Source organism: Muntiacus reevesi, chromosome 22 (genome assembly GCF_963930625.1).
Source record: "Muntiacus reevesi chromosome 22, mMunRee1.1, whole genome shotgun sequence".
Lineage (NCBI taxonomy): Eukaryota > Metazoa > Chordata > Mammalia > Artiodactyla > Cervidae > Muntiacus > Muntiacus reevesi.
In genome coordinates this window covers 12,327,881-12,616,238 of record NC_089270.1, presented here as the reverse complement: position 1 = coordinate 12,616,238, position 288,358 = coordinate 12,327,881, and the positions used below count along the sequence as shown (strand labels likewise).

The following is a 288,358-nucleotide window of genomic DNA, read 5'->3' as shown; positions in this document are numbered from 1 at the left end:
CTTTATGGTCCAGCTCTCACATCCATACATGACTACTGGAAAAACCATAGCTTTGACTAGATGGACTTTGGTCAGCAAAGTAACGTCTCTGCTTTTTAATATGCTAAGTTGGTCATAGCTTGTCTTCCAAGGAGCAAGCGTCTTTCAATTGCATGGCTGCAGTCACCATCTGCAGTGATTTTGGAGCCCCCAAAAATAAAGTCTCTCACTGTTTCCATTGTTACCCCACCTATCTGCGATGAAGTGATGGGACCAGATGCCATGATCTTAGTTTTCTGAATGTTGAGTTTTAAGCCAGCTTTTTCACTCTCCTCTTTCACTTTCATCAAGAGGTTCTTTAGTTCTTCTTTACTTTCTACCATAAAGGTGGTGTCATCTGCATATCTGAGGTTACTGATATTTCTCGCGGCAATCTTGATTCCAGCTTGTGCTTCCTCCAGCCCAGCATTTCTCATGATGTACTCTGCATATAAGTTAAATAAGCGGGGTGACAATATACAGCCTTGACATACTCCTTTCCCAATTTGAAACCAGTCTGTTGTTCCATGTCCTGTTCTAATTGTTGCTTCCTGACCTGCATACAGATTTCTCAAGAGGTAGGTCAGGTGGTCTCGTATTTCCATCTCTTTAAGAATTTTCCACAGTTTGTTGCGACCCACACAGTCAAAAGTTTTGGCCTAGTCAGTGAAGCAGAAGTAGATGTTTTTCTGGAACTCTCTTGCTTTTTCTATAATCCAATGAATGTTGGCAATTTGATCTCTGGTTCCTCTGCCTTTTCTAAATCCAGCTTGAACATCTGGAAGTTCACGGTTCACGTACTGTTGAAGGTGCAGTATATAGAAACTGCACCTTCAATCAGAGCAACTCTGAGGGTTTTCACTTCCCCAGAGTAGGAGTTTGGACGTTTTAGGTGGGTTGTGCCTCCTCCTTTAGTAGGTCATCCTCATCTTTCTTTCTTTTTTTTTAATTGAAGTGTTAGTTTCAAGTGTATAGCGGTATTTCAGTTATATATATATTTATAGCTATATATATAGTTGTATATAGTCATATAATATAGCTATATATAGTTATATATATAGCGATTTAGTGTGCACACAGAAATATATGTGTACGTGTAAGCTAAGTCTCTTTAGTCATGTCTGACTCTTCATGACCCCATGGACTGTAGCCCACCAGGCTCCTCTGTCCATAGGATCTCCCAGGCAAGAACACTGGAGTGGGTTGCCATGCCCTCCTCCAGGGGATCTTCCTGACCCAAGAACCTCTCATGTCTCTGCATTGGTGGGCGGGTTCTTTACCACTTGCACCACCTGGGAAAACATATATATGTGTGTGTGTATATATATATATATACTTTTTCAGATTCTTTCCCATTATAGCTCATTACAAGATGCTGAATATAGTTCCATGTGCTGTACAAGACAATCCTTACTTCCCGAACTCCAGGTCCACAATCCATAACTTAGCTGACTCAAGGTAAGCAGACCAGAGTGGTCCCTGGGACCCACTAGATATGCCAGCCCCCAGCCTGAATTTGCAGTCTGCATCAGGAAACACCCACACCTTTCGAGCTATAGGACTTGGGAACCTGTGTCCACCCGCGCATTTTACAGACTGGAAAACGGATCAGAGAGTAGAATGGATGTCCATGATCACTCCTCTCCGAGCTGGAGCCTAGGTCCCTGATGCCCAGGCCTCCTCTCAATAGGCCTTCTTAGACTCCACTTTGGAGGTTTTAAAAGGTCAGTTTATTTCCTCTCATGTACAAGAAAGAAACGGATGCGAGAGGGTGAACAAGAGTGGTGCTTCCTCTGAAATCACCCCCTGCCCCTGGCCCCGTGTGGGAACCTGGGAGGAGAGAGGACTGCAACTCATCAAAAGCAGCTTGTGGCACCCACGTGCCTCCTTTGCCCCGGGGCTTTGGCCCTGCATCCTCAACACCTGACCCTCCCGGTTCTCCAGGTCTCGGTTCGGGCATGGTGGCCGGTGGCAGCTCTGTCACCCCCGACGGAGGTCAGGCCGCAGGCACCTTGGGCGTGGTGACTTGTGGGGTTGACAGCCAGTCCTGCAGGGTCCAGCAGGCACCCTTTGGCACCATGGAGAGTCATGTCCCAGCAATGGGGACCAGTCCCTGGCCAGCCAGTCTCAAATCCCCATTCAAGTCCTCTGTGCAGAGTGCCTGCCTCAGCCTTGGCACGTGGTCATCTGGGCCTGGTTAATCAGGGGCTAGTTAATCCTTTGTCATGGGTGACCATCCTTGCATCGTGAGATGTTTAGCAGCATCCTTGCTTCCACCCACTAATGCCAGGAGCATCACCTGATGGCCACCCCCTCGTGAGGATCAGAAACATCTCAGAAAGGTCACATGACTGAAAGTGAAAGTTGTGTCCAACTCTTTGTGACCCCAAGGACAATAAAGTCCATGGAATTCTCCAGGCCAGAATACTGGAGTGGGTAGCCTTTCCCTTCTCCAGGGGATCTTCCCAACCCAGGGATTGAACCCAGGTCTCCTGCATTGCAGGCAGATTTTCTACTGGCTGAGCAACCAGGGAAGCCCAAGAATATTGGAGTGGGTAACTTATCCCTTCTCCAGCGACCCAGGAATGAAACCAGAGTCTCCTGCATCACGGGTGAATTCTTTACCAGCTGAGTTACCAGGGGAACCTGTCACATGCCTTATGATGGAGGCAAAAACCATCCTCTGGTTGAGAACCACTAAGCTATGACCAACAGCATCTTCCCTCTGTACCTTGGTCCCAAAATATTCTTGTGGGGTCCTGTAGCAAGAAAAAAAAATATTAATGTTATAATATGCACACTAGTGGATGTGCACAGGCCCTGGCCAGGCCCCTGGGGTGGTGCCTCCTGCTTGGCCATCACCCTGCTGACTCCTGTAAGCACTGAGTGTCCCTGAGCCAGTCCAACCCTGTCCTTTTATGGAGGAAGGAAGTGTAGCCCAGAGAGGGTAAGCAATCAGCCTGAAGTCACACAGCAGATTTCCTTGTCTCATCCGCCTAACCAGGGCTCTTCCCAGGGCCCCAGAGCAAGCCTGGATTCAGCCAGCACCAGTCAAGAGGCTAAAGGTCTTCTTTGGGGGAGGGAAAAGCTCCGCTCCCAACAGGATAGTCACAGGCAGAACCTCATTTCCCTGTTATAATGCTGTGAAAATGTGCAAAGCAAAGTGTTGTAAAAACATTGGCCGGGGCCAGGGCAGTGGAATGAACAAAGCCTGTTCTCCATGTGAGCCAGCTAATAAAAGGAAGAGCCCGAAATTGTTTGTTGCTATTATAAGGGTCATTTTTCCCCCTATAAAAAGAGTAATTTTCATTTACGGGGACCCTGGGCAATTTTCCATCTAATTTGATGTTTTATAGTGTCTGCAAAGCCACACAGCCTTAGTTGGCTGTGCGGCCATAGACATTTTATTTTCAAATTTTCAAGGTTATTGGTTCATCAGGAGCAAAGGAAAAATGTGGCGGGGTTTTCATGGGTCCTGGTGAGAGAGAGGGGGCAGTGAGTGGTCTGGGAGATGGACTGGAAATGAACTTGCTGCGAAGCCCTCAACCCCACGCACTTCCCTCCCTTACAACATCAAGCTGGAAGGGCTGCAGGGAGGCTCATGGCCCCAGGTGTGGCTCCGCATCCCACCCCCCTGCTGCCCGCAATCACACGACCCCACCCCCAGGCCCAGCCTCTAAGTCCAGAGCCCCCCTCCTGCCAGACCAGCTCTCCTGTGAAGCACGCTTCAGAGATTTTCACTTTTAACCATCACAACAGCCCATGGGGCATGGGGCTACTGGTATCCCCGGTTTGCAGAGGGAAAAATCTGCTTTGGAGAAGTTAACCAGTGGCAGGAGGCAGGGAGCTCCACCTGAACCTGGTCATCGGTCTTTAGGTCCAATCACGCCGTCTACACTGAGGCAGCCGTCTTCCCCATCACAGTCATCCTCCCCCATCCAGCTCATCACGTTGTGTCCCAGCAGCATTCTATAAAATAGGCAGGATGAAGCTGTTTCCCTGGGAGTTTCTGAGGCTTCGATGTGCTCACATTGGTGAAAAACAGCTCTGGGAAGAGGTTGGGAGAAGCCCTAACACACGGGGTCCCTTCCCGTCCCAGAGCGCAATGAGGGAGGGGTTATGGGAGGAAGGATAACACGGGAGAGGTGAGAAGAGGCAGGGTGATGGAAGATGAGACAGACAAGTGGAGAGGCTAAGGACAGTTGGGAGAGGAAGCCCAATAGAATAAACATGTTCCTCACTGTGGTCCTCACCCTGCCCCAGACTGGGCGCTTCATGTGTATCAGTTCAGTTCAGTTGCTCAGTCGTGTCCAACTCTTTGTGACCCCGTGGACTGCAGCACGCCAGGCCTCCCTGTCCATCACCAGCTCCCAGAACTTGCTCAAGCTCATGTCCATCGTGTCGGTGATGCCATCGAATCATGTCATGCTCACGTGTATATCTGTGTTCATAACTCATACCAGGACAGTGGAGATTATGGCGTCTATTTTACAGATTAACCTCTTCTGCAGAGCCCATGCCTGGGCATCTCCCACGCCAAGAAGGAGGCTATTTCAGGGTTCCCAGCCCAGGCTAGGGAACAGGGTGGACAATCAGATCCCCCAGCTCCTGGATGTGTGTGTGCATGCGCTCTCAGTCATGTCTGACTCTTTGCGACCCCACGGACCGTAGCCCACCAGGCTCCTCTGTCCATGGGGATTCTCCAGGCCAGAATACTGGAGTGGGTTGCCATGTCCTCCTCCAGGGGATCTTCCCTCCCCAGAGATCAAACCTGTGTCTCTTGTGTCTCCCGCCTTGGCAGATGGATTCTTTACCAGCTGAGCCACCAGGGAAGCCCTCTCTTTTTCCAGGGCCACCTATATGCCTGAGAAGATAGACTCTGCAGATGTTAAAGAGAGGTTGTTTCTAATGAAAGTATTGTTTTAGACAACATCTCTTCTTATTGAGACAGATAATACCACAGATGAACTCGGGGAAAATTAAAAGCACCTGAATCTCAAGCCAAAGACATACCTGCATACATTTCCAGATATTTATATCAAATGGATCATCATACATATCACACTTTGTAAGTTCTTTTTAGCTCAGCAATCACGATGGACAAGTTAATATTCTGGGCAGCATCTCTAGCTGCAGCAGAGTGCTGCATTGTACGGCTACAGCAAGCCTTTTGCTACCCACTCCCCTTCCGCCGGACACTTAGGTTGTTTGTGTTGTTTTTCGATGGTTTGGAACACAGTTGGACAGCCTCACAACTAAGGTACACGTCCTTGTTGGCAAGAGCCCTTCAACTACACAGGCGGCATGGAGGGGAGCCCAGAAGGGCCTCAACTGCCAAGAAATCAGAACCCACTGCCGCCTCTCAGTGTGGAGCAAAGCAGGATGCCGGGGCCTTGAACCCCGCTCACCACCTGCTGTGTGGTTGAGTGTCAGTTTCCTCGCAGGTGAAGTGGACGTGTTAATTACACTCCCTTTGCCCGGCTGTGTGAGAACTAAACCCAATGAGCTGCACACCTCGGGTCTCTTTCCAGATCTTCCTGGAGAAAACGTGACAGCCAGACTCCATCCCCCACCAGCAGACCTCAGGGCAGAGAGACAGAAGGTGGAGGAGAAGGACAATAGCAAAGGAGGTTCAGGATCAGATAAGGAAGACCGAGGGGTGGTGGGTGAGAGGGAAGCATGAAGGACAGAGGGGCCGATGTCTTGCCTCCAGGTCAAAGGACATGCTGAGTGCTCCATGCGTGAGAGGGGGAGAGGGGATGGAGGCCCTGACCACAGAGGCACAGGGGAGCCCAGCAAGGGGCTTGCCAGCTGCAGGCCCCTCCGTCTCAGAAGTCGGGAGGCCCCCAGTCCGTGTGCCCGTTTCCCGTCGCATCCCACTCAAACCTGCGTGGCCTGGAGGGTCTTGACGATAAGGACCACATTCTAGTCATCTCTCTATCTCCTGCATCCCCATGCCCTGCTTGGCTTAGAGTCAGGGGCCAGGATGAAGGAATGAGCGAGTGTTTGGGATGGAATATAGAGGCTTCAATAAAGGGCTTCCTTGATAGCTCAGTTGGTGAAGGATCCACCTGCAATGCAGAAGACCCCAGCTCAATCCCTGGATCGGGAAGATCCCCCGGAGAAAGGATAGACTATCCACTCCAGTATTGTTGGGCTTCCCTTCTGGCTCAGCTGGCAAAGAATCCACCCGCAATGAGGGAGACCTGGGTTTGATCCATGGGTTGGGAAAATCCCCTGGAGAAGGGAAAGGCTACTTACTCCAGTATTCTGGCCTGGAGAATTCCATGGACTCTACAGTCCATGGGGTTGCAAAGACTGACACGACTGAGTGACCTTTCACTTTCACCTTCAATCAGGACCACAGCCAGATGCAAGGGTATGCAGTGGTCATCACGGATTCTGGGAACTGATAGGACCTGAACTCACTTCCCTACTTGGCTACTGATTTATTCTTGAGTTTCCTCACCTCTCTCTCTGCAATTCAATCCCCTTGTGGGTGAAATGGGCAGGATGAAGAGGCGGCAGGAACTGATGGGGATAACACATGTGCGCTTTTTACTGAATGTAATTATGCTTTGGATAAAACAGAAAAGGTAAAGTGAAAGCCAAAATCTGAGCTCCAGGCTATGTTTGCTAGGGAATCTGTGTAGGTTAAGGGGCTTCCCTAATAGCTCAGTTGGTAAAGAATCTGCCTGCAATGCAGGAGACCCCGGTTCGATTCCTGGGTTGGGAAGATCCCCTGGAGAAGGGAATGGCTACCCACTCCAGTATTCTTGGGCTTCCCTTGTGGCTCAGCCAGTAAAGAATCCACCTGCAATGCGGGAGACCTGGGTTCCATCCCTGGGTTGAGAAAATCCCCTGGAGAAGGGAAAGGCTACCCACTCCAGTATTCTGGCCTGGAGGATTCCATGGACTGTATAGCCCATGGGGTCACAAAGAGTCAGACACGACTGAGCGACTTTTTCTCTTTCACTTTCAAGGGCATCCAGTAATTGTTTCAATGGGTGTGGTAAGACACACAGATGCGGAAATGGCTCTTATGAGGGAAGAAGTTTTTATGTTGGAGGCATGAGGCATCCCCCGCCACGCAGGGCCACTTGAAGCAACACCAGGGTGGGTCAGGACACAGCGAAAACTGGGGGCCGAAAGCGTTTACTGAGGTTCTCATGGGAAGGAACCAGGAGGCATAGTGAACAAGCTGGTCTGAATGGTATTAGCAGGGCCTACGGCACAGGTCTGTCCCCAGCTCTCTGGTACCCTGGGGGGATGAGGAGACAGGTGGAGGCCAATGGCCCCGAATGTGAGAACCGGATGGAGGAGGGGGTGGGGTGTGGGCTCTGGTTTGGTTTGAGTTTAGAAAGTACACTTGTGAGAGCATTATTATCTATAGGAATTGGCTAGTCCTGGGAGGGGCAGTCCTTTCAGGGTCAGCGAGACCCGAGAAGTAGAAGCATCAGAAATCAGAGAAGACATGGTGAACAGACCATGGGATACAGTGGAAACCGGGGCTCTGGAATCCGTCAAATGTAAACCCTAGCTCCATCTCTTACGAGGTGTGTGACCTGTTAGCCTGTTACTTAGCATCATCCCTTGGCCGGAAAATGAGTCTTGCAGTAGCTGCCTCCAGTGGCAGATTAAGTGGGGCCAGCCAGGCATCTGCTTTGGGCACAGATCAGTAAGAGCCTGAAAACATCACCCTCATCCATCAGGAAGCACTGCCAGCTAGCGAGGGTCTCCGCACAGGAGTCCATGCAGAGCCAGCAGAATGGGAACTTAAGCCCTGGTCCTGCTAAGCTGGTTGCAGCCTGGAGTGGAAATAAGCCCATGCCTCCCTCAGGGGATATCCCACCCCTGCTGGCTACTTCTGCACCAGCCTCTGTGAGCTCCATCAACTCGCTCCAGCCAACAGGAGAGACTGTGAGGGTGCAAATCTCAGCCATCCAAGATCCAGAAACAGAATGAGATATTCCGCAGGGCTGCTTCCCCCAAACGAGGGCTTTCTTTTATTATCTGTGTTTTAAACTCTTTAAATATGCCTCCCAAGATGCTGTCTGGCTTGGAAAATGACTATAATAATGCATATATAAATCTCTTATTTTGAACATAGGGAGGCATGCAACTTTTATTAGCAGAAAGTAAGTCCCCCCTCCCCATCAAATAAGCATCCAGCAAATGCCTGGTCAACCGGTTGGAATCATTTAGGCCCTTCTGGCTTACAGACACTCTGGGGGGAAATGGGAAGGTGTCTGGGAGACTCTGACATCTACTCCTTCCCCATCACCCCGGGGGGCTTGGCCGGTTCCAACCTGGCAGACCCACCCCCCTTGCTCTCTTCGAGGAGCGTCATGCAGACATAGAGCCTCCATACCTCCTCCTTCTCCCATCTCGTTGCCACCATCCCAGGCTTCTGGCCTCCTGTCTCCTGCCCATCTTCATCAGACTCTCCACAAATCAGCCCCTGGGACAGGGAGATGAAGGCAACCTGGGACCCACCCCTGGGGGAACAGAGGGGAAAGGCAAGGTGGTCACCCCTGGAGCATAACATAGGGGCCTAAAGGGATGAACCTGCCGCTGTATGATGACTACTCAGTGAGACCCAGGGCTGAGAGTGGGAGAGAAGGGTAGAGGGGAGGGAGGGAGAGAGAGAGAGAGGAAGGGAGAGAGTGAGGAGGGAGGGAGGGAGTGGGGAGGGGAGAGGTGGGGAGTGGGAGGGGAAGAGATAGGGAGGGGGAGGGGGAGGGGGAGAGAGAGGTGGAGGCAGAAAGGAAAAGAAAAAGAAAGAAGGGAAGAAAAAGAAACACGTGACTTATGAGCCAATACATGTTACAAAAAGATTAACACTATATCCATTACAAATTGCAGTGCATATATAAGAGCATCCAAATAAGACACACACACGCACATATGTACACACAGAAGGCGTGCAAGTGAGATAGGAGAGAAAGGAGAGAACCAGCTGATGCAAAGAAGGGCTTTCCCAACCAGATGAGGTCACGGGTCAGGCAGTGAGGACCTGACCGCCTGGACCCCTGCACCTGAGGGCCACCAAGAAGGAAAAAGGAGAGAACACTAAACACTGACACACATGCCCTCTCTCACTCACACACACATACATTTATACTCTCTCTCACACATGCACTCACTCACACACACACACATACATTTATACTCTTTCTCACACATGCACTCACACACACACACTCATGCACACACACCCTCATACCCTCTCTCTCACACACACTCACACACATTTATACTCTCTCTTACACATGCACTCACTCACACACACACCCTCATACCCTCTTTCACACACACACTCACGCACACATTTATACTCTCTCTCACACATGCACTCACTCACACACACACACATACATTTATACTCTTTCTCACACATGCACTCACACACGCACACACACACTCATGCACACACACCCTCATACCCTCTCTCTCACACACACTCACACACATTTATACTCTCTCTTACACATGCACTCACTCACACACACACACACCCTCATACCCTCTTTCACACACACACTCACACACACATTTATACTCTCTCTTACACATGCACTCACTCACACACACACACATACATTTATACTCTTTCTCACACATGCACTCACACACGCACACACACACTCATGCACACACACCCTCATACCCTCTCTCTCACACACACTCACACACATTTATACTCTCTCTTACACATGCACTCACTCACACACACACACCCCCTCATACCCTCTTTCACACACACACTCACGCACACATTTATACTCTCTCTTACACATGCACTCACTCACACACACACACATGCATTTATACTCTTTCTCACACATGCACTCACACACGCACACACACACTCATGCACACACACCCTCATACCCTCTCTCTCACACACACTCACACACATTTATACTCTCTCTTACACATGCACTCACTCACACACACACACACCCTCATACCCTCTTTCACACACACACTCACGCACACATTTATACTCTCTCTTACACATGCACTCACTCACACACACACACATACATTTATACTCTTTCTCACACATGCACTCACACACGCACACGCACACTCATGCACACACACCCTCATACCCTCTCTCTCACACACTCACACACACATTTATACTCTCTCTTACACATGCACTCACTCACACACACGCCCTCTCAAACACACACTCACAGCCTCTCACACCTACAGCACATCTGACTCTTCAGCTACATAAACGAGCCGCACACCCTCCGTGTCCAGCTCTGGCCACACTGTTCCGTCTGCCTGGAATGCTGTTCCCCTATGGCGACTCCACTGCGCTTTGCCTCGGGCTTCAGCTCTCTGCTCCCGCGCGCCCCTTGCCCGAAGCCCACCTCGACATCACTCCCCGAGCTCCTCCCTCACACCGTCCTGGCCCGGCAACCCTAACCCCTGCAGGCGTCCCTCTGGCCCGCTCTCCACAAAGCCGCAGGCCCAGGGGACGCTGCAGCCGGCCGATCCAAAGGCCCCCTGGGTCCTTGTCCCGGAGGGAGCCCACCCCTCCCACCCCCTGGCGGTGCCCCCCTGTGGCCCTCTCAGCCCCCCTCCCGTTCCCCCAGGGATGGCTTCTCACTCCTATTCCAACGGTAGCCTGACTCCCCTGAGCCCACTCGTCCCGCTCCACACAGTCCCCGGGGGGCTCTCCACACCATAGCTTCCCTGTCCCCTGACCCACCGGCCCTGTGGACACCAGGGACCCTCCAGTGCAATACACCCAAACGAAATCCTCCCCCTCCCCCAAGCCCACCGCTCTGCCTGGCGGTGCCTCTGGTGACATTAGAAACCTGGTGTCATCTGCCTCTTCTCCTTCAGTTCTGTTCAGTTCAGTCACTCAGTCTTGTCCGACTCTGAGACCCCATGGACCGCAGCATGCCAGGCCTCCCTGTCCATCACCAACTCCCGGAGTCCACCCAAACCCATGTCCATTGAGTCAGTGACGCCATCCAACCATCTCATCCTCTGTCGTCCCCTTCTCCTCCTGCCCTCCATCTTTCCCAGCATCAGGGTCTTTTCAAATGAGGTAAGAAAGCCTTCCTCAGGTGATCAGTGCGACGAAATAGAGGAAAACATCTCCTTCAACCAGCCACAAGTCTTCCCCTTCCTGACCTGGACTCTGTCCTTGGTGTTCTTGTCCCGGCTCCCCACAGGATGGTGCCCTCCATGGTGGAGGGGGGAGATGCCTGGAGCAGATACACAGCTCAGGGAGATCACGATTTGGAGACAGGTGAGTCCAGGCTCTGGGCAGCAGGAAGGACCCTAAGACACATCTGAGGATGGTTGGATTGGCTAAGAAGGCAGCGTTCACCTTGTCTGCTCCCAGGTTTGTCCCCCAGGTACCAGGTGGAGTCCCAGCAGGAGAGAACCCTCTCAAACCTTGTAACCGGGAAGATGTTGATACAAAGACTACTCATAAAGGTGTGGACAGTGCAAAACCTGGGGACTGGTAGCAGGGGGAGCTGGTACCGCTTCTTACTCAGAAGGTGGGGGGAGGCATGGTCACTGGACCTGATGAGGCAGGAGCATGCACGGGATATGGGGTGGTGGTGTTGCAGCAGAGGGAAGCAGCTAGTCCACAGCAACTATGTTTTTTAAAGTATCTTGTTTATTTATCTGGTATTGGCTCTTCATTGCTGCACCGGCTTTTCTCAAGTTGCGGCGAGCAGGGACTCCCCTCTAGCTGCGGTGTGCGGGCTTCTCACGGCGGGGGTTGCTGTTGTTGCAGAGCGCGGGCCCGAGGGTGTGCGGGCTTCAGCAGTCGCGGCTCCCAGGCTCTAGAGCACACTGTCGGGCATTGTGGCACACGGGCTCAGTTGCTCTGCGGCATGTGGGATCTTCCTAGATCAGGGGTTGAACCCATGTCTCTGGCATTGGCAGGCAGATTCTTTACCACTGAGCTACCAGGGAAGCCCAGAACTATATTTTCAGTTCAGTTCAGTTCAGTTCAGTTCAGTTGCTCAGTCGTGTCCAACTCTCTGCGACCCCATGAACTGCAGCATACTATGCTTCCCTGTCCATCACCAACTCCCGGAGCTTACTCAAACTCATGTTCATCGAGTCGGTGATGCCATCCAACCATCTCATCCTCTGTCATCCCGTTCTCCTCCTGCCTTCAATCTTTCCCAGCATCAGGGTCTTTCCCAAAGAGTTAGTTCTTCGCATCAGGTGGCCAAAGTATTGGAGTTTCAGCTTCAGCATCAGTCCTTAGACAGTTTATTATTATGGAGGTACAGTAAGGCCAACAGATCAGAAGAGAATAGATTTTTTGCTATACTCACAGATCCCAAAACAGGGGAAGGCACAGCATGGTGGGTCACATGGGGAAGCACCAGGGTCAGTCAGGAGACAGAGGGAGTAGGGAACCTGGGCGGGAGTCCTTCTTGTGGTCTCTATGGGAAGGAACAGGTGATGCAGGGTAAGTCACCTTGGGATGGGCTACTCTGAATGATTACATCAGGCTCTGGCGAGAGGTTGTCCCCCATTGTCTGATACCTGGGGATTAGGACAGGTGGTCCAGAGTGTGTGGAAGCCATAAAGGAGGTGGTTGGAGGGTGTGGGTTCTGGGTTGCTAGGTTTGCATCAGAAAGTGCACTTGTGAATGAGTTGCTTTTTATCTCTAGGAACGGGCTAGCCCAGTGCTCCAGGTGAGCGAAGCATCTGAGTAGAGAAAATAAAAGACATGGTTAGTACACTTCACAGAGAAACAGTCAAGGAAACAGACGTCCACCCCTCACTCTCCCCTTGCCCTGGCATCTCCCACTGATGTTGCCCACTGATCAAACCCATCAGAAGGGCAGAGGGTGAGGGGACCAGTCTATATAGTCAGCCTCTTGGGCCCAGAACAGGGAGAAGTGGGCCATGATCGGTGGACATTAAACTGAGCTCATGGACAGTGAATGGATCAGTGTAATCAGTCCAGCATGATCCAAGGAATCGTGTTGGAAGAAGCCTCTCCTGATCTGTGTTTTCAGGGATGAATAGGCATTTCCCAGGGAGCACCTGACAAACAGAAGCAGTTGCACAAGGCCTTGGGAATGAACACAATATGTATGGCAAACTTCAGCCTTTGCAGTATTGCTGGATTTTGGAATTTCTGGGGAAGAGGGGGCTGGCATGAACTAGATGCTCGGGAACTGTCTCTACCTTATGGCATTCCATTCTCTTGGGACCTGTATACAGAACAATAGTTCCTGGGTGTCAAGTGCTTCCAACAGGAGCTCCTATAGAGTCGATGCTCAGTGAGTTTGGTCATCACGACTATGACTGTGTTCAGGAGGAAGTGTAATAATACCCCGTTGACTAATTCCCAGGGCTCCTGGGAGGTTCAGGTAAGATGATGCCTAAGGAGGTTCTTTGCAAATCAAAGGACCAACACAACCCACCTCATGAGCAGTACGTGGTCTGCTGTCTGGACAGGGGAAGTGGCCAAGGGGTCAGGTCCAAGGACTCCAGTGCCCTGGGGCAGGCACGCTAGCTGACCTCACTAGCCTTATCAATCAAATCATCCAGAAGGACCAGGGAGGATGCCAGGGTTCGTTTCTTGTCTGTGATCCATCTTGACTCCAAGCCCACACTCCACACCCAGTTTTCTGGCAAAGGGAGAAATAGACCTCTGGGGCCAAAGAATACAATACCCTTGGATACCCCTGGCCGTATGAGACGGTCTGAAAGGGCTTTATCACCTAGCAAAGTGGCTGCCAAAGTCAGACCAAAACCCTTCCCAGGAAATTCTTGGCTCTGCCTGTGAGCAGCCCGTCTCGTGGAATTAATTTTAGCCTCTATGATGCTAGAGTCGTGCAAACAGAGACATATAAAACAGCACCCCCAAGCCTTGCGCGGCAATAAATACTGAACTAGGCTGAATTTATACGCAGTGCGCGTCTGCCTCGCTGCAAAAAGCGTGAAAGCCATCCCGAGTGGGAGCTGGAACGTTCAGAGGCTTCTGGTGCTGCTGGGCCCGACTCTAGGCGCTCATGCTCTCTTCCCAAGCTCGTTCCATCTTTCTGCTTGGCTTGCGGCTCTCCAGGCTCAGGCTCCAGCCTTTGCAGGGCAGACAGCCAAGGTGCAGGTGATCTTCAAGGTCTGTGGAAGCCCAAGCGGAACCATCTCCTCGGCTCCAAGCAAGCCCACTGGGGAAGGGGCGCTTGGAAGAGTGTTTGCCCCCCGGGGTCTCTGGGCTGTAGCCTGCAATGCTGGAAATAGGTTTTGAGGTCATCTGGTTCCATCTGGAATTTTCAGAAGTTTTCAATGCCTTGATCAAGGTCATACAACAAGTTCATGGAAAGAGTTGGCCTTTGTCATCAAGGTGAAGGAGACTGTCTCAAGCAAGGATTTAGCATTGGAGAGTCCTGGGTTCACACAAGTCCTCATTTTGTGACCTCAAGTAAGTCATATCGATTTGGTTTGCTTGCTTGTAAAATAAATGATAGCTGTGCTGTATAATGGGAATTCTGGGAGAATTAATTGAGAGGGTGTCTGTTCAGACTAACCTCAGTGTCTGGCCGATGGTAAGTGTCAAAGAAACGGCAGCTCTTGTTATGAGGATGTCTGAGTAGAAGCACGTTCTAGTTGTGGTGTCCCTAAGCAGAGACAAAGACAGGCAGACGTCCTTTATTTGGAAGATGATACCGGGAAGCAGGAATGAGGAAACAAGGAATGGGAGACACGGAAGGAAGAGAAACTGCAGCAAGAGTCTGTTGTAGGTGCTACGGTGGCCAGCAGGAGTCCAGTTCTGCCAGTAGACTTCACGGAAAGTATTAAAAAGCTTCACAGAAGAATATGGAAAAGGATTATACAAGTGAAGAGTGAGAGCATGTAAATTCCTGGGAAAACTCAGTGCTGTCTTATAAGCAGTTGTGGATTGATTGGGGCAACAGAAACCACTCTGGGTACTTTTAAACTTAGTTGCAGCACGTGGGTGGGCTCTTTCAGTTGAGGCATACTGAATTTTTAACTGTGGCGTGAGGGGTCGTCAGTTGCAGCATGTGAGATCTTGTTCCTGGACCAGAGATCGAAGCTGGGCTCCCTGCACTGGGAGTGCGGAGTTTCTGCCACTGGACCAGCAAGGGAAGTTCTCTGATCCAGGTAATTTAAGCAAGCAGAAGTGTGATGCAGAAATTGGAGATTTCCCTCGTCTTTGGAAAGATGTGCGAGCCAAGCTCAGGAAGGGCATTTTTGAGCATTCTGCAGGTTCAGAGATCACGAGGAATTTGCCTGTGGCTTTGATGTGAGGGACCTTCAGGAGGATGCTCACAGCTGCAGTCAAAACCCTGTCTCTGTAACATCCTCCTGAGCTAGAGATTAAACACTCCTTCCCTTCCTTCTTCCAGTTACATGCTGGTAGAAGCATACTACTCATAGGTGGACCCTAACTGAGGGCAAGGGAGTCTAGGAAATGTAGTTTGCAGGCTTCATGATGTTGGGTATATAAGGAGGAGCCTGGAATGGCTAGCCTGATACTGGGAATGAACACACAATAATTGGCACGGTCCTAGATGTCAACCCCTGTCCCCAGATTTAACTGTGAATGCAAGGGAATGCCAATTAAATCCTCAAGAATTATAAGATTCATAAAGATGACTAAAGATCCAAGGATAATCAAGATAGGATGGAAGAAAAAGGAGGAAGTCGAGGAACAGGGGGAGGAGGAAGGGTGTGTTGGGGTTCCCACGACCACCTCCACGAGGAGGATCACAGAACTTGACATATGGTCATCCTCCCAGCTGTGATTTATCAAAATGGAAGGATCCAGAGCAAAATCAGCAAAGGGAAAAGGCAGAAGGGCAGAGTCCAGGGGAAACCAGGAGCTCCTCTTCTAGCGGAGTCAGGCAGGATGCATTTAATTTCTCCAGCGGCAGGTTGTGACAGCACATATAAAGTGGTACCACTAGGAAAGGGCTTCCCTGATAGCTCACTTGGTAAAGAATCTGCCTGCAGTGTGGGAGATCTGGGTTCAATCCCTGGGTTGGGAAGATCCCCTGGAGAAGAGAAAGGCTACCCACTCCAGTGTTCTGGCCTGGAGAATTCCGTGGATAGTCCATGGGGTCACAAAGAGCTGGACACGACTGATGGACTTTCACTTCCACCACCAGGAAAGACCATTTGAGACTAATAGCATCACTGACTCAATGGACATGAATTTGAGCAAACTCCGGGAGCTAGTGAAGGACAGGGAAACCTGGCATGCTGCAGTCCATGGGGTCACAGAGAGTCTGACACAATTTAGCAACTAGATAACAACAACATCCAAGTTTTGGGGGGGAGCTAGTCACATAGGCATTCTCTGCCTGGCACATACCAAGACTCCAGATTCTCAGAAGAAAAGCAGGTGGTCAATATAAACAGTACTGTTTGTACAAATGGTTTCCACATGGTGAGACACTCTTATCAGTTGTGAAGATAGTGGAAACCTTCTGAAGTCCAAGTTCCCAGATGCCAACCCAGGGCCAGCCTTGCAAACAAGGATATCAGTCTCAAGCCTGCTGCATTAACTCTTTTCTGTACAGAGGGAGTAGAGAAGGAAACGGTAATCCACTCCAGTGTTCTTGCCTGGAGAATCCCACAAACGGAGGAGCCTGGAGGGCTGTAGTCCATGGGGTCACAGGGAGGCGGACATGACTGGAGCGACTTTGCACGCACACATGTACAAAGGTAACTGACTCTGCCAGACATAAACCTTCTTATAACACTATAGTAATAAAAATAATGTAGTTGGCCCGCAGAGAAGAAATACATTAATAGAGACAATAGAGAAAATGTCAGAAGTAGATGCCCCGGTACAAAACTAGCATTACAGATCACTGGAGAAAGAGATTATCATTCAAAAAATAGTTTTGTAACCATGAAATTTTTTACATTTTTTTTTGTAAAAAATGGCTTTGTAACAATAAAAAACAAATACAATTAAATCTCTTTCTCATTCTATTCATAAAAACATCTGATTTCTGGACAAAATACTACAATATAAAAGATAAAACAAATACTTTAAAGAAAATATTATAAATTTAATATAGGTAAGGATATCTTAAAACACATAAAACAATAAAAAATCCTCATGATTAGATTTGGTGATAATTCCTTGGATATGACACTGAAGGTACAAACTGCAAGAGAAAAAAATAGATGAAATGAGTTTCATCAAACTTAAAAACTTTTGTGCAGCAAAGACCCCTATCAACGAAATGAAAAAGAAATCCATGGAATGGGAGAAAATACTTGCAAATCATATATCTTACAAAGGATTGCTTTCCAGAATATAGAAAGAAATCCTACAACTCCACAAGACACAGCCCAGTTTTTAAAACGTGCAAAGGACTTGAATAGAGTTTTTCAAAATGGTTATGAGAAAACAAACATTGAAACAGGAAATACATGGACAAAATACATGGGAAAGCATTCACAGAACAGAAAATCCAAATAGTCTATTAACATCTTAGGAGTTGCTCATTCTCACTGGCAATCATAAAAGTGCACAAACAAACAATAATAATGTCATACTGCTGTTTCTCGACAGGCAAACAATGTTGAAATCTGATAATACCAACACAGATGGGATGTGGGCAGATGGGAACTTCCACACAACAACGGGAGAGAAAGCTGATGCAGTCACTCAAGAACAATGTACCAATATTTACTAAAATTGAAAGTGCACACAGCTTAAAGAAGATAGATTTAATATGCATAACTGACAAAGGATTGGTTCTAAAAATATATAAAGAACTCTGTAGCAGTGTCCACACAGACATCTAATGGCTGGGTTGCAGCCCCTCTGAGACCCTCTGTGAAGCCTGAAGCCCCACTAAAGAAAACCAAGAAGGGCCATGAACTTGGGACTTCTCTTGCTCAGCTCAGGCTGCTGTAACAGAATACCATAGACTGCTGGGCTTGAAGGACAGCCTTTGTTTCTCATCATCTGGGAGACCAGAAGTCCGAGATCAGAGTGCTGACATTATCAGTTTCTGGAGGGCTCTCTTCCTGGTTAACAGACAGCCACCCTCTCAGTGAATCCTCAAACAGATGAGAGAGAAGCAAATTCTCTGTCTCCTCTTGTTGTTCAGTTTCTAAGTCAGGTCTGACTCTTTGCGACACTGTGAACTGCAGCATGCCAGGCTCCTCTCTCCTTCACTGCCTCCTGAAGTTTCCTCAAGTTCAAGAGCATTCCGTTGGTAATGCTATCTACACATCTCATCCTCTGCCACCCTCTTCTCCTTTTGCCTTCGGTCTTTAGCAGCATCAAGGTCTTTTCCAATGAGTTGGCCCTTCACATCAGGTGGCCAAAGTATTGAAGCTTCAGTTGCAGCATCAGTCCTTCCAGTGAATATTCAAGGTTGATTTCCTTAGGATTGACTGGTTTGATCTCCTTGCAGTTGAAAGGACTCTCAAGAGTCTTCTCCAGCACCACAATCTGAAAGCATCAATTCTTCAGCACTCAACCTTCTTTATGGACCAACTCTCACATCCATACATGACTACTGGAAAAATTGTGGCTTTGACTACATGAACTTTGTCGGCAAAGTGATGTCTCTGCTTTTTAATATGCTATCGAGATTTGTCATAGCTTTCCTTCCAAGGAGGAGTCCCTTCTTATAAAGGCACTGATGTCATCACACACACCCCAACACATCTCCTAAAGGCCCCATCTCCTAATACCATCACCTCTGGGTTGGGGCTTCAACACATGAATTTGCGTGGAGACAAACATTGAATCCATAGCAAGCCTGTTTCCTTTCCCTCTCAAAGCCTCAGTTTTCTCATCCAACAATGGGGGTGATATGAACATCGGCCTCACAGGATTGTGTGAAGAGTACATGGGCTGAACTCTGCAGCTCCCAGCACACTGCGACCACTTGGTCAATGGTGGTGCTTTCTGGTCACTAGCATGTACACTTACCCCAGACATTTACCAGCTACGAAGAGGAAAATCAAGCCTAGTAAACGTTTTCTTTGTCCATGACCTTTCTCTCCAAGTAGAGATAAAACTCCAGAACTTCTTAAAAACAAGGAGATGACCAGCAGAGAATAAGCAGTGACTAATGCTTGTCATGACACAGATTTAATAACTGAGGCTCAGAGAGTGACTTGCTAAAGGTCACACGCACACAATTGAGAGGAGTTAAGAATCAGGCTTCTGGACCGTTCCTTGTCCTAGCTGCATACAGATTCTGTTTACCTTGTTTTGCTTGTTCAGGTTTTGGGAACTTGCTCAATCCTAAAGCTGCGTAGATTTTTCTTCCAAACAAGCTCTCCTAGATCACCACCCAAGGTCAGGTGATGAGCTCAGAGACAAAGGCCATGCGCTGAGGTTATGTTCCCTGACTCATGCAGCACAGGCTCAGTGGGCAGGGTCTGGCTTGAGCTCCGGTGAGTCATTAAGCCTGGCCCAAGGCGGATGCTGGAGGGCAGCATTCCAATGTTTCCCATCAAGAAGTACCCACGAGGGGCAGCTCAGGCTACAACGGGGTCCTGGGCTCCCGGGTGCCCCTGTGTCATTGCGTATACTTTTGCATATGTTTAAATATGCTAAACTTTCTCTTAGCTAGGAAAGCAGACTAGGTGGCCATCTGTGTATATTTCATAAACAAGGTTTCACTTAAGTTTGCACAGTAGCATTGTAGAGTGAATGCCATACATCTTCACTCTTCAGATGCAGAAATTGAGCCCCAGAGATGGAAAGCCACCTGCTCAAATCCACACAGCAAGTGAGGGGCAGAGCTGGGACCAGGACTCAGGATCTCAGAGCTACCAATCTGTCCACTCATCTGTGTCAGACTAGGTCCTCCAAGAGGCAGATGCCAAGATGGGATTAAATGTACAAATATATTTTAGGGGAACCACCCATGAGAGGAGCCAGTGAGGCTGGGACAGCTGCCTGAAAGCAATGCAGCCTGACCTAGCAAAGGGGAAAGCGAAGGATGGTGGGAGGAAGCTTCTTAAAAGAAAATTCTATGCCGTCTCAAGAAGCTTCCACAAGATCTTTGGGGAATCGTCAACCCAAAGTCAGGTGTCGGAAAAGTACGACTTGCCCCAGACCCGGTGGTGAACCTCAGAGCATGCACGATACTTGGGGCTATACCTTCCTTGCAGTTGGGGGTCTTCAAGGTCCCTTCTCATAGTCTCCACACTGCCTGATTACCCTGTAGCAAATTGTCTCAACATTTTGAAAAGCTATTCAGCAATGTATATGAGGAGTCTTTAAACAATTTTACCCTTTCCTCTGGAAACTCCCCTTCCAACAAATTATTTTAATGGAATATGGCGAAGTCCAGGGAAGTCTTTATGGGCAGTATTGTCAATAGCAGTGTTGGAAAAATAAGTACACACATATATATACACATACACGCACGTGTACATGTATAATACACATACATACACACAAAACACACATAAACACATATAGACACACATGGAACACACACATAAAAACACATGATAACATGTATACACAGGAGTAATATACAGACATACATAACATAAATACATATAGGCAAAGATAAGTACATAAACATAATACACACTACATATGAACACAATATGCATAGCGTATGTGTACACACAGGAATAATATACACGTATATAAGGCATATGGGCTTCCCCAGTGGTTCAGGTGGTAAAGAACCAGCCTGCCCATGCAGGAGATGCAGGAAATACAAGAGACATGGGTTTGATCCCTGGGTCAGGAAGATCCACTGAAGGAAAGGGCAACCCACTCCAGTACTTTTGCCTGGAAAATTCCATGGACAGAGGAACCTGGCGGGCTCCAGACCATAGGGTCAGAAAGAGTCGGACATGACTACGCACACAGGTACAGGTGTAAGGCACATATACATAAGCAGACATACATGCCATGCGAACAGGCAGAGTACAAGCAACACATACATTCCCTGATGCAGACACACTTGAACATATGCAACATACATATATACATAAACACACATATGACATAGGTGCACACACATAACATACTGGCATAGAAATGTTTCCTCTGATTGGTGAGGTGGTATGTTATGACCGTCTACAGAGGCAGTTGGATCCCACCCAAAATGTCCCCACAGATGACATCACACACTCGTTAAAGGAGCATAAAAAGATGTACTACTTACATAATTGATGTCTCTGGGGAGATCAGGGCAGCCTCTCAAACTTGTCCAAAATGGCTTGAGAGAGCAGGGAGAGGAGCCTGGCTCTGGTTTTGTGGGTAGAAGTGGGGCTGGAGTGAGGATTCCCACACACCATGGGTGGGGAAGGGCTTGAATGGTTTGAATCTCCTACCAGTGCCAAAGCAGAGAGCACCCAGATGTTCTCATCAGCTTGCCCAGAGAAGGAGAAGAGCGAGGCGTGAGGCTTTAAAGCTGTCAGCAGTCATATATCAAAAAAATGGAATCTACTTCCTTCCTCACTTCAGGGAGAACCTGACCTACATTTCCCTCTTTCCTCAAATGGGTGTACCAACATGTTAAAAACTACTATTCCTGTAGCTTCCTTCTCTCACTCACTTCTGAAGACTCAAAGGGGTACAGGTGGATGAGCAGCAGGTGAAATCTCCAGCAGGCTCTAACAAGCCTGGTTAAAGCTGTTGAGTCAAGCTGAATTCTCCTATCAACAATTTGGCAAGACCTGTCTGAATTCTGAGTGTATTTTCAAGCTCAAGTTTTCAAACATGAGCTCCTTCAGCCCTAACATAAGAATATACTATGATACATTATATATATATATATATATATATATATATGTATTTTTAATATATATTAAATATATGTATGTAACATGATATCAACTATATAAAATTAAACATAAGCTTGAAAAAACAAGTGCTGGAATGATAGCAGTGATTTTCCTTCTGTGACATTCTCTCCCTTTTCTATATTTTCCAAAATTTTTGACCGTGTATTACTTTTAAGAATCAAAAAGTTTTCTTTTATATTTTTACTCTACATTATTATTTTTCTGAGGATGTCCTTGTAGCAGGGTTTAGACCCATCATGGGAGGAAATGGTTAGCTCAGAATGTGAGAGAAGGAAAAACGTGGCGTTCTCCAATAGATCTGTTACTTAAAAGCCCTCGACTGAAAATTGCTACTGTGAAACTTTGTAAAGAAAGATTCCTATGTCAGGAAAGTCTATTCAGAGGTTTGCTTTGCTTTTTACAAAGTTTATTTTCAATTTGTTAAAGTTAAATAGCTGAACATCTAATCTTTTCTTTAATATTCTGTAAATGTATTAGTTAGAGAAGGCTAGGTAACAATTAGTCACAACATGGAGGGGCCCAACACAGTAGACGTGTATTTCTGCTTATGTAACATATATACGGATGACACCTCCCTTATGGCAGAAAGTGAAGAAGAACTAAAGAGCCTCTTGATGAAAGCCAAAGAGGAGAGTGAAAAAGTTGGCTTAAAGTTCAACATTCAGAAAACTAAGATCACGGCATCCGGTCCATCACTTCATGGCAAATAGGTGGGGAAACAGTGGAAACAGTGGCTGACTTTATTTTTCTGGGCTCCAAAATCACTGCAGATGGTGATTGCAGACATGAAATTAAAAGACACTTACTCCCTGGAAGGAATGTTATGACCAACCTAGACAGCATATTAAAAAGCAGAGACATTACTTTGTCAACAAAGGTCCATCTAGTCAAGGCTATGGTTTTTCCAGTGGTCATGTATGGATGTGAAAGTTGGACTATAAAGAAAGTTGAGCACCGAAGAATTATGCTTTTGAACTATGGTGTTGGAGAAGACTCTTGAGAGTCCCTTGGACTGCAAGGAGATCCAACCAGTCCATCCTAAAGGAGACCAGTCCTGGGTGTTCATTGGAAGGACTGATGCTGAAGCTGAAACTCCAATAGTTTGGCCACCTGATGTGAAGAGACCCTGATGCTGAGAAACCTTGAGGGCAGGAGCAGAAGGGGATGACAGAGGATGAGATGGTTGGATGGCATTGCTGACTCAATGGACATGGGTGTGGGTGGACTCCGGAAGTTGGTGATGGACAGGGAGGCCTGGTGTGCTGTGGTTCATGGGGTCACAAGGATTCTCACACGACTGAGCAACTGAACTGAACATGCCACCGTAGTGCTGGGGCACGATAAGTGAGGAGTGGGAGAATGGAATGCCCCATAATCTGCAAGATCATTCAGGGACCCAGGCTGACCAAGGCTTTGACTCTCCAACCAATGACTTGCAAAGTTGCCTTTGTCATCTCCATTCCAGCTGTGGATGTGGGGAGAAATGAAGGCCACGAAAGGTTTTCATAGCCCCAGACTGGAAAGAGCTCACCTCATTTCGCTCAGTTCCATTTGCCTAGAACTCAGTCGTTTGGCCACAACTAACTGTGACATCCACCAAGGAAGAAGAGAAGCAGGTCTTAATTAAGCCCCTAGTGCTTTCTACCAGAGTTTACAAGGTCTTTTTATGCCTAGCAAAATTAAACAATCACCCACAAGAGGTCCAAAATAAATACTTGATCCTATTAATGAAATGAAATAATTAAACATCTTAAAAAAATTGAATTACATTTATAAATTATTTATCCTTGATTTGCTTTTAAGTGTTTCAATGGTCTGGCAAACTCTCCCAATACTGAAATAATTCTTATAAATCAAATAGAATAAACTTATAAAAACAGTGATTTAATAATTTTATATGCATGCACATGTGTATCTTATAAGATTTCCACTAAAATCACAAGTATAAATCAATTATTCAACTGCACATGTGAGTGAAGCTAAAAGACTGTCCCTCTAAAAGACTAAATTCTCTTAATACCAAATTTACAGAATACTTAGTATGAAAAAAATTTGGTGGGTGTTGATTTTTTCTTTTTTGAGGTGTGTATGGATTTTTTTTTCATTTATTTTTATTAGTTGGAGGCTAATTACTTTACAGTATTGTAGTGTTTTTTGCCATACATTGACATGAATCAACAATAGATTTATGTGTGTTCCCCATCCCAATCCCCCCTCCCACCTCCCTCCACTTCCCATCCCTCTGGGTCTTCCCAGTGCACCAGCCCTGAGCACTTGTCTCATGCATCCAACCTGGACTGGTGATCTGTTTCACCCTTGATAGTATACTTGTTTCAATGCTATTCTCTCAGCTCATCCCACCCTTGCCTTCTCCCACAGAGTCCCAAAATCTGTTCTGTACATCTGTGTCTCTTTTCCTGTTTTGCATATAGGGTTATTGTTATCATCTTTTAAAATTCCATATATATGCATTAGTATATTGTATTGGTCTTTATCTTTCTGGCTTACTTCACTCTGTATAATGGGCTCCAGTTTCATCCATCTCATTAAAACTGATTCAAATGAATTCTTTTTAATGGCTGAGTAATATTCCATAGTGTATATGTACCACAGCTTCCTTATCCATTCATCTGCTGATGGGCATCTAGGTTACTTCCATGTCCTGGCTATTATAAACAGTGCTGCGATGAACATTGGGGTGCACGTGTCTCTTTCAGATCTGGTTTCCTCAGTGTGTATGCCCAGAAGTGGGATTGCTGGGTCATATGGCAGCTCTATTTCCAGTTTTTAAAGGAATCTCCACACTGTTCTCCATAGTGGCTGTTCTAGTTTGCATTCCCACCAACAGTGTAAGAGGGTTCCCTTTTCTCCACACCGTCTCCAGCATTTATTGCTTGTAGACTTTTGGATAGCAGCCATCCTGACTGGTGTGTAATGGTACCTCATTGTGGTTTTAATTTGCATTTCTCTGATAATGAGTGATGTTGAGCATCTTTTCATGTATTTGTTAGTCATCTGTATGTCTTCTTTGGAGAAATGTCTGTTTAGTTCTTTGGCCCATTTTTTGATTGGGTCATTTATTTTTCTGGAATTGAGCTGCAGGAGTTGCTTGTATATTTTTGAGATTAATCCTTTGTCTGTTGCTTTGTTTGCTATTATTTTCTCCCATTCTAAGGGCTATCTTTTCACCTTGCCTATAGTTTCCTTTGTTGTGCAAAAGTTTTTAAGTTTCATTAGGTCACATTTATTTATTTTTGCTTTTATTTCCAATATTCTGGGAGGTGGGTCATAGAGGATCCCGCTGTGATTTATGTCGGAGAGTGTTTTGCCTATGTTCTCCTCTAGGAGTTTTATAGTTTCTGGTCTTACATTTAGATCTTTAATTCATTTTAAGTTTATTTTTGTGTATAGTGTTAGAAAATGTTCTAGTTTCATTCTTTTACAAGTGGTTGACCAGTTTTCCCAGAACCATTTGTTAAAGAAGTTGTCTTTTTTCCATTGTATATCCTTGCCTCCTTTGTCGAAGATAAGGTGTCCATAGGTACGTGAATTTGTCTCTGGGCTTTCTATTCTGTTCCATTGATCTATATTTCTGTCTTTGTGCCAGTACCATACTGTCTTGATGACTATGGCTTTGTAGTAGAGCCTGAAGTCAGGTAGGTTGATTCCTCCAGTTCCATTCTTCTTTCTCAAGATTGCTTTGGCTATTTGAGGTTTTTTGTATTTCCATACAAATTGTGAAATTATTTGTTTTAGTTCTGTGAAAAATACTGTTGGTAGCTTGATAGGGATTGCATTGAATCTATAGATTGCTTTGGGTAGTATAGTCATTTTCACAATATTGATTCCTCCAATCCATGAACACGGTATATTTCTCCATCTATTTGTGTCCTCTTTGATTTCTTTCTTCAGTGTTTTATAGTTTTCTGTATATAGGTCTTTCGTTTCTTTAGGTAGATGTACTCCTAAGTATTTTATTCTTTTTGTTGCAATGGTGAATGGTATAGTTTCCTTAATTTCTCTTTCTATTTTCTCATTGTTAGTGTATAGGAATGCCAGGGATTTCTGTGTTCTAATTATATAAATTGACAGAATCCTACAGTTCATTTATTATGTACAGTATCCTCTCCTGGGAATGCTTTACATCTTGCCCACTGGGTGATGCCAGGATTTGAGTGTGTTTATTGACTTAGAAACAATGAGGAGTAGTTGGAGGAGGTCTCGAGAAGGACAAGTGGTCCCTGATTGGCAGCTGCTGCAGGAAATCTCACTGGAGTTTCAGGCAATAGGAGGTTAACCTCCTGAGATAGGAGAGGAAGGATTGCTTCTACTGGTAAAAGAGACTTGGCAGAGTTTAAGGGTTCAAGGTCATCACTGGAATCAACCCATACATCTGCAACCTAATTTTTGAGGCCCCAATTTCCCCCAATCAATGCCCTAAGTTTAAGATAAAATAATAAGAATAAAAATATATATTCACAAATGTTTTTAGCAACTTTATTCATAATAACCCAAACTGGAAACACTGACAGTATTTCTACTGATATAAAATTCTCAAAAACCTCATAGGTCTCCCATGTCTGTCTTAGGGAGTCTTCCCATGAGACAAGAAGATTCTCCACAGATTCTTCTTTGATAATCTCATACTTTTTTTGGCTTCTTTGAAATGGCTGAGATCTGAGAGTCACATCTTTAACCTCCTCAAAAGGGCCCTTTGTGTAACTGAGTATTCTGACCTTTTCATCTTTCTGAGGTATTAGCAAAAGATTGTTAAAGCATACTTTCTTGACAGTGAATATCTCAGTTTTAGTGTCTTCTACAATCTGGAGAGGCTGGGAATTTTCTGGACTATAAAGTCCTGTTTCTCTTTTAATAATTGTCCCTTAATTTACTTCTTTCTTTTCCCATTCTACCCTAAGCCACAAAAAGAAATCAGATTAGAGCATTAACTTTCTGATTAGAAATCTCAGCTAAAAGTCCAATTCCTACCATTTTTACTTAAATATTTATCTGTATCTGCATGTAGGAAAGCTATCTGAGGATAGGGAAAGAATTACCAGAAATGATTAGAGGGGGGAAAACAATCCCTGGAACTCACACAAGTTCAGCAAAAGTTCCTCTTCACACCAGCCAGAAAGGGAAACCTTATAATTCATGGACAATCAACGGGAGAATTCAGAAAACTTTTGCTTCAGTAGTAGGTAGAAACTTGCTTTAGACTAAAGGATGCTCTGGTCCTACCTAATAAATCAGTACAAGTAGTTATTTAATCAATTTAATTATGAACAGATGAGATAAATAGAAAATAAATAATAAATTAAGATCAATAATATTAACAAACAAATTAAATGTTAATTACACCAGTTAAAAGACAAAGCTTACCAAACTGGAAACATTTAACAATATGCTGCCACCAAAACAAAAATAACATCTCCTCCGAAAGAAAAACTTAGTAATAAAAATGCAAATAGATTTAAAAGTAAAAGATGAGGAAAGATACCTATACTATCGCTAATCTAAAGATTTCAGATCAAAGAATCTTATCAGGGACAGAGAGCAATTTTATGAAGATAAATTCACAAAAAAGACAATGATTTTAAACACGTGTTCTCCTCTAATAACAGAGTTCCAAAATGCATTAAGCAAAAACTAACAGAACTGAAAGAACAAATAGAGAAGCCCACAATTATAGTTGGAGGTTTCAATATCCCTCAATATTAATAGAAAAAGTAAACAGAAAATTAATAAGGATATCAATTATTTGAGCAACACTATTAATCAACTTGACCTAACTGACTTTTTGAGAATACTCTACTGGACAACAGCAGAATACACATTACTTTCAAGTGCATACAAAACATCTGCAAAGATAGTCCATATTCTTCATTATAACTAAATTTCAGCAAGCTTAAGAGCATTCAAATCACACATGGTATATTCTCTCATAAGAGTCAATATCTGGAAAACCCTCAAGTACCTGGAAACTAATTAATGAACTGCTAAGAAACCCATGGGTAAAAGAAGAAATAAAAACATTTTTTTGAAGAATAGCATTGAAACATGTATATTACCATATGCGAAATAAATCGCCAAGTCCACATTTGATGCATGAGACAGGGCACTCAGGGCCAGTGTGCTGGGACGACCCTGAGGGATGGGATGGGGAGGGAGGTGGGAGGGGGATTCAGGATGGGGGACATGTGTACACCTGTGGCTGATTCATGTTAGTGTATGGTGAAAGCCACTGCAATATTGTAAAGTAGTTAGCCCCCAATTAAAAACTTAACTAATTAAAAAAAAGTTTGAAATATTTTGAGTTGAATGAAAATGAAAATAGCATATCAAAAGTTTTGAGATGCAATTTAAATAGTACTCAGAGGGATATGCTTAGCACAAAATGCCTGTATTTAAAAGCAGTAAGGTCTCAAATCAATGTTCTTCCACCTTCATAAGCTAGGGGGGATAAAAGAACAAATGAAATCAAACAGAAAAAAAGAAATAAAGATTAGAGTGAAATCAGTAAAATAAAAAGAGAAAAACAAAAGCAAAAAAAAAAAAAAAAAAAAAAGAACCTAAAGGTGATTCTCTGAGAAGTTCCATGCTGAAAACTGATAAACTGGGGCTTATCTGGTTGCTCAGTTAAGGATTCCACTTGCTAACATAGGAGACATGAGTTTGATCCCTGATTTGGGAAGATCCCACATGCCATGGAGCAATTAGGCCTGTGTACCACAACCATTGAGCCTGTGTTCAGCTGGGAGTCACAACTATAGAAGCCTGTGCACCACAGTTAGAGAGTAGCCCCCACTAGCCACAGCTGGAGAAAAGCCTGGGCAGCAACAAAGACCCAGCACAGCCCAAATAAATAAATAGATAAATTTTTAATCAGACTGATCAGGACAATAAAAGATAAACATATAAAATACTAATGTGAGAGAAGTAACATCACTACAGATACTCCAGATATTAAACAGATATTGTGAGGATATTATTAACAACTTTATGCCAATGAATTCAACAACTTAGATAAAATGAACAAATTCCTTGGAAGAAATAGATGACCAAAACTCTCTCAAGAATAAATAGATAATCTAAATAGTTCTATGTCTTTTACAGAACTTGAATTTGTAGATTAAAATCTCCCTACAAAGAAATTCCATGCCCAGGGAACTTCATTGGTGAATTCTACCAAACATGTAAGAAATAAACAAGCCTAATTTTATACAAACTTTCAGAAAACTGAACAGGAGGTAATATTGCCCAGTTCATTCTCTACAGCCAGCATTACCTTGATACCAAAACTAGACAAAGACATTCCAAGAAAAGAAAACCAAAGACTAAATTCCTCATAAACATAGCTGCAAAGAAACTTCTCAATTTTTAGGCTCCAGAAATTTATAAAAATGATAAGCCTCATGACAGGAATACAAGGTTAGTTTAACATTTAATTTAATTCACATTAGCAGGCTTTTAAAAAGCCACACGACATTATCAAAAATACAGAAAGCATATTTTATAAAATCCAACATCCACTTTTGATTTTTAAAAATCTTAAACTCAAAACAGAACTTTCTCAACCTTATAAAGGGCATCTATGAAAAACCTGCAACTAATATCATAATTAATAGGGAAAGATCCAGTGCTTTTCCCCTGAGATCTGGAACAAGACAAGGATGTTTGGTTTCATCCTTATTAGTCAACATTTTATTGTAACCAGTAAAATAAGGCAAGTAAAGAAAACACAAGATATCCAGATAAACTCTGCTTATCGTTATGTGGCAGCCTGGATGGGAGGGGAGTTTGGGGAAGAATGGATCCATGAATATGTATGGCTGAGTCCCTTTGCTATCCACCTGAAACTATCACAACATTGTTAATTGTCTATACTCCGGTTAAAAAATAAAAAGTTAAACAAATAAATAAAAATATCAAATGTTGATGACAGCAAAAAAAAAAGAAAAAAGAAAAAACGAAAGATACCCAGATGAGAAAGGAAGAAGCAAACTGTCTTGATTCACAAATTATATGATTCTTTCTGCAGAAAATCTCATGGAATCTAAAAAATTTAGAAAGCAATTTTAAAGCTAGTGGACCTAATAAGTGAGCTTATCAAATTTGCAGGATATAAGATCAATTAAAAAAAAGATCAATATACAAAACTCTGTTTTGTCTCTAAATATTAGTAATCAGAAATTTAAATTAAAATGCCATTTAGAAGAGCATCCAAAATATAAATAATAATTCAGGATGGTCTGTCAAAAGTGTGAGAGAATATATATTGAAAACTACAAGCATTGCTGAGAGAAATTAAAGAAAGTCTTAATAAATAGGTAAACCGTGTTCGAAGAACAATAGACTGTGTTCATGGATCAGAGGACTATTTGTTTGATGTTAGTTCTCCCCAAACTGATCGATAGGTTCAACTCTTTCCAAATTTATTCCCAGCAAGTTCTTCTGTAGAAAGTGACCAACCAATTTTGAACTTCATATTCAAAAGGCCTAAAATAAGCAAAGTAAGTTTGAAAAAGTACGAAGTTGGAGAAGGTTCCAGGAGAAGGAGGTGGCGGCCCACTCCAGTGTTCTTCCTGGGGAACCCCATGGGCAGCAGAGCCTGGCGGGCTATAGTCCTTGAGGCCACAAAGAGTTGGACACGACTGAAGCGACTTAGCACAAAGTTGGAGGACTTATACTACCTGACCTCAAGATATTACATGTCTACACTAATCATGACATCCCCTGGAGAAGGGAAAAGCTACCCACTCCAGCATTCTGGCCTAGAAAATTCCATGGACTATACCGTCCATGGGGTCACGAGTCAGACACGACTGAGTGACTTTCACTTCACATACAGAGACATACATATATTGGTCAGTTGATTTTCAACAAAGGCACAAAGTGATTTAAGTGAGACAGAGATAGTCTTTCTAACATGAGTGCTAGAACAATAGGATAACCTTATGCAACAAAATGAACTTTGATCTCTACATCGTACCACATACAATAATTAACCAAAATAAAGCATAGGCCTGAATGTAATACTTAAAGCCATAAAGCATCTAAAAGAAAGCACTGAAGAAAATTTTTAAGAATTTTTTTTTGTTCGCTTATGTTTTAGATGTGACACAGAAATCACAGTCCATAACAGGAAAAAAAAAAAAAAGGCTACACTGGAGTTTGTCAAAATTTAAAGCTTATGCTCCTCAAATGACGTGCTGGGAATAAGAAGGCAAACCACAGACAGGAAAAAAATATCTTTGCAAAGAATGTGTCTAATACAGGACTTTCACCCGAAACATATAAAGAACTCTTAAGGCTCAATGATGAGAAAACAAAACACTCAGTTTTTTAAATGGGCAAGATGTCGAACATGTACTTCATTCAGGAAGATATTTGGAGGGCAAATAAATACATTAAAAGGTGCTCAGTACTTTCACGCAAGTTAAATCACATTCAGATACTGAATCGGCCACCCCCGTGTCCTCTGCCTGGCTTTTGTCGATAGAAAAACTTAAGTGAAAGAGTAAGTTTAATCAGAGAATCGAGAAAATGCAGAAGCCAAGGGAAACGATCAAGACCAAACAATAATAGGTTAGTCACTAAACAAACTCAAGGACTTCTAGTTCCTCCTCAAGGGCTATAGATAATATTCTGAGCCATATCCTTTGAGCTCTTACAGAGCCTGAAACTCACTCCCAGCAGGTGGAAGAAGTTAACACAAGGACCAAACCCTTGCCATAACATCAAGCTGCCACAGTTCTCAGAACTGGCCTCACATAAATGGGAAAACAACCAGCCCTGGAACTGAAGATTAACTGTACTCAAAACAATCAGGATGACACTGATCAGATCACAGCGTGACCAATTTCCAGATGACTGTCAGAGCTGACTGTGCTGTTTCTGCATGTGGCCCCTCCCTCTACCTAGACACCCTTGAAACTCCCCCTTTAAAAGCGCTTGCCCACAGATTGCTTTTGGACACGAGTCTGCCCTCTGGTTGCTGGCCTCCAAAATAAAGCAAACTTTCTTTTCCACCAACCTCACCTCTCAAGTGTTGGCTTTAGGTGGTGAGCAGCTGAACTCCAATTTCAGTAACCATACTATGACGCATCTATCAGAGCATCTGAAATTCTAAAGTTTGGTAATACCAACTTTTGGCTAGGACCTATAACACTCATACGTTACTAGTGAGGATGCAAAATGGTGCAATTATTTTGGAAGTCCGTTTAGCAGGGTTTTTTTAAGTTAAACATAAATCTGCCATATGAACCAGTCACTCTACTTTTAGGTACTTACACAGCCTAAGTGGAAGCATACAACTATTCCAAGAGATATATAAATGTCTCAGTTCAGTTCAGTTACTCAGTCGTGTCCGACTCTTTGTGACCCCATGGACTGCAGCATGCCAGGCTTTCCTATCCTTCACCAACTCCCAGAGCTTGCTCAAACTCATGTCCATCGAGTCAGTGATGCCATCCAACCATCTCATCCTCTGTCACCCCCTTCTCTTCCTGCCTTCAATCTTGCCCAGCATCAGGGTCTTTTCCAGTGAGTCAGTTCTTCGCATCAGGTAGCCCAAGTATTGCAGCTTCAGTTTCAGCATCAGTCCTTCCAATGAGCATTCAATGAGTCCTTCCAATGAGGGCTGACTGGTTTGATTTTCCTGTGGTCTGTATAAATGTTTAGAGCAGCTTTATTTTCAACAGTCAAAAAACTGCGGCCATTCAGATGTTCATCATCAGGTGAAAGCACAACCAAATTGTGGTCTACCCATGGAATGGGATTTACTTAGCAATAAAAAGGAATGGACTCCTGATTAAAACAACTCTGATGAATCCCAAAATAATTTTGGTGAGTGGAAGAAGTCAGACAGAAAGGAATACCTGCAGTAGGATTTCATTTCTATAAAACTCTAAGAAATGCAAAGTAATCTGTAGTAATAGAGAACAGATCAGTGGTTGCCCACCATCAAGGGGGATGGGGACAGATGAACGGAGCAGAAGAGTTGCCAAAGCTCGCGAGGGGACCTGGGGGTGATGGACCTGTTCACTATCTGGATCACGATGGTGGTTTCATGCCTGTGTCCATCTGTCCAAACTTCTCAAAGTGTGCACTCTACATGCGGTTTATATTGTGTCCATTATACTCAGTAAAGCTGTTTACAAAAACTTTCATATTATGGAGCTTATATTCTACACCTGTTGCTCACTCAGTGGTGTCTGACTCTTTGTGGCGCCGGGGACAGTAGAGCCTGCCAGACTCCTCCATCCATAAGAGTTTCCCAGGCAAGAATACTGGAGTGGGTTGCTATTTCCTCCTCCAGGGGATCTTCCAGATCCAGGGATCAAACCTGCATCTCCTGTGTCTCCTGCACTGGCAGATTCTTTGCCACTGAGCCGCCTGGGAAGTCCCATCCCTATGGAGGCACTGGGCGGTGGGAGGAGGGGCGTGAATTGAGGGAATCACTCCAAATCCACATATATTGTCTCCTCACCAACTGACCCAGTCTGTAGTTACCTGTTTGTTGCTTTTCCCCCTTTTCCTCCTACTGAAATATAAGCTCCCAGAGGGCAGGGACTTGGTCCATTGTCACTGATGAGTTATAATGGGGTGAAGAAGAATTTCTGCTCTTGGAACTAAGCTCCAGGCTGGGAGACTGGTGTGATGGGTCACGTGGTGAGGGAGGTCCTGAGGAGCCCCACAGCTTCTGAGACCCGGGGGAAGCATGTGATGTAGTGGGGGGCCAGAAGGTGGGAGGCATCACTTAACTCCACCCCATCACCCCCTCCACCCTCCGCCGGTTCTCTGTCAGCGCTGCTAAGCTGTGGACTGTCTGGAACCTGTGGGTTTCTCTCTGCTTGTGGTACGTGTGGTGGAGCTGAGCTGTGGGCATCGGGGAATTGTGGGAGAGTAACAGAGGATGAGGAGGCAGGGGCTGGGTCCTGAGAATGTAAAACCAGGGCTTAACAGGCTCCCTGGGGAGGCTTGGGGTGGCCTGGGGAGGCAGTGGATGGGATTCAAGGCAATCCTACCTGGGTCTCAAGCACTGGGGAGGCACCTGAGTTACAGGCGGGTAAGCAAGCCTCGCTAAACTGAAAGATTTGGCAGGGTCTCAAGGTTACAATTCAATGTTCTTGCTTTCTCTCCGAAGCTTTGTGCCCCTGAGAGAGAAATCACCGTATTCTTTTCCTCAGGTGAGGCAGGAACAAGGGAGAGAAAAAGGACAGAGCAACAGCAAAGCCTCCCCCTTCCAATTAACTGCCAAGAGAGGCTGGCTTTTGGGGGTGCTGGATGTGCGCCTCTGGCCATGTGGCCTCTTGCAATCCTGGGGTGAATGACTCCAGAGTTGGGGGGGAGGGAGGCAGCCCTCTGTGTGGTGGCTAAAAGAGGCTGGGGGAGAACCAAATAACCAAGGCATTCACATGAGGAGCTTTGTCTGCTGATTCAGTGCAAATTAGCAATTAGCAGGGTCTGGCGCTGGGCCACCTCCCTTGCCAGGCCAAGTGGCAGCGCGTGTCGTTTTGTTCTTGGCTGGGGACCCGCAGGCTGGGTGGCAGGGAGCAGGGACCTAGAAGACTACTCCCACCCCTATGGCACGATGCCCAGGGACCCCCCAGCTTGCTGCCTTCATCGATGGCAGCAGACAGAACGCACAGCAGAGCTGGATGGAGATCTGGGGTCCTTGTTTCCACCATTGCCCTCAACAGAAGGAAATAGTCTAAGAGAACCCGTGATTTGCATAAGGTCACCCTGTCAGGGAGGCAGGGAGCTGGGATCTAAGCTCTCCTGCTTCCTAATTCAAAGTGGATGCCCTGAACCAGGGGTTCTCAAACTTAAGAAGGCATCAACATGCCCTGGAGGCTTGTGGAAACTGTTGTTTTTTTTCCTGCCCAGCCTTGGAGTTTCTGATTCATTTGCATTTCTAATAAGTTCTTTGGTGATGCTACTGCTGCTGGTGGTCCTACGACCACACTTCCAGAACCACCACTCTAAAACATCTCTTCTAAGATAATGAAAAAGAAGATTTCCTCCCCTTATTCATACTCAAAATAATTGCAGGGTGTAGAAAATGCCTAGCAGAAAAACATGGGAGGCTAGACAGATCACTTGACTGGCATCAGAAAGCAGAAGAAACAGTAACTACAGCTGAATTCCTGTCTCTTTCGCTGGTGATCCCTTTGGGATAGACACAAAGGAACCAAGCTCCCAGGAGACCCAAAGGGGACCCTGGAGCCTGGTGCATGTGCATTTACCTTTACAGGGAAGGGTGTCCTGCGTAGGTTCATATAAACTTCCAACCCACATTCCACCCGCTATTGCCTGAGAAGTGTTCCAGGTGAGTCATCCACACTGGTTTTATTGGAGGCAGTGGCCCAGAACTACGGGCACCAGATTTAGTCAGACAACTGGTTAAATATGAAACAATCAATTACATGTGAATTTCAGATAAGCAACAAATCAAATTATGTTCTCTCAGTACAGCCTAAGTATTGCATGAACATACTCAAATTATAAAATTTTATCTGGCCACCTTGCTCAGCCCCTGATCCGGCCAGAGTCCACCCCAGCCTGCTGTGTGCTGAGCTATATCTGATCCATGGACCAGTCTACCTGTCCCCTGAAGAGGTGCTCAGGATTAAAAAACTTCACCCATCAAAGTGCGTAGAAACCACAGTCAGCTCTATGAACCGTACTTCCCAGTATCCTGTGTGTACCACTTTCTATAAACATTTCACCCCATTCCTGCTCGCTATCACCTTGCAAGGGACTCATAATTCCATTTTACAGGTGAGGAAGTCAAGGGTCATAGTGAGTAAAAGATGGACGTAAGTTTATTTTTAAATTATTTGTTAGTTTTATTTTTAGCCGGCGGATGTTTTGCTTTACAATGTGTTGGTTGCTGCCATACATCAACATAATCAGCCATAAGTATACATATATCCCCTCCTCATTAATCTCCCTCCTGGCCCCCTACTCCCTCCCCTCTAGGTCATCACAGAGCACCTATTTTAAAATTTTAAGTAAAACTTGTGTTTGTTTAAGCTGTGTGACAGGGTGATCTGCTGTATGTAGACAAAGTGAAGACCACAGTCCAGCTCATTAGTATACTCAGCTGGTTAAACTCCTGAACATATCTTCTTCTTTATGGGTGTGATGGGAACACCTGAACCCTACATCCTTAGCCAGTTTCCCATACTGGGGACAGGGAACTAATTATAGTCATTCTGCTATACGTTAGTTCTCTTTAATGGGGCCCTGCATCACTGTGAAAGTCACTCGTCCTCTCATGCACCCAGTCCCACTCCCCTGCACACTGGCCAGTGTCATGAAGCATTCATGACTACCCAGGAAGACGAGGTTCTGGGAGTCATGCCCCTGTCCCCATGGCCTGGCACGGGTGTACAGGGGATCAGCTCAGCCTGGTGTTCTGGGGACTTCCTGGAGTGGAGTCTTGGTTTTGGCTTATGAAATGCTGAGATCTTGGTTTTTCATGTGAGAGAGTAACTCAGACAAATGATGGATACTGTGAGAGGATCACAGACTTCATTTTTTTTAATTGATTATGTTTTTTAACTAACAATTTATATAAATTTTATTTATTTTTAAAGGTTTTTTTTGAAGTGGACCATTTCTAAATTCTTTATTGAATTTGTTACAATATTGTTGCTATTTTATATTTTGGGTTTTTGGCCTCAAGACATGTGAGATCTTAGCTCCCTGACCAGGGATTGAACCTGCAACCAGTGCATTAAGGGGAAGTCTTAACCACTGGACTGCCAGGGAAATCCCAAAAAATTTTATGTAAAATGTGAAGATTATATTGCATTTGCAGTTATTACAAAGTATTGGTTATATTACCTGCACTGTACAGTATATCCTTGGGCCTATCTTACACCCAATAGTTTGTATCTCCCCCTCCCCAAATCAGGTATTGTCCCTCTCTCCCGCTACCCCACCACTGGTAACCACTAGTTTGTTCTCTAGTGTTCCCTGAGTCTGCTTATTTTTTGTTATATTCACTCATTTGTTGTATTTTTTAGATTCCACGTATAAGTGATATCATTCTTATATCATTCATATATTTAGAAATATACAGTATTTGTAAAAGACCACAGACTTTAGGGTCAGACAGACCTGGCCATCAGCCCTGACTGGATCATCCACCAGCTATGTGACCTAGGGCAAGTGGCTTCGCCTCTCTGAATCTCAATTTGCTAAACTGAAAAATGGATAAATCATACCTACCTGGGATATAGTTCCATGAATCAAGGCAAACTCGATGTGGTCAAGCAGAAGACAGCAAGAGTGAATACTGACATTTCAGGAATCAGTGAACTAAAATGGATGGGAATGGGCAAATTTAATTCAGATGACCATTATATCTACTACTGTGGGCAAGAATCCTTTAGAAGAAATGTAGTAGCCCTCATAGTCAACAAGAATCTAAAACGCAGCACTTGAGTGCCATCTCAAAAATGACAGAATGATCTTGGTTAGTTTCCAAGGCAAATCATTCAGCATCACAGTAATCCAAGTCTATGCCCCAGCCACTAAAATCAAAGAAACTGAAGTTGAATGATTCTATGAAGACCTACAAGAGTTTCTGGAACTAACACCATGAAAAGACATCCTTTTCAACATAAGGGATTGGAATAAAAACGTAGAAAGTCAATAGATAGGAGACACAGTCAAGTTTGGCCCTGGGTAAAAAATAAAGCATGGCAAAGACTAAGAGTTTTGCCAAAACAACATGCTGTTCATAGCAAATACCCTCTTCCAACAACATAAGAGATGACCCTACACATGGACATCACCAGATGGTCAATACCAAAATCAGACTGATTATATTCCTTGCAGCTGAAAATGGAGATGCTCTATACAGTCAGCAAAAACAAGACCTGAAGCTGACTATGGTTCAGATCATGAGCTTTTTATGGCAAAATTCAGGCTTAAATTGAAGAAAGTAGGGAAAACCACCAGACCATTCAGGTATGACCTAAATCAAATCCCTTATGATTATACAGTAGAGGTATTGGATAGATTCGAGAAATTAGATATAGTAGACAGAGTGCCTAAAGAACTATGGATGGAGGTTAGTACTATTTTACAGGAGGCAGTGACCAAAACCATCCCAAAGAAAAAGAAATGCAAAAAGGCAAAAAGGTTGTCTGAGGAGGCCTTACAAATAGTTGAGAAAAGAAGAGAAATGAAAAGCAAAGGAGAAAGGGAAAGATATATCCAACTGAACGCAGAGTTGTAGAGAATGGCAAAGAGACCTAAGAAAGCCTTAATTAACTGAATAATGCAAAGAAATAGAGGAAAACAATAGAATGAGAAAGACTAGAGAGCTCTTCCAGAAAATTGGAGATACCAAGGGAATATTTCATGCAAAGATGGGCACAATTAAAGACAGAGATGGCAAGGATCTAATAGAAGCAGAAGAGATTAAGAAGAGGTGGCAAGAATACACAGAAGAACTATACAAAAAAAAGATCTCCATGACCCAGATAACCATGATGGTGTGGTCACTCACCTAGAGTCAGACATTCTGGACTATGAAGTCACGTGGGCCTTAGGAAGTATTATTGCAAACAAAGCTAGTGGAGGTGATGGAATTCCAGCTGAAGTTTTTTGAATCCTAAAAGATGATGCTATTAGAGTGCTGCACTCAATATGCCAGCAAATTTGGATAGCACAGTAGTAGCCACAGGACTGGAAAAGTCAGTTTTCATTACAATCCCAAAGAAAGACAATGCCAAACAATGTTCAAACTGCCACACAATTGTACTCATTTCGCATTCTAGCAAGGTAATGCTCAAAATTCTCAAAACTAGGCTTCAGCAGTATGGGAACCAAGAGCTTTGAGATGTACAAGCTGTATTTAGAAAAGGCAGAGGAACCAGAGATCAAATCTCTGCCAACATCCCCTGGATCATAGAAAAATCAAGGAAATTCCAGAAAAACATCTACTTCTGCTTCATTGACTATGTCAAAGCCTTTGACTATGTGGATCACAACAAACTGTGGACAATTCTTAATGAGATGGGAATACCAGACCACCTGACCTGCATTCTGAGAAATCTGTATGCAGGTCAAGAAGCAACAGAACCGGAAGTGAAACAACAGACTGGTTCCAGATTGGGAAAGGAGTACGTCAAGCCTGTATGTTGTCACCTGCTTACTTAACTTCTATGCAGAGAACATCATGTGAAATTCTGGGCTGGATGAAGCACAATCTGGAATCAAGATTTTCAGGAGAAATATCAATAACCTCAGATAGGCAGATGATACCACCCTTATGGCCAAAAGTGAAGAGAAACTTAAGATTCTCTTGATGAGGGTGAAAGAGGAGGGTGAAGAAAAACTGGCTTAAAACTCAACATTCAAACCACTAAGATCATGGCATCTGGTCTCATCACTCCATGCCAAACAGATTGGAAAAAGTGGAGCCACTGGCAGATTTTATCTTCTTGGGCTCCAAAATCACTACAGACTGTGACTGCAGTCATGAAATTAAAAGACGTTTGCTCCTTGGAAGAAAAGTTAGAATGTTGTTCTGCTTGCACCTCAAACAACGGCTTTTCCTATAGACAATCATTGTATTTTGGTATGCAGAAGTAGTGGTTAATGTGTATACTCTATTTGAAAGACACGCACTCAAGGGCTGAGATTTAATAAATTTTCACTGCTTCATCAAAAATCAGAAGGAAAAAAAAAAGGAAAAGTTAGGACAAACCTGGACAGGATATTAAAAAGCAGAGAAATTGCTTTGCTGACAAAGGTCCATATAGTCAAAGCTATAGTTTTTCCAGTAGTCACGTATGGATGTGAGAACAGGGCCATATAGAAGACTGAGTGCCAAAGAATTGATGCCTTCGAATTATGGTGCTGGAGAAGACTCTTGAGAATCCTTTGGACTGCAAGGAGATCAAGCTAGTCAATCCTAAAGAAGACCAACCCTGAATATTCATTAGAAAGACTGATACTGAAGCTGAAGCTTCAGTACTTTGGCCACCTGATGTGAAGAGCCGACCTATTGGTAAAGACTGATGCTGCGAAAGATTGAGGGCAATAGAAGGGGATGACAGAGGATGAGATGGTTGGATGGCATCACCGACTCCACGGACATGAGTTTGAGTAAACTCCAGGAGATGGTGAAGGACAAAGAAGCCTGGAGTGCTGCAGTCCATGGAGTCTCAAGAAGTCGGACACGACTTAGTGAGTGAACAACGAACAAGAACTATCTCCACGCCCCTAGGCTTCCAAGAGACTGAAATGAAACAGTAGGTGACAAATCACTTTGCAGACTGCCAGGGGCTGCAATGGGGAGGCCAGGGTTTCTGGTGAGTCCTGAGGTCTCAGGGGATGGGTCCCTGAGGCAGCTGGCTCTGATGGACAGCCAAGGCTGAAATCAACTGAGGCTTTCCAGGTGTCACAGTGGTGCCATCAACCAAGGATAGCAAAGAGTCCCTCCCCAAAACAATTCTGACTGCATGTTTCAGCTATTGTTCATAAAGTGTTGCAAAGGGAACCTTTTTAATTCATCCGAATGAATTCATGTTATCTGAGATGGAGAGGGAAATGACAACCCACTCCAGTATTCTTGCCTGGGAAATCCACGGACACAGGAGCCTGGCAGAGTCCAACAGGACTTAGCCACTAAACAAAACAACAAATGTTGCCTGAGATGCTCATTACTGGGGTGACCCCCACTGAGGGGCTTTCTGGGACACTGGCCTTTCAGTTTTAAAACCAGGACAGAAGAAAAATCAAAAACAAAAGATGAACTCGGCTCAAGGAAACCCAAGACAAGCTGGTCTCCCTAATTGCTGTTACTTTACCATTGTTATTAAATCCCTTAAATTTACTCTTTATATCTTCCTCTATAACTCTTAGCCCATGCCATCATTTTCCATTACTAGCAATTCTCATTCTTTATAAGCACTGCATGGCTTCCATGATGGTTTTACAGCCAGTACACATTTAGAGCCTCTCATTGTTCCCCTGAGACATGCATTTGTTTCTGGTTGCTCTGAGGCACTGATGGGCATTATATCTCATCCCCCGACTCCCTAGCAGGTGACCTTGAGGGATTCAAGGTATTTCTGTCCTCCCAGCTTCTGGAGGTGGTCACATCTCCAAACTATTCCTGGAAAAACAGAGCCATTAGTCCCAGGAACAAATGACAACCACAGAAAACCTCCTGGGGAAACGGAAAGATGTGGGTGCCTTGTTCTCCTTCACAAAGAGGACTTGAACGGAAGCAAAGCTGTAATTTTACCCCCAAACAAGTCCCCTCTCCAGCCTTCCATGGTGAGGTCCATCCAGGTCACCCACCTGCAGCTGAGATGCAGAATCACATTGCTCAATCTGAACGCAGACTCTACCACAGCTTCACTTGGTTTAAGTAATTAAAAGCATGAAGATGCTGAAGTTTCAGCATTCCAAGCCACAGTGGGTCCCCCTGCTTTCTTTTCTCATTAATTCAATCCAGACATTGGGTTTTTGAGGAATTACTGTGTCCTCAGTGCTCCAGAAAGAACCTCAGAGGTTGAAAGAAGATGATGAGAAATCATCTCCTCCTGGGACTGGTCCTACAGGGATAACGCCTAAGGAGGGCTTCGGAGCCAGAGCGAGCTGAGTCAGGCCCTGGGCTCTGCTTGGCACCAAGGCTGGGCACTAGATGAGTCTCGGAGTCTTTTCCTGATCTGTGACATGAACTGCATGACTGCCTGACTCACAGAACTGCAGTGAAGTTGAGGAGGTTATCACACACATGTGAGGAACCAAGCAGGCACGCAGGCAGTTCGGTAATGAACCACGGCTTGTGATCACAGGGAAAGCAGTATAGTCATGCACATGTCTATATTCTCATATGAATGGTGATTGGAAGCAAAATACAAAGTCAAATATTTGAAGTGTATCTGTTTGATGGGCTTCCCCGGTGGTTCAAATGGTAAAAAATCTGCCTGCAGTGCAGGAGACCTGGGTTTGATCCCTGAGTTGGGAAGGTCCCCTGGAGGAGGGCATTATCCATACCAGTACTGTTGCCTGGAGAATTCCATGGACAGAGGAACCTGGTGGGTTACAGTCCATGGGGTCACAAAGAGATGGACACGACTCTTTGCATGTCCGTCTAACATGGACAGACACACATACACACTGTTTGATGGAATAAGAAGTGATTTTAAAATTATAATATTCCCTGCTTCCTCTTTTGACCTGTTGAGACATTCAGCAGTCATCAATAAAACCACTAATAAGAACACCAAAACGATAACCAATGATATCAACAGAGGGTTTACCAGTAATAGCAGGAGCAAAAATACTACTGTTATATCAACAGTTATTATTAATGTTATATTTTAAAATATTATTTCAATTATCAATATCATAATTAATATATGCATTATTAACATTATAATATCATTATAATTAGTATTGTAACATAGGATATAGTAGTAGTAGAATATTGCTACTATAATTAATATTCTACCACTGTTGTTTCGTCACTATGTCATGTCCAACTCTTCTGCAACCCCCTGGAGTGTCCTCTGTCCACAGGATTTTCCAGGCAAGGATACTGGAGTGGGTTGCCGTTTCCTTCTTCAGGTTATCTTCCCAACCCAGCAAGTGAACCCGTGTCTCCTGCATTGCACGTGGATTCTTTACTGCTTGAATCACTGGAGAAACCCTATATTCTATCAATAATCCCCACTGATAGAGAGCTTAGGGTAGGCCAGACACGCTTCTAAGCATAGTGCATATGCAACCCACCTCACTTAATCCACACAGGGAAAATAATAAAATATAAGAAATAGATAATATTTTGGCCCCTATGCTTAAAATGAAAAATTGACACATAGAGAGATGGAACACAGTGCCTGAGGTTACACCAGAGAAGGTGGGATTCGAACTGAATGGTCTTTTTCCATCATCTACATCCTGAACCACCATCCACATTCTGATCTATCGTGGCCTGGAGACCGTCTTCAGGCCTGACTGTACCGTTGATTGTCCCCTCATGTGTCCATTGGAATTCCTTGGTTTACATGCAAAGGAGTTAAGGCAGATACGTTTGGTCCAATGCAGCACTCAAGCTTTCGTCATGGAGCTAAGTTTCATTACTGGCAGAGAGTGTCAATGTAGGTTATGGTACAATAAAAATTTAATCTTCATAAAATGATAAACAGATGTGATTTCCATTTGATTTAATGCATCCTGTCACCGTTCTTCTTCAGGATCCCCTTTTCCCTGGGTCTAATAGACTCTGTGTAGAGAAGCAGTAGATAGAAGATTGAGTAGACAGAAGAACAACTCTTATTCTAAAAGGGAAATGGAGGAACTGGTAAAAAATATGTACAGAGCAGGGAAATCATCAAGTCTTCACCCAAAATGGATCTTGGAGTAAACTGATCTGGGTTCAAGTCCAGACTCTGCCACAAATGGGCCTGTGACAATAAGCAAGTTATTTCAACGTGTGGTATTAACTTCCTAGCGCAGCTATGACAAAGCCCATCAGAAGTGGGGGCTTAAACAGAGAAGATCACTGTTATCAGCCCACAGAACCACTTCCCTATCATCGGCGATGGAGTTTCTGTGCACAGCTGCACACAGATGTGTGTGAGAGTGTGTATGTGTAATTGCCTCTGTTCAGAGGAAATTGGGCCTTTTCAAGATCTTTGGTGTCTGGGAATCTGCAGCTTGCTTTGTGTGTCTCACCTTTCTTATTTTTTCTTTCATCTCACATTGCTAAGTGTTGGGTTTTTGCAAAACGGGGGAAATAAGACCTAAAACCTAATTAACTGAGTTAACACATGGAAAGTGTTCACAGTGCACCTTGAATGTCCAAAAGCCCCTCATTGGCTATTTTTAGTTTGGGGGTCATTACTTTATATATTTGTTGTTGCAATAAAATGAGGTACTGTGTCCAAGTACCCACCACAATGTCAGGCATATGGCAGGTGGTAGCCAGTTAGCAGTGGATGTTAATTTTAGGAAGAAGGTAGGGATGCTCAGGTTCAAAACCTTGAGGTTGATATTCCTGGACAGAGCTGAAGCATCCAGAGCTCCCTTTCATTGGTCTCAAGGTCAGAAGATACAAGGTTAGAAATGGGGAGACCATTGACCAACATCTGCTGACTGCCTTCTATTTGCAATGTTCCAAGTTCTAAATTACATAGTCCTGTCTCCCCTAATGTGAGTGGATGAGTTATTTACCTGTGAATTACATGCAGTGACTTGAGGGTGAAAATGTTAGTTGCTTAGTCTTTGAGTCTTTGCTACCCCGTGGACTATAGCCTGCCAGGCTCCTCTGTCCATGGGATTTCTCAGGCGAGAATACTGGAGTGGGTAGCCATTCCCTTCTCCAGGGGATCTTCCAAACCCAGGGATCAAACCTGGGTCTCTGGCACTGAGAATCAGGCTAAGGCAGATCCTATACCGTCTGAGCCACCAAGGAAGCCCTACAGGGCCTTAAGTTCTGCTAAGATATAGGGGTGATTTGTTTACCCATGAGTTACATTCAGTCTCTGCTATTGCTGTCTCCATTTTCAAGAGGATGAAACAGAGGCACAGAGAGGTTAAGTGACTTGCCTGAGATCCCCCAGCGGTGAGTGGGGAAGCTGAGTACGCACTGCAGACCTCTGGCCCAGGGCCCCTCTGTCTTAGGCAGGAGAGCTGGTCCTTAGGCAGAATCATTCAGCCCAGGTGTTCACTCCAAGAGGCAAAAGGCGGCAGCCACTTGGACCATCTGAAGGCCCCCAGCACGTGTGATGGAGCGTACTCCCACTCCAGCCGCTCAGAGCCAGAAAACAGAGCCCCTCTCGCCACGGGCTGATTCCCTCGCACACGCGGTCAACCAGCCCGAAACAACCATTGCAAATCCATTTCCTGTTTTGACAGCTCAGCCGTCCACCATGTCACTGCTCTCAAATGGGTCCCTCGCCTGCCAGCCCTGCTGGAGCTTCTGGAGCTCTGCCGTGCTTCTAATCAGGAGCCCATGGAACCACAGGGGGTGAGGGGGGGGATCAATCCCACGGAAAGCTGCACAGATGGATGGTCTGAAGGGCTGACGTCTAAATGTGCTAAGTGTTCACAGACTCCCTGGGCCTCCAGGGTGTTGAGGCCTTCAGCCTTCAGCTTCTCAGCGTCACTCAGAAAGGTGATAATGGGCATTCTTACTCACTGGAAGGAGCTGCCAGCACCCAGCACCCCACCCCTGCACGTGTGCGAGAGACGGAGAGACAAAGACAGAATACCCTTTCTGGCAAACTCAAGCTCTGCCACTAACTAGCCTGGTGACCCTAAAAGTCACTTACATTTTTGGAACTCAATTTTCTCATCTGGAAAATGAAGGGTTTGGATCACATCAGTGTTTTCAAACCCGGAGGAATCCTAGAAATTTCGGAACGTGCTTGGCCTCATTTAAAATCCCGAGCTTAGATAAAAAGAGAAGTCCGTTCCAGAATTCTATTCCTGAGAGTGTGGCAGTCTCCACGCCCCTTCCCTGCGACCTGCTGGGGAAAGGACACTGTCCAGAGAGCAAGGCAGCAGACAGGTGTCATATCGATTTGTCTCACACTTTGCCTCCTGCCAAATGACTGTTACTTTGGCAGTAGCTTCTTCTAACCTGTTCACTGATAGAACAATCAAGCAGCAAGTGTTTAATGCCAATGCGGGCCTAAGCTAGTCCTTGAGTTGGATTCCCACAACCTCTCTGAATTCAGAAAGAAAGGGAAAGTGAAAGTCACTCAGACATGTCTGACTCTTTGCGACCCCATGGACTGTACAGCCCAAGGAATTCTCCAGGCCAGAATACTGGAGTGGGTAGCCTACCCCTTCTCCAGTGGATCTTCCCAACCCAGGAATTGAACTGGGATCTCCTGCACTGCAGGAGGATTCTTTACCAACTGAGCTATCAGGGAAGCCCTCTGAGCTCAGAGTACCAGCTAAAAATCATGGATACTAATGTCTCCTTTGGAAGTAGTGAGAACTAGAGAAATTAGCATATACAGAATTGCATGACACATCTGGGAAAGTTGTGTTAGTTACTCCGTCGTGTATGACTCTTTGCGACTCTATGGACTGACTGCAGTCCACCAGCCTCCTCTGTCCATGGAATTCTCCAGGCAAGAATACTGGAGTGGGTAGCCTGCATTGCAAGCAGATTCTTTACCATCTGAAACACCAGGGAAGCCTCTGTGGTCCTCGGGTAATGTACATTTCTCTTTCATAAGAGAATGAAGTCTTAGGGCTTGATTGACTATGCCATGGAAAGTAAAGGTAAGGATTCAGACTCCCAAAATTGTTTGACTTGTCTGCAAAGGAGAGACAAACACTTCGAGTCTGTGTGTGCTGGGAACGATGGAAGAAAACATCCACGATGTATCTGGAAAGGTGAGCTGCTTCTCTTCAAAGCAAGTAAATCTTGGCTCCCTCATGCAAAGATTTTTCTAGAGTTCTTCTTGGGAAACTAATTTTAGAAATGGAGAAATGTGGTTAACGCACATGATCGTTGTTGGTGATTTGATCATCCATTCAGCAAAACCTCGCTGGAGTAAGTGCTTTGTGTCAGGGTTGGAGATACTAGGAAAGGCAATTGTATCTAAGTGTTCATGTTGTTGGAGTTGAGACTCCAGGCTCCCAATGCATGGGGCATGGGTTTGATCCCTGGTTGGGGAACTAAGATCCCACATGCCACCTGGTGTGACCAAAACACACACACACACACACACACACACAAAAAAAAAAAAAAAAACCAGAAAAAAGCTCTTCCTGTGAACAGTTGTGATTTTACCACTGATGCTGTGGTGGTGGTTGTTTTCATTATTTTTTATAATGATATCCCTGTTCCAAAGCATTCAGTAACCTGATTTAATTGTTTTGGAGATCAAAAATTACTTGGTGCTAAGTAGAGCAACTCAGAAAACATTCAATGGAGAAACAGTTCTGAGTATCTTCATCCCATTTTCTCATAAAGTGCTGTTCCTTATAATCATGTATTTTACCTTAGTAACACCACTATGGAAAAGGAATGATTGTTCCTATTTTATGGATGAGAAAACTGAGGCTCAGAGAGAACACAAGTCTTATCTGTCATCACATGGCTGAGCTGCCATTAAAAGCCAGATTCACTGAAATATAGCCAATATTGTATAATATCTATAAATGCAGCATACCATTTAAAAATTGTGTGTTGTACACCTGAAACTTATATAATATCATAAGTCAACTATACCTCAAATTTTTTAAAAAAAAGAAAAAAAATCCACATTCCCTGATGCAAGTTAGTGTGTTTCTGACTCTCTGCAATGCCACAGACTGTATAGCCCGCCAGGCTCCTCTGTCCATGGAATTTTCCAGGCAAGAATACTCAAGTGGGTTGCCATTTCCTTCTTCAGGGGATCTTCCTGACCCAGGAATTGAACCTGAGTCTCCTACATCTCCTGCATTGGCAAGCGGATTATTTACCACTGCGCCACCTGGGAAGCCCCAAGTTAGTAAGAGTGACGCAAAATAACTAGACCCATACTCCCGTCACTGTGGAAAATTTCCTTAACAGCCCAATTCCTCACCCCTCCCTGTATCTACACCCTTCATGAATGAGCTCTCGGTTCTTTCCTTCCAAAGAAAGAATACTGTCTACCCTTTGACTTTGGGTTCAGCCATGTGACTTGCTTTGGTCAAAGGAAAGTTGGCAGGTATGCTATGAGCAGTGGCATGACAGGGCTCCTGTGCTGTGGTCACGAGGAGAGCAGGTCTGCATTAGTACGCTGCACCATGGAGGAGGATGAGAGGCATGTGGAGCAGAGCCAAGTGGCCTAGCTGATTCTTGCTGAGACCAGTGGGCCAGCAGACATATGACCAAACCCGGTCAAAATCAGCCAACCTCTAGCTGATCTTCAGCTAAATAAATGCTTACTGTTGTATGTCACTGAAATCCTGGGCTTCCTTATTACACAGCTTTATTGTGGGTACTTGTACATCATCTCATCCTGTTTTAGATCACAGTGGTAGCTATAGTGTGATGCAGTTCTCTTCAGTGTAACTTTCAGTATGCCAAGGACTCACTCAGGGACTCAGAGAAAAGATGAATACAGTAGGTCTTCCCAGAGCATCTACCTTACTGGATAAGACATTCAAAGCATTATCTCTGTATTTAAAAACTGTATTTGGTTATAATACACCATAAGACACAAGGTTTGTATGAATTAACACAAGACATTAGACCTTAATGACATTTTCCTTATTTGAGAGGACCACTGAAAACTTCCCTCTACAACCCCCAAACAACCTCTCTCTGATAGGAGTACTTTGATGAGAAAATGAAGCACTGATCTAATAGGAACTTGGACCAAGAAGCACAGGGATTCTAGAGTTTTCTAGCATATGGCCTTAGGCGAGTCCCTAGTCCTCTCTTTCCTCATTTTTTAAATGGGCCCTGGGCTCCCATGCAGGAGCGTGAAGAAAATCAAATAGCATAAGGGATTTTCTGTTGCAAGTTTAAGGTATGGATGCTTCTTAAGACCTCATAAATAAATAACAATGACAGCAGCAATAGAAGTTTCTGTTGGCACAAACAAGTCTTTGCACCTTCCTCTAGCCATTGCTCTGCTTAGGAACTACAAGCAGTAAGATTCATCTCCTGGAATCCAACAGAAGCACACACAACTCAGGGGGACCTCTGAAATCACAGCATGCTCGTGCCAAGACCCTAATGAGGGGCTTTAACACTGGCGCTACTATTATTTCTTGTCCAGAAGTGTTTACAGAGGCCGGCGGGGGTTGGCTCACTGTCCAGAACCTTCAGGCCGACACGGTCTCTTCCCTGCAAATAAACGAAGCCTTGAAATATTGTGTTTTTATTTGTGCCCTGGGCTTTCTCAAAACTAACATACCCTCCACTGTGTTTTCCTTTCTGCGTTTTAATGCTCTCGTCCTCCGCGGGGGAAAAATAATAAATGGAAGAATTTGCAGACCATGGATTGAAGTCTCTAGACCCTGCGGTATCTCGAAGCCCTCTGGGTTTAGAAGTTAGAGAACCCAGCTGCCCAAATGAGAAACTCGAGGCTCAATGCCCCCACTTCTGCTCCTTCCCCCCTCCTACTTCCCCTCCCCAGCCTCCACCTGTCTGCCCTGCCTCCAGCAGGAAGCGCACCCCACTCTGTGGGTTGTACCTGGATATTCGCCCTCAAGGGACCTCCCTACCTGCCCTGCAGCCCACGTCCTGACCCCATTGCCTCTGGCCTTGACTGTCTGTGCCTCATCACCACTCCCCTCCCGTCCTGCCTGCTCTACAATGGTTGATCCCTCTTTCTGAGCCCAAGATCTACTGGTGTCTTCAGTATTCTCCCGTTGCCACTGGGAGAGGTCCAAGTTCCTTAATCTAGAATACAAAGACTTTTCCAACCTGGCCCCAGCTCTCCTATTCAGACTCCTCGTTTCCCCTCTCTCCCTGGTACAGGACACTCAAGTCATGGCAGTTTGACCATGATTCCCATCCCATAGTACCTTCTTCTGTCTTTGGCAGGTCTCCCTTTCTCTGCCTGGGAGATTTCCATTTGGCCACTCAATCCCAAGTCAACTCTGATCACCTTGGGCAAGATTTTCACTCACCGGTAAAAGTTTAGTAAGGCCCTGGGGACAGGCCGGCTTGATGGACATGGAACCTGGGCAGTTTCATAGATCCCATACTTGAAAGGACCCACAGCTTGATTTGATGCTCTACTATCACCATCTTGAAATTTTTCATAATTTTGTCTTTGAACTTGTACTTCATAAGTGAAATCCCATGGGGCCATAAGAGTTCCCAGGAGCAGAGGAGGTACACACAACCTCATGTGCCTACCGTTCCTTGCCACACCATCCACATCTAGCGTCCAAGAGGCCCCATGAGCACAGAAGCCCTGTGGGCCCACAATGTGGGAGTTGAACAAGGCTCAAAGCAAGCTCGAGGTAAGCGTGTTACATCCGTGACCGAGTAGCAGGGGGCTCTGACAGCCTCCAGAGGCCACGCTTCTTATTGCAACTGGAACTTGTATCAGGTTCAGAAAGAAGACAGTGGTATTCTAAGAAGCACTAATGACCAAGAAATCCTATCAAATCCCTTCCATCTCCTGTCACTTCCCTGCATCGGCCAATCTCACTCTGGGAATGATGACATACAAGGACAGGAAAGATGGGCTGACCCATGGTTCCTTTACTTTTCTATCCTTCGTCACTCATCAGGGAGCTGAAGACTAGGAGCGTCAGTGGAATGTATGCGCATCAAGAGGTGAAATGAGAACAAGTGAGTTACTTTAGGGCAGGTTGCCCTGTTCTGGTAAGAATGAACCACGTGTGCACATCTGAGCTAAGAGCATGGAGCTCCTGACATTCTGCATGAGAGTTAAATGCTCTTAGATGGGCCCTGAAAACTGGCATCACACAATTTAAAGATAAATGATGAAAGTCATGCTAATAATTTTTATTTAGCTGCTGTTAAATGGTGAAATTGTTAAAACACCAGGAGAGTTCAAGAAAGAGGCCACAAGGGAAGCTTTATATTTTTGTGACTTTGATGGCATTTTCCCCTGTTTTGAAAAAGGGGCCTGTCATTTGCATTTTGCATCCAGCTGGCCTTGCCCAAGGAGATAGATAAGACAAGGAGATGTCCCCTGCCCTCAGGGACCTGAGGACCCAGAGCAAAGACATGAGTGAGACAGGTGTTACAAACCCAGACCTGGGCTCACAGCTCCATGTCCATCCCCCTGCCAGCACCTGGGTCACCTTGTGGTCACTGTTCATCATCCTTCCACCCTCTAGATTGTGGAGCCATGAGACCCAGGCCCTGGTACCCAGGATTCCTCAGTAAGTGCCTCCTGAATGAACAGATGACCTCTGACTCAGTACTCTCTTTGTTCACATCATTAATTGATCCCCATTCAATGCAGACATATTGTTATAGCTGCTTGTTTTGAATTAAATCTCTCTTGGCTGCTCTCTTTAAAGAGTATATGTGCGTGCATGAACACACACACACACTGCAATTGCTTTTTGTTGAGACTATGAGGACACAAAGATTAACCAGAGGTGAAATGTGCCTGGGTCCCCCAGGGCTCTCACAGGAGCTGATGTCTTCAATGGATCGCCATTATCAGATCCCGTACCAGAGATCCAAGGACTTGTCTGATTGCCAAATCCCAGAACCTTAGCAACACGAGGGTCAACCCTCCCCGATGTGACTACTGCCAGGTAGTCACATTTCACTTCAATCTCCTAAGCATGTGTCTGCCTTGTGCAATTCATTCTATTGAATGAATAAATAGGCTGAATCAAAGGATGTAAAACAAAGAGTATTAAGCTAGAGTAACTCAAGCTACCATCAAGCTAGAGTTTGCTCCCTCATCCCCACTCCCCACAGCAGGGCTTGGTGGGCATGCGATTTGTTGGTTTTGTAGCACGGACCCGGAGATCTTCTGGCCCTTGTTGCCTCATGCTGAGCCAGGGTGGGTAGCCAGACTGATCACATCCAAGTCCAGCTTTTCAGAGGCTATTGGGTGGACAGGTTAAGAGTACATGCTTCAGAGCTAGACAGATAAGATTCCATTCCCATCAGTCCTGCTACTTTCTGTGACTTTGGGTAAATCACGTATTCCTTCTAAGACTCAGCCTAACTGTAAAATGTAGGGCGAGGGGGAATACCTTGTGGGATTTTACAGAAGGGTTTTATATAATGTGTATTTTAACTTTTTATATAATGTTTATTTTTTAATCGGTAGTTCTGGCAGTGACGGTTATCCTTTTTTAAATCCATACTCTAGACACACACAGAAATCTTAAGGCAGCCACAATGAGGAAATATTTATAGCTTTCAAGGTTGTAAGAGCTTTCATCTGTGTAACTTGGCCCCAAGATGTTTTTCATGGACTAGCATGAGTGACTCACAGGAGAGAAATACAGCAAAGGACAGAAGGCTGGACAAGCAGTCAGTGACCTGAGCAGAAGCCAGGTCTCTCCTTGTTTCCACTAAAGGCAAGGTTGCTCCCCACTTCCCAGGCCCCTTCACCACCCTCTCATCACTCCACCCTCGGAGCCCTCGTATCCTGGAGACTTTGTCTTCACGTGTTCATTCACCAAACACTGACTGAGCACATACAGTGTGGCTAGCACTGTGCTGGCCACCATGGGTCTTGTGGGGAACAAGATAGAGGTCCCTGCCCTCATGGAACTTATGGTCTGGCAGAGGAAGGCAGACCCTAACCAGACACATTCCAAATACACATTTCATTACATTTCAATACAGGATTCTGAGGAGACTGCCTAGGGAGGGAGGCGAGAGATAGGAGAAGAGAAGGACCTCCTGAAAAGGGAGTGGAGATTTATTAGAGATAGAATTAGAAGGAGCTGGCCAGTCAAAAAGGCATGAGAAGGGCTTCCATGGCAGAGGAATCAGCATGTGCAAAGGCCCTGGGGTAGGAATGAGTTCCATGGGGGTGGCTGGACTATAGCAAGCAAGGCAGAGATGGCATAAAGGAGCTCCATTTTGCTGAGCACTTGGCACCCTTCTAAGGGTTCCAGATGTACTGACTCACTTAATCCTCACAAAAATCACTTGAGAGAGCTATTATTTTTTTTTAATCATCATTTTTCAGGAAGAGAAGCTGAGATCTAGAGATGTTAGGTGACTAGCTCATGGCCACCCAGATAATCAGTCATTGAACCTGGATTCAGTGTCAGGCAGTCTTGCTCCAAAGCCCTGCCTGACCCTCTGAGCTGCTTTCCACAGAGGAGGCTGCAGAAGCAGCCAGAGGACCCTAGAGGCCAGGTTATAGAGTCAGTTTTCCTTTAAACTGCTCTGGTCTTTGCTCCTTAGATTTGAATCCTAATTCTCCTACTAGCTAAATGGCTAGCCCAAGATAAATTCCTCAGCCAGCCTGTATTTCACTGCACATCTATCTATTGCATACCTACTATGTGCCAGGCACAGTGCAGAGGTGGAAGAAGAGACAATGGTGAGCAAAAGCAAGGGTGGACCTACGACCAGATACCCAGGCTACTTGGAGAAACAGGCTAATCAAATAGTCAAATGGAGATAAGGGCTCTGGGGGCAGAAGCACAATCCTGGGAGAAGCTGTAACAAAGAGTCCAGTCTGGACTAGGAGTCAGGAATGCTTTCCCTAAGGAATCTGCATATGAGCTGAGTCTGGAAGGATAAGTACGAAATATCCCGATGAAGCAGAACCAGGAGGTTGAAATGGAAATCGGTCTGCCTGATAATAGACAGAACACCCAGTTACATTTGAATTTCACATAAACAACAAATAATGTTTAGTATAAGTATGTTCCAAGTATACAAATGGTGCTCAATAAAGTTTAGGTGCTACCAAGCTACCTTCTCCTGTTCCTCCTCTTCTTCCTCTCCACCATCATTATCTCCTTCTCCTTTTTGACTGCCTCCAACCAAGTCTAGATCCCATTGCTAGCCCCTTGCTGTCTAACTGCCTTCATTTTCCCCTAAATGCCTTCGTTTTGGAGTGGCTGCAGTTATCAGTCGTCCAATTACTGGGACTAAGTGACTAAGAATTAAATCTGGAAATCCTACACGTCTGGGTCTCATGACCATCTTTAAGATTCTAAAATCATGACTTCAAATAAAATCACTCCGTTCATACTTATGGTTCTAAAAAAGAAAGAAAGCAAGAAAAAGAATGGAGTGGCAAGATTCTGATCATTATCTTTTTTCTGATCAAAAAACCCTGAAGTGAATATTTTGTTTGGTGTACACTAAAGATATTCCACGACAATGTTCTTGCTAGTAAGTGTGATGTTATACACTAGCAAGAAATAGCTGCTACAGAAAGGGGGCTTCCCTGGTGGCTCAGACAATAAAGAATCTGCCTGCAATGCAAGAGACCCAGGTTGAATCCCTAGATTGGGAAGACTCCCTGGAGAAGTGAATGGCAAGCCACTCCAGTATTCTTGCCTGGAGAATTCCTTGGACAAAGGAGCCTGATAGGCTACAGTCCATGGAGTCTCAAAGAGTCTGACACAACTGAGAACCTAACACTTTCACTTTCTTTCACATTTGGTTAGTTACTACAGCAGAGGCTCAAAAGAAGCATTTCTTTCTCTCACATACACAGGCTAGCCAGGCAGCTGCCATGCTGCAGATACCCTCAATTCAGTTCAGTTCATTAGCTCAGTCTTTTCCAACTCTTGCAACCCCATGGACTGCAGCACGCCAGTCTTCCCTGTCCAGCACCAATCCCCGGAGCCTGCTCAAACTCATGTCCATCGAATCAGTGATGTCATCCAACCATCTCATCCTCTGTCGTCCCCTTCTCCTCCTGCCCCTCCTCCTCCTCCTTCAATCTTGCCCAGCATCAGGGTCTTTTCCAAAGAGTCAATTCTTTGCATCAGGTGGCCAAAGTATTAGAGTTTCAGCTTCAGCATAAGTCCTTCCAATGAATATTCAGGACAGATTTCCTATAGGATGGACTGGGTTGGATCTACTTGCAGTCCAAGGAACTCTCAAGAGTCTTCTCCAACACCACAGTTCAAAAGCATCAATTCTTCAGCACTCAGATACCCTAGCCAAGGTGTTGTTTAATTGTCTGCCTCTGATCATTCCAACATCTGATGTCTTTGTAGGTCTGTTTCTACTGTCTGTTATTTCTATGGATTATTTCTCATGGAGTCCTGTTTCCTTGTTTTGTTATGTTAATTAAATAAATGAGCAAATGCTTCCACTGAGTCCACCAGCACTCTGTTTATATACAAACCAGCGGGAAGTGAAGAAAAGGTGCTGAAGAGGATACAGCCCTGTCCTGAAGGGTCCAACACAGAGCTTATGCCAATCACACTCTTATCTTTGGAACCACACTTAGCCAAATAGTCATAGCTAGAGGCAAATGCCGAGGAAAGTAGTCCTCTCTTTGGGGGTGGGCATGGTTCAGCCAAAATGTCAGGCTTCTCTTACCATAGAAAGAGAGGAGAATGAATATTGGAATACACCAACCATCAGCCAAGAGCCTAGACTCAGAAGTCACCCAAAATAAACTCAGCTGGCATGTCCTTCTGCTTGGGCTCTGTTCTAGCTACAGAGAATGAGGATACAGGAGCCTGGAACCAGGGTGGCTAGAAAGACTGTGATGCTGGGGAGTAGCAAAAACACAGAAACAAATCTTAGGCTAATTAGGACAAGCAGCTAAATGTGATGGTTGATGCCAGCTACAACGAAAGAGCAAGTTTCCCACTGCAGTTGCTCATAAATTCAAAACAGCTTCCATGAGGGAGAAACAGCTTGAAAAACTTCTGTGAATATAAATATATTCACAGAAGATATGCACGCACACACGCACAGATGCAAACACACACACACACACGCACACACGAGAGACAGAGAGAGAGAGAGAGATTTGAGAGAGAGAGAGACCAACTCAGCCCAGCCCTGGAAGAACATCAGAGTTAGATTATGTCAGATAATGAAGGACAACAGCTGATGCTAATGAGAAAAGTTACCACATTGTACTTGTATGTTTGGAGTTCTTTTAAAACCAGTCCTTATTTTATGTCTGTATTTATGTCTGCCAATTATTGAGTCGTTGAACGTTTGTGTTGCTGCTTAAATGAAAGCAAACCCATGTGTGATCTCGCTTCTCATTCACGCAGTGAAGTCTGAGTGCATTGTGCTCTCTACCAGGCAAGGCTCCAGGCCGGGCAAGGAGGCAGCTGTTGCAAAGACTTTCTCCTCCAGAATGTGCGCACAGCCCCTGGAAGGATGTAACCATTTGACCTACCTACCCTTTCACAGGGGCTTCCCTGGTGGCTCAGAGGATAAAGCGTCTGCCCGCAATGCGGGAGACCTGGGTTCGATCCCTGGGTTGGGAAGGTTCCCTGGAGAAGGAAATGGCAACCCACTCCAGTATTCTTGCCTGGAGAATCCCATGGACAGAGGAGCCTGGTCGGCTACAGTCCACGGGGTTGCAAAGAGTTGGACACGACTGAGCTACTTCACATACACCCTTTCACAGCAGCACCACAGGGCTAAAGGCATTCTGGAATCGCCCACTGGAATGTAGAAGTGAGCTTATAAGAAAAAGAGACTCTGGGGAAATACAGTCTTGGGTTCGAGCTCTTCCTCCCCAGCAGCTCACTGCAGGGCTTCGGGTACCAGCTTCATCTTGGTGTGAAGATTGCCTGTGGCCTGGCAGCCATGAAGATATGAGAGCAACGGGCTTGAGGACCAACCAGGTGGAGTTGGCTTTAATCTTGGCTCTGACTCCTCTGGGGTGACAAACTGTGCTGGTGTACCTAGAGCTGAAGGTTTCCAGGGAGATGGAAATCTTCGTGCCAGAACCAGGACCAACCCGGGGCCAGCTGGGAAAGCTGGTCACCTTCCTACCAGAAACAGGTCACCCTGGATAAGGGACACAAACCCCTCTGAGCCTCAATTTCCTTGCATATGAAAATGGGAGTGATGGTGTCTGCCTTCCAGGGGAGCTGGAGGGAATCAAAAGGGTGCCTTGTGAAGAGTAACTATCATCACTGTTATTGAGAGTATTCATCCCTCCAAGCTAAATTTCCAAAACTTTGGCCACCTGATGTGAAGAGCTGACTCATTGGAAAAGGCCCTGTTGCTGGAAAAGACTGAGGGCAAGAGGAGAAGGGGATGACAGAGGATGAGATGGTTGGCTGGCTCACCGACTCAATGAGTTTGAGCAAACTCTGGGAGACAGTGAAGGACAAAGAAAACTAGCGTGCTTCCACGGGGTCACAAAGAGTCGGGCACAACTGAATGACTGAACAAGAACAACGCCTCCAACACTGCCCCCCGCTGTGTGCTTCTGGACCTGGCCAGGCTCCACCCCTCCTGGTGCTTTTGGGGTGTCAGGTGTCTAAGGCCAGAGAAAGAGCTGCTTAAATGAAAGCAAGTATTGCATGCCGGGAGGAAGGGTATAGATGTTTTGTGAATAAACATATTTGCCCTTAGGGAAAAAAAGAGTATTCATTTCTCCCTTCCTGCTCTCCTATTTCATCACTTCCAAAGTCATCAGTTTACCAGGAGGGATTAGACAGATCTGCCAGCCCATTTTAAAGCAACCGAAGTGAAGAGTTTTCTCTCTGATGCATTGTTTCTCCAGAGAGGGGTCAGGGAAGACCCATAGTTCCTGGGATCCCCCAAATCCTGGACTTGAGCCCTCCTGTCCTTCCCACAGGACTGAGGCTTCAGGTCACTGATAAACCCTCCCTCCGGACATCGTTAGAGCCATTGCTGGACTCCACGGCTCCAAGACAGTACACCATGTGTGACCTTGTGTGACCTCAGCCTGACTGCACTCAGAAGTCCTGCCTAAAAGTAACTTCCGAGAAAGAAAAAGGTCAGCTACAGGCTGGTGTTTCTCTGTCAAAGGAAAACAAAATTCACCATTCATTCCAAGTGAAATTGCTTCATAACCCAATGATTTCATCCAGCCTCCCAGGCTCCCAGAAGGAGCTGGAAAATCCTTAGGACATGGCTAAGTGCAGCATGCCAGTCCTGCACCAGAGAGGTGCAAATGTGTAGGAATGTGGAAGCTCCTCCAACCTTCTCGGTTCCATCACAAATGACCACTTTCCAGGCCCTGCCTTCCAGACCTTAGAAAGGGAAATGTGCACGTTGATTGCAAATTAGATTCATTTGTGGAGACAGAGAGGGTGGTTCTAATGGAATAATGCCAGAGCATTCTTTTTCCTTTCCTTCTTAAAGAAGGAAATATATGCATATTGATTCTGTGGGAAGCTGATCTTGGAGCTAAACCTGTGCTCTGGGTCCCCCTGCTGAAGGAAGTTTTAGATGCTAAGCTATCAGACTCCATCCATCTTCTAGAAGTTACTGGAAGGTGCCCCACCACCCGGGACCACCTGAACCATGACTAGATGGCGGCTCCTGCCCCAGGAGCGATTCCAGGCTCGGAACAAGCAGAGGTTTTCAGGAGACCGTCTTCCTGAGTCTCTTCCAGGTTCCAGCCTCCTCTTCCTGTGTCTCATAGAACATAAAGGTATCCCAGGTCCATAGCTAAACCAATCACGAGCAAGAGGCCTGGGGCACCGTCGTTGATTTAGATCCACCAAGATCACAGCCCTGGGGCTAGGCTAGAGGCAGCCTCCTTTGACGCCATGACCACAGGGGAAGGTTCTGCTGGGGACAGAGGAAGTAGGGGGATAGATAGTGATGAGAGCAAACAGCTCTCTGATGCTCACTGAGGCCAGACACCGTTTGTTCCTCCAGTACCTCCTGTCACCCTCAGCCACACAGCTCATGAGGTCACTGTCAGCACCTGGCCTGCACACCCTTGGCTGGCCCCGGAGTCCCCTGGCTTCCTGCCTCTCTGCCTAAGGGTGTTCTCTGGTCATGTGGGCCATCTGTGGCCCCCACAGAAGCAGACAGAGGGTTCTGGGGCTTTAAAACCCCAAGAGCAACCCACAGCTTGTGGACAAACACCCTAGGTTCCTGGCCCCCTTTTTGGGGCAACTCTGGGTGTGTTCTGAACTCTCTCTCAAAGGTTTTGGGAGGCCCACCCCCTTTTTTATCCCTCTTCCCCATCCTTCCCAGGTCATCAGGAAATATTGAATTGACCAAAAAGTTCATTTGGGTTTTTCCATAAGATCTTACAGAAAAACACGAACAAAGTTTTTTGGCCAACCTGATAAATTACTGAGGGCTTCCCTGTTGGCTCAGGGGGTAAAGAATCCACCTGCAATGCAGGAGAAACAAGAGACCCAAGTTTGATGCCTGGGTGGGGAAGATCCCTTGGAGCAGGAAACACTTGAATCTATGTGTTGTGGAGAAGGATGTGGCAACCCAGTCCAGTACTTTTGCATGGACAATCCCATGGACAGAAGAGCCTGGCGGGCTACAGTCCACAAGATCGCAAAGAATCAGACCCAGACTGAGCGACTAAGCACACACGCCATCTATGTGTTGAGAGTCTGCTTTAGAGGAGCCCAATATAATTATTGGATGAATTTATTGTCCCCATGTTATGGGTGGGGCAGCCAGGTTTGGGTGTCACTAGGCCTGGGGATCTACCTTGATTGCCGAGGTGCTAAGTGGAATGGAAATGACTGTCACCCTTGTGGTCTCTTCACTGCATCACATCAGAAAAGGTTGCCCACCTTAACCACTCCCCTTTTTAGCAGCATGAACTTACTGGGGGACTTGTCACAGTTTAGAGCTGCCACTGCTAAGTAACCACAGCAAAGAGATAGTATCCTTTGCCTGAAAGATCACAGTCCATTACAGACCATGAAACCCCATCTATTCTGAGCCCCACACCACTATGAGATGGGCAGGGATATTTCTTTCCTAACGTCCTGCCCTTGAGGACATATAGACAGTGGGGGTGTCAAGTGGCTTCTCCAAAACTACGCATCTAGGAAGTGGCACATAAGTCCTATCTTCATCATGATGACCTTCTAAGTGGACTGGAACACAAGTTCCCATCTTCATCGTGATAACCTTCTAAGTGGCACGAGCATGAGAGCCCATCAAAATGAGAGGTCAGTCCTGGAGGAAATTCTACCAGGAATAGACAGCCCCACCCATGAAGACTCAACAGTGATGAATGACTTTCACAACCTTGAGTCAGTTTCAGGGAAAGCGTCCTCTTTCAACCAGCCAAGTCAGAAGGAGCAGCCCAGCTGCCAAGGGAAGACAGGCCAGGTCAGATTCCAGAACACACTTGGAAAACTGGAAAGCCACAGTCTCAGCTAGCATGGCACATGAGATGGATGGAGTCTCAGCTCCACAGTGGGCCCTGGGCCAGCATTCTGTGGCTGCACCCTTTGAAAAGAACTTTGCACCCAGTCTGAAGGGACCATCCTCTCTACCCCCCCCCCCAAAAAGTTACAGTTCAGTCAAGAAGAAACGGGATGTGCAGGCTCTGGAAGCTGGAAGGGTCAGGGCCCTTGAAATCAGCCCAGGCCAGGGGCCAAGACTATTATTCATAGATGAGGGAAACGGAGGCCCAGAGAGTGTGAGTGAGTCACACAAGGGCCCATCTCTCCATGGATCAGAGAAAGCCAGGGTTCAGATCCACATGTCCTGGCTCCCAGCCCCCTGCCTCTCCTCTGTTACTCATTTCACACTTAAGAGGAAAGCAGTTATTTTTCACACTTGAGCTGTTTGGTCTTCACAGCCTCCCTACGAGGATGGCAGAGAAAGGGGCTATCTCTCTACTTCCTACAAGGGGAAGCTGAAGTCCAGAGTCACTGCTGAGGTCATCCAGCGACCATTAGGACCCTCACAGCAACAAAGGATGCAGGGATGGTCGGCAGACAAAGACGAGAAGGAAGTGGAGGCTGGCCAGGAGTGGGTTCCTAATCGACACTCATCTAGGGTGAGAGTCGCAGAAGCCTGACTTGCAGAGTCCCAAGGGCCTGGCCATCTTTTGGGAAGAAGAATCTGATTTGTGCAAATCAGCCACTCAGTGTTCAGGTTTAGGGGAACCAACTCCGTCTCCATCTCCGCCAAAGTCTAAACTTTGGCATGTCTTTGAGTAACTTAAAAAAAAAAAAATTAAACCTGAAGAATCCTAGGAAAAGTTCATCAGCACCTCCTCCCATCTCCCCTGTTGACCTCAGCCTCACACCTCCCTACAAAGGCACACTCAACATGGATTCGAAGAGAAAAACTGGCAAAAGATTTCACTAGCTGGGATCTCACGGTGACTTTCTTGGGCCCCTTTCCCATTGCATCTCTCTCCTCATTCACCATGACAATCTGCCTAAGAGATTGGAGCAGAAGTTCAATGTTCTCTGATGGTCCAAGGTTTTCAGCTGCTGGCTGAGCAGGGCTGGATTCGGGTCTTCTCAGAGCCTGAGGTCTTTGGACAGAAAGTGAGGTCTGATAGAATCTGGGCGAAAAACTGGGGGTAGAAGCTCTCTTCTCCTAACTGGGAGGCCAGCATTGCCCCATCTCCTTCATTTAATCTCTCAAAAAGAGTCAGAGGACACCCCCTACAGGCCTGCCCTGGTGGTGCAGGGATTCTTTGTGTTCCCGGCGCTCACAGCCAGGGAGGAAACCAGTGTGGAGATGGGGGCCCTAGTGGGGGATATACATTCCCATCTCCATGGGACACAGGAGAGGCTCAGCTAAGAACGCTTGACAGGCGGGTGAGGTGGTCAGGGAAGGCTTCTCAGAGGAGGTGATTTGAGCTGAGAAGTGTCACTTGGCCTGGGTTGACGAGGGCCGAAATCTCATCCTGTCACTCCCTGCCGTGAGAAGAAGATGAGGAGTCAGCCAGCTGAAGAAGGTGGAGGTGCATTTGAAGGGAACAAGGTCAACAAAAGCACAGAGGTGAGCTTGATGGGAAGTGCTCATGTCTGTCCCAGAGCCTGGAATATTCTAGAGTTCTAGGGCTAGAATGTTCTAGAGTTGTAGGCCCTGGAATGTTCTAGAGTTGTAGGGCTAGGATCTTCTAGAGTTGTAAGCCCTGGAGTATTCTAGAGTTCTAGGGCCTAGGATGTTCTAGAGTTGTAGGCCCTGGAATGTTCTAGACTTCTAGGGCCTAGGATGTTCTAGAGTTGTAAGCCCTGGAATGTTCTAGAGTTTTAGGGCTAGGATCTTCTAGAGTTGTAAGCCCTGGAGTGTTCTAGAGTTCTAGGACCTAGAATGCTCGGGAGTTGTAAGCCCTGGAATGTTCTGGAGTTCTAGGGTCTAGAATGTTCTAGAGTTGTAAGCCCTGGAATGTTCTAGAGTTCTAGGGTCTGGAATGACCTTGAGTTCTAGGCCTAGGATGTTCTAGAGTTCTAGGGCTAGGCTGTTGGAGAAAGCATGGAGAAAGGAGCTAGAGAGGGTGCTAGGGACAAGATGGGGTCTTTTGAGGACCTCATATGTCCTCACACTGTGGCCAGTGGGAAGGAGGAAGCAGAGAAGGTGTGCAGATGGAGGGCATGGATGGAGAGACAGAGGCACGAGGAGCGCCAGGGTGGACAGAGCGCCCCTGTGTGCCTGCTCCCTCTCATTCAGCCCTCCCACAGGCCTGGGATGTGGGTCCTGTTGTTGTCCTCCCCATTTCGTAGATGGGGGATGGGGGCTGGAGAAAGAAGTCTATTCATGTGACCCAGAGCCCTCCACCTGCAGACAGACCTGATGCCCTGCAGACTCCCCTCTCAGGCTGACTCTGCCCTGCGGCCCAGCTTCACCCTGGCCCCGAACAAACACATTCCTCACTTGCTTCCCAAAGTCCCATCAGCATCTGACAACAACAACAAGAAAAAGGCCCAGAGGCTCTGATGCATGCTGCGAGAGGTGCCAAGTTCTTAATGTTACCCAGCTGTGCAGAGGGGTTGGCCCGGGCAACCAGAGGCACACCATGATTCAGATGGGCTGGACTGGACGGGGGCGAGTGAGTCAAGGCCCCAGCGCCCAAGCAGCCCATCTGACCATCAGCTCCCTTCAGGTAAGGAGCGAACTTTCTGGATGCCTTGCCCACAGTAGGTGTCAGGACACAGGCTGGGTGGCTGCCCCCTCTGCCATGCTCTCGTTGCCTTTTATACTCCCCACCTACTCCCCTTGCTTTGAGCACAGGTTCTCTCTGCCCTCTGAGGGCTTCCCATTCTAGGTGCTGCCCATGGGTCTTCTCTGGACAGCTCTGATTGGCAACTGTCAGGCACAACTTGATTCAGGAACTCAACATTGCTTTCGATGAGATAAATCCTGGTGAAGCTGCTCAGGCAGTTGGATTCTCAATGATGTCCATCTCCCAGGAATTCTGGGTCACCAGGGCCTGGAGAACAAGACCATCCTTTTTAGCCAGATGGGATCCCAGAGCCTCCAAGGTACTCAGATGAAGGGTAAAGAACATCAGAGCCCCCACACAGAGCCTTTCCTTCAGTTCTACCAGTTTTCTTGCCCCAGGGTGTTTGCACATCGTTTGCCTGGGTTCCCCTGAACACAGGGAACAGACAGAGGTGCACCAGGGCAGAGAGAGGGCATACTCCCAGTCCAGACACTAGACCCGAGATGGCCTCTGCTCAGTTCCAAAGAATCCCTTGGTCAATCTGAGCTCCAGGACACAGATTTCGCAGGGCCTTACCTACAGGCCCCAGCCTGGCAGCTCAGAGGCATAGGGAAGCACGTGGGGATGGAGGTAGCAAGAGCCCAGAACACCTGGGAATGGAGAGTCTGACTCTTAGCAGTTTGCTCCCTAGGGGGAGGGACCAGGGAAGGGTGGGTGTGGAAGCAGGTGGGGCTACAGTAGCAGCAGGAACCGGAAACAGGAAGCAGGAAGTCTCTGTTGCAGAGGTGGGACCTGAGGGCATCTAAACCCCAGGGCAGGGCGGGAGGCATGTTGGGGCTACAGACCCAGATCCAAGGTAGCAACCGGAGAGACCCCAGTGTGTTGGCCCATCCCTACTTCTCCCCTTTCCTGACGCAGCCCAGTCACCAGGGTGGACGTGAAATGTCCTGCCAAGTGCTTGATCTCCTCGACGCAAGTGACATGTCCAAGGGGGAGCTCTGGACACAGCTGAGCTGACCATAGTCCTTCTCCAGATTTTATCAGGTGGGAGTGGGAGAGGAGATTGTTTTCGCTCTTGGATCTCAGGGCCCCAGGGCCGTGTCTCCCCCAGTGACCACAGTGGAAGAAAACAGACACACAAGAGACCCACAAATAGCCCCTAGAGAGAAATGGATACCCAAGGCTAAGAAAGAGAGGCCTGCGGTTTCTGTATGTCTGTCCCTTCCAGACTCTCATCTCAGCTCTTCCTATAACTCGTACCTGGAGCCAGCAATGTTCCTCTTGCTCTTAATTTTCTGGCACCAGCAACCAAAACACAGTCTCACACACGACACCCAGCCAGGATCCAGTTCCCAAAAGGACATGACCTTGTGGGTCTCCCCTGAGGCACCTCCAGGACTGGGACCAAACGCCAGCCCAGCACAGACCCCATACATGGTAATCTGCCTATCCTACAGTCTTTCTCTGCCTTCACTGCCCCCAAGATGTTACGCTTAGAGAACTGAGCCCAACCTATTGAATGGGGAATGTTTATTGCATTTATTAACTAATACAAGTGGCCCATGTTGGCCCAAGCCAGTAGGGAACATGTCTTCAGGGATTCCAGAAGATGGAAGTGACCAGGATCAAGGGGCTGGCAGCCTCTGGTTCAGTTCTGAGTAGATGTGAGGCCAGAGGGAAAGGCAAGACTGACAGAAAGAGGCAGGACCTGTGGGGACACGTTAGAACACGTGAGGGGCAGCCCCTTCCCACCCCCACACCCAGCAAGAGGCAAATACACGATGTGTAGTCATTCATTTAACAAGTACTCCTGAGGACCTACTATATGCAGCGACTCTTGTGGGCACCAGGGATACAGTGTTGAATGAGACGTGTGTGTCCTGCCCTGGTAAAATTTCTGTTATGAAGAAGAGGAGGCAGAGAGCAAAAAAAATAAGCAAATAAACTTATCCTCACAGCAGAAACTAACATAAGATTGCAAAGCAACTATGTGCCAGTAAAGATTAATTTTAAAAAAACTTATCTTGTGGCAAATGGTGACAAGTGCTTTGAAGATGAAGCTGCACAGGAGGTGGGTTTTAGCTGGGGGATCAGGTTGGCCCTCTGAGCAAAGACATGACGGAAGAGAGAAGGGGAGGTGTGCCTACTGCCTTTCCCCAACCTGGCCAGGTAAGATCCTGTCCCCACAAGACAGATACAGGAAATGATGGCCAGGGGTTTCTGAGAACACCCCAATCCTGCAGCTTCTTTTTTTTAAAAATATATCTGTGTTTATTTATAAGCTTTCCTGGGTCTTCATTGCTGCACAGGCTTTTCTCTAGTTGCAGCGCTTGGGCTCCTCACTGCGGTGGCCTCTCTTGTTGCAGAGCACAGGTTCTAGGGCACGCGGGCTTCAGTAGTTGCAGCTCCCAGGCTCTAGAGCACCGGCTCCGTAGTGGTGGCACATAGGCTTAGTTGCTCCATGGTATGTGGGATCTTCCCGGATCAGGGCTCAAACCCGTGTCCCCTACACCATCAGGCAGATTCTTTACCACTGAGCCACCAGGGAAGTCCCTCCTGCAGCTTCTGTGGGTGGAAGTAGTATTCAAACCCAAGCCTGCCTGATTTCAAAACGCACGTTCCTTCAAAGCAAATCTCCGGCCCTTACAGGAGCAGGCCTGGAGACCTGGTTCGCAAAGAAGGAGTGAGTGATAGCTCTGTGGGAAGCACGTGCTGAGCAATCACCAGGAGCCTGAGGGGGTCCCGTCATGCACAAGCAGAGGGAGCCCCCGTTCCATCGGGCAGCATCCAGTGCACCTCCGGCCCCCATCCCTCTGTTGATGATGAAGCATTTGGGCAGGAATCACACGTCACATGTGGTGGGAGGCCTGGCTGTCCAGGGACTCAGAGCCTGTGATGGACAGGAAAGCGACTTTACCCTGCCCAGCCCGCAGGAGCCCACATAGAAGGTGTTAGGTGTTGTTCCATCTTGAACTGAAAATGGGGAAGAGGTCAGTTTCAGAGTTGAGTGAGCGTATCTCAGACTCGGACAAGGAGACCTATCCGAGAGGTCAGGGAGATTTTGGAATGTCGTGGCCAACAGGCAGCACCAGCCCTGCCTCTGCGGGTAGCGGATTCCGGGTTGGAGCTGAGATCATTGATGGAAGCCTCTGGGTGCCTGGGTTGAGAAGGCCTGCTGTGAATGGCCGGTGCACACAGCCTCACACCCCACACAGGCGGGGACGGCAGCGTCTGAGAGTGTGGAAGGGTTGTCCCAGCTCCTCTGTGGGTCTGGGTGCAGCTCCCTGCGGCCTGTGTCATTCAGTGAGTGGACATGGGGCACCGGTGTGGCCAGCCTGGTGACACCAGAAAACTGAAATTGGCAACTCCTCCCCGGTTCGATCCCTAGGTTGGGAAGATCCCCAGGTGGAGGAAGTGGCAACTCCACCTCGTATTCCTGCCTGGGAAATCCCACTGCCTGGTGGGCTACAGTCCACAGGGTCGCAAAGAGTCGAACATGACTGAGCAACTAAAACAACAATGCCACATCCAGTGAAGTCAGTTTCTGGGGAGACACTGGCAGTAAAACCCCAATAGGACAGGTTGGGGGTCAAATCTCAGCATGGTCTCAGACCCTACTGCACCGCCATTGACAGATCATCTCTGAGTCCTCTCTTTTCTTCCAGAAAGAGGGTGATCTTGAAGGCCGTTGGCAGAGTTGTCCTAGAGCTCATGAGGGACACCAGGAGTGAAGGAAGGGATCTTCATTGTTAAACTCATGGAAACGGAGCCCAGATTCTGGCAGATGTCCCTGCAGACTCGGGGGTCTGGCATCTCCTTCGGCTGGATGCCTGGGACATGCTGACCCGATGTGAAACATGATTCCCCGGGCTCAAAAAGGGTGGGTCTTGCAAGGGCCATGACCCACAGAGTCCCAGGTCCAGCCGGGACAGCATCGTGTGCCTTGAAAGGACACTCATCTAGGGCAGGACCTGCATACCAGCCCTGGCTCCAATGACCTTGGGGAAGTCACTTCTTGCTGACTCTAGTTCTCCCACCTTTTCTCTGCCCACTTGACAGACTCCAAGACCCAGGGAGTATGATCAGGGGCACAGAGGACCCAGGGCATAAGACAAGGGAACGGGGCTGGCAAGCATACCACCCTTAGGTAAAGGGGCAGGTGATGCTGGTCCTGCCTCTACCAGCCAAGCAGACATGTGGGACCAGTGGTTCCAGTGCTTCTTTAAAAGAAGCCTGAAATTCAGATTTTTATGTGATGGCTCCAAATATTAAGTATTGGCAACTAAATCTGTTGTTTGTTTGTTTGTTTTCTCTAGACCAGGCATAACACCATTTGATCCAGACACAGAATCCCCGACTCAATGGACATGAGTTTGAGCAAACTCTGGGAGATAGTGAAGGACAGGGAAGCCTGGCGCGCTGCAGTCCATGGAGTCACAAGGAGTCAGACACGACTTAGTGGCTAAATGACAACAAGGACATGTCTTTAGGGGTTGACCCATAGGCTGCATCATTCAGGGACCTACACACCCTGGCTTCTGGGTGGGGTCAGCCAGCGCTGGGCTCTGGGAGGTGTTGGTTGGGGGAGGGAGACAGGGAGAGAGGAGTTGTTTTTATGATGACCAGGTTGCAAGCTTAAACATCTCCAAGAAAGAAGCGAGCTTCAGCAGTGGCTGACACCAAGGCGGCCCCTGGTCCAGGGCTGCTGGCCTTGCAGGGTTCCAATGCCCTGGCATCCTCCTCTTGTCTCCAGAACAGGAGGCAACGATTGCACGTGTTCCTTTTGCCCCAAGACTGTGCATCGCTGTCAGTGTTCTCATCTCTGTACACAGCCCTTCATGAAAACTCATCTGAATGGACTTATTTCAGTGGACTTCTCTTCCTGCAGAACCCTAGCTACACAAGTTATATTCATTTATTAAAAGGTCTCGCAAGTGGCCAGAGGAAAGAGGAAAATATTGTTGTTTAGTAGCTAAGTCATGTCCTACTCTTTGCGACCCCATTTTAGCCCACCGAGCTCCTCTGTCCGTGGGATTTCCCAGGCAAGAATACTGGAGTGGGTTGCCGTTTCCTTCTCCAGGGGATCTTCCTGACTCAGGGATCAAAGCCATGTCTCCTACACTGGCAGGTGGATTCTTTACGACCGAGTGACCAGGGAAGGCCAAAGAGGAAGCCCAAGAGGGTTAGTCACTCAGTCGTGTGTGACTCTCCAGTCAGATTGTCCAGGGATTCTCCAGGCCAGAATACTGGAGTGGATTTCGATTCCCTTCTCCAGGGGATTTTCCCAACTCAGGGATCGAACCCAGGTCTCCACGTTGCAGGCAGATTCTTCACCATTGAGCCATCAGGGAAGCCTTAAGAGGGAAATATCAGGATGCAAATCCCCACTCTTCCCCCAACTGCTTGTCACATAATCTCTCCATGCCTCAGTTTCCTCCTCTGTCCTGTCAGAGGGCTAAGGGATCAGAGATGACTCATGATAATGTCTAAAGCTTCCAGCCAAATTGACTGGGGAAACCCACTCGCTGTGAGCCTAAATTTAAACAAGGTTGCTGTTGTTCATTCGCTAAATGTGTCGGACTCTTTGCGACCCCATGGACTGCAGTATGCCAGCCTTCCTTATCCTTCACTATCTCCTGGAGTTTGCTCAGATTCATGTCCATTGAGTCAGCGATGCTATCTAACCACCTCATCCTCTGCCACCCTCTTCTTTTGCATCAGGGTCTTTTCCAATGAGTCAGCTCTTCCCATCACGTGACCAAAGTATTAAGTGACCAAAGTATTGGAGCTTCAGCTTCAGGATCAGTCCTCCCAAAGAATATTCAGGGCTGATTTCCTTTAAGATTGACTGGTTTGATCTCCTTGTAGTACCCGGGACTCTGGTAGTATCTGCAAAACAATGTCATTTTCTGGGAATGAATGGCCGGTGATCGGCAAACTGAGTGTCATTTCTGAGCAAGGGCTTGGCATTCTGTGGCCCCCTCCTGCTCCACCAGCACCCTCCACCCTGGGCCAGCTCCCTCGTACCCTTGATTGACAGACTTGAGAGATGGAGAGAATGGGGACTGGTTTTCCTGGGGCCAAGGGTCAAATCCCAGCTCAGCCACCTGCTCTCTGTACGATCAAGGGCAAGTCCCTTTCTGTTTCTGGGCTGTTTCCACATCTACATAAGAGGGTTTGTCCTTTAACTTACCAGTTTCTACCAGCTTTGTGGTTTCTACCAGCTTCCCCCTGCCAGGGGTCTCTGGTGATTTCTAACTCTGTGGGCCCAACGAAAGTTCTTCCCACACACCCTCGACAGCGCTGTGTCATAATTAAGCATAAAAATTAGGAAATTCCAAGCTAAGCTTTCCTGAATCGTGCGGGTAGAAGAAATGTTTGACTCTCCTTTCTTGGCTGAGTCTTTGCAAGGCAAGCGTTTCCAAATGTTTGGCCCAGTCCTCCTGCCTGAGCCTCCCCCTGACGGCCTGTCCTCAGGAGGAAGGCCCCAAAGATAAGGAGGGAGGGCTAGCTCTCGCCCAACCAGGAGGCTGCCCGGCTGACCGTGGATGACCCATTGGCTGGGCCTCCCAACACCTGGATGACTGACTGCGATTCTGGGTTTCCTTTGCTCCAGATGTGTTTGGCAGCTGCCCACCGTCAATCAGGGGGTTTGGGTTTGGAAAACTGAAGATCTGCAAACAAAGGCACGAGTGAGAAGGGCGAGGCCTGGTTAGAAAATATTGAAATTCATCCTGGTTTCCTTCCAGCCAAAAGAACAGGCTGTTCCCTGGATTCCCAGGGACCATGGAAGAGGGAGAAAGTGGGGCTTGACAGCTGATGGAAGCCGCTTGGCCGCCATTTTGTAAGAGTAAGCCAACTCCCCGAGGGGAGCAGACCCTGGGTTTGGAACCCAAGTTTGTTACTTACTAGCTGGGTAACTTGGTCAAGTTACCTCGTCCTCTTGGCTCCCACTGGAAATGGAGACAGCGATATTTATCCCACAGAGCGGGTGGGAGGATTAACAAAGATCAACTTGGATGACAAATGGACAGGTCACGGATATATCATCTGCAACCTATAATGGAACTCCAGGACTGCCACCCAATGGTCTTGGAGGCCTGGCTGACACAAAAGCAGACTATCCTGGGGACTTAGTGTCTATGTGTGTGTGCCTGCGTGCCAAGTCACGTCTGACTCTTTGTGATCCCAGGGACTGTAGCCCACCAGACTCCTCTGTCCATGCGATTCTCTAGGCAAGAATGCCCGAGTGGGTTGCCATTCCCTTCTCCAGGGGATCCTCTCCACCCAGGGATCAAATCCGGGTCTCTTGCATTGCAGGCAGATTCTTTACCAACTGAGTCACCAGATTAGCATCTAAACATTCTCTTAAATATTCAAATTTTATCCCACTCAGTTCCCACCCAGCAAAGGTGTTACTGTGTTTTCATCCCGGTGTGCATTCAGGGATGCTGCGAGGAAAAACCACTGTAGTTAGCAGAATAGGTGAGGGCTCCCTGCTCCCCACTTCCTTCTGAGGCCCAAAGGGAGATGTTTCTCTCCACTTCAGGACCAGGAAGAGTTATACTGCTCTCTGTCCGGTACTGGCTTCTCAGCAACCGGTTCCGTTTCACCTTGGGGACACACAGCATCACGTGTCTGGCCCCGTGTCCCTCTGTACCAGCTGCTGGAGACCTCAGACTCGCACCTGTGGCCCACCTCTGCCAGCTCTCCTGAGCCTCGCTGTGCAAACTGTGGGCCGATTTCACCTCACCTGCCTTGGATTTTTCCTTCCTCCCTTTCCTCTTTGACTCAATACTTGTTTTCTTTTTTTAGCCAAGTCGGATTTTGAGTTGCACAACTCTAGATCTCCTGAGGGAAAGTTGGAGATGGAGCATTAGGTGATAACCAGGCAGGGAGATAGAGGGCTCAACACGGAGCCTGCCACATGATGAGTGGTACCTAACATGCTCAGCAAACATCACCTGTGTGATAAAAGCCACACTGATGCTGGCAGATGAGGGCCAAGAATGGCTCTCCTTCCACAGACCAAATATCTGGTGTGCCTGTAGGGGTGTCCTGCTCATGCCCATTGACCTGGAGTTCCCTGAATTCACCTTGGGGGGGGGGGGTCACCTGGTTGTCATGGTAACTCAGGTACTGTCTCATCTGTGCCTCACTTCTCTTTTGTGACATTTTGTCCATCACAAAGCTCCACGTGGCTGACCATCTGCTCCGTGTCTCATTTTACCCTCTGCATAGAGCAGTGGTGAGGGGGCCACCCCAGGGGAAGAGGAGGGTTTGCAGGCTGCTGAGGCTGGGCCTGACATGGGCCGGGAGACCCTGCCTCTGTGACCTTGCGGGGAGAGTGTGGGGAGTGAGCTGCGCAAACTGGGGAGAGCCTTCTACCCCCCACCCCCCGAGCCTGTCTCCTCTCTTGTCTCGCTGCCTACTTCCTGGGGAGTAGGGGTGGGTGGGCTGGAAGGATCACAGATCTAAAGGATGCTCTTCAGAAAATGTTTATTGAGCATCTACTGTGTGCCAGGGCGCTGGAAGTCATCAGGGAACGAGGCACGTCCAGGCCCTGCCCTCAGGGAGCTTATACTCTCAAAAGGGGAAGGGGGCGGGGTGGAGGGAAGAGGAAGCAGACAAATGAATACATAACCTAGAAAATGAGGGGCATGAGGGCCATACAGAAAATTACTGGTTTGGTCAAAACGTTTGTTCAGGTTTTTTTCCATAAGATGTAACAGGAAAATCCAAACGAACTTTTTCTTGGCCAACCCAGTAGAAGGGGTTGTTGAGACAGTGGCTAGGAGGATGTGCAAACGTCAGAGTTGCCAGCAGAGAGGAGATGGTTCCAGAGGGATGATTGGAGAGGAGCGTCAAGACGTGGTCCAGATTGTGAAACAGAGGTCACTGGAGAGGAGGAATTACACACCAGGGTGGGAGGAAGGCGCATTGGCCGGGATGCTCAAATCTGCAGTTTTCTATTACCCAGAGAAGGGGGGAAATAGTTACTGGCCCAGTTTGAGGGGTAGAAAATGTGAAGGACATGCTGTAGTCATTTGCAGCTGCACATAACACGGCGGCCGTGAGACATCTCCCTGAATGCCCTGCCTTGCCCGGCTGCAGACGGAGTTCTTGGAGAAAGCTGCCTACTGTGTGCATTGCCCATCATCTGCCCCGGCACTGCCAAACGGCTGTCAGCTGGTAACGGAACCATATGTTTCCACGAGTCAAAACACCCAACTCTCTTCCCCAGTGAAGGGAAAAACAGATCTTGATTTCAACCCAGAAAGGGTTGGACAGATGGGAAGCCAGAGCAGCAGACTGTTTGATTACCTGGCCATTGTCTGTGTACAAATAGAGAAAGAAACTTCTGTGGTTACCTTGAAAGCTTGGAAACACTCACATCTGTAACTCTGAAACATTCGATTATAGCTTGAGGAAATCATATTCCAGGCTAGCATGTATTTCCCTCTGAGTGAAGGAAAGAGTGTGTGTTTAAGAGCAAAGGATGGCTCCCAGATGAACATATAGAGGTTGACACAGTCAGGTAACTCTGATGGGAGGTGTCAGAGACTGGCTTCTCTCTCTCTGGCTCCACCATCTACCAACTTCAAGGCCATAGAATAATCACTTCACCTTTCTGGGGACATTGAGACTCCCCACTCCATGGGAACTGTGTGAATCATTTGAGTCAAAAAGTTTGAGAGTGCTTTATAAACTGTAAAGTGTCAAGGAATTTTTTTTGCATGTGTGAGTGTTCAATCATGTCAAACTCTTTGTGACATCCGGACTGTAGCCTGCCAGGTTGCTCTATCCATTGGATTGTCTAGGCAAGAATATTGGAGTCGGTTGTCATGCCCTCCTCCAGGGGATCTTCCTGACCCAGGGGTCAAACCAACTCCTGCATCTCCTGCATTGGTTCAGTTCAGTTCAGTTCAGTTGCTCTGTTGTGTCCGACCCTTTGCGAACCCATGGACTGCAGCATGCCAAGCTTCCCTGTTCATCACCAACTCACAGGGCTTGCTCAAACTCACGGCCAGTGAGTCAGTGATGCCATCCAACCATCTCATCCTCTGTCGTCCCCTTCTCCTTCTGCCTTCATTCTTTCAGTGTCTTCTCCAATGAGTCAGTTCTTTGCATCAGGTGGCCAAAGTATTGGAGCTTCAGTTTCAGCATCAGTCCTTCCAATGAACACTCAGGACTGATTTCCTTTAGGAGGGACTGGTTGGATCTCCTTGCAGCCCAAGGGACTCTCAAGAGTCTTCTCCTGCTTTGGTAAGTGGATTCTTTATACAACTGTGACACCTGGGAAGCCCTGCCAAGGAATAAAATTGATTTTTAGTTAACGACTGGACACAGCTTTTAAAAAATTAATTTATTTATTTTAATTGGAGGCTAATTATTTTACAATATTGTAGTGGTTTTTGCCATACATTGAAACGAATCAGCTTTGAGTGCCCTGTTTCACGCATCGAACCTGGACTAGTGATCTCTTTCACATACGGTAATATACATGTTTCAATGCTATTCTCTCAAATCACCCCACCCTTGCCTTCTCCCACAGAGTCCCAAAGTCTGTTCTTTATATCTGTGTCTCTTTTGCTGTCTCGCATGTAGGGTCATTACCATTGTCACCATCTTTCTAAATTTCATATATATGCTGGACACAACTCTTGACTCAAAACATCTTCATTGGCCCTGCTCAGTCCCTCTTGTAGCTCCCGTCCTCTTTTCCTGATCATCTTTTGACTGGTTTGACTTCATTTTAGGAGTGCTAGGATGAAAATCAAAATTGCTGGGGCAGATGCTGAATTTAAAAGGCAAGAGGACTAAAGACTACTTACTCAGAGATAAACCATGTAGAAACCGATGGTGATCGGCCAGACAGCATTCACCGGTGGGCATCATCCCTCTTGCTGCCATGAAGGTGAGCCATGGTGGTTCTCAGCTGCCCCTTCCCTGGAGCACTGCTCTTCAATTTTTGGAATGTATTTGAGGAGTTACACCCTGTCCCCATGCTGGCCAGGGTCCGCATGCAGCCAATTTCTGACTAATATGTATATACAAAGTTCTCGTCCACCTTGCCTCAACATGAGATATTCCAGAACTCCCCATGGGATCAAGCCGTGCCTAGAATTTAGCTGAACCCACATCCTTGCCAAGTTGCACCCCTGGCCCTGGCCCTGTCAGAGACATCATCTGAAAGTATTCTCTCAGCATATTACTTGCACGAGTTTCCCTAGTATGGGCTCTGATTCTCGGGAACCCAAGGGAACACATTTGGTTTGGTACCAGGTCCTAAGAAACAGATTCTCAGGACAGAATCTAGAGTTGGATCACTCTCCTGCCAGATGGGAAGAAGACCTCATCACTGGTAGTCGAGGGGAGTTCACAGCAGGCTGTAGCAGAACAATTGGGAATTTCACCTGTGTGACTCAGACGGTAAAGAATCTGTCTGCAATGCAGGAGACGTGGGTTCGACCCCTGTGTTGGGAAGATCCCCCGGAGAAGGAAATGGCAACCCACTCCAGTATTCTTGCCTGGAGAATCCGATGGACAGGGGAACCTGGTGGGCTACAGTCCATGGGGTTGCAGAGTTGGACATGACTGAGCAACGAACACTTTCACGCCTCTCACTTCCGCCTGGGTTCATCAGAATTTTGTACAGTCAGTAGAGAGATGCGTTAGGCTGTGTGATGTTGCTGAAGTGAGGAGGCAGAGGAGAAACAGGAACTGTGCAGTTGAGTAACTGCTGTTAACCACCAGTGAAATCCATTTTCCAGCTTTACTGTCACCAGCCGGAAGCAAAACTTTTTTCTCAGTTATTTGCCTGCTAGCTGATCAAATTTTATTTTGTTAAAAAATAACTGGACTGGGTTCCCCTGGTGGCTCAGTGGTAAAGGAATCTGCCTTCTGGTCCAGGAGCTGCAAGAGACACGGGTTCGATCCCTGGTCCAAGAAGATCCCACGCGCAGTGGAGCAACCAAGCCCCAGCACCACGACTGAGCCCGGGCTGCAGGGCCCGGAAACCTCGGCGCCTGGAGCCCACGTGCCCTGGAGCGCGTGCTCCACAACGAGAGCGGCCACGGCCATGAGAAGCCCATGCACCGCAGCTAGAGATAGTCCCTGCTCGCCACCACGAGAGAAACGGCCACGCAGCAACAAAGACCCAACACAGCCAAAAATAAATAAACAAAATCATTTTTAAAATGGTTGGACTTATTTTTATAACGTATATAAAATTTTCAGAAAAAAAAAAAATTTGCTTTCATTGCATTACTGAATACCTGAGGAAGCTGAGTAAAAAGCCACACATAATACCCCTGCCAACACCATTCAGCGCTTCCCTTAGATTATTTGTGTTAGATAAAACTGAGAACAGTTTTTTCTATGTTAATAGCTTAACATCTAAATTCTTGTAATGATTCTATTCTGATCCAGTTTTAACAACTGAACTTAGAAACCATCTGTTTTTACTTATTTGGTGAATTCAGTGAATGCACCATTAAGCCAATTTCTAGCATCATGGAAGAATGAACACTGAAGAAAAATTAGAATATCTGTTATACTGAGAACACAACAAAAGGGACATGCAGGACTCCTCCCTTGTCCTCCCTCCCCCTTGAATTAAAGGGAGAAAACTGACAGGCTCAGATGGCTTAATCACCAATTCAAAGTCAAATGTGGGAGTCAGAGGCTCCCTTGACCATGTTTCAAAGACTTTTATCTCTGCCACAGGGGGGCAGTCTGAGCTGAAGGCCAAGACGAGGCTTAACTCAGGTGACAGAACTTCCAGGAAGGTGGAATTCTCAGCCTGGGCAAGTGTCCTCTGCCAATGTCAAGGCAACATTAAGGAAAGAGTATACTCTTGAGATCTGAATTGGAGACACCTCCATAGGTGCAACTGAGAACTTTGAAATTCCCTTGAAATCCCCTGACTTTGGAGAAGGGCCCATCCCTCTAATAAGGGATCCCCTGCTTGAAGCCTCGAGAAGAGAGGCTTACAAGACAAAACTCTCCCACGTCAGACTCTTCCCCAAGTCCCCTTCTGGCCATCAGACTACTAGTTAGGGTCAATCTCAACATGACCCTCACCTGGGGAAGTGATTTGAGGCCATTTATCACTGCTAAGTCTTCTAAGGGAAGAGTTTTAGGACCAGCTGATGTGTTCTTAAACTTGGATTAAAACTCAACACTCAAAAAGCTAAGATCATGGCATCTGGCCCCATCACTTCATGGCAAATAGGTGGGGAAACAATGGAAACAGTGACAGACTTTATTTTGGCCTCAAAATCACTACGGACAGTGACTGCAGCCATGAAATTAAAAGACACTTACTCTTTGGAAGAAAAGCTATGACAAACCTAGACAGCATATTAAAAAGCAGAGACATTACTTTGCTGACGAAACTCCATCTAGTCAAAGCTATTTTTTTTCCAGTAGTGATGTATGGATGTGAGTGTTGGACCATAAGCAAGGCTGAGAGCTAACGAATTGATGCTTTTGAACTGTGGTGTTGGAGAAGACTCATGAGAGTCCCCAGGACAGGAAGTAAATGAAACTAGTCAATTCTAAAGGAAATCAACCTTGAATATTCATTGGAAGGACTGATACTAAAGCTGAAACTCCATTACTTTGGCCACCTGATGCCAAGAGCCAACTCATTAGAAAAGACCCTGATGCTGGAAAAGATGGAGGGCAGGAGGAGAAGGGGTGACAGAGGATGAGAAGGTTGGATGGCATCACTGACGCAATGGACATGAGTTTGAGCAAGCTCTGGGAGATAGTGAAGGACAGGGAAGCCTGGCGTGCTGCAGTTCATGGGGTCACAAGGAGTCAGACACCCCTGAGTGACCAAACAATAGCAACAACGTCTTCTAGCAGGAAGCTGAGAGTCACGTCTGCAGTGGACTTCAAGGTACTAGGTCTGGGAGATCTAATATAAAGCTGGGTGAGGGGGAATGGATTTTGTTGACATGGGGTAGGAGGCCACTCTCCCAAAATAGGGGCTTTAATATCTTGACAACAGACCCAGGAAATGATTTTAATATGCTGTTCTTAGAAGCTCTGAAAAACTGAGGGACCTCATTATATGAAGTAGAGATGTCAGACTGTGATGGAAGATTCTGGAAGAAGAGCACAAAAGACTGAGTGAAGAGGGCATGCTACAATATAATGGGTCTATATTTCAGACCATAAAACCTGTTGTTCTGACTATGTTCCCCAGAAAGGCTTGAAGGATGCTGTATTTAACAAGGGCATACCAAATGCCCTGGTATGAGGGGCAGAAAGATCATTGAGAAACTCGTTAGTGGTCACCTTCTGTAATCTGGAACTGATGGTAGGAGACGCTGTTGCAAAGCATAAAGGGAGATGCTGGGATTCCCAAATAGTAGAGGAGAGGTGGCAGCATTTTATTATCAAAAACAAGGTGGGAGTAATTACCTTAACTAGGCAATCAGGGACCCCTAACCCACAAATATCTATGGATATATCTAGTAGAACATGGTATTCCTAAAGCAAGATGCCTAGGAAGCCAAAAAAAATTTAATTAATATATAATCAAAAGAGATCAGGGAGAAAGATGATCAGAAGGCTCATGTCAGCCACTGTGACTTATAAAGAGTCATAATCCTTTGTTGATTTTTAAGAATGGACTTTCAAGAATACACTGACAGAGGAAAAAAAAAAAAAAAGCTTGCATTCCCAGAGGGAAGGGACTTATTCTGCCCTGACAGGGGTATAGAGGAAAGATTTCCCAAGATCTTCTCAAAAAGAACCTATGGCCATTTGTGTGGCCAATCATACCCTGGAGGAAAGAACTGCCCATGGCTTTTGAGGATGATTGCATACACAGTCCAAGTTGGCAATGAAAAGTGCTCAAGTGCCATCATGCTCTCTCGTGAGGGTGGAGCAGGTCAAAGTCAGGCCTGACCTCTTGAAACACCAGACGAATCATGGCAGAGGACCATGGATTGCCACAAATTTAGCCAATTAATTTCTCCAACTGCAGGTGTTGGTCCAGAGCTTGTATCTTTAATAGAGCAGATTTAATCCAGCTTCTGATACGGGGCTTCCCAGGAGGCTCAGACAGTAAATTATCTGCCTGCAATGTGGGAGACCTGGGTTCAATCCCTGGGTCAGGAAGATCCCCTGGAGAAGGAAATGGCAATCCAGTATTCTTGTCTGGAGAATCTCATGGACAGAGGAGCCTGGCAGGCTACAGTCCATGGGATCGCAAAGAGTCAGACATGACTGAGTGACTAACAATTTCACACTTTCTGATATGTAGGATGTGGCTACTGATAACCGAATGCATGGCATACCCAATGCACACCTGTTTGGAAAAGGAATTGGGAATGGCATGCAGTCACAGGGGATGAACAAGAGCATACATTCCCAGCTTTTCCCCAGGTCAAGGTACATTTCCCACTTTCCGTCACAATTGAGGTTGTAAGAAGCTAGACCGTGAGGAGGCACCTCAAATTACCATCCCTATCCTCCATAATGACAGCGCCGTGTCCTTGGGATCGGAAGCCTTGTTAAGATACATGAGCTCCCAAGGGTGGAGGCACCCTGTGGATGGAGTGTTCAGGGATCCAGTGACCTAGGGCATGTTGGGACAGCCTCTCGAGGAAAGGGCAAGTGATTGCGCTCTGCACCTTCAACCAGTAAGAAAGAAGCACAGCTACCGGTAGACCACTTTGGGTTCCAAAGTCCGCATATTCCACATTTGGAAACCCCTTCACTGACGGCTCAGGTGATGCCAAGTGTTGAGGGGGCTAGTTTTGAGGGAGTTAAGATGAGATCATACAGGATTAAGCTGGGCCCCATATCCAGTGGTTGGTGCCCTTATAAGAGGCCACGGGAAAGCAGCAGAGAGCAGAAGGCATATGATGATGGAGGCAGAGATTACAGTGACGTGTCTGGAAGCCAAGAAACACCAAGGACTGCCGGGAGCCCCCAGGAGCCAGGAGAGAGGCAGGGGCTAACTTCTCTCCTAGAGCGTTCAGAAGGGATCAACCCCACTGACACCTTAATCTTCAACTCTGGCCTCCAGACCATGAGACAACAAATTTCTATTGTTTTAAGTCATCTTTGTTCTTGCTGTTGTTCAGTTGCTAAGTCATATCCGACTCTTTGCAACACTATAGCCTGCCAGGTTCCCCTGTCCATGGGATTTCCCAGGCCAGAATACTGAAGTGGGTAGCCATTCCCCTCCTCCAGCAGATCTTTGTGACCCAAGGATTGAACCTGTGTCTCTTACATCAGCAGGTGTATTCCCTGAGCCACCAGAGAAGCCCCAGTTTGTGGTAATTTGTTACACAGTTAACTTAAATCAGCTTCTCAGAACTGCTCACCCCAGGGACAGGAGAAGGAGTCCCTACTCTTCCTGGCTGAGTGGGGTTGATAACTTTCCTGTGTCTCTGGATTGCACCTGCTCAAGGATCAAGGGAGATGCCAGGGTACTGGAGAAGACCCTGGGCAGGAAGATTCCCAGAGCTGATCTGAGCAGAGATGCCTCAGAAGGAGGTAAATCTGAGTTGCAGAGAACTGGTGGTTGTGGACAAAATCAGGGGTGTCCGAGAGGATGTGATGGGACTCTCAGAGATGTCCGCTACAACCACCACCGTGACCGAGGGGCTGGGTCCTTTTTCACTCACACTTCCTGCTATGACTCTTCCCACCTTGCCCAAGACTATTTTATTCACTCATTCATTCCTGGATCACTCACTCCCTACACTCCTGCTCTGTATTAGGCTTGGGATATACAGATGGATAGATCCAGTCCCTGGGCTCAATGAGCTTCCAGCCCAGTAAGCCTTGATCCCTGGAAGCAGAGCAGGTCATGGGAACACAGAAGGCAGATGCAGCTTGGCCAGGACTGGGGGCTGCGGGTGGAGAGGGCTGGGTGGGGAAGGACAGAATGGCTTCTGAAGAAGACGATGGAGGCAGAGGGAGGAGCATGTGGCAACGTGGAGGATTTGGGGAAGGACGTGCTGTTCAGTGTGGTGGCAGTGAGTATGGTGGGACAGATGGCAAATGAAAGACAGGGTCCTGCCTCTGCAGCCCTCCTGCCCCCTGCCCATCCATCCTTCCTGGAGCAGCAATCTCTCTTCCCTTGCAGACTGCTCTTCCCATGCCCCAGGAGGTCCTTGTGGGGCTTTGAATCCCTTGCATCCAGTTGTAGTAGTTTCCCGTTAACGCATAACAAAGTTCCTGGTTTGAAATAAAACAAAGTTATTCTCTTACAGTTTTGGAGATCAAGAGGCCAAAGTCAGTCTCAAGGTTTCCTTCAGAAGGTTCTAAGGGAAAAGTCGTTTCCTTGGTTCCCTTGTCTTTTCCAGCTTCTAGAGGCTGCCATGTTCCTAGGTTCATGACCCACTCCCATGTTTTCAAGGCCATCAGCTTTGATGAAAACCTTCTCAGGCTGCGATCTCATGCTCTTTCTCTCTTTTCTGGCTACATTTTCCACTATCAAGAGACTTACAATTACACAGGATCACCCAGATCACCCAAGATCATTTTGTCATCTCAAGGACATTAAGGACCTTAATACCATCTGCCATCTTAACTCCTCATCTTAAAGTCATGAAACCTGACATTAACCCAGATCCTGGAGATTAGAATATGGACCTATCTGGGTGTCATGATGCTGCTTACCACAATAGGATACACCAGTGCTAGCCTTTCAAAATATCATCTCATTTTGTCCTCAGAACAACCAAGGAAAGTAAGTACTACAATAATTCCTACTTTATAGATCAGAAGTGGGAGCAGGAGAAAGAAAGTGAAGTCGCTCAGTCGTGTCCAACTCTTTGCGACCCCATGGGCTGTAGCCTACCAAGCCCCTCCATCCATGAGATTTTCCAGGAAAGAGTACTGGAGTGGGCTGCTATTTCCTTCTCCAGGGGATCTTCCCAACCCAGGGATCGAACTAGGGTCTCCCGCATTGCAGGCAGACTCTTTACCAGCTGAGCCACCAGGGAATCCCGAGGGAGCAGGAACGCTTTTGCAATTTTCCCAAAGTCTTGCTGTTGGTAGGGGTGGTATTTAAAAGCAAAAAGGGTAGATTCAAAGCTCACCCTCTTGGTCACTGCACTGCATTGCCTCACAGTTAGTGTCCACTATGTGTCAGGCACCACACTATGGGTTTGTGTTAATGCAAAGAAACTCAACTCTCAAGCTTGCAACCATAGGGAATCCCTATCACGGGGTGGGATGGGGCCATCACAGTCACAACACTCCCTTCTTTAAGGACCTCAAGCAGCTGCTACCGTGGTCCACCTTTCTGGTCCGACAGAGGTTGAGTGGGCAGCATCCACCTTATACACCCTTACAAATCCAGACTGATGGCCAAGAGCTGAGCACTCTCAAAAAGCCCACTCACAAGAGGGGCCAATCATCCATGGGACATTAAGATTGAGGGAATCGTATTTACAGAACTTCCCTGAAGGGCAGGAGGAGAAGGGGGCGACAGAGGATGAGATAGTTGGATGGCATCGCCCACTCGATGGACATGACTTTGAGCAAACTCTGGGAGATGGTGAAGGACAGGGAAGCCTGGCATGCTGTAGTCCATGGGGTTACAGAATCAGACACGACTTAGCAACTGAACGACAACAACGATAAAGGCAGGCCTGAGGACCAATGGATTGTTGCTAAACTTTAATCTAAGTAGGAAGCACCCCATTAACTGAAGAAATTTTGTTTTACTCCCATGAAGCCTGCAAGTTTGGGCCAGAGCAGAATTGTTCTGACTGCAGAACAGATGTGGAGGTAGCCACTAGGGGTCCTCCTTCTCCACGCCTGCTGCCCCCTTCCTGTAAATAGGAAGTAAATACTTGGAAAACATCAGTCCAGGAGGAAAATTGTTAGCCTGCTCAGAGGTCTCATTGTCACCCTCTTCACAGAGATTCTTTCTTTCAATATCCTGCAGTGGATTTCTATCCAGATTTTTCCCCCTAGAAGCTGAAGGATTACAAAACAGGAATATTTATGGGGGAGGGTGTTGAGGGTGGGGGGTGGGGGTAAAATAACTGTACATTTTCTCAGCAGGCTATATGCCATCCCAGCTTCTGACCTGCTTCCATCTTGGTACCCACCACCCAGAAGAGCACCCTGCCAGCTTCACCAGCGCTTCATGAAGGATGACCTGAAGAGATACAGGCTGTCTCCTCTCCCATCTGCCCAACGCTCACCCTCCAGGGCCAAGCTTCCCAGCTGAGGACCCAGCTCACACCACACACATCACACACACACACACACACACACACACACACCAGAAAGTGAGGACCAGGAGATGATGCGATTTACCCAATCCGTGCTACAGGGAGAAGCAGAGTCACAATTTGAATAAAGCTTTTCAGACTGCAGAACCCTCACTGCTTCCCTATCATAAAAGAAAAAAGGGGGGGCACACACAACTTTTCTTGGCCTGGATGCCCTATACCTTCTCATGTCACCACTTAATACTCAAATGTGGAGAATTTCCACACTGGAGAATAAAAAGTCAAAAGATTTTCCCTAGAAGGCCTCGGAGCTTGATTTCTCACAAATGGCCCCAAGGATGGAAAAAGTCTCCCAAATTGAGACTGGCAGGAGAGCAGGGCCCATTTTGTCTGATATTTCTTCTCTCCCTTCTTGGCACTGGCAGGCTCGGCTTGCGCCAATGGAAAATTCCCAAGTGCCAAGCAGTTCTCAGATAATCTGCACGCAAAAAAAAAAAAAAAAAAAAAAAAAAAAGCCTTTTAACTAAGACAGCTCATGAGGGATTAAAGCGGGGCACCAGCCAAAGCATTCTTTTTTTTTTTTGGTTCAGATTCCTGACGTCCTTTTTATGTCTATCAGGAGGTTTGCACTCAACCTCAGTCTGCCACTTAGACCAGTGCTGAGTCTCATTAGAACCTGGCTTTGGGTCTCCTGATGACCCCAGGTCCAGGCTTGGAAGTCCCCCACGGTGAGGAAGAGGTCTGCTTGGAGGGCCGAGGAGACAGGTCCCTGCTTGTTCCTGTCCAAACTGTGGCCAGGAGAGGTTACAGGCAAGCTTGGAGGTGACCAGACCAAGATTATGCCAGTGACCCTGAGCCTTCTGGAGAGCTTAGAGCTGAAGATGGAAGGGTGGACAGAGGGAGAGATTCAGAGAGGTGGGAAAGACTGACAGGAAAAAGACCCTAGCTCATAAAGACAAAATCTAGTATGTAACTCTGTACCCGTAAGACAAAAGTTTTTTTTTAATAATCCCACATACATCACACCATCTCATATTAACAGCGGTGTTCATGTATTCATTTAGGCAATATTTATTAAACACTTAGGCGTCATGCATCATGTCGAAATAGACAATTCAACAGTGGAAAAAAAAACAAAAAACAGCTAAAGCCACTGGCAGCAGGGAGTTTTTAATCCCGAGGGTAAAGACGAGCATTAAAAATAACAGTAACAGAGCTAAGTGGTGTTGCCAGAGCCCTGTGAGAGCGTGGGACAGGGAAAGCTGATGTGTATTTGGCCTTGATGTTTTTATGACGCATGTTCACCCAGGGTCATTTTTAATCTTCCAAACAACCCTGTGAGGTAGGTGTGACTGTTATAATCAGTAGCTTTTCCATGTTAGAGATGAAGAAACAGGCTCAGAGAAGTTAAGGAGCTGGCTGGAGGTCACCCAGGGCAGTCAAGAAGGCAGGTGGGTCTTACCTAGGTCTGGGATGCTTTCCCTTGGTGCAGAGCAGGGGGCGGCCTCGGCTCCCAGGCAGATCCAGGTGGAGGCACAGGCCCACCACAGCTGGGGCAAGCCAGCTCCGTGGTGTGGGGAGGCTGGCACCCCTGACTCAAGCTTCTGCTAGCCCCGTGACTTTAGCAAGTCTATGCCTTTTCTGAGCTCAGCTTCCCAGTAATAGGGTTGGGTCTTTAAGGACCCTTCCAAATCTGACCTACGCTGGGGTTAAGAACAGGCTGAGATTTCCTCCAGGAAGTCTCCTAAAGCATTTCTCCTGGTCAGTGGGGGTGGCAGCGTTGATTTCAGAGCCAAGGTTCTCAGGGACTGTGTTACCTGAATCATGCATAGAACCTTATTAGGATGCCCGTGCCAGATGGTGGATGGGTCTCCGGAAATGGTGCCTTGTTTCATGGAGCATCCAGTTCATATGTGGGAGAATTCTGCGAGATGCTCTAAGTGATGCTGTCACTGTTGCAAACTTCTTCCAGTGGCATAATATTAGCTTTCTGTGGCTATCATAACAAGTCACCCACAAACTTGGTAGCTTGAAACAACGGAAATTTGTTCCCTTGACAGGACTAGAGGCCAGAAGCCCGAAATCAAGATGTCAGTAGGGCTCAAATAACAAATGCTGGAGAGGATGCGGAGAAAAGGGAAGCCTTCTACAATGTTGGTGGGAATGTAAATTGGTGCAGTCACTATGGAGAACAGGATGGAGGTTCCTCAGAAAACTGAAAACTGAGCTACAATATGATTCATCAATCCCACTCCTGAGCAGTTATCCAGACAACTCATGTCCGACTCTTTGCAACCCCATGAACTGTAGCCCACCAGGCTCCTCTGTTCATGATTTTCCAGGCAAGAATATAGGAGTGGATGACCATTTCCTCCTCAAGGAGATCTTCCCAACCCAGGGATGGAACCCACATCTTCTGCATCTCCTGCATTGGAAAGTGGATTCTATACCACTGCATCACCTGGGAAGCCGCATCCAGACAACACTACAATTCAAGAAGACTCCTGCACCCCTGAGTTCATAGCAGCAATATTCACAATAGCCAAGACATGCTACTGCTGCTGCTGCTGAGTCACTTCAGTCGTGTCTGACTCTGTGCGACCCCGTCCCTGGGATTCTCCAGGCAAGAACACTGGAGTGGGTTGCCATTTTCTTCTCCAACGCATAAAAGTGAAAAGTGAAAGTGAAGTCGCTCAGTCATGTCTGACTCTTTGTCACCCCATGGACTGCAGCCTACCAGGCTCCTCCGTCCATGGGATTTTCCAGGCCAGAGCACTGGAGTGGGGTGCCATTGCCTTCTCTGAGCCAAGACATGGAAACACCCTAAAAGTTCATGGACAGATGAATGAATAAAGCAGTGGTACACATATACAATGGAATACTACTCAGCCATAAGAAAGAAGAGAATAATACCATTTGCAGCAACATGGACGCCACTAGAGATTACCATATGAAATCTAAAATATGGCACTGATGAAGCTCTCTATGAAACAGAAATAAACTCACAGACATAGAGAACTTGTGGCTAGGTGGGGGATGGAGAAAGGATGGACTGGGACTTTAGGGTTAGTAGATACAAACTATTACATGCAAAGTGGATAAACAACAAGGTCCTACTGCATAGCACAGAGAACTATATTCAGTATCTCATGATAAACCCATAATGAAAAGAAAGTTTAAAAGAATGTTTATATGTATATAAATGAATCACTTTGCTGTGTAGTAGAAATTATTCATAATACAATGTTGTGAAGTAGCTCTACTTCAATTTGAAAAAATACTTTGAAAAAAATGGTGTCATTAGGGCTGAGTTCCTTCCAGAGGCCTTAGGCGAGGACCCTTCTAGTCTCTTCCAGCTCCTGGTGGCTGTGAGTATTTCTAGGTGTGTGGCCATATCACTCCAACCTCGAACCCATGGTCACAGTGCCTCCTCTGTGTGCCTCTTATAAGGACCCTTGTCACTGGGGTTAGGGCCCACATGGGTCATCCAGAATGATCTCCTCATCTCCAGATCTTTAATTTAGTCACATCTGCCAAGACTATTTTTCCAAATAAGGTCACATTCACAGGTTACAGGTATTAGGACATGGAAGTATCTTTCGGAGAGTTACCATTCAACGCTGTACATGGCAGATTTGAGATTTCAACCACTCTTATACTTTATATAATGGAATTGTACTGGAGCAGACCCTCTGCATAGCACAGGAGGCATCTGTACTGGAGCAGATGCCTCCATTTTTAGGATGGGGAAATCGAGGTCCAAGAGGACATCTGATTTACCCCAAGTCACATGGCTAAAAGTTGTGGAGATTAGCGACAACTCCTATGTCCCCCCATAATGAGTAGTTACATGCATTTTGGTAGGTTTTGCTGGGGAATAGTATGCTCCTGTTAAAAAGGATGTGGTTGCTCTAATGGGCTGTTATAAACTGAAATCCAAGGTCAGTGATTGGATTAGAAAAGGAAGCTACGGAATAATGCTTATAGCCTGGATTGTGTGACATTTCGCCTATTCCTATGGGGTCTTGAGTACATAGGACTGGAAGGCTGCACAGGGGGAGGTTAGGACCAGGCTGCAGAGACAGACCTGGTCTTGACCCCCCTCCTCTCCACTCATCAACACTGGCTCTGGGCAAATTACCTGGCTGGCAGAGCACCCCTTTCCTCATCTGTGGTATGGGGACAAAAACAGTGCTTATCTCTTGAGTCATCATGAGATGGTGGCTACAAAGTACTGGATCAATTTAAGTGATGGACGATAGTTGTTATTACTATTGCTTTCACTGTCATCAGTGGGTTTACTATTATGTAAATGTCTCAAAAGTTTCTATTTCCATACAAACACTGCAGAAGAAACACATTTATTTACGCTTCCTCTCACAGGCCCCTACAATGACAGGAGAGGAATTTTTGAAAAGGCATTCATCTGTGAGGACAAAGAGTGCAGGAATCAAGAGGTGTCTGTAAGGTTTGGGAAGATGGTGAACAAACGGGCAAGTGGAATGCGACCTAGCAGAGCCAGCTGATGTGAAATCTAAGTCTTAGAGGAGAGAGCCTATAGGGGAGGCAGTCATGGCCAGAACCAGAGGATAAGACCTTGGAATTAGAGGCCAGGGTGTGTCTAGAGATGGGGTGAGAGAGGAGTAGACGCAGAGGGGGACTGATAAAAAGTTCTCCCTCATGTTCGTCAAGATGGACACTCATCCCCTGTTCTAGTGAACCCCTGGAGCTTTCTTCTCTGCAGAAATGGACCCAGATAAGCTCTGGCCTCCAAGATACTAGATACCTGTGAAGGAGGCAGCCTGGAACCGGGCTGAAAACAGCATGAGGAAACATTCTGTATTTACAATGGGGAGACCTCGTGGTGTCTTTCTCTCCTCAGCACTCAGGAATCTACTGGTCAGATTCTACCCTCGATACCCTTACGAGGGAAGAAATTGATGGGAATCTCTCTGGGGAAACCCACTGGCTCAACAGGAAAGGCTCACAGAAACTGTCCTTTGGGCTGGATTACTGCCTTACTTACTGGAGGCTTCCCACTGGCTCAGTGGTAAAGAATCCGCCTGCAAGGCAGGAGACTCAGGAGACGTGAGTTCGATCCCTGGGTCAGGAAGATCCCCTGGAAGAGGAAATGGCAACCCGCTCCAGTATTCTTGTTTAAAAAACCCCACAGACAGAGGAGCCAAGTGGGCTACAGCCCAAAGGGTCACAAAGAGTCTGACATGACTGAGCACGCACTGCCTTACTCCCCAGTCAGGCAGCCCTCCTGTCCACAAGACCAGCCCATGCCCACAGAGCCTGTGGTCAACTTTTTTGTGCAGAATCGTTTTCTTGGGGGTGCAAAGATCATCCATTTGGGAAACACCTCTTAACGGGAAAGAAGAACTTGGAGAAAAAGAGAGACAATGAAGCAAATAGAAGAAAACTTTTAAAATGTAATTCAAAGCCTCAAAGAGAAAATACTGTGTCTGTGAAATAAGAACATAATAAGATGCTATAAAAAGGGAACATTCAGAGAACACAGAAGAGCTCTTAAATATTACAAGCATAACAGTAGGAAAAAAAATATCAAGGAAAAGAATGAAAGATAAAATAGAAGAAATCTCCTAGAAAAGCACTGTAGGGCATAGGTGAGAAAAGATCAAAAAAGATTTTAAAAATGTTACAGTTTCAGTCTAAGCAACCTAACAGCCAAGCGATAGGACATAATAGGAATTCTGAAAGAGAACCGATCAGATTAACAATTCAGGGTAGTTTCTTGCAACCTAATGCCATGGGTTTCCAGACTGAAATGACTTACCTGGGGCTCAACACAAAGAATTAGAAAAGAACCGCACCAAGGTACATGATGATGACATTCCCAAGCAACAAGAATAAGAGAAGGATCCCAAATGCCTACAGAGAGATAAGATAGGAATCAGAATGACATCAGACTATCAGTAGCTAGAAGTGATAAGACCACAGAGAAATGGTTCCAAGGCTGCAGGAGCAAATATACACTCAAGTCAACTATCTTTGAAATGTGAGCATGAAATGAAGACAATCTCAGTCATGCAAAATTTTGGAAAATTTACCTCCCATGAAACCTGCCTCAGAAAGCTACTGAAAATCTCCACCAACACAGGAAATAAACCAAGCAAAAAAAGAGGGGGGAATGAAACTCAGAAAACAGGGGTCCAACCCCAGAGAGGGATAAAAGAAGTGTGCCAGGTGATATGGAAGAGACATTTCAGAGCTCTGCTGTAGTGTGAGGGTAAGGCCAGTGGTAAGCGGGTAATACTCTCCAGGAAAACTACTTCACTGGGGAAAAACGAATCTGAGAGATTAGTATGGTATCTGCTATTTGTGAATTTGCCCCAGATAATTTCCATTTCTGAAAAAGTGAGGAGCTGAATTAACAACAGACACACAGGAAATTATATAAAACTTAAAGGCAATTACCAACTCTAGGAAGAAGGAAAAGTTATACAGGACAGAAACATAGTTAATGTTAGCATATTATATGGGGTGATTGTGAACACAATTTACATAGTCATAATACTAAATAATATTGATTGAATAAAAAAGGAATTATAATTAGACTAGTGAGAGGATAACTGGGGGAACTAGTATAAGCGCTAATTTTTATCTTGGTAATATAAAGTCCACTGATAATGTTGGATATGGAAAAAAATCAAGAATTATCAACGTAGAGATATTACTAAGAAAGAGGAAAGAAAACACCAAAAGGAATATCTAAACATTGGAAACATTTGCATCTATCTGGAAGAATGGAGGTGGGCAGGATGTGGGCTGCCCTTTTTCATTATAAGTCTTTTAAAACCATTTGACTGTAAAAACTATATAAATTTACTTCTTTCTAAAAATAGCTTTTAAAACCCTACTGTCTCTGGGGAGAATATTGGAAATATGCTCTATACTCTTTGTGTCATTTTTTCTCTCCCAGTGGGAAAGTCTTAAAGTATGGCTTATATTAAAACAAAAACTAATTTTTTTAGCGGGTAAAAAAAAAAGGATGTGGGATTTGAACCCAGAACTCTGACTCTCTGTGGGGACGGGGCTAGTATCTAAGGATGGGGGAGACAAAACTTGGACCAGCAAGACATGTAGAACTTGGAACAGCAGAGGGACTGGAGAAGGGAATTCCCAGCTGGGAAAAGACACCAAATATTTGGCTCAAAACAAGAAACCCACACAGAGATTTTTGGTTTGAAGCTTTGGAAAACATTTGTTTTTGTTCCTCATAAAAAGTGGATGACGAACCAAATTATTTGAAATGAGATTTTAACAAGAAAAAAAAACTAATAACATTTCATTCGCATTCTCTTACCAGACTGCTATTAACAAGTCCAACGAGTTATTTTGAAGTTCTTTATCATGTCCAGTGAAAACCACCAACACCCGGAGAGAGTTTGGGGTTTATTTGTTTGCTATTTGCTTTTTTTCTCCAACATTCTTTCTTCTTCTTCTAAGTGCTTTTCTTATTTTGCATTTTTTTGCGACCATGTCCAGAGTGCTTTCAGAGCTTATTATTGTATTTAAAAGGCACTTAAAGCAAGTGTGGGCGGACTGAATGGACACAGGCATTTGAGCCACACAGAACTTAATTTGAATTCCAGATACAGGCTCATTAGCTATGTGATCTTGAGCAACTGACTTACCCACTCTGGGCTCCAGTATTCCCTAAACAACAGGGTCAGGATGCTCATGCCATCATATTAAATAATAGGAATAAGGGACTGAGTTGGCCCTCAGCAAACAAAAGTCATTCTTTCTTTCCCTCAACAACATACAGAAAAGTACCCAAACGCTAAGGACTTAAATAACGCTTATCCTAATTTCCTCCTGGCAGAATTTCCTACATTCACCTGTACTTTAAGAACTTCTGGGAAATCTTGGTCAAAAATGATCTCACAGACATCACAGATGAACTTCTGGGAAGAAGAAAGAACTTCTGGGAGAGCCTCAGCGTTCAGTGGCCATGCCCTGGCCTGGGATCTGTGGTAAAACAGGGTCCAATTCGCTATTAAGTCTTCAGACTCCAGCTCATCCAAGTCCTAGAAAAGAAAGACAGCCATTTGCAAGGCAGAAGGCAGGTCCAAGGGAAAGCAGTCAGGGCACAAATACAATGGAAACAGGGCAGAGGTCCAGGAATCCAAACATCCGGGCTCATTCTAGTCCATTCTTTCCTGTGCAACCTTAGGCAAATACTCCACCCTTTCTGGGCCTTGGTCTCCTCGTTCGGCAAAAGAAACTCCTGCTTTGTCAGCCTTGCTGATTTGGGTTGAGAGTCTACAAGAGGAAGGGCTTCTGTGTTGGTTCAGTTGGTAAACAGTCCACCTGCAATGTAGGAGACCCTGCTTCGATTTCTGGGTCAGGAAGATCCCCTGGAGAAGGAATAGGCTATCCACTCCAGTATTCTTGGTCTTCCTTTGTGGCTCAGCTGGTAAAGAATATGCCTGCAATGTGGGAGACCTGGTTTCGATCCCTGGGGTGGGAAGATCCCCTGGAGAAGGGAAAGGCTACCCACTCCAGTATTCTGGCCTGGAGAATTCCATGGACAGTATAGTCCATGGGGGCTCAAAGAGTTGGACACGACTGAGTGACTTTCACTTTCACTTTCTTTCTACAAGAGGAGAGTGGAACTGGGAGACATATCTATGTGTCTTTACCCCCAGAATTCCTGCTTTTCTCTTTTCTCTTCCACCCTGGCTGATGCTTCAGCAGGAGTGGGGTGGGGTGGGGGTGGGAAGGGTAGGGGGTCATAGGGGAGGGGGTGACAGGATCCAAGCCTCAGGCTTTCTGGATTGTGAGTTCCAGGAACTTAATAATAGCAGTGACTTTTGAGGCCTTACCAAGTCCCTGTCACTATTCCAAGCATGTCACGTGCGTTGACTCATTCGATCCTCATGCTAGTCCCAGGAGGTAGGAATTCAGACACCCATTACACAGATGGAAAAACTGTTAACCAGAGAAGTGAGCAAACATGCCCAAGATCACACAACCAGTTACTGAGAGGCCAGGACTTGAACCCAAGCTTCTTGGTTCCAAGAACGGCACTCACTTAACTCCATCAATACCAGTTCCACATGCACACCCAGCCCGTCGCTTCTTTGAACCTCAAGATGTCCTGCGTTCGCTCTGGACAGGGATGTGGCAGGATAAGAGAGCTGGAAGGTTTGCATGGAAATGATGGCCTTTTCCACCTTTACCATTTTCCCTCTGAGTCCGAGTTCCCAGGGCTGTTGGATTGGAGGCTGCTGACTTCTCAGCACCCATCTTCCTGCCTCCTGGTCATTTAGGTCCCCCAGGATCTCCTCTGAGAAATGGGCAGCAGAGATCAAAAGCTGGACTCAGTGCTCATGGACCCAGTTTGCTGGCCAGCTGTTCCCCCAGACCTACAGGGCCTACAGCTGCCCACAGAACCTCTCAAGGCTCTTTCTGTGTTTGAGATGATAAGTTTTCATTTAATTAATAACTCTCAGGGCTTCCCTCGTAGCTCAGTTGGTAAAGAATCTGCCTGCAATGTAGGAGACCCAGCTTCGATTCCTGGGTTGGGAAGAACCCGGAGAAGGAAATGGCAACCCACTCCAATATTCTTGCCTTGAGAATCCCACGGATGGAGGAGCCTGGCAGACTACTGTCCATGGGGTTGCAAAGAGTCAGACATGACTTAGCGACTAAACCACCAGCACCAAGTCCTACCATGCACTGAGCACTGTCCCAGGTGCTGGAGCACAGTCATTGCCTCGAGGCGCTGAGAGTCAAGAAGAGAAACAAGGCAAGCGTAGGAGTGATCATGCAGGGACAACAGCACAATTCTATTTATTTTATTTTAAATTTTTGGTTGCACTGGGTCTTTGTTGCTGCACGTGGACTTTAACTGCAGTGAGCAGGGGCTGCTCTTGGTTGCAAAACACGAGGTTCCCATCAGTAGTTGCAGCATGTGGTCTCAGTGGTTGCACACGGGCTGGAGGGCGGCCTTAGTTGCTCAGCAGCATGTGGAATCTTTCTGGACCAGGGATCGAACCCAGGTCCCCCTGCATTTGCAGGCGGAGTCTTATCCACTGTATCACCAGGGAAGTCCCAGCAATGCAATTTTAAATGAGGTGGGGGGGTGGGGGGGTAGGAAAATCATCTCTGAGACATTGGAGCAGAAACCTAAGACAGAAGGAGAGAGAGAGCATGCAGGGGCACAAATACCCAGGGAGACGCACTGCAGGTAAAGGGCCACAGCAAGTGCAAAGGCCCTGGGGCAGGGGCATGTGTGCTACACTTGAGAGACAGAAAGTCAGAGGAACCACCATGGCCTGAGCAACTGGGAAAGTCATAGGGAGTGCGGATGGGGTTGGGGGTGTGGCAGGTGGGGGAGGGAGATCATGCAGGCCTTCTGGGCCTGGGTTATGGCTCTGCACTTTGCTGTGAATGAGACGAGAAGCCATCAATGTGCTTAGAGCTGAGGAATAACATGATCAGATTTCAGTATTTTAAAGATCCCTCCCATAGGTGCTATAGCGAACTGGACAGGATGGACCAAATAGCAAGATCAATGGTCTTAGAAACCATCACAGCAAAACTCACCAAAGGCAGAGGAACAGCAGAGATGTTTGCTTTGGACTTAGGCTGGACCAGATAACCTGAGCGCCAGACCTCCCTCTGCTCCTCCTCCCAGTGGGACCCCCAGACTGTCACCAACTCTCTCCGAGCCTCAGTTTCCTCAAATGGCCCATGAGGATCCACACCCATGGCTGGCAGTCTACCCACCCAGCTAGCTCTCTGATTCTGAGCCTAAAACTTTCTAAAGCCCCCACCACAGACACATCACCCCTGAACCAAATAGTAGTTCCTGCTGGTATGCTCCCAAGGGCATGTCCTCATAAAGCTGGGACTCCTGGGGAAGCAGGGGGCATCCTATTTTATGAAGACTTGCTTATTAGCTGAGAGGTAGCACTTACCTCTGCCCAAACCCCTGGGGCCGTGCAACTTTGCTGGTCAGGTCAGTGGTACTAAACCTCTAGGAAGAAATACCCACAGGCTACCTGGTACACTCACTGGAAAAGACCCTGATGCTGGGAAAGGTTAAAGGCAAAAGGAGAAGACAGTGGCGAAGGATGAGTTGGTTGGATGTTATCACCAACTTCAAGGGACATGAGTTTGAGCAAAATCTGGGAGATGGTGAAGGACAGGGAAACCTGGCTTCCCCAGGAGTCCCAGCTTTATGAGGACATGCCCGTGGGAGCATACTAGCAGGAACTGCTGTTCGGTTCAGGGGTGATGTGTCTGTGCTGCTCTTCATGGGGTCGCTAAGAGTTGGACACGACTGAGCAACTGACCAACATCAACAGCAGAACCTGGTACATGGGGACAGGACTGGCTGCGTAGACTGTGGGGTCCAGGGCAAAATGAAAACGCGCAGCCCTTGTTCAGAACGCAGAGGGGAAGTGTGTTAAAGGGGTTCATGTAGAGAGTGTCTGCCCCTCTCTGGGGTCTTGCTCTTGCCCTGTTGGCTGCCTATGATACCGCATACAGGGACAACGGCAGGTGTCCCAGGGGACGCCACACCGTGACTTGGCTGCAAATGCACAACCCACCACCTGCCAGCTATTTAGCTCCCCCTTCTGCCAGACACCAGGCCTAACCCGCGATGGGGAGGTCGAATTAGTCAGGCAGCTTCTCCTCCTCCTTTAGACAAATGGGTGATTCCCAAGGGCATTGCAATCTCTGCTGGGATGCGCTGGGCCCCCAATCTGGGTGGACAAGAGGCTTGCCCCTACCGAGATGCCCGATGAACATGTGCCCCACCATGCCCCACCTCCAGATGCCCGGGGGCCTGCCTCTCCCCACCCCAGCACCCAGGCTCCTGCCAGATGGTGGGCAGCAGTGGTCACTGGGTGGAGGTAGAGGAGGAGGCTGGGTGGGTCCTGGGTCGCCAACGACAAGGGGAACCAGGCAGCCAGAAACTATTGCTGGGATGTAGCTGGAGGCAGGTCCAAGCCCCCAGCTCATAATACATCACTTACAAAATGTAAACACAACGATAAAATTACTAAGGACTTTGATAGGATATCAGCCTTAAACCCCCAGCTTGGGACCCTTCTGAGAGTGGGTCCCTATGTGATGGCACTGCTCACAGGCCCATGAAGCCAGCCCAGCAGGGGAGAAAGATGAAATCAGAATGGCCCCTGCAGCCAAGGATCTGAGAGGCTGGGTCAATAGACTCCCTGGCTTTGGGGTCCACTGACCCGGCCTGTCAGATCCGTTGCTTTACCCTTGGACTCTGAGCAGCTTGATTTAACCTGGAGGAGCCTCAGATCTTAACTGATAGGCACTTTAAGAGAGCTCAGGAAGACTCGCAGAGCACCTCCTGGCACCCACTGTGAAGTTTCCAGCTCAGCCCCCATCTCTCCTATCTCCGCTTGTCTCCTTGGAAACCACCTCCCCCAGTCTTTCCCCAAAGTGGAGGAAAAACTGGGTATTCCAATCAAGTGTCTAGGTTCCTGAGGGTTCACACAGAAGCTGCTTGGTGATCTTGGATGGGTCACCTGACATGTGCGAACCACAGCTGACCCTTCTGGGAAAAGGAATAAAAGACAATCTTTTCTTTAAAGGTCTGGCGGTGGATGAAGTGAAATATAACATGTGTTGGGCACCTGGCACAGAGTCAGGCTCAGAGTAAGCGCTCCTTTAGGGGATGTGGCCGGCACTTGCTTCTCCACCCTTAGTCCTACTGAGCACTGGCATGAGAAAAAACCTACCAAACCATAGCCTGCCCTCCTCTCACAGGAGGAAAGATGTTGACAGATGTACTTGATGCAAGACTTGAAGCATGAATAAAGGAGGGGTGCAGGGAGCTGAAGCTCCCCTTTTGTTAATAACACCAAGGGAGCAGAACTTATTGAAGTAATTGAGGGGGGAGTATCTTCACTCTTTGGACACATAGTCCCTTCCCTCCAGGCACCCAACCAGCACTCACACAACCCTGAGAGTGAGTGCTTCCCCAGATTTTGCACCCTGGGCTCCGGGCTTGATTTCTGGGTTGGAATCTGGTCTGGCCACATGGCCTTGGGCAAGTACCTTCCCTTCTCTGGGCAGCAGTGTGCTTTTGTGTGCAATCAGTTCAGTTCAGTTCAGTCGCTCAGTCATGTCCGACTCTTTGCAACCCCATGGACTGCAGCACGCCTGACCTCCGTGTCCATCACCAACTCCCTGCGTTTATTCACACTCATGTCCATTGAGTCAGTGATGCCATCCAACCACCTTATCCTCTGTCGTCCCCTTCTGCTGCTGCCCTCAATCTTTCCCAGCATCAGGGTCTTTTCCAATGAGTCAGTTCTTCGCATCAGGTGGCCAAAGTATTGGAGCTTCAGCTTCAGCATTATTATTGTGTGCAATAATAATCCTATTTATGTCCTCGGCTCTTGTGAGGATTAAATGGGACCGCGCAGGGCGGGCGGTTGGGCTCAGAGTCTGCGCACCCGTGTGGGCACAACACCAGGCAATCCCCTGCCTTCGCGGGCATCCAGGCCTCAGTTTGCTAAGCTGCGGAATGAATTCGGGGCAGGCCCCAGAGAATGGCTGAGCTCCGGGGAGCGCAAGCCGGGGGCGGGGTCGCACAACTGGCTCACAGCTGGGCCTCCAGGAGCCAGGCCGGGTGCCAGAAGGAGGAGGGGGCGAGTGGAGCTGTGAGCCATGGTAGCCTTGCGGGGGTGTCGGGGGTGGGGTGTCACAGCTGAGGCCCAGCTGGCTCCTAAGGTCGCCAGCGGTTCTGGAGTCTCCTATGTGAATAAGCTCTCGAGGGAAGGAAACTACAGCGGGGCCTGGGGCTTACCTCACCCCCCACCAGGTTGAGAAACTCCTCCAGAAACCCTCTCTGAATGTGGGGGACAGAAGAGGGGGCGGGCGGTGGAGGTGCAGAAGAGAATGAAGGGTACCAAGGAAAAAGCATCTCTTCGGGGTTACCCTCATCCAGGCCAGCATCACTTTCCCTCTAACTGGGAGGGCGGTCCCTCCTCTTCCACCTTCAGGGTTCAACTCCGCGACATCTCTCAGGACCTTCCAAAAATGCAAAGCGGACCCTGGAGGCCACTTAGGGCCTCGGCCCAGCCTCAGGGCCTTTGCACTTGCCTGCCCTCTTCACAGGAGATGATTCTCTTGGCTCCTCTTTGAATTCCAGCTCCTCCTCACCTTTTGGGTTTCAACTCACAGGTCGCCTCCGCAAAGAGGTCCACCTTGACTGCTTCCATTACACTCCTTATCACCGCCCTGTCATCACCTCCCTTCCAGACCTTGATCTGTAACTGCAGTTGGTAGTTGTTTGTTACGGTGCCTGCCTTGTTCCACCACTGAGTGAATAGGTGACGGTACACCAGACCCACACTTTCTGCCTACGACCTTTGCCAAATAGCAGGACCCCTTCAAGCCTCCGTTTTCTCATCTGTCAGTGAGGACATTAATCCCATTGGTGAAAACATCACATCTCTAAGGCGATGTCCAGATCGGTTTCTCCAAATCCAACATGGATTTAGTGAGGCACCAGGAATCTAGAGCAAGGCAACTGGTCAGTCTTGACTGTGGTCCTAGGGGTGGTTCTGCCAAGTGCTCTGGCCTAGGTGCCAGCACTTCCTGGTGGCTTTGTTGGCATTCAGATGAGTTTCTGCATTCATGCTGGAGGTGAGGGGGTTGGTGGAAAACATTGATCTGGTCTTAGGCACCTGTGTGACCTTTGGCAAGTCACTGTATCCCTTTGTGACTTGTTTTCCTCACCTGTAATAAGGCTTAATAAGAGTGCCTGTGTCTCAGGGAGAGGATTTAAGGATTAATTCTGGGTCCACAAGTCTTCCCTGATAGCTCAGTTGGTAAAGAATCTGCCTGCAATGCAGGAGACCCCGGTTCTATTCCTGGGTGGGGAAGATTTGCTGGAGAAGGGATAGGCTACCCACTCCAGAATTCTTGGGCTTCCCTTGTGGCTCAGCTGGTAAAGAATCTGCCTGCAATGCCAGAGACCTGGGTTCGATCTCTGGGTTGGGAAGATCCCCTGGAGAAGGAAAAGGCTACCCACTCCAGTATTCTGGTCTAGAGAATTCCATGGACTGTATAGTCCATGGAGTCTCCAAGAGTCAGACACAACTGAGCAACTTTCACTTTCTGGATCCACAGGGGGTTCGGAATCTTCTGTCCTTCCCATCACCACCCAAGGGCAAGAGCACCACTAGCAAAAAGAACCCCCTAGCTGCTTCAGACTCACTCATTCCTCAACACATTAGGACCACCCTCCCAGCCCTTGGGGAATCCAAGCAGGCAAGTCTTTCAATTGGCAGTCAGAGCATCTGAGGAGGCTACCAGCGAGACCAGACCAGCCAGATGCGGGCAGATGTGTGTCCTCCAGACACACGTCCCAGTTCAAGTCACCCCAGTTTCCTCTGCATCAGTCTGGACATGATTCCGTTCTGGGGACCAGAAAACTGAGGCTCAGAGAAGCGAAAAGCCTGCCTCCTACAGAAGCTCTGCTCAGCTCTCACTGTCTCTGTGCTTCTACCGGAGTCATTCAATCTATGACTCAGTTTCCTTGTCTATGAAATGGGGCTACCAGAACTGTGTGCTGTCCCAGTAGTGAGGATTCCTTGGTATGATCCACATGGAGCGCTTGGAATGGTCCTTATACATGCAAGGGTGCTATGCGTGTTTCAGTTATCTCAGGAAGAACAGGTCTGCGGTTCTTTTCCATCTCCAGCTTGGGAGCGCAGGTGATATGATAGACCAACAGACCTGGGAGGAGCGCTTTTCCTTTCGCTCTCTCCAAAGCTCCCTGGAGTCACTGTTGTGCCCATTTAGCAGACGTGGAGCCTGAGACTTGCAGAATCTGAGAGGGGAGTCCCTCAGAAGTGTCCCAAATATTTCCTTCCAGTAGGTGTGGGCTTGCCACTGGCTACTTCTTTGGTGGAAGAACCCCAACTGCCACAGGGAAATAGAAACAGGGGAGGGGTCATCAGAAAGAAATCTAGGTATTTTTTCAAATAGCATCCCCAAATGTAGAGCTCAGCCTTCACCGCCTGGGAGTCCGGATGGTGCCCTGCTGGGGAGGCAGGGAAGCGGCCCCGCGCAGAAGAGGCTTTGAGGTCGCGCGCGCCCCACCTGCCCAAACCTAACCCGCCTGGCTCCGGGTAAACCACGCGGCACATGCAGCGTGCAGCGCCGCGCGCGCACACGCACAGTGCCTTCGCGCCAAGCGCGGAGAACTCCAGCAGGACCACAGTCCCGTCCGTCTGTGGAACGTGCTTCCCGTGGTTGGAGAAGGAGACAGCCCCTGCGGCCCCAGTGCAGCGGATTGCGATCCAGCCACCGTTCGGTGCCCGCCAGGAGCCGTAGTTTCTTGGTCTGTAAAATTGGCAGCAAAGGGGGCCGCGGCGGGGCTGCTGCCCTGACCTACCCGGAGTCTCTGGTCCGGGCGATCCTTCTGTCCAGCCAGGCCCCCCGAATTAAAAGCAGGCCGTTGAATTCGCTTTTACTCCCCGCAAAAACAGGTCGATACGGCACTCCGCTGCGATGCTCTAGGTCCTGACAGCCAGGCTTTAGGGGCTGATTCTATAGATTCCAAGAGGGGCATTAATTTGCTAGAATTCATCATCCAGAAAAGCATAAACTTGGATTTCAGCCCTTCATGTCAGCCCGACTCTTGGAGTCTCTAGGAAAGTGTACACACACACACACACACACACACACACACCTCTTTAAGTACTCACAATCAAGGGTAACTGCCGGCAGTGCCAACCATCTCACAGAACACTTTCTTTCATTTTATACCAAAAATATTTCAAAGAGATTGTTGCGCATTCCGCACTTTTTATTTTCGGAAAGTCAGGTTCAGAGAGGTTAAGAAATTTGCCCAAGTTCACACAGCTAAGAGGTACCTAAACCGGGATTCCTCAGACCACACGGTCTGACTCCAGCGGTAAACTAGCTGCTGCTTCCAGAAGCACCACCTTCTCGCCTGGGGACAGGAAGGGGGGCGGCAGCAGAACGGATATTTCAGATCTTGAGGCTGGATTCTGCTGAGCACAATCAGGGCACAGGGTCTGATTCCAGGGAGACCCTGTGGAGGCTGAAAGCGGGTTTGGGAGAAGGAGGGTTGGGGGAGGAGCCCCCGGGAGGAGGAAGAAGAGCAGGAGTCACCACGGGGTTCCTGGGAGTGCCCGATGCTCCCGTGGGCATTCTCGATGCCTCCCAGGAGAACCTCTTGCGTCCTGGAACTGATCCGGCGCACACGCGCGCCGGACATTGCCCCCGACCTTGTCCTCCACGCAGCGGATCTCCCCCACCCGGTTCTCACCCGCTGTGCTCAGAGCTGCGTACGTCCTTCCCTCCTTCCCTTGTGGGGACCCCCACTCCCGCCCCGTGGGCCAGTCTCCTAGTGCCTTCCCTCTCCCTGAAGCCGCTTTCTGCGGGCTGGACGTCTCTCATTACCTCATTTCTCAGAGTTTATCTCCCCCCAGTCAGTGTCTATCAGTGGGTCTCCCCTGCCGCGCCTTTACGTTGTAAAGATCAGAGTCCCCGGGGCAAAGTGACAGACTTCTGCAGGGACGCCCGAGGGTAGCTTAGAAGTGCTGGGGCCGTTCCTGGGCCGCCGGGTGTCGGCGCGCTGTGGGTGCTTGATTGAGCACGTGTGCTGGTTTTGTGTGCACGCGGTGTGCAGCGCGTGTTGGTTTTGCGTGGTTGGGTGTCTGCGTGGGTTGGTGGTGGGTGTTGCCTCGCCTGTGTTGGGAAGTCGCACGTGTATGTATCTGTTGACTGTGTGGGTCCGTGTGCTGGCTGTGCATGGCTGGCGACTTGTGCGGGTTGTCTGTGTGTGATGAAGGCTGATCGGATGTGTGTTGGGTGTCAGCGTTCGCTGCAACATGTCTGGCATGGGTCAGTTCTGCGTGTGTTAGTGTGTGCTTGTTGGGCTGTGTGTCGGTGTGTGTGCGCGGCGCGTGTGCGCGCGCGCGCAGGCGCTGTCTACCGCCGAGGGCGCCTAGCCGGGCGTCAGGCACCAGCCGGCGCTGCCAGAGCAGGGGCTGTGGGCCCCCGGGGCCGCGGGAGGGCGCTGCGGAGGAGGCCGGCCGGGGTGAGGAGAGGGTCGCCGAAGGCGTGGAGCAGGGGTGCGGCCGTGGGAGCTGAGTGGCGCGGCAGGAATTCCCAGAGTCTGGAGTGGGGAGCACGCCGGGGTGCCCTGGAGGCTGGATCAGGGGCGGAAGGAAGGTTAAGGTGTTTCCCCGGGCGGCCAGCGGCGGGGCTGGGGGAGTGTCCCGGCCCGGCCGCGGTGTGAGCGGCGGAGAGGGGCGGGGACGGAGCCGGGGAGGCCGCACGGCCCCGGGGGCTCGGCCAGGCCGGCGCCAGCCGCCAAGTTGAAAGGCGGCCGCGGCCTCTCCTCGCTGCTTCCCACTGCGCCCCCGAGGGCTCCAGGCGGGGCGCCTGCCGAGGCCCGGGCGGCCTCTCCTCCGCGCCGGGGGTCACTCAGGGGCAGTGGTCGGTGCGTGGCCCGGACCAGCCTCGTGGACTGTAGGACTCGCACTCAAGGCTCCGGCCTCGTGCTTCCTAACTGTCTTCACTGAGTCTCCTGCGCTAGCTGGGCCTTCGGCCGCGGGTCAGAGAGCGGAGAAGGGAACCCTTGCACCAGGCGCTGTTAGCGCGCGCTCTCCAGCCGCTCTCCAGCCTCGCAGACTCCCTGACCGCCCAGGCCCAGCCGACCTGCACCCAGAGCTAGGGGCGTCCCAGGTCCCCTGCCGCCCCATAACCTCAGTTCTCCGCTGGCTTCCACGCCACGGGCTTTGGTCTCGCCAGAGCGACCAGGAGCGGAGTTTTTGCTGACCGAGACTTATGTCTCCTCCCCAACACAACGAAAATGCCTTCACAGACATTGTGCAGGGCAGGTGAGGTGTCCCTCCTGATCCCCAAGGGAATAACCTGTGGTCAGGGCTAGAAGGAGTTAAACTCGGAGAGCTAGGGCCCGAGTTCTGAGGGACGAGTTTTCCCAGACCCAAACTGCTGGCCTGGCACTGTGGGACCCTCAACGAAAGGGACCCGGGCAGTGCCGGAAAAGCGTGGATCCCCGAGTGGAATCTGTGTTCGGAAACCCTGTTCTCCCTTTTATTGGCTGTGTGACCTTGGGAAAACCGCGTAACCTCTCTGGATCCTTGTTTAAAAAAACAAAAAATCTAAATTTGTTGGGAAGCGTGCGGGAGGTGGTGCGCTCCGGAACTTCAGCACACAGTAGGCTGCGTTAAGCGCTGGCTCCTCCTCCATCACAACCTCTAAACGAGGTGGCGACTCCGTTGTGATTGATCCCAAGTTTTCTGCCGGGGAAGGAAATTGATCCGTAGAGGACCAGACGCGGGAACCCCAGCCCACTCCGTCCTCACTTGACAAACAAGCAGCTGCGTTCCAAGGGCTGGGCTGGACGGGAGGCAGTGCCCCCGCCTCGCCTCGAATTCCCGCGGGACCCGGCTGAATCTGTCTCAAGTCCTAACCCCCAGAGCGGAGCACCCTCCTGATCCAGCAACCGTTTATTGAGCACCTTATGTGTGCACGCCCTATCGAGGGAGGAAATCCAGAAACAAAAGCGGTGCAAAGAAGGGGCTGAACGAAAGAAAACAAAAATGTGGAAAACAGGGGACATAGGAATGAAAGGAAACAGGGACCCAAGGCCCGCAGCAGGGCTGGGGCGCGCGCGCAGGCGGGCACGGGCGGGGGTCGCAGGGCGGCGGCAGGTTCCAAACAGGCTGAGACTCCGAGTGGGGGAAGGGGGCGCGCCCGCCTCGCCTGCAGCTACCGCCAGGCTGGAGCCTCTGCGCGTCTGCCGAGCTCGAGCCGTTGCTCATTACTGCAATTATGTAGCTCTAAATTTGCCTCGACCCTAAATTGCCAAGTTTCGAGGAGCCGGGAGGCCCGTGAGCTCGGGCCGCGGGAGACACCCGATCCCGCCCTGACATTCCCCTCTCCCACACGCGTGGAAAACATTCCGGTGTGGCCGACGCACCGTGAGCTGAGAAGATTGAGATCTGCTCGGCATTACCGGGGCGGCCTTCCGCGCAGGGGCTCGTTGACACGTCCCCAAAATCCCGGGGGCAAGGGAAGGATTCCCAGGCCCATTTCGCAGATGGGAAAACTGAGGAATAGAAAGCGTGATCTTCCCTACGCAGAGTCAGGCGGCTAGGAAGTGGCAGGGCTGGCATCAACCAATGAGTTTCTCTGACTTCAAGTTCAGTACAAACCCTCAGTATAGGAGAGTGGACAGGGGGAGTTTCAGAAAGGAGCCCAGATTTGTGGAAGTTCAGGCGTCCCGCGCAAGGACACTAGGGATACTGAGTTTATACAGGGAGTAAACATTCTTTCCGTGTCTGCAAGAAATAGTGATGTACCTAAGCGCTTTTAAGGGGCCGCGTGGGCGCCGGAGTCTGAAAGATTTTTAGATACCACTCCCCTCTCTTGGGGTTGAAGAGTACCAGCCGGGGACCAACCCCCCCCCCCCCCGACTGCCCGATCATTGGACCTTCCTTTCCTTGGGGAAGGGAGTGGTGACAAGTTCAGACTGTAGCCCCAGCCGCGGGACAGAGCCTTTGTCAGAGCTACGGAGATCGAAGGATCCAAGACGCTGCGTACCTCGAAACTCGCCGGCACCCGCTGAGAGCCCGCCCCTGGTGCGTGCAAACCACCCCGAGCTCTCTTGGAATTCCGAGGCCAACCTCCCCTTGGGGCTAGAAATCGCAGTGCACCCCAGGTTTCCTCTCCACACCATAAGCCGGTCTCTTATCTGCAGAGATGTCTACCCTTCCCGTGTCCAACGTCAGGTACTTCGGGTTCTGACAGCCCTTGGTCTCCTGGCTTCCTCCTCGCAAAGGCTTCCCGGGGCTGCCCTGTCGTGGAATTTGGAGACGCCCCCACGGCCAGACAGAGGTGGAGGTGAGGGAGCTGGGGGAACCAGATCTGGTGAGAATTAAGTCAGGGCTCCCTGACTCGGAAGAGAACAGAGCGCCGTCTGGAACATAGTAGGCTTTATCTACTAGAGGTCCTTTTCTGCCTTCAACATACTAGCAGAATTGCCCCCGGAAGGCTAAACTTCGGGCTTGTTCAAATATATTCTCCTGGTAGCCTGAATATAACATACTATATAAAAGAAAAACCCAGTTTGTAGGCAAGGCTTATGCAAAGGACACCCCTACGGTGCTTAGTGTATTGTCGCCCAGCGTTTTCAGCAAACAATTTTTTTAAAGGAGTTGTAATAGGGAGTGTGAAGGCACTCACATTCTAGCAGCCTCAAAATTAGTTCCTCCAACCGCGTCTACACTGGCGACAGCGGCAGGGTGATTTAAGAGAAGGGAAGCGATGCCTCTCCATCCCCCACCTGGCCTCCTGTGGGAAAACCAGGTTTGCGGGGGTGGGAATTGTCTGGATTAGCTGTCTGCAGTCAAACCATTTGGGTGATTCTCTTTGTTTTCAAAGACGGGTTAAAAGGGGAGAGAAAAAAAGAAAAGAATCGGTTATGGGTCGCCTGAACAAGTGTCGATTTCAGCTAAAAGTGAATTGGAAAATTGAGCCTAATTATCCAAGGTAATTGCTTCAATTCTCCACTTGACTTTGCTAAGGCAGATCTGTCCTGTGTGTTCAAAAAAGCACCCCCCCCCGTCCCTGAATATTGTTGTCACCTTTGAAAAGTTGCTGACACCAAACTACTACCAAACTGAAAAGCAACCATACATGTGAAGAGATGGCAAGGAGTAAAATTAAAAGACTAAACGAATGAGGAGATAATTTCTTGTAGCTTAAAATTAATTTATTTAACAAATATAGCTATAATATAAATGATAATAAAATTTCAAATATACAGTATATTACAACAATCCCTTCCAAAGGGAATCTTGAGAGCCACCCAAATGTACTGTTAAATAGAAACAGAAGTTTTTAATTTTTATTTTACAATTTCTTTCTGGTACTGGTAAGAGAGAGGTCCCTTCAACCTACCTTTGTCACGCATCTGTTTATCACTCCCCCCACCCCCCCAAAAAAAACCAAATGTTTTACTGTTGAAGTTCTTTTGAAGTTTTCCGGTGGCAAGACCCGGGATCTGCCTCTCCTGCAAAGTTCTTCTCTTTCTCCCCAACTGTTCTCACTTCCAAAATCTTCAAACATGAATTTTCTCTGTGCTTTTTCCTGCCAGGTGTTAGGACAGGAGGCAGCCATGCAGGAGGCACGGCCCCTCGGTCTGGTCCAACCACTAACTCTACTGGGGACTGTGATACCTTTGGAAACCTCTCTGGCCTCAGTTCCCCCGTCTGTAACTCGAAGGGATAGATCTAGATTCTAGAAGAGCGTCATGGGACCCTCCCAGCCACTTTGGGGAAGGGAATGAGACTTCAGAGAGTGAACTCCGGGAGCAACGGAGGACAAACCGGAGCAGTGTGGGGGTTAAAAGAGAAGGTGCCAGGCGGTGCCAAACAGGGGAGCACCTCGTGGGAAGGCTCCTGTTGTTTGCTGCAGGGATCGGCTGGCACCCTAGGTAGGCAACCCTGGGCCTTCTATGTCAGGTGGTACATACTGTAGCCGACGTGGGCTGTGTAGAGTCCCACAGGCGCCACGGGCAGCGCGGCGCGTTGGAAAGGGCCAGAGGCCCCGTAGAGCGAGGCGCCGGCGGCGGCTGCTACGGCGGCAGGGCCTCCGAGTGGGAAGGAGAGGCCGAAGGCTGCGGGGGGCAACATGGGTTTAGCGGCCATCTTCAGCTTCTCCAGCTCAGCCTCCTGCAGTCTCTTGGCCTTGGCGCGGCGGTTCTGAAACCAGATCTTCACCTGCGTCTCGGTGAGGCTGAGCGAGCTGGAGAACTCGGCGCGCTCGGCGATGGATAGGTACTGCTTCTGGCGGAACTTGCGCTCCAGCGCCAGCAGCTGGGCGGTGGTGAAGGGCGTCCGCGGCTTGCGGTTGGTCTTGTGCTTGCGCAGGGTGCAGGCCGGAGGACTCAGCCGCCCTGAGGGGCCGAGAGAGAGAAATGCAGCGGGTTAAGAAAGTGGCGCGCCATCGGCCCCGATGTGGGAATAATAATCGATAACAACGCCCGCTATTCATTTGCGTCGAGCACCTCGGCGCCAGGCGCCCGCCTGGAGAGGCACTTGGAAAACGTCTTCTCCAGCTCCCACCGCAGGCCCACAGGGTAGGCTCCCGTCTACCTTTTGCAAATGAGGAAACGAAGCTTCCAGGTAAAGCTCAGACGTGTTCAAAGCCCCATATAACTGGCAAGAGGCAAACAACCCTTAAATCTAAGTGGCTGCTTAGGAAGGCCTTCTCCCACCACCACTCAGGTTGGGACGGGTGGATATTAACAGGACAGTGAAATGCGCAGAAAGAGGCCCTGCTCCCGAGATCATACTTAATTTTAGGCGATGGCTAAACATTTATCATCTGTGCCCACTAAGTGGTCAGCGCCCGGGGATAGGCCGTTCTGTGGCTGAAAATCCCTATCTCCCAATCACACACTCTTTCACTTAGAACAGTGCAGTCCATGGGGTCGCAGAGTCGGGCACGATTTAGTGACTGCTCTAGGCTCAGGCCTCGCTGACCAGAGGTGGAGCAACCTTGGATGTCACACCATGTCCAAATCTCAAATATAAAAAAGTGCCACAGTCTGGGGCTTGCTTTTAACGGGGCTTCTGATGATTGTTTCAACTGTGTTCTAGGCCTGCTCCACGCCCAGCTCCTTGGCCTCTGGTCTCTCTCATAAGTGTGCGTGTTGTGGGCAAAATGCAAGGGCTTCTCCTCGACCAGTGAGTGCCCCAGTCCACAGAGATCAACGGTGCTGCTGCCCAGCTGTCTTATATACCCTCAAGGATGGGCGGTGACTGAACACCTTGGCACAGAGGGCTCCTGCGGCCAGGGTCGGCTGGGCAAGTCAACGCCTGCCACACCCAGCAGCTGCGGCCCCGGGTTAAAAACGTGGAACACAATTATTCCCAGGACAACAGAGATCACGTTGACTTTGGGTCAGGACCCAGGCCCGAAAGGAATTTTTAAGTCCTGGAAGGGACGCTTTGCCTACACGGCAGCTTCACTTGGGGAGAAATGAATTCAAATCTAGAGAATGTTTTCACCAGGCGGGTTTTGCCTAATTATGCAATTTTCTTTTTGGAATGCTTTAAAAAAAAAAAAAAAAAAAAAGATCCCTTGGGCTCTCAGGCCACCAGGATGTGAGTCAAACGAAAACTGGTGTTAACATCCCCCCTTCTTCCCTGGTCGAGACCATTGAGAGTCCGGGAAGCAGTTGGCCCCCGACTCGCTTTCCGCCGGGCCACCCGAGGGGCGGGCGCCGAGGGAAACGTCACACCCTTCGGTAGTTAACAGCCCAGCGCTAGGCCACCTTCTCCGGCCATTAGGCCCAGGGAGGGGCTGGCCTTTCAAAGACGTTTAATCCCCCGATAAAAATCATTCCTCAGCATCACGCCATTGAATTCGGGTTGCTATTATGCCGCACCAAATAATCGGAGGAAACGAGGAAAACTTGGGAATTTCCCGTGCTCCTGAAATATCTCCGAGTGTGTTCGCTGGGCAGAGAAGCCCGGGGGCCGTGAGGCCTCGGAACGACCCCGAAGGCGCCTTTTGCGGCTGGAGTTCGCTTCCTAGACGCAGTCCGAGACATTTGGGAGCTCCCGACCGTGTTGGAGGGGGTGCCTCCCACTAATTGACTTGGTGCCCCGCCCCCTCTACTGGAAGCGGAGCGCTTCGCCTCCTCCCCCTGCGATCCATCCACCCTGAGCACCAAGTATCTACCTGAAACACGCAAGGGGCGGGGGAGGGGGGAATTTTTCAAGAGCTTCGGAAACACAGTGGGCAAAGAAATACTCTGATGGGTGGATGTGGAGAAGGGGAGGGGGCGCACTAGGCTCCTACGATGAGAAAGTGAAACTCTGCGCTCTGGAAAGATGTCCCGCACCCTTCGAACCCACCCGTTGGGGTAACGGCGAAGTAACAGGGCTTAGGGTCTGGCAGAGGGGCCAGCCGAGATTCCTGGGGTCGTTTGGTGGGGGCCCGAGATGAAGGTGCCCAGACACCCGTGTCCTACAAGTGAACTACCCGCAGCGTCGCCTGGACAAGGCGAGGAGCCCGAGAAGGTGGACCGAGAAGAGCTGGGCCTGGGCCAGGCCTCGAACCCTCTTCCTGGGTGGGAGTGGGGAGAGGGGTCGACCCCCCCCACCCGCCCTGTGCTCCCCGACCACCCATCTGCAGCACCGACTCCAGGTACCCGGCCGCAGGTACGCAGACGCCGGAGACAAACCGGCGCCGGAGCGCGGCCTGGCGCCCTCGGGTCCCACACCCCCGCCGGCTCCCTCCCCCACCGCCTGGGTTCTGGCTACTCACTGGCCGGGGGCGGGGAGAAGCGGGGATTCTGCATCCACGGGGTCCTCTCGGGTTTCTCGGGGCTCTCGGCTTTGACGAGCGCGTCTTCTGGCAGTTTGAGGAGTCCTCCCACCGAGAAATGGCCGAGCGGCCGCGGCGAGGACGGCGCATCCGGGGCGCCCAACGACCCGGGCCGGGCACCCAGAGGCTGCGCGGAGCCGCCCGCCGCCTGTGCGCCCTCGGAGGCCGCCAGGACGCTGTCCTTGGCCCCGGGCTTCCTGTGATCGGCCATGAGCGCCTCCACGCTGAAGGGCAGGAGCGAAGGGGACACTTTGGGCTTGGCCCCCTCCTCGTCTGCGCCCATGGCGGCCGCCGTGGCCGCGGTGGTGCTGGGGGTCTGGCCCCCGCCGCCCCCCGCCGGCTTGCCGAAGGCGGAGTCCTCCACTTTGACACCGAGTGGCAAAGAAGTCATGTCAGCAGCCGGGGCCATGCAGAGCCGGGCCCCCCCACCAGCCGCAGCTCGGGCCAGCCGCCGGGCATGAGCTTCGGGCGAGCTGGGATCGCGGTCGGCCTCTGGGAGCGTCCGGGGCCCTGGCCGGGCGGGCTCTACCGCGCGCGCCTCCCGCCCCTCCCCAGAAGGCCAGCTCTAGCGTTCCGGGCCTGGTTATCCGCTGGCGCCGCCGCGCAGGCGGAGTTCTCGGGCGCACCAGCCGGCTCCGGGTCGGGCCGCGGCTCCCCAGAGAACTTGTTAATAAGGCGAGGCCAGCGCGGCGGCGGCCAATCAGCGCGCGAGGGGGCGGGTCCGGCGCGATCCATTGGGCCCCGCTCCGGCGGACTTGCCCCGAGGCGAGCTGGGCCTCGGGGCGCGTGGGGCTGGGCCGGGGCCCCAGGAGGGCAGAGGAGGGGAGTGGGAGCCGGAGAAACTTTCCTCCGAGCTACAGCCCGCGCCACCCGTGCCTGTGTGGGTCCCCCTGGGTCTCTTATTTTTCTCTGTTCCTGGGGGACTTCCCCTTGTGCTCTAGGCTTCTCTTCTGCTCTACCCCCTTCCTCCCCTTCCCTTATCTCCCTTCTTTCCAACTTCTCCCTTTTTTTCTCTATTCCTTTCCTGTTTCTCTCTCCTACCTCCCGCCTTACCTTTCAGTTTTGTCAGTTACTTGGGTGTGTTTCTCCCTAGTGGATAGTGGAGGATGGCTCCCCTGTTTACCATGATAATTGGAATTGAAGTCATTTCTTGTATATTCTTTTTATAGTTAAAAAAAAAAACCCTGCAGGCTTATTTATTATAGTAGAAAGACGTAACATTAATTTCGTCTGTAAACACCTTCATTTTCCTCTGTTTCAATCTTCAAAACTTTACCTCTGCGTGAAAGTGGGCCTTTGTCTTCGAAGTGCTGGACTGAAGTTTGCCTAAGAAGCCACGTTCGCGTGGTGCTACGGGTGTTAAGAATAAGAATGCATTATGTTATCTGGAATGCATAATCGAGTTTCTCGCTGTGAACTTTAGGGGCGGGGGTGGGGTGGGATTACAACACCTATACTGGCTACCGGCTGGGGGAAGGAGCTGGTCATTTTGATAAAGAATTCACTGAATATAAAACCAACAGAAACGACCCCAAAACACTGACCTGGCCTTAACGTGACCTCGATCGCGTGTCCGCAGAAACAATGATACGTCCTCATCTCTGGATCTGATCTTGGGGGGTTAGCAAGATGTGGAGGCACATTTGGGAGAGAGGGCGAAATGAGGACACTTCCAGGGACGGATTCTCCACGCTGGGTATGAGAACTTTTATCCTGCCAATTTCGGAGGAAACGTGATTTTAATTTTTGCTGTTTAAAAAAAGGGGAACATGAGTGGGGAGGGGGTGCGGTGTGCGGAGACGTAAGATCCACACAAATTCGGATCGTGGCTCCGCGGTTTTCTGCGCCTCTTCATGGCCTCTTATCCCGGGGCCCAGGCCGGCGGCTCCCCGGGAGCTGGCGGCGGTGATTGGCGGCTCACCGGCACCGGCCATTGATGGCTGCGGGGTTCTAATCTCCAGGAAACACAAGGGGCTGCTGTGGCCATTTAGGGGTAATTATCCGACCGCGGAGGGACAGCGAATTCCCTCGCCTTTTAACTGGGCGCAATAAAAACTGTAGATTAGGGGCGTCCAGATTAGGGAAAATGAATTACTAGAGCGGGAACTTTATTACCTGGATGGCGTCCGGGGTCTGGCGGGAGGGGTCGGGATGCGAACGCCGGGGAGATTGGCAGCCTCGCAGAAGTCCGCAGGCTCCACGACGTTAAGGCCTGGGGCCGGTTAGGGAATATCCTCGCGTCTGTGAAATTTACGCCGCCTCTGCAGACCTCCTGCACTCCCAAGCCCTGGGCAGGGTTTAGGGCCTCCAGCTCGCGTCTGGCCCAGCTGGAGGCGCGGCGCACGGATGCGGCCTCTCTAAAGACGCGGGACCCCTGGGGGAGACAGGAGAATAGAGTCCTTCCTCCAGGCCAAGAAACCTAGGCCCCGGAGGTTTGCTTGAGGGTTCAAGGATAAAAGGCCATATACTCCCACTTTAGAGCTATAGGAACTGACACTCAGCGAGGCTCCCAGTCGGGATGACCAACTTCTATCACCCACATTTCCAATTAAATTCTCCCTGGGACAGGCACGCGGGAATTTCATTCTGCACTAGGGGCTTGAAGAAGGAGAGACAACCGACGCCCCTAGGCTGTTGAGGTCAACCTTTTCAAATCGATCAGTGCGACTTTCTGTTGGGACTTGATTTTGTTCCGCCCTCGGCTCGCATCTCAAAAAGTTTGGCTTCCAGATCACTTTGAGAATCTGCTATATATCAGAACTTTCTCATTAGAAAATGCACATCAGCAAAAACAACTTCAAAGGAGTATCCCCTTGGAGTCCGCCAGATAAGACCACCTCCTCCCCTGCTTTAGGGCTTTAGGGCGGAGCTGGGGCTCGAACCCCAACAGTGCAGGCGCGAGGCGCAGAGGAGGCTCAAAACTGTGTCCGGCGGGTGCAGCCAGGCCAGGCCAGGCCGCGGGCCGGGCGGCCCGGGCGGCGGGAGAAGGGCCGCATCGCTAATTGCGGGGATAAACAATCTGTCACGACCCCTCTGCTCGCCTAATAGGCAGACGAGGATGTTGTTTTTAGGCGCCAGCGGCGGCCGGATCAAAGGCAGCAGCCGGCGCAGGGGCCCTTGAAGTCGCGCGCCCCCGCCTCCTGGGAGCAAACCGCCTGCGCCCGCAGCCCACGGCCCTGCCGCCGGTCCCTGGGTTTCGCGAGCCCGGCCCGAACCCCATAGCCTCTTTTTTTTTAGGTTCGGCCTGGGTTCGTGTCTCCTCTGGCTCGGAAACGGCGGGAAGAATGTCTGCGGAGGAAAAGGGGTGCAGAGCGGTGGATTCCACGTGGAATCCGTGCTCGGAATACCGCCGGATCTTCCACCGATCCGCCCCTGGGCTGCGGGGTAGGGGAAAGGATGCCCACGGCCTCAGAGAAGGGACTTTGAGAAAAGGAACAAAATATCTCTCTGCCGGGGCGTGTGGTTCCCGCGGAAGGAAGGGCACATGTTGGCGGCAGTGAGAGAGCGCCTTCTCTGCGTTGATTTTTTTGTCTGGGCCTTTTCGGATTTCCCGGTTGGCGGGTTCCAGGAGCTGACAGGGCCGGGGGGCTGCGCCTGTTATCTCGCCGCCAGCACTAGCCCCCAGGCGCTTCTACTGCCGGCATTTTTCGGCGTGGCCGCGGCAGCCCAGAAAGCCGGGTTGTAATTCATGCCTGGCAAGGGCAAGGCTGGCTCGCCGCAGATAAAGCTCGGGGACTGGCGTTCGGCTTCCACGCTCTTGCACTCCGCTCCCCTCCCCTCCCGCATCGCTCCTTCTCCCCTTGTTCCGGGGCATCTTAAAGCACTCCCCGCGCCGCCGCTGGGAGTCCGCCTTTCGGATCCTAAAGACGGCTTGTCCTGCAGCCACTCTCTGGGCAACTGGTTTGGTGGTGTTCTTCCCCCTTCTCCCCACCAATCCGGCCGCCCCCCCCCCACGCCTATTTTATAGGACTGTGTGGCGGCCGAGGAAAAGTGGTGTTTTTAGGTTCCCCCCCTCCTCATGGGCAAAGATTCCTTTGGCGAGGCATCCCGTCTTAGAGACCGCCGTCTTTATCTAGGTGTTGGCGCGGCGGGTTCGAAGAGCCCGCAGCAAGATCCCTCACTTCTGGCATTCGTTGTCACCTCCGTCGGGTTTTTGTTTACGCCCCCTCCCCCGTTTCCCAATGCATTTTGTGGCCTCGACCCAGGAGTCCCGCGTGCATTTTTTAAAAATGTGCAGCTCAGTGGGATCCCCCGGCAATTAGCGAGCCCCAAACAGTCCTCTTTAATAGAATGAATGTGCTATGAAAACCGATTACCCGGAACGATTTATTTTGGTGGGAATTCACCAGTCTTCAGGAGGGCGACGGAGGGGGAGAGAGGGGAGGTATTTTGTCATGGGAATGGAGGGGGGTTGACAAGTAGACAGCACGACCAGGGGATCCCCCAACCTGCGAAGGGGGGCCTCCCGACCCCAGTTCTCCCGCCTATTGGCCTCTGTCTCCTAGAAGTGAGCGCCTGGGAGTCCGAGGTTTGGGAAACGGAGTCACTGATGGAATCCTTTGGGAAGAGTTCACAGCTTTCCAGAGAAAGACACTGGAGAGCTCAGAACTCCAGGGAGTCTTCAGTTATTGCCTGAATATCCACAGCGGAGCAAAAAAGCTTTCTGCTTGCCTGGGACCTGGGCAGAACTTAGGCCATTTAAGAGTTTTGGGTGCCCTTTTTAATACAAAGTAAAAAAAAAAAAACTGGTTGTAAAAAATATTTTCTTCTTGCCATTCCTCCGCTTAAGCGGGCCCCACTTGTGCAGTGGAACTGCCCAAGTGCAGTGCATTTTACCCGGCGCCAGAGAGAAATCGACAAGTCCGACTCCCAGCTTCTTCCCCTTCCCGCCCTTCCATCCCCTCCCCCCTTGCTTCTTTCCTCCGGACCGGGCCTGGGCTTCCTTGTGTCTTTAAATTCGGAAGAGGGTGAGGGGTGTAGATCTGTGGGGGGAGACAGTGGGCCCCCCTTTCAAATGGCCCAAATTAATGTGATCGCGACATGAGGGTGCACTTGGGGAAGATGAAAGCGGAGGCCGGCCGGCTCCTCCTAGAGCTCTATAATTATAGATAATATATCCCATTTCAAAGCAATTAGACCAATCAGGCGTAACGAACCACTTTGCTGCCGACGAATAACAAAGGCGCACGGTTATTTAAGCCCAGAGATGTCAGGCAGACCCCGAGGCTCCAGGGGCCGACCAAACATCTTCCATCCTGGCTCTGCCCACCCTGGGCCAAAGAAGGTTCGCCCTCCCCACCCCCCCACCCCCCACCTCCAAGCTCTGCCCACCGAGGGCCCCCTCTCAGTTCCGGTAGGGGCCTGGAGGGGCAGGGGATTGGAAGGAGTGGGAGGAAGAGAATTGACTTTTTTTGAGCTGGGTGTCAGGACTCTTGTCAGAGGTTTCACAAACTTTATCCGTTTTAATCCTCTTTACTTTGGGAGATAGGTATTATTATAGGCTTTCCCACTCTTTCCAGATGAGCAAACAGAATCAGAGAGGCTAAGTATCTTGCCCAGGGTCACACAGCTAGGTAGCAGTGGCGCCAGGATCTGGACCCGGGTGGGTCTGAGCCCCCAATCCACTCTTTTCACTCTGCAGCAGTCTCTCTCAGGGAGCTTTCAAAACAGGAGATGCTCTAAAACCCAGAGGGTGCTGTCGGGATTTGATGGCACCGCCTCCCTCAATCAGGGAAATGGGTTTTGATCCATCACTTACTACACTTCTCTCCTGCGGCTCCCCTCCCCGCTGCCCACCACCTTCTCGAATTTTGAAAATGGTCCAGTTTTCCCATGAATTTATTAAATGTAGAGAATCTAAGGTCTCTCAGAGAAAAGACAACTGGGCTGTGAGCTGATTCACCAACCAAAGACCGAGGACTTTTTTTTTTTTTTCTTTTTTCCTGAGCCTCGATTTGCTGGCTTTAAAATGGGTCCTCTGTTGCTCAGCGCAGATAACGCTGTTGGCCCTCCGGAAGAGGCCACACCGCGCGACTCCTCCACACTGTGGCAGGTTCCCAGCGCTTTGAGCACATCTGAGGCATCCGAGGTGGGGCTGGGGGGTCTGGAGCTTTCCTCTGGGCTTGCCAATTCCTCTCCTGCAGGAGGGCGTGGGATGGCATGGGCGGCCCTGCCCCTCGAATGGAAGGTAGCCCCAGGTACGTTCCAGGTGGGGAACTTCACATTTCACCCCCAGCTCGACCACCCGGGAAAAGAGGCTGAGCGGGGGAACCAGATCAGGGCGGAGATGGCCAGGAACAGTCATCAACAGACAGAGCAAAAAAGACACTCAGCCACGGGGATGGCGGAGGATCACAGCCCTGGATACAGCGATGCCGAGAAGCCGAAGAGCCTCTGCCATCCGGGGACTCTTGAAGGACCTAAATATGAAGTGGAATGGAAGGCGAGTTCGGGATGCCTAGGAAGCCCGGCGCTGAGAGGGGAAAAAGAGAGCAGTCGAAGGGGGCGAGAGGCGGGCATTCAGGGAGTGTCCTCCGAAGTGCGGCAGGCACCCCACCGTGGCTGGGTCGAGCGCGCGCGGGCCGGGAGGGGTCCCGGGGAGTGGAGAGGAGCCACGGGGATGAGGGTTGGGTGGGGCTAGGCGGCCTGGGAGGCCCCTGAGCCCCCTTCTCCCCGCGAGTCCCACTTCTGCTCCTCTTTGGCTTGGGCCCCTAACTTTTCCTTCTCTGCGTCCTCCTTCTCGCCCTCCGTGTTTCTCAGCTGTCTCGGAGGCGGGTCTCTGCCTCAGCGTGTTTCTCTTGGTCTCTTCGGAGAGATCTCTTCACCTCTCTGCCGTCTCTGGGTCCTTCTGTTTCTGTCACCAAGTCTCTTCCCCACCCCCTTCTCCGAGGTTTTTCTCTTATTCTCTCGCCTCCCCCGCCCGCCCGTTTCCCATTTCTGGAGCTGCAGTTGGCACCTTCGGGAACGGCAGGAAGCTCTCCTCCGGGCCCTAGCACGGCCCTGCCACCCCCTGCTCCAGGCTGGTCGTTTCTCTTCGGAGCCTCGGTTTCCCCGTCTGGACCTTACAAGGTCCCTTCCTTCTAGGGTACTCGGAAGGATGCAAAAGGGAAGTGGCAGAGCCCAGAAGGTGCCCAGCGTGGGCACCCACTAGGGTCAGCAGACCTCCAAGGTATCGCTCAGACTCCTTCACCCCCAGCGTCCCAGAACTGACGGTGGAAACGCGGAGCCAATGCAGAGCACGCTGGGGAGGAGGCAGGAGTGGCCGGGGAACCCACCAGAACCGTCGAGAACTGGGGAGGAGAGGTTCTGTAGAGCGAAGTCCTGCTCCAAGTCCTTGACCCAGCCTGGGGCGCTTAGACCCGACCCCAGCCAGTTCCCTCCTGGCTACTCAGGACCGACCTAAGGGCTGGGAGGGGCCCAGCCAGGCCGCCCCACGTCCCTGCGCTCCGGCCCTTACTACCCTCCGCCTTCTGGAAAAGGCAATGACCCGCCTCTGCCCTCCACTGTTGTCTTTCCACCTTTGCGATCTTTGGACCTCGCTTTCCTTGCCGGTGGGCACGAAGGAGGGCTGTTCGGTCATTTAAAACGAGCTGGGCGCTGCCCTCCTGGGTAGGGCGGAGGGCGGAGGCTCTGGGAGACACAGGCGGGAAAGCCTCCAGCCTGCAGGAGTCACTCAACCGGTGCGCTAGGGAACACACACTCTATAGACGGGGAAACTGAGACCCAGAGGAGGCATTTCCGCTTGGTCTCTGAGCTAGAAACGGACAGAACTGGCACTAAAGTGTAGGCTGTCCAACTCCTTTCTTGTTGTTCAGTCACTAAGTCGTGTCCGACTCTTTTTTGACCCCACGAACTGTAGCGCCACCTCCCGCCCCAGATTCCTCTGTCCATGGGATTTCCCAGGCAAAGAATACTGGAGTGGGTTGCCATTTCGTCCTCCAGGGTTCTTCCCCACCCAGGGATGGAACCGGTGTGGCCTGCATTCACAGGCGGGTTCTTCTATCCCTGAGCCATCCGGAAAGCCCAGCCCCTTACCCAGTACTCATCCGTCCCGCCCTCAGGAAGGCCAGGAAACCCCGGACGTTCCAACTGTCCCCAGTGGCTTGCATCTCTGCGACCTTGCAGAAGTCCTTGTCTATTTGCGAGGACTCATTTGCAAATAGGGCTTCCAGGTGGTGGTAGTGGTAAAGAACCCGCCTGCCAGTGCAGATGGATGTAAGAGACCCCTAGTTGGGAAGATCCCCTGGAGGAGGGCATGGCGACCCGCTCCAGTACACTTGTCTGGAGAATCGCATGGACAGAGGAGCCTAGCAGGCTGCGGTCCATAGGGTCGCACAGAGTCGGACACGAGTGAAGCGACTTAGCACGCACGCACTGGCGCACTCTGGCCCTGGGAGGTTCGGGGAGCGTCTGTCCCGCCTCTCCAGTGAGGGCCGGAGCAGGGGCACCCTAGGCCAGGCAGGGTTAGGTTCTTGGAGCCAGGCAGGCTGGAGGGACCCGCTTTGACTGAGCACCGCCTCTGTGCTAGGCGCTTTCAATGCATCATCACAACTCCCGAGGTGGCCGTCCTCCTTCCCAGATGAGAAGAAACGAGAACTGAAGCAGCACACTCCGGGCCGCGCAGCTGAGCCTGGGGACCCGGGAACTGGGAAGGGTGTCACAGCGCACGTTCGCGGCACCACCCATGTAGGGACGAGGGGAAGTCATTGCTGTGCCTCGCTCAGCCTCTGCACGGGGGAGACGGGCCGTGGAGGTTGTAAATGCTCGAGGCTTTGATTCCGTTCTGCTTTCCCCCCACTGCCAGCTGGTTTCGGGCTGGAATCTCAGACCCGCAGGTTCCTGAAGCTCTAGGAAGGGGCAGGGTCACGACTTTTTCTGGGGCCACGCCCCTCGCCACGCCACGCCCCTCTGGACTCTGGGCTTGCCTAGGGGCTTTGGCGCTCGTTACAGGATGAATGACGACCCCCTGCCGGGACCTCAATTGCTGCATCCGTGCTATGGACGCCTGAGGTCCTCTTTGCCCCCCTCCCTGAGACTGCGTGAGGAGGATCTGAATCCAAGGAAACTGGAAAACTGAGGAGACAAATGCCAAGATGGGGAATCATAAATCCTATTAATATTAATAATAGTTAATACAGCAATGACTATTGCAAAGCAGTCTTCTGAGCTCTGAGGGTGACTTAATTCTTTGAATCTTGGCAGCAACTCTATTTTTAACCCGGGTTTACATAGGGGAAGGTCTTTCCTCATAGCTCAGTTGGTAAAGAATCCGCCTGCAATGCAGGAGACCCCCGGTTCGATTCGTGGGTTGGGAAGATCCCCTGGAGAAGGGATAGAGTACCCATTCCAGTCTTCTTGGGCTTCCCTTGTGGCTCAGGTGGTAAAGAATCTGCCTAAAATGTGGGAGACCTGGGTTCTACCCCTGGGTTGGGAAGATCCCCTGGAGAAGGGAAAGGCTACCCACTCCAATATTCTGGCCTGCGGAATTTCATGGACTGTGTAGTGCATGGGGTCGCAAAGAGGAGGACACGACTGAGCTACTTGCACTTCACATAGGGGAACGATGAAGTAAAGTAGTTTACATAAGCAAAAACAGGCTTGCTAGGTGGCTGGGTGGTGAGGAACCCAGCTGCCAGTGCAGGAGACACTGGTTCGGTCCCTGGGTGGGAAAGATTTCCTGGAGAAGGAAATGGTAACCCACTCCAGTATTCTTGCCTGGAGAATTCCCTGGACAGAGGAGCCTGGCTATAGTCCATGGAATCGCCAAAGAACAGAACACAACTGATAGACTAAACAACAACAGCAATGAGCAAAAGCTCACAAAAACAAGGTGTTCTAAGATTTCCCATGGCACCCAGGGGATTTTCGGGGCCCCCCACTGCATGGATGGACCTCACTCCGGAAACCCCTGCTCTGGACTTCCCGGTGGGGAAAGGGCAGAGCAGGCTGCAAAGCCTGGCCCACTCACAGCACCTGCTGCTTCCAGCTGCCCAGCTCTGATGCCTGAGAGTGCCCTCTGGGGTGGCTCCCCAGAACAAGCTTGTGTGGGCCCGCGGGACTAAGACTGGGCCAGGCATAGGGGGGACACTTTAGAGGGGAGGTGAATGGATGACCAGAAGACAGTGTCTGATCTTCAGCATAAGCCGGGCCCTTAACCCAGAGTATCAGGCCCGACCCATTAGGGCCGGAGACCTGAGCCCTGGGCTCAAGGGTGAAAACAGTTGATTTCAGCACTGATCAAATAGTTCTTGAATGGCCTTTTAAAAAAACACTCCCTTTAGGTAGATATACTCCTAAGTATTTTATTCTTTTTGTTGCAATGGTGAATGGTATTGTTTCCTTAATTTCTCTTTCTGTTTTTTCATTGTTAGTGTATAGGAATGCAAGGGATTTCTGTGTGTTAATTTTATATCCTGCAACTTTACTATATTCATTAATTAGCTCTAGTAATTTTCTGGTAGAGTCTTTAGGGTTTTCTATGTAGAGGATCATGTCATCTGCAAACAGCGAGAGTTTCACTTCTTCTTTTCCTATCTGGATTCCTTTTATGTCTTTTTCTGCTCTGATTGCTGTGGCCAAAACTTCCAACACTATGTTGAATAGTAGTGGTGAGAGTGGGCATCCTTGTCTTGTTCCTGATTTCAGAGGAAATGCTTTCAATTTTTCACCATTGAGGGTGATGCTTGCTGTGGGTTTGTCATATATAGCTTTTATTATGTTGAGGTATGTTCCTTCTATTCCTGCTTTCTGGAGAGTTTTAATCATAAATGAGTGTTGAATTTTGTCAAAGGCTTTCTCTGCATCTATTGAGATAATCATATGTTTTTTATCTTTCAATTTGTTAATGTGGTGTATTACGTTGATCGATTTGCGGATATTAAAGAATCCTTGCATTCCTGGGATAAAGCCCACTTGGTCATGGTGTATGATTTTTTTAATATGTTGTTGGATTCTGTTTGCTAGAATTTTGTTAAGGATTTTTGCATCTATGTTCATCAGTGATATTGGCCTGTAGTTTTCTTTTTTTGTGGCATCTTTGTCTGGTTTTGGAATTAGGGTGATGGTGGCCTCATAGAATGAGTTTGGAAGTTTACCTTCTTCTGCAATTTTCTGGAAGAGTTTGAGTAAGATAGGTGTTAGCTCTTCTCTAAATTTTTGGTAGAATTCAGCTGTGAAGCCATCTGGTCCTGGGCTTTTGTTTGCTGGAAGATTTCTGATTACAGTTTCGATTTCCTTGCTTGTGATGGCTCTGTTAAGATCTTCTATTTCTTCCTGGTTCAGTTTTGGAAAGTTATACTTTTCTAAGAATTTGTCCATTTCATCCAAGTTGTCCATTTTATTGGCATAGAGCTGCTGGTAGTAGTCTCTTATGATCCTTTGTATTTCAGTGTTGTCTGTTGTGATCTCACCCTTTTCATTTCTTATTTTGTTAATTTGGTTCTTCTCTCTTTGTTTCTTAATGAGTCTTGCTAATGGTTTGTCAATTTTGTTTATTTTTTCAAAAAACCAGCTTTTAGCTTTGTTGATTTTTGCTATGGTCTCTTTAGTTTCTTTTGCATTTATTTCTGCCCTAATTTTTAAGCTTTCTTTCCTTCTGCTAACCCTGGGGTTCTTCATTTCTTCCTTCTCTAATTGTTTTAGGTGTAGAGTTAGGTTATTTATTTGGCTTTTTTCTTGTTTCTTGATGTGTGCCTGTAATGCTATGAACCTTCCCCTTAGCACTGCTTTTACAGTGTCCCATAGGTTTTGGGTTGTTGTGTCATATGACCCAGCAATACCACTTCTGGGCATACACACTGAGGAATCCAGATCTGAAAGAGACACGTGCACCCCAATGTTCATCGCAGCACTGTTTATAATAGCCAGGACATGGAAGCAACCTAGATGCCCATCAGCAGATGAATGGATAAGGAAGCTGTGGTACATATACACCATGGAATATTACTCAGCCGTTAAAAAGAATTCATTTGAATCAGTTCTAATGAGATGGATGAAACTGGAGCCCATTATACAGAGTGAAGTAAGTCAGAAAGATAAAGAACATTACAGTATACTAACACATATATACGGAATTTAGATAGATGGTGGTGATAACCCTATATGCAAAACAGAAAAAGAGACACAGAAATACAGAACAGACTTTTGAACTCTGGGGGAGAACGTGAGGGTGGGATGTTTTGAAAGAACAGCATGTATATTATCTATGGTGAAACGGACCACCAGCCCAGGTGGGATACATGAGTCAGGTGCTCGGGCCTGGTGCACTGGGAGGACCCTGAGGAGTCGGGTGGGGAGGGAGGTGGGAGGGGGGATCGGGATGGGGAATACATGTAACTATATGGCTGATTCATGTCAATGTATGACAAAACCCACTGAAATGTTGTAAAGTGATTGGCCTCCAACTAATAAAATAATATTAAAAAAAAAAAAAAAAAAAAGAAAGTCAGAGCCTTCAGACTACCTTGAGGAGGCACAGCCATCAGCCAAGTGACCCATGAAGTAACCTTAACTCTCTGTGCCGCATTTGGAAAGAATATGAACGTCTGGGAGTGGAAGAAAACACTCATCACAGAAAACTGAAGAAACTGTGGGAGAAAAAGGCTTCTTTCCATTGTCATTTAAATTGTTCCAATAAATCAATAAATCATCTAGTGAAAAAAAAAAAAAAAAAAAAAAAAAAAAGAACAGTCTACAAAATGTTAGAAGCTTACTTTCTTTGTAAAAATAGGAAAATGATAACTCTAATCTGATTAAAGATGGACTCATATAGTTAGAAGTGGATAACCTTAAAAAAATAAAAGAAGTGAATAAACTTAGAAATACCTTATATTATAACTTAAGGAGGTTGAACTCTTCCAATATGTACTAAAAGATAAACAGAAATACCTAAAACTTTCATCCTCATATGTTGACAGATTAATCTTTAATAAAATATTTGGAAAATGGAAAAAAAAAAAAATAAAAAAATAAAAATAAAAAAACACTCCCTGGTCAGGGAACTAGATCCCATATGTCGCAACTAAGGTCTGGTGCAGCTAAATAAATACAAATTATATATATATATATATATGTATGTATGTATATAAAGAACACTCAGTTGCTGGCCCTGCCAAGTTTAAACCTCTTTAAACTTGGAGTTGAGTTCTCAAAATCACTGCAGATGGTGACTGCAGCCATGAAATTAAAAGACACTTGCTCCTTGGAAAGAAAGCTATTACAAACCTAGACAGTGTCTTAAAAAGGAGACATCACTTTGCTGACAAATGTCCCTATAGTCAAAGGTACGGTTTTTCTAGTAGTCATGTACAGATGTGAGCGTTGGACTATAAAGAAGATTAAGCATGGAAGAATTGATACTTTCAAATCGTGGTGCTGGAGAAGACTCTTGAGAGTCCTTTGGACAGCAAGGAGATCAAACCAGTCAATTGTAAAGGAAATCAGTCCTGAATATTCACTGGAAGGACTGATGCTGAAGCTGAAGCTGCACTACTTTGGCCATTTGATGCAAAGAGCCAACTCATTGGAAAAGACCCTGATGCTGGCAAAGACTGAAGGCAGGAGAAGGGGATGACAGAGGATGAGAGGTTGGATGGCATTACTGATTCAATGAACATGAGTCTGAGCAAACTCTGGGAGATGGTGAAGGACAGGGAGGCCTGGCGTGCTGCAGTCCATGGGGTCACAAAGAGTCGGACACGACTGAGGGCTGAACGACAATAAGTTACCCTTCCTCTGAAGAAGCCAAGGCCCAGAGAGATCTGACAGTAGGCTCATGGTGTCGCTCAGGAAGCCCTCCGTGGAGTCCAAGTCCAGCGGCGTGCCCCTAGCCAGCTGGTCGCCTCCACCCTGCGGGACCTTCCCTGGCTGCCTGTTTCTCCCTGGGTGTTCTGACACTCACTGTGCGGACTGCAGGATGCTGGGAGGATGTGACAAGGCATCTTTCACCCAGAGGCTCCACCCTTCCGGAAAGGCTGAATTTTCCTCCCCCGGCCTCCCTAGTAGAAGAGAAATCTTTCTGGACAGCCTCCTCCCCAACCTTTCCTGCAGAAATGAACAAACTCTCAAAGGGCCCCTCCCCAACTGGGGCACTGGTGCCCCCAACCCTCTTGGACTTCCCATTCCAACCCGACCTGAAAGGGACCCTTTCCATCCTCACAGAGACCTCCTATCTGATCCAATGGTGGGTCCTGGGTCGCAGCCCAATTAAGTGAAAATAGATCTGGGCTTATCGGGTTCAGGCGTGGTACCCTCGGTGGTCCCCCGGCGGCCCCAGAGGGTGCCTGTCTGTTTGATTTTCCTGCTCAGACACACTTGTTTAAACAGACCCCTTGGAGCCTCCCAGTAACCAGAGTCAGCCCGAAGCCTGACTGCCAGGTAAGGGGAGGCCTGGCTCTCATGGGGAAGGGGGAAAGGCGAGTGGGGGAGCGCAGGTGGAAGCACCTTTGGAACTCTGAGCGGTCTCTAGTAGCTTGCTCCTTGGGTTCAGTTCCCAGCTCCACCCCTTCCAGCTTTGTGCCTCCCCACCCCCCACTCCCTTTCTCATTCTGGGGGAGGATGAAATGAATAGGAATGCCTCTTAAGTGCTGAGATGGAGTGAGTAATCTGGCAGTTTATTTCTGCCATCACAGTGACCCCAGAAGGTGGACTCCTCCAAACCTGGGAGGTTGGCACTGCTGTGCCTCTTTACTAGGTGAGAAAGCCAGCATCCCTAGAGGTACAGTGGCCTGGGTTGGCCAATATCTAGAGAGAGCATCCCTCCAAGCCCATGTTCTTTGCACCCCACAGTGACCTGAGGACAGTTTCTAGCTCAAAGTCAGGGTCCTGGACAGCATTTGCACATGCTGAGCAGAGGAGGAGGAGAATAAGCCAGTCCAGTTGGGAACAAGAGGAAGGGCAGAGGCAGGTGGGGGAGGAAACGGTAGGTTGTTTAGCATTTGGAGACTGAAAAGGTGACCCTGAGGCTCTGTGGCAACCCTGCCTACCCTCTGGCGTTCCCAGACACTCTGAGCTTCTGGTCAGGGGAGGGCATGGGCCAGTGTGGCCTTCCATGGACGCTGTTTTCCCAGCAATAATAGTCATTAAAACTGCCTTCTCAAGCCCTCATTATCCTGTGTTTATAAACCCTTCCAGAAAAACAAAAGCCAGCCCCCCACGCCTCTCCCCAGATCACAGGCAGGCGTGTGGGTTCTCCCTTCTGAGTGCAGAGAGGAGAAGCCTTCCCTGAGAGTCTCCTGTGATGAGGCAGTGACTTTTGTAGCCTCTTCTTGCCTGTGAGGGTGTCTTAGAGACTTTACATTTTGAAAGGCAAATTCGGAAGAATTTTCTGGACTAACGTTAGGATTTGGCGTTAGGATACAAAGAAAGGCAGTGAGAAGGGAAGGCAGAGAAGTAAGTGATGTTGGCTCTGTGTAAAGTGTTTTAATTATCTTATCACACCCAACAACCTTTACACCCAGGCACTATTAACCCATTCATTCAACAGATGGGAAAACAGGGAAAAATAAGAGGCTGTGGTCTGCGGCCAGGAGCTTAGTGAACTGTTTGCTTCTGACCTCAGGCACCTGTAGGATATTCATGAAGTAATTACCTCCGTGAAACTTGCCAAACACCCATGGTGTACAGACTTTTCATACATGATCTCGTTTAATCCTCCTGGCTGCGTGGGGTTCACACTGTGGTCTCTGTTTCCTGGGTGGTCAAAAGGGTGAGGGGTGACGTGATGGGGTAGCTTGCCCAAGGTCACTCAGCTACTGGAGGGTGAGTGAGGACTTGAACTTTGCAAAAAAGGAGGAAGTTGTCACTTTGGGGGGGGGGAGAGGGCGGCGAGGGGAAGACTGCAGAGGCTTGTGAAATAAAAGGAAAGGAAACCAAACTTTTGCCTGGCCTCCTTGCCCGCCACCCCCCACCCTGCCCCTCATTAAGAGCCCCTGTGATTGGGCCCTCCCCACATGTGCTCTGACATCAAAGGTGAGGGAGGCAGGTTCCCTCTGCTCAGCTGGTGCATTTTAGGCAGAACAATCCCAAGCCAGAGGCTGGGTTTCTGCAAGGGCGGGTCTCCAGATCAAAGGGAGAGTGGCAGGAAGATGAGCTGGAGGAGGAGATGAAGGTCCATCAAAGTGGCTCCTCCCTCCTGCTCCGCCTGGCTTTGCTGTGCATGTGCAAACCCCTGGGGTGGGATGGGGGTCTTCAAAGAGGAGACTTGAAGCTCAGCCTCCTTCTCCTGTCTACTGGGGTGCTCCTGAGTAGCAACTCAGGGCTTCCCAAAGAGAACTTAAAAGATAAAAATCAATGCTATGGAATCCTGCCAGGGCACCAGAAATCCCATCTACTGTGCTCGCGCTTCACAGACTGGATGCCCCGTGCTCTTCAAGTCCGACCTGCAAGGTGGCCTCGTGGCCCCACTGGTTCTGGGAGAATGGGTTGGGCGACTTGCTGAAAGTCACTCAGCAAAGCAGCATCCTCACCATACAGTAGACTTCAACTTGAAGTTGGCCTGTTTGTTTCCTAGGGCAGTGTAACAAAGTATCGATACCACAGAAGGCATGGCTTAAGACAGAAATTTGCTTTCTCACGGTTCTAGAAGCTAGAAGCCGGAGATCAAGGTGTTGGTTGGCAGGGCGACACTTTCTCTAAGACTCTGGGTCGAATCCTTCTTTGTCTCTTCCTGGCCTCGTGGCCACTGCCAGTCCTTGACTTCCAGCTGCATGCCCTGTCTCCTGTCTGTGTCCATATCGTCTTCCCTCTCTATGTCCGAGTTCCTCTGTTCTTACAAGGACAGCAGTCCTATGGATGAAGTGCAATTTCATCTTGATCACATCCGCAAAGATGCTGTTTTCAGGTAAGGTCCCCTTCACAGGGCTGGGCTGTTAGGGCTTCAGTGTCTTTGGGGGGGCATGTACAATTCACCGCAGGATGTGTGTGTCCCCCCTCTGTGCCCAGGGAGCTCTGTGGTGCTGCTGGACATCTGGGCTCTGACAGCAGTAACCCCAGAGCAGAATGATGGCCACAGCACAGCCTTGAAGGGGACGCAGTGCGGTTTTGTGCAATAGCCGATGGGCACACTTAGACCCGTTTTACAGAGGAGGACGTTGATGTTTGGAAAGATTCAGTAGAAAAGCATGGATCTGACTCGAGAACCAACCACTGTCCCCAGGGACTGGGGTGGGCAGGCTAGGGTTAAGGCTGAGGCGGGGCGGGTGGGCTCAGTCCAAGCCATGCTGACTCACTGGGCCTTAATACCGCTGCTCTGGCTGCTCCCCGTGGGCCCTGTCAGTTGCCTGGGAGCTGATTAAGATGTCACAGAGGATTATGATGTCAGGTGCAAGAATCACGCTCCAGGAGGGGTGACTGCTGGGCCGGGAGGGAGGTTACCCTTAGCAACGGGGACGGGACATCCACGCAGAGGAGCGGCACAGCCTAGTGTGAAGGGCAAGGGGGTTGGGGTCACGCTGTCCTGGGTGTGAATTCCAGCCCCTCTCCAGCCAGGTGACCTTGGGGAAGACACCACACCTTCCTGGGCTACCTGTTCCTCAGACCCAAGATGAGGGAGAGTAATTCCATCCCCCGTGTAGATCAAACAGCTGAAGAAACCCCCCGCCTCTGTAAGCCTCTGCCAAATGGCAGTCCCCAGGGAAGCCAGGCATCAGCTCCAGAGTTGGGGCTCAGGCATGGGCAGGCTTGCCAGAGGTGGCAAAGAAATGGTGCCAAACCACCTCGCTGCCAAGAGCTGAGGCTGCTTAGAAAGCAGCATCACCTGGCGATGGGGAGCCCTGTTAGCAACCTTCTTTGTGTCAACCAGCGGGCGGTGAGTGGCTCTTCCCCGAAGCCTCCTAAATGTTCTGCTCAAATAATGCTGACCGCAGCACGTAGTCACTGCCTGTTCACTTGTTGCTTTCACTGTTTGGCCATGAACCCTGTTTCTTTAGAACCCAGCATAGTGCCAAACAAATGTTTGAATAAATGAAGGGCAAAAGGAAGGTGTTTTCTCAACTTCCCTTTGTACTCCTTGGAAAAAATTTTCTCCTGTCTTTGAGAAAGAAATATTCCTCCTCCTCAGCAAAGCCACTCTCCCCAGCGTCCTTAATTCTGGTCTTCTTGTTTCCTCAAGTCTTGACTTTTATTCATCCACTCATTTAGTCACCCAGCTGATCAGCCATCCACCCATTCATCCCTCCTTCATCTATTTATCCACCCACCCATCCTGTCATCCATTTGTCTATCCATTCATCCCTCCATCATCCACCCATCCATCCATCCTTCCATCATTCATCCGTCCATCCATCTACTCATCCTGTCATTTATTTATCCATCTAACCTTCTATCATTTACCCATCCATCCTTCCATCATTCATCCATCCATCTACCCATCCTGGCATCCATTTATCTATCCATCCATCCCTCCATCATCCACCCATCCATCCATCCTTCCATCATTCATCCATCCATGTATCCACCCAGCCATCCACCCATCAGGGCAACAGACATCGACCCATCAGGGCAATAGGCAGCAGACTCTGAACCACATCCTTTTCTAGGTCTGCAGGGCCCACAAGGTCAAGTTAGATGAGGACCCTGGCCCTACGGAGTTCTCAGTCTTGTAGGGCTGAAAAAACATGAATGGAAATGCCCTTGAGGCTTAAGAGAAAGGGAGGATACTTCAAAGAGGGGAAGGCCAGGTACTGAGGGGCCCACAGAGATGCTCCACTTGGGAATCAGGGAAGGCTCCTGGGAGGAGCAGTAGCAGAAGCAGCGCTTCTTGGGGGAGTAGAATTTGGGCAGCAGGGGTGAGCAAAGAGGCAACTGGGAAGCAAACTCACTCTTCTACAGCCCCTCCCACGTGCTGGTGTCTCCTCCCCTTTGCAGAGCCTTCACACAGGTCCAGAGAGGTTGAATAACCTCCTCCAGGTCACTCAGTTTTTTTGGTAGAGGCGACTGGAGAAGTTCAGATTTCAGTTCCTCAGAGAGGCCTTCCTGGAGCACTTCTGCAGGTCTCCCTCTGCCTGTCTCCCTCACGCCCTGTCGGTCCATGTCTGGTGTCTGTCTACCCCACTGGGAGGCTGGCTCCATGAGGGCAGTGACCTTGCCTGGCCTCCTGTCTCTAGCACCTGGAGCACAGTGGGGTCTCAGAGACTTCTTTCCTGGGGTGCCGTGTGGTGGGCGCAAGTCCTGGACCAGGTTCCCTGGTCCCTGACTCTCTGAGGTCCTTTTGTCCCCGGACGCCTCCCTCCTCAGCTGCCTTCTGACTCCATCAGCCTGGCCTTCTAGGTGTGCAGGACCCATCAGCTGAACACCACTCAGGCCTCCTGGTCAGGGCGAGCGTCCCCCCTGCACATTTCTGATCGTCTTAGGAGACGCACACATGAAGCAAGCAGATAATTGAAAAGATTATCCCGGGATGGGACTGGTGGATGGTTGATTTATCGCGTGTCATCCCTACTTCAGGGTTTTTATTAGAAATTGAAGAATGGCTTCCCAACTTGAGCCTTGGGGCTGCGTTTAACCTCCAGCCGTCATGCAGACCTGCACTGGTTTTCGGGGCTGTCTGCAAAGTCATCGCATTTCAGAGCTCTGGGTGTGACCCCAGTAGCAGCAGCAGCAGCCCTTCGCTGATGAGACCCAGCCTCCCCGCTTCTCCTTTTTCTCTCCTCCCTCCCTCCTTCTTCTCTCCTCCCTCCTCCCTTTTCCTCTCCTCCCTCCAGCTCCAGCTCCCCCCTCCTCCTTCCACTTCTCCCTTCCCTTCCCCCTCCTTTCTGTCCTTGGGGGAGTTGAGGGAGGTGGTTGGTAGGATGGGAGAGGGCTTTCCTGAGAAGGTGGAGGATCCATAATGATGTTGAAGTTTTCTCCAGCCTAGACACTTAGCCATCTTCCAGGACTCAGCTCAAATGACCTTCCATGAGGCCAGCCTTGATTCTCCCCTCCTGTGTGTTTCTAGAACTCTTGGCTGATCCTTCTGTTCATAGGAATGCATTCTTCCTACCTGGCACTGTAGTTGCCTCCTCTATCTCTGTAGGGGCAGAGGCTCTGGGAGCAGGGGGAGTGGGAGCAGGATGAGAGGCCCTGAGGTGGGGGCAGCTAACCTGTTGGTGGTCGATGATGAACAAGGAAGATCAGCTGGGGACGGGTGTCATAATCCAGGTGAGATTACAACCCGGTTGAGCCATGAGGCTTTGGGTCAATCCCCTACACCTCTCTGAATCTTGTCATTTCTCATTTATACTATGGTGATAATAACACCTTAGATGCTCGCCTTGGAACAATATTGTCAACTGGACCAGCCCACATCAACTTCACCTGCAATGCAGATCGTAGGCCCCACACTTGACGTGATACTGAATCAGAAAGTCTGGAGTTGGGGCCAAGCAAGCCCTCCAGGAGACTCTTGCACAGGGAAGTAGTTGCTGAGAGCAATACCCGGGATAAGGCAGGTGAAGGCGTTGGCGCAGAGGGGCGGTGGGGACTCCATGTCCCTTCTTGCATGATGCAATGAAACTGTGGGTTCGGTTCTGTTGGGAAGACGCTGGCCAGAAAGGAGTGTGTGATCCAGGGACTGTAACTGCAAATGCCAACAGCCACACAGATCTGCAGGGCGCCCTCCCTTCCCAAGGCATCTGTGAGCTTCAAGGAAGGAAGCGGTTCTTGGGGCAGGACGCTCCAGTCCGAGAAGCTCCAATCCAGGGTTTCAGGCAGGTTGGGAGGAAGCCTTGGGAAGGAAGGGTGGCAAGTTGCTTGAGAATCAGTGCAGGGTGATCTGAGCTCCTTTTGCGTTCCGGCTCTTTCTCATCACTAGGCCTTTCTCTTAGAGAGAGGTGGATTGCCCGTTTACTACCCTTAAGGAGGGTTAGGGCCCAGAGCTGAGTGGGCAACTGACACCTACACCTGGGAGAGAGAGAGGGGCAAGGACTGACAGTTCCTACTCTGGGCCAGAGATCTGGGGAGAAGCCCGGGTGAAGACAAAAGCAGAGATGGGGATGATGCGGCCACAAGGAAAGGAACGCTGTTGAACGTGAAAGGGCCTGGAACAGCTTCTCTCCTGGAGCCGTCAGCAGGCACAGGGTCTGCTGGTGCCTTGACCTTGGACTTCTCACTGCCAGAGCTGTGAGAGATGAACTTTCTGTGGTTTAAACCCCTGTGTCTGTGGTCCTTTGCTGTGTCATCCCTGGGAAAGTGAATGCAGATTTAGTTGTAGTCCCACCAGGAACGCTCTGAAGATGGTATATTCCTCCCCATTACACAGATGAGATGGCTGAGGGTCAGAAAGGTGAAATGCTTCTCCGAGGGTCACTCAGCGCCCAGGGGCCACCAGGATCCCAGACCGGATTGTCTGCATCCAAACAGTGTGTGTTCCCTGTGCAGCTCTGCTGCAGGCAAATGCCCACCCGTGGGCTTGACTGGCACTTCTTTCCCTTTGCTCCTGTCTTGGGCTCCCTGTGGGACAGGTGCTAACACCTCTGACCCCAGGACCCTCTTCCTTCTCACTCTGCCCCTCTCTGCTCCCCTGGATCTGGCTCGGGGGTCCTCTCACACTTTCCTAGCTCCTGGTTGAATAACCTAGAAACTCAGTCCTGAGCCACTCCCATCCTCTAGATGGCTGAGCCCCCCTACTCTGAGGGTGGTTGCCAAGCAACAGTGGCAGCCTCACTGGGGATGGTCAGCAACGTCTAGAGCACCGCCAAGGCAGAATGTGCCTTTTTACAAGACCCCCAAGAAGCCTGATCGGCGCTTGGGTCTACAAACTGGAGTTTGGGTCTGTGTGGCCTTTGGCCCCCATTGCCCCTGGGGCATCTGTCCAGACCCTTGGCTCAGAGAGGGTCATGTAGGGCAAGTCACGGGAAGTGCAAGCTTTGTCATCTCAAACCAGAGCTTGATTTGACTGCTGGCTCTGCAGCCGCTCAGCTGTGTGGTTTTGGGTCAGTCTGTCAGCCTCTCTGAGTCACGTGTCGACATCGGTGGATGAGTGAACCAAGATCCTTCACAGTGCAAGAGCCCACAGAACCACACTCAGTGGGCTCCAGGTGACGGCTAAGTGCCCCAAAGTGGGGACTTTGTGGGGACGGGAGCTGAGCTGGAGAAGGTCCTGGGGCTTCAGGGGAGATGGTTTCTAGTCCTCCTCGCCATCATCACATCGCCACCCCCATTGCACATTCTCCCGCCCTATTTTCCGAGAGGCTTGGTCGCAGGACCCTGGGTCTGGGGAGGGCAATGGTGATTAAGGTCAAGGGTAGCAGGTCTTCCTTCCTTCCTGCCTGGGCTGGTGTGTGTGTGGGGGTCTCCTGGTCCATGCCCCCCCACCTTCAGGTGGCTGTGATCTTCACCCCCTCTCCACCTGCTTTGTCATTCTGGGCCCCAACCACGCTTGGCTCCCTCGTTCCCTCTCCTGTGTGTCTTCTCCCACCCTCGCACCCTCCTCTTTCCCTTCCTCCCCATCCTCTGCCCAGGTACATGGTGGGAAAAGGTCCTCGGTTGCCTCTTCTCCGCTCCTCCCACACCTGACCCCTGTCCTCTTGGTTCTCACAAGCGCCAGGTCAGGGAGTCGCTTGGTCACGTCTGACTCTTCGTGACCCCGTGGACTGCAGCCTCCCAGGCTGCTCTGTTCAAGGGATTCTCCAGGCAAGAGTACTGGAGTGGGCTGCCGTTCCCTTCTCCAAGGGACTCTTCCCGACCCAGGGACTGAACCTAGGTCTCCTGCATTGGCAGCAGACTCTTTACTGTCTGAGCATGCCAGGTCAGGGCAGTCTCTAAAATAAGCTACTGGCGATCACGCCCAGTGCCCGGCCCCCCGCCGTGTCTATTTCTTCCTCCCCGCCACCCCGCCTCCGTGTCTCCCTCTCTGCCCCTTTTCTCCTTTCTCTCTGTGTTTGCTCGTTTAAGTGTCTCCCTCCTTTCTCACCATGGAAACTGATTTTAATTCTGACCTCATCCGAATGATTACAAATAGGAGGGGGAAACCACAGGCCTGGAATCTCTGCAAGGCGGCGCCTTCCTTAGGTGGGGCCGGGTGCCCCTCTCCCTGGCCTGAGCCCCGGTTGGAGCAGGGGCTAGGACACACCCCGAGGCCCTGGGGTCGGATGTCCACATGACCCAGGCTGGTCTGGGAACACTGGGCTGCCCTGACCTGGGCTTCCAGCCTCCCTTCATCACCCCAGGCCCCTTTCCTGCAGTGGCATCAGCGGAGCTTTGTGCTGACCAGGCCTGGGCTCTGGGGAGGGCGGGGGTGGGAAGCCCATCCTGAGGCCGGGCAGAGCCTGGGACAGCTTACCTATCAAGACCTGTTTGCCCAATTCCTGCTTCCTGGAGCGGGGTAGGCTACCAGAGATACAGTCAGGGGCAGTGGGAATCACCAGACCTCTTTCATCAGCGGAGATCTGTCTCTCCCTTCCTCCTTCGCCCTGCCCTGAGATAGACCCGCTATCATTTGGGTGCTGTAGAGAGAGAAACGCCTCTGTCCTCATCCAGTCCTGAGGTTTAGCCAGTAAAGGAAGGATTAGGGTTTGCGAGATAGGGGATGTTGTTATTGTTCGGTCTCTCAGTCCAAGCAAGCTTCTCCAGGCAAGCGTACAGGAGTGAGTTGCCATTCCATTCTCCAGGGGATCTTCCCAACCCAGGGATTGAACCTGGGTCTCCTGCATTGTGGGCAGATTCTTTGGCATGTGGAATCTTCCTGGACCAGGGATCAAACTCATGTCCCCTGTGTTGACAGGCACATTCTCAACCACTGGACCACCAGGGAAGTCCAAGCCAGTGTTTTTAAATTGCGAAGTTCCTAATAAAAATTTGGATCTCTAGCATCTCCACAGTGTCCGATTCTTCATGGCCCCATGGACTGCAGCACTCCAGGCTTCTCTGACCCTCACCATCTCCCGAAGTTTACCCAAGTTCATGTCCATTGCATCAAGATGACCTTAAAAGATTTGACTAAGGAAATACAAGAAAAAGGTTTCGTGTTTCTTGCCTCTGTTCTGGGTCTTAAAAATGAATATTTTTATTCCGATTCTGAGGCAGTCAGCCCCAGTCTTGGGCTTCAACCTCCACCTCTAATGCTGAGCCCTCCTCCTCAAAACAACACAGATCCACTCAACCTGGACACACATTAACATCCATGCACACACAGCTCACACACTTGCATACATACTAAGCACTCCTACACACCCACCCACACTCAGATAACGTACTCACACATAGAAGCTTATACACACTCACATGTAGTCATATACTCAAACCACATGTACATGGCACACAACTCTCTTGCACACTCACACACACACAGAATTTCCCCAGCTTTAACTGAGAAAATACAGAGACTTTTAAGACTGCTGATGCTACAAGGGAACCTCAGAGGCTCACTGGTCCAGCAATTGCAAATGCACTTGGGCCAGAGGCAGGCTGACACCTGGTTGATGGGACTACCTTATTGTGATTTTAAGAGATGCTGGAGCTCCAAATTTTTATTAGGAATTTCACAATTTAAAAACACTGGCTTGGACTTCCCTGGTGGTCCAGTGGTTGAGAATGTGCCTGTCAATACAGGGGACATGGGTTCGATCCCTGGCCCGGGAAGATTCCACAGGCTAAAGGGCAGCTAAGCTCATGCGCCACAACTACTGAAGTCTGCATGCCGCAAGTACTGATGTCCGTGTGTCTGGAGCCTGTGCTCCTCAACAAGAGAAGCCGCCACAGTGAGAAGCCTGAACACTGCAACAAAAGGTAGCCCCCACTTGCCACAACCAGAGAAAGCCTGCACACCAACTGAGACCCATCACAGCCAAAATTAAAAACGAACAAACAAGAACGCTGGCTAATGGTGTTAACTAAAAGCTACAACAGCAGCTCGTCAGGTTCCAACCATTCTGAGGGCAGCCAATTGAGGACCTCTTGGAAGGGCCAATGCACCCATTTCCCAGATGGGGAAACTGAGGTTCGGAAAGTTTAATGGCTTTTCCAGGGTTGCTCCAGAGAGGAACAGACACAACCCGAAATAGAGTTGAGATCTTTTAGGGTTTTCTCAACAGCTTGAACCTGATAAATCCAGATTATTCACCAAAACAAAGTTTATCAAAGCAGTCATTTCCCTTAACCTGAAGTTAATATTTCCTCCAACAGTTCAAATGTCCCTCACTCAGAGGGTCCCATCTAGAGGACCTCCTACCCTTTGCACTCCCCTCTCTTTACCCCAAAACCTGTTTTTCTTTCTTCCTTGCAGTCATCCTGATTGTCAATGAGCTTCCTTTGCCAGAAGTTTAGTTTTAGCGGTAGCCCGTGCCCTGTCCTCTCTACCCTCAGGCACGTGGCAAGTCCCAGCACAGCCTTTCCCGGCCCCTCATCAGTGGATACAGCCATGTGACTTGTTTTAGCCAGTGATCACAGGCAGAAGTAACTTGTGTCACTTCTGGTAAAAGACTTCATATCTGTTGTGCAGGCCTGCTGAATAGCCTTCCTCCCAGGCCTGACGACAGTCAGTCTGGTCCCCAGTGATGAGCAGAGGCGGGTGACCCTCCCAGATGTTCAGCCTGAGCAAGAAGTAAACTTGTATTCGTCATGGAAATTGAGGGGTTGTTTGTTACTGCAGCATAACCTTTCCTATCCTGACTGCTACACTTTTAAAATGCCCCTTTCCCACTATTGCACTATAAGGGAAAAACCTTGCCTGTTTGTTCACTGTTGGTTCCCAGTGCCTGAGACCCAAATCTGGTACTTCGTAAGTACTTAATGAATGTCTGTTCAATAAATGAATACATCAGATGGTGCCATGAGTGACAGCACAGTCTTTCAAAATAAGACAGACCCAGACTGGAAACCCAGCTCTACAGAATGAACAAGTGACAACTTGTCTGAGTCTCACCTTTCCCTCCCATCAAAAGCGGACATGATGAGTCTCATCTCACGTGAGTGTGCCACAATGGATTGAGATCATCCATGCTGCATTCCCAGCCCTGTGGCTGGAGCGGGGAAAATAGTCAGGAACACGAACCGATGATATTCTCATTGACGTGATTGATGTAGCCCCGGGAGCAGCTTTCAGAGTTTCCCCAGACTCAAGGTACAATGTCTATGCCAGGGACCAGTCCTAGAGGGCCTAATCCAGTAAACCTGGCCTGGAGCCAGAAATCTGCATTCTAAACGGGCCTCCTGGGTGATCTGATGCAATGGCTTGAGAAAGTTCACTTGTTTTCCTTGAGGAGCCTGATCTATTGTGAGTTCAGGGAAGGTGGAAGACTTGGTCTGCCTGTATTTAATTTGGCATCTGATCAGAGGGCTCATGATTTTCTCATGGCAATAATACTGAAAAGAGTTTGAAGCACTTGCCATGCACCAAGCTCTCTGCCAAGATGGCTAACGGTTCTCCACTCATAGTGACCCAAGAGGAAGATGTCATATCCCCACTTTACAGATGAGGAAACTGAGGCTCAGAGAGGGACATGTCTTGCCCCAGTGCACCCAGCTAAGGAATGATGGAGCCTCTGAGGAACTAGGTTTCAAATTCTGTGATGTAATGAGCGACCCAAGCTGTAAATGATATTTTTGTGGGTGAAGGGGGTCATGTGTGGAATCCTGGAGGGATCTCCAAAAAAAGAGAGGCTTAACAAGATTAAATCTAAATGCTGACACTTACTTAAAGCAATGTTATTGAGTTATAAGCAAATACGATAAGATACCCCTATTTAAGGGGCATGATTAGTTAAGCTTTGACAACTTTAAAAAAAAATATTTATTTGGCTGAGCTGGGGCTTTTGTTGCGGCCAGGATCTCCTTTGTGGTATGTGGGATCTTTTTAGTTGTGGCATGTGGGAACTAGTTCCCTGACCAGGGATTGAATCCAGGCTCCCCAGGCACTGGGAGCCGGAAGCCTTAGCCACTGGACTACCAGGGGAGTCCCAAGCATCAATAAATTTAAACACCTGTGAAGACTTCATCTCAGCCAAGATCATGAACTTGATACTTGTCTTAGTCATCTTGAACCTCTACAGCAAAATGCCACAAACCAGGGTCCTTGAACCACAGACATTTGTTTCCTCGCAGCTTTGGAGCCTAGAAGTCCACCTTCAGGGTTCCGGGATGTTCAGGTCCTGCTGAGGCCTGTCTCCCTGGCATGCAGGTGGGCTGCCCTCTCCCCGTGTCCTCACATGGCATTTCCTTGATGTGTGCTCATAGAGACAGAGGCAGGTCCCTCTCTCCCTCTTCTTATAAGGCCCCCAATCCTATAGGACTAGGGCTCCAGCTTATGAACTCATTTAACTTCAATTATCTCATAAAAACTCTATCTCCAAATACAGTCACATTGTGTGTTATGGCTTCAAATTAGGGGGGAATATAATTCAGTCTATTGCAGTAACTGGCTCTAACACTTCACTCCTTATCTAAGTGTGGATAGAAATTTATGTTCATAAAAGTTTATTGTGAAATTATTATAATAGTGAAAAACAAAAACTACTCAAATGCCTAACCATCAGAGAAAGTCAGATAAAACATAGTGCATCTATTAATACATAGTAAATTATGAATGCAAACTCAGATCTAGGACAGAGCCTGACACCTAATAAAGCGAAAGTGAAAGTTTAGTCGCTCCGTCGTGTCCGACTCTCTGTGACCCCATGGACTGTAGCCTACCAGGCTCCTCTGTCCATGGGATTTTCCAGGCAAGCGTACTGGAGTGGGTTGCCGTTTCCTTCTCCAGGGGATCTTCCTGACCCAGGGATCGAATGCGGGTCTCCCACATTGTAGGCAGACGCTTTACCATCTGAGCCACCAGGAAAGTCCAAGACTTAGTAAGCACTTAATAAAAAAGTTAAAAGGCTAAGCTTATGAGGAGTTTTTAATGATATGGAGAAATGCTTTAGATACAATATTATATGAAAAAAAATCAGGATTTAAAATGGCATTAGAAAGCTACTTCTGTGTATACAACAAATATGAACACAGAGAAAAGACTAGAAAACATAACAATTTTAAGAGAGGTTGTCTTGGGATGATGGAATTCATGAAAATTATATCTGTTGCTTTAAATAAATACTTTATTTAAATTCTTTAGTTTCCTAATTCTTTAAAATGAACACACACTACTTTTATAAATAAGAAAAAAAACCCTGTATTTTTGAACTAGAAGCAGCACTGGAAAACTGAATTGCATCAGAATGACAGAGGAGAAACCCAGCTTAACAGAGGTTCATGAAAATGACCATAAACCACTGAAAAAATAAGACAGTTGTGGGTTTGTGTCACAGATTCTAACAGATGTGTAACTGGGGGCAGTTCACTTAGATCTCCTTAGGCCTCAGTTTTCACATCTGTAAAATGGGCACCATAATGGGCTCCTTGGGAACATGCTATGAGATCAACTGAATGTGTTTTTTATTCTTACTTTTCCTGTCTTCATCCTCCCTGGTCTCTTTCTTTCATCTTTTTCCTGTTCCTTACATTGCTGATTCTTTCTCTCAACATTTGTTGACACAATTTTTTGCAGGCTTGGACTAGCTCCTGGGATGCAAAGGTAAATCAAACATTTGTTCTTCAAGGAAGAGGAAAATGTCCTCAGTGGACCAGAGACAGGCCAGGCTCTCAGGGCCAACCACTTGTGAAGACAGCACGGGAACCCACTCACCTGCTGGAGGAACCTATCTTACATCGACTGACCTATCCGTACCCATGAAGGGGACTAGCCCACGTGATGCCTCCACTAGCAAGTTCTAGATCCATCATCCTAATTCCACAAAGGATGCTGAGAAGGCTGCAGATGAGGTACATAACCCTGATATCATATGGACTCGAGAAGGAGCAGTCGTCTGACCCAGGCCTGGAAGGGTTAAGTAGGAGCTTAACAGACAAGGAAAGTTCAGGGCAGAGGGGAGAGCGTCTTCAAAGGCCTGGGATTTGACCTGCATTGTGTGCGGCAGGACTCATTCTGGATGGGGTGGAATATAGACCGTGTAGTCAGCCTTTGGAGATGGCTAATGGGTATACCCGGGGCAGGGGGGGGAAGGGGCAGGAGTCACATCCCCAAATGCCTTGTGGGTGGGGCTGAGAGGTTAGATCTTTAACCCAGAGGCACCGGGAGCCACTGAAGAGCTCAGAGACGCCCATGGATTAGTGAGGAGGGTAGACCAGGAGAGAGAAAGGAAGCAAGAGCAAGTCTGGGAACTGTTTCATAACACAGGGAGGGCCATGGGGACATGATCTGGCGGGGGTGCGGTGGGGTGGTAAACTCTGAAAGATACAGGGAAGGGAGAGTTGACAAAACTGGGTGACTGCCTGGATGTGGGTGGGGTGGGAGTGGAGAGGGACTGCCTAGCTCCTGGTGGGAGTGACCGTGGACGGGGATGGTCCCTTCAAAGGCAGGAAAGGCTGGAGGAGGCTGGGGAGGAAGGGGAGAGGGTGGAGGACCGGGAGGAGGAAGAGAAAGGAGTAGGGAGGAAGAGGAGAAGGGGGATAGGATGGAAGGAGAAGGGGGTGGAGGAGAAGAGGAAGAGGGGAGGGAGGAGGGGGAGGAGAGGAGAGGAGTAGGGGAGGGACGAGGGGAGGAGGGGGAGGGGAAGGAGGAGGGGAAGAGGGGGGAGGAGGGGTACAGAAGGGGGGAGGAGCGGGAGGAGGGAAGAAGGAGCTGATTTCTTCCTTAGAGGGAGGGGGTGAGAGAACTCTGCCCAGAGGGGAATGGAGCCAGGAGCCTTTTCCCCATGCCCTTGGGCGACCTTCCTGCCCTTCTGAGGCCCTGCCAGGCTTAATAAGGGCCTGTGATGTGTGCAGACCATCAATTACGGAGATGAGTTTATTTTGAAGTCCAAGATAGGAATGGTGGTGTCTCGATCAGGTATGTGTTTACACCTCCAGGTCAGAGAGGCCAAAAATAAACACGTTGTCATGGCCTCAGAGGTAAGCCCAGTCCCTAGAAAGGTGCTGTGCTGAGGTCTGCCCTCCAGACTCTGGCCCTAGGGGAAAGGGGGTGGGGGCTATACTCATTTACGGGGCCCCTGCGGTGGGCCAGGCAGTGCTGAGAGGCACAGTGGAAAAGTGATAGTCGCTCAGTTGTGTCCGACTCTTTGTGACCCCATGGACCGTAGCCCACCAGGTTCCTCTGTCCGTGGGATTCTCCAGGCAAGAATACCGGAGTGGGTTGCCATTCCCTTCTCTAGGGGATCTTCCCCACCCAGGGATCGAACCTGGGTCTCCTGCTTTGCAGGTAGAATCTGTACCATCTGAGCCACCAGGGAATCTGAGAGGCAAGAACGGTGCAAAGCAGAAGGGGGGCCTTCACCCTGGAGGCACTCATCTGGGGGAAGCAGGCAGGACCAGGCAATGACAATGGGACAGAGTCAGTACTGAGGTCAAGGAAGGGCTCAGACTTGGGGCTGGGGGCCCCGGTGGTGGGGGAACGTCTTTGGCAAGCACTGGAAGAAGGTAGTCTGGGGGAGGTGCTGTGATGGGGTGGGTGGGAAGCTGCCCCTCAACTGTGTTAAGCGTCCTGTGGCTGCTGTAACATGGAACCACACTCCGGGGAGCTTCAGATGAGAGGGACTTATCCTCTCAAAGTTCCAGGGTCCAGAAGTCCAAAGTCAAGGGGTCAGCAGGACCAGGCCCCCTCTGAAAACCTAGGGAGCTCTCTTCCTTACCTCCTTTCAGCTTCTGGTGGGTGCCAGCAGTCCTCAGCTTGTAGATGCATGCGTGCTCAGTCGCTTCAGTTGTGTCCGATTCTTTGAAACCCCATGGACTGTAGCCTGCCAGGCTCCTTGTCCATGGGATTCTCCAAGCAAGAATACTGGAGGGAGTTGGCTTGTAAAGGCATCACTGTAGCTCCTACATCATTTACACAGCCTCCTCCCTTGCATCTGTGTTTCTTCTCTTCTTAGAAGATCACCAATCATATTGGATTAAGGTCAATCCTAAACTAGTACAACCTCATCTTTTGTTTGTTTAGAAGGGCAAAAATAACTTTAAATTTGCATTAATGTATGTGGTACTTCTTGTTCAAAAGGAATGCATTCGTAATCGACACTCTACAAGGAAGTAGAAAACTTAATTTATATCATCAACAAAACTGTCGCACTAAAAAGAAATTTTCTCCATAGAGACAAAAAGTAGAATAGAGGTTCCCAGAGGCTGGGAAAGAAGGGACCCGCAATTACTGCTTAATGGGTACCCAGTTCTGTGTGGCCCATGAGAAAGCTGGGCAAATGGAGAGAGGTGATGTTTGCATAACCCTGTGAAAGTACTTAATACTCCTGAATTAGTACAACCTCATCTTGATCACATCTGCAAAGATCCTGTTTGCAAATAAGGTCATATTCACAGGTGCCAGGTAAAGATGACTTCAGCGGGACGACCACGTTCACCCCAGAACAGAAGGGTTCAGTGGGACCCGGACTTCCATCTGAGAGTGGGGAGGGGTGCTGAGCAGACCCAGCTGGAGAGGGGAGGCAGAGGCCAGACCGTGGGGGCCTGCAGGCTAGGCAAAGAGCCTTGGCCCCGGATTGCAAGGTCAACAAACACACATCCCCTGCTCATGGAACACAGGTGGGTGAGCCTGAGTGAAAAATCCTTGCAGAACATTGCACTAGGGGACCTTGGTTTGCATCTCCAGAGGGCTGTCTGAACGCCCAGAAGGTCTCTGGCCTCCTTCTTGCCAATACCGACACTGCAAGTCTACTCCTTGGCAACAGTTAAGGTAGAGAAATGCGGTCAACCCAGCAGCAGCCCCTCTCTCTGGTGTCTGGGATTGCTCTCCTTCTTCCTACAGCAGCTCTGTCTCTGGAAGGCGTTCCCCTCCCTCCAGGGAAGATCCCCTGCTTTGTCCACTGGGCCTGGCTCTCCCTGTCCTAGACCTTCTTGGGCTCTCTGAGCGCAGACCTTTGGGGTCCCTCGGGTTGTCTGGCTCCCAAGCTGCATCTCCTCTGAGGAGGCTGGAAGGACAGGATGCTTACTTCTCAATTTCCTGGGTGCCAGGCATTATGGGCTTCCCTAGTAGCTCAGAGGGTAAAGCATCTGCCTGCAATGCAGGAGACCCAGGTTCAATCCTTGGGTTGGGAAGATCCCCTGAAGAAGGAAATGGCAACTGACTCCAGTATTCTTGCCTGGAGACTCCCATGGACAGAGGGGACTGGCAGGCTACAGTTCATGGGGTTGCAAAGAGTCAGACATGACTGAGTGACTAACACGAGCTAGGCATTATGCTCAGTGCTTTAAATTCATTTCTGATTTGAAGGCTCCCAACCACTGTGGGGTGACTCAGTGGTAAAGAATCCACCTGCTGATGCAAGAGATGCAAGAGATGTGGGTTGGATCCCTGGCTTGAGAAGATCCCCTGGAGGAGGAAATTCATTCAACTCATTCCAGTATTTTTGCCTGGAGAATTTAATTCCATGGACAGAGGAGACTGGCGGGCTACATCCATAGGGTTGCAAAGAGTCAGACAGAACTGAACAACTAAACACACACACACACACACACACACACACACAGAGCTCCACACACCCACACACACACCCCCACTGTGGACTTGGTTAGCCTCATGTTAAAGAGGTGGACGCTGAGGTCCAGAGCAGTTCTGCCATCAGCCAGGGAGGGTATGATGGTTAATTTCATGCATCACCTTGGCAAGGCTACAGGGCCTAGTTGTTCAGCTGAACAACAGCCTAGATGGGACTGTGAAGGTACTTCTTAGATGTGGTTAACATTTGAATCAATAGACTTTACAGACAGAAGAAGACAATACAGATGATCTCACTTATATGTAGAATCTAAAAGATATAACAGACTAGTGAATGTAAAAAAAAGGAAGCAGACTCACAGACAGAGAACAAATTAGTGGTTACCTTTGTGGGCAGGGGCAATAGGGGGTGAGCAAGAGGGAGATATAAACTCCTGGGTGTAAGATAGGCTCAAGGATGTATTATACCACGTGGGAATCAGAGTCAATATTTTCTAATAACTTTCATGGAAAGCCACCTTTTAAATTATATAAAAGATTTAAAATAAACCAGTGGACTTTGAGTAAAGTGGATGGCACTACATAGTGTGAGCAGACCTTATCCCATTCAAAGATGATGCTCTTCGCTGAAGAGCAAAGACAGGTTTGGAGGAGAGAAAAGAATTGTCCTTAAGACTGTGTCCTACGGATCGCCAGTCCAGGTTCGATGCATGGAACAGGGTGCTCGGGGCTGGTGCACTGGGATGAGACAGAGGAATGGGATGGGGAAGGAGGTGGGAGGGGGGTTCAGGATGGGGAACACATGTACACCCATGACTGATTCATGTCAATGTATGGCAAAACCACTACAATATTGTAATTAGCCTCCAATTAAAATGAATAAATTTATTAAAAAAGAAAACTAAAGTTAATATTAAAAAAAAAAGACTGTGCCTTAGAAACTTTGCCTGAGTAATCTCTCTCTCATCTATCTATTTATATAGGATAGCTATATAGATATTGGGCTTCCCTGGAGGCTCAGGTGGTAAAGAATCCACCTGCAATGCAGGAGACCTGGGCTCAGTCCCTGGGTCGCAAAGATCCCCCTGGAGGAGGGCATGGCAACCCACTCTGGTATTCTCGCCTGGAGAATCCCCATGGACGGAGGAGCCTGTTGGTCCCCAGTCCGTGGGCTTGCAAAGAGTCGGACACGACTGTGTGACTAAGCACATATAGATATAGACACACACACAGACATAGATGTAGCTGTAAACATTTGTGTCTTTCTATCTATCCGCCCAATTGGTTCTGTGTCTCTGGAGAACCCTGATTTACATGAACAATGAAGCCATGATTTAGGTGCTGGGCTGCCTGACCCCAGCTTCTGCCTGCCCTCTCCCTCCCCTGGATGAGATGCACCAGGCACCCTTGCCACACAAGCTGTGCTCCGTAGAGCGGCAGCATTTCAGCATCACCTGGGAGCTGGTTGGAGTGTGCAGTCTAGAAATCAGAATCCAGTCAGACAGAGCCAGAGACAGCATCTCAACAAGATCCCAGGTGATGCAGAAGCACACCGCAGTGAGAAACGTCGTAGCTGGGAGGGCAGGTCTTTCCTCCTCTCCGGGTGAGGCTTCCACATCCTCACTGTACCAGCCGCCTCCTTTGACATGCAGTAGGCAGTTAATCCGGAGAAGGCAATGGCACCCCACTCCAGTACTCGTGCCTGGAAAATCCCATGGACGGAGGAGCCTGGTGGGCTGCAGTCCATGGGGTCGCAAAGAGTCGGACACGACTGAGCGACTTCACTTTCACTTTTCACTTTCATGCATTGGGGAAGGAAATGGCAACCCACTCCAGTGTTCTTGCCTGGAGAATCTCAGGAATGGGGAAGCCTGGTGGGCTGCCGTCTGTGGGGTCGCACAGAGTCAGGCACGACTGAAGCGACTTAGTAGCAGCAGCAGCAGCAGGCACTTAATCAATTCTGACTGGCTGATGAGTTGACCTCTGTCCAGCCCCTAATATTTAGAATTTGCCCTTCCAGGCTCTGTATCTTTTATTTCCTCTCCAGATTTCTTTTCTAAAACTGGGGTAAAACACACAGAAGTCTTGCCGATGTAACCATTTTAAGGTCTCCAGTTCACTGGGTTAAGTATATCCATACTATTGTGTAGCCTCCCACAGCCATTCATCTTCAGAACTTCTTCATCTTCCCAAACTGAAACTGTCTCCTTAAGCAACTTATTTCTCCTCCCCCAGCCCTGCGCACTCACTGTTCCACTTTCTGCCTATGCATCTGACTCTAAGTGTCTCATGTAAGTGGAACCATGTAGCATTTGTTTTTTTGTGGCCAACTGATGCTTATTTCACTTGGACTAACGACCTCACATTTCATCCAAGTTGTAGCAGGTGTCAAGAGTTTCCCTCTTTTGTAAGGCTGAATTGTGCTCCACTGTATGGATGGACCACCTTGTGTATCTCCATTCATCTGCTGATGGGTTGTAGGTTGTTTCCTGCCTTTCGCCTATCATGAGTAAGCTGTGAATGTGGGTGCATAAATACTTATTTGAGTCTCTACTTTCAGTTCCTTGGGTGTATGTATACCAGACGTGGAACTGCTGGGCCACATGGTAATTCCGTGTTTAATGTTGTGAGGAATCCCCATACGGTTTTCCACAGCAGCTGCATCTTTTTACATCCCTACCAGCAGTGCACAGGGTTCTCATTTTCCACATCCTTGCCAATATTTGCCATTGTCTGTTTTGTTTTGGTTTTGATAGCAGCTGTTATAAAGGGGACGAGGTGATATCTCATTGTAGTTTTGATTTCAGGCTCCTTTTCACATCTGGTGCCCCAAGAAGGCACTGTGTTTTATTTACCTGCATCCTCAGCACTTAAGATCCATCTGGTCAAAGCTATGGTTTTTTCCAGTAGTCATGTATGGGTGTGAGAGCTGGACCATAAAGAAGGCTGAGGGCCAAAGAATTGATAATTTCAAATTGTGGTGGTAGAGAAGACTCCTGGGAGTCCCTTGGACTGCAAGCAGAGCAAACCAGTCAATCCTAAAGGAAATCAACCCTGAATATTTATTGGAAGGACTGATATAGAAGCTGAAGCTCCAGTACTTTGGCCACCAAGTTCGAAGAACCGACTCATTGGAAAAGACCCTGATGCTGGGAAAGATTGAAGGTGGGAGGAGAAGGGACAACAGAGGATGGGATGGTTGGATGGCATCACGGACTCAAAGGACATGAGTTTGAACAAACTCTGGGAGATAATGAAGGACAGGGGAGCCCGGCGTGCTGCACTCCATGGGGTCGCTAACAGTCAGACATGACTTACCGACTGAACAACAACTGCTGCTGCTGCTGCTGCTAAGTCGCTCCAGTCGTGTCTGACTCTGTGTGATCCCACAGACGGCAGCCCACCAGGCTTCCCCGTCCCTGGGATTCTCCAGGCAAGAACACTGGAGTGGGTTGCCATTTCCTTCTCTAATGCGTGAAAGTGAAAAGTGAAAGTGAAGTCGCTCAGTCGTGCCTGACTCTTAGGGAGCCCGTGGACTGCAGCCCACCAGGCTACCCCGTCCATGGGATTCTCCAGGCACGAGGACCGGACTGGGGCGCCACTGCCTTCTCCATGAACAAGGACAACCAGCATTGAACGTCACACCGAGCAGGCCTCCAGTCACAATGTGCTGAATGAATGAGTTCACTGCTTGAGAGATTTGTGGATGAATTCTGTAAGCCAAGCTCAGTTTTTAAGCCCTCTACCTGACGGAAGTAACCTGCCCTGCATTTCTCTGCTGCAGTTCCCACCGTTCCAGATCAGGAGAGCAAACCACATCTGATGCCACCACCCCGGGGACCTGGAGAAGCTGGCTGCAGGGCAGGGCAGCCTGGCCCGTCCTCCCTCAAGCCGGTGAGGGCTCACACCAGTGAAGGGCTCTGATTCAGTGAGGGCTTTTTTTACCTGTTGTAATTTTCCCCCAGTGGATCCATAATTTCACCAGCAATTCATGATATACGGTGGCATGTGTGTCTGTGTGTGTGTGTGCTGTGGGTGTGATGTATTATTCCCCGAAGCAACCACCGTGGTTCACAGAGGAGCCAGCACCAGCTTTGCACTCAAACAGGCTGGGATGTAAATTCCAAGGTGGAAACAGCCCTCGGAAGGGGCATCTAACCACTGGGAGGCCTCGGATTCCTTTTGGTGTGTACAGAGGATACTAGTCCTCTCTGTGTCTGCTGGTCCTGAGGATACTGAATAATAAACATTTATCAGCTGCATCTGTGCCTTATGTATATCAATGCATTTGAGTTGGGTACCTTGATCACCATTTTTCAGATGAGGAAACGGAGGCTCAGAAGGGCGGGCGATTGCCCAAGGCCACACAGCTCGAGAGTGGCAGAGCTGGAGTCGAAACCCTGATGCTGTGGCTCCAGAGTCCACACCCTTGACCTCTGGGAGGTCCTCTTGGGACAGCAGCAAACCTTCAAGGCAGATGTTGTCAGCGCAAGACTCAGAGAGGTTGAGTGATGGCTCAAGTCACCCAGCTGGACCGAGGTTCAACACAGGTGGCTCTGATGCAAAGCTTGAGCTCTTGGCACTGCACGGGAACCGTGGTCATGAATGATAACTAGCAGCTAGCTACCAAGGCTGGGAAATTTTACCCACACTGCTCTTTCACCAGCTTTAAGAAAAGCGTCATCGTTGAGCTGTATGGCCCTGAGCATCCCGGCTGCTCTCCAAGGCCTCCGTGGACGGGGGTGGTCCTGCAGGTAAGCCGAGAGCCTCGTTGTGCAGGGAGCCCTCCACTCAGCTGCCCAGGGTTGGGATTATCCCCGCTCCGGCCTGAAGAGCCCTCCCCACCCAACAGTCAGCCACTGCCTCCCTCGCCACCTCCCGCCCTCTGGGGGGTTGTCACGGCAACGGTTTGGGCATCTCAAAGGCGTCTCCTTCAATAATCTGGGCCTCTGATCTCCGGCAGGCCTGTAATGAAGGGACAGTTTGTTAGCGCTGACATAAACACTGGGTTACCCGAGCTGTCTATTTCATGTCGTGTAAGAAGTCAGCTCAAGTCGGCCGACAGCCCAGCAAACTGTGAAGATATTTATTTGTTCAGTTTCCTATGGTGAAAACCAACATTTATGAGGCCAGGATTTTTTTTTATTAAGTCGTTGATTTTTTTTTTCTTTTTCTAAGGAAAGTACAATGTATCCAAAAGTGATCACGTACATCCTTCAGTTGACCCTCGGCTAAGGCAAATGGAAGACCAATAACAACAGACAGGGGGAGACCGTATTTGCTCCAGACTGTCTGGTTTATGAAGCCCTTTCCTGGTTTACGAAGCTCTTTCACTGCTGCTTTGGTGACATGTCAGTTCTGAGAGAAGGCAGGGCATCCACGCTTGTCTCCATGGGCAGAGGTGGGGAAGGAAAGCAGAGAGATTTAGCCACACATCCAAGGTCACACAGCGGATGCATGATGGAGCAGGATAGGAATCCACTGGAGGCTTTCGAGGAAAAAATCCACAGTTCTTGCTGCTTCCTGTGCAGTGGTGATTTCCTGCAAGGCGTCCAAGAAACGGAGTATCTTTTACCCAAATTCACAGTTGTAAACAGACAGGGAGTGTGTGTCTTCGATCTCTCTGTGGGTTTTTATTATCATCAACTTGATGGTGATTTTTTTTTCTAAGAAAGAATTATAAGAGCACCCTCAAGACCAAAAACTTGCTGTTGTTGGTTTTATATTTCTTCTTCTTCTTAGCCAGTCAGCCCCTTTATCAGCAGTCTGGGGGGGAAAGGGAAGGGTCCAGATTCTAGGAGCTTGGCAGGGCCCAGTGACCACCAGGGCCTCACCCCAAGGCTTGCGGTTCCTCTGTCCACCCTGGGATTCAATCTTGGAGCCCCATTCTACCGTCTGGCAAGGTTCTAGCCCTTGCTCTGGCCTTCTGTGACCAGGTGAGGTAGGGCAAGTTTCCTCACCACTCTAAACCTCAGTTTTCTCTTCTGCAAAACAAAGCTGACAATCCCCATCCTTGCCTCATAGGTCAGATTCCTCGTGGTAAAGGAGCACTTGCCAAACATCAAATATGTTTAATTCTTGGGCAGCACCGTGATGATGAGGAAAGAGCTCTGGGTCCAGCTCAGAGCTTCTGATTCTGTGTCATCTGAACGGTTTACATCACCTCTTGGGTTTCTGCTCATTCATTGCAAACCCTAAGGTTTCCTGTTCCTGCTGTGAATTTTTTGCATCCATCATTTACAACTCTCTGAGCATGTGTACCCATTTGACAGAAGGGGAAAGTGAGGCTTGGCAAGGTCAAGTCACTCGGTCGAGGTTCCTGGGGGTCCTACGTGGCAGATCTGAGATTTGAACCCCGGTTTGATTAGTCTCTCCTTCCGGGCCCCCAAATGCCCCTTGGGAGAAGGGTGGGAAATGCAACATTTTGTCAAAAAGGGATTCACCCTTGCTTCTAATTTTCCTCTCCTGTTTCTGCTTCCTCTAACTCTGGAGGCTTCTCTGCCCTCCACCCTTCAGGACCCAGGCCTCCCAACTTCCAGGAGGAAGGCATCCTGGTCTCACCCACCCTCCCCATCTGTCCTCCCTTCCTGGGGCCCAGCCGGGCCAGCAAGGGGTGGGGCGGGGCAGCTGGCCGGCCCCATTCCTCCCAGAGCCGTTTTCTGCAGGAGGCCGGTCCCTGACTGTCCCCTGGGGTCAGATCCATCACTCCACTCGATCAGGCCTGCTCAGCGGGAGGGTCAAGTGGCCGGCTGCCGCTGGGCGCTGGGAGCCCATCACAGCCATATTTAATTTAATTAAGGCTGTCAGCACTATTGATTTTGGCAGTTTCAATTACTAGCCTGTTATGGTTTCTGGATCAACTGATCTGTGATGGAGCCTATCAGCAAAGACACACATTGAGGAGAGGGCCCTTCATCTCCTTTAAAACCCGACACGTCCTGCCACGGGCTGTAAGTTATGGCTTTTATCCAGTCCTGCGCCCCTTCCCTTCCTCATAATTAATTTCTCATTAGACAGCTCTTTATTGTTTAATTTGTGCAGTTTATAATCAAATTGGGCACATTAATTGTCGTTGAATTTAAGGCTAATGAAAAATAAAGGTTTTCAATAACTTACTCTTCCATTACTCCCGACAAGATAAAATAAAGCCCTCGGAGAAGTGTCAGCTTTTTAAATTATAAATTAGGCTTTTTAAAGAGCATGGGCATTTAAGGAGCAGTTATCACACATTTAGTAATTAAAATCCTATGCTGCAAAACAATTATTAAGATATAATTATGCTGCCTTACTCTTAGGCAGCCCGGCAGCTGGGTGAAGCCTTGATCCTTCATTGTAATGGGGTGGGGGCCTCTGTTGGGTTTCAGGAGAGAAAAGCTACGTGGGCAAACTGGGGAGCCGGGAGGTGTCCCTGTGCTTTTGATTGAAGTTATTTGATCAGAGGAGGCAGGTATCGAAGGGGCGCCTACTCCTGAGTCCTTCGGGTCTTTGAAAGGCTGTCCAGGGCCCATTGGTATGCCCGGCCTGGGGTGAGTCCTAGAGGCATAGCCACCAAGTAGACATGGCCGGACTGACAGACACACAGACAAAGGGACACACAGGTTGTCAGGGAGAGAACAAGGGAGGAAGTGGTCAGACTCACCTGCAGGGTGACTGAGACCACCCGTGGGGGCGGTCATATCTACCTGTGGAGGGGGTCAGATCCACCTGTGAGGGTGATGAGATCCACGTGTGGGGGTGTTCAGATCAGGCTGTGGAGGGGTCAGGTTCACCTGTGAGGGTGTTCAGATCTACTTATGGGGGGTCAGGTTCACCTGTGAGGGTGTTCAGATCTAGCTATGGGGGGGTCAGGTTCACCTGTAAGGATGTTCAGATGTACTTATGGGGGGTCAGGTTCACCTATGGGGGTGTTCAGATCTAGCTATGGGGGGGTCAGGTTCACCTGTAAGGATGTTCAGATGTACTTATGGGGGGTCAGGTTCACCTGTGGGGGTGTTCAGATCTACCTACAGGGGGCGGTGATCAGATCTACCTGAGGGGTGAACTGGATTCTCTTGTGCAGGTGGCTAGGTAGGGTTTCCTAGTGGAGGTAATAACTTGAGAGCTAAAAGTCTTCACTGCTCAGAGTGTGAGGGGGCCCCTGCAGGCAGGGGCCCTGCAGGCAGTGAAAAGGCTGGTGACAGACGACATGGCTGTTCCTTCTCAGGAGAGAGTGATCTGTAGGTGGGGCAGAAAGTGTAGGGCCTGGAGGTCACCACGGAAGGGCCAAGACTGTGGGGACTGTGCGTGTGTGTTGGAGGGGGTGCTGGTGTTTTAATGACCAGATACCAAATAGAACGCTGCAGCTGCCAGTCACTCTGCTAAGCCCTGTCGTAACATTACCTCATCTAATCCACCCATGTTCCTCAGGGAATATACTCCCATTTTTCATACAAGAAAGCTGAAACCGTTGGAGGTCAAGCCTACATGGCTCTTGGCCAGCAGCGTTAGATTTAAACCCAGACCTCCTTTGCACTCCACTACTTTGCACCAGCAGCTCCATGAGTGCCTATCACGTGCAGGGAACCATGGCAGGGGTTGCAAGAGAAATAGGCTAGGTAGACAAGATGCAGGGCTTCCTGGGTGGTGTTAGCAGTAAAGAACCTGCCTACCAATGCAGGAGACGCAAGAGACTTGGGTTCGATCCCTGGGTCAGGAAGTTTCCCTGGAGGAGGGTATGGCAGCCTATTCCAGTGTTCTTGCCTGGAGAATCCCATGGACAGAGGAGCCTGGCGGGCTATGGTCCATGGGGTCGCAAAGGGTTGGACACGACTGAAGCGGCTTAGCATGCATGCTTGCAGACAAGGTCCAGCAATGTGTGGGATCTGGTGTGTCCACTAGAATCCAAGAGGATGCAACATGACATGACAAGGGGGACACATCAAAGGTGGGCTTTGTCCTAAACATAGCACTAAAGAACCTACTTGGTCCAACTCCCACCGCTGGATTTATGCTTTGGAAAGAGATTCACACACTCACTTGCTTAGCACCACTGAGCCAGCCCTCAGGCCAAAAGTGAGCAGCAAAAGAGAGGAGGTTGATGTTCTACCAGTGAAGCAGACTTGAATGGAGAAGCTTCCAGAAAGAAGTGTGAGGCTTCACAGAGCAGGCTTCTTTGGGCTCATAGGAGTCCCTGGGAGAGAAGTCAGAAGTGACCTCCCTGAAAAGTGACCTTTAAGCTGTAACACCAGGAATCAGCAGGAGACTCAATGACAAATCCACAGGAGTCAATTGATAACTCCATCCCATGACAGAGGGAGGACCCGGGGAATTCCAGGGCCTCAGGCAAACCACTCACCCTGTTTGTGCCTCAGTTTCCTCGTGTGTAAAAATGATAGTGACCAGCCACTCTAGATGATCCTTCAGGTCCCTGAGCCTGTGGGGTGGGGTCTTTAAAGGTCTGTAAGACTGCTGGGCTGAAGGACTGGGAATTGCTTTGAAAATAGTCGTCTATCGGTACCCACTGTCCCCACCCAAATTCCTGATGTTGTCTGTCTTGGATACATCTGAGAGTATCCACCTGAAAAACCAATTCTGCCCTCCTTCCAGGACTGCCATACACAGCCAAATAAAGGCCTTGCCTCTCTACCTCCAAAGAATCTGCGTGCCAATGCAGGAGATGCAAGAGCTGCAGGTTCAATCCTTGGGTCGGGAAGATCCCCTGGAGTAGGAAGAGTCAACCCAATCCAATATTTTTGCCTGGGAAATCCCACGGACAGAGGAGCCTGGTGGGCTATAGTCCATGGGGTGGCAAAGAGTCAGACTTAGTGACTGAACACACACACACACACACACACACACACACACACACACACACTCCATCTCCATGCTGAAAGGCCTGTTGCCAGCCCAGCTCTTCTGTTTCCAAACAAGCAGTCAACAAATTCCTCACATCACTCTGACCGCTGGACCTTGTCTGCCTCACCTATCTCTGCTGCAACCCCTGCCATGGTTCCCTGCACGTGGTAGGAGCTCGCAGAGCGGCTGGTGCAAAGTGGTGGCGTGTAAAGGGGGCCTGGGGCGGGGATGAGCTCCAGGACTTATGGTGCCCTTAGCTCTGCACCTGGGACAGACAGACAAAGCATCTTCCGCTCTCTAACTAGTTCATCCTCACAAGTGCACCCAGAGTTAGAGATTTTGCTCCCATTCTACAGATGAGGAAACTGAGGTCAGGGGGTTTCAGGAAAGGGAATGCTGGTCGATCCAGTCCTCCCTATAATACTGTGCATTCCATGACCCAGGAGCCCAATAAGACATCCCCGTGAGAAATTTCTATTAGGTGGTAGTAAAAGCTCTCTTCTGCAGGGAATGCTTTGTTTCCAATCACCATCCTCCTTCAATTCCCAGGCACAGCAGCCCCCAGACGGTGGAGACGTCTCCCCTGTCCTTTGGAGATGGAAATCCAGTACCTCATGGACATTCTATACTGGATTTAAATTTCCTTGAAATGTTCCACAAAGAAAGCTATCAAACAAGTAGAACTCTTTTGTGGTCTGTGATGCTTATAACTGGTCCAGTTGAAGAATGTCCGAGTGTCCTCACAGAGAATGTGAAGATGCTCCTGCCCTCTGTAGGAGACTGTTCCTATAATAAAATGTGGTGACCCACCCAGAGGTCCAGCCTTGTGAAAGGCCTCGACTCTGCTATAAGTGGTGCCAACAGCTGCCAGTCAGCAAGCCCTCCTGAGTGCCCAGCACAGAGGTGAAACACCTACTTGGGGTTAGCTGGATTCTTGGAGGTGGTGCTGCAGCCCATCTTCCTGGTAACCCCCTGACCTCAGATAGATCAATGGAGACTCATAGGGAAAGTGTCTCCAGCCACGTCCCACTACTTAGGCAGAGTTGGGGTTGGGGTGTCTCAGGTGGCACTAGTGGTAAAGAACCTGACTGCCAATGCAGGAGACTCAAGAGACATGGGTTCGATCCGTGGGTTGGGAAGATCCCCTAGAGGAGGACACGGTAACCTGTTCCCATATTCCAGCTTGGAGAATCCCATGGACAGAGGAGCCTGGCAGGCTATAGTCCATGGGGCTGCAAAGAGTCAGACACGATTGAAGTGACTTAGCACGCACGTTTGCCTTAAGTTGTTTCTTGTGTCTCCGGACATCAGCCGATTCATTGGAAAAGACTCCGATGCTGGGAAAGATTGAAGGCAAAAGGAGAAGTGGGTGGCAGAGGATGTGATGATTAGAGAGCATCACTGACTCAATGGACATGAATTTGAGCAAATTCCAGGAGATGGTGAAGGACAGGGAAGCCTGGGGTGCTGCAGTTCACGGGGTTGGAAAGAGTGGGACTTGACTTAAACAACCACAGAGCTGGGGTTGGGGTCTAAACCCAGACTCCACGTGACACCACAAGGACTTCAGACTCACAGCAACTGGGAGATAATAAATATAGGCTGTTTTAAGCCACTAAGATTGTTAGCAATATTGTTACACAACAGTAGATAACGAACACAATGACAATCCTCTGTGGGTCTGTCAATTTCTGCACATCTATCAGAAGTACAGACGGCCTTTGTTCCAGGTTATCTTCTCAAAGATGTTTGTAGGCAAACAGTTTGGAAGACAAAGAGTGTCTGCCTCCCACGCAGAGGGCAGATCTGTTTATCATCTGCTATGATGAAGATAAACATCTCCCTCTGGGGCAAAGTTTGGGCAGGTTTGCTTGCAGCTAGCTAGAAAACATTTGGGCTCCCTAAGTTTGGGATTCTTTTAGTGCAGTGCAACCCACTGCCCATGAAGCAATTTCTTGGCCCTGTTGCATCACCCTGTGGGAACTGGGGGCTTGGGAAAATGGTTCGGGAAAATGATGATGCCCTGGTTATGGCGGTCATTGTCAGTAATACACCACTCACTGTCTGACCCAAGAGCCTCATGCCTTCTGCCAACATCCATGAAACTGTGATAGGCTAACTCATTAGCTGGCAAGCAGTTAAAATCCCAGACCCTTCACTGTCCCTAGCAGAGGAGTGACATGACCTTATTTGCATTTTTAAAAGCTCTCTTGGGCTGCTGTGTAGAGGAAACAGGCAGGCAAGAATGGAAACAAGGATAAAAAGTAGGAGTTTCCAGTCATCCAGGCAGGAGCCCATGGGGGTACTATGGGCTGAATGTTTCTGTTCTTCCCAATCATATGCTGAAACCCTAACCCCCAGTGTGATACTATAAGGAGGTGGAGCTTTGGGGAGGCAATTAGGCTTGGATGAGAGTATGAGGATGGGGCCCCATGATGGAATTAGTGTCCTTATAGGAAAAGGAAGTGCATGCATGCTCAGTCATGTCTGATGCTTTGTGACCCCCTGGACTGTAGCCCGCCAGACTCCTCTGTCATAGGATTCTCTAGGCAAGAATACTGGAGGTGTTTGCCATATCCTACTCCAGGGGATCTTCTCCACCCAGAGATCAGACTCCCATCTCTTGAGTCTCCTGCATTGACAAGTGGATTCTTTTACCACTGAGCCACCTGGGAAGCCCCATAGGAAGAGGAAGAGACCTCAGAAATCTGTCTTTTTCTGCTGGTGAGAAGGTGGCTGTCTATAAGCCAGGAAGGGCTCTCAACAGGAACCAAATCAACCAGAGCCTTGATCTTGGAATTCCCAGCCTCTAGAACCATAAGAAATATACATATATCTATTTTTAAAACACTCCAGTCTACAATATTTTGTTGTGGTAGCCAGTGCTTACTGAGACATGGAGCTTGGACCAGGGCTGAACTGGTGAAGATGGTGATGTGATCTTTGGAGGAAAGCCTGGCTAATTACTGAGGGATGAAGAAATGGGAGGGAGGGCTCAGGAACACTACTGCATATTTGACCTTTTCATGGAGTGAAGGTAGCTCTATTGGTTAAGATGAGGACGGAGAGGCCAAGCAGAGGGGGTAAGAAGAAACTGGTTTTGGACATGTTAGGTAGGAGATGCCCATTAGACGTATAAGGGAGCAGATGGGTATATGAGTCTTGAGCTCAAGAGAGAGGTGGAAAGAGACATGCACGAGAATGCAGATAGGAGAGAAGGGGAGAGATGAAAAGAAGCTTTGGGATGGGCTTTTGGAGTCTCCAGCATGGGAGAGTTTGGCTCACAGGTCAGCCAAGTTCAAAGGAAGGCCCTGAGCACTGAGCAAGAGGAACGAAGGCTTATGTCAGAGGCAGAAAGCCCCTTGCCAGGCCAGGCATTTCCACTCTTGTTTCTGGCTTATGGGGAGGTCCAAGGATTCTTGGACAAGGGTCCCTGAAAAATAGAGGCCCTTTGGGGCTTGGAGAAGTAATTTGCCAACCAGTATGAAAGTATTCTGCTAGTTAAACAACCAGAATAATCACCCGAGAGTCCACTGAATATCACCTACCACCAAGGCCCCTCGGCAGGGGTGACCTGGGCTCCCCCCAGTTTCTTGATCTTCCTCCCAGCAGGATATCGGCTTGATTGCCAACTGGTCACTGCTTCCAGCTCCTGAATTTTCATTAAAATCCTGGGCATCTCCCCAGAGCTCAAAAGGGCCCCGATTAATTACGGGCAAATGTTGGCTCTCCCCCCGGAAATCTGCCGCCCTAGCCTGGCTCCATCCCCTATGATTTTATTAAAATCCACCTTGCCAGCCAGGGCCCTGAGATTTATGACCACAGCTAATAGGCTGCCTCCCCACGAGACATAAATCTGGGGCCTGCCCAGGGAACTGCTTGCTGCTAAGAGGCCGGTTAATTGTTCCACCTAGAGGGTTCCATGGAGGAATGTTCAATTAGGCCTCTCAGAAAATTTGGAGCATTAAATAAGGTGAACAGGGATTTGGGCTCCATTATTTTCTAAGAAACAGCCCTTTCTTGCTCCCTTGGCCAGTTGCAGGCCCCTGGGCCTCCTCTGGCTTTTCTCAGGCCAGGAGTCATTCTCAAGGGTCATGGAGCAGTTCTCTCCATCGTCAGTTAGAAACGAGAGAGCCCCAGGATTTATCATCCTACAGAAGTCCTTGGAACTTTCTTACCCAAAGTCAACTGCTGAGTGGCCTCCATGCATCCTTCATGAGTCATCTCAACTCTTAGGGCTCCCATTTCCCTTCCTCTAAGATGCAGTAACACTGGTTGCTCCATCTGCCTTACAGGGATGCTGGAGCATCAGTTCATTCATTCATTCATTCATTCTACCACTATGGGCTGAGTCATCAGCACAGTAAGGCATTAGCTTCCTAGGTTCCAGGGAGTGTGCTGGGTCTGGGGCTACACGGAGAAAAACGCAAGGTCCTGCTCTCCCTCGAGGATCTCACAGTCTTGATGGATGGCAGATGAACAGACCCTGAAGAAGTGGACTGAACAACACCATGCTAGAGGCTTTGGGGTTGGTGGGTAGGAGCTCTAAAGGGGTCCACTAACTAGCCAGAAGGTGGCATCAGTCAGGGAGGACTTCCTGGAAGAGGAGACAGGAATTGCATGCTTATGTTATGCCTCAGCATGGCTGAGTTCCCCCATGGCATCACCCCAGAGCATCCCATGGCAATATTTCTTTCTCAGAGGTTTATTTGTTAGCACACTTTGGGAATATCTTGCTGTTACCCTAGACTGACAACCACAGGTAAGGGGTCTACTGCTGTAGATTAAGAACCTGGACTTCAAAGAGGGTAACAGGTCCACAGTCATTTAGCTGGTAGATGGTGAAGCAGATGGTGAACTGGGGTTGACAACTCTGCAAGATGTGTCTTCAGACCTGGGTACTCCAGGCACCCTGGCCCATAGCCTGACGAACAGCTGGCAGTGATGGCCGCAGACCCCCAGATCCCATCCTCATCTGGGTTCTACCTGTGAGAGAGGCTTTCCAAGTCACCGCTTCTGGAGACCTGAATACTGGCAAGGCCTTCATTTATCCACACCTCTTTGCCTGAGCCTAGCTGTGACCCTGGTCTGGCCCCCCAGGCTACACAGTCCCCAGTCAGTGGAAAGAAAACCTCCTTCTCTCTCTCCTCCAGGGTGGATCAATCCCCCAGGTTTCTGGAACTTGACCCCCAGATGGGTCTGGAATCAAGGCTGAGCCGCCACCAGTGGCTTCCTGGGTATGCCGTGTGTGTGCTCAGACACTCCGTTGTGTGCGATCCTTTGCGACCCCATGGACTGTAGCCCACCAGGCTCCTCTGTCCAAGGGATTCTCTCAGCAAGAATACTGGGGTGGGTTGCCATTTCCTCCTCCAGCGGATCTTCCTGACCCAGGGATCAAACTCACAAGTCCAGAGTCTCCTGCATTGGCAGGCGGATTCTTTACCACTAGTGCCCCTGGGAAGCCCTGTGTATACACCACCCGCCCTGGAAGCTGTCTCCTGATTAAATCTTCTGAATCGCCATACACAAAAAATACCATCTCTTTCCTGTTGAACCATAACTGGTATGAACACCAAATAAAATATAGACTGAAAAATGTCCTCTAGGTTTAGATTCGAACAATGAGAACACCAATTCCAACCTTATTTGGCTCAGTGAGCTTTGGACTTCTTCTGATTTGAGGCTGAATATTTTTCCCATTCTCAATTAACTCATTGACAAGAACATCACGCTCAGGCGGCTCATTCTTTAAACCCAATTCCTGCTCCTGAATGAAAACAACTTGCAAAGGTGGACGGGCGCTCAGCAGGGTGCTGCTCCTCCCAGCGATCTCGCTTCACCCACTTTGCCTTCTGCACCTCAGTTTCCTCATCTATCATGGGGAACAAAACAAGCACCCTCCGAAGATGGGTTTGGGGCTCTGTGGTGAAACATGTTGGGAAAATACTTTGCAAACTGCAAAGTGCCACAAGAACAGGAGGGATTATCATAATGCTTTACATTTTTATTTTTAACCTGCATGAAATTCTGGAAACTGTTGGCTGCCAAGAAATGCTAAGCTGTAGTTTATGTTCCACGGGGAAATCGGGTTTATTTTAAGTGGGGAATTGCATGGTGTGCAGTTTATTTATCTGGGAAACATGGTTGGATCCAAGGCAGCCCCAGTCACCCGGCTCTCAACTTGGCATTGCCCCTGTGTTTGCTCCAACCGATCTGTCTGTTCACAGTGGAGACACTTTCCAGAATCTGGGAACAACGCTGTTTTCACCCAAGGTCACTGCCTCCCTTACCTCCCTCACCTGCAGGGTCGGGCAGCCTGCCTCATACTCAAGTGTGTGTGCGTGCTCTGTTGCATCCGATTCTTTGTGACCCCATGGACTGTTGTACACCAGGCTCCTCTGTCCATGGGATTCTCCAGGCAAGAATGCTGGTGTGGGTTGCCATTTCTTTCTCCAGGGGATCTTCCCGACCTAGGGATTGAACCCGTGTTTCCTGCTTTGACAGGCGGGTTCTTGAACACTGTGCCACCTGGGAAGTCAAACTTAGCCCCCCCTACAAAGAAAACAGTCACTTTTCACACCAGAAGGGGTGTGGCTGCTGGATTCATTAACACAAATAGCAACAGATGATTTTCCCAGCTGGCCCGCAGTGGATGGAGAGGTTCTGGGACCTGATCCTCCTTTGGGAGGGGTCCCTCATTCCCCACCATTGGAGAGGGAGCGTTGGTGGCCCAGGCTCTCTCCTGAGTCCTTTTCCAGACAGGCCCTCAGCTAGAGATCCATCTTGCTCAAGGGGAGGAAGGAGGAGAAGCCCCAGTGCAGGAAGGGGCCTGATCTATTTAAAGGGCCACCCCTCCTCCTGGGTCCCTCTCCTGAGCCCGTAGGGTATTAATAACTCAGTGCTTCCGGGTCTTGCTTCCCTCCCTCTCTCTGTCTGCATATGAATCTGTTTCCCAGGGAACTGGACCTGTGACAAACCCTAAAAACAGCTGGCCCATTTCAGAGATGAGACAACTGAGGCATAGAGCATGAGTACATAAATATACGGTTCAACCTCCTTTTTTCAACAGAAGTGGGATAATATATACTCATCTGAAATGTCCCTTTTTTGGTTATCTTGAGTATCTTCCATACCAAAACACACATTGAGCCAACTTACTGCTTTAAACAACTTTTAACGTTCTCCACTAACAGAGATTTATGTTGCTTCTAGCTTTTGCCATTTCAGATAAAGCTGGAGAAAAACCTTGCTCATAACTGGTGGTGCCAGAGGGGAAGGTATAGGGGGACAGGCAAGATAGGTGAAGGGGATTAAGAGGTACAAATGTCCAGCTGTAAAGTAAATAAGTCACAGGGATGAGATGTACAGCATAGTGAATATAGTCAACAATATTGTCATACCTCTGTATGGCAAGCTATGGTAATAAGACTTACCGTAGTGATAATTTCACAGTGCACAAAAATACCCAATCACCATGATGTACACCTGAAACTGATATGATATAATGTGTACATAATGTGTATGTGTACTCTGCCATTCAGTTGCGTTTGGCTCTTTGAGACGCTTGTGGACAGTAGCCCGTCAGGCTTCTCAGTCCATGGGATTTTTCCAGGCAAGAATACCGGAGTAGGTTACCGTTTCCAACTCCAAGGGGTCTTTCCAACCCTGGGATCGAACTTGCGCCTTCTGAACTGGCAGCTGGATTCTTTATCACTGAGCCACCTGGGAAGCCCAACATGATGTAACACTCTAGGTCAAATTTACTTCTATAAAAAAGAAAAAGAAGTTAAGACACTCACATGAGGTCCCACAGCCAGAAATCAGCAGAGCTGGGATTGGAAGCAAGAGCTTCTGACCCCCAAGGAGGTGTGCTGGGCACTCAGCATCAGTGGTGGTAGTGGTTTGGTCTCTAAGTCGTGTCCGATTCTTGCGAGTCCATGGACTGTAGCCTGCCGGGCTTCTCTGACCATGGAACTCTCCAGGCAAGAATACTGGAGTGGGTTGCCATTTCCTTCTCCAGGGGATCTTCCTGACCCAGGAATCGAACCCAGATCTCCTGCATTGCAGGCAGATTCTTTACCGGCGTCAGTAGACACCCACTGTGTGCCCGCATGGTGTGGCCCACCCCCAGCCCACCAGATACATGGGCCTCCTGTGCACAGGGAAGCCTGGCACGTGGAGAAGGCAGCTTGGGTGGCAGTGCTGACCACAAGGCCGCTCTGCGGGCCTCCCATTCTTCCCTCCCTTCCCCTCCCTGCAGTGCCCACGGCTCCTGGTAACGGACCTGCTGCCTTGGTCTAGACCATGAGGCTCCTGGTGCCCCTGCCAGAGGGGAGGGATGGGACACCCCTTGTCGGTCCACGGGGACTCAGATGATGAAGACGCAGTCCCTGCAGACCCACGGCTCACATCGTCTCTAGGGAGACTGATAATGTCAACAGTTCTGTTTCCCAAACTTAATGCCCGTCCTGTGTACCAGAACACAGAGGAAGGAATGGTCCCTGCCCTCTGTCCCTACCCAGACTCACCATAAGGCTGCTGGCTGCAGAAAAGCAACCTGGATGCCAATAAAAAGTAGCCTAAAGCAGTGGAAAGAAGGCCCAGCCTCACTTCCGCTTTTTTTTCTCTGTTCCAGCAATCATTTGGATTTAGTGCAACCAGTTTGTCTCGGAGCCCCAGTTGCAAGGAATTCTGGGAAATGTAGTTTTGGGGCTTTGCAGTCCCTGCAGCTGAGGCGAGCAGGGATACCGGAGCCAAGCTGATCAACTGCATCCATGTGTCCCACCTCAATCCATGCTGCAGTTCTGTGGCTCTTGTCAGGATCCCACACTTCCTTATGTGTTTATATTTATGCTCTTCTCCCACGAGAATGTACCCACAGCACCTATCCAGGGCAGGACCTTTGGTAAGTGTCCAAAGAGTATTTGTTGAATGGATAAATGATGTCTGGTTTATGCCACTGCATCTGCCTCCCACCGATTGCTCTTACCCCAGCCTTTCACCACTTCACCCTCCACACTGCCTGCCACTTGGGATCCCTTTTCCCAGAGTGAAGCTCATTCCCTCTCTCCCCAGCTGAGAATCTTTCCATGGCTCCCAGTTGCTGAAAGACCAAGTCCAGACCCTCCTGCCAGCCTGTAGAGGCCCCTTGAATCCAGATGCTGCATTCCCAGCCTCATTACCTATGCATTCTCCCCCGTTTACTTGGTCTGCCCTTGTGAAAGTGTGAAAGTGTTAGTCGCTCAGCTATATCTGACTCTCTGCAACCCGATGGACAGAAGCCCACCAGGCTCCTCTGTCCATGCTGTTCTCCAGGCAAGAATACTGGACTGGATTGCATGCCCTCCTCCAAGGGATCTTCCTGACCCAGGGATCGAACCTTTGTCTCCCACATTGGCAGGCAGATTATTTACCATCTGAGCAACCAGAGAAGCCCCTGGCCTACCCTTAGCTGCCTGCCATTCCCAACACACACAGCTTGCTTTGCCTCTTTGCACTGGGTTCCTCCCTCACTTCTTTGAGGGGCAGACTCTTATTCAAGCTTCAAAGCCCAAGCCCAAACTCCCCTTCCCTGCAGGGTGGTGGTTCTCTATTTACCTTTTCCTGTTTCCTTGCCTGTCTCCTCTCCAGATTGTCAGCCTTTAGAGGTCAGTGACCCCATTCTAGTGATCTCTGCAACTCCAAAACCCATACCTCACACGAAATGGGCACACAGGAAATGCTTAACAGATGAAGGTGGGTGAATGAACATTCAGTGTGAGTACAGAGATCAGTGAATTGTCCAGTGTAGTTGGAACTTAGGATTCGGAACATATTTAAGGAATTATACCATCTTCCTGACTTGATCCTCACTTCCAGGGCCATGACGTGGTCAAGCGACAGGTTTCATTTCCATTTTACAGGCAAAGAAACTGAGGACTGAAGAGGTTTAAGCAACACACATCGGCCAGTGGGTGAGCCGAGACCAGCACGCTGACCGCAAGGCTCCAGAGGCAGTGCTCCTGACTCTGCTCACCCCTGGGCAGCGGGACGTGCTACAATTAAGACTTCGCTGGGAAGGAAGGGCCTTTTGATCCAAATTACATGGCCCTTTGTGCTCGGAGCAATTAACACGGAGCCACCGGAGCTGGTGCGCCCGCCCGCGTGGGCGACGCGGAGGCATCATTATCTGGAGCCGGGGAGCCTGCCCGGCCCTGTCCCAGACTGAGGGCCTGGTTGGTCCCCAGCACGGCCAGTGGGGCCTGGGCTTCTCAAACCAGGCTAGGGAGCTTGAGGGATATCTCTCCCCTGCAGGCTGCTGTTTGGGCCCCAGACCCACTGGCTCCAGCCTTCATTTCCCACCAAAATACTAACCAGGCCCGGCCCTGCTTAGCTTCTGAGATCAGACAAGATGGGGTGTGTTCAGGGTGGTACCGCCGGAGACCCTCACCATTTCCATACTGGCTCAAGCCTCCCCTTCTCAGAGGGGCCCACTCTGACTGCCCCACTGAAATCTGTACCCTCTGTATTCACAGACACTCCCAACGCCCGGTACTGACTTAACTGTCTTTCTTTTGACCTATGTCTCCCCATCGCCTCATCTGAAGCCTGGCTTCCAGGAGACACTCAGCAGAGCCAGGGTGAATGAATGAACACAGAAGCACTGCCGTTCAGTCGCCAAGCCAGTGTCTTACTCTTTGCGACCCCCTGCAGCACGCCAGGCCTCCCTGTCCCTCACCACCTCCCGGAGTTCACCTGAGTTCATGTCCATTGAATCGGTGATGCCCTCAAAATGTCAGCCACTTTGGAAAACCCAGCAGTGGCCACAGGACTGGAAAAGGCCAGTTTGCATCCCAATTCCAGAGAAGGGCAGTGCTAAAGGATGCCCAGTACACCTGTTTGAGAACAGGGGTGCTGGGACACCCCTGATAGTGGTGTGTCTTTGAGTGAGCCTCCTTACCCCCCTCCAGGCCTCAGCATGCCGCTCTGTGGAATGGGGAGAGGCGTTGCACCTCTCCAGTCAGTGTCAGACTCCAGGGGAGCAGAGTTGGGAGCGCTTAGTGTGGGGCCTCACGCTTCTTCCGGCCTTGAACTGTTTTCCTGGCCCTTCTGATCTCCCCACGACTCTGCAGGGGTACTTGCTAGTCATCTCATAAGACCTCACGGCTCTGAGTGAGTGACTATCCAGAGGTGGAGGGAATCGTGGTCCCATCAGCTACTGCCAGATAAGACAAAGGACCCCAAACCCAGCAACTGAAAACATCATTGTGTTTCATGTCATGATGTGGGGGTCAGAGATCAAGGCAGGGTTTGTGGGGTGATTCTCAAGCTCCACTTGGCTCTGGCTGATATCCGCAGGCAGCTGGGCTGATCTGAAGGCGATGTGTAAACACAGAAAGACAAGCTCAAGGCACTCCCCTCTACACCTGGGTTCATTATCCCAGTCTTGGCCTCTCCAAAGAGGAAGTGACGCTGATGGAATGACCCCTGTGATGTCATCTCCAGCCAGCAGCCCTCCCTCTAACTCCAGAAGTCATTTGGCCAAAACCACAAAGCTGCGTCTCTCTCCACGGAAGCCGGATCAGCTCCCCAGGCCATCTGCCCCTCCTGGCAGTGAGGGATGCGAGCCCTGCATTTGCTGTGTTAGGTGGAATTCCCAGGGAATGGCCTCCGAGACAACGATATGCAGGCAGGGAATTTATTGAGGAGTGATCCAGGCAACACCACCTTTCAGGGAAAGAGGGGAGAAACTCTGGGGAGACAAGCTGGACTTTGATACAATCTCTGCAGAGGTTCTGTGGCTGGGATGACCTTCAGATTGTCTAGAATCAAGGCCAGGCTTCTGCCCTCCCTGGCACTGACCAGTCATTCCATTCCATCTGCCCCAGTGGAGAGGGTGTCACCCAGGTGAGGCTGCTGTCAGCCAGGTGAGGGCTGGGACGACAGGAGGGACGGTGGTATCGGAACGCATCACAGCATCTACTGCAGTTGCAGAGGAAATTACTCCGGCCGCTGTAACAGAATACTGCAGGCTGGGGGCTTAACGACTGGCAGTTATTTTCTCACAGTTCTGGAGACTGGAAATCTGAGATCAAAGCGTCAGCACATCCTGGTGAGAACACTCTTCCTGACTTGTAGACGGCTGCCTTCTTGCTGTGCAAGAGAGAGCCTCAGCCTTTTCTAATAAGGTCACCAGTCCTACGAGACTGGAGCCATCCTTATGACTGCACCTGAACACACACGCTAAGATCTTAGACGATCTCCTTACTTAACTTCAAGGGCTTCCCAGGTGGGGCTGGTGGTAAAGAACCCGCCCTCCAGTACAGGACACATAAGGGACACCGGTTTGATCCCTGGGTCGGGAAGATCCCCTGGAGAAGGGAATGGCAACCCACTCTGGTATTCTTGCCTGGAGAACCCCATGGACAGAAGAACGTGACAGGCCACGGTCCATGGAATGGCAAAGAGTTGGTCACAACTGAGTGGCTACACGCACAGTCACATTTGAGTTAGGGGTCAGCACATGAATTTGGGGGAACGGGGTCATAATTCAGTTTGTGGCATAAAGTTTTCAAAGATGACTTCCTGGAAGTGGACAAAAGTGTAAAAATGTTTTTTTTTTTCTTAGTTTCCTGTGTCTGTTGCAACAAATTGTCACAAACTTAGTGGCAACAGAAATATATTATTTTACAGTTCTGGAGGTCAGAAATCTGAAATGAGTCTCGCTGGGGCTAATACTGAGATAAATTCCTTCTAGAAGCTTTAGGGGGAATCCACTTCCTTGCCTTTTCCCGCTTCTAGAGATCACCCGCATTTCCTAGCTTGTGGCCAACCCTTCCATCTTCAAAGCCAGCCGTGTATCATCTTTTATTTCCTCTGGTCTCAGCTTCCATTCTTGTATGTCTCTCTCTGCATCTGACTCTTTGCTTCTGTTTTAAAAGGACGCTTGCATCTACATGCGGCTAACCCTGGATAATCCAGGGTAACCTCCAACTCTGAGGTTCATCAGCCTTAATCACATCTTCGAGGTCCCCCTTTCCAAGGATGGTGACATAGTCCCAGGTTCCTAGGACTAGGACACGGACATCTTTCAGATTATAATTCTGCCTACTACTGGTTTTCAAGAATTTCTCCAGCCACAAGCAAAACGGAGACAAATGAGGCCTGGTGGCATTAAATCAGAGCGCATCCGATGAAGGGCAAACCCAGTGCCATGAGGACAGTATTGAAGCTTTCAAGGAGAGTAATTTGAATAGCAAAACCTTGGGAGAGGCCCCTGCAAGCCCTGATGAATTCCTCCAGCATTGTGGTTAAAAAAAAGAAAAGAAAAGAAAAAAAAAATGATGCCATTTACGTGGTGTGTCCTGTTGTCCTCACTTTGTCAAGATCTCCTGAAGGGTCAGCCCTCATCTGTCTGGACCAGTGCTAGGAATCAATCCATAGTTTTAATAGACTAAATTTTTGAAGTATAAGCTGTTTTTCACAATGTAAAATTTCATTTACAAGATCGACCCCAATTAGCCTCTTCCTGTCTCCCAGATGACTTACTATGACTTTTTGGTCCCTATCCCAGAATGGTGTATCCTTGAGAGCAGGGCCATCCTGCGTACAGACAGCAGCAGGGCCCAGAGTCTCCACGAGGTGCCGGACTGCGGCACAGGAGGAGAGGGCTGTTCTGCTGGGAGGCAGGAGCTTGGGTCAGAGCCCTTCACAGATGAGCTGATTCTGTGATGTGGTGCAGCTGCAGCCGGCAAGACAGAGGCATGTATCTGGCAGGGAGGTTCACAAGAGTGTTAGCCTAGATGCATGGAACCACCCAGAAGGTTCTAGCAGGTTCTGGAACTCTATGCCATCCCAAAAGGGTGGTGATAATGGGGGTACTAGGAACAAGAAGGAAAGTATACAGCTCAGGTAGGAGGGGTGTGGCAACAAGAACCATGGAGCTTCCCACAGAGAACCCATCTGTGAGGTAAGACTGTGAACAGAATTGCAGCTACTTTCAGCTCGCTGAATGAGACGCATTAAGAGACAGGAGCGATTTCATCTACTGAAGGAAACCAAGTCTGACAACTTGGTGCTTGATTTATGACTTGAAGGATGAATAAGAGATAATTAGTCAAAGAGTGCATGGGCGTGTTGATTAAAGGTGCATATAAATGGTTATTTTCTTGTGTAGTTCCCCTTGAAGTCATATTTATACTATTAATTTGCTCAGTAAGCTATTTATGCAAATACAGGGAGAATTCATCTTATCCATTATGGTTACAAACTCTAAGTTGGCGAATCCAGTGAATAAAACATCAACATAATTAGATGGGCAAAAGATAAGAATTAAATACTCGACTTTATCTCAGACTTACTTTATCTGCCTCTGTAATCTTTAACTTTAGTTCCCAAGTTTGTTTATCACTTTTAATTTATAGATTATTCAAATCCAAGGGCTTCCCAGGTGGCACAGTGATAAAGAATTATCTGCCAACTGCAGGAGATGCAAGAGTTGCAGGTTTGATCCCTGGGTCAGGAAGATCCCCTGGAGTAGGAAATGGCAACCCACTGTGGTATTCTTGCCCAGAATGTTCCATGGACAGAAAAGCCTGGCGGGCTACAGTCTGGGGGTCACAAAGAGTTGGACATGACTGAGTGGCTAAGCTCACACACGAGATAGGAAGGGAAGTGGTAAAGTGTCATTGTTAGTTAGGTCCTGAGTCACACTGCTTGGATCCATTTTCTGGGTTTGACTACTTTCTAGCTATGTGACTTTGGGCAAGTTACTTCACTTCTCTGTGATTCTGTTTCTTTACTCTTTCTAGGAGATTGTTGAAAGGGATATACTGGGTTGGTTTCTGCAGACATCTAAGGCCAAGCCTTGGAATAGGAAAAGCATTCAGACACCTGATCTTGTTGGTCTTCTCCTTAGGATCCCGTTTTACTTTGGGACTATTTTCTTCTTACTGAAAATGATGTTATGTTTGGAATTTATAATTTATGTTGTTATATCTTTCTTACCCATTATTTCAGTTTCTCTTCCTGGCAACCTTTCTTAAAAACACCTTTTTCTTATATATAATTGATGTAAAAAATTGCATATATTTCAAGCATATAACTTCATAAAATATTTATGAATGTACATGACCTTGAATCTATCATCTTAATGAAATTGATTAACATAAGAATCATCCTCTCTCAAAACTTCCTGATGTCTCTTTGAAATCTCTTGCTACTCCTCCTTACTCCATACCCCAGGCAACCGCAGACCTTTTGTTACTACAGATTTCCTAGAATTTTATGTCAATGGTATCATACAGGATGTACCATTTTGTCAGGCCTCTTTTATTTAATGTAATGAATATGAGATTTTATCATGTTGTTGCATGTATCAAAAGGTCATTCCTTTTTAATTGCTAAGTAGTATTTCATTGATAGATATACCGCAATTTGTTTACATATTTTCCCACCAATGGACATTTGAATTTTCTCTAGATTGCGGCTATTACAAATGAAGCTGCTATAAACATTTGTGTTTAGTCTGTCTGGACATATATTTTCATCTCTATAAACATTTGTGCTTAAAAGCTGCTATAAACATTTGCGTTTAGTCTGTCTGGACATATATTTTCATCTCTCCTGGCAAAATACCTAATCATAGAATGGGTGGGTCTCTGTAGAGGTATAGTTATTTTGAGAAACTGCCAAACTATTTTCCAGAGTGGAAAACATGAGCCTTTGGTTGCTCTGTATCCTCTCCAGCACTTGGCATGGCCTCTCTCTTTACACTGAGTCATTCTAGAGGATGAGGAATATTAATACGTCCTTGTGGTTTTAATCTGCTCTTCCCTAATGATTCATCATGTTGGGCATTTTTTCATGTGAATATTTGCCATCTACATTTATCTTCTGTAAACTGACTATTCACATCTTTTGCCCATTAAAAAAATAATTTGAGTTATTAGTGAGTTGTAAGAGTTCTGTATGTATGTTAAAGCCCTTTTTTGATAGGCACTTGGCAAAACACTTTGCCCAGTTTGTGGCTTGCATTTTCATTTATGAGTGTCTTTTGAAAAGCACATATTTTTCCTTGATGAAATGCAGTTTGATTTTATATTTTCTTTATACCTTGTGGCTTCTGTGTCTTATTTAAGAACTCTGCCAAATCCACAGTGACTGTGATTTTCTCCTATGCTTTCTTCTTGAAGTTCTATAGTTTTAGCTCTTACATGTAGATTACATTTACATTTAGATTTATTATCTATTTCATCTTAGCTTTATCATCTGCTTTGAGGTAAACATCTGGGTTTATCTTCTTGCATATGGCTATCCAACTGTTTTGGCATTATTTGTTAAAATTATCTTTTCCTCCTCGAGTTACCTTGTCACTTTGGCAAAAATCAGTTGTTGGGCCTGACAGAGGTGTGTAGCAGCTATATGGGATGCTAAACAGGAAATGATATTGGATGAAGAATGTCAGTATTGAAGTACCACTGAAAAATGAGTTTACCAAGTGTTTTTCTGTTATTGATTGCTAATTTAATTCTATCACGATTGGAGAACATACTTTATATAGGATGAACCCTTTTAAATTTATTAGGATTTATATTGTGACTCAGAGTATGATCTATTTTGGTAAGTACTCCATGTGTACCTGAAAAAAATATGTATGCTGCTTTTGTTGGATGGAGTACTCTAAAAATATCAGTTGGGCCAACTTAGGTAATAGAGTTATTCAGCTCTTCTATGTTCTCAGTGATTTTTGTTCTACTTGTTCCAGCAAGATTGAGAGGGAGCATTCAGGTCTGTCACTAATTATGCATTTGTTTATTTCTCCTTTCAATTCTATCAGTTTTACTTCATGTATTTTAAAGTTTCATTAATAGAAGCCTTAAAAAAATCACTGCAGATGGTGACTGCAGCCATGAAATTAAAAGACGCTTACTCCTTGGAAGGAAAGTGATGACCAACCTAGACAGCATATTAAAAAGCAGAGACATTACTTTGCCAACAAATGTCCATCTGGTCAAGACTATGGTTTTCCAGTGGTCATGTATGGATGTGAGAGTTGGACTGTCATGAAAGCTGAGTGCCGAAAAATGGATGCTCTTGAACTGTGGTGTTGGAGAAGACTCTTGAGAGTCCCTTGGACTGCAAGGAGATCCAACCAGCCCATCCTAAAGGAGATCAGTCCTGGGTGTTCATTGGAAGGACTGATGCTGAAGCTGAAACTCCAGTACTTTGGCCACCTCATGCGAAGAGTTGACTCATTGGAAAAGACCCTGATGCTGGGAGGGATTGGGGGCAGGAGGAGAAGGGGACGACAGAGGATGAGATGGCTGGATGGCATCACTGACTCAACGGGCATGAGTTTGGGTGGACTCCGGGAGTTGGTGATGGACAGGGAGGCCTGGTGTGCTGCGGCTCACAGGGACGCAAAGAGTCGGACACGACTGAGCGACTGAACTGAACTGAACTGAAACCTTTAGGATTGTTATTCCTCCTGATGAATGACCACTTTATCATTTTGAAATCATTCTTTTTATCCTTGGTAATATTCTTCTCTCTGAAATCTACTTTGTCTGATATTAAGGTAGTTACTCCAACTTTCTTTTGCTTATTTTAAGGATGACCTTTTCCTATCCTTTTTATAAAAATGAATGATGTGTGTAGGGAATAATAGTTGGGTTTTGTTTTCTTAAATCCAATCTGACAATCTGTTCCTTTTAATTGGAGTGCTTAGACTATTTACATTTAATGTAATTATTTATATTTTGGGGTTTAAATCTACCATCTTACTATTTGCTTTTTAAACTGTCTCATTTGTTCTTTGCCCTTCCTTACCCTTTTCTGTCATATTTATTTTATTATTATTTTTATGATGCTTTTATAATTTTTGTGTTGGCTTATTTGTTACAATTCTGTTTTGTTTCTTTAGCGATGCTTTAGGACTGATGATTTACATTTTTAACTTAACCCAGTTTGTCATCAAGTTATACCACTTCACATACAGGGTAAGAATCAACCCCCTCCAGGCCTTTGTACTATTGTTATCTTACAGTCAACTTCCACATATTATAAACCACACAATACACAGTTACTATTGTATTTTGGCTTTAAACTGTTCATTGTGCTTTAAGGGCAGTGAAGATAAGGAAAGAAATCTTATAGTTAACAACATATTTACCGGTGCTCTGCTTTCCTTTGTGTAGATCCAGATTTCCACTTAATACCTTTTCTTCTGCCTGAATGGCTTCCTTTAATACTCATTGTAGTACTGTTTTCTGCTCTGCTTTTTTGTATGGCCTTAACCTTAAACTTATTTTTATAGTTCACTTCTCTTTTTAAAGGTATTTCCACTGGACATAAAAATGTACTTGTGGTTTTTTTTTTTTTTTCCTTTTAGTTCTTTAAAGATTTTGCTCCACTTATTTCTGGCTTGTATTGTTTCCAATGAGAAATCTGCTGTTATTGTTCTTATTGTTTCTCTACATATAATGTATCTTTTAAAAAATAGATTATTTTTTAAGATTTTCCATTTATCACTTGCTTTAAGCAATTTGATTATGATGTACCTTGCTGAAGTTTTCTTGATGTTTCTTATACTTGGAGTTCACTGAGCTTCCTGACTCTGCGGGTTAAAGTTTTCATCAAGTTAGAAGGTTTTTAGCTATTATTGTAGTTCTTCTATTTATTTTATTCCCCATCTGTCCTCTCCTTCAATCACACCTATATTCACATATTGGAATTTGTACTACATCTCACTAATGCTTTCTTCACTTTTTTTCTCCTAGTCTCTTTGTTTTTCCTCTGTTTCAGTTTTCATAGTTTTGTTATTACGTCTTCAAGTTCCCTAATCTTTTGTTCTGAAGTTTCTAATCTGCTGTTAATTCCACACAGTGTTTTAATTTTTGAATCTGAGACATTGTAGTTTTCGTTTCTAGAAGCTTGATTTAGGTGCTTTTTTTTTTTTTTTTCCCAAATCTTCCAGATCTTGATCTAGTATGCCCAATCGTTACTCTGCTTTCTTGGATGTATGCAAAGTTATTTTTAGGATACTTGCCTCTTAATGATCTGTGGCATTTTTTGTTCGGTTTTTACTGATTGATTTTTCTCAACTTTGATTGTATTTTCCTTTTTCTTTACATTCCCGGTAATGTATTATGCCATCTATTATGATTTTTATTTTATTGTGTGCTAGATATTTTTATATTTGAAGTATTCTTGAGCTTTTTTCTGTAACATAGTTAAGTGACTTGGAAACTATTTGTTCCTTTTCGTGCTTGTGTTTGATCTTTTAGATGGTATCAGGGAGGCCTTTAGTCTAGAGCTAATTTTACCCACTCCTGAGGCGATAAATACCCTTCTGCACACTCTACCTGAAGTCCTTTGAACTATAAGATTTTTCTACTCTGGGTTGATGAAAACTCCAACTATTCCCAGCCCATTTAAATTCTAAGGATTTTTTTCCCTCTCATTCCTTAGTGGAGGGTAGTTTACGAACATGCATGTGCTAAGCGGACCTCAGGTGAAGATTCCAGAGGGACCGTCTGCAGATCTTTCTGTGGGTTCTCTCCTGGCTAGTGTTCTGCCTGCGTACTCCAGTCAAGTCGAACACCCGAACTCCCAACTCCATTCGTCAGCCCACGGCCCCCGCCAAGTTCTACGTGGACTCCACTTCCCTGCACAGTTCTCTGGAAATGGTCTCTAGGCAATAATCTGTGCAATTGTGAGGAACCTCCTGTTTGTTTTCACTTTTTCAGGGACTGCACTGCCTAATGTCCAATATCTGAAAACTGCTATTTCTCAAGATTTATCTGGGTTTTTAGAGAGGGCTAAATCTTAACTCTATTTCTCCTGCTTTGTAAGAAGCAGAAGTCTTATAAAATTTAAAGGTAGTTTTTTTCCCTCCTCTTTAACTGACCAAGAAACTCAGGCTCAGAGGAGTTATGACACTTTCCCAAGGTCACACAGCTGGACTGTGGAAGCACTGGGTCTGTAAATCAGATCCTCTGCCTTGGAAGCTTGTACGACTTACCTAATGTTCTGCACCACACCCTCATACGGATAACCCTCAAGAAATTGACTAAGGGTGGGCATGAAGAGTCCAGGTTCAGCTATTAGAATTGCTGTCTCTTGAGTCTCCATTTGTGTCAAAGGTTCCCCAACCAATGCATACTCCTGAAAATTTAAGGAATGTTATGGACACTCTTCCCGGAAAATCGTGTATAAATATTTTTAATTTGCATACAATTTTAGGAACTTTTTGACCTTGTTGTGACAGAGATGGGAGGTAATCTAGTCACGATCTACTCTCCTTCTTTCTCTCCAAGAACACTCTAATCTTTTAGGGTACTTTTAGCAGTGTGACTTCCCTGGTGGTTCAGACGGTAAAGCGTCTGCCTACAATGCAGGAGACCCTGGTTCAATCTCTGGGTCGGGAAGATCTCCTGGAGAAGGAAATGGCAAACTACTCCAGTATTCTTGCCTGGAAAATCCCATGGACGGAGGAGCCTGGTAGGCCACATACAGTCCATGGGGTCGCAAAGAGTCGGACACGACTGAGCGACTTCACTCACTTAGCAGAGTACTAACTCAGATACACACACAATTTCCCAGCCTCTCATGAATTTGGCAGTGACCAGTGGAAGGTGTGGGGAAAAACTTCCCAGGAAAGGTCTTAAGCAGGAAAGAACCAGTTGGCACAGACATTTTTGCCCCTTGCATTTATCCCTTTTTCTTGATCAGAAAGACACCCTGAGGGTCATAGTGGAAGAGAATACTCCCTGTTACCACGAGGACAAGAACCCTCATGTTGGAGTCCGTAATGGAGGAGGCATGCGCTCTGAGTCTCGGATCCTGGACCTGCTCTTTCAGGAATTCTCATGTGAGAGAAAAACAAGTCCTTATTTGACTCCACCCCATCAGGTGTCTATGTCTCACTGAATTCCTTAAGGAGAAGAAAGACTTTGTCTCCTTCATGTTTTGACTGTAACTTTCATGATGACAAGAGCAGGGCTGGAAACATGGTGGGAATATTGTAAATGAAAATGACAGAAGATGCTACCTGGAAGAATAATAAGACACAACATTATCACCCTTTAAAATACAAAGAAGCTGGTGAGATTAGTTCATGCATAGGGCAGAGTCTTGCAGAAACAGGACTCAGAGAGGTTAGACATGATACCAAGCAATGAGCTGCCACTGAGCCTACAGATCTGCCTCTGGCTCTACCAAGGGCTTGGGCAAACCTCTCCTGTTCTCTGAACCCATGTTTCCATCAGAATAGAGGGACTGAAGTCTTTCTCAGCTCAGACCTTCTCCTTAGCTTTGACATGATGAATCCAGTGATTATTACAAACCTACCCTCTTTGTGTAAATGTCCATAGACATTTTAAGACTGCCCCTCTTGAGCAAGGGGGATGTAGACTCAACCTATAGGTCAATTTGTCCTTTTGCTGGTTAGGAACCACTGCTTGTGGGAGTTTGGACAGCAGGCTTTCCCTGAAGGAAAGGATGTGTTGGTCTGTTTCTGTTCACAGAGATACCCCAGGTCAGGCAACCAGGAAATCTGCTTGGTCAAGGACCATTCAGCCACTCAGTGGAGGGGCAGCAAAGCCAGACAGCTAGGAGTAAGTCAGATGGATCAATACAGCTTCGAGGGCTATCTCTAAGTCCCAGTGGCACAGGGATCATGGCAGCAGCCTCCTGAAAGGAATTAAGACCATTAAAGGAGATGAGAAGGATTTAAGGTGCCCATGATGCCAAGCTCCAAATGCAGACTATTATACTATAAGTGAAAAGTGAAGGGTGCTCAGTCATGTCCGACTCTTTGCAACTCCACGCACTATACAGTCCATGGAATTCTCCAGGCTAGCATACTGGAATGGGTAGCCTTTCCTTTCTCCAGGGGATCTTCCCAACGCAGGGATCGAACCCAGGTCTCCTGCATTACAGGCGGATTCTTTACCAGTTGAGCCACAAGGGAATACTATAGGTCCATGGTAATGTGCTGGGGGATGTGGATAGAATAGGGGAGCTGAATTGACCCACCTTGCCAAACACCTCTGCCACTCCGGCAGCATACTTGTGCTTGACACCCAGTCATCTTTAAAATTCTCCAAGCATATCAGGAAGATTTTTCTATTTTATCCCGTTTCATATTGCTCTTTACCTCTGCCAACTAGGATTTATTGTTTCCGTTCTCGTCTTTTATGAGGTGAGGATAGTATCTGGGAGAGGCAAAGTATCTAGCCCAAGGTCATGTGCTGGTCAGTTGCAGGGCCAGGTTTGGGTAAGGATGTGGTCTTCACCTTTCGTGATTTACCCTGTGTCCATTTCACAAGAGAAGAGTGACTCAAAAGATAAACTGCCCTGCATGAGAACATGCTACTTTGTAAAGAGCAACATGTGAAAGTTCTGGAATGCACATTGGAGAAGTCTGGGAAGCCCTAATGTGGGAGGAGGAAGGAAGGAGGAGGAGGAAGAGGAAGCCATTCTAGGCAGAAAGGTCTTCATAGTAAAGTCATAGAGATGGAATTTAGCCCGGGGTGTTAAGGAAATATGGCAAGAGATGAGACTGGTTAGGCAAGAAGCACCCAGATTTTGGAGGTCCTGGAAGGATAGACTAAGGGGCTGTCAAGAGTTTAGTTTTGTCTCTTAGCCTTTAGTGAGAGATGCTGGAGGCTTCTGAGCACAATGACGTTGTGTTAAGGACATAAGGTGAGGATGTAGAAAATCACCAGGCAGTGTGTGCAGGATGGAACACATGGGGAATGTGGTTGGTGGGATTCTGGAGGAGGAATGAGCAAACAAAAGAAGCAAGTCAAACTGAAGTGATGGAACAGGGATGAGGAAGTGAGGAGGGGTGGGAAAAGGAGTTCCTGATAATTGAAAACATCAGGGAGACTTTGATCTGACAAGTCCTATTCGCTCCTTTTGTTATCAGACATTGGAGAAATTTCTTCAGCGTCTAAAGATTAGGGCAGCAAGTGGCAGAAGGAACAATGTTGTGTGGTGCCTAAGAGAGGTCTGGGAAATGGGGCGGGTTATCTGTTGGAAGCTGATTCTATAGGTTATTAGCCATGTGATCTTGATAAATCTCTGGGAGCTTCAGTATCCTTATCTACAAATGAGAAGGCATAAAAAGATATAGTTCTTATGTCATAGGATTGATGTAGGGACTGAAAAAAGAGAAAATAAAATAAACACAATACCAGAACATAGCAATAATAATAAGTGCTCAATGATGGCAATTATTGTTATCATCACTACCACCAAAACCACCAAAATCACCACCACCATCATAATCTCAACAGCCATCATCATCTCCACCATTATTACCGCTAGGACCAACATCACCATCATCATTATCTCCACAACCACCGTCATCACCACAGCCACCGTCATCACCACAGCCACTGTCATCACCACCATCTCCATAATCTCAACAATCGTCCTCATCCTCACCATTATCACCATGACCACCATCACCACTGTTGTCACCATCACCATAGTCCCCATCATCACCATCAATACCTACCACCACCATCACCATCTCCACCATTGTGTTGCGGAATCACAGGCTGACAGGGTTGGAAGAACTCTTGGAGGTTTCCTAGCCCAGTGCTTCTTATTTCACAAAAGGAGAAACAGACCAGAGACTGGTCCAAGGTTAAGCAGTTAGTTAATGGCAAGGCTGGAACGAGTACCCAGGATGCCAGGCCCCTACTCCAGTGTTCTTGACACCAGACCAGGTGTGAACAGGCTGAGCAACAAATATTCTTCACAACAAGCGTTCTTAGGGAGAGGAAGGAGATTTGATGATTTTTTTTTTCTATTCCAAGGATCCCAACTCTTCCACTTTTTTATTTCATCTTTCAATAGTCAGTCATCTACCCACTGCTTTCAGATCCTCAGCAAGTATCTAAAGCGAGGATGTTTCTTCTATTTTTTAAGTGGGAATGTTTTGTTTTGTTTTTGTTTTTGTTTTTTTTTTAGTGAAACAGAGAAAAAGAAGACAGAGGAGGGGCTACTTTTCTTGGTGGCCTCTCTGATTCGGAAGCTCAAGTTTTGACACAAATGAAAAGCAGGGCTAAATCAATAGCAACACCTACAGAAACTTCTATTATGAACGCTCTTAAAATTCTTACAACATTCTCAAAGAACTCCAGTGGAATTCCAGAAACTTTTGTACGAAATTTTTGCAGCAGATCTTCATGGACTATTTCCTAAGCATTCCTGGAGGGCCTGCTACACTTTTGGGGGGCTGCTCCCAGAATTCTCCCATCACTTGCTCCTCTATCTCACAGAACTCTTCCCCAAGTCCCACAGTATGGTCATAGAAGACCTGTGGAATTCTCAATGAATTTTCATGAAAACCTCCCAGAGCTGCAGTGCAATCCTTAATGAATTGTCACAGAAATATCATGGAATTCTATTAGAAACGCTCCCTCAAGTTCCATGGAACTTTTAACTAACTCTCATGGCATGCTAATGAAATTCCCATGAAATGTTCACAGAACTTGCATTCAATTATCTTAGAAACTGCCGAAGATACTCAGAAATCTTGCAGAATTCCCTGGGAACAAAAACAAACTGAAGCCTCTTGAAACCACCAAGGACAAGACAAGTTGATCAGGGATCGCTGTCAGAGGATGCTCAGGACCAAGAAAGAAATGGGCGTTCTTCAAATGGAACAAAAAAGCGGGTAGTAGATGCGACTCAAGCTGCATCTTCCGCCTTGAGCAGCAGAAAAGAAGACGCAAGACAGGGGACAAATGTGGGTTTTCTCATCAAATATTTTCCCATTCCACCCTGTGTTGTCACACTTCAAAGGCATCGCCACCCAGGACCTAGCAACAGTTGAACGGAACGTGCCCATAAAATCCTTCACGTTATTAGCCACCCCCCACCCCCTTCTCTTGGAGCCCCAGGCTAGCCGTGAATGTTCTCCAAATCATTAATTAAGCCTGAGTCAATTAAAAGCCTTGGATGTTGGCACATAATGGGCACCATCTATTGAGGGAATGTAATTCTTTTCAGGGTGGAATACAGAGACGCGCTGGCCATGACTGCATTGAGCCCTCCCCAGAGCCTGCTGTTTCAGGACAATACACTGGGTTTTGCAAGTCAACCTCCACAGAAACTGGATCCCAAGGGGCTCGGCATGGGGGACAGCTGTTACACAAAGGGGATGCCCAGGGAGGTCAGGGAGGTGGCCAGGAGTGGTACCCAGCCTGCAGTGCAGAAGCATCTGCCAATGCCTGGCCCGCTCTGAGCCAATCTGGCCTTGTCCCAAATTCTGGGCCTGGGAGCCGAGGCCCGACAAGCTGGCCCACTGGCCTGCATGCACGGTTTACTGAGCAGTCCTGGGTGGACTTTCCTACTCAAAGCTAGGCTGACTCCAACTAGTTCCTGAGGTCCCAGCTCATGACAGCTGCTCTCTAGGGCACCCCAGGCTAAGCTCAGTGTCCCCACTTTATGCTTGCGTGGCACCTGGCATATATCCCAATCCTTGTTAATTAAATGTGGGATGGATGGTTTAGAACCTGGGCTGCAGGACAGAAACTCACCCTTTTCATGTGTTTTGGAGTATGATTGCTTTATGATGTTGTATTAGTTTCTGCTATCCAATGAAGTGAATCAGCTATATGAACACATATACCCCCTCCCTCTTGGACCGCTCAAACTTTTTCACTACTGACTCTACAGGGCCAAGATGACACCTGGCTCATGGGGGTGTGCAATTAGATGATTGTCGAATGAATGAACGATGACGATCCCCCAGAAGGCTATGATAACAAGAATTGTAACTAACAATAGCAGAAGACTTGTGTGCCAGCACTGGTTTGAGCCTTTCCAGGTCTTAAAACACTTTTAATAGGAGAATGACCACAGGAAAACGGCACTTGTGTGGAATTTTTATGACAATAAATATATACTAGGTGCCCACTATGTGCTAGGCATTACCCTTGGCACTTGTTTTCCTTTTCACCATTCAAGGTGCAAATTACTGGTTGAGTTTCTTTTCAGGCTGTTGGAGCAGCTGTGACCAGTTCCTTGCAGTGTGTGTGGCCCTGAAATCCACCGGAATCCAGAGTCAATATTGACATCAATAATAGTCCCAAACATCAGGGCTGTTCCCTGTCTTGTTTTGAGCTTTTATTGTTTACAGCTCATTGGCCAGACCTGGGTCTCCAGAGGGACCCCAAGCTGCCAGGATACTGGGACACTGAGTGCCCCATCTTCGCAACCTCTGGTGGGGGATGGACCAGCAAGATGGGGGTGCTGCTGGGGCAGCCATCAGTGGTGGCTGCCAAAGTCCTGGGAAAAGCTGTGAGAAGTGGTGAGCGAGTCCCAGCCTTTCCTCCACGGAAGGAGGAGGGCAGTGATGCCACCCTACTGACCACCAACCTCTGGGTTCCAGAGGAGCAAGGAGAGATGCCCTGCATGCTGCTCCACCTTCTCCACTTCTGACTGCCTTCCTGACTGTTACCACATCTACATGTCACCTGGACTTCATTTACTGAACAATTTTCTTTCAATTGTTTCATCTTTTAAAAATTTGAATCTCATCCTAAGCAACAATATCAATGAAATCACAGTTTGTGTGTGTGTGTGTAGCAAAGACCAAGGTCTTTTACACCAAAATGACATCTCTTTCTTCCCTGTAGAAGCACCCTGAGTTCTTTGTGCAGCCACGAGGCTGCTTGGAATGACAACTTACTGTCCTGGCCTCTCTTTTGGCTAAGTGTGGTTTTATAACCTGTCCTGATCAAATGATGGGAACAAACGGTATGAGTCAAAGGAGAAGAACAAGGTTTTTTTTTTTCCTTTTCTGTTTCTTGCTGTCTGGAATGTAGGCCTGATGGCTGGAGCTGCAGCAACCAGATTAGACCTTGAGACAACCTTTCTGAAAATGGAAATCCTGCACAGCAGAGATAGGAGGAGGTGGGGACTTGATCTTGCAGAGTGCCAGGCCAGCCCTTGACTTTTACCAAAAGAGAGGTAAAGTTTTATTCTTGTTGAAGGCACTCATTTGCTGTTTATCAATTGCAATGACCTATTTCTAATATAATGTGCTAGAAATTTTTCTGAGTATGTATTAAAATAAATGCCTAAAAGGAACTTCCCTGGTAGTTCAGTGGTTAAGATTCCATCCTTCCACTTCAGGGAGCACAGGTTCAATCCCTGGTTGGGGAATTAAGATCCCATATGCCATGCAGTCTGGCCAAAAATAAATAAGTAAATACATGCCTAAGTATTAACATGCTGAAAGGTTCATGACCAATGAACCCTTGGGTTGTCCCAAAGGGAATGCTACCAGAACTTAGGAACCATTGACATCCTGCAAGTGAAAAAATCTTAAAAACTAGGAAGTGCTCTGCAAACCTCACACTGGTGCATCGATGATGCAAAGTGTACACCCACGGCCCGTCTGCTTTCCTCCCAGGGATGATCATAACCTTCCATCTCCTTTCTCAGATCTGGAAATATCCTCAGAATTCACATTGAAGCTTTTAAAGATATAATCCCAAAGCCAAGAGTCATGGCTTCAAGTTGTGCCCTCTGCTGCTGGCTACTTGTGTGACCTTGAATGAAGCATTTAATAGTCGATTCCACTAAAATCAAAGCTTTAGGTTCATAATTGCTGGTCACTTAGTGTATGCCTGTTGCTAATGCTTTATGTCAGGCTCCTGGGCCCTTGAGAAAATTGTCTGGCTGAAAGTGGATCTGGCCCTGGGAAATCAGGACAAGAAGAGTTAGCATAGAGACCTAGGCTCAGGGCATCAGACGGCTGTGAGTTATTAACAGTTGATGTGCTGGAGCCCTTTTTTAAAATTGAAGTATAGTTGATTTACAATGCTGTGTTAGTTTCTGGTATACAGTAAATTGATTCAGTTCAGTTCAGTTCAGTTACTCAGTCGTGTCCAACTCTTTGCGACCCCATGAGTCACAGCATGCCAGGGCTCCCTGTCCATCACCAACTCCCAGAGTTTACTCAAACTCATGTCCATCGAGTCGGTGATGCCATCCAACCATCTCATCCTCTGTTGTCCCCTTCTCTTCCTGCCCCCAATCCCTCCCACCATCAGGGTCTTTTCCAATGAGTCAGCTCTTCCCATCAGGTGGCCAAAGTATTGGAATTTCAGCTTCAGCATCAGTCCTTCCAATGAACACCCAGGACTTATCTCCTTTAGGATAGACGGGTTGGATCTCCTTGCAGTCCAAGGGACTCTCAAGAGTCTTCTCCAACACCACAGTTCAAAAGCATCAATTCTTCGGCGCTCAGCTTTCTTGACAGTCCAACTCTCACATCCATACATGACCACTGGAAAAACCATAGCCTTGACTAGATGGACATTTGTTGGCAAAGTAATGTGTCTGCTTTTTAACATGATATCTAGGTTGGTCATAACTTTCCTTCCAAGGAGTAAGCATCTTTTAATTTCATGACTACAGTTACACATATACATATTATTTTTCATGTTCTTTTCCTTTATGGTTTATTACAGGACAGGGCTTCCCAGGTGGCTAAGTAAGTAAAGAATCTGCCTGCAGTGCAGGAGATTCGAGTTTGATCCCTGGGTTGGGAAGATCCTCTGGAGGAAGGCATGGCAACCCACTCCAGTATTCTTGCCTGAGAAATCCCATGGACAGAGGAACCTGGCGGGCTACAGTCCATGGGGTCGCAAAGAGGCACAGCTGAAGTGACTGAGCTCGCGCATGCCCAGGATACAAACTATAGTTCCCTGTGCTATACACCAGGGCTTAGCTGTTTATCTGTCTGTATAGCAGCTTGTATCTGCTAGTTCAAAACTCCTCATTTATCCCCCCCCCCCATCTCCTTTCCTGTCTGGTAACCATAAGTTTGTTTTCTATGGCTGTGCGTCTGTTTCTGTTTTGTAAGTTCATTTCTGTCATACTTTAGATTCCGCATAGTCCATATTCCACTTTAGATACCGCGATATCATATGGTATTTGTCTTTCTCTTCTGATTGACTTCACTTAGTATGATAATCTTTAGGTTCATCCCTGTTACTGCAAATGCCATTATTTCACTCTTTTTATGGCCGGTAGTATTCCATCTGTCAATGCTCATTTAGGTTGTTTGCACATCTTGACTGTTACGAATAGTGCTCTTATGAACATTGGAGTGCATGGATCTTTTCAAATTATAGTTTCCTCAGGATATATGCTCTGGAGTGGGAGTGCATGGTCATATGATAGCTCTGTGTTTAGTTTTTTAAGGAACATCCATACTGTTCTCCATAGTGGCTGTACCAGTTTACATCCCAACGAATGGAGTTAGGAGGGTTCTTCTACACCCTCACTTGGAGCCACCAGTTCCGCCCATGCCTTCCCAGTTCCATGCTATGCTGGCCATGGTGGGCTGCGGGAGCTCTTACCGCACGGAAACCAGCAAGTGCTAACAGATGTTGTTAAACGTCCCCCATTGTGTCCCCGATTGCTCATTGTGTGCGAAGGACAAAAGGCAGTGCCTGGGACACAGTGCCCTCCGCCCGCCCAGTGAGGACGGTCACTGTCGTTACCGCAGGGCAGCGAGGCGCACAAAGAACCCAGGCCTGGGCATCTTTCACTGCAAGTTATGGGTCGATTCTTGAACCTCGGGACCTGGGAGGGCATGGCCAAGGGGCAGGGTGACCTTGTTCCAGAGGAAAAATCGGATTCTTTGCAGTCGGCCACAGGCCACCGCTTCTGTTCAAAACCAACAATGGCTCAAGAAGAAGCTTTGTGTTCCTGTTTTAACTGGCCCTTGAGCTTGCCTACCACTGTCCAGCTCTGTGACTTTGAACAAGTTGCTTGACCTCTCTTATGCTTCAGTTTCCTGGTCTCTAAAATGGAAATGGCAATAGCATCCGAAAAATGGCACCTAGTAAGTGCTCGCTCACATCCAGTTTACCTGGTTGAGCACTTATTAGGTGCTCAGTCCCAACACTGCATGGCAAATAGAAGAGGGAAATGTGGAAGCAGTGACAAACTTTATTTTCTTGGGTTCCAAAATCACTGCAGATGGTCACTGCAGCCAGGAAATTAAAACACACTTGGAAGTGCTCCTTGGAAGGAAAGTTATGACAAACCTAGACACGTGGTGTGTTGAAAAGCAAAGATATCACTTTGCAGACAAAGGTCCTATAGTCAAAGCTATGGTTTTTCCAGCAGTCGTGTAAGGATGTGAGAGTTGGTCCATAAAGAAGGCTGAGCACGGCAGAATTGATGGTTTCGAATTGTGGTGTTGGAGAAGACTCTTCAGAATCCCTTGGACTGCAAGGAGATCAACCCAATGACTCCTAAAGGAAATCAACCCTGAGTCTTCATTGGGAAGACTGATGCTGAAACTGAAATTCCAATACTTTGGCCACCTGATGGGAAGAGCTGACTCATTGGAAAAGACCCTGAAGCTAAGAAAGATGGAAGGCAGGAGGAGAAGGGGAGATGGTTAGATAGCATCACCAATTCAATGGACATGAATTTGAGCAAACTCCGGGATATAGTGGAGGACAGAGGAGCTTGGCATGCTGCAGTCCATGGGGTCAAAAAGAATGGGACTCAACTTAGCGACTGAACAACAACAACAATAAGTACTCAGTAAAGTTTACCACTACTAACTTAACATACTGCTAACATCAACAGGGCCCTCACACCTGGGTACTTTTCACCTCCACCCACAGCTATTGAACCACCAGATCCGAGATGGTTTAGCACTGTTTGGAAGATGCACAAATGAGATGCAGAGAGTTTGGAGGTCCAGTTGCGGGAGTGTGGAATTTGGCCCAGGCACACCCAGTCCACCCCCCCACACCCCGCTGTTGCCCCACACTCAGGCTGCCTCCACCCCTTCCCAGCAGAGCGGCTGCCTGCCCGAATAACTTCTGTGTCCCCTCATCGCAGCAGGAGCTTCAGAAGTCAGTGGCTCGGACAATTGCACTTTCTTTTCTCTTTCCAAAGAGGGATCAGCCTTGGAAGCCTTCTGAAAGAGCTGTGATTACATCTTCATTTGTGGGTAATGGGATTAGCATGGCCCACGGCAGAGCCTAGAGGCTCTGAACACTGGATGAGTTTGGAGGAGGGGGGAGTGGGTGGTGGCAGGGTGTGCTCCATGGCCTCTGATGGATGCAAGGAGCAGAAAATGGATTTAGCCCATCCCGATGTATGGAGGCTTGGTTGCCTCTCCCAGCCCTGGACTCTGCTCATCAAGGATCTCTGGGCCCAGAGATGCCAGAAATTGCTCTCAGGGAATAATGATAATGAGATAAGGAGTGTGTGTGTGTGTGTGTGTGTGTGTGTGTGTGTGTGTGTGTGTTTTGTGTGGGGGTGTCTTTTCGTGGCTACAGTCTCGAGATCTCCCATCCAGGAGACTTCTCCCAGGCTATGAGACATGGGAAGAAACAAAAGCTGGGGCAGGGCAAGCCAGGGCCCCCGAGCCTGGCAATATGACCTGCCTGAATCAGCTACATCCAGTTTTCAACAGCCCTACTATGGGCCACGACTGTGATACTGGTGAGATACACCACAGTGAGGCTTCCTTGTTACCTGGCTTCTGTGCCAAGAACTTGTGAGCCTTATTTCATGCAGTTCTCACCATATTCTCTGAAGCCTTGGCCATCCCAGGATGATGTAAAAAGCATCCCATTTGACACAGGAGGGAATTGAAGCTTACGGATAACTGATGCTGAAAAAACACCCTCTAAATCGACATCGGCTTTGGAGACCACTGGAGAGATTTTGAATGTTGGGGTAATGTGTGCTAACACATGGTGTGTTCCTTTAATATTTTTCTGGAAATTTCCTCTTTGAAAAATTTTAATTTATTATTTTCCTGACGTTTCATTTTGAAAAATTCCAAATCTTTTAAAACGTTGCATGAATGAACATCCATATGCCCTTCATTTAGATTACCAGACATTAACATTTGCTGTATTTGCTTTCTCTCTCTGTTTATATATATATCTGTATGTATATTTATGCACATAGTTGTATATATGTGTGTGTGTACATGTAGTTATGCATATGTGTGTATGTATATGTGTAAGTGTATGATGCATATATGCATACGTACTTTGTGGCGAGCTGTTTGCAAACATCAATGGCATTACCTCTAACTACTTCAGCATGTATCTCCTAAAACATGAGCATAACCACAGTTGTGATTATCACACTCAGGAAATTTAAGTTTGATTCAATTCTAATTTTCTAGTTTATAATCCATATGCAAATTCCCCCCCCCCCACCCGCAGTGAACCCGTAATGTCCTTCAGAATTTGTTTTATCTTGTAAATCCAGGATACAATCAAAGACCATTCATACAACCTTTATCATCTCTCCGAGATGTAATCAGAAGTATTGCAAGCGCATCAAGGAAGGGGTTTCTGTCTCCCCGTGTGGTTACGGACTGCTGTGCCAGCGATCACAGTAAATCGTCCTTCCTGTGTGTGTGGCACCTTCCGGAAGCCCTGCCTGTGCCGCATTGCATCAAAGAGTCAGTACTGTAATAATGCCTGGAGCCTGACTTTGAGCCGCGTCCTGCTTTCAGGTTCCTCCCTTGCCAGGCAGGAGGTCACTTGGTCTGGACTCCCCAACAGTCTCCTCCTCTCCCCTCACTCTCCCAACCCTGACTTTGTTCAGAGCAGCAGCGAGCCCATTGCTATGAGACAACAACTGATCTGGACCAGCCCCAGCCACCCCAGCAGCCTCTGCTGGGTGCTCACTTTCACAGCCTCCCTTACAGTTAGGGTCGGCCAGGTGACCAAGCTAGCCAACAGAGGCAGAAGGGGAAGTTGGCTGACGTACCCATCTCTAGGTACCTTTTTCCTTTGTTGATAAAAAGAAGAAACTGCTTCAGGAAATGCTCCTCCCCCTCCTTTCTTTCCCGCCTTGAACTTGGTCGTGATGCCTGGAGCTGCAGCAGCCATTTGTGACCAGAAAGCAACACACACTAGGATGAAAAGCCAGCTGTCTGGGGATGGAAAGACCCTGGTTCTGTGCTATAAATGTTCAGTTGCTGCTGGAGCCCTGAACACCTACCTCCCACTGCTCCTGCTGGGAGAGAAATACACATCTTTATTGCTTAAGCTACTATTGAGCGCATTCCTTAATTGATACTTTCAGAGGCTTCTAAGAAACTTCCAGACACAGTGGAAAATATAAGGCACATGGGGCCAGACAAAACCAGGCCCAAACATCAGAGGCAGACTCTAATTAGATCTATGAACCTGGACACACAATTAACCTCTCTGCATTTCAAGGTCTCAGCTACAAAAGAGTGAGGAAGATAGAAAGAAGGAAGGAAGGAAAAGAGGAATGGGGGGGAAGGAGGAATTCCAGGAAAGCTGTAAGGATAGAAAGACATACTTTTGTACCTAAATTTAATTGCTCGATGTTTGTCTTTCTGTCTTCAACAAATATTGGGCTTCCCTGGTGGGTCAGATGATAAAGAGGTTGGGAAGATCCCTTGGAGGAGGAAATGGCAACCCACTCCAGTATTCTTTCCTGGAGAATTCTCAAGGACAGAGGAGCCTGGTGGGCTAGAGTCCATAGGGTCGCAAAGAGTTGGACATGACTGAGTGACTAACACTTTCACTTTTCAACAAATATTTGTCAAGTTCCTCTGCACCATCCATTCAATAACTGTTTAATGAGCATCTCCTATGCTCTACGCTCTGTTCTAGGCACTACACATATGTCTATGAAACACAGTTTCCTTCAGGTTTCAATTACATGCCAGTAATTCAGTTGATCCAGAGATGGGATCGGTCCCATTTCCATAGATGAGGAATTGAGGTTCAGAAAAGCGTCTCCACAGATGCCCATCCTGCGTGGGTGGAGCAGGACCACCGCTGACCCCAGGTGATGGCAGAGCCATGCTTCTCTGGATCTCCGGATCAATCACAGGAAACGTGGTCAAATCACAGGGATTTTGCAGTCATAAATGCTCTAAAGAAAGGGCCAAGCATTTCCAACATCTCTGGGAAGTGTGTTTCTGATTTGATGCCATTTTACCAGATACATAAAGTAGACTATCTGGAGAATGCAGAGGCTCAGTGGTGCATTATGCGCCAATAACCTTTGCTTTCAACGCCTCACAACTGATGGAATCACCAAGTTGGATGGAATCAGAACTGATGGAATCACCAAGCTGGGGGAACACTGGCCCGGCTGGCACAGTGCATGCTCTTCTATTTATTTTTAACGTTCTCTTTTTTATATATTTTAATTTTTTTATTGGAGTATAGTTGATTTACAATGTTATGTTAGTTTCAGGTATACAGCAAAGTGATTCAGTTTACATGTACATATGTATATATATTCTTTTTCAGATCCTTTTCCATTATAGGTTATGACAAAGTGATTCAGTTTATATATATACATATATATGTGTGTATATATATATCAGATTCTTTTCCATTATAGGTTATTACAAGATATTACAAGTTTCCTGTGCTATGCAGTAGGTCCTTGTTGGTTATCTAATGTATATATAGTCGTATGTATCTGTTAATTCCAAACTCTTAATTTATCCCTCCCTGCCCTTCGGTAACCATAAGATTGTTTGCTAAGTCTGTGAGTCTGTTTCTGTTTTGTAAATAAGTTCATTTCTATTATTTTTTTGTAGATTACACAAATAAGTGTTATCATACAACATTTGTTTTTCTCTGTCTGACTTTCCTGTCTGACATTACCTTGCTGACAAAGGTCCATTTAGTCAAAGCTATGACTTTTCCAGTAATCATGTATGGACGTGAGAGCTGGACTATAAAGAAAGCTGAGCACTGAAGAGTTGATGCTTTTGAACTGTGGTGTTGGAGAAGACTCTAGAGAGTCCCTTGGACTGCAAGGAGATCCAACCAGTCCATCCTAAAGGAAATCAGTTCTGAATATTCATTGGAAACTCTAACACTTTGGCCACCTGATGTGAAGAACTGACTCATTGGAAAAGACCCTGGTGCTGGGAAAGATTGAAGGCAGGAGAAGGGGACGACAGAGGGTGAGATGGTTGGATGGCATCACCGATTCAATGGACGTGAGTTTGAGTAAACGCAGGGAGTTGGTGATGGACAGGGAGGCCTGGCGTGCTGCAGCCCATGGGGTCACAAAGAGCCAGACACGACTGAGCGACTGAACTGAACTCCCTGACTTTCCTCCCTTGGTACAATCATCTCAGGTCCACCTCTTCTTCTCTAACTATGCAAGGAGCCTTAGAAATTAAAGTGCAGTGTTTCTCCAATTAGGGGGAAGAACTCCACTTTCTAGAACTTCTACTAAGGTGTTAGCTGCTATCATTCCCTATCTCATTTCTTCCTCATGTCAACTCTGGGATTTAAATAGCTGTCGTTCGTTCCATGTTACAGATAGAGAATCGAGGCTCAGAGGAGTCACATGACTTGCTCAAGGTCACACAGTCTTCAGCCCGATTGTGATGATTTGCTTAGCATCTGTCTTTCTATTTGATGGTGAGGGCAGAAATCATGCCTACTCCATTTACCATCAAATCCCCTTGCTTCAGGGCCTGGTGCCTAATAAACAGCTGTGGGATTGAACTGTGCCATCTGGGACCCCTTGCTGTGGCAGAGGAGCTGTGGCTACAAATCCCCGATGTAGGTGCCTTGGTCTGAGAGGGGATGAGCGCGTCATAGGGCAGACAGAGGGGAAGGGGAATCAAGTTCCAGAAAAAGGCAAAGCCTGGCAACAGCCAGATACCAACTCGGCTTTCCAATCATGACCCGGGGACTGCTGCGTCTGGGTCTCTGCTCTTTCCATCGGACAAGCCTGGTGCCACTTCCTGAAACAAGAAGGGGTGGGAAAGACACACAGGACTGGGCGCTAGGACTCAGAGTGAGCTGGAGCTCCTGGGCAAACCTTTCCCTTCTGCAGACCTCAGTTTCCCCATCTGTAAAACGAAGGCATCTGGCTTCCTAGACTCAGTCTCCTTTCAGTTCGAACACAGTCCTCAGCACTAAAATGACTAGGCGTTTCCTAGTCCCTAAGGAGAGAAAAACACAAAAGTCTAGCTTGACACACCTTTTTTTTTAAAGTTGTTACAAGGAATCATTTATTGATGAATGTTACTGAACACACTGTCTAAAGTTTCTTTTTTTAAATTTTAGAATGGATATATGTTTATGTATGGCTGAGTCCCATCTCTGATCACCTGAAACTATCACAATATTGGGCTGTGCCCCTATACAAAATGGTTTTGGTGTTTAAAAAAAATAGCAACAACTACATTTCAATTAAAAGGGCCTCACAAAAAATTAAACATTTTCTTATGTCACTCTCTTGAGCAATAAAAACAATGGCTTGCTTTTCCAAAAAAATAAAAAAGTAATAAAATTTTATTAAAAAATGAAAAAGAAATAAACACACCTTCTTATCCAGCTGCAAAGATCAGGTAACTTAACAAACAATCAGGAATCCACCTCATAAGTGCACAAGTGATAACAAAAATCACACTCACAGGCGTTTACTGGGTATTTCATCACCCCCTTTCAACTGATGAGCAAGCTGAGGCCCAGAGAAGGTGAGTGATTTTCCCAATGAGCTACAGCTTCTCAGCAGCGGAGCCTGCCTCTCAGAGTCTGGGTTGTTAACCACCACACATCCAGTTTGCTGTTGCTGACTTCCAGCCCAGGACCCAGATCTTACACACGGTGTCTCTCATTGAACTGCTCTCTGGGAACACATTTTCATCACCCCTATTTTCAGAGAACTCAGCTCTTGCTTACAAGGAGGCTGAGTTTAAACTAGGGCCTCCCCTGCAAATTTTGTCCTCAAGTCCCGAGAGCCGGGTTATTAAGCAGTCTGACGTAGGCTCTGGAATCCCTGCTTTTCCACCCCGCTCTGTGACTGCAGGAAAGTTGCTCAGCCTCTCTCATCCTTAGTTCCCCATCCTGGCATCTGTTTCATAGAACTGCAGGGGGTGTAGTTCTTTTTGCTTTGCCTCAGGGAAGGAGAGAAAAACTCCCCTGATGTTATTTCCATGGAGGCTGTCACTCTGGGGAATTGAGGAAACACATGCCTGCTTCAGGCATTCCCTTGAAGTGAACAGAGCCCAGGTTGGGAGGCTCTGCTTGTCCCACTGCATGTGAGGACTTGAGAGCAGCCAGGCTCCTCTGTCAGGGATCAGATCATGCCCACCCCACTAGGGTGCCTGGAATGCCACCACTGTGGTCCCCAGCACCTCCTGACTCTGAGCACTTGAGAGTTGGGTTAGGAGATTCACTCCCATTTTTAGAGGGCTCACCTTGTCCTATGCTAAGAGCTTGGCATGTGTTATTCTTTGAGGTAAGCAGTGTTCTCTCTAATTTAGAGATGTGGGGGCAAGGGCCCTGTTTCATATACTCTGGTGGTGTTATCTGATGAAGGGCAGCCAACATCCCAGCCAAACTATATGCCTACAGCTGCCTGATAAATCCTGGCTGTGAACTTGAGGCTGTGGACTCCTGGAGACCAGGCCTGTGTCTGATCCATGTGTGTATCCCATAGCAGGGCTTGGCACATAGTAAGTGCTTACTGTTCTTAGAATCAGTGAATGAGCGGGCCCCCCGTGTCCTATGTCAGTGACTAAACCGGCAACTCATCACACCCAGTTCCTCTTCCTCCTGCATATGCAAATGGACTACATTTCCCAGACTGCCTTGCAGTTCTGGCCAATAGACCATGCTCACACTTAGTCACTTAGTCATGTCTGGCTCTCTGGACCAGACATGGGGCTACAGACCCCATGGACTGTAGCCCACCAGGCTCCTCTCTCCATGGTATTTTCCAAGTGAGAATACTGGAATGGGTTGCCATTTCCTTCTCCAGGGGATCTTCCCGACTCAGGGATGGAACCTGGTTCTCCTACACTGCAGGTGGATTCTTTGCCATCTGAGCCACCAGGGAAGCATGACACAGAGCAATAGAACATGGGGAGATATTAGGTGCACCATTTCCAAGGCTGGTTCAGAAAAACTTTCCATGCAATCTTTCATTCTGTCCTTCCCCTTATTGTCTAACCATACTCAGAGGATCCAGCAAAGAATTCAGAGGCGCGAGGAATAGTGGAACCACAGGATGAAAGGAGCCCGGTGCCTAAGTCACCTCCCAGAGAAAGGCTGTGGCAAGCACCTGCATTGGGCTGTTATTCGGCTAAGAAATAAATTTCCATCATGCTAATCAACTCAAGTGTGGAGGTTGTTTGCCATCGCCTCAGATCACCATCAGACCACTGCTGATGTTGGAGTTGGAAAAGAAAGCTTCTCCTAGAATCAGAGACCCTCTGGTTGGAAAGAACCTTGGACACCACAGATGCAAAGCTCCCCTTACAACATCTCCGTCCACAGTTCTGCCAACCAGACTTGCACACCCACCATGACGGGGAGCTCACTCCCAGTGGAGGTGTTGTTTTCTGTCTTTGGACTGCCCTGGTTGCAGGAGAGATTTTCTTACTCTGAGCCTCGCCGCAGCCCCCTGCAGAGCCCATCGGCTTTTCGGTCTTCACATAGTTGAGAGTGAAGGCCAGGTGCTCCTGGGTGACCCCTTCTTTCTCTAGTCAGGGATTGTGTACTGAGGCCTCTGACCTGCCAGGCCCTCTCCAGGCCGCTCACTGCGCTCTATCCACCTTGCCTCTGGGGGTGTTTTTTGTAGCACCTGTCCTGTGTTTATCATTTCCTATGCACGCAGGAGGTCTGATTCTCAAAAGCTCTGCCCCTGGCATTGGTCTCAGTGGGAAATGACCATAGTATCATTTCCCCAACCATCACGTGTGCAACTCTTGGCACCTTTTACCTCATTTCATCCTCACCACAACCTTAAGGGACGCGGGTCATCTTGCTCCCATTTTACCAAAGAGGAAACTGAGGTTCAGAGGGGTGACACTATTTGCCCCGAGGACTAGAACTGGAGTGTTAGCATGCGTGCTAGTCACTTCGGTCAAGTCCGACTCTTTGCCACCCCATGGATGGTAGCCCACCAGGCTCCTCTGTCCACGGGATTTTCCAGGCAAGAACACTGGAGTGGGGTTCCCATGCCTTCCTCCAGGGGATCTTCCTGACCCAGGGATCGAACCCACGTCTCTTACGTCTCCTGCATTGGCAGGCGGGTTCTTTACAACTAGCACCATCTGGGAGCTTGAGGCTCAAATCCAGGTGTGTCTGCTACTGAAGCCCAGGTACTGCCTCTCCGATGGTGGAGAGCAGCCCTCCCCCAGCCCCCAGGGAACTACTGATAGGAACAGGCTAACAACTCTGGCATTTAAATAAACAGAAGCGGGGCTTGCCTCCCAGATCAGCCATCCAGGCCTGCATCCGTCCGCCTTGCTTAGCCTGGCCGCGTCCCTGGAGGGCTGTGGCTCCTCGCTGGGCACCGGGGAGGCGGGGGCTATGGGAGGAGCCTGCAGGGTCTGTGCTGCGGCCGTTGCCTGTGTCCAAATCAGTTAAGGGGAGCCCAGAGTTTGGCAGGGCCAATTGCCGGGCAGGCCTCTGCTGACTGGAAAGTTGCTAACATATGTCCCTAATCCGACCTGCCGGCATGTTCCTGGTACGCAAGAGCAACTCTGAGGGCCCACTGAGGGGGGACAGTAGGACCCCAAGTCACCGGTCTTGTGCACCTACTGTGTGCCAGGGGCTCAGGCACATCATTTGCTTTCATCCTCACAGTGGGTTAGAGAGGTGGAAAATACTAGGCCCATTTTCCAGACAAGGAAACTGAGGCTGTGAAAGATGAAGTCAGCTGTGTACACAGCTGGAGGTGGGAGAGAGGAGATTTAATGATCACTCTTGGGCAGACCTGGGTTTAAATTCCGTGTTCAGGCTGTGATTCCCCAGCCTTGCTGTTAGGAAACATTTATCAATGGCATCTTACCCCTCCCTAACCCCTTGCACACCATATACCCTCTATGGATCGTGGGACCATACGACAGTGGCCCCCCTGGATCATGAGCTTGGCGAGGGCAGAACTGATCTGATGAACCCATGTGTTCCCATGGTTGACGCACAGGACGGCCCTGGAAGAGGTGAGTGAATGAGGTCAGGGGTTAGCTGTGTGTAGGCGGGGGTGGGGAGTGGAGGGTGTGGGGAACAGAGGAAAGAAGAAAGCAGGCAGCGCAAAATGGCAAAACATTTGGAGAGAAAATCAGTAAGACAGCAAGTCTGGAGGGGAAGCGGGCTGCAATAAAAACAAGAGAGAAACAAAGGGAAAGTCCCTCAGCAAAGGGAAGAGCCCAGCCTCCGCAGCAGAACAGACAATAAAGCAGGGCGCCATCTCAGGAGGTGGTGAGCTCACCATCCCTGGAGGTGTGCAAGCAGGGTTGTATGAACCTGTGACTGAGTGGTCCCAGGGGGGAACCGTGGGCCCCAGAGTGGCTGCGTAGACTTCTGCCCCTGAAAATAGAGGTTCGGATTGTAATAACCGCCCCCCACCCCCCACTGACACATAATCATGCTATAGTACTCGGTTCACAATTCTCGAGGCACTTTGAATGAAGGTAAGAAGACCTAGAATTGGAAGCTCAACTCTGCTTTTCTACATTGATGTAGGGGCTCTGTCCTCCACCCTGAACTTTCTCAAACCCACGTGGAGACCAGCTGTGATCCTGATGAAGGCTGCATAGCAGCATCACCACTAGATCAGATCTAAATTCCTCCACCCACATCAGGGTTGTTTGTGGCTTCCTGGTCCCTCCCCAGCCTCCTCTCCTTCCATACCTCCATCCAAGCCTCACAGAAGCCAGAGCTGCCCCGGTCAATCTTTCCCCTCCCTGGCCCCCTTGGTCTGGCACTGATGAAAGCTGACCCTAGAAAGAAGTGTGACTTTCAACTCCTCCATCTGACCCAACTCCAGGTTGAGTTTTCTTCAGCCCAGGGGGTCCCCAAGGAGGCTTACAACCATAGTCTGTCTTCCAGCAGCTGGAGGACCTCAACAGGGTCCACGATGTTGGGAAATTTTCTAGCTCTGTGACCTCAGCCAAATTGCCTAATCTCTCTGAGCTTCAATTTTCTTAACCCCAACGTGGTATGAACAGCAGTGTGCAAACATTTTGGTCTCAGAACTCCTTTGCCTTCTTAAGAATTATCGAGCACATATCACAAAGCCTTTGTGCATGTTGCATCTATTGACATTCAGAAATTAAAACTGAAAATGTTTTAGAGCATTATTAATTTATTTAAAAATAACAAATCTCTTGCGTTTATTAACATGAATAACATACTTTTAACTTTCAAAAAACTCAATCAGAGAAAAGAGTGGCATTGTCTTATACTTCTGCCAATCTGCTTACTGTCTAGTTTAACAGAAGCTGAATTCTCATAGCTGCTTCTTCATTCAATCTGTTGCAGTAGGTTGTTTGCTTGCAATATTTGAAGAAAATCTGGCCTCACATATAGTTATAAAAGGGAGGAATATTTTAATAGATGTTTCAGCTAATTTCTTGATACCACACAAAACTTGACAAATGATAATATTTTAACAGCTAGTTGTGCTGTGAAATATGAAAACACATTGATGAACTTTTGGAGTTTTGTTATATTAACGTCCATTGGTCTATCTGGCCCTTTGAACAGATCGTTTAACCTAGGTGTGATTTTGAAACTTCCTGCATTGGTCATTTATAAAATGCTGGATCACTGACTTCTGACATCTTCCTAATGTTGACATGTTAAATGATATAACATCAAAAAATCACATTCATTCATCTCACCACCAACTTCAATCATATCACCATGAGGAAAAAGAGCCCATTAATCAAGTTCACAATAGTAGAATCCAGTTTTCCAAAATTCTAAATTTTCTCAAAAGCTCAGATTTTCTCACTGGCAACAAACACTGTTCATTGTTGACCCTGAAGTGAAAAGCTCGCTTTATTCATTTTCAAAAAATACGTCCCCGCAATCCAAGTCCACAGGACCATGGTTAGCCTGTCAGTCTTTCAACTTAAAATGGTGCTTCCTGAAAAAAGCAGCTAGTTCAGCTCAAGCCCAGACAATTGAAGTTGCTTTTCCTCAAGGCAGCAGTCATACTTCAGTCTGCAAATGAAGCGCTTTGTGTATACTTCCCAATTTTGTCACACAGAATAATAAAAAGATGTGTACTTGAGGGTTGAGATTTAAGGAAATTAAAGAATCTTATTTTATTTTTCACTAAAAAGCACATTGTGGTGAACAGTATAATAACTATAGCAGAATTTGGGGCCAGTGCTTCTGTTCCAGTTGAGGAATCAGGTTTGCTCATCACCGACATTGCAACATCAGTAAAATGTCAGCGCAGGGAACCACCACTTAGATTAGTCATAATATTAATATTAAAATACCATATAGTATCAGTATTACTAATACTATTACTAGCATATAGCATGAACATAGTTGAGGGCTTCCCTGGTGGCTTAGTGGTAAAGAATCTGCCTGCAATGCAGGAGATGGGGGTTCGATTCCTGGGTTGGAAAGATCCTCTCGAGAAAGAAATGGTAACCCACTCCAGTATTCTTGCCTAGAAAATTCTATGGACAGAGTTGCCTGGTGGGCTACAGTCCACGAGGTCGCAAAACAGTTGGATAGGACTTAGCAACTAAACAACAATAACGTGAACATAGTTGTTACCTTGGCGACCTCAGGGAACCCCCAGATGTTTGTGGGCCATTCTTTGAGAACCAATGATATGAAAAAAAAAAAAAAAAGAATATGGTATTTAAAGTCAGGTAGAGCCGAGTTAGAACCCCTGGGCTTGCTGTGTGACTTTTGAGCCAGTTGCTATCTTCTGGGAGCCTCAGTTTCCTCATCCTTAAATCAAGGATTATGTTACCTGTCTTGCAGGCTTGTCTCCAAACTCAAATGAAACAATGTCTATGAAACTTCTTGATACAGTGACAGGCACGTAGTAGGCTTTTTATAAATATATCTTCTCTTCTGTTATGTAACGAACTGTGTCCTCCAGAATTCCTATGTGGAAGCCCCAAACGCCACTGTAACTGTCTATGAAGACAGGATATTTGTGGAGGTATGGTCAGTCACTCAGTCGAATCCAACTCTTTGCAACCCCATGGACTGTAGCCCACCAGGCTCCTCTGTCCATGGAATTTTCCAGGCAAGAACACTGGAGTGGGTTGCCATTTCCTACTCCAGGAGATCTTCCTGACCCAAAAATCGAACCTGCATCTCTTGTGTCTCCTACACCGGCAAGCAGATTCTTTACCACTGCGTCACCTGGGAAGCCCTTTATGAAAGTAATTAAGGTTAAATTCGATCATAAGGGTGGGGCCCTAATCTGATAGGACTGGGATCCTTTTAAGAAGAGGAAGAGAAACCAGAAGTTTCGCCCCTATCGCCCCCTCTCCCGGCAGGCACAGAGGAAAGGCCTTGTGAGGACACAGTGAGAAGGAAGTAGTCTATAAGCCGAGGAGAGACCTCTCATCAGACTTGCTAGCATCTCGTTCATGAACTTCCAGCCTCCAGAAAATAAATATGTGTTGTTGAAGTCCTCAACTGTCTGTGACGTTTTGTTACGACAGCCTGAGCAGGCCAATACACCCTCCTCATACCCTTCCCCTCCCAAGACCCTTGTATTGTTGGTTAGGATGGTTTGAAAGTCCTTTGTTAGCTGGAAAGAACTGGGCATGAGCAGATGATATTAATGTTAGAAACTCCTTTCCCAGACAGTCATTGGGCAAAGCTCCCAGCCTCAAGGATCATGCCTTGAAGATTTCTGATGAGAACATTCCAAGATGCCAGTGGAAAATCCTGATGCTGGGTATTTGAAAACCATATTGGGAAGAAAGCAATTTTCTGGTTTGTTTTCTAAAACAATAAACAGTGGAAAGAATGCCAGGGTGCTAGTTTGGACTACCACAAGTCAGAGAAAATCAGCTTCAAATCCGAAGCCGTCCAGCAGACTCACCAAGCAGACCCATCACGTGGGGACACCCACAGCCCATTTGCTGGTGGTGGTGGTGATGATGACGATGGTGACGGTGATGAAGATGTTATTAATAACACTGACGGTGGTGATAGTGACAGTGATGTCAATGATGATGACAATGATATGATGGTGATGGTGATGACAAAGATGATTATGATAATGAAGATGCTACCGAGGATGCTAACAGTGATGATAGTGGAGATGATGGCAAAGATGATAATAGTAATGATAGTGATGATGGTGATGATGATGACAATAAAATTTTTTGGGGGGGGAGCATCAACCATATCCAAGGAACTAGACTAAATGCTTTACATGTGTCATGTTATTTGATGAGATGTAATACCCAAGAAATAGATATCTTACACCCATTTTACAGATAAGAAAACTGATCCCAGAGAGGCTGAGTCACTTGCCCAAGCACATAGCTGGTGACGGGTTGAATTTGTACTCTCTCCACCTGTCCCAGGAATAATTTCTTTTCTTTTCTCTTGTCTTTCCTTTCCTCAGTTTGTTATTGGGACGATACCTCGGCAAGCAAGAGACTGAAATCAGGATTTGGAGTTGTAGGGAAAGGAAGCTGAGTAACTTGCCAAGTCACCGAGCTTGAAAGTGGCCACGTTAGGGTGTGACTTCAGGACTGTCCTCCAAGGCTCTGTCTGGCTTCAGGAGCTTGGGGCTGAGGGGCAGGTGTATGGCCTTGTTGGAATTGCCAGCTTGACCTTCAGAATCCAAGAACCCCCTTGGGGAGCCAGAAGAGGGAAGAAGCTTGGCCTCAAAGACAACAGCTGGGTGTTTGGGCCCCACCTGGCTTTCTTCTTAGCCCTGGTTATCCATTCCTTACACCCCATCCAGCCCCAAGCCAGCTTCCTGAGATGGTCTCAGCCAAATGCTGATTGCAGTCAACTCAAGTGGGGCCGGCTTGCCAGTGGGAAAGCCAACAGAATCTTACATGTTGGGTGTCTGTGTTGGGAGGTGCAATGGGGTGATGGGGAGCAGCTCAGTGGAAATGTGGAAGGAGGAGACAAAGGCTGCAGTCTCTGACATCTGGTTTGACCCCCATTCTGGCTCTGCAGGACCAGTATTCCCATCAGGCACTAAGGCTCAGAGAGGTTGAAACTCCTGCCCAAGCTCCTAGAGAAGGGAGGAGCTAGAATTGGCACCTGGGTTCCTAGTCCTCTCACACTAAGGCCCTTCCCACCACATTGCCCTGCTTCTCTGATGCATGGACAGGTCAGGTTTTTCTGGACAGCGGGCCCTGCAGATGGAGAGAAGAAGAAGCATCTACCTTCAGACTACATGTGGGCGGGTGGTGGGCAGGCAACCAGCCCCTCACCATGTCTTGGCCTTGGACTAGGCTGCCCCACGGCCTCCAGGAGCAGGGGAGACACGGATGACTAGGCGATTATGATGAATGGAAATCTGATGCTTAGAGAGGTCAAATGACTCGGCCAGGTCACACAGCCGCTGTGTGGCCCTGCTGGGGGTGCAAGGACCTAAGGTGGGCGATTGTTTCCTGCAATGACAGCAGGGACAGCAGCCCTTACGTAGCCCTGTGCTAACTGCCGTGTGTTGATCCACTCCATCCTCCCAACAACCCCACATGATGGTTATTATTACTCTTGAGGCCCTGAGAGCTTCAGTGATACATCAGGCAGTGGGGCCAGGGGTTTGAACACAGGCAGCCTTGCCCCAGGCTCTGGGCCCCATCGCTTTACTTGTCTGGCCCTCCTGCCTTCTTTGATCAGTGCTATGGACCCCTCAAGGCCTGCCTCAACCCATCCTTTCATCTCCTCTGCACAGACCCACTTCAGGGTTTTGTTTTAAATATTTCTTTATGTATTTGTCTGTGCTGGGTCTTAGTTCAGGCATGCAAACTCTTAAAGGGGTCTAGTTCCCTGACCAGGGATTGCATCCAGGCCCCTTGCATTGGGAGCTCAGAGTCTTAGCCACTGGACCACCAGGGAAAGTCCTCTCAGACCCATTTTGGAATGGGGATACAGAAAGGTTAAGTGAGGTCACCTAGCTCATGAGAGGCAGGGCTAGGATTTGAACCTAGTTCACATGCTGCCACTGCCCACCTCTCTGGCCTTAATCTCCACCCTTATCTCTGCAAGCCAGACACACTTGTTCCTGCCTCAGGGCATTTGCACTTGCTGTGTTCTTGCTCAGGGCCTCTGGCTGAAATGGGCTTCTTCTGGCCCCCAGCTCACGTTCATCTCCTCACAGAGGTCTCCTCTGATCCACAGGCTCCTCCGAGGCCCTCCCAAGTCCTTTCTGCCACAGAGCCCACTCTACCCTATCGTCACCAATTGAAGCCATCTTGCCTCTTTGCTTTCACACGGGCTGTCTGCATCTACCCCATCCTGGGCCAGGTCTATCTTGTTCATTCAGGAATTCTCAGAGACCAATGCTAGACTGGCACACAGCAAGGAATCAATTAATGTTCATCCAAGGAAGGTTGAGCTGGGGGGATGCTGGGAGCTGAATCTGTTGCTGTTGTTGTTCAGTCACTGAGTTGTTTCTGACTCTTTGTGACCCCATGAACTGCAGCTTGCTAGGCTTCCCTGTCCTTCACTATCTCCCAGAGTTTGCTCAAACTCATGTCCATTAAGTCAGTGATGCCATCTAGCCAACTCATCCTCTGTCACCCTCTTCCCCTCCTGCCCTCAGTCTTTCCCAGCATCAAGGTCTTTTCCAATGAGTCAGCTCTTTGCATCAGATGGCTAAAGTATTGGCGCTTCAGCTTTAGCATCCATCCTTCCAATGAATATTCAGGGTTGATTTCCTTTCAGATTGACAGTTTGATCTTCTTGCAGTCCAAGGGACTCTAAACAGTCTTCTCCAGACCACAATTTGAAAGCATAATTTCTTTGGTTCCTAGTCTTCTTTATGGTCCAACTCTCATATCCATACATGACTACTGGAAAAACCACAGCTTTGACTAGATGGACCTTTGTCAGCAAAGTGACGTCTCTTCTTTTTAATATGCTGTCTAGGCTTGTCAGAACCTTCTTTCCAAGGAGCAAGTGTCTTTTAATTTCATGGCTGTGGTCACCATCTGCAGTGATTTTGGAGCCCAAGAAAAGAAAATCTGTCACTGTTTCCACTTTTCCCCCATCTATTTGCCATGAAGTGATGGAACCAGATGCCATGATCTTAGTCTTTTTGAATGTTGAGTTTTAAGCCAGGTTTTTCACTCTCAATGTGTGTCCCCCACAAAATCCCCAAAACCCTGATCTCCAATGTGATGGTATTAGGAGGTGGGCACTTGGGGCCGAGCCCTCATGAACGGCATTACCGCCTAATAAAGGAGACCCCAGAGGGCTCCCTCATCCCTTCTACCACATGACGTCATGTGAGAAGATGGCTGTGTGTGAGGGAGCAGGCTCTCCCTAGACATGAACCTGCCGGTGCTATGATCTCAGACCCCCATCCTCCAGAACCGAGGAATAAATATTTCCTGTTTCTAAGCCACCTGGTCTCAGGTATCCGCCTGTTAAAGCATCTGAATGGACAGAGAGAATAAGATGCTCCTGTCCCCATTTCACAGGTAAGGGACTGAGGCTGGAGCAGGGTATCAAATAGGGTGATCTACAACCCCAGTTTGCCCAGGACTTCCTCAGTTTTAGCAATGAACCGGGCACATCAGAAAGGGTGGCCCTCTTCTCTCGTCCTCCCTACTAGATGAACCTGGCTTGCTGGGCACGGTCCCTCCGTCCCCACCCAGCCCCACTGGTGAGAAACGCCTGGAACTGCAAGGCTACTATCTAGGTGTGATGTGCGGTCTTCTCATTACGGTAGCTTCTCTTGTTGCGGAACACAGGCTCTAGGGCGCACAAGCTTCAGTAGGCAGGCACCGCTGCCCAGGCTCTGGAGTGGAAAAAACTGAGAAAGGAAATAAAACATCAACCACCGCCAATAGGTAGCCCCTCTCTCCTGCTCAGTAAGAGGCCAATCTCTTCCCCAAGCTACATGAGACCACCTATGCTGTCCTCACGTGACACAGGGAAGTACTGAGACCCTGGGGGGTTGGCTCCAGGGGCAGAAGGCTATACAGCTCCAGTGACAGGGACAGTGGGACCCAAACCAGGACTCTTGCCACGTGGCTTCCTTCCAATGGAGCCCGGCCTGCCCCTCGTGCATGTCCACCCCGTATGCACACCCACCTATACATGTGTAGGAATCTGTTTTATATATGTATACATACATATAAAAATTTTTATTTATTTATCTTTGGCTGAACTGGGTCTTCACTGCAGGCTTTTCTCTGGTTGTAGCAAGAGGGGGCTACTATCTAGTTGTGATAGTTCTCATTACAGTAGCTTCTCTTGTTGCAGAACACAGGCTCTAGGGCGCACAAGCTTCCGTAGTTGCAGGACATGGGCTCGGTAGTTGTGGCTCCTGGGGTCTAGAGTACAAGGCTCAATAGTTGTGGCATACGGGCTTAATTGCTCCACGGCATGTGGGATCTTCCTGGACCAGGGATCAAACCCGTGTCTCCAGCATTGGCAGATGGATTCTCTACCACTAAGCCACCAGGGAGGCTGGTTTTGAGTTTATGCAACGTGCATGCTTCATCCATTCAATGCTGTGACAGCATCACAAGGCTAAAGTCCTGCTTGCATTTGCATGCTGGGGAAACCAAGGCACAGAGAAGGGAAGGGGAGGAGACCTGCCATGTAGGGTGACCAACTCGTCTCCACCATCCTGGTCTTAGAGTCCCAGGAGCCCCTCAGTCCCGGGCACACCCGTATGACTGGGGGTCCGTTTCCCAGTTTGGCAGTGATGAGCACAGTGCTAGGAACCTGAACTCTATCATTTCATGTCATTCTCACACAAAACTGCTTTATGGAAATTATTCTTCCCATTTTACAGCTGAAGAAACTGAGGCTCAGAGAGGCTGAGTCGCCCACCTAGCAATAAAAGTGATGGAACCAGAATTGGAATCCAAGTCTTTGTGTGACCTTCAGGTTTTCCACAAAGACAAAATGCCCCTCAATACACCCATTTCATCAGGATTTATAGCTCTCTTCCTGCAGAAAAGGGAACTCAAGTCACTTTTATGGTTTGGAAATGAAGTTTCAGTGTTGTTCTTTTGAAATAGAATTTGTCTGAACAAGAGGTCATCCATCAGAAAAGAGATCCCACCTCCAGGAATGGTAGAAAGAGGGCTCCCCTTAAAAACCTTAAGGTGGCCAAGAACCAGGCCGTGGGCAACTGTAACTACAAGACTCTCCTGTTCAGCCGGTAGCGGGTATCCCTGGGAGTCACCCTAAGTGGAGCCGCGCCCAGGGATGCCCTGTGGCATTTAAGCCCCTGAGGACCACAGATCATTATCTCTGGGTGGGGTCTCCTGGTTTCCAGGACTTAAAAGAACTTGGTAGCTCTCCTGGGGCCCAGCCATCATATGAAAAAGCTCAGACTAGTCTATGGATGGGGAAGAGACCATGTGGGGAGGGTGAGGCCATCTGGATTGTGTTGGCCCAGCCAAGCTTCCAGCTGAAGGCAGCCACGTGAGCAGAAGAACCGCCCGGCTGAGTCTGGCCAACCCACAGGATCATGAGATGTAATCAATCATTGCCATCTTAGGCTTCTGTTCTATCAAATGATAACAAATAATGGAAACAACCCCTGAGTGCTTCTGTGTGCATTTCCCAGGAACAAAGACATTCTCTTACATAATTACCAACTGCAGTTATCAAAGTCAGAGATTTTAGCATTGGCACCATATTATTATCTAATCCATGGTCTTTATTCAAATTTCACCAGTCATCCCAATAATGCCCTTTACAGCATTTTTTCCCTCCAGTCCCAGAGCCTTTAAAATAATTTTGCTCCTATTGGCTAAGAGTATCAAATAAAACCGCAGAACAGTAGGGCTGTCACATGTGAAACATATCACCCATCCACACAAAGGAAATAGGGATTGGCCAACCCCCAGGCCCACGATTCCAGTCATCTCCGAGCCCCAGGCAGGGAAGCCCTGGTAGAGTGGAAGGAAGGAACTCTTCAGACTCAGAGTGGGTCACTTTCCTGATTCTACCCCAAGTCTCCCTGTGACCCCGCACAGGAAAACCCACCACCACCCCAGCCTCAGGTTCCCACCTGTAAAAATAACCACTTCCCAGATGGATGTGTTAACCTCATGGGCCTGCCCGGAGCAGAGCGTGCCAGGAGGCAGACACCCAGTAGACAGGGGTTTCATCCTTCCTTTCTGACAAAAAGTACTTTTTATGGGTGAGCTACATATATTTTGGAGGAAAGCCTCCATGCCCACAAGATGGAAAAACAAACATTTTGTGTTAAAGAAAAGGGCACATTCCCGGGACTACACTGGCTTCTCTGACTATACGTACTATGTTAGGCCCCCACGATTACCAGTCCACCATCCCCAGAAATGTTCAGTGGCCAAAACAGAATTCCATCAGTGGCCTGAGAGAGATACCCAGGTCCAAGTGGTCCACGCAGATGCTTCCAGCATGTAGCCTGACAAATGCTACAAATCCTCCCTCTGGGAGCCAGATTTAGCAATTCATGTGGGCCACTCTCCACTCCCTTACCTTTATCCCTGATCTGCACTTATAAATCCACGTTGGGGTTTGGCCTCCCTATCCATCCATCTCCTGCAGGATTCATAAAAGAATCCAGTGACTGCCCGCCACGCAGCAGGGGGCCAAGGGGGTAATTACACCGGCCTGTCCCTGGGAGAAGAGCCCTTAGCAAAAATGAAAGGCGCAGTCCTGTCACTGACGGAGATTGCCTAGAGAACCCTTGGGGATGGGATTGGAGGCTACCTAAATGTCGTTTCAAGCATGTCAAAGCCCAAGAGAGGCACTTGTGAGGAGAGTGGGTACGATCATGGCAGGTGGTCCTGCCACAGGACCTCAATCTCACTGGCCCACTGGCAGCATCAGGCACACCCACCCCACTCAAGGGGTGTGATGTCGAGGGTCTGAGAGTTTATGGGCCTGATCGGAAGTCAGAGAGTGCTGGGTTCACATCCTGGTCCCCTGGCACTGAGTCCAGTCCTGTGACCCAAGAAGCTTCTCCCTTGTGATTTCTCACATGGGCTCTGGAGCCAGCCGGCCTGGGTTCAAATCCCAGCTTCATGCTTCCTTGTATGGTCTTTAGCCCTCAGTTTTCCCATCTGCAAAATGGGAACAACAATGTGAACTCCATGATCAGGTTGCTGTCAAGGGTTTAAAATGGGGCTGAGAGCAGGTGCTGGGTTATCACACCATCTCGTCTTTAACCAATACAAATGTTCTAATGTTATTAGACATAAGCAATGTGTTATTACTGTTACTAAAGTGAAATTCACCATAGCTTTAAATTAACTATTTTCAAGTGTGTGACACAGTGACACTGAGTGATTTCACTGTTTTGTGCAGCCAAAACCACTACTGGTTCCAGAACATTTCCATCACCCCAAAGGGAAATCCTGTACTCATTAACCAGTCTCTCCCCATTTTCTCCCACCTCCTGGCAACCACTCATCTGCCTTCTGTTCCTATGGATTTGCCTCTTTTAGATGATTTATATAAATGGAGTCACACCATATTTGTTCTTCTATGTCTGGCTTCCTTCACGTAGCATCAAGGTTACAAGTTCATTCCCATATAGTATGTATCAGTGCTTTATTCTTTTTTCTGGCTGAATAATATTCCATTGCATGACTATGTGCATGTATCTTGAAAAAAAAAGAAAGTGAAAGTCACTCACTTGTGTCTAACTCTTTGCAACCCCATGGACTATACAGTCCCTGGAATTGTCCAGGACAGAATACTGGAGTGGGTAGCCTTTCCCTTCTTTCCAACCCAGGGATCAAACCCAGGTCTCCTGCATTGCAGGTGGATTCTTTACCAGCTGAGCCACAAGGGAAGTCCATGTGTGTATCTTATACATTTTGTTCACTCATTCATTTATCAATTGATGAACATTAGGATGTTTCCATCTCTTGCCTATGGTGAATCATGTTGCTGTGAACACGCATGTACAAGTTTTGTATAGACATCTGTTTTTCTTTCTCTTGGGTGCATACCAAGCAGTGTAGATGCTGGGTCCTACTATGTTTCTGTATTTAAACTTTTGGGAAATCTCTGAACTTTTTTTCTAGAGTGGCTGCACCATCTTACATTCCCACCAATAATCACAAGGGTTCGGATTTTTCCACATCCTCACCAACACTTGTCATTCTCATTTGTTGATTATAGCCACCCTAGTAGATGTGGAGGGGGTAACGATGTGGTTTTCAAATGAAACCAAAAAGTTACTTTTTTTCCATTCAAAAATTGATTGCTCTACCTTGACCCTCCGTGAGCTCAACAAGAATACTCAAGCTCCAGACAAGGACAGATTGTGGCTGAGAATTTCCCCTTGCTGGGCCTCAGTTTCCCCCATCACAGGACCCAGTTGGTCTGGATTAGTGTTTCCCATGTGACCTGTGGTGTTAACAGCCAGGAGAAGAGGCCTGAGACATGTTGCCCCTAGAGTGGCACCTTGCAGATGCTCTCCTGGGTACCAGAGGAAGATGGGTCATTTGGATGAACCTGCCTCCACCTGGAGCTTTTCTTCTTATACATAGTACCTGGTACACACTTGTGAGGGATTTGGCCCCACGGATCGATTTAGCTCGTTGGGACTGTCGTGTTGATGTCTTAAGCAGAAACCCCAGCCCTCCAGGACACTGAGAAACTCTCAAGCTAGATCAGAATCATGAAAGTCCCTTCCCACTTGCATTCTGGACTTTTCCAGCCACTGTTGCTGCCCTGTATGGGCCCCAGGAACCCCCATGGAACATTCCAGGCCCCCTCTGTTTCTATTTCAAGCACTTCCCTGCTTTTGCTCATGTTGTATGCCCCCTCTACCCAGAACACCCTTCCTCATCTTCTTCACCCAACCTCCTTCTACAGATCTGTGAAGGTTCAGTTCAGCATCACTTCTTCCAGGAAGCCTTCTCTAATGCCTGAATCCAGGAGTCCCTTCCTTGGATCTCAGTGACACCTTTGTCGTGGCACTCTTTACCCTGTTTCAAGCACTTTCTATTTAACCAGCCCCCTCCACTGGGCTATGAGTTCTTTCAGCAGGAACTGCAGGGTTCATCCCATAATCTCTAGCATCCATCCAGGCTGTGTATGGGATAAAGTGTGCACCAAGGGTGCTGGTGTCTCCACCAAATTTTCCTCTGGGCTCCAGCTTTCCCCTCCTCATGCAGTCTTGGTGGACATGCAGTCCTGGTACCTGACCTGATTTGGTCATGAGTTGGGCAAGGAACTCAAGTTGGGCCAATCAGGTATTCTTTCCTGAGAATTTCAGGCATGATAGAGTGACTTGAGGTCACTCTAGTCGGTACCAAGTTGTTCTAACTTCTCCTTACTTCCCGGTAACTAGAAGCCCAGTTTCCCCAGGTCCTGTCTCTCTGAGGCCTAGTAGTTCAGTGTCTCTCAACTTTGGGGACCTATCCTAAATCTTGGAAATGAATATTTTCTGTTACGAAAAGATTTTCCAGAGTCCTTTTCTGTTGCTTACCTCCAAAGAACCCTGGCAGATGCAACACATCTATATTTTTTTAAAAAGATGTGTGGATGGGGCAGAGATAGGATAGGGAAGGGTGGAAGGAAGAGAAGTCACCATTGGCAGAGAGATCTCTACCAACAAAGATCCCTGGGAGTCTGCATGCTGGTTGGGATGCTGCAGCAAAGGGCGGTGGGAGGAGTCCTGACTTGCAAACCAAGCCTGAGACTCAACACTGGGTGAAGGATGAAGTGGAAGGCAGGCCTCATCCATCCTCCATGAGGCAGAGGCTTCACAGAGCTACTGGGAAATAGGCCACTGAGAGCGTCGCCTCCAGAAGCATCTGTGCCAGGACACTCTCTGTCCTCTTGGATTTGCTTACTTCGTGTTCATTGTGATTTCCTACAAAACAGAGAGATGACGTTCAGACACAGCAGCTTCTGGTAATGGGACTGGGGGACAGGAAGGAGCCGGGAATGAGGTCTGGACAATGCCCCTCTTCTCAAGTTGTCGATGGAGAATTTGCGATGCGGTACGGTGCTCCACAGCCAGTTGAGAAACTGAGACCTGAATCAGCCGACAGCACACAGCGAGGAGTGGTCTCGTGTAGATAAAAATTCACAATCTCTCCCTTAAGCCTTTCAAAAGGTGGGCTCCAGATGGACTGAAGCTTTAGATGTGAACGTTACAATAACAAAGCCAAGCAAAGAAAGCATAAGAAGGGATCTTTGTGCCCAAGATAGATTCTACTCCAAAGACTCGAAAAGGGCCAGACAGAAGGGAGAAAAAATGATGGATCTGCCTGCATCAAAATTAAGGATTCCAGCTGATGCAGGAGGCCACAGGCAAAGACAGCAGACGGGGCACACGGCACAATTGACAAGCACACGCATTTGCACACGTTTGCACACAATTGCACATGCAATTGACAAGCGGTTATGATCGAGAACATACTGAAACTCTCAACAATATGGACAGAGGTCTGATAGAAAAATGCCCAAAGGTGGAGCCTAAAGGACACAGGCCTAAATGCCTAATAAGAGATGTTCAAACTCATCAGTAAAGAGAAGCACGATGATTTAAAAAGTGAGGCATGGCAGCTTCAGACATTCAGAAAGGACTGTCATTGAGGGCGTGGTTGGGCTAATGTTGAAGGTAATATGAGCGGGACAGGCTGGCCCAGGTCCCAGAGCCCCAGGTAAGGAATCAGACTGCCAGGCAGCCAGCATGTAGGTCTCTGGTGGGCAGGATACAGATGCCCAAGTGGCCCATGGGAAGAGGGGGACGGGGGACAGCCTGGCACCCAACTTTCACTAGGAAACACGTGTAGTGGTCAAGGTGGGGGCTACAGGCGTATGACGCCACGGGGTCAGATGGTGAGCCAGGGGGACAATGGTGACAATCTGAGGTCACAGAGCAAGGCCTGCATTTCCCATTCCAACTTCTGCTGGGCCACTTTCTAGCTGTCTGAACTAGGGCAAGGGAACCCTCTGAGCCTCTGTCTCCTCTGGCAGATGAGGGCATTAAGTGAGTCCTGCAGCCACAGCAGCACTCTCAGGGCCAGGCCTCTAGTAGGTGCTCAGTAAACAGTAGTCACCAGTTCTTGCAAACAAGATATCTGCAGCAAGGCCAGGCTCCCAAACAGGGAACTGCTCACCCTCGCTTCTCAGGATTGCTGGGCTACCCAGCCAGGGTGCCTGGAACCTCCTGGGCACAACTTCTTTATTTAGGCTCCTGAGGTCAAGTCTCTCCAGTTTCTCTCTCTTTCTGGCCCTATTAGAAGTTGCACTCACCGCCCTCCCCGCCCCCACCCCCCCAAGCTCGGTCCTGCCACAGGAAATGCAGCCGGGCTGATCTTGAGGCCAGAGTGGCCTCCTTCCTGCCCACCCCCACCCCCGCCGCTGGGGCCCTGATTAGCCTGGGTATTGGATGACCCTTGCTCTTCTTTTCTGCCCCGCAAGGGTTAATCAGCCTTCCTGCTGGGCTGCTGGGCGGCTCGGAAGGAGGCAGCAGGGCGGCCTGGCGGCAGGAGGCTTTCATTACTTTGATGGGATACATGTGCTCGGCTTTATCTCCGGCCCTTTCTCCGTAATTCAGCGCTTGAACGTCTCAGCTGTCGGCCCGCCGATCTGCAGACAATTGCTCGGGGTAATACTATCCGGAAAAAGCTGATAAAACGCAGATGTGACGAGGCCTCTGAAATTTGCGGTTTGCTAAGTGGTTTGCTGCGATGCTTGCCCGTGGCCGGGCGGCTTCCCCGCGAGGTTGGGAACGGAGGGGGTGGGAGCCACCTTTTTTTTTTTTTTTTTAAGTGAAAGGTTGAAGAGAGGAAGTGACTGTGGAATTTAGTTTCCATAATTAACGGAGATGGGTAAATAGAAAGTGGAGGGTGATGTGACCATCAGTGGGACTCACGAGGACTCATGAGCTCACCGGCCCCTCTGCTCGCGTCCTAACCAGCCTTGTGGGACCTATCCCGAGTGAAGCTATCCTCCCCAGAATTCCTCTGTGCAGCCTGGAGTTGGGTATGGTGCATGGGGTCCTGGGAGTGGGGGGAGCCTCTGTGACCTCGGGCAACTTACCTGACCTTTCGCTCAGCCCACTCAACCAAAAGACCAAATCGCTAACAACCTCAGTAACTCACCACTCCCGATGCTGTGATGTGATTGGCAGGGTGTCAGGCACATAGTAGGTGCTCAGTTAGTGATATGGAGGTTCCTTTCACTCGCTGAGGTTCCCAGATGACCCCAGAGAGTAAAAGTGGCAGGATGCTGACATGAAGAGCCTGGATCCCAGTCGGGTGGTAGGCGAAAAACCAGGTTGTCGGTCCCCAAATTATGACTTTCCCAGGCCAGAGTCAGGAGTCTGGACTCCTTGGGTGAAACAACAGTCACTGGGGTCTTCCTGAGCCAAAGGAAGGGTTAGAGCAGTGGCCTTCAACTCTACGTGTGCCCAGGCCATGATCATGCCCGTTCCAGAGGCTGGGGAGGGGTGCTGAGAAACTGCATTTCTCACAAGGTCCTAGTGATGCTAAGGTCCCTGGACCAAACTGTGAGTAGCAACAGGTGGGAGGACCCCAGTGCATCAGGGAGGATCCCAGAGCATCAGGCTGGAGAGAGACTCCGGGGACATCCCAGGGCTCATCCTCGTGGAAGTCTCTGCTGACCAGAGAGGGCGGCGGTGTGGCCGGTGTTGCTCAGCACAGCCGGGGCAGAACCATGCTGAGGTTCGCCTCTGATGACACACGCGCTCCTTCGCTGGCTGAGAGCTATTCTCACAGTGGGACTTCCCCGGTGGCTCAGTGGTGAAGAATCCGCCTGCAGTGCAGAAGCTGCAGGAGACTGGCTTCTACCCCTGGGTCAGGAAGATCCCCTGGAGGAGGGCATGGCAACCCACTCCAGTATTCTTGCCTGGAGAATCCCATGGACAGAAGAGCCTAGCAGGCTACAGTCCATAGAGTCGCAGAGTTGGACCTGACTTAAAGCGACTTAGCATGTACGCATGCATCCACATGAAAGCATCCCAAAGACAGCATGCTTCCTGACGTCCTTCCCAAATCGCTCTGATGACAAAGTAAAAAAAGTATACAAATAGATCCCATTACGTGCTACCCTCAAGGCCGCATAATGTGGTTCTCCAATAGCTGATGGGTCTGACTCACAGCAGCAAATACTGTCATCTGTTTGTGGACCCCAGGCCTCTCTCAGTGGGAGCATCTCCCCACAGATTGATCAATAATCCCACAGAGAGCCTGTGGAAAGATGCCACTGCTTCAGGTTAGCTGTTTGCTCTCCTTTATGTTTATGCTAAGGTAAGAACAGCTAGCGTGCTTCGGGCGCTTCCCCTGCTCTTACCTCTTGTCCTAGCCCGGAGCAGTGAGCTGATCATACCCATTTTTCCGATAAGAGAAACTGAGGCCCAGAAGGCTAAGTCATATGCTCACTCCCAGCTGATAGGGCAGAGCTGGGATTCAAACCCAGGTGTGTTTAAGAGCGGTCGGCTCCAAGGTCTCACACTTGGGTCTGTCTCACCCTGCCTCGGGACAGACAAACCCCATCCCGGGTGGGTGCACAGCTGCTTCAGCCAGCTCCAAAAGTTAGGGCCAGGGTTGGGTCTTTCCCTGCCATTAAAGGGCCCCTTTGCAGTTCCCACCTTTCAAAGAGAGAGGGCGTCTCTCCTCCTGCTGGGTGTGGGCAGAGCTGGTAGCAATTTTCCCACAATGTGTAAATTAGTCAATCTCCGAGTCTGTAAACGGGGACCTTTGAAGGGGCCTTAATGAAGCACTCCATTAGGGCTTAATGACGGCCGCCTCCAGCATTACTGGACCGAGTGCCTTTTGATGTCTTGGGGCCACGGGTTGGAGGCTCAACTTATCTCAGTGCCCCGGCAGGCTTAAAAAAAAAAAAAAGGCAAAAAGCCCCCTTAGAGAAGTTGAAAAATTTTTAATGAAAAAAGTTAGTCCTGGCCTGACTGATGTTGGCACTTCAAAGCCAGTGCACACTAAATTGCTGTAGACTGCTTAATTCAAAAGTGCTCCCTCGCTGGTGACAGCCCGGTGGTGACAGAATACAATTGGCAACAGGAGACGGCGAGATCAAAGGCTGGCTATTGTAATAGTTTTGTTCCATGAAGAATTGCTTATTGTCAGGAGTTTTTCAGCCTTCCCCCCCCCCCCCCCCTTCTTTTCTTTCTCTCTCTCTCTCTTTTTTTTTTTTTTGGCTCCAGCGCCATCTCAGTATCCTCTGGTTCAGAATCCGCGTACTAAATACTTGTAATTACATCCTTTTGATAATACATTTCAGTATGCAGAGGCCGCAGCTGCCTGTCCATCTCTCTCTAGGTTCATAGAGCTGTGTGGTTGGTTGCACTGTAAAAAAAACCATTTTTATGTTTCTGTTAGGAAAGATCCGATGAGGCACCCGGAGAGTAAATTAGAGCTGCGATCCGTTCCTCATAGTCCTGGGAGCTGTTTTAGGATTTAGTTCAGATTAAATGCCTGCTGGTGGGGGCCCTGGCAGAGCAGAGGGGTGACATCGGAGAACTCGGCTCTGAGGTCCCGCTTGATTCTCCCAGTTTCTCCTAAACTCAGTTTCCTCAAGGGCAACCCTGGGGCTCAATGGAGCCCACAAAAATACTTGCCTTGTAGGGTGGTTTAAGAGTGGGAGAAGGTGAATATAAAAGCACCTTGTAACCTGGAAGTTTCCTGGGAGGCTCAGCAGGTAAAGAATTTGCTTGCAATGCAAGAGATGCAGGAGATGTGGGTTTGATCCCTGGGTCAGGAAGATCCCCCCGGAGAGGGAAATGGCAACCCTCTCCAGTATTCTTGCCTGGGAAATCCCATGGACAGAGGAGCCTGGTGGGCTACAGTCCATGGGGTGGCCAAAGAGTCGGACGCGCCTTCGAGACTAAATAACAACAACCTGGAAAGGCCTTCCCCCTCCCTGGTTTTGGAGGCTCTGTATCCAGTCTCCTCAGCGTACCTGCTTTTGAGGCCCCCAGTCATTGCCTAAGAACACAGAACCTGGACTAAGACATTCCTGTGAGCTGGAGATCCTCTAGGTGAGGGACCACACCCCCGCTGCTCTTCTCAGCAGGATGACTCAGCTGGGTCACTTAACCACCCCCCAAACCTCAGTTTCCTTCTCTGTAAAATGGGGCTCATCGCCCCAGTACTGCTCTGGCCTGACCCAATGCCCAGACAAGCAGAAGGATGCAGAAGCAACTTCTCAACAGCCATCAACACCACCAAGTCATTTCACATTAGTTTCTAATAGACATAGCCGGAGGAGGCTGTTTTGAGCCAGGTTTTGAGTCTGAGGATGACTGGGGACCTTCAGGAAGCAGAAATGCTCCAGTTCCTTTTATTGCTTCAAATATTAGTCACCAGGAAGCCACCCCATGAAGCAAACGAGCCTCGTATCATTTCCTCGTCTTGAATTAATTAAGAAGGCCGGTATGGGGACAATTAGAGAAACCTTAGGCTGATGACATCTCCTTGCGATGGAATTTGCTTCTGCATCCACTCTGCCTCCCTTGCAATTTCCCAGATCCTGGCAGGTTTGGTTTTTCCCAGACAGGGTGTCTCAGCTATATGGTAGGACTGGATTCGTGATTCTGCTGACATGTCGGGGGGCACACATAGCCCCCGGGGGACAACGGCTTGAGGGTCAAGTTGATGTTCGTCTATTAACATGGAATCCTGGCTTGCTTTCTACCTTCCCTTCTACATCCCTTCGGCCACTCGGCCACCCTTGCTGGTGTTTCTGTCTGTCCTTTGTTTTGAAATTCCATGGGCAGCGAACGTTCTAAATTCCCAAACATTTTAAGCAAACATTCTAGGGTGGCGCTGTCCTAAAGTCAACACTCCACTCCCACTTTCTGAGGGTGCTGTCCAAACGTCCACAGGCCATGGGAGGCCCCCAGTGACTCTGAGACCCGCCTGTCCCCCGTAATCAGGCACAAGTATGCATAAACCCAGCTGAGCAATTATGAATAATTAAATCAATTAGAGACAGTCTAGCACTAGGGATTATGGCCGCTCGGGTGTGGGCCTCTGTAATATTTTAACAGTAAATGCAAGAGCCCCAGAGAGGGCTGGCGGGAAGAGGGGAACAAAAGCGGGTCCAAATGCCAAGCCATGTTGCTTGGTGACCCTCCTCTGCGGAATCGGCAGCCTTCCCAAGGAAAACAATGGCAATGAAATGCCAATAAAATATTTGGGGGGCAAGTATGAAAGCTTCAAAATGAGTTAATTAAAAACGGATAAAACACGAACCGCCAAAAGTATGTTGAGTAAATTTCGGGCTTGAAATTTGACAGAAGGAAAAGGTTCTTGAACACGAAGCAGAACTTTTTAAAGTGGCAGGGCTGGGTGACTGGGTCATCTTCTATATCAACCTCCTTCCATCCCTGCTGTGGAGGGAAGCTCAGAGGAGCCTTGAAGGCAGTGACAGCGGTCCATGGTTCCACAGCCCAGCTGGGGCCCTTCTTTAAGGCTGTCTGGGGACTGGGAACCCAGAAACTTGTTTTGGGTGTGAGTGGCATATGAGGTGGGTGAATTCCAAAAGGAGCACTTGCAAAGTTTTGCATCACTGGAGCAAAATTGACTGCATTCACACTGGCATATCACAGTTAGCCCCCCCAATAAATCCCCACATGCGACAACCGGAGAGACTCACGCTGTAGTGACTCAGTTCCCCAGAAAGTGGCCAGCCAGTTCAGATGGAGAAAGAGTCCGGAATTGAGGACACATCCTTAAAACATCTTCTTGGGGAAATGGGACTCTTCCCGGCAGCCCAGCTGATTTGAGAGCCACCATGAAAGGTCCTCGCTTCCTCAGTCCCACTGCCCCAGTGACCTGGACATGGTCAGGATCTCAGGGTTTAATTGTGGACAGTTCAGGAACAATTAGGGCTATGATGGATTTGATGAAATCGACAGGGACATCATCACTTTTCTGTTTTCTCAGAGTCAGAGCCAAAGCATACATCTGATCTGCTTGGGCCCAGAAGAGAGATCTGAATGGAGCCCTTCCTGCTACAAAGGACAAATGTGCTCTTGAGTGATGATGTGTCCAGACTTGCCGATGAGGGCAGACATGTTGCACAGGAAAAAGAGTAGGAACGCCAAGGGTTGTCTCCAACAGCCCAATGCAGCCCTGTGTTCACAAGTGTGAAAAAAAGCACAGCTTCCCACACTTCATTCTTCCAGGGTCCCAGCTAACGGTTTGCATTGGCTGTTCACTCTTACACTGATCTTTGAGACTGGCACCTCCATGCTGTAAGCAAGGCTACCGAGCCCAGAGAGGTCAAGGAACCTGCTCAAGCCTCCACGTGACAAGGGGCAGACCAAGATTCAATCCAGAATTTTCTGGGTGGATTGCTCGTACTCACCATTCCTGCCTTCTGAGGCTTCTTGGCATGAGTGCGATGAATATTGTGCTAACAGCTGAGGGGATAAAAATACCCCAAAGATATGCTTCCCCAAGATGAATGAGTTCAGGGCCCTCATCTGTAATTTGCAGGATTGTTGCAAGGATGAGCAATCACATCCCTCCTCGCTGTTAGTCATTCAGTCATGTCTCACTCTTCACAGCCCTACGGACTGCAGCCCGCCAGTCTCCACTGTCCATGGAATTCTCCAGGCAAGAATACTGGAGTGGGTTGCCATTCCCTTCTCCAGGAGATATTCCTGATCAAACTTAGTTTTCCCAAATTGTGGGCAGATTCTTTACCATCTTCATTTACCAGGGCTTCCCTGGTGGCTCAGATGGTAAAGAATCTGCCTGCAATGCAGGAGACCCAGGTTCAGTCCCTGGGTCAGGAAGATCCCCTGGAGAAGGAAATGGCAACCCATTCCAGTATTCTTGCCTGGAAAATTCCATGGACTGAGGAGCTTGGTAGGCTGCCGTCCATGGGATCGCAAAGAGTTGGACATGACTGAGAGACTTCACTTTTCTTTACCATCTGAGCCATGGGCTGGCTTAATCACACCCTTTCACAAATCCAGTTTCCCCAAAATTCCAATGAGCTGACTTCCTCTAAGACTTGATCCTCTGAGGGGTGGGGGACTCTCACCATCAGGAACCCTCACAGGTCACTAGCTGCTCCCCCACCTTCAGCTCAGGCAGTCTGCTGAGATTCCATTCCCAGTGGCCTCAGAAGGGAACCCCAGCACTTTTGAGAGTCTTGTGGGGACATCTCAGGAGCACCTCCTCTTCCTCCAGACTCTGATAAAGCTCATCCTCTCCACCATCCACTTGGCATCTGTGTCCAGAGGCTGATTCCAGTTCATCCAGCAAGTGGCACCAGCAAAGCCCTATGTTCTCAGAGTGCCCACTCAGAGGGTGCCCTGCGCTGAGATTCAGAACTGGGGGAAGGACCTCCTCACTCCTTCGGTGAGACACAGAGCGGGTCCCCTGTAGTGCTGCCTTGGACCCTAAGGGCACAGGGTGAAGTGATGCCCTTTTTCTTTCTAGAAGCCGTCATCTCTAGGGAACCACGTGGGTGTCTGTCCAGGGGATGGATGTGAGTGAGACTGCTGTCTGAGTCCTGGATCACTCTCTTCTAGGGATCCGGGCCTAGTTACTAGGTAGTTTTCTTCCAACTGCTGTACCTGCCTAAACAAGTAATAGATCCTAGAATCTGTTCTTTCTCAGCAGGCTCCTTAGCTGCCCAGGCGTCAACCCTGGGGCTTTCTTTGACCATTAGCCAGATGTGCCCAGAGAGGTTTGCCCATCAGCAGTGGAGGCTCTGTGGGTCCACGCTGGGATCCCTCTCCACACACGTGATGCCTCGGAGGATGCCCTTGGTTCATGTGAAGCATAAGATTAGAAGGACCGATGCTGAAGTTGAAGCCCCCAAACCCCCTGATGCAAAGAGCCAACTCATTGGAAAAGACTCTGATGCTGGGAAAGATTGAAGGCAGGGGGAGAAGGGGACGACAGAGGATGAAATGGTTGGATGGCATCACCGACTCAATGGACATGAATCTGAGCAAACTCTGGGAGATAATGAAGAACAGGGGAGCCTGGCGTGCTACAGTCCATGGGGTCACAAAGAGTCGGCATGAATTAGTGACTGAAAAACAACAAAATTAGTATAAGAGGAACAGAGGAGCTCTGTCAGCCCAAATCTGGAGTAGGAAGAGCAGAGTGGCATCATCCCATTGAAACTTTCACAATAAGATCAGAGCACCCTTTGGAGACTGAGGATGGAAGTAGGTCCACTGCACCCATTTTGTTCAGCGGGTTCTCGTGAAAGCACTGGGGTAGGGTCCTGGAACCCCAGAAAGATTGTCTCCTTGTTCTCATGGCCACCGGGAGGATGAGAGGGGTGGGCAGCAGAGCCTGAGCCAGCAAACTCCTCCGAGTGGCCTCTGCCCCCGGAGGTGGGGACGCGTCTCCTGCTGTCAGGACAGTGCAATCCCATCTTGCTAAGCCCTTCTCAGCCACCAGGAGCCTCATTATCAACTAACTCCATGGGAAACTTGGTAGAAATGGGGCCTAGATGACGGGCGTGGGGAATCAGAAGGACAAAAACCCAAATCTTTTTGATCTGCAGTTTTCTCCAGGACCCACCCTGCACAACCCCACACCAGGACACTCATTCCATCCTATGTCTGTTACAAGGTGGTTCTGTTCCTGGTTGTGGATATCCGGCCCCAGTGACAGCAACCTGATGGGAATCTGAGTCCCCCACCCTCTTACAGCCAATCAGGTCACGGTTGCGAATCTCAGCTTCCCCATCCAGACAATGGGGACAACCCTCAGGTAGGCCTGGCTGTTCCACGAGAACGAGGGGATGAAAGAAATGAAACAATGGGTGATGAGTGACTTGCAAACTGTAAAGTGCATGTACATCAAAGACCTCACTATCTTACCAGGAATCTAGCGGGATCAGAGCATTTAAGGCCACATATCTTTATTTGGTTTCCCAGACATGATAGTGAGGTATGAGCAAATCCCGAGTGTGTGTTTTTCCAAGGATTGTCAGTTTCCAACTCTGCTTCACCCCTTGGGGGCCACAAAAGGGGAGACTCAAGGGGTAGAGCTCGGGGTTCACCATCTTAGTTAGCTCTGCTCTCTTTTCTGCTTTACAAACGATGAGGCGTCCATACAGAAAGATGCTAACCCTCAACAGAAGTCTAAAAGCCACAAAGTGCCTCCAGTGGACTTGTGGGGAAGACAGACCCCCACAGATAACCCCAGGCAGGGCCCCAGAGGAAGAAGTCAAGCTCTTTGCTGAGTAAAAAGGAACGACAAATCCGTTTTTTTCCCCCAGGATAAAACAATGTCACACTGGCCTCCTGAGATTCCTGGGAGAGATGTGGCCCCAGGAACAGGGGTGCGCCTGGTGTCTGATTTGCTCAAATCTCTCCAAGTTCAATGCAGGAGACCAGGATTCAGTTCCTGGGTCAGGAAGATCCCCTGGAGAAGGTAATGGCAACCCACTCCAGTATTCTTGCCTGAGAAATCCCATGGACAGAAGAGCCTGGTGGGTTAGAGTCCAAGGGGTTGCAAAGAGCTGGACACGACTGAGCAACGGAGCACTTGGGAACACACACCCCAAGCTCTCAGCTCTCCTGGCTCCAGACTCCCTGGGTGACTTTGATCCAGTCATTTCCCCTCTGTGAGCCTCAGTTTCCCCATCTGCATCATCAGGGAGTGGGCTGGAGGGTTTGCGGGCACCCTGTGAGCTCCTCCACCCTAATCCTCTCTTCACCAAGAGCCTCTTCCTGCCAGGCCCATGTCACCCTCTCTGAGCCCTGCCTCCGCCTCCAGGGGTTTCCAGCATCCCCACCTCTGGTCAAAACCCCTACAAATCCAGACTTCCCCTCCTCCCTACGAGGCCACCGTGGAAAGCAGCAAAGGCGGACAGAAAGCAACGATGTTTTAATTTACTCGATTAAATCACCATGTGGACAGAGGCTCGCGAAGGAATCTGCTCTACAGAACTTTTCGTTTAATAGAATTAGTTGAAACCAGATCAGCCAAGCCCCTGTTCCTGCAGGCCATCTGCCCAGACGGGGAAACGGCTTCCCTAAATAGAACCCCATGCTGCCGGGAGCCTCTTCTAAACGGCCGGCAGGGAGTTGCCCCCTGCGCCCGCCTGTCTGTTCGAATGGGTTCAAAGCCCTTCCCTTTGGGGCCAGCCAGGCCCTCAGAGCTCACGTCCACTTTCGGCTAAGACTTGGGAACTATAATCAGATTCACATTCAGTTCCACCTGCGGGGGACTCCTGCCAAAATCGGGGACTGTGCAAAGGCGATGCCAACAGAGAGCCTTTTAATTCAGAAAAGAAGGCTGTCAAGTTATTGGCCTGGACTCTTTAAGAAAATTAGATAAACTAACATTTACTCAGCATTTCAGAATCTCCCAAGAAGTTTCCCACATGTTTTATTTAATCCTTGTGACAATCTTGCAGGAAGGTTCTTCATGGTCCTTTTGTAGACAAGGGTGAGAGAGGTTTAGTAACTCCCCCAAGGCCACCGAGTTAGGAGTGAGGACCCGGGGACCTCTACTGCATGAGTGCTCACTCAGTCGTGTCCGACTCTTTGCGACCCCATGGACTTGTAGCCCGCCAGGCTCCTCTGTCCATGGGATTCTCCAGGCAAGAACACTGGAGTGGGAAGCCATGCCCTCCTCCAAGGGATCCTCCCAACCCAGGGATCGAACCGGGGTCTCCCACGTCTCTTGCATGGGCAGGCAGATTTTTTGCTGCTGAGCTGCCAGGGAAGCCCAAGTGAAGTAGTACAACTGCAGTATCTCTTATACATGGTAGAGTCTTCTGCCCTTCTGAGTACATGGGCCCAGAGCTGCTGGTTCGAATTCCACCTCTGCCCATCCCCAGTATATGACTTTGGGGAAGCCACCTGTTCTTTCTGGATCTCAGTATTGTCATCTCTGAAATGGGAGAGGGCAGTGACCCCTCTCTCTCGAGGTCAAGTGAGTTGACGTAGAAAAAACCGTCTGGCACACCAGACACATGTTTGACGTTTGTAACCCAAACTGGGAATCCCAGGTACCAACCTAAATCCTACAGGTGGCTTCCTTTTGTCATGCCAGAGAGAAAGTTGCCAGCACAAAGACACTCAGGAAGGGAACTTGCTATTTAGAACAGGGATTAGCAAACTCTGGCCCTCGGGTCAAATCCAGACCATCTGCTTTTGTAAATAAAGTTTTATTAAAACACAGCCACACCCACTAGTTTACATATTGTCAATACCTGTTGTGACAGAAAGCATAAGGTCCTCAAAGCCTCTAAGAGTTACTGTCTGGACAGGTGGCGCTAGTGGTAAAGAGTCCACTTGCCAATGCAGGAGACATAAGAGTCACGAGACACAGGTTCGGTCTCCGGGTCAGGAAGATCCCCTGGAGGAGGGCATGGCAACCCACTCCAGTATTCCTGCCTGGAGAATCTCATGGACAGAAGAGCCTGGTGGGCTACAGTCCATAGGGTTGCAAAAAGTCCGACACGACTGAAGTGACTTAGCACACACGCACGGACCTGTACAGAAAAAGTCTGCCAATGCCTGATTTTAGAGTAAGAAGGTCATGCAGACCCTCCCCCGCCCCCGCCCCCCACCCTCCAAAGAGGACGAGCTCTAGCGGGGGAGGAGAGAGGAAGTTGCTTGGGGACATTCTATCCTAATTGTTAATGAGCTTGTTTAACCTCTCAGGGTCCCACTCCCTGATCCTAGAGAACAGTTTGGGTCTTACGTGTTTTAATGTAGCATTCATGTTGAAAGAGGAAATTATGAACGTGCCCTGATTAGCCGGCCTTGAGGAGTTTAAAAGGAAGGAGGTGGGGTGGGGATAAACTGCTGTGTTATCAACGGGCCACTTTATAAGTCTGGGACTTCCACCGCGGGGAGTGGTGCTGTATGGAATTGATCCACACGGAGATTTATAAGGTCAAGTTTTATGAGCCTACAGATTCTCGTGGTGTATTACCACATCCTTATTACAAGCTCATGCTGCTGTCCAGTTAAACCAACGGAGCTAATATATTACTCCTGCCTGCCTGGGCCTGAGACTTGAAGGAAACACTGCAAATAAAATACTGCCTCTGGGACTCGATCGTGTCCTGTTTTTTTCCGCACAAATGACTTGGGTTGTTTTCGTCTCTCCCTAAACCCACAAACTGCCAAGGGGGACGGTTTAGTTTGTGCGCTCTGAACAACGCCTGAGGGGTGGCCCTGGTGGGAGACTCCTCCAGCTGACCCTGGTGACACCTCTCCAATGGGAGGGGACAGCCACGGGCCCTGCGTAGACACTGCCCAGGAGGGGTGTCGTGCTAACGGGACCATCAATTAAGGCTGGGTTGTTTATCTCTGGGCTGTTTGAATGGGGAAGGGAAAGGCGGCAGCCTGAACCAGGACACGCCCAGGCTGGTGTGGGCATTCACCAGCCCTCGGTTGGTGAGCCTCTTGACCCTCACCCTGTGGGATGCCCAGGATGGGGTTCCAGGCCAGTTTTGGGGAGCAGAGCCAGGGGCCATTCCAGGCAGGGGAGCAGGGGTCCTGGTCCCACCTCCATGACTAGAGCAACACGTAGAAGTGATTTGTAATCCGTCTCTGTTACAGATAACACAGGATGATCTTCTATCCAAATATGCACATTTACTTCTCCCTGATGGCTCATACGGTAAAGCGTCTGCCTACAATGCAGGAGACCCAGGTTCGACCCCTGGGTTGGGAAGATCCTCTGGAGAAGGAAATGGCAACCCACTCCAGTACTGTTGCCTGGAAAATCCCATGGACAGAGGAGCGTGGTAGGCTACAGCCCATGGGGTCGCAAAGAGTCGGACACGACTGAGCGACTTCACTTCAATGAATGAACTGATCTACACACACACACACACACACAGACACACACACACACACAGACACAGACAGACAGACAGACAGACAGACACACACACACACACCCTCTGGTTCTGAAGCCAAAGCAAATGCTGACACAACTGACTGAAATGCCACCCTGGAGTCTCTAATGCCCACAACATGAGATCCTGCTGTCCCCCTCCACTCTGCCCTGGCCACACCACACCCCACCTCAGGTGCTGTCAGAATCCCAGTCCAGAAAAATCCGAGCCTCTGGATCTACGCCAGGGGCCAGTGGCAGATGAGCGCTGGCAGGAGGGCCAGCCTTGCTGAGTTCTTGCCCCCTCAGCTTTGCGACCACAGGCCAGTCCCAGCTCCTCTCTGGAGCTCATGGCTCATTTCCGCTTCCTTACAAAAAAGGCTCCTTTCTAGAAATCAATTTGACCATCTGCACGAAGAGCCTTAGATCATTTTGATTCGGAATTCTACTCCTAGGAATCTATCTTATGGAAATAATTAGATATTTGTATAAAGATTAGGGATCAAAGTATGTATCCTGGTGTTGTTGATGTCAGAGAGTTGGAAACAACATAAACATCCAACCACAGGGGACTGGTTAAATAAACGTAGGGTCATCTAGTCAATGAAATGCTAAGCAATCATTAAATATTTATCTTTGTAATGAATTTGTAATGACATGAGAAAAGCAAGCTATAATGCTTGTGGATAAAGCAGGATACAAGGAGCTTCTCAACCCTGGCCCCTGCAAAGCTGGAGAAGATGCAGGCGCTGGGGACCAACTCCCAGAAATTAATGTTCCTCTATCTCCCCTATCAGGGTCACGAGGGGAGCTGCAGGCCCACCCAGAGACCAAGTCCAGTCTCACCCTAGGGTGTCAGACATGACTTTGCATCTCCCTCCATGGGCTCCCTGCAGGCCATGAAGCCAACGGGTACCCAGGGCTCCCAGAGCACCTTCACAGGCCCATCAATGGCCACAGGGGCCTACGAAGCACCTGAAGAGAGGTTTTGTCCATGCCCAAGTCCTTGTTCCACAGACAACTTGGCACAGAGAGGCTATGTGACTGGCCCAAGGTCACAAAGAAGGTTGGTGTTGCCTGGATGTGAACCCAGGCAGGTCCACCTCTCCAAGCCCAGGGCTCATTCACAGTGAAGTCCCTATATCTGAGCCCGCTGCCGGGCGCTGAGCATGGAACAGCCCCTTGGACTTGCTATACTTACTGTTCGTCTTTGACTCAGCACAGGATGAGGTTAAGGAAGGTAGGGGAGGCTGGAGAAGCGGGGTGTTGGGGTGGCGGCAGGGAGCTAACAGGTGGGCAGCCTTCCCACTGTCAGGCCCTGGAGCAGACACTATATGGGTGATGGAATGAACATGGCACTGGCTGTTTACCTTGAAAGTGAAAGTCGCTCACCCGTGTCCCACTCTTTGGGACCCCATGAACTATACAGTCCATGGAATTCTCCAGGCCAGAATACTAGACTGGGTAGCCCGTTCCCTTCTCCACGGGATCTTCCCAACCTAGGGATCAAACCCAGGTCTCCCACACTGCAGGTGGATTTTTTTACCAGCCGAGCCACCAGGGAATTCTAAAATCCCCACTGCCTCCGTACTGTTATTAACCTCACTTACAGGTGGAGACACTGAGAGCGCATTCCTTGCCCAAGGTTACGGACTAGCAGGTGGCAGAGCTGAGACTCAAACGGAGACAGACAGGCTCCCGCGCCCAGCTGAAACTCTCCCATCTAGACCCACAGCAAGGGGGCCCTGCGATTCACTCTGTCTCTGCCTTAGATCCCACTGTATCTGCCGGAGTAACAGACTAACCCTCAATCTTAAAGCCGCAGTCTGTCAGAGGCCTGATGGCTCTCCAAGCAGCCCTTTCACGCCGTGACTTGACGTCTCTGCATCCTCAGCTGCGGGAGTCCAGCGCAGGGGGGTGAGGAAGAATAAGGAAGCGTGGGAAACGTCATACCCGGGGAAGAGGCGTGGTCATACCCACGTGGGAGGCGTGGTCACACCCACGTGGGAGGCGTGGCCACTTCCTCTCTCGCTCCATTGGCCAGGATCAGTCACGTGGCCCTGAGATCGCTGGAGGCTGGGAAGGCAGGGTTGGGTGGGGAGGGCCAGGTGAACTCCCCAAGGAGAAGAAGTGAGGTGTTGGTAGTGACTTTCACGGTCTGCCTTTCTGGACACCAAGTATTCTGTAAACGGCTCATCTCAGAGCCAACTCTCCTGCTCCCCTATAAGAGAGAACTTCAGACCTCACAGGGCCCAGGTTGGGGTTTATCTGGGCCCAGAATGGGGTTCGGGGGACCCACATTCTTCCCCCCAGCCCTTATCCCTACCCCCGCCACCCCTAGAAGGCTCTAGAGGCCCCGACTCTAGAGGCTCTGGAGTCTATTCCTATTCCTTCATCCTTGGTGGTTGAAAAAGTTGCCAATTAGAAGAAACGGACAGCAGGTCAGGGTGACCCTTAGGCGGGGCGTGCTCTGCCTCTGGGTGATGATAATCCCCGCCCGCTTACTCTCTGGGCCCTGGTTGTCCTTCCCCACTTCAACCCTCCCCAGGCAAAGGCAGGACAGGCTTGATGTCCCAGCTCCACGGCGCTTAGCTGGTGAGACTCCCCTTTTTGAAAATCTACGGGAAAGATTTCTTCTCAGTTATCTGTACCAGGAGTAGCAAAGTCATTGTGTGCGCTAGTGTCCTGTGTCTTATAGACCTGTGCATCTTGCCCCTGATCGTGTTTGCCTTTGCTTTGGCCGCAAGGAAGCACAGTCACCCTAGAAATTCAACTGTGTAAATGCTCACCACCGATGGCACCCTCTGCAGACCCAGCTTAGCTTGGCTCCACCTTGCTTTCCTATTGCACCCAAGTGTCCTCATTTCCCCCTTTCTTATCGCATTAAATATATCCCTTTACAATGTTTTAAGTCCTCTTTAATATGAGGAAGAAATGTAATATACATAAGTCCATTAAACCCTCCTGCCCCAACATCCTGCTTTCTATCCCCTCCCCACCCCTGTTCCTAAGGATTGCTCTAACGAATATCCTAATGAGACACTTTAGTTTTTAAACAGTCAGCACTGAGCCAGACATCCAGAGGGATGGAGAAAATAAAGAACCATATTGCAGAGCCACCACCATCGCCAGAGTCCACATGGTCATCCCAAGGGACCTTTTTTTTTTTTTTTAATCCCAGCCTTAAAATGACATCAAGAGCTCTGGAGGAATTCCAGGCACTGTCTAGTTTTCCTCCTGCCCTTCTATTGTGTCATGGCCTTGTTAAGAGAAGATGATCATGTCTGATGCCAAAAATGGCTCCATCCCAGTGTTTCCCACGGCTCTGCCAGCCCTGTCCTTCTGCAGACAGCCTCAGAGGCTGGAGGGAACATGGCCTGGGCCCTTGGATGCCTCGTACAGAGCTCAGCTAGGACTCGTGAACACACAGCCATCATCATAGCAATGAGGAAGCATGGCTCAGAGAAGTGGGTGTTTCCCTCAATGGCCGCTGCAGGAGCATCTGAGAAACCGATCGTGAACGTGCCCATGCTTCCTTCTCACTGACAGTCATGTTGCTGTTGCTGTTCATTCACTCAGTCGTGTCCGACTCTGCAACCCCATGGACTGCAGCACGCCAGGCTTCCCTGTTCTTCACCACCTCCTAGAGTTTGCTCAAACTCATGTCCATTGAGTCAGTGATGCCATCCAACCATCTCATCCTCTACCACCCCCTTCTCCTCCTGCCCTTAATCTTTCCCAGCATCAGGATCTTTTCAAGTGGGTCAGCTCTTCCCATCAGGTGGCCAAAGTATTGGAGATTCAGCATCAGTCCTTCCAGTGAAGGTTTAGGGCTGCTTTTCCTTTAGGATTGACTGGTTTGGTCTACTTGCTGTCCAAGGGACTCTCAAGAGGCTTCTCCAGCACCACAGTTTGACAGCATCAGTTCTTTGGCACTCAGCCTTCTTTATGGTCCAACTCTCACATCTGCCCATGACTACTGGAAAAGCCATGGCTTTGACTATATTGACCTTTGCCGGCAAAGTGATGTCTCTGCTTTTGAACATGCTGTCTAGGTTTGTCATAGTGTTTCTTCCAAGGAACAAGTGTCTTTTAATTTCATGACTGCAGTAATTTTGGAGCCCCCAGAAAGAAAATCTGTCACTGTTTGCACTTTTCCCCCATCTATTTGCCATGAAGTGATGGGGCCGGGTGCCATGATCTTAATTTTTTGAATGTAGAGTTTTAAGTCAGTTTTTTCATTCTCTTCTTTCACCCTCATCAAGTTTCTCTTCTCTGTCTGCCATTGTAGTGGTATCATCTGCATATCTGAGGTTGCGGATGTTTCTCCTGGCAGTCTTCTTTTCAGCTTGTGATTCATCCAGCCTGGCATTTCTCATGATATACTCTGCATAGAAGTTAAATAAACAGGGTGACAGTATACAGCCTTGTCATACTCCTTTCCCAATTTGGAGCTAGGTCGTTGTTCCATGTCTGGTTTTAACTGTTGCTTCTTGACCTGCATACAGGCTTCTCAGGAGACATGTAAGGTGGTCTGGTATTTCTGCCTCTTTAAGAATTTTCCACAGTTTGTTGTAATCCACACAGTCAAAGGCTTTAGCATAGTCAATGAAGCAGAAGTAAATGTTTTCTTGGAATTCCCTTGCTTTTTCTATGATCCAATGGATGTTGGCAATTTGATCTCTTGTTCCTCTGCCTTTTCTATATCCAGCTTGAACATCTGGAAGTTCTCAGTTTACCTGCTGCAGAAGCCTAGCTTGAAGGATTTTGAAAATAATCTTGCTAGTATGTGAAATGAATGCAACTGTATGGTAGTTTGAGCATTCTTTGGCATTGCCTTTCTATGGGATAGGAATAAAAACTGACCTTTTCCAGTCCTGTAGCCACTGTTGAGTTTTTCAATCTTGCTGACATATTGAGTGCGGCACTTTAACACATTATCTTTTAGGATTTTAAATAGCTCAGCTGCAATTTCATCATCTCCACTAGTTTTATTCATAGTAATGCTTCCTAAGGCTGACTTGACTTCACACTCCAGTATGTCTGGCTCTAGGGGAGTGACCACACCATCGTGGTTATTTAGGTCATTAATACCTTTTTTGTATAGTTCTTCTGTATATGCTTTCCACCTCTTCTTAATCTCTTCTGTTTCTGTTAGTTCTTTGCTGTTTCTGTCCTTTATTGTGCCCATCTTTTTGCATGAAATGTTCCCTTGATAGCTCCAATTTTCTTGAAGACATCACTTGTCTTTCCCATTCTATGGTTTTCCTCAGTTTCTTTGATCACTGAGGAAGGCTTTCTTATCTCTCCTTGCTATTCTCTGGAACTCTGCATTCAGTTGGGTGTATCTTTCCTTTTCTCCTTTGCCTTTTGCTTCTCTTCTTTTTTCAGCTATTTGTAAGGCTTCCTCAGACAACCACTTTGCCTTCTTGCATTTCTCTTTCTTTGAGATTGTTTTGTCACTGTCTCTTGTACAATGTTACAAACATCTGCCCATAGTTTTCAGGCACTGTTCACCAAATCTAATCCCTTGAATCTATTTGTCACCTCCATGGTATAGTCATAAGGGATTTGGTTTAGATCCTACATGAATGGTTTAGTGGTTTTCCTACTTTCTTCAAGTTAAGTCTGAATTTTGCAATAAGGAGCTCATGATCTGAGCCATAGTCAGCTCCCGGTCTTGTTTTTACTGACTGTATAGAGCTTCTCCATCTTTGGCTGCAAAGAATACAATCAATCTGACTTCGGTGTTAACCATCTGGTGATGTCCATGTGTAGAGTTGTCTCTTGTGTTGTTGGAAGAGGCTGTTTGCTATGACCAGTGTGTTCTTGGCAAAATGGTTCACCTTTGCCCTGCTTCATTTTGTACTCCAAGGTCAGACTTGTCTCCTGTGACTCCAGGGATCTCTTGACCTCCTCCTTTTGCATTCCAATCCCCTAAATTGAAAAGGAGATTTTTTTTTTTTTTTTGGATGTTAGTTCTAGAAAGTCTTGTAGGTCTTCATAGAACCATTCAGCATCAGCTTCTTTGACATTAATAGTTGGAGCACAGACCTGGATTACTGTGATGTTGAATGGTTTGCCTTGGAAACAACACTCATGGGATTAGTATAAATTAGAGGAGGCCTATCAGCTACCTTCTGTTCATCAGAATGGAGATATACATGGAACTGGGTCAATTCCTACTTGGGGTGTGGACTTGGTGACCGAAGGACAAGCAGGGTCCCCTGAGTAATAGGGCCAGAAGGCAAGACCTTAGACTTGAACTGTCTTACCACTGAGTCACAGGCTGGGAAGCTGGAGTATGGGGACCTCACTTCTACAGGGTGCAGAGACCCAGGGTATCTTTCTTCTGGGGACATGAAGTACATGATGAATTCACTGTGCCCTAGAATGGGCATCCTCAGAGAGCAAGAGCCACACAGAGAGAGAGAGAGAGAGAGAGAGAGAGAGAGAGAGAGAGAGAGAGAGGAAGCGGCGCCTACTTCATTTGACTATGAAAATCCCAAACATTAGTCTCGGGCCTGATGGGTTATCACCAGGCACGTGCTGCCAAGGAGCTGCTAAGGAATACTGACCTGTAGGGGAAAGAGAAGAGAAAAAGCTCCTTTTATCCTGACCCCCTAAGACCCTGCAGAGTTCATTGAACTATCCTCCTCTGATGAGCCATGGCAGGACTTGGAAAGGGGCTCATAGTAGAGAGTTGTACCAATGGCCTTGACTTACAGCCCTTCCCATCTCCTTTGCTGGGGGACTTTACAGTCCCTTTTGCTGAAAGTGGCTTCAGGCACATCTTGTTTTATTGTGCTTCGCAGATACTGAATTTTTACAAATTGAAGGTCTGTGACAACCCTGTGTCTAGCAAGACTATTTGAACCATTTTTCCAACAGTGTTTGCTCATTTTGTGTCTCTGTGCCATGTTTTACAAATTCTTGCAGTATTTCAAACCCTATTCAGCCAAAAGATTACGAATTGTTAGGACTTTCCGGGTGGTCCAGTGGCTAAGACTCTGTGCTTCCAATGCAGGGGGCCCGGGTTTGACCTCTGGTCAGGGGAACTCGATCCCACATGCCACAACTCAAGAGTTCACATGCTAAAACTAGAAGATCCATGTGCTACAGCTAAGACAAGGTGCAGTCAAATAAATACATAAATATTAAAAAGAAAATGTTATGACTTGCTATAGCTCAGATGAAGGTTATCATTTTTTACCAATAAAGTATTTTTAAATTAAAGCTCCAATACTTTGGCCATCTGATGCAAAGAGCTGACTCACTGGAAAAGAGTGATGCTGGGAAAGATTGAAAGCAAAAGGAGAAGGGGGCAGTGGAGGGTGAGATAACTAGATAGCATCACCAACTCAATAGACATGAATCTGAGCAAACTCCAGGAGATAGTGAAGGACAAGGGAGCCTGGCATGCTGCAGTCCATGGGATTGCAAAGAGTTGTACTGGACTTAGCAACTAAACAGAAACAAAGAAGAATCATCTCTTTAGACATAATGTTATTGCGTACATAAAAGATTACAGTATAGTATAAACATAATTTTATATGCACTGGAAAGCCAAAACATTCAAATGACTCATTTTATTGATATTTGCTTTATTGCAGTGGTCTGGAACTGAACCCCCAGAACCCCTGAGATCTGCCTGTGTCTCTTTATTCATCCACTGGACGTGCTTTAGCCAAAAGGGTGTGAGGGAATGTGACACATGCATAGACTTGAGAAGGTGCAGATGCGTTTCCCTTCTCTTCTTGCTCCTCTGCTGTGGCTCTGAGAGCCTGCCAGGGCTGGCCTGCTGAAGGAGGAAACATGTGGGGTGGTCCCAGTCCCCCAGCTGTCCCAGCTGAGGCCCCTCCAGACCAGCCAACCTGCCACCAGCTGCCAGAAATGAAAGAGACCCCAACTGAGCTCAGAAGAATCGCCCTGCTGAGCCCAGCCAGAGTCAGTTATGGGCGAGATGCTTACTTGTTAGAGCCACCGAGTGGGAGAGTGACTGGTGAAGCTCCATTATCATGGCAATAAATAACAGTCTCCATTTGCACGAGCTTGTCTGAGCTGCGCAGGACCCTAGAAAATCTCACCCGGTGATTTTAAAGCTGCTTTTTTTTTTAAGGACCATCACAGATACATGTTTTATATTTCAATGTTTTAACACAGTTGTTAACTGCTATAGAAAAAGAATAAAAAAAAATAACATAGACTCACATAGATGGAGAACAGATTTTAACACACTGGAGGCCACCACAAATGTGCTCTAACTTGGACTGTCAGGTTAACTAGATTTTGTTCAGACCTAAGAAAAAACATCCCTCCTTTTCCCCTCTGTGTAACTAGCTAATTAGTTACCTGAGACCACTAGATAGATGTGCCACCATTTGCCACTATTTAGCTCTGTGAGTGGGAATTCCTTTCAAAACTGTAAATTCCAAATAGACTCCAGAAAACAGAAATAAATACACTTCAGCAGCAAAGAAAGCAAGTATCAGAACACCTTCTTTTAATTGTTTATATTCAAAACTTCACTGGCTCAAAGTAAACATTACCATGGATTAATGAAATGCCACTGATGTCGTGTTTTTTTGTTTTTTTTTTCCCAGAAGTCTGCATGTGAATCATCGGGCAGGAATGGCCAGCCCTGGACCTCACATCTCTGAGCAGCCATTGGCTGGAAGGAAGGGGTGTGGCTGTGAGATGGATGCTGCTGCAGGTCCCAAAGGCAGCAGGGGGAGGCTGCAGTCACCTTCACTCCCTTTGGTCAATTCCCTCATGAAGAAAGATCAGAGCAGCAGCTGCAACTCTGGAGATGTGCTTCCATTCAGGACGAATCCCTTTGCTCTCTCACGGGGTTGTAACCTTGAGACTGGAGTCTGAGGATCAAATTCAGAAAGGAGCAGAGGGGGGAAATCAGATACCTTGAACATCAGTGCTCAAGGCATTTGTTTGTTTTTTCATTCGTTCATTCATCAGCCAGTATTAAGAGAAGGCCTACTCTGTGCCAGGGACTGGGACCTGAGCACCAGGATTCGAGTCTGGCCTGGTTAATTCAAGTCTGGCCTGGTCAATCCAAGCCTGGCCTGGTCTTTGTGGAGCTGCACTCCAGCAGAGCAGGAAGGTAATGTGGTGCAGTGGAAGTATGGCAGCCCGCTCCAGTATTCTTGCCTGGAGGATTCCGTGAACAGAGGAGACTGGTGGGCTACAGTCCATGGGGTCACAAAGAGTCAGATACAACTGAGTGAGTAACACTTTCACACTTAACAGGGATAAAATCACATCTAGTGAAATGCCTGATGCTTCAGAGACACTCAAAATAGAGCAATTCCCTTCCCCCTTCCCTGCCAAGTTTGTTTGTTTATTTGTTTTTAGCTTGCAAGTACCTGGTAAATTATACATCATTTACTAATGTTTACCCCTACTCTACTCCTACTTTATCTCTGATTTTTACCTCTCCCTTTACCCACAAAGTAATAATCTCTGCTCTATTAGTTCCCTAAGGCTGCTGTATACACATTCAGTTCAGTTCAGTTCAGTCGCTCAGTCATGTCCGACTCTTTGCGACCCCATGAATCGCAGCACGCCAGGCCTCCCTGTCCATCACAAACTCCTGGAGTTTACTCAACCTCATGCCCATCGAGTCGGTGATGCCATCCAGCCATCTCATCTTCTGTTGTCCCCTTCTCCTCCAGCCCCCAATCCCTCCCAGCATCAGGGTCTTTTCCAATGAGTCAACTCTTTGCATCAGGTGGCCAAAGTACTGGAGTTTCAGCTTCAGCATTAGCCCTTCCAATGAACACCCAAGACTGATCTCCTTTAGGATGGACTGATTGGGTCTCCTTGCAGTCCAAGGGACTCTGAAGAGTCTTCTCCAACACCACAGTTCAAAAGCATCAATTCTTCAGCGCTCAGCTTTCTTGATAGTCCAGCTCTCATATCCATACATAACCACTGGATAAACCATAGCCTTGACTAGATGGACCTTTGTTGGCAAAGTAATGTTTCTGCTTTTTAATATGCTGTCTAGGTTGGTCATAACTTTCCTTCCAACGAGTAAGTGTCTTTTAATTTCATGGCTGCAGTCACCATCTGCAGTGATTTTGGAGCCCCCCCCCAAAATAAAGTCTGTCACTGTTTCCACTGTTTCCCCATCTATTTGGCATGAAGTGATGGGACCAGATGCCATGATCTTAGTTTTCTGAATGTTGAGCTTTAAGTCAACTTTTTCACTCTCCTCTTTCACTTTCATCAAGAGGCTTTTAATTCGTCTTCACTTTCTGCCATAAGGGTGGTGTCATCTGCATGTCTGAGTTTATTGATATTTCTCCCGGCAATCTTGATTCCAGCTTGTTTACCCCTTCTTCCAGCCCAGCGTTTCTCATGAAGTATTCTGCATATAAGTTAAATAAGCAGGGTGACAATATACAGCCTCAGAGTACTCCTTTTCCTATTTGGAACCAGTTTGTTGTTCCATGTCCATTTCTAACTGTTGCTTCCTGACCTGCATACAGGTTTCTCAAAAGGCAGGTCAGGTGGTCTGGTATTCCCATCTCTTTCCGAATTTTCCACAATTTATTGTGATCCACACCGTCGATCACAATAGTCAATCCACACCATGCTTTGGCATAGTCAATAAAGCAGAAATAGATGTTTTTCTGGAACTATCTTGCTTTTTCAACGATCCAGCAGATGTTGGCAATTTGATCTGTGGTTCCTCTGCCTTTTCTAAAACCAGTTGAACATCTGGAGGTTCACGGTTCACATATTGCTGAAGCCTGGCTTGGAGAATTTTGAGCATTACTTTACTAGCGTGTGAGATGAGTGCAATTGTGTGGTAGTTTGAGCATCCTTTGGGATTGCCTTTTTTAGGGGTTGGAATGGAAACTGACTTTTCCAGTCCTGTGGCCACTGCTGAGTTTTCCAAATTTGCTGGCATATTGAGTGCAGCACTTTCACAGCATCATCTTTCAGGATGTGAAATAGCTCACCTGGAATTCCATCACATCCACTAGCTTTGTTCGTAGTGATGCTTTCTAAGGCCCACCTGACTTCACATTCCAGGATGTCTGGCTCTAGGTCAGTGATCACACCATTGTGATTATCTGGGTCATGAAGATCTTTTTTGTATAGTTCTTCTGTGTATTCTTGCCACCTCTTCTTAATATCTTCTGCTTCTGTTAGGTCCATACCATTTCTGTCCTTTATTGAATCCATCTTTGTGTGAAATGTTCCCTTGGTATCTCTAATTTTCTTGAAGAGGTCTCTAGTCTTTCCCGTTCTGTTGTTTTCCTCTATTTCTTTGCATTAATCGCTGAGGAAGGCTTTCTTATCTCTCCTGGCTACTCTTTGGAACTCTGCATTCAAATGGGAATATCTTTCCTTTTCTCCTTTGCTTTTTGCTTCTCTTCTTTTCACAGCTATTTGTAAGGCCTTCTCAGACAACCATTTTGCCTTTTTGCATTTCTTTTCCATGGGGATGGTCTTGATCCCTGTCTCCTGTACAATGTCACGAACCTCCGTCCATAGTTCATCAGGTTCTCTGTCTATCAGATCTAGTCCCTTAAATCTATTTCTCACTTCCACTGTATAGTCATAAGGGATTTAATTTAGGTCATACCTGAATGATCTAGTGGTTTTCCCTACTTTCTTCAGTATATACATTAGGGCAGTTTAAAACAACTGAAATTTACCCTCTCAGTTCTGGAGGCTGAGGAATCAAGGGGTCAGCATGGCCATACTTCTTCCAAAGTTTCCAGGGGAAACCACCTGTCTCTTTCAGCTGCTGGTGGCTCCAGGTATCCTGGGGTTGCGGCCTCATCACCCCAATCTCTGCCTCCATCTTCACGTGGCCATATCCCTCTGTGTCTCTATGTGTCTTTCCAGGACCTTCTTATAAGGACACCAGTCATTGGACTTAAGGCCCACCCTAAGCCAGTGTGCTGTTCAGTTGCTAAGTCTTGTCCCACTCTTTGTAACCCCGTGGACTCCTTCATGCCAGCTCCTCTGTCCTCCATTATCTCCTGAAGTTTGCTCAAATTCATGTCCATTGAGTCAGTGGTGCTATCTAACCATCTCACCCTCTGCCGCTGCCTTCTTCTTTTGCCTTCAATCTTTCCCAGCATCAGGGTCTTTTTCAATGAGTCAGCTCTTTGTATCATTTAGCTAAAGTATTGGAGTTTCAGCTTTGGCATCAGCCCTGCCAATGAATATTCAGAGTTGATTTCCTTTAGGATTGACTGGTTTGATCTCCTTGAAGTCCAGTGTGATCTCCCTTTAACTACATCTACAAAAGCCCTATTTCCAAATGAGGTCATATTCTGAGGTTCTTAGGAGACATGAATTTTGAGAGGACATCATTCAACCCAGTGCTGTGCCTCACAAGTATTAAGTGCATCTGAAGGGCCAGGGATGTGCTGAGATCACAACAGATTTTAGCCACATCAACTGTGCAGAGCACTTAGAGCAGAGTTGGAACACAGAACGTATTCACACTCTTATCACTGTTATTCATCCTCATTACCAGTCTCTGAGGCTGGACTAGGAGCATCCCACTGATTATAAAGTGAGGCTATTACTTTATATCTACATCCCTAATTTACAGATGTAGAAACTAAAACACAGAGAGATCAGATTACTTCGTCAAATTACCAGGGCCACACAGACCTTTGTGATGGAGGAAGCACTCAGGCTCACGCAACCTGGTGCCAAATTGCCCGTAAACACCATTCACACCATCTCATGGGGATAAGGTGGGAATCCTCCCCAAAGAGTTTCCTTGTTATTGCTGTTCAGTCATTCAGTCGTGTCCAGCTCTTTATGATCCCATGGACTGCAGCATGCCAGGTTTCCTTGTCCTTCACCATCTCCCAGGACTTGCTCAAACTCATGTCCATTGAGTCACTGATGCCATCCAACCATCTCATCCTCTGTCATCCCCTTCTCCTCCTGCCTTTCAATCTTTCCCACCATCAGGGTCTTTTCCAATGAGTTGGCTTTTCACATCATATGGCCAAAGTATTGGAGCTTCAGCCTCAGCATCAGTCCCTCCAATGAAAATTCAGGACTGATTTCTTTTAGGATGGGCTGGTTTGATCTCCTTGCAGTGCAAGGAACTCTCAAGAGTCTTCTCCAACACCACAGTTCAAAAGCATCAGTCCTCAGCACTCAGCCTTCCTTATGGTCAAACTCTCACATCCACACATGACTACTGGAAGGCCATTGTAATTCTTGATTATCAGCTGCCACTGCTCTCCCATTTCAGAGATGAGAAAGTTGAGGCATAGAGAAGCCAAGTGACTTGAGACTGCGGTGCTGTGACTCCTCCACCTCTCCTGTCTCCTGTGGGGAGGGTCAAGGAGGTTACCTGTTTATCCAACACAAGCTGAATGACAATCTGTGCTCCCTTCAATGTTCCAGGCCCAGGATCCATCATGGGCTCTGTAGCTGCAGTCGCTGAAATCTGTTTTGTATTTAATGCAGCAAATTATGCCAAGTATACCAACCCAGAGCCATTTAAAATTCCTATGGGCCTTGAGGACAGCACTTCAGAAAAACATTTGCTTTGCTGTTTTCCCTGCTGTGGTTCTTCTAGCCCTGGGTGTACCCAGAGCAGAACTGTGGCCCTGGGACAGGCCCCACCAGGAGCCTGGGCTGCAGAGGAAAGCCTTCCTCCTACCTCCTCTCTTTGCTTCTCTGCCTTTTCTAGAGGCCTCCGGGGGAGTTTAGTCCATAACATGAACCTAGACTTGGCCCTGATCTAGCCCATTTACAGCCAAGGGAAAAAACTCTCCATTCCTCATACAAAATGTTTTACACAGGCCTTCACTCCAGGTCCTCAGAGAAAAAGCCATGCTCCAAACCATTGAAGGTCAGTTGTGGGCTACCCCGGGGCTGTGACCTCCCCTCAGATTCCGGGGCCACGGATAGAGCAGGTTCAAGACGCCTCTTCTCTGAGAACAGGAATCCGGGGGCCAGGAGGTAGGAATAAGTGGAGAACTTCCAGAGACCCAGCTAAAGGTTACAGACTCAAGGGCCCACAGGGGTTTGGCAGGAAACATAAGTGAGCAAAGTGGGGTCGGCAGGAGGCAGTAGGGAGTGGTGGGGACTGTGGTGCAATGCGGGGACTGTGGCCCCTCTCCGGGGCAACTGTTCTCAGCTCTGGCTGAGAGTCCTGGGCAAGAATAAGCCTGTGCTCCCAGATCTTCTAATCTGTCAATAAAAACCTCTGAACTTTTTGGTGAACCATTTTTTTCTAGGCTCTCTCTTTAAATTCTTCAAGTTTTCAATGCTGGTGACTCATTCAGACTTTTGAAAAACACTGTCTGGTTTGACCAAACACATGTTTGGGCTGTCTTACAGGCCCTGAGTCAGCACTTTGAGACCAGTTGAAGAGACTGATACCACAGCTTCTCGTTAGTTTCAATCGCTTAGGAGCAGGTGGTCCCTGGCAGACGCACACACCCCATCCTCTCAAGTCTTGGAGATGCTCAGGTATCTTCTTGTCCACATTCCCTCCCGTGCCAATTTCATCCCATCTCAGGCTTTAAATGAGCTTCCCAGGTGGCACAAGTGGTAAAGAACCTGCCTGCCAATGGAAGAGATACAAGAGACATGAGTTCAGTCCCTGGGTTGGGAAGATGCCCTGGAGGAGGGCATGGCAACCCACTCCAGTGTTCTTGCCTGGAGAATCCCATGGACAGAGGAGCCTGGAGGGTCCATGGGGTCGCAAAGAGTCTGACATGACTGAAGTGACTTAGCACACACACACATGCTTTAAATACCAGCGGATGTTCCCTAAACTGGTGTTTCCAGGCTCTTCCTCTCCTCTGAGGCCCAGGATCAAATGTCCAACTTCTGCTTGACACCTTTATTAGGATGTCTAATAGCTCCCTCAAATTTAATACGTCCTTAACCCAACCACTCAGGGTATCCATCCCCTCAAATCTATTTTCCTGTCATTTTCCCTATCTCAGTACTAAGTGGATCCTGAAATATCTGGCTGAGCCCAGCCTAGCTCAGCCAACTCCAGTCACCCTGCAGATGAATGATGACTACTTGAAGTCACTAAGCTTCTGGGGCAATTTGTTACACAGCAATAACTGGCTGATACAGTGGTAGCATCTTTTCTTCCACTGTAATCACTTTTCTTGCCCCCATGTTCAACTTATGAGGGGCATATTGTTCAAACAAGGCAAAACCAAGGGCAGCACTGTTGACCAGCACACAGCAATAGGGAACCACTCAAACTGAGAAGAATCTGGAAGTCCTCCAGGATCAGCATCATCTGAAGTACACTCTCCTTATTTGGAATGTAACTAGAGACTTTCCCCATTCATCACTGTATTTAGGAGAAATGTTGCATTGAGTTATTTGAATGGAAACATCATTTCTGCTTATATAAACACTGACAAAAAAATAAAATACTATGAGACACAGATAGTATATAAAATTTGGGCATTAAAAAAAAAAAGAGAAACATCCTCTCACGAAAACATTAACTGGGGTGGTATTCTGGGGAGGAGTATTTATATTTCTTCAATTCTAAGACCAATGATAGGTTTCATTGAATTACTCACAAGTTTCCTTCTGAGAAAGAAAGTAAAACGTTCCATGTACATTTAGATATTGGCATCTCAAATGCAGAAGAGTTAAACAGATACAAGACTCTAGATTTGAGGACACACAGGTGCTCACACACTTGCTCATGCCCAGGGACACAGCGGCTAGCCCCCTTGAAATTCCCAGCTGATGCTGACGACAGAGTCTGGTCAGAGCAAGTGTGTCCTTCCAAAGCGCCTCAGATCACTTTAACTGAGATGACAAAGCTTGGTGCGGCCAATTCACTTTGATCTGCGTCAAATCCTGAATGGAAACGCATCTGATCTCCCTGCCAAATATACTCCTGAACTTGGGACTGGGTACTGGATTCTGCCCCCATGCACCTCAACCCATGGGTTCTGCCACAGAAGGATGCACAGGAATGCTGTCTGTGAGATGGGCTTGGAGAGGCCTCCAGCAGGTTCTCCTGACACCCAAATATCTTCCTCACTGCCGGTCACCATGTCTGGAATTCTACTATTAAATTCTTGAATTTTATTTTTTTCCTTTTTAATGCAGAAGAAGCCTTAGAAATTATTTGTGTCTGTCAAGGTTTAACCAGGAAGACAGAAGCCACTTTCAGACTTTTTAAGGCAGCAAGGTAGCACAGAGATTAGCAATAGCAGGAACCACCAGCACCCCTAGGATGGAGGACAAAGAAGAGGTGCCAGCGGAACTGGGGTCTGGGCCCCCCGATGGAGCCAGGGCCACAGAGGGCTGGAGCGGGCGGGGTGAAAGCTGAGTCATGCAGGAGGCAAGGCTGTTTCTGGACATTCTGAGAGGCAGAGCGATGGGACGTCCCCGGCCCCACCTCCCCTTCCTGATCTGCCCTCAGGCCCTTCCCCAGAACCTTCCATTCATTAAACCCAGCCAGTGTTCCATTTCATGGATGGACCAGTTTTTTTTTTATGCATTCACCTGCTGATAGACATTTAGGTTGTTTCAGTTTCTGACTGCTACGAACAAAGCTGCTGCGAGTATTTGTGCACAAGTATTTCTCTGGACAGACGCCTTCATCCCTCTTAGGTAAGCAGCTAGAAGCAGAAGGAGTATGTAATACGGTAGCTATATGTTTAAATTTTCAAGAAATTGTCAACTCATTTTCAAAACTTTAACTTTTTGCCTTCCCACCGGCAATGTATGAGAGTACCAGCTGCTTTACACACTCATTAGCACTTAGTATTGTCTGCCTTTTTAATTTTAGCCAATTTTAGTGCATATGTATCAGTATCTCATTAGACTGGGATGGGGTCACACAGAGTCAGACACGACTGAAGTAACTTGGCCGCAGCAGCAGCAGACTTAAATGTGCCCTTCTTCAATCATTAAAAATGGGAACCATCTTTTAATACACTTATTTCCCATAAGTCTCTTTTCTTTGATGAAATGTCTGTTTAAACATTTTGCTTAATTTTTAGAATTTTCTTTTATCAAATTTGGAGAGCTTTTTTCCTAGATACCAGATCCTTATCAATATGTGATTTACAAATATCTTCTTTTCAGCCTGTGGCTTATCTTTTTAGTCTCTAAACAACATCTTTTGAAAAACAGAAGTTGTTAATTTAAATAAAGTATAATTCGTCAATTTGTTCTTTTTAGGTACTGTGCTTATGGTGTTGTACCTAAGATCTTTGCCTAAATCAAGGTCATGAATGTCTCTGTGATGTTTTAGTGTTAAGTTTTACATTTAAGTCTATTATCCCTTTGAGCTAAATTTTCTATGCTTCAGAGTAAGGATTGAGGCATATATATATATATATATAACACACACATATATATGTTTTAGCATCTGGATATTTAATACATTATTTGGAGAAATTTAATCAGCCCTACTCCTTTGTTAAAATTCAGTTGACTATATATGTGGGTAGAATGGGTGGGTCTGTATCTGGACTCTTGATTCTACTGAGGGTTTTTAAAATTCTATTTGTCTATTTTTATGCCAACAGCACACTCTCTTGTTCTGTAACTTTATAATAATTCTTGAAATCAAGCAGTGTGGGTCTCCCAACTCTGTTTCTTTGTAAAGTTGTTTGAGCTAGTCTAGCTCCATATGAATTTTAGAATCAGCTTGTCAACTTCCATCAAAAAAGCCTCCTGGGGTTTTGCCTAGGATTGCACTGAGTCTCTGAATCAATTTGGAGAGAACTGACATCTTAACAGTTTTGAGTCTGTCAATCTAGGAACACAGTATAGCTCTCCTTTGTTTACGTCTTTTTAGTTTTTCTTAACAATGCTTTGTGTGTGTGTGTGTGTGTGTGTGTGTGTTTTAACATATAGATCTTGACTATCTTTTGTCAATTCTATCCCAAGGAGTTTTCTATCTGTTGCTCTATTGTATATGGCAGGGCTAGGCCAACTGGCTAAATCTTACCCACTGCTTGTTTTCCTCAAACTTTCATTGGAACACAGTCACGCCCATTCATTTACATATCGTACGTGGTTGCTTTTGCCCTACAACTGCAGAATAGAGCTGCTGAAACAAATACTGTTTCTAGACCACCAACCCACTGTCTGATCCTTTATGGAGAAAGTCCAATACAACCTGGAGGCAGCAGCTGATTGGCCAGGGCTTGGCCATGGGACACCTGTGGACCAATCAAGGGATTGAGCGAGGAGTCACGTAGGAAAATAGCTGCCTTGGAAACCACCTGTGGAGGGGAAAGGAGCACTTGCTGGAAGTAGAGGAGCTGCTCCTAGAGGTGGCATGAGCAGCCAAAACAGGGTGCCCACCCCCCTGTCCACCTATGTGCCATAACAGTAATTTTAAAATAATGGGCTTCCCTTGCGGCTCAGGCAGTAAAGAATCCGCCTGCAATGCAGGTCGGGAAGATCCCCTGGAGAAGGGAATGGCCACCCACCCCAGTATTCTTGCCTGGAGAATCCCATGGACAGAGGAGCATGGCGGGCTACAATCCATGGGGTTGTAAAGAGTCCAATAGGACTAACATTTTCACTTTCAGCCAATCATGATTTTGCCATCTGTCTTGCCAAGCCAGTCTTATAAGAACTCCACAAAATATTGCTTTTCTCACTTTCTCCTTGAAGAAACAGGCAGAGGTGAGGCAACCTGCTCAAAGTTGCTGCCAAGCTCAGCATTCTCCACATCACACTCTCACAGCTGCCCTGCAGTCAGCGTTGGGGTCCTTGCTGTTCAGATTTTAAAAATCAAGGCTTAAAATAAATAAATAAAAATAAAAATCAAAGCTTCTGGAGATTAAACCAGGTGTCCCAGGCCACAGCTGTAAGATGGTAGAGCCAAGATTCCAACCCAGATCAACCTGACCAAGTCTGGTCTCTGTCCACCACTCTGATCCACTGTTTCTTTCATTTTACCAGTGGAAGAACTGAGACCAAGGAGGCGCCAGGTCTTGTGAAGGTGTTTGTTTTAATAGAGAATGGAGGGACCCCAACACTAATAGTCCCTCCATTGCTAAGCTAGAGATGGCTCAGAGACCCTTATTCAAGAAACAGGGGGAAAGTGCCATTCACAACTGATACTGAAATAATAAGCTCTTCCCATATCCTCTAGTCTCTCTCTTGACTTCCCAGTGTTTTTAATTTGTTATTTAATGACATCTTATGAAAAAAATTTTAATTTTATTTTATTAGCATGAATTTTACCACTCATCTTCATAGTGTGCATGCTAGTTTTAAATGCAAATATAAGAGTATTTGACTTATAGACCAAATGGCAAGAATCACACATTTGCATCTCATAGCTCATATGTATTTCGTATGTAGCATATGTATTTCGTTCTCACCAGAAAAGTGGAAACAGCACAAAACTAACTCAGTTTTTAAATTTTGCTTCTTGACATACGCACATTCTACCACGCCTCAACACCTTCAGCTCACTCACCAGTAAAAAAAAAACAAAAAAACAAAAAAACAAAAACTCAAGGGGAAAGGAACTGGGGGGTTAGCACCTTTCCTTTCGCTCAAATGCCATCCTTTACAGCATTAGGTGGCTCTTACAGGGAATAGCACGAGACAGAAAGGATATTGTGGATCCTTTGCATTTCTTAGAATGCCATTGTCTTCTTTTCTGCATTTGAAACAAGTTGAGGTTGGAACAGAAATTGTAGCTTCTTGGAACTGTTAACACTCCCCCTTCGGCAGTCTGTAGATGGAACCATCTTCTCTCCTACTTGCTTTGAGTCTCACTGACCTCTCATACGTTTGGGTCCGTCGGAACTCTGCCCTCGTGGACACTACACCCAAAGGGGGGCGGGCCAAGAACGCGAGGAAACCCTGGACACCCAGCCTCTGCTCGTGCGCATGCTCTATTGTTCCATCAGCCATCACTTGCAAAAACACAGGTGTGAGCTCGCGTCGCCAGCCTTGCTGACAGGCAGGACTAGCTGGGGTTCCCTTCTCTGTTCTATCCGCCCCCAACCCGCGAACTCCCACTGCCTCAGCCTCCCTAAACTCCTGTCAAGTCCCCAAGCCCACTGGGTGGAGCGAAGCCCCCAGCCCTTCGCCTGCTCGGTTCCCTCTGCCTAGACTTCTCCTCCCCTCTGACGGGTGAATTCCTCTGCCAGCGTCTCCGTGGGACTCTCCACGGACCTTATCTAGAGGAGCAAACTCTTCCTCCTTCTTGGTGCCTCCTTCCTACCCCTGCTTCTTCCCGGGAGTTATCTGTGAGAGCCGGATTCTGGAACCCGAAGAAGGGTTCAAACCTCAGCCTCCCACTTACTCACTTGGGGATTTGGGTCCATGACTTCATCTCCCTGAACCTCAACGTTCCCGTCTTTTAAATGAGGCTAATCCCAGGACTGCAAAGGTCTGCGGTGCCAATGAGATGTGGGCCGCTCTTCTCCGCCCCCGCGGGACCCTGTGCGCATCTGTTCCTTTACTCATCGGCATGCTTTCCCTGGAATTCAGAGTCATCCCTGCAGTTCCTGGGCTTTGCCTGAGCTCTTTCCCCGACACACAGTACTTGTGGACTCTCCTCCTCCTTTTGGGAAGGACATTTCAAGTGGGAGGCAGAATATGCCACACACCTCCCCCCCCACCCTGCGCCTTTCCCATTGCCCTGGAGTCAATCCGCCTGCAGGATTGAAAGCGATTCCAACCTCCTTCTTGATTTTCCTTCCCCCCCAGCTAGGAGTCCCATCCTGCCCAACCCTCCGAGCCTCTGTCCAGGGCTGATTCCTGTTTACACCTCTCCTTTCTCTGTTTGTGTTTGCCCTCCCCTCCCAGGCCTCCAGCCCGCATCATTCCCCCCTCTCCTCAACTCTGCTCTCCAGGCCCCCACTTGCTCAGCCCCCTTAGGTCAAGCACCAGTTTCCTCTCACAAACCTTAAGAGAGAGAGAGAGAGAGAGAGAGAGAGAGAGAAAAGGCAGCCACCAATGCCAAAAGCCTCCACAAAGCCCAGACACCACAACGTAATCATCTGGGGTTCCTCTACGTAATCACAGATCCTGCCAAGTCTCTGGTTTAAAGGGGAAAAAATATTATGTAAATATACATATCAGACTATAAGGAATTTTCAGTGTAGATTCCAAATTATTTGCAGCCTTGAAAAGAGGTAGACAGCCCTGGGTTGGCATCATTCCTGGCAAGTTATGGGGCCACCTTGAGCATCCATAGTTTCATCTGTGAAGTGGGTGCATCTCAAGCAGTTCTGTATGGGCCAAATGATTCAAGGTAAAAGAAGAGTGGAACCAGCACCCGTGGCTGGGTGAACACTGAGTGCTGTATTCATGTTTCTCCTCTTGAACAAAATTGTCCCCAAATGGTGGGGTGGGGGGAAGGAACAAGAATTTACAAGCAGCCATGGGGGCGCCAGTAAAACCCGAGCAACAATTATTTCAAGCAGGAGCATAGATGCTACTGGAAGGTCCGTGGGGTTAGACGGAGCCGGCTTCTGAGAATCTAAGCAGCTCTGAGGGGAAAAAATAAATAAATGGTTTCTCTAATACGGGGCCATCTGGCGATTTGATAAAAGTATTGGGTTTCTCAAGGCAATCTGCGAGTGCTCCCTGGGCGCCAGCGTTTATGGCTTAAATATGACTCGCCTGTGGAACCAGCATTACAAATGGGAAACAGCAGCTCGCGAGCTTGTTCCCTAATGGGAGCCTTTCATCACCCAGTTACCCTTAAGCGTCTCCCTTCCTATTGTAATTGGCCCTAAATGAAAAGCATTAGTCCCGTCAATAAAAACTAATGGTTCTACTTACTAAAAAGAAGGGGGTGGGGACAAGAGAAGAGAGAAGTCTTTAAAGGCAGGAAGGGACTGGCGTCACCTCCCTTCCGGAAGGTCAGGATTTGATATTGGGGTGCAGAGAGTCACAGTGGGGAAAGTGCCCCTGCGGAAGTCAGGAGACTGGGTCCCCATTCTGGCTCTGCTGTGCCTTGCTGTGTGACTGTGGATGGGTTGCTCTCCCTCTCTGGGCCTCCCTGATCCTTGTTAAAATGGATATAATGAAGCTGCTCTGGTCTGCTCACAGTAGGGCTGGTCTCAAGGATCAAAGGCAAGCTGAACTCGAAAAGGCTTTGCAACTATAGAGGGCCTGAGTCCTAGAGATGTCATGGCAATTTGATCCTTCCTGGAGATGGGAGCTGTCCCCCAGGCATTTCTAACCGTCTTCTGTCAGGACCAAAGGGAAACCTATTTAGGGTCCCTGCGGCTGCCCAGCCCACAAAGACAGGCTGTTTGAAATTAAACTGAGAAGGCATTCTCCACTGGGTGGCTTGGGGAAAATAGTTTTATTTATTCGTGTGCATAAGATTTTTCAGAAATGGTTTAATCCTCTCTTGGCCATGGACCATCCCCAGCCATGTGGGCCCCCTAGGGCACACAGTGGGAAAGGTGTGTGCTCCAGTAAAGCATGATTATCAGAGCCTCCAGATGAGAGTCCAGGAGCCAGCCTGCATTTTAAACAACCCTCACTCCAGACTTGTCACATTCTACTTCTATTTTGTTCTCTGGCCCTGGAATATACAGTGCAGGCTGTACCTGCTAGGAGGTACAACCACTGGGGCTGAGAGGTAGCAAACTTATGCTGGGAACATTTACTGTGGACCAGACCCATCACCATCTGAGCCAACAGGGAAGCCCCTTGAACATCAAGGAGACCAAACCAGTCAATCCTCAAGGAAAATCAACCCTGAATATTCATTGGAGGGACTGATGCTGAAGCTGAAGCTCCAATAACTTTGACCACCTGATGCGAAGAGCTGACCCACTGGAAAAGACCCTGATGCTGGGAAAGATTGAGGGCAGGAGGAGAGGAGGGTGACAGAGGATGAGATGGTTGGATGGCTCAGTGTGTGCCATCCAATGGACATAAGTTTGAACAAGCTCCGGGAAATAGTGAAGAACAGGGAAGCCTGGTCTGCTGCAGTTCAAGGGGTCACAAAGAGTAGGACACGACTTAAGTGAGGACAACAACAACAGACTCCTCACCAGGAGCTGAGGGGTCATCATGGTCTGTGCTCCCGCAGGTTGTGATTCCCATGTCATGGGACTCATCCTGCTAAAACGTCCTACTCAATTCCATGAAGCCACACAACAGCAAAGGAGGCAGTAGATTCAGACCAGACACAAGGCAGGTGCTTGATCCTTCAAAATGGCTTTCTTAGGACAGTGGACCATGGGAAGGGGCCGGGGTCGGGTTGCGGAGCAGACGCTAGGATTGCCGCAGCTCTATTCCAGTGCCCTCGCCATCTCGGAGCACACTGCCGCATTTCCCATTACCAGCACGTGTAGTTCCTTGCCTGAGGTCTTTCTCTGGCCACCAGAGACAGTGCTAGAAGGGCTGAGAATTCACACCTCTCAGGAGCAGCCCCTGAGCAGTGTCTCAGGAAACTTGGGGTATATATACCTCTGCTCCCTCTCCCTTTGGTAAGTTGCTCATCTATGCCTCTTTCCCAGAATTTTCAGTAGGCACAGGCCACAGTCTGCTGTACAACATATTCTTCATTGACTGTTTTCTCTTTCCTATCTCATTCTTCTTTGGGCCTTAAATCTGTGTCTCATGCTCTGCTTCTGGAAGAATCCAAACCAAGATGAGCAGGTTGGAGCTGGGGAACTGACCCGGCAACTGGGTCATTCAGTGTCAAGGAGATGGGAACCCAGATCAAGGCTGAGATACAGCCATATTCATTCATTCAACCAACATGTATTGGCTGTAACCCTGATGGACCATGTACTGTGCTAGGGCTGGGGTTTCCTGTGAGCCCAAAACCAAAGTTAACCCCAACCTCGGGGACATCAGGGGGAGTATTCTGTCAATAAGTGATGAACAAATAGAATGTCAACGACCTACACCAGGATCACGAGGACAGAGGAGGTGACCAAGCAGGATAATATCAGCAATGGATGTGCTGCCTCGGGGAGGATATGTGTAAAGAAAGCAGACAAAGAGCCACAGAGTGGCCCCTGGGAAGGCTCTGAGTGGGGGAACAGAGGTTTCACCTGTAGGGGAAGCTCTGAGCTGTATTTGTCACAAAGCTAAAGTGGGGTTTTAGGAGCTGATGGGCATTTAAATAAGACAAGTAATTGAAAACCTGATTCAACCTGGCTTTCACATAAAAAGGGAAACATTGCCTACCGGGGTATATGCTTTTGAAATGTGGTGCTGGAGAAGACTCTTGAGAGTCCCTTGGACTGCAAGGAGATCCAACCAATCCATCCTAAAGGAAATCAGTCCTGAATATTCATTGGAAGGACTGATGCTGAAGCTGAAGCTCCAATACTTTGGCCACCTGATGCAAAGAACCGACTCATTTGAAAAGACCCTGATGCTGGGGAAGATTGAAGGTGGGAGGAGAAAGGACAACAGAGGATGAGATGGTTGGATGGCATCACTGACTCATTGGGAATGAGTTTGAGTAAACTCTGGGAGCTGGTGATGGACAGGGAGGCCTGTCCTTGCTGTAGTCCTTGGGGTCGCAAAGAGTCAGACATGACTGAGCGACTGAAATTAACTGAACTGATAGGGGTAGATGAAGTTTCAGATATAAATGGAATTGGGGATCAGTGTCTTCAGGAACTGCCTTTGCTCCTACCATCCTCTTGGTTCGCAGACTTATGTTGATTCTATTTTTAGACCCTCTCTCCCTTGCAGCTGAATACTTGCCAGATACACCCAAATGCTCAGCAAAAGGCTGGAGATTCTTATTGGTCTACCAAAGTGGTTCATCCCAAAGTAATTTCATGTCAAGGCCAAATGATATACTGATTGATTGACATCTGGATCATGTGCCACCTTCCCAACAGGGCTAAGGAATGATGGATGTCACTGGAAAGCAATGCTTTTGCCCAGTGAAGGGGAAATGAATGCTGAGAAGAGAAACAATGTCTTCGAGAAACCCTATGCTCCGTGGGAATGGCTAAAATTAAAAAGACTGACAGCATCAAGTGTTGGCAGAGTTGTGGGATAATTTTCAAGTGCTGCTGATGGAAGTCCTAAATGGCACAACCACTTAGCGAAAAATGCTTGACATTTCTACATATGATACCATATGTCCCAGCTATCCTATTCCTGAGCCTATACCTGGCAGAAATGGGTGCTTATATCCCTCAACAAGGTTCATGGCAGATTTCTGCATAATTTCCACGAAGTGGAAACAACCCAGGTATCCATCACCAGCAGAATGGATAAGTACATCCTGACACGAGAAGGAATACTACCCAGCAGTAAAAAAGAATAGATGAATTCCAGGTACCAACCTGGATGTATCTCACAGACGCATGATCAAAAGAAACAAGCCAGACACAAAATAGCTCTGTGTTTCTATTGACTGTGATTCTATTTACATGAGGTTTTGTTTTTTTTCTTAAGATAATTTTTATTTATTTATTTATGGCTGTACTGGTTCTTTGCTGCTGCTCGGACGTTTCTCTAGATGCGGGAGAGGGGGCTATTCTTCACTGCGGTGCGTGGGCTTCTCACTGCGCTGGGTTCTCTTGCGGAGCACAGGCTCTAGGGTGTGCAGGCTTCAGTAGCTGTGGTTCCTAGGATCTACATTACAGGGTAAATAGTTATGGCACACCCACTTAGCTGCTCTGCAACACGTGGAGTCTTCCCCAACCAAGGATCGAACCCGAGTCGCCTGTGTTTGCCGCTGAGCCACCGGGGAAACCCCTACATGAAGTTTTAAGGGTAGGCAAAACTCTGTATAGTGAGGAGAGTTCAAATAGTGGTTATCTTGTCGATGGGGCTGAGTGGAAGCAGAATGCTACTGGGATGTGGGAAGTTTCCGGTGTTTTTGTAGGTGGTGGTCATCTGGGTATATACAAGGGCAAAAATTCATCAAGCTGAGCTGAACATCTAAGATTTCTATATGGAATATATGTATGTTACACCTCAATTAAAAATTAAAAAGGAATTAACTATTTGAACCGCCCCCCAGAGGACCATGTGCTTCTGTGTATCATCTTTTCCCTGACTATTCTATTATCTTATCCTTATTGTTCCTTCTTCCTGATTCCTTAACCCATTTCTTTTCAGCCCATCCTACTGTGTCTCTGTAAACTATCACAAACCCTTTCACCATGAGAGAAGTTGAAAATTAAAGCAGGAATAAAAAAATAAAAGCTTGAGCAGTTGTCTACTTTTTCTAACTTAATGAAAGTGATTCTCCTTTTATTGCCTTAGCTTCATTGCTTTTCATCCTAAATCAAGATTTTTCTCTGTCTGCCAATTTGCAAATGGACCAATTTCTACCAATTGGCCTTAACATATACAAATCAGTCTCATAAATAAAAACAAAAGTTTTCCAGCCGACACACTTTGGTTTTCCATCTCCAGGCCCCTGCCCCACGGTGTTCTTCTGGCAGTAAAACAAGAGAGCTATCATTCTCTTCGACACAGCATAAATTGTCATCTTTGCCTGGTTAAGTGTCAGATGCCGACTGCCAAAAGCAGGCCTCTGATTCATTCCACTGAGATTCCAGAGTAATCTGCCTTGCGGCCTGCAACCAGAGATGCCTTCAGCGGACCCCATGATAAATTAACATTTAATCCTGGCCCAGGGAATGCCGGGGCTGGAACAGCCCACGGGGACGGCTGAGCCCACCCCAGTGAAGTCAGGGATGGGGCCCCGGCCTAGCTCTGTGCCCCACGGACCTACCACAGTCCAGGGATGGATGTGATTTCCAGCATGGCTGATGCACGGCTCAATCAATGGCGGTGTGTGATCCTGAGATCAGGAGAGCCTCTCCAAGCCTGTCTCTTTCCCACTCTGCCCCCAGAAGCTGAGGTGCACAGTGGATGGCTTATTGATTCAACAACCTCCTCTGTGTCTTGATGCCCTCTGGACTGCAAGCTGGTGAGCACAGGGACCCCATGGTACCCCCACAGCCCAGTGTTGGACACATGACCAGGACTCAGGCGAAGTTTGTCAGATGACTAAAGACAGATCCAAGCGATGCTGCTGCGCGGCTGGGCAGAGGAAGCCAGGGAGCAGGGAGAATCAAATATGACAGCCAGGTTGTGACTTGGATGACCCATTGGATAGTGATACCATTGACCTCGAAGCAGCACAGAGGAGAGGGAGCCAGTGGTGAAGGAGGAAGATCAACCTTGGCCACAGACCTGCTCTGCTCTGCCCCCAGATCAGCACCACCTGAGAAAGATGCTGGGCTCACAGATACACTCAGAGCTGCTGTCCTCATTCACCCATCAAAATGCTCAAACAGAACAATCAAATCTAACAAAGGCGCTCCGTTTCCAAGGGCAGGATTCCAGTTTTAGCAAGAAAAGAAAGCATCTTTTCTTGAGATGGAAATGGATTGTGGGGTCACTAGAGACAGCACCCAGCTCTGACAGATGGGAGGGGGGCTCAGACTTGCCTCTGGAGCTGGGGAGGCGTGGAAGTGGATGGGTGGGTGTTCACCCTGGGTAGCCTGCTAGCCCCACCGCAGAGAGATGGGCCAGAAGAAAGCATCAGTGCCCACCCAGTGGAGGCTGAGACATGACCCCCAACTGCAGGGCTCCAGGAAGCTCCACGGTGAGCCCTATGAGTGGCCTGAATTTATGTTTCAGAAAGAGAGGGATGAGAGAGCTTCATACCAAGAGACCTGAAGAAGGAACTGGGTCTGAGGCCAGAGCAGGGCGGAGGGACAAGAGATTCCCTCCGTGAAAGCCCAAGTTCAGAGTCACACAAGGGAAACTGGAATTGGTTTGAAGACTTTCTCCTCTGACAGACAGCCTGATGTCCCAGCTGCTGCGCCAAAGCGTGTGCACTGGTGGGGGCTACGGGAGGGGGAGGCTCGGTCCCTCGCCTTGCAGACTGTTGCAGACAGAAGGAGCTGGCCCTGTGGTGGTCACTGGGCAGGAGCTACAGCGGCCGTGAGCCTGCAGGGCTGTGAGCCAGGCCGCGGATGGGAGGAGCCAGGGAGGGCAGCGGCACTATCCAGCCGCTCAGCATCCGCGAGGCGCCTGCATCCGGCATCCCTCGCTCTGCCCAGTGACGTTCTTAACCCTCACAACCACCGCAAGAGGACAGTCATCGTCACCGCTTCACTGACGACCCCAGCACCCGCAAGAAGTAAAGATCGGCTGCTCAAAGTCACATCTGCAGGCTCAGACCTGGACCTGGGAAAGCAGACTGTGAGACCACGCCTTCTGATCACACCTCCTGATGATTCCACGGGATTTGAAACGATGCCCCAGGAAGGAGTGCCGGAGCCTCCGCACCCCATCCCCACAGAGAAGAGATGCTCGGTGTTCATATGCCTGCGTGGGCCATGAATTTTGTGATCTATTCAGCCAGTTCCCAGGAGGGCAAAAACTCCTTTATTATGTCCTAAGATCCATCTATGAAAATAATAAATAATAATAGCATTTCATAAGCATTCAGCTCTTCGCAGTGTGCAGACTTATCACCTCCATGAACGCAATCAAACCTCACTGGAGCAACCAAGTGCAGAGGTTGGACCTTTTCCGGAGCAGAGGCAACTGAGGCCCAGAGAGGTTAAGTGACCTGCCCCATTCTGCCCAGCATATGCGTGTCAGACTTTTCACTCAAGGAAGCCTAAAGTCAAAGCTTATGTCAGCATTGTCTCTTGACAATAAGACTTTTTATTGAAGGGGAAAATTTTTTTAACATATGATGGATAGAAGGCAGCTTGATGCTTTTAATTCGAGAAGCCTACCCCAAAATTGTAAGGTATTTCCTTTCCAAAACAGACTCAGAAGTGGTTTTGCTGTTTTCATGGGACCGTCGGTGCCGAGACCCTCAGTGACCACTCGGAGGGCTGAGGCACCCAGCGGGAGGAGGATACCGCCCACTCCCACCACGGAGTCTAGTCCTCCCACGGAGGGCTAGGGGGTGCTCCAAATCTCTACAGAGGAAGCGTCACGTTCCCACCATCTTGTAATTGCAGGCTGCTGGGTAACCAAGCCATGGAAAGCGATCAGACTCATGTTCCTGGGCCGGCTTCCGAGAAAAATCCTGAAAGCAAATTGTTGTGGTGGAAAAAAGACTGTCTGTGCCAAGGAGTTCTGGGGGGCAGGAGAGGGGAGCGCATTCCTGTGCTTCCTGAGAAAGTATCCACAGTGTTCATCCCATTTCTTGGGCAGCACCCAGGAGGGTCACCATCTCCTTTTCAAGCTTCTGTCGCCTGTAGGGGTTTGTGACCACGGCTAAGAGACTAAACCTCCCTCTGTGCCTCAGTGGTGTAGAGGCATCGAGACCCACCTGCCAGGGTGGTTAGAGGTTGTAGGAACATGACAGAGGTGAGCACCTAGCCCAGTCCTTATGCATTGCAAGCTTTGCTAAGTGTCACGTTTCTGACCATCACAGGCATGCACCTCTCTCCCACCAGGCAGGGGGCACCTGTTGCTCGAGAGGAGGGGTGCTCGCACAGTTCTGAACCTGAGATGTTAAATGAAGCTATTTCACCTCACTGGCCTCAAACTGAAGCTGCTTCCTGGGAAAGGTGTTAGTCGCTCAGTCATGACCGACTCTTTGCAACCCCATGGGCTGTAGCCCACCAGGCACCTCTGTCCAAGGGATTCTCCAGGCAAGAATACTGGAGTGGGTGTCCATTCCCTTCTCCAAGGGATCTTCCAGACCCAGGGATCGAACCCAGGTCTTTTGCATTGCAGGCAGATTCTTTACTGTCTGAACCAATAGGAAGCTGTAGCTCAAACTCTGGAGAAGGAAATGGCAACCCACTCCACTGTTCTTGCCTGGAGAATCCCAGGGACAGAGGAGCCTGATGGGCTGCCATCTATGGGGTTGCAGAGTCGGACACGACTAAGGCGACTCAGCAGCAGCTCAAACTCTGTCACCTCAAGCGTGGGGGCCTCTTGTGAGGCTTCTGCCATGTCTGTGTATGTCGGCAGTGAGGGAAGCAGTACTTCTGAATTCTAATAAGGCAATCTGTGTGGTCTGCTTTGCCAAGTCAGAGTGCAGCAGACAGTTTCCTATTTTCCCACTAAATTGCTGAGGGATGTTGTGTTCAACTAGCAGGAAGTTCTTATCTCCTTCTTGAGGATCCCTTTCTACATACAGCACGCCCCCCGCCACCAGCTGTCTCATAATTATGTGGATCCTTGGAGACTCACTCAGCCAGGAAGGGATTATTCTTGCCTCTGAGGTCCCTTTGGGAAACGGAGTCTCATCTGCCCACTACAGTCATTACTCCTTGTGGCCACAAGATGTCACTGTTGAAGAGGGGCTTAGTGCAGTCTGGGTAACATCAGCTCCTGAATCTAACCCACTCTTGTTATTTGGTGCAATCATGTTTGCCCCACTCTAGGTGCCAACAATACAAGGGTTGTGGTTCATATTCCCACATTCCCATATTCAACCATTGCTTCCCCCAAAATACCCACCATACAAGGGTGACTGGTTCAGAGGACTTTTCAAAATAGTTCTTAACTTATGCCTGGACCAGTTCTTTCCTTGACGACCTTCTGTGATGGTCAATTTTATGTGTCAACTTGGCTCGGCCATGGAATCCAGCCATTTGAGCAAATATTATTCTGGATGTTTCTGTGAAAGTGGTTTTGGAAGAGATTAGTATTTAAATCAGGGGACTTTGAATAAAGCAGATTGACCTCTATAAGGTGAATGGGCCTCATCCAATCAGCTGAAGGCCTGAATAGAATAAAAGTCTGACTTTGCTCAAGCCAAAGGGAATTTTACCAGCCTTTGAACTCAAACTGTAACATCAGCTCTTCCCTGGGTCTCCAACCAGCCAACTACCTTGTAGATTTTAAATCTGCCAGCCTTCAAAACCATGTAAGTAATTTCTAAATAAATCACATATATACATATGTATATATATCCCATTGGTTCTGTTTTTCCAGAGGACTCTGACAAATACACCCTCCATCCCTGTTCTGTTCAGGACCCTTGACACTTTGTCCTACCTTCAGATCTTTGCTGCAGTGATCTCAGTCTTTCCTGATAGCTTTCTTCAATTTGTAATTTCAGAGAATGGACACAGGAAATTGACTCCCTGGACTATGTATGCAAGGTGGTCTGAGCAGCAAGGGTCCATCTGCCTTATATTTATAAACTTGGGCTTCTCAAAGAATCTTTTCTCCAACTCTCAGGGGCTGAGAATCCCAGGCTGGCTTCTGACAACCAGAAGCAGTCACAGACAGGACCATCTCTGGGCCTACTGACTGTGCTTGACACAGACTCTCTCGCCTAACTGGACTCTCTGCTAGTCCTGGGAGGTGGGTGCTGTACGTTTCACAGTGAGAAAGAAGCCTGGCAAAGTGAGTCACTTCTCTCAGGTCACATCATGGGTCAGTGGCAAAGCTAACATGCCCCTCAGAGTTCATAATAATGTTTTAATAAAAATGCCACTTTTTAATAGAAAAGTAAAATTGGATTTGTGCCTTAATCTTCAGCCTGTTTTAGCTGTCTTGGGGCCAAACTACACTCCAAACTTTTAAAACCATTTTTGGATTGATTAGCCAGGAACAAAACTGCTTCTAGGGAGGGTGCTTAGCAATGCCAAGCTGTTAACTTCCAGCAAAAGTTGACCACGATATTGAAAGGAAAACTTGATAATATCTATTATTTATCATATTGTTCCCCCACCATCCCTTTATGAAAAATGGATGGAGGCCCAGAAACCCTAATTGCCATGCTTCTTCCAGATGGGAAAAATAATAATTTTCTCTGTTCTGCCTTTTATTTATTTTTTTTTTTTTGTATTCGAATACAGTTTATGGAGAACTCAGAGTTTATTCCATCTGGTGGTTATGGAAAAGCAGAAAGTTCTGACTGTGTCCCAAACCTTTGGGATAAGTCTGGCATGAACGAGGTATACAACACTACAGAAGTCACCCCATCTTTCTGAGTCCCAGTAAAAATAAGAGGCATAACTGGAGAGTGCAAAGTCCCCTCCAGTCCCATGGTCCAACAGGCTCTGCTCTGACAGACAGCCCTGGAGCTCCCCCAGGGGTAGAACTTTGCTCTGGGGAGAACGAGGCCCAAGGCCCTTCTGTTCTCCAGTACAGGTAACACCTTCATAATCTGAGCGTTTCCAAGGCCCAGATGCTACTCCTGGCTCCCACAATTGGCTACAAAATCTTGGACGACTCACCGAATACCTTGGCCTTTCTTTATCTGCATTTTCCACACTGGTAAAGCAGGGATGATAACGCTGGGCTGAAGCCTACCATGAAAATAGGAAACGGCTTCCCTTAAAATGTTTGCAAGGCCGAGCACGCCAGCGGCAGAGTCCCTTGGAAAGCACGGTTTGGCTGCCTACCACTCACGCCCCCTTTGGCCATTGCAAGGTTTCTGTGCAATAACTGCCCTTCCCACATACGGGCTGCAGGCCGCTGGGGGTGCCTCCTCCCCTGACGGTTTGCCCCAACCTCTGTGTTACTGAGGAGGACGAGGGCCATTTGATTAGGCAGAGACGGACAGAGTTACGGCTGGATGGTGGGGCGAGTTTTCTACGTCTAGTCCAGCAACTTCTGCTCCCCTTGCCTGGATCTGACGCTCCTCTCCCCCAAGCCCAGAACGCCCATCCTCCAGGGGTGTGGGCAGTTCTTTCCGGTGAAGTCCGGAAGGTAAAACTGGCAAAGGTTCTTAAAATCAATTTTCCAATCAATTTCTATTGCTCAAAATTCCCTGCCCCTCACACACCTTATGAGCTCCCAGAGGAAGGGAAGTGGAGGAGAAGGGAAGAGTTGTATGGCCAGGAGTGCTGGGGCCAAGACAGCTTGGCACCTGGTTTTGCAAACAGCAGACCCTTTAGAGAGAAATGAGCAAACCAATAGAGTGTGTGCTTGCTTGTCCAGGGTAGGGCCTCCTCTGAGCCTGGAAGACAGAACTTGTATACCAAAGGGACGAGGAAGGATCTTCTTTTCAAAACTGGATGGAGGCTTCTCCGGTGGGCCAGTGGTTAAGACTTCGCCTTCCAATACAGGGGGTGTGGGTTCAATTTCTGATCAGGAAGCTAAGATCCTGTATGCCTTGCAGCCAAAAAACAAACAAACAAAAAATGTAAAACAGAAACAATATTGTAACAAAATCAATAAAGACTTTAAAAATGGTCCACATTAAAAAAAATTAAACAGACTGGGACAGAGCGTGGCAATCATCAGCTAAAGCTTCTCTCTCTCCTTCCTGAACACCGACTCCCAGGGTCTGGCTAAGGTAAAGACCAGCCAAACGTGAGGTTCAAATGTCCCACAAAGAAGTCTACGCTAGAGACTGCTGCTGTTCAGTCGCTAAGTTGAACCCAGCTCTTTTGTGACTCCCATGGTCTGTAGCCCTCCAGGCCTTATAGTCCATGAGATTTTTCAGGCAAGAATACGATAGTGGGTAGCCATTTCCTTCTTCAGGGGATCTTTCCCACCCAGGAATTGAACTCGTGTCTCCTGCTATTGGCAGGCAGATTCTTTATCACTGAGCCACCTGGAAGAGATGTTTACATAAATGGATTTAACAGAAAGGTTATGGCTGTCTCTGCTGTTCTTTGAGCTGATTACTGATGGGAATTTTTATTTTATAGCCCATAGACTTTGCACCAATCAGGAGGGAGTGACAGCCCAGACCTGGCAGGGACCCAAGGGCTGACTCCTAAGCCTGATGCTTGGGTTCTGGTTTGAACAGATGGGTAGGTGTTGGCGTCATGCCTCCAATCGGGAGCCCCGGAGGAAGAGCAGCAGGGAAGGAAGATGTGAGTTCATTTGGGGAGTGCCTGAGTCTGACCTTCCAGAGCCAAGACCAAATAGACGGCTAGTCAATTGTTCAATATTTACTGAGCATGAAATATAGTCTAGACATGACTGATTTATTGACAATACAATTCTGGACAGTATACTGGCAGCCCAAGCTCCAAATTTATATTACCCCAGGATGTGGGAGAATTTTGGAGGAAGCTAAGAGTCCAGAATTAGCAGACTACTGGCCCCAAAAGCCTGTTTTAAACCGGAAGTGACTGAGTTAACCTTAAAATTGGCGGCAAAACATTTCCACCAACAAAGCAACTGGAAGGTTTATAAGACAAGCTGAGTTCAGTGGGAGAAAGCTTTTGTTCTTGAGCCCATCACTGCAAGAGAAGGAGAAAAAGGAAAAGCAGGTGGGCAAGAGAGTCACATAATACTGCCACTCAAACAGAGGTACAAATACCTCCCTTTCTTGACCCACAGAGGAATAAGAGGAAAAAACAGCAAGGAAGGCGCTTTGTAGACTCAAAACTACACTCTCTGATTGTGAAATAAATGTTTTAAAAATAAATGTTTTATTGATGAATGGAAGCTCTTGGACCCTGATTGAACGTTGTTTAGTGGTCAGCTCATCGCTAGGACAGTGGTCTCCAAATTATTTTGATCTGGTACTCATTTAGTAAAAGCAAGTTTGCACCATTAATACATGTGAGTTAATTTCTTTATAAATGCAGTACAGGTCCTGTAATTAATAGCTAATGTCCCAAGACACAAGAAACAACTTAAGGGAAAATGTAAGACCAAATCATGGAGACAGTAAAAAGATCTGTGGTTGCTTGGAGCCTGCGGGGAGAGAGGTATGGACAGGCAGAACGCTGAGGATGTTTAGAACAATATGATATCTGTATACTATTGTAATGGAGGGGTGTGATCATATACATTTGTCAAAATCTATAGAATGCCCAGGCGCTTCCCAGGTGGCTAGGGGGTAAGGAAACCACCTGCCAATACAGGAGATTCAGGAGACAAGAATTCAATCCCCTGGTTGGGAAGATCCCCTGGAGGAGGAAATGGCAACCCACTCCAGTATTCTTGCTGGGACAAATCCTTGGACAGAGGAGCCTGGAGTACCAGGAACCACTGAGCACACACAATGAGACCATAGAGGCGCTCATCCATTGTAAGAATGTAGCACCAAGGAAAGATGCTAATAGCAAGGTAAGTTATGGGAGTGGAGGGGAATTACGGGAACTGTCTATACTTTTCATTCAATTTGGTCTACAAATCTGAAATTGCTCTAAAAAATAAGATACATTACTATAAAAATAAGTTTTACCAAAAAGCCATTTTATTCAAGAATTTCACATAGTTTTAAAACATTAAACCCTCCTGAAAAAAGAAAATTTTTTCCATAAGTCCAATGAAATGAATTTAACCATCTGCATTCATCCTAAAGGCAAAGCAGGCTGGTTTAATCCTTGTGAAAATCCATAGGCCAGCCCCGTTTTGACATTGTGAAAATCCATTTCTTAGAATCCTTTCTATCCCCAAACGAATTTGATATGCTTTCCTTTCATCGACCGCTGGGAGTTATTCTAAGGGGGTGGTCTCCGGGTTCTTTTTGTTATTTCTGGAGTTTAAAATAAGCTCCATGTTGTTATGGAGGAGAGGAAGGTACATGAAAAGCTTAACGGGTTCCATTTCATGTTCCAGAACACAAATATTTCAAAATCAATTATTCAGCTCTTCGCTAGAGTCTTCAAAACCCGTCCATAAGTCATAACAGAGGTGCCTGCAGGGCAGGCAGCCCCAAGTGGCCTCTTTGTTGTTATTTCGAAGCCTGCTTGCAAGTTCGCGGCTGGGGGATCTGTTGGGAGCCCGAGTTAGCATCTCCTTGACTTGTGTTAGGGCTCAGTTTCCCTTCTTTTCTGTCACCCCCAAAGGCTGCAAGCAGAGTCACTGCTACACCCCCACACAGCCCCCGCCCCTCCCGGCCCCATTTGGTTCCCATGTGCTGGGCACTGTTCTGCGAGGTTCCTGTTTTATGTTGTTTCGTTACCAAGAAGTCTCAAAGGGTGGATATCAGAATTATCCCATTTTCTGGATGAGGAAACTGAGGCCGGTGGTGCTAAGTAGCTCTGATGCTTTAAAAATTTCACAACAACAGACCTAGAGTTGATCACGCTAAGTGAAGTGAGTCAGACAAAGACAAATATCATACGATATCACTTAATATGTAGAATCTAAGAAAACGATACAAACGAACTTATTTATAAAACAGACTCACAAACATAGAAAACAAATTTACAGTTACCAAAGGGAAAAGAAGGGGGGGATAAATTAGGAATTTAGGTTTATCAGACACACACAATTATATACGAAACAGATAAACAACAGGGACCCACTATATAGCACAGGGAAATATATCCAATATCATAATAACCTATAATGGAAAATAGTCTGAAAAAGAAAAAATACATAAATATTGAATCACTTTGCTGTACTCCTCAAACTAATACAACATTGTAAATGAACTGTATTTCAATAAAATTTTTAAAATAAAAATTAGCACAAAAAATTGGTGCTGGAGAAGACTCTTGAGAGTCCCCTGGACTGCAAGGAGATCAAGCCAACCCCTCCTAAAGGAAATCAATCCTGAATATTCATTGGAAGGACTGATGCTGAAGCTGAAGTTCCAACACTTTGGCCACCTGATTCAAAGAGCTGGCTCATTTGGTAAAGACTCTGATGCTGGGAAAGACTGAGGGCAGGAGAAGGAGGTGAAAGAAGATGAGATGGTTGAATGGCGTCCCTGACTCAATGAACATGAGTTTGAACAAATTCTGGGAGATAGTGAAGGACAGGGAAGCCTGGTGTGCTGCAGTCCACGGGGTGGCAAAGAGTCGGACAAGACTGAGTGACTGAACAACAACTAATCCAGGATGATCTCATCTTAACTTTAGTAATTACATCTGCAAAGACTATTTCTAAACAAGGTCACATTCACAGGCAGTGAGGGACACAATTCAAACTGACAGGGGCTGAGTCCAGTGGGTACTGAGGGAGGAGTATTAAGCACAGGAAACAGACAGTGCAAAGGCCCTGCGGCAGGAATGCGCCCAGCATGTTTGAGGAGTCCTGGACCCTTTGTGAGCTCTAGAGGGAGGCAAGACCATCCGTTGCTGCAGCAGTGCATGATGGCAGAGGAAAGAGACCACATCTTTTAGCCTTAAAAGTAGGAAATTCTGCTGGTTTCAACAACATGGATGAAACTTGAGGCCACTACGCTAAGTGAAATAAGTCATTCAGAGAGAGAAACCATATGATCTCCCTTACTTTTGGAATCTAAAAAAAGAAAAACTAAGCTTATAGAAACAAAGTAGAATAGTGGTTGCCAGAGGCTGAAGCGTGGGAGAGCGGGGAGATGCTTGTCCAAGGCTACATGCTTCCAGTGAGAAGACGAATAAGTTCCGGATTTAAAGTATAACCTGGTGACTATAGTTAACAATGCCATGTTTTTGACCTGAAAGTTGCTGAGACAATAGATCTTAAATGGTCTCAACACACACACACACACACACACTCACACACACACAGGTAACTATGGGTGTGTTAACTAACCTGATGGTGATAGTCATTTCACAATATAAATGTATGTATGCAAATCACCACATGTAACGTGTCAATTACAACTCAGTAAAGCTAGAAAATAAAGCCTCATTTCTAAGTAGAAATGGGCACAAATAAACAACCATGTGATGTGAAATACCTATCATTTCTCCTAGTGACAGCTTTACGGGGACTGCCCATGCTTCAGTGGTTCATTGTCTATATTCATGAGTGAAGGAAACAGCAATTTTCATTCAAGATTAGTAAAACTGGGCTTCCCTGGTAGCTCAGATGGTAAAGCGTCTGCCTACAATGCAGGAGACCCGGGTTCGATCCCTGGGTCGGGAAGATCCCCTGGAGAAGGAAATGGCAACCCACTCCAGTATTCTTGCCTGGAAAATCCCATGGACTGAGGATTCTGGTAGGCTACAGTCCATGGGGTCGCAGAGTCGGACACGACTGAGCGACTTCACTTCACTTCACTATAACAAACAAGATTAGTAAAACTAAAGATGAAGTTGGTTTCCCCTGCTGGACCTATTTTGAGAGCTGGTGCTTTCTGAACTAATGTTTGCATGAGAAATCACCCCTCCCATCATCCCAGTGCATCCCCTTTGATGCTAGAGGAAGTTTGCCATCAGAAGAAACGGTTTTAAAGCTCTATCTCTACCTCCTCACCCACACGGGTATTGATGATGGCTGACCTCTGGTTACTTCTTAGACAATGTGAGTCCCGGGCTCATCTCTTTCTGTATTGTTTCATGAGCATCTAGCCAGGAGAAGAACCACGCATTCACAAAGCCTCTGTGGACCACGCATTATGCTGGGAGCCTCACAATAGCCCTTCAAGGCAAGTAGCCCATTTCACAGTTGAGAAAACCAAGGTTCAGAAAGGCCAGGTCTGTCTTAAGTTCCCAAAATAAGGAAAAAGTGAAGCCAAGATTCAATTTCTGATCTGACTCAAAGTCACGTACTCCTATCCATGATATCATCAGAACAAAAAGACTTGATGCTATGTGTGTTTTCTACATTAAAGCACGTGGCTCCATTTAGAAAACATGAACTGGCCATCATTCTGTAGCAATTGCATTATATACCCAGCCGTCTTCATTGGACCTGAATGTTTCAACAAATTGGACAATTGCCAGTTGTGTCTGACTCTTTGCAACCCCATGGACTGTAGCCTGTCAGGCTTCTCTGTTCATGGAATTGTCCCAGCAAGAATACTGGAGTGGGTTGCCATTTCCTCCTCCAGGGGATCTTCCCAACCCAGAAACAGAACCTGAGTCTCCTGAGTCTCCTGTTTGCAGGCAGATTCTTTACCACTCAGCCTTCAACAGATTGCCTACAGATTTTTAGTGATCTGCGAGAGCTCTCAACTGCAAAATATGATCTGTGTAATTATAGCTGTTGTGCTTTGCAAATTATATTCTGATGTCAAGCTTAATTCTCTTCCTCTTTGCCACCCAGCAGATTTGCCACACACTCTCAAGCTTGACTCAGCTGCAACCCAACAACCCAGGAACCCTCTAGTAGATTGAATGATGGCTCTCCAAAATATGTCTACATGCTAGTTCTTGAACCTGTGAATGTTACCTTACATGAAAAAGGAAAGAATTTTATTTTATATAGCAAAAAGTGTGATTAACTTACGGTTTTAAAAATATATGTATTTATTTGGTTGTGCTAGGTCTTAGCTGCCGTATGCAAACTATTAGTCGCAGCATGTGGGATCTAGTTCCCTGACTAGGGATCGAACCTGGGTCCCCTGCATTGGGAGCATGCAGTCTTAATTACTGGACCACCGGGGAAGTGCCTACATTAAAGTTTTCGACAAGAAACACTAACCCTAGACTACCCAGTGTTTAGTTGCTCAGTCATGTCTGACTTTTTGTGACCCCATGGACTGTAGCCCACCAGATTCCTCTGTCCATGGAATTCTCCAGGCAAGAATACTGGAGTGGGTTGCTATTTCCTTCTCCAGGGGAGTCTTCCCAGCCCAAGGTTTGAACCTGAATCTCCTGTATTGCTGAAGCTCCTATACTTTGGCCACCTGATGTGAAGAACTGATTCATTGGGAAAGACCCTGATGCTGGGAAAGATTGAACACAGGAGAAGAAGGGGATGACAGAGGATGAGATGGTTGGATGGCATCACCAACACGACGGACCTGACTTTGAGCAAGCTCCGGAAGTTGGTGACAGACAAGGGAAGCCTGGCGTGCTGCAGTCCATGGGGTTGCAAAGAGTCGGACATGACTGAGCGATTGAACTGAACTGAACTCCTGCATTGCAGGCACATCTTTTATCATTTGAGCCACCAAGGACCCAAAATTCAATAATGTGTCCTTAATAAGAGTGAGGCAGAGGGAGATCAGACACAAGGAAGGAAGGTGAAGATGGGGGCAGAAGTTAGAATGACGTGTCCCCAAGCCCAGAGACATCCAGGACTGCCCACAGGGGCCAGAAGTTGGAAGAGGCAAGGGTCACACTCTGCCCAGAGCCTTTGGAGGGAGCACAGCCCTGTCGACCCTTTGACTTCAGACTTCTGGCCTCAAGAACAGTGAGAGAATAAATTCCTGGTTACTCCAATCCTCCAACTTGTGGTCATTTGTTGCAGCACCCACAGGATGCTAATACAAATCCCAGCAAATGGAAACCCTAACACACTGTCTCTCCTGCTGGCAGAACCGTGGACCACCGGAGGCTCCTGCTTCTTTCCTATGTTAGGGTTCTGCTCCCCCTCCCAAGGGAACCACTCACTCCGTTGTGTGTCCTGTGAAGCCATTGGCCTTGATGACTCCATAGCCCCAGAGCGAGGAGAAGATGGAGTTGCCTAATACACCTTCATCCGGGAACACTTGAGGTTCGGGCATCAGCTCCATGGGCTTGAATCTCACCTCTTACACCTGGCGTGGCTGAGTAACTGGGGGCAGTTGATCTCCGAGTCTCCCTGGGCCCGTCTCTTACACAGAGGAGATTGGTACTCTCTCATCAGGCTGTTATGAGGATGCAGGGAAATAACATGGAAACTTCTTACAGCAGTGCTGGCACTTCACAGACGCTCAATGTGTCTTCGTTATTTTCATCAATAATCACAAAAAGAAGGAAATGTGCAGTACCGTTAATAGTAGCAGAAAGAAATCTGTATGAAGCATCGGAAAACCGAGTTTGGTGTTTTGATGTTTTATCAATAGCATTCTGAACTATCCAAATACAGAATCAGATACACAGATTAATAACTATGTTGTGTGTGTGACTAAGTCCTTTTAGTTATCTCTGACACTTCGCAACCCCATGGACTGTAGCCCACCAGGCAAACATCAAATTACTCAAATTATAAAACCTTTGTCTTTGCTGATTCTAATGCTGATGCTTATTTTCTGTATTAGCATTTTTACTCTTACTTGTATTATTTCCTTCCTTCCACATTATTTGGACTTGTTCTCTCCTTTTTCTGACTTAATTATGTGGATACTTACTGTTGCATTTGAGAGCTGTAGTATCTTATTTGTGTCAATTGATTCAGTTTTGTAATTCTATTATTTAACTCTTGTACGTTCTTACCCAATTTTTACCTGTGTATCCTATTAATTATCAAATAAGTTCACTAAACTCTTTCACTATAACTTTATTTCTTTATTTTTTATTGCTTTATTCCTCTTTTTACCACTCTTAATTTTTGCCCTGTGAATTTTGAAGTTGTGCTATTAAATGTGCATATAAATTTAGAATTGCTATAAATTATTGGTGAATCAATGATTTTATGAAGCATCTTTTTATCTTTAATAATGCTTCTCATGTTAAAGTCTACCTTGTCGGATGTTAGCATAAGCACATTTAGCTTCCTTTTGCTTGGTGCTGCATGGTAAGTATTTTTCATTCTTTCGCTTTCAACTTTTTTTCTCTTCACTCTTAATGTGTGCTCTAGTAAGGTAAATACAATTGAGTATTATTTATTTGTATCACGTCTGACATTTATTCTATTAATTGAACTATTTAGCTCATTCACATTTAATACCATTTCTTATATGGTTGGTTTAAATCAGGATCTTACTGTTTGTTTCTTATTTTTGTTCCAACTATTTTATATTACTGTTTCTTCTTTTTCTTTTTATTAGTCAAATATTTTCTTATTCCTTTTGTATGCATGTTTGTCATCCATTCCCTTGCTTCATTTTTAGTGCTAACTCTAGACATTACAATGTGCATCTTTGATTTATTAGGGCCTAACATAAATTCATATTTTTACTGCTTTCTGGATAATAAAATGAATTGGAATGCTTTAGCTCTATTAATATTCTCCTGCCTTCTGTGTTGTTGCCACATAATTTAATTCTACATACATTTTGAACACCACAGGACACTCTTAACTATGTATACAGTCAATATTCATTTTTACTTACTTACATTATTTACCCTATTCATCACTCTATTCTTTCCTGAGTTTCAGTGTTCCCATCTGGGACTGTGTTTCTTCTGCCTGAGAAATTCATTTTAACATTTGGTGTAGGTTTACTTTAGTGTAGGTTTTCTACTCTTGATTTTTTTGTCTAGAAATATGTTTGTCTTATAGTCCTATTTTTCCCAAAATTATCAAGCTTAATTTGGATCATTAAAATACTTTGATGATCCACAGTATTTTTCATAGAAGTTTCAAGACCCAAAGGCTTATTTTACTATTATATTTTGATTTATTCATTTGCTCAGTTTTCAGTTGAGAATAATTAATTTTTATAGCTTTGAAATATAAATTCACATAAGTAAAATTAACCTATGTTAAATGTGTGGGTCAACCAGCTTTGATCAGTGTATATAGCTGGGCAACAACCATCACAATCAAGTTTAAGACATGTTCATCACACCCCCCAAAAAAAACTCCCTTGACCCTTTTGATCAATCCCTTCCTACACCCTCAGCCCCATGAATTATGAATCTGTTCTATCACTATAATTTTCTATTTTGTAGAATTTAACAAATGGAATCATATAGTATGTAGTAATTTTATGACTGGTTACTTGCACTTAGTTTGATAATTTGGAGATTCATCCACATTGTTGCCTGTATCAGTTCATTCCTGTGCATTGCAGAATAGCATCTCATTGAGTGGATATGTCACATTTCATTTATACATTCACATATAATACATATGAATTTGATTAGGTGATTTAGGATTATTTTTATTTTCAGTTTTTAAGGATATCTTTGCCAGCTTCACAATGCAAAGTTGGTTGGCCGTTATTCTCTTGTAAGGCAGTATTTGTTAATTCTTTTAGTTTTTGTTTGCTTTTAAAAATTATCTATTTCTCCTTCAGCTCTGAGCATTTTTTCTCTGGGCAAATTTGTTTTTTCTTTCAGCTCTTTGAGATGTTGCTCAACTGTCTTCTGACTCACATAGTTTCTGATAATACATCTGCTATAATTCTAACCCTTGTTCCTTGGTATGTAATGTGTCCTATTTCCTCTGGGTGCCTTCAAATTTTTCTCTTTATTTTTAGCTTTCAGCAATGTGAATATGATGTGCCTAGATTTTTTTTTCTACTTCTGCTTGAAGTCCTCTGGGCTTCTAGGATCTCGAGCTTCTTATCATTCATTACCTTTGAAAAATGCTCAGCCTTTATCTCTTCAAAGATGCCTTTGCCCTGATCTCTTCCTCTTCTCCTTTTAAGATTCCAATAATAAGTATCATAGGCCATTTAATGTTGTTCCACAGCTCCTGTATGCTCTCTTCTGCTGTTTTTCTCTCCTTTTTTCCCCTTCATATTTCAGTTTGGTAATTCCTATTAGCCTGTGTTCATGTGTACTGATTCTTCGTTTATGTTGAGTCTACTGATGAGCCTGTTGAAAGCATTCTCTACTTACTTCACCAGTATTTTTATCTCTAACATTTCCTTTTGACTCTTTTGGTGTCTACCTCACTGCTGAAATGCCATTTGTTCACGTGTGTTATCTACCTTCTCCACTAGTGCCTTTATCCTAATCAGTCATAGTTACTTTGAATTTCCTCTCTGATAGTTACAGAACATGGACCCTCTTTTAGTCTGGTTATGTTGATGGCATTTTCTCTTGACTGAAATTTTTCTCCTCACTTTTTTATATGCTTCATTTAAAAAGTTGATTTCTAAGCCTCATATTTGGAACAGTAGAGACTAATATAAATAGTGTTTATGCCTGGAAATGAGCACATCTCTTCTAGCAGGCTGGTATTTTCAAGACTGATTCAATCTAGTCTGGTTTTGAATTGGCTTTAAGTGTTGTTGTTATTGTGATTGTCTTCAACATGTCACCAGATTCAAGTTTCTCTGGTTTTACATTTTACTGAGAGTAGGGCCTGGATTGTCCTAGGATTTTTCACAACATCCCCACTTTACCCTTAGCTTTAAGGTTCCATTATGAGCCTGTACCGCAGAGCAGTCCCTCCCCACAGCCCTGCTCAACCCCCAGGGGTAGAATTCTGCTCCTGGCTACTCGGTGCTTGCTAGCCCAATGTTAGGCATGCCCTGTGCTCCTGGGGCTCATAAGTGGGCCTTTCTTAGTAATCTTGCCTTCTCGAGCAGTAGGAATCTCTGGGTCAAGGATGGCTTCCTGCCTCTTACCCAAGGATACAGAACTTTTCCTCCTTCCAGCTGCAGTAGGTCTAGAGTGCATTGATCAACTGGGAAATCACATGAGACAATGACAAAAAGGAAGCAAAGGACCAAAATAAAAAAGACTTCAAATCCATAGTGAGACTTGCGATTTTATTTTGAGTAGCATAGGAAATTACCAGAGGGTTTGATCAGTGACATGATCTTATGTGTTTGATTCTGTAGAGACAGAGGGGAGATGGATAATGACTAGAAGAGGCCAGAGAAGGGGTCTGGGCAACTGATAATGGTCTAGACACTGGTTTCATAGCTGTGTGAAGGCTGTGAAAGTCATTGATCGAGCTGTATACTTATAATATGTGTACTGTCTGTGTGTAGATTAAATTTCAGTAAAAAGTTTTAAAATGGTCTTTTCAAAGGAAAAAAATGAAAAAGAAAATGTAAGAGTCTTGGTTGTCAAGGAACATTTCAGTTTGTTGGTTACTTTGAACTTTCCTAGGCAAGCAGGTGAAGACAGTTACTGAACCAGATGTCCAGAAAAGAATGCAGCCTGGTTCCTGTCTTCAAGAAGGTCTTGAGACCTTCCTGGCAATCCAGCGGTTAAGACTCTGCACTCCCATGCAGGGTGCACAGGTTCAATCCCTGGTCAGGGAACTAAGGGGCTTCGCTGGTAGCTCAGCTGGTAAAGAATCTGCCTGCCATGTGGAAGACCTGGGTTCGATCCCTGGGTTGGGAAGGTCCCATGGAGAAGGGCATGGCTACCCACTCCAGTATTCTGGTCTGGTTACAAAGAGTTGGATACAACTGAGTGACTTTCACCTCACTTTTCGGGGAACTAACTAAGCTCCTTCATGTGGCATGACACAGTCAATCAATCAATCAAAACATAAAGACCAAGAAGGTCTCCAACTAGTTGGAGGGACAGGCTTGTTTTGTTTTAGAAATTTATTATTACATATGGCAAGTGCTATAATAGGGGTTTTACTCGATGATACTGGGGAGCAAATGAATATTATCATGAAAGAAGCAGAAGACGTTCTCAAAGGAGGTGACCCTTGAGTTTTCTCCTGAAAAGACAAGCACACATCCCCATTCCAAAGGGTACACAAAGGCATATTCCATGCTGGGAAGCCCTGGTAGCTTGCTGTGTCTTGAGCTTTGGGCTCCAAGGAACAAATGGGGCTGAAGGAGCAGATAGAGAGTGGCTGTGAAGGACCTGGGGGTCTGGGGGCCTGGCCGCATGCAGTGTCCCCGCAGAGATTCTTGGATTGGGGAATTCAGGCACAAGAGGAAGGGAGCAAATGCTGGCAACAGGTACAGTGGACTAGACCATGGTTTTTTGCAGCCTCTACCCTAATTTACTTTCCAGGCTACCCTTGGAGAAGGTGATTGCTGGCTTAATTAACCAGAGTGTTTTTTCCCAAGAATTCTGGGTCATCATCTCTTTGTGCCTATACAAAGGCACAGGGATCGTGGAGTCTATAGGTCGCTCATTGTGCTGGACCTTAACATTCTTTCTTCCCATCGCAGACCAGCTGTGTGGCTTTGGGGAAGTCCTTCAACAGCTCTAGGCTCCTGATGCCCCTTAGATAAATTAGGAAACCAAACTTTGTGCTCAGGGCAGGAATCAGAACATATAATCTCAAGGACAATTTTATCTCATGTTAGTGACTTTGTAATAGTTGTGATTGATGATGTAGACTGAACACTTCATGGGCACCTAGCATTAATAACTGCCTTAATCACGGGCTTCCCAGGTGGCTCAGTGGTAAAGAATCTGCCTGTCAGTGCAGGAGATGTGGGTTTGATCCCTGGGTCAGAAGATCCCTGGAGAAGGAAATGGTAACCCACTCCAGTATTCTTGCCTGGGAAATCCCACGATCAGAAGATTCTGGTGGGCTACAGTCCATGGGGTCACAAAAGGGCCACATAACTTAGCGACTAAGTGGTTGAACAATTATATGTAGAACCCAATCCTCACAACATTATGGGGAAAATACTGTTGTGAGCCTCAATTTACAGACCAGAAATCAGAATCACAAAGAGATCAAGTCACCCAAGGCCACAGATAAGAACTAGCAAAGTTGGAATTTGAACTTAAGAAATCTATCCTTCAATTCACATCATTGGCAACTATATTTTAGTCCTTCTAGGCAAGCCAAAGATGTTGCAACTTATATGTTTTTACTTTTGGAGAAATTCATATACTTGTGTAAAAATATTATTATTTTCCTTTTCATCCTGTTTCCCATGGAGTTTGCTCCAAAACAGAATTCCCTTCAGGCCCATTTAATTTGGCATCAAGTATTTTATTGGTCAAACCTCCATTTTATTAACATTTCATTTTATGAAAGTTCAGTATAATTGCACTGGTCACATTTTCTCACAAAATTGTTTTCACAGAAAAAAAAAAAAAAAGAGCAGCTTAACAGAACCATTGTGTTTGAAATCAGGAGGTAAAGGCCAAGACAATCTTTCTTGCAAAGGATCCTCCACTTCTCTTCCCTGGAGGAGGTGCCACTGGAGTTTCCTAACAGGGTCCTCATCAGTTTCAATGTAGGGTCTTAAGGTGGCATCAACGAGGGTTCACTGCTATTTCAATCCCCTGATGCCATGGAAACTGCAAAATCAGAAGCAAGTATGCTTCATTTATAGACTGTCAGAGCTGTTTTGAGAATCATCAGTCTAACCCTCTCTGGTGGCTCAGTCAGTAAAGAATCTGCCTGCAGTGTGGGAGACCCAGGTTCCATTGCTGGGTCCAGAATATCCCCTGGAGAAGGGAATATCTACCCACTCTAGTATTCTTGCCTGGATAATCTCACAGACAGAGGAGCCTTGTGGGCAACAGTCCATGGGATTGCAAAGAGTAGAACATGACTGAGTAGCTAACACTTCATTTCATTTGGAAAATTGAAGTTCAAAGGTACTCTGTCAAGTCCAACATCATTCGGCAAACTAACATCAACTTTGAACCTAGGTTTTCTGGGTTTTGCTTAGGTATTCTCCCCATTCTAGTCTAAGGGAAAAGAAGCTGAAAAATAAATAAATAAAGAGAGCTTTGAACTTGATTTCACTTAGGGTAAATTTTGTTGTCTTCAACAAAATGGTGAGATTGAATCTTAAAATGTTTTAGTTATGAAGAAACATAAAAAAATAAAAGGATAAGATGTCAGAGGAAGATATGGAGAGAAAAAGAGTAGCAAAAGGTTCTGAAGACTCACCAAAGAAATGACCAAGCACCAGGGTTCATCGCTGGCCAATTTCTAGAAGCCCAGAATTTCCAGAAAGGACAAACTTAGCACAACCTTCCAATTTGCATTGGAAAATACATTCATATTTGAGAAAGGCAGTGTAGCTAGCTGTTCATTAAGAAGCTTTAGACAGCCTATAATCCCAGCTCATAGGAAATTACTGCTCTCTTAAACAATTCCAGGTTTGTTTTTTCAAGCCAGAGGTCTACAATGCTTGCAGAGCTATTACTGGTTTATTAAAAATTCTATGGAAATAAAGCAAGAGGTCAAGCCTGAAAGCCTTCGAAGATGGTAAGCAACTGCCATTAACCCAGGCACCAGAGCAGCCAAGGATTTTCACAAACTTGTGAGCGAGGTGCAAAATGTATACTGTATGCAGAAAGAGGAGCTGGTACTTAGCAGAAAGATGTAGGAGATGTGCCACATGAATGAGTGTGGCATTGCCACTTACCTCAGAGGCCTTGATAAAGCCTCATCATTCAGGTGAATCACCTGAGTCTATCAGTGGACGGCATGGTGGATGCACTGAGATGCAGACCCATCCCTGCTTTACTATTTACCTGCTGTGTTGTCTTGGGTTTGCCACTTCACCTGTATGCACCTCCACGTCTTTACCTGCAAGATGGGCATAATGATATAGGTGTCACAGAGCTGTTAGAAAAAGTAAAAAATGTATGGAAATGTGTAAGGTCTTTATCATCATTAATTACTAAGTTTCCTAGCATTATTCAGTTCAGTTCAGTTCAGTCATTCAGTCGTGTCCAACTCTTTGCAACCCCATGGACTGCAGCACGCCAGGCCTCTCTGTCCATCACCAACTCCCAGAGTTTACTCAAACTCACATCTATTGGGTCAGTGATGCCATCTAACCATCTCATCCTCTGTCATCTCCTTCTCCTTCTGCCTTCAATCTTTCACAGCATCAGGGTCTTTTCAAATGACTCAGTTCTTTGCATCTGGTGGCCAAAGTATTGGAGTTTCAGCTTCAGTATCAGTCCTTCCAATGAATATTCAGGACTGATTTCCTTTAGGATTGACTGGTTGGATCTCCTTGCAGTCCCAGCATCATTAGTATTATTATTAGCTGATCTCCATCTCTACCATGTAAGTGCATTTACATTATAAGGATGAGAGATGTTGTGCCTGAATTTGATGGAGTCAGAGTTTAGAAATGTTAAAATGTCAGAGTTTAGGTCTAAAGAAGTAGGAACTAGAGAGACACTGAAGGCTTTTCATCAATGAAATAAGATGCTAAATCATCACTTAAGAAAGACTGATTTGACAGGATTATGAAAAATGAACTAGAAGATGAGAAAGACCAAGTGTTGGCGGGTCAGCTCCGAGATGATTATAGCAATGAAGGCAGAAGGAAGAGAGTGGGAGGCAATCACTAGACCTTTAAAGAATCCTTGAAGCTGAAATACAGAGACACAAACAAACAGGGAGGAAAAGTAACTTTGAGGAAATAGACTATGGAAGAAAGAGATTGCATCCATGAAGCAAGAATAGGCTGCTGTGTAAAAGGAACCACAACAAAAAAACCTGTGTTGGAATTTTAAAATATAACAGATGATAAGATTAAAGTTTCTGACAATACACTTATGAATTTGAGAAAATTTCACAAAAACTGAGAAAATGGCATTGGAAAAAAAGGAAGAAAAGTGGAGACAAGAAAGAACATGAGAATTCTGCTCAGGAAGTTTAATATATGAATGACAGAAATTATAGAAAAAAAAATACAAGAAGAATTCTTAAAGAAATAAGCTTCAAGAATATATTCCAGAACTGAAGGCAGGAGTTTTCAGATTGAAAAAGGTCTATTGAGTGTCCATCACAGTAGACGAGAAGCAATTCACTACAAGACACACCATCAAGAAATCTGAGAGCACTAGAGACAAGGAAAAGATACTGTTATCTTCCAGAGAGAAAAAATAGATCACATGCAAAGGGACAAGAACCGTGACAGCATCAGGCATCTTCACCACAACAAGGCCACCTCTAGAAAGCAGTGGTGCAAAATCTTTTAACTCAGAAGGAAGTAATTTTTATCCCAGAATTTCACACTCAGCCCTATACAAAGAATATCTTCAGACATTCAGCCTTATACAATTTTAAATTTAAAAAATCTATCACAGAAATCTACACAAGAATACACGTTTGTTCCTAGAAAAAAGAATAAACCAACTAAGAAAAAAGAATCCAGCACATAACAAAACAAGATTCATCACAGGAGAGAGGCCGTGGGAATCCCTGGGATGCTGGTGAATGGAGAACCCAGAATATAGCTCTGCATTTGAACCTTGACTGGCTCAAGTCAGAAATCTCCAGGAGAGACTTCCTCAGAAAGAAAAATGTGTAAAATACCCAATATATCTGAACAGCATTTATGTGGTTATAATAATGTAAAGGCAAATATTAATCTAAGCAAAATGAAGATAAAATGCACTGGGAAGCTGGAAAGATTCGAAGGTTGGGGGGGAGGTGGATAGAGGAGGATGAAAGAAGACGAAACCCAATCTTCCACAGTGAAAAGGCAAAACCGAAAAATCTACAAGTATAACATAAGCACGTTATCTTGTAATAAGAAAGTAATTTAAAAACAAAAACTCAGGCAAAACAGTTGAAAGTTGTGACCTCTGAAGAAAGCGGAAAGACTGGAAAGGAGGCTTCTGTTTTTCACAGCAAGCACAGGAAAATCATTTGACCCTTTTTACACTGGATACATGTAAACTTTAATAAAAATTAAAATTTAAAGAAAGAAGGCATAGGTTGCATTCTGCAATCTTGGGGAAAAAACAAACAACAGAAATTTCATTGTGAGCTCAAGTAAAAGCCCAAAACTGCCTAGAACTATAAAGACAACTTTGACTGTCATGGCAAAGGGCCTTTAGCTAGATATTAAAATTTTGAAAATCCATCCAACTCTACACAAATTCATTATGTGACTTGGGATAAATCCCATGAATTCTCTTAACTGTGCCTTCTCCTTAGAGCAAAATAGGAATTGAAATATAGAGTCATAGAGGTCCCCCATGGATCCCACATTCTGTGTCCAAGGTGCTCAGATTATGAACTCTTTCCTTGACCATAAAGTGAAAGAAAGTGAAAGTGAAAGTGAAGTTGAATCCGACTATTTGCAACCCCATGGACTGTAGTCTACCAGGCTACTCCATCCATGGGATTTTCCAGGCAAGAATACTGGAGTGGGTTGCCATTTCCCTCTCCAGGAACCTCCCCAACCCAGGGATTGAACCTGGGTCTCCCACACTGTGGGCAGATGCTTTACCCTCTGAGCCACCAGGGAAGTCCTTGACCATAAAAGTCACACAAAGTCACATGGAGGTGATACGGAGGAGAGACAACCCATGAGGCCCTGCAGCTCACTCCCTCCTGCTCTGAGAGCTCAGCCAGCTCAATAGGTTTGCATTCGTGCAGAAGGATGGAAATTCAACTAGCTCCCCCTTCCTAACAAATTGCCTGGCTTCTTCCTGTGAACCCCCCTTCTCTTTGTCTGTAGAGCCTCCCTAGAGCAGGGTCCCTTTCCGGACGCCTCTCCCAGGCATGTCCATACAAGGGGGAGCACTGATCGCTCGGCGGCCACCAGTCCTGCACCATCTGCTACTTCTCTGCTGGAAGCTTCCCCCAGTGTACCAACACTGACTCTGCTAGGGACATGCGGTGCTAGCATCTGTGTGTTCTCTGCTGGATGGATGCCTGCAGGACCCAGGGACGCTCCCGGGAAGAGCAAGCCTCCCTAACAGCTGCCGGCTCCCCAGATTCTGCTCTGGACTAAGATGCTCTCACTTTAATAGACACGTGCTGGAAAACTCTTCATGACAAATCGAAACAAAACCCCATGCCTTGGCTGTGGGTTATTTATTGAAAATCACCACATTTTAAGAGCAGCGAAGAACATAAGTGCCTGTGGGCTTTGGCGAATCCTCTAAGAATTTATATTCTAAGCAGCCACACTGCCACCACGGGAAAGAAGCTGTGAACCAGAAGTGCACAGTGAGGAATCATTGTTTAAATAGAGAACCAGAAAAGCCTCAGGCTTGTTATAAATTCTGAACCCAGATATTCTCTGGAAGAAAAAAACCTTCCACTGCGTGAAGGTATCCTTGTGTCTACTGAAGTCTCCTGGAAGCTGTATTGGCCTTCTGTATGTGGCAAAAATGGCCACCATCCCAGAATACTCCCCACCTTCCTCTTTTAAAACAAATCCATACAATCCAATAAAGTAAATGAAAACTAAAGAAGCCAGAGTTTAATATTCAGGGGATGTAATTCAAGTATAGCCAACTGGATCACTTCCCTGTTAATCAAAAAAATAGCAAAGTTTTTCTTCTTGTGTTCTTTGTAGAGCATAAAGTTAATACTCTCTTTAGGGAGGCCACATGATGTGTGGAAGGAACACAAGATGCAGAATGAAAGCCTGGCTTGCCTCAGACTCACTACATCTCTCAGGAAAGGCTCAAGACCAGATTTTCCCCAACCTGACTGTATTAGAATCACCTGAGAGCCTTCTTGAAGAAATCAGATTCCCAGGCCCTCAGGCTCTCAGCCTCCAAGTATAAGGCCCCACTCTCTCTGTCCCATTCCCAGTTCAGCCTCTCTCTTGCCTCTAACTGATCTCAAAAGAACTCACTTCTCTCCTCGCCCCATCAAGGAGTTGGGGCTCTTTGACAATGAAAACCAGTGGTCAAAACTTTTCAAGGTGATGGTTCATTATCATGACTGTGGCAGTGGTTTCACGGGTATAAATCTATGTCAAGTCATGCACCTTAACTATATTCAGTTTGTTGTATGCTGATTATACTCCCAGAAAGCTGTTTTTAAAAAGTAAGTAATCAGAGGGTTGCGTGGCAACATCTGCTTTCAGGCTGGTAGCATCACCGTCTCCAAAAACTTTGCAGCAAGGGGCAAACACACGAGTTACAGTATGTAGGTAAAGCTTCTGTAACCCATAGGTCCTAAGACACAGTGGCCCCAACAAGACAGAAGCTTCTTCATCTGTCTCACGACAGCCCAGAGGAAGGCAGGCAGCTCAGGCTGGGTGGGGTCCACCAGGTTCCTTCCATCTTGTTTTATGATGGGAGTTGACCATGGCTATCCATGGCCACATTCCAGCTTCTAAAAAGTTGGGAAAAAGAGAAATTGGAGGGTTAGTAAGTTCCTTTTAGGGAAATGTTGCAGAAGTGGCATACAACCCTTCTACTCACCTTCTATTGGTAAGAAGAACATGGTCACGTGGCCACACTTGAGCTGCAAGGGAAGCTGGAAGATGTAGTTTCTGGCTATTAAAATTGGAGAGGAGAGGACTTCCTTGATGGTCCAGTGGTCAAGAATCCACCTTGCAGTGCAGATATGTTTCCCTGGTCGGGGAACTAAGATCCCACATGCCACAGGGCAGCTCAGCCCATGTGATGCAATGAAGCCCCAGCACAGCCAAAAAAGAAAAAAAAGGAAGGAGGTTTCTGGGCTTCTTGGTAGCTCAGCTGATAAAGAATTTGCAATGCAGGAAACCCCGGTTCGATTCCTGGATTAGGAAGATCCGCTGGAGAAGGGATAAGCTACCCACTCCAGCATCCTGGCCTGGAGAATTCCACGGACTGTATAGTCGATGGGGTTGCAAAGAGCCAGACACGACTGAGCGACTTTCACTGTCTTCTGGGTTTCTGTTATCAAAAGGAAGGAGAACAGTTAGTCATCTCTGACCCTAGTTTTGAGGAGATAATGAGGAAAAAATATGGGGAGGACACTAGTCTCGATAAATAATATTGCCACACAGAGCAGGTTCTCAAGAACCACAATTCCTGTCACTACGGTGAGTGATGTATCAGTTTCCTTGTGTTGCCATAACAAAGGATCTCAGACTGGTGGGGGGTGGGGGTGATTAAATAACGCAAATTTATTGTCTCACTGTTCAGGAGGATGGAAGTCTGAGATCTGGGTGTCCCAGGGCTGGCTCCTTCTGAGAGCTGTGAGAGAAGATCTGTCTATGCCCCTCTCCCAGCTCCCGGGAGCCTGAAGCATCCTTTGGCTTGTGGATAACGTTTTTATAGGTCTTGACATCATCTCCCCTCTGTATGTGTCTCTGTCTCTTCACATGGATTTTTTTCCGTAAGGACCCCAGTCATAATGAACTAGGGACTCACCCTACTCAACTGTGACCCTATCTTAACCGACTGCCAAGATCCTATTTCCAAATAAGATCACATTGAGGTGCCAGGTGGGGGGAACTCTAATGTACAAATTGGGGGGAGGCACAATTCAACCCATCACAAGCAGGAAGAGAATACTCAGGACACTCAAGTTCATGTCCCAGCCCTGCCACTGGCTAGCTGTGTGATCTTGGACATTTCATGAGGCCTGGTCTCATTGACCTCCTTTGTCAAAGATGAAATAACCACATCAAAGGCCTCAAGAAAACTGGGACGGGCCTCAGTGAGACAGGCTGGAACCTGGGACCCCTTTCTGCAGTGCTTAAACCTGAACAAATGGACAAACCTGTCCTTGAGCAACAAAATACACAGACACTATAAGGGACTAAAAAAGAAAAAACAAACCCAAAAACGCGTGAATGCACAGTTGGGGCAAATTATGGACAATAAGACACAAAAAGACCAAAAGAACCCAACTGCCACTTTTCAAGAGCCGGGAGCAAAAGCAGAGTACTGCACATGCCCCCTGCTCACAGCACAGCTAAAGGGGGTGGGCGAACCATCTCAGTTACCCCTCCGGCCTGAGCCCTGGACCCACTCTTACCCTCACCCCCTCTGAGGAGCCAGCTTGCCTCTCTCAAGGAGCAAGCAAAGAAACCATTTACTTCTTCCCACTCCCCCCTCCTGCAGCAGGGACCCCAATAAAACCTTGCCTGACTTTCTCATCTGGCTTCTTGTCAATTTCTATTGATGAAGGAGGCCAAGGGGCTTCTCAGGTGACGCTGGTGGTAAAGAACCTGCCTGCCAATGCAGAAGACATAAGAGATGTGGGTTTGATCTCTAGGTTGGGAAGATCCCCTGGAGGAGGGCATGGCAACGCACTCCAGTATTCTTGCCTGGAGAATCCCATGGACAGAGGAGCCTGGTGGGCTACGGTCCATAGGATCGCAAAGGGTAGGACACAACTGAAGCGACTTTGCACACACATACAAGGAGGCCAAGAACCCTGATCAGTAACACTGGTGATTCTCTGCCTCTCACCCTCCTCTGGCTGAAAAGTCAGCTCCAGAGGAAGACGTATCTCTGGCACGAGCCCAGCTTCTCTTCCTGGGGTGCCCTCTTTTTTGAATTAAGCTTTGTGGAGGATTATCCACACTGCTCAAGTCAGAAGGGGCCTCTTAGAGAGAAATGCTACCATGGGCAAAATACCTTCAATTCCCTTAAAGGAAAAAAAAAAAAATTCCTTTTGGTCCACAGATGGGTAATTGTGTTCACTGTTTCCAAATGTCCACATGCCAGCCTGGGCCAGTTTTCTACTGAGATCAAACGGACTCCCGGGTCTCCTTTCTACTGATGTGGGTGTGCCTTTAGCCATGGTGTAAAAAGCTGACTCCTGCACAGAGTGGGTTGGGCAGCCTGCACTGTTCACACAGCAGAGATGAAGAGTCAAGCCTTTTCCAGAGTCAGACACCAGAAGTCACACCACCCTGAGGAACTCTCAGGCTCCCAGATCCTGCAGTCTAGGTTGCCCAACACGTAGAAACAAACCTGGAACATCCTTGAGCTCAGACTGTGAAAGTGTTAGTCGCTCAGTCGTGTCCAACTCTTTGCGACCCCGTGGACTGTAGCCTACCAGGCTCCTCTGTCCATGGAGATTCTCCAGGCAAGAATACTGGGGTGGGTTGCCATTTCCTTCTCCAGGGGGTCTTTCTGACCCAGGGATCAAAGCTAAAGCTCCCGCATTGCAGGCAGATTCTTTACTTCTTGGGCCATCAGGGAAGTCCAGGCTAAGCTCAGGCTAAGGTTTGCTAAAGTGGTAATCAGATTGCCATTTATGAATGTATCAAATCCACACATTTTATGCCTTCAACTCACACAAGGCTCTATATCAGTTATGTTTCAATTTTAGAAAAACTTCTGGACCAATTCATGAAAATAAAAAGGCAAGCAAGTTTTTCTGGTCTAGGTTTAAATTTTTGTGATTGAAGGCTAGGCTGAGTCTTATCATGAATTGTTATTTGTTGGTGTTTTTAGAAATTCAGTTAGTGAGTTAGTGTGAATGAGAGGGGAGAAAGATGTGCCCTTGGGCACACACCTGGAGGATGTGAGCGTTGATACAAACCTCCCTTTTCCCAGGACATCTTGAAAATGTTCCTGCAAAGCTTGAGACAGTGCTTTTACCCTAAGGAAGAAATCAGACAAGTTTACATCAAAGATAGTTCATGCTGTTTAAAATAGCAAAGAATGCAAACAGCCTCAATGTTTAAGGAGAGCCTGCAGCTTGCCTCTTGGATGCCTCAAGTCTCAGCTCCGGAGTCAGCCCATCTGGAAAGCCCTCTGAACAACCCCTATCCTCTCCTGTTCCCACCATAGCGCTCCGTGTGTGCGTGCTCAGTCGTGTCCAACTCTTGGCCACCCCAGGGACCATAGCCTGCTGGGCTCCTCTGTCCATGGGATTCTCCAGGTAAGAATACAGGACTTCTCCACAACCCCACTACAGCAACAGCATGCATTATGAAAGCCTTTATTTGGCACGTTTCTCTTTTAAGGACGCCAGAGTTTGGCAAACCACGGTGGGCCAGCCCACCACCTGCTTTTGTAAATAAAATGTTAAGGCACACATCCACACCCATGGTTCACATATCATCTATGGCAGGAGACCACAAGATCCCTGATGTTTGCTCTCTGTCCCTTTATAGCAAAAAGTTTGCCAACTCCTGAACGATGCCAGGGGCCCTTTGAAGAAAGAAAAAGTTTCATTCATTTCCATGACCTGTGAGGCCAGTGTGGTGCCAGGCACACAGTAGGTGCTTCATAAATGTTGACTAGGTTGATTGATGAACCCGAACTGTCAAAGAGGCAGAGGTCCTCACACTTGTACACGTGTCATCATCACCTTGGGCATTTGTTAAAATGCTGGTTACCGGGCCGAATGCCCACAGGTCTGATTTGACAGCTTGATCCGTTACACATTCCCAAGGTGACTCTGGCGCCGACAGACTGTCGAGAGATGCTCGTGGTGACACAGTGAGCCAGGCAGGTTTCTAGCAATACGGTGGGACTATATGACCCTCCTGAGATGGGCTAGAAAAAAGGCATGAAACTCAATTTAAATGCAGAGCTAAGCTCCTGAAAACAAATAAAGACAATTTCTAGGATTTCAAGAAGTGGGAGCTGACAGTCACAGCAACAGTTCAGGTGACCTGTGTCCAGCCTGGGTGGGGGAGACGCAGAGCTTGGATAATTTGGAAGCTGGGGCCTTACGGGCTAACTGGAGCCAGAAGATAAGGCCCTAAGCCCAAGCACGATGGGAAGCTAGGACTGAGAACCCCAGCAGGAAGTGGGGACCCTCAACCGACTACAACTTTAGAGAGGGATGGGCTAGAAAAATCCTTCCACCATCCCTAGGAGCTGACTGACAAGCTGATCTCTCTCAACCACATTGTCCTTTAAGACATTCCCATGGCTTATTTGCATTCATCCTCAGTATCAACAGTTACACTTCCCATGTAGTTGAAGAACTTTTCAGCAGAGGAATTAACCTAAGAGGGCAGGTTAGCTAGCATCATCAATCCATCCTTGTTGATTGCTTTAGAAATTAAGTTAGTAACCAAGGGTGATGAGGGTGGGTAGCTAGGAGAAGCATGTGCCAAATCCCCTTGAACATGTAACCCTCAAACCCAGCAGCAAAGTGTGTCCACCAAATATGAGCTCACACTCCACAATCACAAAACAATGAGAGTGAGTCAGCAGACACAGCCCAACAGTAATAATAGAATTGTCTTATCTTACTGCTTCTCACCACCTTCTCCGGGTGGAATTACTGCTTCTGCCCGTGTTCTCTCTGCAGTTTATGTCAACCTTGATGATCAGTTGCTAAAACACAGTTGGATCATGTCTGTCCTCTGCTCAAGACCCTCCAGTGCTTCTCCATCTCATATAGAGTAAAAAGCTGTGGGGCTCAACATTTCCCAGCCCCTCATGGCCTTTAAGAGCTCACCTTTAATACTGCTACTCATTACCTCACTCTATGCCCAAGGGCATCCCAGACACATCCCAAACAGTAAGTCTGTTTACTTACTCTGTTCGTTGCCTGTCTTCTCTATGGCATTGTAAGCATATGATCTGGCTTCTGCCTTTTCCCTTGCTGTGTCCCTGGTGCCTGAAAGAGTGCCTGGCACATACTAGATGTTCAATCTGAGTTGAATAAACAAATGAACGAATGAGGACAACAGAAAGCCACTGCTGCATTGTCATAACACTTGATTCTGTTAATGCTTTAGAAAAATCACTCTTCACATGAAAACCATGATAATGTTCCCCACCTACTGCCTCTTTGTATTGATTTCTTGGCCACGGCTACCATGCAAGGTCAAGGGGAAGTGAACTATTTTTATGCCTGCTTCATAGGTGAGGAATTGGAGGTTTGGAGAGCTTAATCTCTCATCTGACTTCATGCAACTGGAGGGATGGAATTGTACCCACCCTTCAAGACACCGCACTTAACCACCCACTTTCTTACCTGCCAATCTTCTCCTAGTTTCAAATTTCAGTATGAAATACCTCATGAGAGATTTAGAGCTGCAAACCTAAAATCATGTGTTCCTTAAAGAACGGTTCCAGGGATGAAATGTCATTTAATGAGGTGTCTCATGGCAGGATTACTTGTGGGGATATTTCATCCAGGAAGGGACTGAAGCGGGAAGTGGCTGCCTCTGTAGGGTCAATGTTAACAGAGTTGATTGAGGTGAAAAGCCCACCCAATGGGACACAGATGTCCTGGACTCAGCCCAGCACCACCCACCACCAGCTGGCCCCAACCATTCTGGGCCTATTTCCTCATTGACAAGAAGCAGAAGCTCAGACTGGTGGAAGGCTACGTCCTTTCTGGCTTGAAAATTCTCTGCAGAGCCATTGATGGTTAACTTGAGAGCCCAAAGTACTGACTCTCTTTCTCTAGTAAACACTCTTGTGATCATTTCTCTGTCTGTGAAATGAACCCAAACACAGCTCTCGGGCACCCCAGGATCCAAAGCCCATGTCAGAGGAGGTTGTACTAAACTGTCACCATCTAAATGACTCGCCGTTGACTGACTTAGCACAGAACGTGGTGCTGAAAGCTGGAAGTCTAAGTAAGGCCTGGGTTCAAATCCTGGCCCCATTTGCAGTGAGCCACTTAACCTTCAACTTCAGGTTTCTCCTCCACAAACCAGGGCTATTCCCAACTCGGTGGGGATGTTGAAAGGACTCTGGGAGGTTAGCGCCATCAAACGCTGAGCATCCATCATGGAACTGTCTCTCCATTGACTGAGCAATGTCAGGAAAGGAGAAAAGACAGGGCTGAGCTCACAAAGGCTACGAAAGAAAGTTCCTTCTTGGTTTATCCCTCTGCTCTGCACTAGCTTCTTTCCTGGACGCCTGGACAGAGTCCACCGGGACCACATTGCTTCTGTGCTTTGGGCACGAAATAGCTGGTTTTAACAGCACAGACTGCAGAGCCGTGAAAGGACAATTTGAAAATACCCATAGCCGAAGGCCCAAGGGGATACTGCCAGCCACGTCAGAATAAACACGGATGGATTATATTGGGATAGGAGCTTTTTGCTGACAATGTTTCCTAAGCTGTGCCCAGCTGCTGGGGGGGGCAGGGGCAGCCGTGGGGGAGGCCTGTGATGTTCCCGGCCGCCCGTTCTGCCCTCTCTGGCACCCCTGCCCCTTTGCTCCCCACCCCCACATCACACCAGCCTTCTGTCCCTCCCCAGCCCCGAGTGGGCCTGGCACGCGCTGCCCCACAGATGGAGTGTTCCTCATTCCCGCCCCCACCCCCATCAGGGGCAAAGTCCCCTCAACCTGCAGGTTGGTCTCTGTTTAAAACTGACCTCTGCGAGGAGACCCTCCCCTGGCCTCCCCCAGGGTAACCCCCCATAAGAGCGGTCCCCCTGACTTTGCTCTTAAGCCCCCTGTAGAACCTCCCTCGTATAACGCATCACACTGGCAACTATGAAATGATTAGTATAACTTAGTGACTGTCATCACAACTAAACAATGACTTTCTTGAAAGGAAGAGTGCCCTCCGTGTCTGTCCTGCCACTGTTTGACTGCCAGGTTTGGCATCTCGTAAGAATAAATGAATGAATGGGAAAGATCGCACATGCTAAATCAACTCAGTCGTGTCCGATTCTCTGCAACATCTCGGACTGTAGCCCGCCAGGCTCCCCTGTCCATGGAATTCTCTAGGCAAGAACACTGGAGTGGGTTGCCATGCCCTCCTGAGGGGATCTTGCCAGCCCAGGGATCGAACCCACATCTCTTCCATCTCTTGCATTGGCAGCCAGGTTCTTTGCCACTGCACCACCTGGGAAGCCCCAGATGAGAAAGAGGGGAACCATTTTATGGGCTCCTACTGTGTGCCAGCATGTCTTCCCAGGGTGTAGGGCTTATGGATGAGGAAACAGACAAGGAAAATACCCAAGGTCTGTTGGGCCAAGAAGTAGGGAAGCAGGAGTTGAATCCAGGCAGCAAGACCCCAACCTCAGCGCCCTTGCATGACCTCTTGCTGCTCCATCCTCTGGGGTTCCAGCAGAGCCCCCCTCGACTCCCCTCAAGTCTCTGAAGTCACCCCAAAGGCAGGGGGCCCACACGATAGTTAGAAGATGGACACCCGGTTGGGTATAAAGTCGCTGGCACGTGGGGACACTGATGGAATGAGCGTTCTCTTTCTTTCCCAGTTCCATGTGGCCTGGAGAGTCCCGCAAAGTGCCTGCACGTGTCTCAGCGATGGTGGGACGGGCCGAGGGCTCACTCCCCATCCCCCGGATCCCGGGGGCCGCAGGGGAGGCTGAGAGGACCGGGCAGCGCCCCGCCCCCCGAGCTGATGCGCGAGCTCTCATCCGGGCAGACAAGGCTTAGTGAGCGATGCGAGCGCGCGGAATCTGCTGAAGTTAACCAAGGCTTCAGCGCCAACACAATGGCGACCCGGGAAGCCGGCTGAAGGGAAAACAAGATTACACAAATCCCGCCGGCTGCTGCGCGCATCGGGTTAATGAGGCTTGATGCCTGCCTCTCTGTGGTCAAAGAAATTAATTGCGGCCCCAGGGCCCACCTCACACGGCGGGAGACAGGGCCTCTGACTGCACCTTTGTGAACCAGCTCCTGACTCACCGGCCTTGAGTGTTTGGGACGGTCCCCCTCTTCCCTTCCACCCACGTGTCAGATTCTTACTTGAAGTCAGTCCTTTCCTTAACACTTAGGTACAACCTCTCTGACCTTGACTGTAATAAATAGTAGGCATAAGAATTTTGTTCTTGTTCATTTGCTGTGTCTGACTCTTTGTGACCCCTTGAACAGCAGCACGCCAGGCTTCCCTGACTTTCACTGTCTCCTGGAGTTTCTTAAACTCATGTCCGCTGACTCGATGACTCTGTCCAGCCATCTCATCCTCTGCCGCCCCCTTCTCCTCCTGCCTGCAATCTTTCCCAGCCAGCATCAGGGTCTTTTCCAACCAGTTGGCTATTCGCATCAGGTGGCCAAAGTATTGGAGCTTTAGCATCAGTCCTTCCAAAGAGTATTCAGGGTTGATTTCCTTTAAAATTGACTGGTTGGATCTCCTTGCAGTCCAAGAAGCTCTCAAGAGTTTTCTCCAGCATCGCAGTTCAAAAGCATCAATTCTTCAGTCTCAGCCTTCTTTATGGTCCAGTTCTCACATTTGTACATGACTACTAGAAAAACCACAGCTTTGACTATATGGACCTTTGTCAGCAAAGTGAGGTCTCTGCTTTCTAATAAGAATAACCATGTCTAACCTTGGAGTGTCTGCTCCATACTACCCACAATCATTACACCAGACAACACCCACAGCACTCTTAGGAGACAAGGACTATTATTGTCCCATTTCACAGATGAGGAAACAGAGATGGGAGGAATGTAACTTTCCCAAGATGCAGAGTCAGGGCCCACACCTTGCGTGGAACTCTCAGTGCCAGGCCCAGGTGGGCAGAGGGCAGCTCTGTGTGAAGGTCTCGGGGCAGACGTTACAGAGGGAGGCTATGGGTTAACTCTTCATCTCTCTGAGCCTCAGTCCTTCCAAATAGGAAGCCCCGCTTCACAGGATTGAATGAGGATTAGAAGTGGAAATTCACGTGGACTGAGAATCCCAGTGACACAAAATATTGTAGAAGAGTGGTTTGAACTCACAGCCCTTGTGATCTGACAGCTCACAGAGGCAGGAAGGGCTACAAGGTCAAGATGCACGGGGTCCTGGTGAATCTGGGGGTCTGATGGCCCTGGGATGGAAGTCTGGCTCTCCAACCAACTCTGGGGCCTTGACTCCAACTTCAAGTTCCTCAGCAATGGGCTTCTGGCTGTGGCCTCTTCATCTGTTTTCTGCTGCCCAGCCTAGAGTCTGGTACATAGGATGGATGAATGAAGATGGATGAATGAATGGATGGAAGGAGAGATGGATGGAAAGATGGATGGAAGGATGGATGGATGGGGGATGAGTGGATGCAGGGATTCATGAGTGGATACATGATTGGATGATGGAGATGGAAGGATGAGTGGGTGGATGGGTTGGTGGTTGAACAGAGTTTCAGGACTAAAAGGGACTGGTCAGCTCAATATACCGCTTCCTCTCCATGGAACAGAGGCCTGAAATAGGAAGTGACTTACTCCAAACCACACAATTAATGAGTCTCAGGGCTGAGGACCCCCAGACCTTTTAACCCTGCCTCTCCATTCCTTTAGGTTTCCTGATGTCATTTAGCACTTGGGCTATGACTTAAAGCAGAGAACCTGGATCATACCATCCAGGATCCCTGCCCCGGGTGCCCATGTCTGGCTTGAGTTATGTGTGGTGCTGCCTCCTTCCACCTTCCCAGAGAACACCCCCCACCCATCTCCTCTAAACACTATATTCTCCTGTCTCCTCTGGGACAATATCCCCATCTGGGGGACCAGGGGGCCACTCCCAAGTTTAATTCTGCTAAGGGCAACAGAAATCATCATGGCTATCAGTTACTGAGCTTTTACTTGATGTCATATTTAAATCAGCCTTCAGATAGATAAGAACAGTGATAATGAGGTTAAAAATAGTCACAGCTAACATTGACTGGAGTTTCTTACATCCCAGACGTTGTGCTTAGCACTTTAAACTTGACTTAGTGAGGTAAGCATCATCCTTTCACAGACGAGGAAACTGAGGCACAGAGAGGTTAAGTGACTTGCCCAAGATCACACAGCATCGGAACTCAAGAAACCTGAATTTCAATCTGGGAGTGTCTGACTCCAGGTTTGTGCACCTGGCCCCCACTGGTCCCTGGATTACACAGACCAAAAAAACAAAACAACCTCTCATCATGACCAGTTGCAACTTTATGGAGGGTTTCACAGCATTTTCTACTCAATTTCTCATGTGTGCTCAGTTGCTCAGTCACGTCCAACTCTTTGTGACCTCATGGACTGTAGCCTGCCAGACTCCTCTGTTCATGGGATTCTCCAGGCAAGAATACTGGGGTGGGTTACCATTTGCTTCTTTGAGGAATCTTCCTAACCCAGGGATTGAACTTGAATCATCTTCATTGGCAGGCAGAATCCTTACCGCTGAGTCACCAGGGAAGCCCTCAATTTCTCATGAATCTTCAGCAAAGTAGGAAGGTGGGCCGGATAAGTCATGCTTCATGTAGACTTAGAACTCTCTCGTATACAAAGACACTGAAAACCTTGATGTCAGCAAGCTTGGCTGCTATAGTTAATTCTGTCACTAAATTGCTGCGCAACTTAAGGAAAGTCACTTAACCTTTCTGAGACTCCTAAATAACACGTTAAGTGTCATTGTGTTTTAGAAGTATTTTGGATGGGGAGAAAAAACAACTTTCAGGGCCAAGGATTTTCAGAACCATCCCAGGGGCTCAGAGGCCTCCTGAATGTGGAGGAAATGTGATTCAAAAGAGTTGCCCGCATAGAGGGGAAGGGGCAGCCAGCCCCGAAGCCCTCTGGAAGATTCCTCATCTATAAAGTTTTTGCGGGAGCTGAGGGGAGCTTTACAAGCGGCTCCAGACGAGGGGCTGTCAGGCGGCCCGGCCACAGAAGAGGCAACGAGGCAAAGATGCAATTTCAGGGCAGCTCTTGTTCAAACAGCAGAAAAAGTTGTCTAAACATTGGCTCGGCTGCCAAGGCCACAGGGGCCTCCTGCAGTCTTGTCATTCCACGAGCTGAGAAGAGTGAACCGCACGGCCCGGCGACGCGGGGAACTCTGCCAGCCACAGCCCTTCAGAGGTGCTGACGTGTCCTTGTTCGCCGGTCCCGTCCACTCCAGCAGCCTGCCCGGGAGGGACTTCTTACCCTGAAAGGGCTGCTTTGGAAGAAGCAAAGGGAAGGATGAGTGAGAGCTGAGTGCAAACAAGAGCTAGGAATCGGGGGGAGTTCCCCCCAACTCCCCCGCCAGGCCAAAGTCACGACTGGGGCTGGTCAGGAAAATCAGCGAGTAGACAGACTCCACCAGGCCCTGTGTCTGCCTAGAAGCAATATTTGGGGAGTTGGGGGGGGGAGAAGGACTCTTCTGGGGATCAGTTTAATTCTTACAATAGCTCTCCAGGGTGGGTACTGTTATTCCCATCTTAGGTATGAGAACAGGGATGCTCAGAGGATAAGGTAGTTGCTCAATTATACAGCTATCAAGCTGGGGAAGGAAATGGCATCCCACTCCAGTATTCTTGCCTGGAGAATTCCGTGGACAGAGGAGCCTGGTGGGCTACAGTCCACGGGGTCACAAAGAGTCAGACATGACTGAACGACTAACACACACACACATAGCTATCAAGCAGTGTATTCAAGTTTTCAATCCAGGACTCAAAGCCCATGAACTCCTGCCTCCGTGTGTCCCGTGGCTGCTGCTGGACCCTCAGAGAGCCCCGGAAGCAGGACATGTCCCCGCATTTCCCACCAGACAGACGGAGGAGGTTCCCACAGGTAATTTGCACCAAAGGGAAGATGTCCTACCTGTAAGACAGCAGAGGCAGACCCCGGCGCAAGGACCATCAATGCGCACTCATAGCTCCTCTCACATACCCTGGAGGCCACAGAAGACGTTCCCAAACAAGACCCAGGGCCCCTGTGGGCAAAGGGGCTCATCTGGCTTGACCAACCGGGTGGCCAGAGCACTAGAAAATGGACCGTCCAGGAGCCATCTTTAACCAGTGCCAGACAAGAGCTGGAGGGTCAGTCCCCTGGGGTCGCCCTCCTCTGTAGAGCAGCTCCGGGGTGGGTTCTGCTTGTTCTCTGGACCCTCTGGGGACCAAGCCCAGGAAGCCCATAGCAGGGACCTCCCCACTTCACCCACTTTCTTGCCTCTCCTTTTCTTCCTGCCTCACTTCCTTTCCCTGGACTCATCACCCACATCCTTTACTTGAATCACATCCTTGTCTCAGGCTCTGCTTTAGGCAAACCTATAAGCAGGGCTTCCCTCGTAGCTCAGTCAGTCAAGAATCCACCTGCCACGTAGGAGCCCACCAGCAGTGCCGGAGACCCAGATCGATTCCTGGGTCGGGAAGGTCCCCTGGAAAAGGAAATGGCAACCCACTCCAGTATTCTTGCCTGGGGAATCCCAGGGACGGAGGAGCCTGGCGGGTTAAAGTCCATGAGGTTGCCAAGAGTCGGACATGACTTAGTGACTAAACCACACCACACATGTAGACAAACGACCCTGGAAATAACAGGCACCGTGTCAAGGGGGCCCTCCCGGCCACACTTGCCCTCACAGCCTTAATTCTGAATCCTTCTTTTCTCCTTTTTTATTGGAATATAGTAGCTTTGCAATGTGTCTGCTGCGCAACACTCTGAATCAGCCACATGTACACATGTAGCTTCTGCTTCTTGATGTATGTAGAGGATACACATGTCCTCCTCCCTCCCATCCTCCCCACCCCATCCCTCTAGGTCATCATGGACCGCGGAGCTGAGCTTCCTTGTTATGCAGCAGCTTCCTGCTAGCTGTTCGTTTTACACATGGTACTGCATATCTCAATGCTACTCTCTCAGAGTCCTTCTTAACGCCTCCTGCCTGGATTCCCCCTCGTTTTTCGTTATCTGGATACTCATCTGGCGCTGTGTTCACTTCCATCCTTACCTTGCTGTGGGGATTGGACTTCTGGGTCATCCTCCAGGTTCCTTTTCTACTCAACAGGATACTACCACTCCCGCCCATGAGGCCACCCTCTTGGTGACAGAATATCCAAGCCTGCCTCCTTCTCCCTTACGCTCACTGTCATGAATGGTCTACACTGTCTCAGCCCCATGAATGAGGTCGGACAAAGAAGGGGAAGTCGGTGTTGACCCCCATGAGTCTGGTTTGGGCCAGCAGGTGGACAGTGATGTCAGTCAACCGATGAAGACCTTAGGGTGAAAGAAACTTTGGTAAAAGAATAAGTATCGAGTGTCAAATGCCAGAAGGTCGAGCCATGGTGACATCCAGAGAGTGGGTGGAGCTATGGAGCTCAGACTTGGCAGATGAGGTGTTGCTGAGAGATTTCCATCACAAGGCTGATGGGTTAAGTCATCAAGTGGGTGAGATTCCCAAACGCCAGGGCCTGGCTCAGGATTTTAGGGGCCAGGAGTTTACACAATTTGGGGTGGGGGTGCTTATTAAGTCCACACAATTATGAAACCAGAACTGCAAGGCCTCTCTCAGACCCTTGGAAGGGATCCTTACCGAGTAAGGGACACTAAAGCTTAAGTTTGTTAACTTCACAGTAAACTGGCCTCAGAGTAGGGGGCTAAGAGACAAGTCCATTGTAGTGAACTCATTTTCTAATGTTCTGTCTCCATCACTCAAGCGGGAGCATCCTGAGGTGTAGAGTTATGTCAGGTTCAGGTCCCAGGTCCCTGAGCAGTGACGGGCTGCATCAGCAGAGTTCAGGGCCGGAAACAGCAACATGTCTAGGCATTTTTGGCAGGAAGGTATTCAGTATGGAGGAATAGGTGCTTACAGAATTGTTGGAAGAGCTGGATGTGTAGAAGTTACACTTCTGCTACTGGGGTTTTGACTTCAGTGGCCACCACTGCTTCAATTTTGTGCTCAGAAAACAGAGAGATGTCCCTGCTAATGTCCCAGAGGCCACACACCCAGGAACTGATAAGTAGAGTAGGACATCGAGTGTGACCACTGCAAAATCTTATGACAGCCAGAGCCAGCCCATCTACTACCACAGCAAAAATCCTGCTTTCCAAATCTTTTACAAACTCATCTCATTAGCAGAATCTAAATTATATCCAGAACCCAACAAAGGGGAGGCTAGATAATGAGATTTTTATCCTTCCAGCCTCAGGGAAACAGCGGGGTGGGGAGGCCTTGGAGGGGGCACAAGGGACTGCAAAGCGCCCATAGAAAGTATCAAAGACAGTGGCACAGAGCGGGTGGTGTATTCACTGTTGTTCAGTAGCTCACTCATGTTCAATTCTTTGGAACCCCATGGACTGCAGCAGGCCAGCCCCCCTGTCCTTCACCATCTCCCAGAACTTGCTCAAACTCATGTCCATCAACCCTCTCATCCTCTGTCATCCCCTTCTCCACCTGCCTTCAATGTTTCCCAGCTTCAGGGTCTTTTCCAATGAGTCGGCTCTTCACATCAGGTGGCCAAAGTATTGAAGCTTCAGCCTCAGCATCAGTCCCTCCAATGAATGTTTGGGACTGATTTCCTTTAGGATTGACTGGTATTCAAATCTACAAGCAAATGAGCCCAAAGCTTCGCATTCTGAAACAACAGCATTGACCATCTTACAGTCTCTGTGGGTCAGGCAGCCAAGCACAGCTCCGCTGGGTGCTCTGCTTCACAGCCTCTGCCTGGATGCCATCAAGGTGCCAGCTCAGGGGCAGTGGTCTCATCTGAAGGCTCTGCCGGGGAAGGATCCGCTTGCTCAGTGGTCATTGATAGCATTCAGCTTCTCCTGGCTGTTGGCTGGGCCTCAGTTCCTCATTGGTTGTTGGCTGGAAGCCACGTGGCCTCTCCCCCATGCCAGTCAACTTCATCAATAACAAAAGCTGAGAAGTCAAGAGAAAGAATCTGTTAGCAAGGAGAAATCAGACTTTTAGAACCTGATGATGGAAGTGAATTCACATCATTTTTGCCATATTCTCAGGTTAGCAGTGAGTCATTGGGTCCAGCCCACACTCAAGGAGTGGTGCTTATCCAGAGTGTGAATACCAGGAGATGGGGATCATTGAGGGTCATCCATTATGGTAACCATCCATCATGCTAACAAACACTTGGTGAACACCTGACTGATGTAAGGGAAAAAGGGGGTGCTTCCTTGGTGGCTCAGTGGTAAAGAGTCTGTCTGCCAATGCAGGGGACGCAGGTTCATCCCCTGGTCCAGGGAGATTCCACATGCCTTGGGAGCAACTAAACCTGTGCACCACAACTACTAAAGCCCATGAGTCCTAGAACCCATGGTCCTCAACAAGAGAAGCCACTGCAATGAGAAGCCCATGCAGCCCACACTCACCAGGACTGGAGAAAGCCCACAAGCAGCAATGAAGACCCAGCACAGTCATAAATAAATAAATAAAATTTAAAAAGAATTTTTTTTAAAGGAAAGGTGAAGGGAGACTGATATACCTAAGGAGGACCATCTGGCTGCCCACACACAGTTTCACCTGGTCTTGGGATCCTGATGGAATCACCTGGCTTAGAGTTCCCAAAGGTGATCAGCCTGGGTGAGGCCAGAGGACAAAGTGGGGACAGCTCACTGAAATCCACTCATAAGACAGATGGATGAACACCAAATATCCTTTATAATGAGAGAGGTGATGGCCGGGTGGACCAGCAGTTTGAATCAGCTGGTGCATGTCGTATTGTCTCAGTTTGACCTAACTTTGCCTTCTCTTCTAAAACTTTTATTTCCCTATGTCTTTTTTTTCCATTTTTTTGGCCCCCAAATCCACATAGTAGACTGTGGCAATTCAGTCATTTGGGCACACTCGAGTGCCAACTTGGTACCTCGTTAAGTGAAAGGAGCACAGAAGCAAGAAGGCCATGGCTCTTCCTTTCCAGGTTTTTGCGGACCCAAGGGGGGGACATGAGCACTCTGATAACTAGGTGTAATGAGAAACAGGCATGGTGGGGGGCCTTGAACTCCAACCCGGAGGGACAAGAAGGCTTCCCACGGAAGTGACTCCGAAGATGTGTCTCAGGCATGATTCCCCAGCTTCTCCTGGAACATTTTTTATAAACAGTGCCCTGTTCGGGAACACCTTATTTTAGTCTTTGTTTAGACTAAAAAGAAAAGCAACTTAAAACTTTCTTATCCTTAATGAACTTTGATTAGCCCAGGACATCAGCCAACTGGAAAGAAAAATCAGTTCCTTTTGACTTTCAGAACGTTAGCTTCAGCATGAGGGAAGCCAGCAGTTTGCCTCAGTGTTTCCATCTGTAAATGGGGCTGATTATATCTTACATACACTTACTTGATAAAATCGTCAGGGATTAATAAAATCAGGGTTCCCAGGCAAAGTCACTTTTTGAAAAGTAAGCCACCCTTCTCAGTAGCTTTGAGGATGTCAGGATGAAAGAAAAGGCATACGTAAAATTCTATGATTCTCTGAGAACAAAGTAGGCCAATCAATTTGTGTGCTTAATAGGTGACTGACTAGAAGACAGAGATGGGAAAGCCATGTAGAGTCAAGAAAGGAACCAGTGAAATTGATGAGAACCCAAGGGTGATTTACAAAGGCAAGAACAGGGATGGAAAAATCAATAACATCATACACAATGGAATATGCAGGTGTCAATGAAACTAGTGTTTACAAAGCAGCTTTAAAGACATGAGAATATGCTTGACCGAATATGAAAAGAAAATAGATGCAAAATTGTGTGCCTAGAGGCATGAAAATCATTCAAAGAAAATATATGTGCAGAGGAAAAGGAGTGAAAAGAACTTTGCTTAAATAAAACTACCAGGTAGTGGAATCTCAGCTTTTTTATTTTACATGTGAGTCTTCAGATTCGCCAAATTTTCTAGGGAGGGTGTGTTATGCTTTGAACTCAGAAAAGAGAAATGTTTAAAAGTAAAGAAAGAAGACCAGGAAAGGCAGGGGAGAAGGAGAATAGGCGACCACTGGAAAAGGAGAAATCCAACGTTTCTGTTGTTTAAGGTGCCCAGTGGGTTATGGCAGTCCTAGGAAATGGACATACCCACCCTGCTTAAGGCACATCGTCTCATTTAAATTCACGACACAATGGCAGGGCCAACTGAGATGCAGTGACTTACCAAAGTGTCTTAGCCAATGGAACAGTGGCTTTTAAGAGAGTCAATCCATAGAAATAAAGGGAGCTGAAAAATGTAAAATTTTAAAGGAATCAAGTACTGTGTTCTGGTATTAGAGTCAATGGATATGACATTGACTTGAACGGGTGCTCAAGTCAGTGGGGCTTTTGCAGCCGTGGAGTCAGTGCATGCATGCTGTTGCTCAGCTGTGAACCCATGGACTTAGCCCACCAGGCTCCTCTGTCTGTGGGATTTCTCAGGCAAGATTACCAGAGTGGGTCGCCATTTCCTCCTCCAGGGGATCTTCCTGACCCAGGGATCAAACCCACGTCTCCTGCATTGGCAGGGGAATTCTTGACCCCTGAGCCACCTGGGAAGCCCATGGAGTCAGGGTGCAGATCAAATTTCTCAGCACTATAACAGTAGCACAATCTCCCAGACTCAGTAACAGGGTAAAGAGCTGAAGACTCTAAAGTCCATGCCCCATTCACAAGGCCGCCACACCCTTCCGTTTCGGATAATCCTGGGTGCTTTCACATCCAGTCATTTTATGGAAACACAGACACACACTTAGATGTATATACATCACCACCTCCAGCCACCTCTACCCTGGATGCCTCTCATCCTCCCCCCAAGACACCGGTGCCCACCCAGGCTCTGGCAGATCCTGGCTCTGCCACTTTGAGCAGATCCCTTGCCAGATTCCAGATGAGACCTGAAGGCTCTCCCCATGCTTCCGTTTGCTCTCTAAGCACTCTGCCAAAAGCCTGGGAAGAGGGTCCCTGAGGAGGTACTGTTCTTCCAGAAATAAAAAAAAAAAAACAAAACAAGGACACAGAGAGGAGAGCCATTCTCCAGCCCAGCTCACTTGGACTGGCAGCTCGAAGAAGAACCACACCGCTGAGTCCAGCCTGAATGTGTGCCCTAGATGACACACACACCATGAGAAATAATTTTGATTGCTGAACGACACCCAACTCTGTGGTTGGTTGTTACATGGCATCATCAGGCCACAGTTGACTGATACAGGATATTAATGGACCTTAGAAGTGCTTGTACATCATTACACATGCTAAGTCGCTTTAGTCCTGTCTGACTCTTTTCGACCCTATGAATTGTAGCCCGCCAGACTCCTCTGTCTGTGGGGATTCTCCAGGCAAGAATACTGGAGTGGGTTGCCATGACCTCCTCCAGGGGATCTTCTCAACCCAGAAATTGAACCTGCATCTCTTACGTCTCCTGCTTTGACAGGTAGAATCTTTACTACTCAGCCACCAGGGCTTTAAATTGGTAAAGAGATGTTCCTGGTATGGCTTGATGCAGCGGGTGGTGGGGAGGGGGAGTCCCTTGCCTTTGTGTTAAAACCATAGTAACAACAAAAACAGCAGCTTTAAGAAGCAGGAAGAAAAGGAGCTAAAAGCATAGCCTCTGAGTTCAAATACAGGTATTATCTCTCACTAGCTGAGTGACCCTGGCCAGTTATTTAACCTCTGTGTTCCAGTTGCTTACTCTGGATAATAATATGTCTAAATTATAGGACTATGTAAAGACTGAATGAATTTTCATATGTACAGCCTTATGCAGTATCTGACACTCTGAGTATTCATAGAGCACCTACTGCATACCAGGCTCTAGGCTGTGTACCCGCACCTTGCTACTGGTAAACCTCCCAGTAAATCCATCAGCCCAGTTTTGCCAGTTAGCTCAGAGAAGTTAATCCACCCTATGCTTTCCATCTACGTATCTGCCCCGTAGCCTGAAATCTGGAATGCTCTTCCTTCAGGACCCCTCCCCTATCTTCCTCAGATCTCAGCTCAGTTGTCACATCTTCAGAGACATTCTCCTAA

General features: G+C 47.9%; 1 protein-coding gene and 1 non-coding gene across 2 annotated transcripts; one reads left to right on the top strand and one right to left on the bottom strand.

The window, feature by feature from the left end:
* Positions 1 to 103,300: 103,300 nt before the first annotated feature.
* On the bottom strand, positions 103,301 to 107,579 carry MSX1 (msh homeobox 1). The gene is made up of 2 exons (XM_065913995.1): positions 106,889 to 107,579; positions 103,301 to 104,507 (listed from the first exon to the last, which is right to left on the bottom strand). The coding sequence occupies exons 1-2, from the start codon at positions 107,355 to 107,357 to the stop codon at positions 104,065 to 104,067; spliced, it is 912 nt and encodes a 303-aa protein (XP_065770067.1). The 5' UTR covers positions 107,358 to 107,579; the 3' UTR covers positions 103,301 to 104,064.
* Positions 107,580 to 254,529: 146,950 nt separating this feature from the next.
* TRNAC-ACA (transfer RNA cysteine (anticodon ACA)) lies at positions 254,530 to 254,601 on the top strand. The gene has a single exon. It is a non-coding gene; the product is annotated as a tRNA-Cys (tRNA).
* The last annotated feature ends 33,757 nt before the right edge of the window (positions 254,602 to 288,358 follow it).

Bases quoted from the DNA above. Each gene is read 5' to 3' on its own strand.
- MSX1 (XM_065913995.1), bottom strand. From the start codon at position 107,357: ATGGCCCCGGCTGCTGACATGACTTCTTTGCCACTCGGTGTCAAAGTG. The intron at 104,508-106,888 runs GTGAGTAGCCAG...TCGGCCCCTCAG, and splicing joins CTTCTCCCCGCCCCCGGCCA to GGCGGCTGAGTCCTCCGGCC.